Here is a 288,358-nt window from a genome sequence, read left to right on the forward strand (position 1 = left end):
GAACTGTGCTGGGGCCAGAACTGGGCTCCTGGATGAACCAGACAGAGACAGAACTGTGCTGGGGCCGAAACTGTCCTCCTGGCTGAACCAGACAAAGACAGGACTGTGCTGGGGCCGGAACTGTGCTCCTAGCTGAACCAGACAGACAGGACTGTGCTGGGGCCGGAACTGTGCTCCTAGCTGAACCAGACAGACAGGACTGTACTAGGGCCCGAACTGTGCTCCTAGCTGAATCAGACAAATACAGGACTGTGATGGGGTCGGAACTGTGCTCCTAGCTGAACCAGACAGACAGGACTGTGCTGGGGCCAAAACTGTGCTCTTGGCTGAACCAGACAGAGGCAGGGCCGTGCTGGTGCTGGAACTGTGCTCCTGGCTGAAGCAGACAGAGGCAGAACTGTGCTGGGGCCGGAACTGTGCTCCTGGCTGAACCAGACAAAGACAGGACTGTCCTGGGGCCGGAACTGTGCTCCTGGCTGAAGCAGACAGAGGAAGAACTGTGCTGGGGCCGGAACTGTCCTCCTGGCTGAAGCATGCAGAGGCACGGCCTTGTTGGGGCCACAACTGTGCTTCTGGCTGAACCAGACAGAGACAGGACTGTGCTGGGGCCAGAACTGTTCTTTTGGCTGAACCAGAGAGAGGCAGGACTGTGCTGGGGCCGGAACTGTGCTGCTGGCTGAACCAGACAGAGGCAGGATTGTGCTGGGGCCGGAACTGTGCTCCTAGCTGAACCACACAGAGACAGGATTGTGCTGGGGCCGTAACTGTGCTCCAGGCTGAACCGGACAGAGGCAGAATGGTGCTGGGGCCGGAACTGTGCTCCTGGCTGAACCAGACAGAGGCAGGACTGTGCTGGGTCCGGAACTGTGCTTTTGGCTGAACCAGACAGAGGCAGGACTGTGCTGGGGCTGGAACTGTGCTCCTGGCTGGCTGAACCAGACAGAGATAGGTCTGTGCTGGGGCCGGAACTGTGCTCCTGGCTGAACCAGACAGAGACAGGACTGTGTTCTGGGGCTGTAACTGTGCTCCTGGCTGAACCAGACAGAGGCAGGACTGTGCTGGGCTGGAACTGTGCTCCTGGCTGAACCAGACAGAGGTAGGACTGTGCTGGGGCTGGAATTGTCCTCCTGGCTGAACCAGACAAAGACAGAACTGTGCTGGGGCCGGAACTGTGCTCCTGGCTGAAGCAGACAGAGGCAGAAGTGTGATGGGGCCGGAACTGTGCTCCAGTCTGAACCAGACAGAGACAGAACGGTGCTGGGGCCGGAGCTCTGCTCCTGGCTGAACCAGACAGAGGCAGAACTGTGTTGGGGCCAGAACTGTCCTCCTGGCTGTACCAAACAAAGTCAGGACTGTCCTGGGGCCGGAACTGTGCTCCTGGCTGAACCATACAGAGGGAGAACTGTGTGGGGCCGGAACTGTGCTCCTGGCTGAACCAGACAGAGACAGGTCTGTGCTGGGGCCGGAACTGTTCTCCTGGCTGAACCAGACAGAGGCAGAACTGTGCTGGGTCCGGAACTGGGCTCCTGGATGAAGCAGACAGAGACAGGACTGTGCTGGGGCCGGAACTGTCGTCCTTTCTGAACCAGACAAAGACAGAACTGTGCTGGTGCCGGAACTGTCCTCCTGGCTGAACTAGACAAAGACAGGACTGTGCTGGGGCCGGAACTGTGCTCCTAGCTGAACCAGACAGACAGGACTGTGCTGGGGCCGGAACTGTCCTCCTTTCTGAACCAGACAAAGACAGAACTGTGCTGGTGCCGGAACTGTCCTCCTGGCTGAACCAGACAAAGACAGGACTGTGCTGGGGCCGGAACTGTGCTCCTAGCTGAACCAGACAGACAGGACTGTGCTGGGGCCAGAACTGTTCTTTTGGCTGAACCAGAGAGAGGCAGGACTGTGCTGGGGCCGGAACTGTGCTGCTGGCTGAACCAGACAGAGGCAGGATTGTGCTGGGGCCGGAACTGTGCTCCTAGCTGAACCACACAGAGACAGGATTGTGCTGGGGCCGTAACTGTGCTCCAGGCTGAACCGGACAGAGGCAGAATGGTGCTGGGGCCGGAACTGTGCTCCTGGCTGAACCAGACAGAGGCAGGACTGTGCTGGGTCCGGAACTGTGCTTTTGGCTGAACCAGACAGAGGCAGGACTGTGCTGGGGCTGGAACTGTGCTCCTGGCTGGCTGAACCAGACAGAGATAGGTCTGTGCTGGGGCCGGAACTGTGCTCCTGGCTGAACCAGACAGAGACAGGACTGTGTTCTGGGGCTGTAACTGTGCTCCTGGCTGAACCAGACAGAGGCAGGACTGTGCTGGGCTGGAACTGTGCTCCTGGCTGAACCAGACAGAGGTAGGACTGTGCTGGGGCTGGAATTGTCCTCCTGGCTGAACCAGACAAAGACAGAACTGTGCTGGGGCCGGAACTGTGCTCCTGGCTGAAGCAGACAGAGGCAGAAGTGTGATGGGGCCGGAACTGTGCTCCAGTCTGAACCAGACAGAGACAGAACGGTGCTGGGGCCGGAGCTCTGCTCCTGGCTGAACCAGACAGAGGCAGAACTGTGTTGGGGCCAGAACTGTCCTCCTGGCTGTACCAAACAAAGTCAGGACTGTCCTGGGGCCGGAACTGTGCTCCTGGCTGAACCATACAGAGGGAGAACTGTGTGGGGCCGGAACTGTGCTCCTGGCTGAACCAGACAGAGACAGGTCTGTGCTGGGGCCGGAACTGTTCTCCTGGCTGAACCAGACAGAGGCAGAACTGTGCTGGGTCCGGAACTGGGCTCCTGGATGAAGCAGACAGAGACAGGACTGTGCTGGGGCCGGAACTGTCGTCCTTTCTGAACCAGACAAAGACAGAACTGTGCTGGTGCCGGAACTGTCCTCCTGGCTGAACTAGACAAAGACAGGACTGTGCTGGGGCCGGAACTGTGCTCCTAGCTGAACCAGACAGACAGGACTGTGCTGGGGCCGGAACTGTCCTCCTTTCTGAACCAGACAAAGACAGAACTGTGCTGGTGCCGGAACTGTCCTCCTGGCTGAACCAGACAAAGACAGGACTGTGCTGGGGCCGGAACTGTGCTCCTAGCTGAACCAGACAGACAGGACTGTGCTGGGGCCGGAACTTTGCTCCTAGCTGAACCAGACAGACAGGACTGTGTTGGGGCCGGAACTCTGCTCCTAGATGAAGGAGTCAAGGACAGGACTGTGCTGGGGCCAGAACTGTGTTCCTAGCTGAACCAGACAGACAGGACTGTGCTGGGGCCGGAACTGTGCTCCTGGCTGAACCAGACAGAGGCAGAACTGTGCTGGGGCCGGAACTGTGCTCCTGGCTGAACCAAACGAAGAGATGACTGTCCTGGGGCTGGAACTGTCCTCCTGGCTGAACCAGACAGAGGCAGGGCCATGTTGGGGCCACAACTGTGCTCCTGGCTGAAGCAGACAGAAGCAGAACTGTGCTGGGACCGGAACAGTGCTCCTGGCTGAACCAGACAGAGGCAGGACTGTCCTGGGGCCAGAACTGTGCTCCTGGCTGAAGCAGACAGAGGCAGAACTGTGCTGGGGCCGAAACAGTCCTCCTGGCTGAACCAGACAAAGACAGGACTGTGCTGGGGCTGGAACTGTGCTCCTAGCTGAACCAGACAGACAGGACTGTGCTGGGGCCGGAACTGTGCTCCTGGCTGAACCAGACAGAGGCAGGGCCGTGCTGGTGCTGGAACTGTGCACCTGGCTGAAGCAGACCGAGGCAGAACTGTGCTGGGGCCAGAACTGTGCTCCTGGCTGAACCAGACAGAGGCAGGACTGTGCTGGGGCCGGAACTGTGCTCCTGGCTGGCTGAACCAGACAGAGATAGGTCTGTGCTGGGGCCAGAACTGTGCTCCTGGCTGAACCAGACAGAGACAGGACTGTGCTGGGGCTGGAACTGTGCTCCTGGCTGAACCAGACAGAGGCAGGACTGTGCTGGGCCGGAACTGTGCTCCTGGCTGAACCAGACAGAGGCAGGACTGTGCTGGGGCCGGAATTGTCCTCCTGGCTGAACCAGACAAAGACAGAACTGTGCTGGGGCCGGAACTGTGCTCCTGGCTGAAGCAGACAGAGGCATAAGTGTGATGGGGCCGGAACTGTGCTCCAGGCTGAAGCAGACAGAGGCAGAACTGTGCTGGGGCCGAAACAGTCCTCCTGGCTGAACCAGACAAAGACAGGACTGTGCTGGGGCTGGAACTGTGCTCCTAGCTGAACCAGACAGACAGGACTGTGCTGGGGCCGGAACTGTGCTCCTGGCTGAACCAGACAGAGGCAGGGCCGTGCTGGTGCTGGAACTGTGCACCTGGCTGAAGCAGACCGAGGCAGAACTGTGCTGGGGCCAGAACTGTGCTCCTGGCTGAACCAGACAGAGGCAGGACTGTGCTGGGGCCGGAACTGTGCTCCTGGCTGGCTGAACCAGACAGAGATAGGTCTGTGCTGGGGCCAGAACTGTGCTCCTGGCTGAACCAGACAGAGACAGGACTGTGCTGGGGCTGGAACTGTGCTCCTGGCTGAACCAGACAGAGGCAGGACTGTGCTGGGCCGGAACTGTGCTCCTGGCTGAACCAGACAGAGGCAGGACTGTGCTGGGGCCGGAATTGTCCTCCTGGCTGAACCAGACAAAGACAGAACTGTGCTGGGGCCGGAACTGTGCTCCTGGCTGAAGCAGACAGAGGCATAAGTGTGATGGGGCCGGAACTGTGCTCCAGTCTGAACCAGACAGAGACAGAACTGTGGTGGGGCCGGAGCTATGCTCCTGGCTGAACCAGACAGAGGCAGAACTGTGTTGGGGCCAGAACTGTCCTCCTGGCTGTACCAAACAAAGTCAGGACTGTCCTGGGGCCGGAACTGTGCTCCTGGCTGAACTAGACAGAGACAGGGACGCGCTGGAGCGGGAACTGTGCTCCTGGCTGAACCATACAGAGGCAGAACTGTGCTGGGGCCGGAACTGTGCTCCTGGCTGAACCAGACAGAGACAGGTCTGTGCTGGGGCCGGAACTGTGCTCCTGGCTGAACCAGACAGAAGCAGAACTGTGCTGGGTCCGGAACTGGGCTCCTGGATGAAGCAGACAGAGACAGGACTGTGCTGGGGCCGAAACTGTCGTCCTTTCTGAACCAGACAAAGACAGAACTGTGCTGGTGCCGGAACTGTCCTCCTGGCTGAACTAGACAAAGACAGGACTGTGCTGGGGCCGGAACTGTGCTCCTAGCTGAACCAGACAGACAGGACTGTGCTGGGGCCGGAACTGTCCTCCTTTCTGAACCAGACAAAGACAGAACTGTGCTGGTGCCGGAACTGTCCTCCTGGCTGAACCAGACAAAGACAGGACTGTGCTGGGGCCGGAACTGTGCTCCTAGCTGAACCAGACAGACAGGACTGCGCTGGGGCCGGAACTTTGCTCCTAGATGAACCAGTCAAGGACAGGACTGTGCTGGGGCCAGAACTGTGTTCCTAGCTGAACAAGACAGACAGGACTATGCTGGGGCCGGAACTGTGCTCCTGGCTGAACCAGACAGAGGCAGAACTGTGCTGGGGCCGGAACTGTGCTCCTGGCTGAACAAAACAAAGAGAGGACTGTCCTGGGGCTGGAACTGTCCTCCTGGCTGAACCAGACAGAGGCAGGGCCATGTTGGGGCCACAACTGTGCTCCTGGCTGAAGCAGACAGAAGCAGAACTGTGCTGGGACCGGAACTGTGCTCCTGGCTGACCCAGACAGAGGCAGGACTGTCCTGGGGCCAGAACTGTGCTCCTGGCTGAAGCAGACAGAGGCAGAACTGTGCTGGGGCCGAAACAGTCCTCCTGGCTGAACCAGACAAAGACAGGACTGTGCTGGGGCCGTAACTGTGCTCCTACCTGAACCAGACAGACAGGAATGTGCTGGGGCCGGAACTGTGCTCCTGGCTGAACCAGACAGAGGCAGGGCCGTGCTGGTGCTGGAATTGTGCACCTGGCTGAAGCAGACAGAGGCAGAACTGTGCTGGGGCCGGAACTGTGCTCCTGGCTGAACCAGACAGAGGCAGGACTGTGCTGGGGCCAGAACTGTGCTCCTGGCTGGCTGAACCAGACAGAGATAGGTCTGTGCTGGGGCCGGAACTGTGCTCCTGGCTGAACCAGACAGAGACAGGACTGTGCTGGGGCTGGAACTGTGCTCCTGGCTGAACCAGACAGAGGCAGGACTGTGCTGGGCCGGAACTGTGCTCCTGGCTGAACCAGACAGAGGCAGGACTGTGCTGGGGCCGGAATTGTTCTCCTGGCTGAACCAGACATAGACAGAACTGTGCTGGGGCCGGAACTGTGCTCCTGGCTGAAGCAGACAGAGGCAGAAGTGTGATGGGGCCGGAACTGTGCTCCAGTCTGAACCAGACAGAGACAGAACGGTGCTGGGGCCGGAGCTATGCTCCTGGCTGAACCAGACAGAGGCAGAACTGTGTTGGGGCCAGAACTGTCCTCCCGGCTGTACCAAACAAAGTCAGGACTGTCCTGGGGCCGGAACTGTGCTCCTGGCTGAACTAGACAGAGACAGGGACGCGCTGGAGCAGGAACTGTGCTCCTGGCTGAACCATACAGAGGCAGAACTGTGCTGGGGCCGGAACTGTGCTCCTGGCTGAACCAGACAGAGACAGGTCTGTGCTGGGGCCGGAACTGTGCTCCTGGCTGAACCAGACAGAAGCAGAACTGTGCTGGGTCCGGAACTGGGCTCCTGGATGAAGCAGACAGAGACAGGACTGTGCTGGGGCCGGAACTGTCGTCCTTTCTGAACCAGACAAAGACAGAACTGTGCTGATGCCGGAACTGTCCTCCTGGCTGAACTAGACAAAGACAGGACTGTGCTGGGGCCGGAACTGTGCTCCTAGCTGAACCAGACAGACAGGACTGTGCTGGGGCCGGAACTGTCCTCCTTTCTGAACCAGACAAAGACAGAACTGTGCTGGTGCCGGAACTGTCCTCCTGGCTGAACCAGACAAAGACAGGACTGTGCTGGGGCCGGAACTGTGCTCCTAGCTGAACCAGACAGACAGGACTGTGCTGGGGCCGGAACTGTGCTCTTGGCTGAACCAGACAGAGGCAGGGCCATGCTGGTGCTGGAACTGTGCACCTGGCTGAAGCAGACAGAGGCAGAACTGTGCTGGGGCCGGAACTGTGCTCCTCGCTGAACAAGACAGAGGCAGGACTGTGCTGGGGCCGGAACTGTGCTCCTGGCTGGCTGAACCAGACAGAGATAGGTCTGTGCTGGGGCCGGAACTGTGCTCCTGGCTGAACCAGACAGAGACAGGACTGTGCTGGGGCTGGAACTGTGCTCCTGGCTGAACCAGACAGAGGCAGGACTGTGCTGGGCCGGAACTGTGCTCCTGGCTGAACCAGACAGAGGCAGGACTGTGCTGGGGCCGGAATTGTCCTCCTGGCTGAACCAGACAGAGACAGAACGGTGCTGGGGCCGGAACTGTGCTCCTGGCTGAAGCAGACAGAGGCAGAAGTGTGATGGGGCCGGAACTGTGCTCCAGTCTGAACCAGACAGAGACAGAACGGTGCTGGGGCCGGAGTTATGCTCCTGGCTGAACCAGACAGAGGCAGAACTGTGTTGGGGCCAGAACTGTCCTCCTGGCTGTACCAAACAAAGTCAGGACTGTCCTGGGGCCGGAACTGTGCTCCTGGCTGAACTAGACAGAGACAGGGACGCGCTGGAGCGGGAACTGTGCTCCTGGCTGAACCATACAGAGGCAGAACTGTGCTGGGGCCGGAACTGTGCTCCTGGCTGAACCAGACAGAGACAGGTCTGTGCTGGGGCCGGAACTGTGCTCCTGGCTGAACCAGACAGAAGCAGAACTGTGCTGGGTCCGGAACTGGGCTCCTGGATGAAGCAGACAGAGACAGGACTGTGCTTGGGCCAGAACTGTCGTCCTTTCTGAACCAGACAAAGACAGAACTGTGCTGGTGCTGGAACTGTCCTCCTGGCTGAACTAGACAAAGACAGGACTGTGCTGGGGCCGGGACTGTGCTCCTAGCTGAACCAGACAGACAGGACTGTGCTGGGGCCGGAACTGTCCTCCTTTCTGAACCAGACAAAGACAGAACTGTGCTGGTGCCGGAACTGTCCTCCTGGCTGAACCAGACAAAGACAGGACTGTGCTGGGGCCGTAACTGTGCTCCTAGCTGAACCAGACAGACAGGACTGCGCTGGGGCCGGAACTTTGTTCCTAGCTGAACCAGACAGACAGGACTGCGCTGGGGCCGGAACTTTGCTCCTAGCTGAACCAGTCAAGGACAGGACTCTGCTGGGGCCAGAACTGTGTTCCTAGCTGAACCAGACAGACAGGACTGTGCTGGGGCCGGAACTGTGCTCCTGGCTGAACCAGACAGAGGCAGAACTGTGCTGGGGCCGGAACTGTGCTCCTGGCTGAACCAAACAAAGAGAGGACTGTCCTGGGGCTGGAACTGTCCTCCTGGCTGAACCAGACAGAGGCAGGGCCATGTTGGGGCAACAACTGTGCTCCTGGCTGAAGCAGACAGAAGCAGAACTGTGATGGGACCAGAACTGTGCTCCTGGCTGACCCAGACAGAGGCAGGACTGTCCTGGGGCCAGAACTGTGCTCCTGGCTGAAGCAGACAGAGGCAGAACTGTGCTGGGGCCGAAACAGTCCTCCTGGCTGAACCAGACAAAGACAGGACTGTGCTGGGGCCGGAACTGTGCTCCTAGCTGAACCAGACAGACAGGACTGTGCTGGGGCCGGAACTCTGCTCCTAGATGAACCAGTCAAGGACAGGACTGTGCTGGGGCCAGAACTGTGTTCCTAGCTGAACCAGACAGACAGGACTGTGCTGGGGCCGGAACTGTGCTCCTGGCTGAACCAGACAGAGGCAGAACTGTGCTGGGGCCGGAACTGTGCTCCTGGCTGAACCAGACAGAGACAGGACTGTGGTGGGGCCAGAACTGTGCTTTTGGCTGAACCAGACAGAGGCAGGACTGTGCTGGGGCCGGAACTGTGCTCCTGGCTGAACCAGACAGAGGCAGGGCCGTGTTGGGGCCACAACTGTGCTCCTGGCTGAAGCAGACAGAGGCAGAACTGTGCTGGGACTGGAACTGTGCTCCTGGCTGAACCAGACAGAGGCAGAACTGTGCTGGGGCCGGAACTGTGCTCCTGGCTGAACCAGACAGAGGCAGAACTGTGCTGGGGCCAGAACTGGGCTCCTGGATGAACCAGACAGAGACAGAACTGTGCTGGGGCCGAAACTGTCCTCCTGGCTGAACCAGACAAAGACAGGACTGTGCTGGGGCCGGAACTGTGCTCCTAGCTGAACCAGACAGACAGGACTGTGCTGGGGCCGGAACTGTGCTCCTAGCTGAACCAGACAGACAGGACTGTACTAGGGCCCGAACTGTGCTCCTAGCTGAATCAGACAAATACAGGACTGTGATGGGGTCGGAACTGTGCTCCTAGCTGAACCAGACAGACAGGACTGTGCTGGGGCCAAAACTGTGCTCTTGGCTGAACCAGACAGAGGCAGGGCCGTGCTGGTGCTGGAACTGTGCTCCTGGCTGAAGCAGACAGAGGCAGAACTGTGCTGGGGCCGGAACTGTGCTCCTGGCTGAACCAGACAAAGACAGGACTGTCCTGGGGCCGGAACTGTGCTCCTGGCTGAAGCAGACAGAGGAAGAACTGTGCTGGGGCCGGAACTGTCCTCCTGGCTGAAGCATGCAGAGGCACGGCCTTGTTGGGGCCACAACTGTGCTTCTGGCTGAACCAGACAGAGACAGGACTGTGCTGGGGCCAGAACTGTTCTTTTGGCTGAACCAGAGAGAGGCAGGACTGTGCTGGGGCCGGAACTGTGCTGCTGGCTGAACCAGACAGAGGCAGGATTGTGCTGGGGCCGGAACTGTGCTCCTAGCTGAACCACACAGAGACAGGATTGTGCTGGGGCCGTAACTGTGCTCCAGGCTGAACCGGACAGAGGCAGAATGGTGCTGGGGCCGGAACTGTGCTCCTGGCTGAACCAGACAGAGGCAGGACTGTGCTGGGTCCGGAACTGTGCTTTTGGCTGAACCAGACAGAGGCAGGACTGTGCTGGGGCTGGAACTGTGCTCCTGGCTGGCTGAACCAGACAGAGATAGGTCTGTGCTGGGGCCGGAACTGTGCTCCTGGCTGAACCAGACAGAGACAGGACTGTGTTCTGGGGCTGTAACTGTGCTCCTGGCTGAACCAGACAGAGGCAGGACTGTGCTGGGCTGGAACTGTGCTCCTGGCTGAACCAGACAGAGGTAGGACTGTGCTGGGGCTGGAATTGTCCTCCTGGCTGAACCAGACAAAGACAGAACTGTGCTGGGGCCGGAACTGTGCTCCTGGCTGAAGCAGACAGAGGCAGAAGTGTGATGGGGCCGGAACTGTGCTCCAGTCTGAACCAGACAGAGACAGAACGGTGCTGGGGCCGGAGCTCTGCTCCTGGCTGAACCAGACAGAGGCAGAACTGTGTTGGGGCCAGAACTGTCCTCCTGGCTGTACCAAACAAAGTCAGGACTGTCCTGGGGCCGGAACTGTGCTCCTGGCTGAACCATACAGAGGGAGAACTGTGTGGGGCCGGAACTGTGCTCCTGGCTGAACCAGACAGAGACAGGTCTGTGCTGGGGCCGGAACTGTTCTCCTGGCTGAACCAGACAGAGGCAGAACTGTGCTGGGTCCGGAACTGGGCTCCTGGATGAAGCAGACAGAGACAGGACTGTGCTGGGGCCGGAACTGTCGTCCTTTCTGAACCAGACAAAGACAGAACTGTGCTGGTGCCGGAACTGTCCTCCTGGCTGAACTAGACAAAGACAGGACTGTGCTGGGGCCGGAACTGTGCTCCTAGCTGAACCAGACAGACAGGACTGTGCTGGGGCCGGAACTGTCCTCCTTTCTGAACCAGACAAAGACAGAACTGTGCTGGTGCCGGAACTGTCCTCCTGGCTGAACCAGACAAAGACAGGACTGTGCTGGGGCCGGAACTGTGCTCCTAGCTGAACCAGACAGACAGGACTGTGCTGGGGCCAGAACTGTTCTTTTGGCTGAACCAGAGAGAGGCAGGACTGTGCTGGGGCCGGAACTGTGCTGCTGGCTGAACCAGACAGAGGCAGGATTGTGCTGGGGCCGGAACTGTGCTCCTAGCTGAACCACACAGAGACAGGATTGTGCTGGGGCCGTAACTGTGCTCCAGGCTGAACCGGACAGAGGCAGAATGGTGCTGGGGCCGGAACTGTGCTCCTGGCTGAACCAGACAGAGGCAGGACTGTGCTGGGTCCGGAACTGTGCTTTTGGCTGAACCAGACAGAGGCAGGACTGTGCTGGGGCTGGAACTGTGCTCCTGGCTGGCTGAACCAGACAGAGATAGGTCTGTGCTGGGGCCGGAACTGTGCTCCTGGCTGAACCAGACAGAGACAGGACTGTGTTCTGGGGCTGTAACTGTGCTCCTGGCTGAACCAGACAGAGGCAGGACTGTGCTGGGCTGGAACTGTGCTCCTGGCTGAACCAGACAGAGGTAGGACTGTGCTGGGGCTGGAATTGTCCTCCTGGCTGAACCAGACAAAGACAGAACTGTGCTGGGGCCGGAACTGTGCTCCTGGCTGAAGCAGACAGAGGCAGAAGTGTGATGGGGCCGGAACTGTGCTCCAGTCTGAACCAGACAGAGACAGAACGGTGCTGGGGCCGGAGCTCTGCTCCTGGCTGAACCAGACAGAGGCAGAACTGTGTTGGGGCCAGAACTGTCCTCCTGGCTGTACCAAACAAAGTCAGGACTGTCCTGGGGCCGGAACTGTGCTCCTGGCTGAACCATACAGAGGGAGAACTGTGTGGGGCCGGAACTGTGCTCCTGGCTGAACCAGACAGAGACAGGTCTGTGCTGGGGCCGGAACTGTTCTCCTGGCTGAACCAGACAGAGGCAGAACTGTGCTGGGTCCGGAACTGGGCTCCTGGATGAAGCAGACAGAGACAGGACTGTGCTGGGGCCGGAACTGTCGTCCTTTCTGAACCAGACAAAGACAGAACTGTGCTGGTGCCGGAACTGTCCTCCTGGCTGAACTAGACAAAGACAGGACTGTGCTGGGGCCGGAACTGTGCTCCTAGCTGAACCAGACAGACAGGACTGTGCTGGGGCCGGAACTGTCCTCCTTTCTGAACCAGACAAAGACAGAACTGTGCTGGTGCCGGAACTGTCCTCCTGGCTGAACCAGACAAAGACAGGACTGTGCTGGGGCCGGAACTGTGCTCCTAGCTGAACCAGACAGACAGGACTGTGCTGGGGCCGGAACTTTGCTCCTAGCTGAACCAGACAGACAGGACTGTGTTGGGGCCGGAACTCTGCTCCTAGATGAAGGAGTCAAGGACAGGACTGTGCTGGGGCCAGAACTGTGTTCCTAGCTGAACCAGACAGACAGGACTGTGCTGGGGCCGGAACTGTGCTCCTGGCTGAACCAGACAGAGGCAGAACTGTGCTGGGGCCGGAACTGTGCTCCTGGCTGAACCAAACGAAGAGATGACTGTCCTGGGGCTGGAACTGTCCTCCTGGCTGAACCAGACAGAGGCAGGGCCATGTTGGGGCCACAACTGTGCTCCTGGCTGAAGCAGACAGAAGCAGAACTGTGCTGGGACCGGAACAGTGCTCCTGGCTGAACCAGACAGAGGCAGGACTGTCCTGGGGCCAGAACTGTGCTCCTGGCTGAAGCAGACAGAGGCAGAACTGTGCTGGGGCCGAAACAGTCCTCCTGGCTGAACCAGACAAAGACAGGACTGTGCTGGGGCTGGAACTGTGCTCCTAGCTGAACCAGACAGACAGGACTGTGCTGGGGCCGGAACTGTGCTCCTGGCTGAACCAGACAGAGGCAGGGCCGTGCTGGTGCTGGAACTGTGCACCTGGCTGAAGCAGACCGAGGCAGAACTGTGCTGGGGCCAGAACTGTGCTCCTGGCTGAACCAGACAGAGGCAGGACTGTGCTGGGGCCGGAACTGTGCTCCTGGCTGGCTGAACCAGACAGAGATAGGTCTGTGCTGGGGCCAGAACTGTGCTCCTGGCTGAACCAGACAGAGACAGGACTGTGCTGGGGCTGGAACTGTGCTCCTGGCTGAACCAGACAGAGGCAGGACTGTGCTGGGCCGGAACTGTGCTCCTGGCTGAACCAGACAGAGGCAGGACTGTGCTGGGGCCGGAATTGTCCTCCTGGCTGAACCAGACAAAGACAGAACTGTGCTGGGGCCGGAACTGTGCTCCTGGCTGAAGCAGACAGAGGCATAAGTGTGATGGGGCCGGAACTGTGCTCCAGGCTGAAGCAGACAGAGGCAGAACTGTGCTGGGGCCGAAACAGTCCTCCTGGCTGAACCAGACAAAGACAGGACTGTGCTGGGGCTGGAACTGTGCTCCTAGCTGAACCAGACAGACAGGACTGTGCTGGGGCCGGAACTGTGCTCCTGGCTGAACCAGACAGAGGCAGGGCCGTGCTGGTGCTGGAACTGTGCACCTGGCTGAAGCAGACCGAGGCAGAACTGTGCTGGGGCCAGAACTGTGCTCCTGGCTGAACCAGACAGAGGCAGGACTGTGCTGGGGCCGGAACTGTGCTCCTGGCTGGCTGAACCAGACAGAGATAGGTCTGTGCTGGGGCCAGAACTGTGCTCCTGGCTGAACCAGACAGAGACAGGACTGTGCTGGGGCTGGAACTGTGCTCCTGGCTGAACCAGACAGAGGCAGGACTGTGCTGGGCCGGAACTGTGCTCCTGGCTGAACCAGACAGAGGCAGGACTGTGCTGGGGCCGGAATTGTCCTCCTGGCTGAACCAGACAAAGACAGAACTGTGCTGGGGCCGGAACTGTGCTCCTGGCTGAAGCAGACAGAGGCATAAGTGTGATGGGGCCGGAACTGTGCTCCAGTCTGAACCAGACAGAGACAGAACTGTGGTGGGGCCGGAGCTATGCTCCTGGCTGAACCAGACAGAGGCAGAACTGTGTTGGGGCCAGAACTGTCCTCCTGGCTGTACCAAACAAAGTCAGGACTGTCCTGGGGCCGGAACTGTGCTCCTGGCTGAACTAGACAGAGACAGGGACGCGCTGGAGCGGGAACTGTGCTCCTGGCTGAACCATACAGAGGCAGAACTGTGCTGGGGCCGGAACTGTGCTCCTGGCTGAACCAGACAGAGACAGGTCTGTGCTGGGGCCGGAACTGTGCTCCTGGCTGAACCAGACAGAAGCAGAACTGTGCTGGGTCCGGAACTGGGCTCCTGGATGAAGCAGACAGAGACAGGACTGTGCTGGGGCCGAAACTGTCGTCCTTTCTGAACCAGACAAAGACAGAACTGTGCTGGTGCCGGAACTGTCCTCCTGGCTGAACTAGACAAAGACAGGACTGTGCTGGGGCCGGAACTGTGCTCCTAGCTGAACCAGACAGACAGGACTGTGCTGGGGCCGGAACTGTCCTCCTTTCTGAACCAGACAAAGACAGAACTGTGCTGGTGCCGGAACTGTCCTCCTGGCTGAACCAGACAAAGACAGGACTGTGCTGGGGCCGGAACTGTGCTCCTAGCTGAACCAGACAGACAGGACTGCGCTGGGGCCGGAACTTTGCTCCTAGATGAACCAGTCAAGGACAGGACTGTGCTGGGGCCAGAACTGTGTTCCTAGCTGAACAAGACAGACAGGACTATGCTGGGGCCGGAACTGTGCTCCTGGCTGAACCAGACAGAGGCAGAACTGTGCTGGGGCCGGAACTGTGCTCCTGGCTGAACAAAACAAAGAGAGGACTGTCCTGGGGCTGGAACTGTCCTCCTGGCTGAACCAGACAGAGGCAGGGCCATGTTGGGGCCACAACTGTGCTCCTGGCTGAAGCAGACAGAAGCAGAACTGTGCTGGGACCGGAACTGTGCTCCTGGCTGACCCAGACAGAGGCAGGACTGTCCTGGGGCCAGAACTGTGCTCCTGGCTGAAGCAGACAGAGGCAGAACTGTGCTGGGGCCGAAACAGTCCTCCTGGCTGAACCAGACAAAGACAGGACTGTGCTGGGGCCGTAACTGTGCTCCTACCTGAACCAGACAGACAGGAATGTGCTGGGGCCGGAACTGTGCTCCTGGCTGAACCAGACAGAGGCAGGGCCGTGCTGGTGCTGGAATTGTGCACCTGGCTGAAGCAGACAGAGGCAGAACTGTGCTGGGGCCGGAACTGTGCTCCTGGCTGAACCAGACAGAGGCAGGACTGTGCTGGGGCCAGAACTGTGCTCCTGGCTGGCTGAACCAGACAGAGATAGGTCTGTGCTGGGGCCGGAACTGTGCTCCTGGCTGAACCAGACAGAGACAGGACTGTGCTGGGGCTGGAACTGTGCTCCTGGCTGAACCAGACAGAGGCAGGACTGTGCTGGGCCGGAACTGTGCTCCTGGCTGAACCAGACAGAGGCAGGACTGTGCTGGGGCCGGAATTGTTCTCCTGGCTGAACCAGACATAGACAGAACTGTGCTGGGGCCGGAACTGTGCTCCTGGCTGAAGCAGACAGAGGCAGAAGTGTGATGGGGCCGGAACTGTGCTCCAGTCTGAACCAGACAGAGACAGAACGGTGCTGGGGCCGGAGCTATGCTCCTGGCTGAACCAGACAGAGGCAGAACTGTGTTGGGGCCAGAACTGTCCTCCCGGCTGTACCAAACAAAGTCAGGACTGTCCTGGGGCCGGAACTGTGCTCCTGGCTGAACTAGACAGAGACAGGGACGCGCTGGAGCAGGAACTGTGCTCCTGGCTGAACCATACAGAGGCAGAACTGTGCTGGGGCCGGAACTGTGCTCCTGGCTGAACCAGACAGAGACAGGTCTGTGCTGGGGCCGGAACTGTGCTCCTGGCTGAACCAGACAGAAGCAGAACTGTGCTGGGTCCGGAACTGGGCTCCTGGATGAAGCAGACAGAGACAGGACTGTGCTGGGGCCGGAACTGTCGTCCTTTCTGAACCAGACAAAGACAGAACTGTGCTGATGCCGGAACTGTCCTCCTGGCTGAACTAGACAAAGACAGGACTGTGCTGGGGCCGGAACTGTGCTCCTAGCTGAACCAGACAGACAGGACTGTGCTGGGGCCGGAACTGTCCTCCTTTCTGAACCAGACAAAGACAGAACTGTGCTGGTGCCGGAACTGTCCTCCTGGCTGAACCAGACAAAGACAGGACTGTGCTGGGGCCGGAACTGTGCTCCTAGCTGAACCAGACAGACAGGACTGTGCTGGGGCCGGAACTGTGCTCTTGGCTGAACCAGACAGAGGCAGGGCCATGCTGGTGCTGGAACTGTGCACCTGGCTGAAGCAGACAGAGGCAGAACTGTGCTGGGGCCGGAACTGTGCTCCTCGCTGAACAAGACAGAGGCAGGACTGTGCTGGGGCCGGAACTGTGCTCCTGGCTGGCTGAACCAGACAGAGATAGGTCTGTGCTGGGGCCGGAACTGTGCTCCTGGCTGAACCAGACAGAGACAGGACTGTGCTGGGGCTGGAACTGTGCTCCTGGCTGAACCAGACAGAGGCAGGACTGTGCTGGGCCGGAACTGTGCTCCTGGCTGAACCAGACAGAGGCAGGACTGTGCTGGGGCCGGAATTGTCCTCCTGGCTGAACCAGACAGAGACAGAACGGTGCTGGGGCCGGAACTGTGCTCCTGGCTGAAGCAGACAGAGGCAGAAGTGTGATGGGGCCGGAACTGTGCTCCAGTCTGAACCAGACAGAGACAGAACGGTGCTGGGGCCGGAGTTATGCTCCTGGCTGAACCAGACAGAGGCAGAACTGTGTTGGGGCCAGAACTGTCCTCCTGGCTGTACCAAACAAAGTCAGGACTGTCCTGGGGCCGGAACTGTGCTCCTGGCTGAACTAGACAGAGACAGGGACGCGCTGGAGCGGGAACTGTGCTCCTGGCTGAACCATACAGAGGCAGAACTGTGCTGGGGCCGGAACTGTGCTCCTGGCTGAACCAGACAGAGACAGGTCTGTGCTGGGGCCGGAACTGTGCTCCTGGCTGAACCAGACAGAAGCAGAACTGTGCTGGGTCCGGAACTGGGCTCCTGGATGAAGCAGACAGAGACAGGACTGTGCTTGGGCCAGAACTGTCGTCCTTTCTGAACCAGACAAAGACAGAACTGTGCTGGTGCTGGAACTGTCCTCCTGGCTGAACTAGACAAAGACAGGACTGTGCTGGGGCCGGGACTGTGCTCCTAGCTGAACCAGACAGACAGGACTGTGCTGGGGCCGGAACTGTCCTCCTTTCTGAACCAGACAAAGACAGAACTGTGCTGGTGCCGGAACTGTCCTCCTGGCTGAACCAGACAAAGACAGGACTGTGCTGGGGCCGTAACTGTGCTCCTAGCTGAACCAGACAGACAGGACTGCGCTGGGGCCGGAACTTTGTTCCTAGCTGAACCAGACAGACAGGACTGCGCTGGGGCCGGAACTTTGCTCCTAGCTGAACCAGTCAAGGACAGGACTCTGCTGGGGCCAGAACTGTGTTCCTAGCTGAACCAGACAGACAGGACTGTGCTGGGGCCGGAACTGTGCTCCTGGCTGAACCAGACAGAGGCAGAACTGTGCTGGGGCCGGAACTGTGCTCCTGGCTGAACCAAACAAAGAGAGGACTGTCCTGGGGCTGGAACTGTCCTCCTGGCTGAACCAGACAGAGGCAGGGCCATGTTGGGGCAACAACTGTGCTCCTGGCTGAAGCAGACAGAAGCAGAACTGTGATGGGACCAGAACTGTGCTCCTGGCTGACCCAGACAGAGGCAGGACTGTCCTGGGGCCAGAACTGTGCTCCTGGCTGAAGCAGACAGAGGCAGAACTGTGCTGGGGCCGAAACAGTCCTCCTGGCTGAACCAGACAAAGACAGGACTGTGCTGGGGCCGGAACTGTGCTCCTAGCTGAACCAGACAGACAGGACTGTGCTGGGGCCGGAACTCTGCTCCTAGATGAACCAGTCAAGGACAGGACTGTGCTGGGGCCAGAACTGTGTTCCTAGCTGAACCAGACAGACAGGACTGTGCTGGGGCCGGAACTGTGCTCCTGGCTGAACCAGACAGAGGCAGAACTGTGCTGGGGCCGGAACTGTGCTCCTGGCTGAACCAAACAAAGAGAGGACTGTCCTGGGGCTGGAACTGTCCTCCTGGCTGAACCAGACAGAGGCAGGGCCATGTTGGGGCCACAACTGTGCTCCTGGCTGAAGCAGACAGAAGCAGAACTGTGCTGGGACCGGAACTGTGCTCCTGGCTGAACCAGACAGAGGCAGGACTGTCCTGGGGCCGGAACTGTGCTCCTGGCTGAAGCAGACAGAGGCAGAACTGTGCTGGGGCCGGAACAGTCCTCCTGGCTGAACCAGACAAAGACAGGACTGTGCTGGGGCCGGAACTGTGCTCCTAGCTGAACCAGACAGACAGGACTGTGCTGGGGCCGGAACTGTGCTCCTGGCTGAACCAGACAGAGGCAGGGCCGTGCTGGTGCTGGAACTGTGCACCTGGCTGAAGCAGACAGAGGCAGAACTGTGCTGGGGCCGGAACTGTGCCCCTGGCTGAACCAGACAGAGGCGGGGTCATGCTGGGTCCGGAACTGTGCTCCTGGCTGAAGCAGACAGAGGCAGAACTGTGCTGGAGCCGGAACTGTGCTCCTGGCTGAACCAGACAGAGACAGGGCCGTGCTGGGGCCAGAACTGTGCTCCTGGCTGAAGCAAACAGAGACAGGACTGGGCTGGGGCCGGAACTGTGCTCCTGGCTGAAGCAGACAGAGACAGGACCGTTCTGGGGCCGGAACTGTAATCCTGGCTGAACCACACAGAGGCAGAAGTGTGCTGGGGCCAGAACTGTGGTCCTGGCTGAACCAGACAGACAGGACTGTGCTGGGGCCGGAACTGTGCTCCTAGCTGAACCAGACAGACAGGACTGTGCTGGGGCAGGAACTGTGCTCCTAGCTGAACCAGACCAAGACAGGACTGTGTTGGGGCCGGAACTGTGCTCCTAGCTGTACCAGACAGACAGGACTGTGCTGGGGCCGGAACTGTGCTCCTGGCTGAACCAGACAGAGGCAGAACTGTGCTGGGGCCGGAACTGTGCTCCTGGCTGAACCAAACAAAGAGAGGACTGTCCTGGGGCTGGAACTATCCTCCTGGCTGAACCAGACAGAGGCAGGGCCATGTTGGGGCCACAACTGTGCTCCTGGCTGAAGCAGACAGAAGCAGAACTGTGCTGGGACAAGAAATGTGCTCCTGGCTGACCCAGACAAAGGCAGGACTGTCCTGGGGCCGGAACTGTGCTCCTGGCTGAAGCAGACAGAGGCAGAACTGTGCTGGGGCCGAAACTGTCCTCCTGGCTGAACCAGACAAAGACAGGACTGTGCTGGGGCCGGAACTGTGCTCCTAGCTGAACAAGACAGACAGGACTGTGCTGGGGCCGGAACTGTGCTCCTGGCTGGCTGAACCAGACAGAGATAGGTCTGTGCTGGGGCCGGAACTGTGCTCCTGGCTGAACCAGACAGAGACAGGACTGTGCTGGGGCTGGAACTGTGCTCCTGGCTGAAGCAGACAGAGACAGGACCGTTCTGGGGCCGGAACTGTAATCCTGGCTGAACCACACAGAGGCAGAAGTGTGCTGGGGCCAGAACTGTGGTCCTGGCTGAATCAGACAGAGACAGGACTGTGCTGGAGCCGGAACTGTGCTTTTGGCTGAACCAGACAGAGGCAGGACTGTGCTGGGGCGGGAACTGTGCTCCTGGCTGAACCAGACAGAGGCAGGACTGTGCTGGGACCGGAACTTTGCTCCTGGCTGAACCAGACAAAGACAGGACTGTCCTGGGGCTGGAACTGTGCTCCTGGCTGAAGCAGACAGAGGCAGAACTGTGCTGGGGCTGGAACTGTCCTTCTGGCTGAACCAGACAAAGATAGGACTGTGCTGGGTCCGGAACTGTACTCCTAGCTGAACCAGACAGAGACAGGACTGTTCTGGGGTCGGAACTGTTCCGCTGGCTGAACCAGACAGAGGCAGGACTGTCCTGGGCAGGAACTGTGCTCCTGACTGAACGAGACAGAGGCAGGGCCGTGTTGGGGCCACAACTGTGCTCCTGGCTGAAGCAGACAGAGGCAGAACTGTGCTGGGGCCGGAACTGTGCTCCTGGCTGAACCAGACAGAGGCAGAACTGTGCTGGGGCCAGAACTGGGCTCCTGGATGAAGCAGACAGAGAGAGAACTGTGCTGGTGCCGGAACTGTCCTCCTGGCTGAACCAGACAGAGACAGAACTGTGCTGGGGCCGAAACTGTCCTCCTGGCTGAACCAGACAAAGACAGGACTGTGCTGGGGCCGGAACTGTGCTCCTAGCTGAACCAGACAGACAGGACTGTGCTGGCGCCGGAACTGTGCTCCTAGCTGAACCAGACAGACAGGACTGTACTGGGGCCCGAACTGTGCTCCTAGCTGAATCAGACAAAGACAGGACTGTGCTGGGGTCGGAACTGTGCTCCTAGCTGAACCAGACAGACAGGACTGTGCTGGGGCCAGAACTGTGCTCTTGGCTGAACCAGACAGAGGCAGGGCCATGCTGGTGCTAGAACTGTGCTCCTGGCTGAAGCAGACAGAGGCAGAACTGTGCTGGGGCCAGAACTGTGCTCCTGGCTGAACCAGACAAAGACAGGACTGTCCTGGGGCCGGAACTGTGCTCCTGGCCGAAGCAGACAGAGGCAGAACTGTGCCGGGGCCGGAACTGTCCTCCTGGCTGAAGCAGACAGAGGCAGGGCCTTGTTGGGGCCATAACTGTGCTCCTGGCTGAACCAGACAGAGACAGGACTGTGGTGGGGCCAGAACTGTGCTTTTGGCTGAACCAGACAGAGGCAGGACTGTGCTGGGGCCGGAACTGTGCTCCTGGCTGAACCAGACAGAGGCAGGGCCGTGTTGGGGCCACAACTGTGCTCCTGGCTGAAGCAGACAGAGGCAGAACTGTGCTGGGACTGGAACTGTGCTCCTGGCTGAACCAGACAGAGGCAGAACTGTGCTGGGGCCGGAACTGTGCTCCTGGCTGAACCAGACAGAGGCAGAACTGTGCTGGGGCCAGAACTGGGCTCCTGGATGAACCAGACAGAGACAGAACTGTGCTGGGGCCGAAACTGTCCTCCTGGCTGAACCAGACAAAGACAGGACTGTGCTGGGGCCGGAACTGTGCTCCTAGCTGAACCAGACAGACAGGACTGTGCTGGGGCCGAAACTGTGCTCCTAGCTGAACCAGACAGACAGGACTGTACTAGGGCCCGAACTGTGCTCCTAGCTGAATCAGACAAATACAGGACTGTGATGGGGTCGGAACTGTGCTCCTAGCTGAACCAGACAGACAGGACTGTGCTGGGGCCAAAACTGTGCTCTTGGCTGAACCAGACAGAGGCAGGGCCGTGCTGGTGCTGGAACTGTGCTCCTGGCTGAAGCAGGCAGAGGCAGAACTGTGCTGGGGCCGGAACTGTGCTCCTGGCTGAACCAGACAAAGACAGGACTGTCCTGGGGCCGGAACTGTGCTCCTGGCTGAAGCAGACAGAGGAAGAACTGTGCTGGGGCCGGAACTGTCCTCCTGGCTGAAGCATGCAGACAGGACTGTGCTGGGGACAGAACTGTTCTTTTGGCTGAACCAGAGAGAGGCAGGACTGTGCTGGGGCCGGAACTGTGCTGCTGGCTGAACCAGACAGAGGCAGGATTGTGCTGGGGCCGGAACTGTGCTCCTAGCTGAACCACACAGAGACAGGACTGTGCTGGGGCCGGAACTGTGCTCCTGGCTGAACCAGACAGATGCAGGGCCGTGTTGGGGCCACAACTGTGCTCCTGGCTGAAGCAGACAGAGGCAGAACTGTGCTGGGACTGGAACTGTGCTCCTGGCTGAACCAGACAAAGGCAGGGCCGTGATGGGGCCGGAACTGTGCTTTTGGCTGAAGCAGACAGAGGCAGGACTGTGCTGGGGCCGTAACTGTGCTCCTGGCTGAAGCAGACAGAGGCAGAAGTGTGCTGGGGCCGTAACTGTGCTCCAGGCTGAACCGGACAGAGGCAGAATGGTGCTGGGGCCGGAACTGTGCTCCTGGCTGAACCAGACAGAGGCAGGACTGTGCTGGGTCCGGAACTGTGCTTTTGGCTGAACCAGACAGAGGCAGGACTGTGCTGGGGCTGGAACTGTGCTCCTGGCTGGCTGAACCAGACAGAGATAGGTCTGTGCTGGGGCCGGAACTGTGCTCCTGGCTGAACCAGACAGAGACAGGACTGTGTTATGGGGCTGGAACTGTGCTCCTGGCTGAACCAGACAGAGGCAGGACTGTGCTGGGCCGGAACTGTGCTCCTGGCTGAACCAGACAGAGGTAGGACTGTGCTGGGGCCGGAATTGTCCTCCTGGCTGAACCAGACAAAGACAGAACTGTGCTGGGGCCGGAACTGTGCTCCTGGCTGAAGCAGACAGAGGCAGAAGTGTGATGGGCCGGAACTGTGCTCCAGTCTGAACCAGACAGAGACAGAACGGTGCTGGGGCCGGAGCTATGCTCCTGGCTGAACCAGACAGAGGCAGAACTGTGTTGGGGCCAGAACTGTCCTCCTGGCTGTACCAAACAAAGTCAGGACTGTCCTGGGGCCGGAACTGTGCTCCTGGCTGAACCATACAGAGGCAGAACTGTGCTGGGGCCGGAACTGTGCTCCTGGCTGAACCAGACAGAGACAGGTCTGTGCTGGGGCCGGAACTGTTCTCCTGGCTGAACCAGACAGAGGCAGAACTGTGCTGGGTCCGGAACTGGGCTCCTGGATGAAGCAGACAGAGACAGGACTGTGCTGGGGCCGGAACTGTCGTCCTTTCTGAACCAGACAAAGACAGAACTGTGCTGGTGCCGGAACTGTCCTCCTGGCTGAACTAGACAAAGACAGGACTGTGCTGGGGCCGGAACTGTGCTCCTAGCTGAACCAGACAGACAGGACTGTGCTGGGGCCGGAACTGTCCTCCTTTCTGAACCAGACAAAGACAGAACTGTGCTGGTGCCGGAACTGTCCTCCTGGCTGAACCAGACAAAGACAGGACTGTGCTGGGGCCGGAACTGTGCTCCTAGCTGAACCAGACAGACAGGACTGTGCTGGGGCTGTAACTTTGCTCCTAGCTGAACCAGACAGACAGGACTGTGTTGGGGCCGGAACTCTGCTCCTAGATGAACCAGTCAAGGACAGGACTGTGCTGGGGCCAGAACTGTGTTCCTAGCTGAACCAGACAGACAGGACTGTGCTGGGGCCGGAACTGTGCTCCTGGCTGAACCAGACAGAGGCAGAACTGTGCTGGGGCCGGAACTGTGCTCCTGGCTGAACCAAACGAAGAGAGGACTGTCCTGGGGCTGGAACTGTCCTCCTGGCTGAACCAGACAGAGGCAGGGCCATGTTGGGGCCACAACTGTGCTCCTGGCTGAAGCAGACAGAAGCAGAACTGTGCTGGGACCGCAACTGTGCTCCTGGCTGAACCAGACAGAGGCAGGACTGTCCTGGGGCCGGAACTGTGCTCCTGGCTGAAGCAGACAGAGGCAGAACTGTGCTGGGGCCGAAACAGTCCTCCTGGCTGAACCAGACAAAGACAGGACTGTGCTGGGGCCGGAACTGTGCTCCTAGCTGAACCAGACAGACAGGACTGTGCTGGGGCCGGAACTGTGCTCCTGGCTGAACCAGACAGAGGCAGGGCCGTGCTGGTGCTGGAACTGTGCACCTGGCTGAAGCAGACCGAGGCAGAACTGTGCTGGGGCCAGAACTGTGCTCCTGGCTGGCTGAACCAGACAGAGATAGGTCTGTGCTGGGGCCAGAACTGTGCTCCTGGCTGAACCAGACAGAGACAGGACTGTGCTGGGGCTGGAACTGTGCTCCTGGCTGAACCAGACAGAGGCAGGACTGTGCTGGGCCGGAACTGTGCTCCTGGCTGAACCAGACAGAGGCAGGACTGTGCTGGGGCCGGAATTGTCCTCCTGGCTGAACCAGACAAAGACAGAACTGTGCTGGGGCCGGAACTGTGCTCCTGGCTGAAGCAGACAGAGGCATAAGTGTGATGGGGCCGGAACTGTGCTCCAGTCTGAACCAGACAGAGACAGAACTGTGGTGGGGCCGGAGCTATGCTCCTGGCTGAACCAGACAGAGGCAGAACTGTGTTGGGGCCAGAACTGTCCTCCTGGCTGTACCAAACAAAGTCAGGACTGTCCTGGGGCCGGAACTGTGCTCCTGGCTGAACTAGACAGAGACAGGGACGCGCTGGAGCGGGAACTGTGCTCCTGGCTGAACCATACAGAGGCAGAACTGTGCTGGGGCCGGAACTGTGCTCCTGGCTGAACCAGAGAGAGACAGGTCTGTGCTGGGGCCGGAACTGTGCTCCTGGCTGAACCAGACAGAAGCAGAACTGTGCTGGGTCCGGAACTGGGCTCCTGGATGAAGCAGACAGAGACAGGACTGTGCTGGGGCCGGAACTGTCGTCCTTTCTGAACCAGACAAAGACAGAACTGTGCTGGTGCCGGAACTGTCCTCCTGGCTGAACTAGACAAAGACAGGACTGTGCTGGGGCCGGAACTGTGCTCCTAGCTGAACCAGACAGACAGGACTGTGCTGGGGCCGGAACTGTCCTCCTTTCTGAACCAGACAAAGACAGAACTGTGCTGGTGCCGGAACTGTCCTCCTGGCTGAACCAGACAAAGACAGGACTGTGCTGGGGCCGGAACTGTGCTCCTAGCTGAACCAGACAGACAGGACTGCGCTGGGGCCGGAACTTTGCTCCTAGATGAACCAGTCAAGGACAGGACTGTGCTGGGGCCAGAACTGTGTTCCTAGCTGAACCAGACAGACAGGACTATGCTGGGCCGGAACTGTGCTCCTGGCTGAACCAGACAGACGCAGAACTGTGCTGGGGCCGAAACTGTGCTCCTGGCTGAACAAAACAAAGAGAGGACTGTCCTGGGGCTGGAACTGTCCTCCTGGCTGAACCAGACAGAGGCAGGGCCATGTTGGGGCCACAACTGTGCTCCTGGCTGAAGCAGACAGAAGCAGAACTGTGCTGGGACCGGAACTGTGCTCCTGGCTGACCCAGACAGAGGCAGGACTTTCCTGGGGCCGGAACTGTGCTCCTGGCTGAAGCAGACAGAGGCAGAACTGTGCTGGGGCCGAAACAGTCCTCCTGGCTGAACCAGATAAAGACAGGACTGTGCTGGGGCCGTAACTGTGCTCCTACCTGAACCAGACAGACAGGAATGTGCTGGGGCCGGAACTGTGCTCCTGGCTGAACCAGACAGAGGCAGGGCCGTGCTGGTGCTGGAATTGTGCACCTGGCTGAAGCAGACAGAGGCAGAACTGTGCTGGGGCCGGAACTGTGCTCCTGGCTGAACCAGACAGAGGCAGGACTGTGCTGGGGCCGGAACTGTGCTCCTGGCTGGCTGAACCAGACAGAGATAGGTCTGTGCTGGGGCCGGAACTGTGCTCCTGTCTGAACCAGACAGAGACAGGACTGTGCTGGGGCTGGAACTGTGCTCCTGGCTGAACCAGACAGAGGCAGGACTGTGCTGGGCCGGAACTGTGCTCCTGGCTGAACCAGACAGAGGCAGGACTGTGCTGGGGCCGGAATTGTTCTCCTGGCTGAACCAGACATAGACAGAACTGTGCTGGGGCCGGAACTGTGCTCCTGGCTGAAGCAGACAGAGGCAGAAGTGTGATGGGGCCGGAACTGTGCTCCAGTCTGAACCAGACAGAGACAGAACGGTGCTGGGGCCGGAGCTATGCTCCTGGCTGAACCAGACAGAGGCAGAACTGTGTTGGGGCCAGAACTGTCCTCCCGGCTGTACCAAACAAAGTCAGGACTGTCCTGGGGCCGGAACTGTGCTCCTGGCTGAACTAGACAGAGACAGGGACGCGCTGGAGCGGGAACTGTGCTCCTGGCTGAACCATACAGAGGCAGAACTGTGCTGGGGCCGGAACTGTGCTCCTGGCTGAACCAGACAGAGACAGGTCTGTGCTGGGGCCGGAACTGTGCTCCTGGCTGAACCAGACAGAAGCAGAACTGTGCTGGGTCCGGAACTGGGCTCCTGGATGAAGCAGACAGAGACAGGACTGTGCTGGGGCCGGAACTGTCATCCTTTCTGAATCAGACAAAGACAGAACTGTGCTGATGCCGGAACTGTCCTCCTGGCTAAACTAGACAAAGACAGGACTGTGCTGGGGCCGGAACTGTGCTCCTAGCTGAACCAGACAGACAGGACTGTGCTGGGGCCGGAACTGTCCTCCTGGCTGAACCAGACAAAGACAGGACTGTGCTGGGGCCGGAACTGTGCTCCTAGCTGAACCAGACAGACAGGACTGTGCTGGGGCCGGAACTGTGCTCCTGGCTGAACCAGACAGAGGCAGGGCCATGCTGGTGCTGGAACTGTGCACCTGGCTGAAGCAGACAGAGTCAGAACTGTGCTGGGGCCGGAACTGTGCTCCTGGCTGAACCAGACAGAGGCAGGACTGTGCTGGGGCCGGAACTGTGCTCCTGGCTGGCTGAACCAGACAGAGATAGGTCTGTGCTGGGGCCGGAACTGTGCTCCTGGCTGAACCAGACCGAGACAGGACTGTGCTGGGGCTGGAACTGTGCTCCTGGCTGAACCAGACAGAGGCAGGACTGTGCTGGGCCGGAACTGTGCTCCTGGCTGAACCAGACAGAGGCAGGACTGTGCTGGGGCCGGAATTGTCCTCCTGGCTGAACCAGACAAAGACAGAACTGTGCTGGGGCCGGAACTGTGCTCCTGGCTGAAGCAGACAGAGGCAGAAGTGTGATGGGGCCGGAACTGTGCTCCAGTCTGAACCAGACAGAGACAGAACGGTGCTGGGGCCGGAGTTATGCTCCTGGCTGAACCAGACAGAGGCAGAACTGTGTTGGGGCCAGAACTGTCCTCCTGGCTGTACCAAACAAAGTCAGGACTGTCCTGGGGCCGGAACTGTGCTCCTGGCTGAACTAGACAGAGACAGGGACGCGCTGGAGCGGGAACTGTGCTCCTGGCTGAACCATACAGAGGCAGAACTGTGCTGGGGCCGGAACTGTGCTCCTGGCTGAACCAGACAGAGACAGGTCTGTGCTGGGGCCGGAACTGTGCTCCTGGCTGAACCAGACAGAAGCAGAACTGTGCTGGGTCCGGAACTGGGCTCCTGGATGAAGCAGACAGAGACAGGACTGTGCTGGGGCCAGAACTGTCGTCCTTTCTGAACCAGACAAAGACAGAACTGTGCTGGTGCCGGAACTGTCCTCCTGGCTGAACTAGACAAAGACAGGACTGTGCTGGGGCCGGAACTGTGCTCCTAGCTGAACCAGACAGACAGGACTGTGCTGGGGCCGGAACTGTCCTCCTTTCTGAACCAGACAAAGACAGAACTGTGCTGGTGCCGGAACTGTCCTCCTGGCTGAACCAGACAAAGACAGGACTGTGCTGGGGCCGTAACTGTGCTCCTAGCTGAACCAGACAGACAGGACTGCGCTGGGGCCGGAACTTTGCTCCTCGCTGAACCAGACAGACAGGACTGTGCTGGGGCCGGAACTTTGTTCCTAGCTGAACCAGACAGACAGGACTGCGCTGGGGCCGGAACTTTGCTCCTAGCTGAACCAGTCAAGGACAGGACTCTGCTGGGGCCAGAACTGTGTTCCTAGCTGAACCAGACAGACAGGACTGTGCTGGGGCCGGAACTGTGCTCCTGGCTGAACCAGACAGAGGCAGAACTGTGCTGGGGCCGGAACTGTGCTCCTGGCTGAACCAAACAAAGAGAGGACTGTCCTGGGGCTGGAACTGTCCTCCTGGCTGAACCAGACAGAGGCAGGGCCATGTTGGGGCCACAACTGTGCTCCTGGCTGAAGCAGACAGAAGCAGAACTGTGCTGGGACCAGAACTGTGCTCCTGGCTGACCCAGACAGAGGCAGGACTGTCCTGGGGCCGGAACTGTGCTCCTGGCTGAAGCAGAAAGAGGCAGAACTGTGCTGGGGCCGAAACAGTCCTCCTGGCTGAACCAGACAAAGACAGGACTGTGCTGGGGCCGGAACTGTGCTCCTAGCTGAACCAAACAGACAGGACTGTGCTGGGGCCGGAACTCTGCTCCTAGATGAACCAGTCAAGGACAGGACTGTGCTGGGGCCAGAACTGTGTTCCTAGCTGAACCAGACAGACAGGACTGTGCTGGGGCCGGAACTGTGCTCCTGGCTGAACCAGACAGAGGCAGAACTGTGCTGGGGCCGGAACTGTGCTCCTGGCTGAACCAAACAAAGAGAGGACTGTCCTGGGGCTGGAACTGTCCTCCTGGCTGAACCAGACAGAGGCAGGGCCATGTTGGGGCCACAACTGTGCTCCTGGCTGAAGCAGACAGAAGCAGAACTGTGCTGGGACCGGAACTGTGCTCCTGGCTGAACCAGACAGAGGCAGGACTGTCCTGGGGCCGGAACTGTGCTCCTGGCTGAAGCAGACAGAGGCAGAACTGTGCTGGGGCCGGAACAGTCCTCCTGGCTGAACCAGACAAAGACAGGACTGTGCTGGGGCCGGAACTGTGCTCCTAGCTGAACCAGACAGACAGGACTGTGCTGGGGCCGGAACTGTGCTCCTGGCTGAACCAGACAGAGGCAGCGCCGTGCTGGTGCTGGAACTGTGCACCTGGCTGAAGCAGACAGAGGCAGAACTGTGCTGGGGCCGGAACTGTGCCCCTGGCTGAACCAGACAGAGGCAGGGTCATGCTGGGTCCGGAACTGTGCTCCTGGCTGAAGCAGACAGAGGCAGAACTGTGCTGGAGCCGGAACTGTGCTCCTGGCTGAACCAGACAGAGACAGGGCCGTGCTGGGGCCAGAACTGTGCTCCTGGCTGAAGCAGACAGAGACAGGACCGTTCTGGGGCCGGAACTGTAATCCTGGCTGAACCACACAGAGGCAGAAGTGTGCTGGGGCCAGAACTGTGGTCCTGGCTGAATCAGACAGAGACAGGACTGTGCTGGGACTGGAACTTTGCTCCTGGCTGAACCAGACAAAGACAGGACTGTCCTGGGGCTGGAACTGTGCTCCTGACTGAAGCAGACAGAGGCAGAACTGTGCTGGGGCTGGAACTGTCCTCCTGGCTAAACCAGACAAAGATAGGACTGTGCTGGGTCCGGAACTGTACTCCTAGCTGAACCAGACAGAGTCAGGACTGTTCTGGGGTCGGAACTGTTCCGCTGGCTGAACCAGACAGAGGCAGGACTGTCCTGGGCAGGAACTGTGCTCCTGACTGAACGAGACAGAGGCAGGGCCGTGTTGGGGCCACAACTGTGCTCCTGGCTGAAGCATACAGAGGCAGAACTGTGCTGGGACCGGAACTGTACTACTGCCAGAACCAGACAGAGGCAGGGCACTGTTGGGGCCGGAATTGTGCTCCTGGCTGAAGCAGACAGAGACAGGGCCATGCTGGGGTCAGAACTGTGCTCCTAGCTGAACCAGACAGACAGGACTGTGCTGGGGCCGGAACTGTGCTCCTAGCTGAACCAGACAGACAGGACTGTGCTGGGGCAGGAACTGTGCTCCTAGCTGAACCAGACCAAGACAGGACTGTGTTGGGGCCGGAACTGTGCTCCTAGCTGTACCAGACAGACAGGACTGTGCTGGGTTCGGAACTGTGCTCCTGGCTGAACCAAACAAAGAGAGGACTGTCCTGGGGCTGGAACTGTCCTCCTGGCTGAACCAGACAGAGGCAGGGCCATGTTGGGGCCACAACTGTGCTCCTGGCTGAAGCAGACAGAAGCAGAACTGTGCTGGGACCAGAACTGTGCTCCTGGCTGACCCAGACAGAGGCAGGACTGTCCTGGGGCCGGAACTGTGCTCCTGGCTGAAGTAGACAGAGGCAGAACTGTGCTGGGGCCGAAACAGTCCTCCTGGCTGAACCAGACAAAGACAGGACTGTGCTGGGGCCGGAACTGTGCTCCTAGCTGAACCAGACAGACAGGACTGTGCTGGGGCCGGAACTGTGCTCCTGGCTGGCTGAACCAGACAGAGATAGGTCTGTGCTGGGGCCGGAACTGTGCTCCTGGCTGAACCAGACAGAGACAGGACTGTGCTGGGGCTGGAACTGTGCTCCTGGCTGAAGCAGACAGAGACAGGACCGTTCTGGGGCCGGAACTGTAATCCTGGCTGAACCACACAGAGGCAGAAGTGTGCTGGGGCCAGAACTGTGGTCCTGGCTGAATCAGACAGAGACAGGACTGTGCTGGAGCCGGAACTGTGCTTTTGGCTGAACCAGACAGAGGCAGGACTGTGCTGGGGCGGGAACTGTGCTCCTGGCTGAACCAGACAGAGGCAGGACTGTGCTGGGACCGGAACTTTGCTCCTGGCTGAACCAGACAAAGACAGGACTGTCCTGGGGCTGGAACTGTGTTCCTGGCTGAAGCAGACAGAGGCAGAACTGTGCTGGGGCTGGAACTGTCCTTCTGGCTGAACCAGACAAAGATAGGACTGTGCTGGGTCCGGAACTGTACTCCTAGCTGAACCAGACAGAGACAGGACTGTTCTGGGGTCGGAACTGTTCCGCTGACTGAACCAGACAGAGGCAGGACTGTCCTGGGCAGGAACTGTGCTCCTGACTGAACGAGACAGAGGCAGGGCCGTGTTGGGGCCACAACTGTGCTCCTGGCTGAAGCATACAGAGGCAGAACTTTGCTGGGACCGGAACTGTACTACTGCCAGAACCAGACAGAGGCAGGGCACTGTTGGGGCCGGAATTGTGCTCCTGGCTGAAGCAGACAGAGACAGGGCCATGCTGGGGTCAGAACTGTGCTCCTGGCTGAAGCAGACAGAAACAGGACTGGGCTGGGGCCGAAACTGTGCTCCTGGCAGAACCAGACAGAGACAGGACCGTGCTGGGGCTGGAACTGTGCTCCTGGCTGAACCAGACAGAGGCAGAAGTGTGCTGGGGCCAGGACTGTGCTCCAGGATGAACCAGACAGTGGCAGAACGGAGGTGGGGCCGGAACTTTGCTCCTGGCTTAAGCAGACAGAGGGAGGACTCTGCTGGGGCCGGAACTCTACTTTTGGCTGAAGCACACAGAGGGAGGACTGTGCTGGGGCCGCAACTGTGCTCCTGGCTGGCTGAACAAGACAGAGACATGTCTGTGCTGGGGCTGGAACTGTGCTCCTGGCTGAACCAGACAGAGGCAGGACTGTGCTGGGGCTAGAACTGTGCTCCTGGCTGAAGCAGACAGAGGCAGGACTGTGCTGGGGCCGTAACTGTGCTCCTGGCTGAACCAGACAGAGGCAGAAGTGTGCTGGGGCCAGAACTGTGCTCCAGGCTGAAGCAGACAGAGGCAGAACGGTGCTGGGGCCGGAACTGTCCTCCTGGCTGAACCAGACAAAGACAGAACTGTGCTGGGGCCGGAACTGTGCTCCTGGCTGAAGCAGACAGAGGCAGAAGTGTGATGGGGCCGGAACTGTGCTCCAGTCTGAACCAGACAGAGACAGAACGGTGCTGGGGCCAGAGCTGTGCTCTTGGCTGAACCAGACAGAGGCAGAAATGTCCTGGGGCCAGAACTGAGCTCCTGGCTGAACCAGACAGAGACAGGGCCGCGCTGGAGCAGGAACTGTCCTCCTGGCTGAATCAGACAAAGATAGAACTGTGCTGGGGCCGAAACAGTCCTCCTGGCAGAAACAGACAAAGACAGGACTGTGCTGGGGCCAGAACTGTGCTCCTAGCTGAACCAGACAGACAGGACTGTGCTGGGGCCGGTACTGTGCTCCTAGCTGAACCAGACAGACAGGACTGTGCTGGGGCAGGAACTGTGCTCCTAGCGGAACCAGACCAAGACAGGACTGTGTTGGGGCCAGAACTGTGCTCCTAGCTGTACCAGACAGACAGGACTGTGCTGGGGCCGGAACTGTGCTCCTGGCTGAACCAGACAGAGGCAGGGCCGTGGTGGTTCCGGAACTGTGCTCCTGGCTGAAGCAGACAGAGGCAGAACTGTACTGGGGCCGGAACTGTGCTCCTGGCTGAACCAGACAGAGGCATAACTGTGCTGGGGCCAGAACTGGGCTCCTGGAAGAAGCAGACAGAGACAGGACTGTGCTGGGGCCGGAACTGTAATGCTGGCTGAACCAGACAGAGACAGAACTGTGCTGGGGCCGAAACTGTCCTCCTGGCTGAACCAGACAAAGACAGGACTGTGCTGGGGCCGGAACTGTGCTCCTAGCTGAACCAGACAGACAGGACTGTGCTGGGGCCGGAACTGTGCTCCTAGCTGAATAAGAGAAAGAAAGGACTGTGCTGGGGTCGGAACTGTGCTCCTAGCTGAATAAGAGAAAGACAGGACTGTGCTGGGGTCGGAACTGTGCTCCTAGCTGAACCAGAAAGACAGGACTGTGCTGGGGCCAGAACTGTGCTCTTGGCTGAACCAGACAGAGGCAGGGCCATGCTGGTGCTGGAACTGTGCTCCTGGCTGAAGCAGACAGAGGCAGAACTGTGCTGGGGCCGGAACTGTCCTCCTGGCTGAAGCAGACAGAGGCAGGGCCTTGTTGGGGCCACAACTGTGCTCCTGGCTGAAGCAGACAGAGGCAGAACTGTGCTGGGACCGGAACTGTACTCCTGGCTGAACCAGACAGAGGCAGGGCCGTGCTGGGGCCGGAACTGTGCTCCTGGCTGAAGCAGACAGAGGCAGAACTGTGCTGGGGCCGGAACTGTGCTCCTGGCTGAACAAGACAGAGACAGGGCTGTGCTAGGGCGGAAGTCTGCTCCTGGCTGAAGCAGACAGAGATATGACTGAGCTGGGGCCGGAACTGTGCTCCTGGCTGAACCAGACAGAGGCAGAAGTATGCTAGGGCCAGAACTGTGCTCCTGGCTGAACCAGACAGAGGCAGAAGTGTGCTGGGGCCAGAACTGTGCTCCAGGCTGAAGCAGACAGAGGCAGAACGGTGCTGGGGCCGGAACTGTGCTCCTGGCTGAACCAGACAGAGACAGGGCCGTGCTGGGGTCAGAACTGTGCTCCTGGCTGAACCAGACAGAGGCAGGACTGTCCTGGGGCCGGAACTGTGCTTTTGGCTGAACCAGACAGAGGCAGGACTGTACTGGGGCCGGAACTTTGCTCTTGGCTGGCTGAACCAGAAAGAGACAGTTCTGTGCTCGGGCCAAACTGTGCTCCTCGCTGAACCAGTCAGAGAGAGGACTGTGCTGGGGCTGGAACTGTGCTCCTGGCTGAACCAGACAGAGGCAGGACTGTGTTGGGGCCGGAACCTTGCCCCTGGCTGAACCAGACAGAGGCAGGGCTGTGCTGGAGCCGGAATTGTCCTCCTGGCTGAACCAGACAAAGACAGAACTGTGCTGGGGCTGGAACTGTGCTCCTGGCTGAAGCAGACAAAGGCAGAAGTGTGATGGGGCCGGAACTGTGCTCCAGTCTGAACCAGACAGAGACAGAACGGTGCTGGGGTCAGATCTGTGCTCCTGGCTGACCCAAACGGAGGAAGAACTGTTCTGGGGCCGCAACTCTCCTCCTGGCTGAACCAGACAAAGTCAGGACTGTGCTGGGGCCGGAACTGAGCTCCTGGCTGAACCAGACAGAGACAGGGCCGCGCTGGAGCGGGGACTGTGCTCCTGGCCAAGCCATACAGAGGCAGAATTGTGCTGGGGCCGGAACTGTGCTCCTGGCTGAACCAGACAGAGAGAGAACTGTGCTGGGGCCGGAACTGTGCTCCTGGCTGAACCAGACAGAGGCAGAACTGTGCTGGGGCCAGAACTGGGCTCCCGACTGAACCAGACAAAGACAGAACTGTGCTGGGGCGGCAACTGTCCTCCTGGCTGAACCAGACAAAGACAGGACTGTGCTGGGGCCTGAACTGTGCTCCTAGCTAAACCAGACAGACAGGCCTGTGCTGGGGCCGGAACTGTGCTCCTGGCTGAAGCAGACAGAGGCAGAACTGTGCTGGTGCCAGAACTGTGCTCCTGGCTGAAGCAGAGAGAGGCAGAACTGTGATGGGGCCGGAACTGTGCTCCTGACTGAACCACACAGAGGCAGGGTGTGCTGGGGCCGGAACTGTGCTCCTGGCTAAAGCAGACAGAGGAAGAACTGTGCTGGGGCCAGAATTGTGCTCCTGACTGAACCAGACAGAGACAGGACTGTGCCGGGGTCGGAACTGTGCTTTTGGCTGAACCAGACAGAGGCAGTACTGTGCTGGGGCCGGAACTGTGCTGCTGGCTGAACCAGACAGAGGCAGGACTGTGCTGGGGCCGGATCTGTGCTCCTGGCTGAACCAGACAAAGATAGGACTGTCCAGGGGCCGGAACTGTGCTCCTGGCTGAAGCTGACAGAGGCAGAACAGTGCTGGGGCCAGAACTGTGCTCCTGGCTGAACCAGGCAAAGACAGGACTGTGCTAGGGCGGGAACTGTGCTCCTAGCTGAACCACACAGAGACAGGACTGTGCTGGGGACGGAACTGTGCTCCTGGCAGAACCAGACAGAGGCAGGGCCGTGATGGGGCCGGAACTGTGCTCCTGGCTGAAGCAGACAGAAACAGGACTGGGCTGGGGCCGAAACTGTGCTCCTGGCTGCACCAAACAGAGGCAGAATTGTGCTGGGGCTGGAACTGTGCTCCTGGCTGAACCAAACAAAGAGAGGACTGTCCTGGGGCTGGAACTGTCCTCCTGGCTGAAACAGACAGAGGCAGGGCCATGTTGGGGCCACAACTGTGCTCCTGGCTGAAGCAGACAGAAGCAGAACTGTGCTGGGACCGGAACTGTGCTCCTGGCTGAACCAGACAGAGGCAGGACTGTCCTGGGGCCGGAACTGTGCTCCTGGCTGAAGTAGACAGAGGCTGAACTGTGCTGGGGCCGGAACAGTCCTCCTGGCTGAACCAGACAAAGACAGGACTGTGCTGGGGCCGGAACTGTGCTCCTAGCTGAACCAGACAGACAGGACTGTGCTGGGGCCGGAACTGTGCTCCTGGCTGAACCAGACAGAGGCAGGGCCGTGCTAGTGCTGGAACTGTGCACCTGGCTGAAGCAGATAGAGGCAGAACTGTGCTTGGGCCGGAACTGTGCTCCTGGCTGAACCAGACAGAGGCAGGGTCATGCTGGGTCTGGAACTGTGCTCCTGGCTGAAGCAGACAGATGCAGAACTGTGCTGGGGCCGGAACTGTGCTCCTGGCTGAACCAGACAGAGACAGGGCCGTGCTGGGGCCAGAACTGTGCTCCTGGCTGAAGCAAACAGAGACAGGACTGGGCTGGGGCCGGAACTGTGCTCCTGGCTGAACCAGACAGAGACAGAAGTGTGCTGGGGCCAGAACTGTGGTCCTGGCTGAATCAGACAGAGACAGGACTGTGCTGGAGCCGGAACTGTGCTTTTGGCTGAACCAGACAGAGGCAGGACTGTGCTGGGGCGGGAACTGTGCTCCTGGCTGAACCAGACAGAGGCAGGACTGTGCTGGGACCGGAACTTTGCTCCTGGCTGAACCAGACAAAGACAGGACTGTCCTGGGGCTGGAACTGTGCTCCTGGCTGAAGCAGACAGAGGCAGAACTGTGCTGGGGCTGGAACTGTCCTCCTGGCTGAACCAGACAAAGATAGGACTGTGCTGGGTCCGGAACTGTACTCCTAGCTGAACCAGACAGAGACAGGACTGTTCTGGGGTCGGAACTGTTCCGCTGGCTGAACCAGACAGAGGCAGGACTGTCCTTGGCAGGAACTGTGCTCCTGACTGAACGAGACAGAGGCAGGGCCGTGTTGGGGCCACAACTGTGCTCCTGGCTGAAGCAGACAGAGGCAGAACTGTGCTGGGACCGGAACTGTACTACTGCCAGAACCAGACAGAGGCAGGGCACTGCTGGGGCCGGAATTGTGCTCCTGGCTGAAGCAGACAGAGACAGGGCCATGCTGGGGTCAGAACTGTGCTCCTGGCTGAAGCAGACAGAAACAGGACTGGGCTGGGGCCGAAACTGTGCTCCTGGCAGAACCAGACAGAGACAGGACCGTGCTGGGGCTGGAACTGTGCCCCTGGCTGAACCAGACAGAGGCAGAAGTGTGCTAGGGCCAGAACTGTGCTCCTGGCTGAACCAGACAGAGGCAGAAGTGTGATGGGGCAGGGACTGTGCTCCAGGATGAACCAGACAGTGGCAGAACGGAGGTGGGCCGGAACTTTGCTCCTGGCTTAAGCAGACAGAGGGAGGACTCTGCTGGGGCCGGAACTGTACTTTTGGCTGAAGCACACAGAGGGAGGACTGTGCTGGGGCCGCAACTGTGCTCCTGGCTGGCTGAACAAGACAGAAACATGTCTGTGCCGGGGCTGGAACTGTCCTCCTGGCTGAACCAGACAGAGACAGGACTGTGCTGGGGCTAGAACTGTGCTCCTGGCTGAACCAGACAGAGGCAGGACTGTGCTGGGGCCGTAACTTTGCTCCTGGCTAAACCAGACAGAGGCAGGACTGTGCTGGGGCCGGAATTGTCCTCCTGGCTGAACCAGACAAAGACAGAACTGTGCTGGGGCCGGAACTGTGCTCCTGGTTGAAGCAGACAGAGGCAGAAGTGTGATGGGGCCGGAACTGTGCTCCAGTCTGAACCAGACAGAGACAGAACGGTGCTGGGGCCAGAGCTGTGCTCCTGGCTGAACCAGACAGAGGCAGAACTGTCCTGGGGCCAGAACTGAGCTCCTGGCTGAACCAGACAGAGACAGGGCCGCACTAGAGCAGGAACTGTGCTCCTGGCTGAACCAGACAGAGACAGGTCTGTGCTGGGGCTGGAACTGTGCTCCTGGCTGAACCAGACAGAGACAGGTCTGTGCTGTGGCCGGAACTGGGCTCCTGGATGAAGCAGACAGAGACAGGACTGTGCTGGGGCTGGAACTGTCCTCCTGGCTGAACCAGACAAAGACAGAACTGTGCTGGGGCCGAAACAGTCCTCCTGGCAGAAACAGACAAAGACAGGACTGTGCTGGGGCCAGAACTGTGCTCCTAGCTGAACCAGACAGACAGGACTGTGCTGGGGCCGGATCTGTGCTCCTAGCTGAACCAGACAGACAGGACTGTGCTGGGGCAGGAACTGTGCTCCTAGCTGAACCAGACCAAGACAGGACTGTGTTGGGGTCGGAAATGTGCTCCTAGCTGTACCAGACAGACAGGACTGTGCTGGGGCCGGAACTGTGCTCCTGGCTGAACCAGACAGAGGCAGGGCCGTGGTGGTTCCGGAACTGTGCTCCTGGCTGAAGCAGACAGAGGCAGAACTGTACTGGGGCCGGAACTGTGCTCCTGGCTGAACCAGACAGAGGCATAACTGTGCTGGGGCCAGAACTGGGCTCCTGGAAGAAGCAGACAGAGACAGGACTGTGCTGGGGCCGGAACTGTAATGCTGGCTGAACCAGACAGAGACAGAACTGTGCTGGGGCCGAAACTGTCCTCCTGGCTGAACCAGACAAAGACAGGACTGTGCTGGGGCCGGAACTGTGCTCCTAGCTGAACCAGACAGACAGGACTGTGCTGGGGCCGGAACTGTGCTCCTAGCTGAATAAGAGAAAGACAGGACTGTGCTGGGGTCGGAACTGTGCTCCTAGCTGAATAAGAGAAAGACAGGACTGTGCTGGGGTCGGAACTGTGCTCCTAGCTGAACCAGAAAGACAGGACTGTGCTGGGGCCAGAACTGTGCTCTTGGCTGAACCAGACAGAGGCAGGGCCATGCTGGTGCTGGAACTGTGCTCCTGGCTGAACCAGACAGAGGCAGAACTGTGCTGGGCCGGAACTGTGCTCCTGGCTGAACCAGACAAAGACAGGACTGTCCTGGGGCCGGAACTGTGCTCCTGGCTGAAGCAGACAGAGGCAGAACTGTGCTGGGGCCGGAACCGTCCTCCTGGCTGAAGCAGACAGAGGAAGGGCCTTGTTGGGGCCACAACTGTGCTCCTGGCTGAAGCAGACAGAGGCAGAACTGTGCTGGGACCGGAACTGTGCTCCTGGCTAAACCAGACAGAGGCAGGGCCGTGCTGAGGCCGGAACTGTGCTCCTGGCTGAAGCAGACAGAGGCAGAACTGTGCTGGGGCCGGAACTGTGCTCCTGGCTGAACAAGACAGAGACAGGGCTGTGCTAGGGCGGAACTGTGCTCCTGGCTGAAGCAGACAGAGATACGACTGAGCTGGGGCCAGAACTGTGCTCCTGGCTGAACCAGACAGAGACAGAACCATGCTAGGGCCAGAACTGTGCTCCTGGCTGAACCAGACAGAGGCAGAAGTATGCTAGGGCCAGAACTGTGCTCCTGGCTGAACCAGACAGAGGCAGAAGTGTGCTGGGGCCAGAACTGTGCTCCAGGCTGAAGCAGACAGAGGCAGAACGGTGCTGGGCCGGAACTGTGCTCCTGGCTGAACCAGACAGAGACAGGGCCGTGCTGGGGTCAGAACTGTGCTCCTGGCTGAACCAGACAGAGGCAGGACTGTCCTGGGGCCGGAACTGTGCTTTTGGCTGAACCAGACAGAGGCAGGACTGTACTGGAGCCGGAACTTTGCTCTTGGCTGGCTGAACCAGAAAGAGACAGTTCTGTGCTCGGGCCAAACTGTGCTCCTCGCTGAACCAGTCAGAGAGAGGACTGTGCTGGGGCTGGAACTGTGCTCCTGGCTGAACCAGACAGAGGCAGGACTGTGTTGGGGCCGGAACCTTGCCCCTGGCTGAACCAGACAGAGGCAGGGCTGTGCTGGAGCCGGAATTGTCCTCCTGGCTGAACCAGACAAAGACAGAACTGTGCTGGGGCTGGAACTGTGCTCCTGGCTGAAGCAGACAAAGGCAGAAGTGTGATGGGGCCGGAACTGTGCTCCAGTCTGAACCAGACAGAGACAGAATGGTGCTGGGGCCAGATCTGTGCTCCTGGCTGAACCAGACAGAGGAAGAACTGTTCTGGGGCCGCAACTCTCCTCCTGGCTGAACCAGACAAAGTCAGGACTGTGCTGGGGCCGGAACTGAGCTCCTGGCTGAACCAGACAGAGACAGGGCCGCGCTGGAGCGGGGACTGTGCTCCTGGCCAAGCCATACAGAGGCAGAATTGTGCTGGGGCCGGAACTGTGCTCCTGGCTGAACCAGACAGAGAGAGAACTGTGCTGGGGCCGGAACTGTGCTCCTGGCTGAACCAGACAGAGGCAGAACTGTGCTGGGGCCAGAACTGGGCTCCCGGCTGAACCAGACAAAGACAGAACTGTGCTGGGGTGGCAACTGTCCTCCTGGCTGAACCAGACAAAGACAGGACTGTGCTGGGGCCTGAACTGTGCTCCTAGCTAAACCAGACAGACAGGCCTGTGCTGGGGCCGGAACTGTGCTCCTGGCTGAAGCAGACAGAGGCAGAACTGTGCTGGTGCCAGAACTGTGCTCCTGGCTGAAGCAGAGAGAGGCAGAACTGGGATGGGGCCGGAACTGTGCTCCTGACTGAACCACACAGAGGCAGGGCGTGCTGGGGCCGGAACTGTGCTCCTGGCTGAAGCAGAGAGAGGCAGAACTCTGCTGGGGCCAGAACTGTGCTCCTGACTGAACCAGACAGAGACAGGACTGTGCCGGGGTCGGAACTGTGCTTTTGGCTGAACCAGACAGAGGCAGTACTGTGCTGGGGCCGGAACTGTGCTGCTGGCTGAACCAGACAGAGGCAGGACTGTGCTGGGGCCGGATCTGTGCTCCTGGCTGAACCAGACAAAGATAGGACTGTCCAGGGGCCGGAACTGTGCTCCTGGCTGAAGCTGACAGAGGCAGAACAGTGCTGGGGCCAGAACTGTGCTCCTGGCTGAACCAGGCAAAGACAGGACTGTGCTAGGGCGGGAACTGTGCTCCTAGCTGAACCACACAGAGACAGGACTGTGCTGGGGACGGAACTGTGCTCCTGGCAGAACCAGACAGAGGCAGGGCCATGATGGGGCCGGAACTGTGCTCCTGGCTGAAGCAGACAGAAACAGGACTGGGCTGGGGCCGAAACTGTGCTCCTGGCTGCACCAAACAGAGGCAGAATTGTGCTGGGGCTGGAACTGTGCTCCTGGCTGAACCAAACAAAGAGAGGACTGTCCTGGGGCTGGAACTGTCCTCCTGGCTGAAACAGACAGAGGCAGGGCCATGTTGGGGCCACAACTGTGCTCCTGGCTGAAGCAGACAGAAGCAGAACTGTGCTGGGACCGGAACTGTGCTCCTGGCTGAACCAGACAGAGGCAGGACTGTCCTGGGGCCGGAACTGTGCTCCTGGCTGAAGCAGACAGAGGCTGAACTGTGCTGGGGCCGGAACAGTCCTCCTGGCTGAACCAGACAAAGACCGGACTGTGCTGGGGCCGGAACTGTGCTCCTAGATGAACCAGACAGACAGGACTGTGCTGGGGCCGGAACTGTGCTCCTGGCTGAACCAGACAGAGGCAGGGCCGTGCTGGTGCTGGAACTGTGCACCTGGCTGAAGCAGATAGAGGCAGAACTGTGCTGGGGCCGGAACTGTGCTCCTGGCTGAACCAGACAGAGGCAGGGTCATGCTGGGTCCGGAACTGTGCTCCTGGCTGAAGCAGACAGAGGCAGAACTGTGCTGGGGCCGGAATTGTGCTCCTGGCTGAACCAGACAGAGACAGGGCCGTGCTGGGGCCAGAACTGTGCTCCTGGCTGAAGCAAACAGAGACAGGACTGGGCTGGGGCCGGAACTGTGCTCCTGGCTGAACCAGACAGAGACAGAAGTGTGCTGGGGCCAGAACTGTGGTCCTGGCTGAATCAGACAGAGACAGGACTGTGCTGGAGCCGGAACTGTGCTTTTGGCTGAACCAGACAGAGGCAGGACTGTGCTGGGGCGGGAACTGTGCTCCTGGCTGAACCAGACAGAGGCAGGACTGTGCTGGGACCGGAACTTTGCTCCTGGCTGAACCAGACAAAGACAGGACTGTCCTGGGGCTGGAACTGTGCTCCTGGCTGAAGCAGACAGAGGCAGAACTGTGCTGGGGCTGGAACTGTCCTCCTGGCTGAACCAGACAAAGATAGGACTGTGCTGGGTCCGGAACTGTACTCCTAGCTGAACCAGACAGAGACAGGACTGTTCTGGGGTCGGAACTGTTCCGCTGGCTGAACCAGACAGAGGCAGGACTGTCCTTGGCAGGAACTGTGCTCCTGACTGAACGAGACAGAGGCAGGGCCGTGTTGGGGCCACAACTGTGCTCCTGGCTGAAGCAGACAGAGGCAGAACTGTGCTGGGACCGGAACTGTACTACTGCCAGAACCAGACAGAGGCAGGGCACTGCTGGGGCCGGAATTGTGCTCCTGGCTGAAGCAGACAGAGACAGGGCCATGCTGGGGTCAGAACTGTGCTCCTGGCTGAAGCAGACAGAAACAGGACTGGGCTGGGGCCGAAACTGTGCTCCTGGCAGAACCAGACAGAGACAGGACCGTGCTGGGGCTGGAACTGTGCCCCTGGCTGAACCAGACAGAGGCAGAAGTGTGCTAGGGCCAGAACTGTGCTCCTGGCTGAACCAGACAGAGGCAGAAGTGTGATGGGGCCGGGACTGTGCTCCAGGATGAACCAGACAGTGGCAGAACGGAGGTGGGCCGGAACTTTGCTCCTGGCTTAAGCAGACAGAGGGAGGACTCTGCTGGGGCCGGAACTGTACTTTTGGCTGAAGCACACAGAGGGAGGACTGTGCTGGGGCCGCAACTGTGCTCCTGGCTGGCTGAACAAGACAGAGACATGTCTGTGCCGGGGCTGGAACTGTCCTCCTGGCTGAACCAGACAGAGACAGGACTGTGCTGGGGCTAGAACTGTGCTCCTGGCTGAACCAGACAGAGGCAGGACTGTGCTGGGGCCGTAACTTTGCTCCTGGCTAAACCAGACAGAGGCAGGACTGTGCTGGGGCCGGAATTGTCCTCCTGGCTGAACCAGACAAAGACAGAACTGTGCTGGGGCCGGAACTGTGCTCCTGGTTGAAGCAGACAGAGGCAGAAGTGTGATGGGGCCGGAACTGTGCTCCAGTCTGAACCAGACAGAGACAGAACGGTGCTGGGGCCAGAGCTGTGCTCCTGGCTGAACCAGACAGAGGCAGAACTGTCCTGGGGCCAGAACTGAGCTCCTGGCTGAACCAGACAGAGACAGGGCCGCACTAGAGCAGGAACTGTGCTCCTGGCTGAACCAGACAGAGACAGGTCTGTGCTGGGGCTGGAACTGTGCTCCTGGCTGAACCAGACAGAGACAGGTCTGTGCTGTGGCCGGAACTGGGCTCCTGGATGAAGCAGACAGAGACAGGACTGTGCTGGGGCTGGAACTGTCCTCCTGGCTGAACCAGACAAAGACAGAACTGTGCTGGGGCCGAAACAGTCCTCCTGGCAGAAACAGACAAAGACAGGACTGTGCTGGGGCCAGAACTGTGCTCCTAGCTGAACCAGACAGACAGGACTGTGCTGGGGCCGGATCTGTGCTCCTAGCTGAACCAGACAGACAGGACTGTGCTGGGGCAGGAACTGTGCTCCTAGCTGAACCAGACCAAGACAGGACTGTGTTGGGGTCGGAAATGTGCTCCTAGCTGTACCAGACAGACAGGACTGTGCTGGGGCCGGAACTGTGCTCCTGGCTGAACCAGACAGAGGCAGGGCCGTGGTGGTTCCGGAACTGTGCTCCTGGCTGAAGCAGACAGAGGCAGAACTGTACTGGGGCCGGAACTGTGCTCCTGGCTGAACCAGACAGAGGCATAACTGTGCTGGGGCCAGAACTGGGCTCCTGGAAGAAGCAGACAGAGACAGGACTGTGCTGGGGCCGGAACTGTAATGCTGGCTGAACCAGACAGAGACAGAACTGTGCTGGGGCCGAAACTGTCCTCCTGGCTGAACCAGACAAAGACAGGACTGTGCTGGGGCCGGAACTGTGCTCCTAGCTGAACCAGACAGACAGGACTGTGCTGGGGCCGGAACTGTGCTCCTAGCTGAATAAGAGAAAGACAGGACTGTGCTGGGGTCGGAACTGTGCTCCTAGCTGAATAAGAGAAAGACAGGACTGTGCTGGGGTCGGAACTGTGCTCCTAGCTGAACCAGAAAGACAGGACTGTGCTGGGGCCAGAACTGTGCTCTTGGCTGAACCAGACAGAGGCAGGGCCATGCTGGTGCTGGAACTGTGCTCCTGGCTGAACCAGACAGAGGCAGAACTGTGCTGGGCCGGAACTGTGCTCCTGGCTGAACCAGACAAAGACAGGACTGTCCTGGGGCCGGAACTGTGCTCCTGGCTGAAGCAGACAGAGGCAGAACTGTGCTGGGGCCGGAACCGTCCTCCTGGCTGAAGCAGACAGAGGAAGGGCCTTGTTGGGGCCACAACTGTGCTCCTGGCTGAAGCAGACAGAGGCAGAACTGTGCTGGGACCGGAACTGTGCTCCTGGCTAAACCAGACAGAGGCAGGGCCGTGCTGAGGCCGGAACTGTGCTCCTGGCTGAAGCAGACAGAGGCAGAACTGTGCTGGGGCCGGAACTGTGCTCCTGGCTGAACAAGACAGAGACAGGGCTGTGCTAGGGCGGAACTGTGCTCCTGGCTGAAGCAGACAGAGATACGACTGAGCTGGGGCCAGAACTGTGCTCCTGGCTGAACCAGACAGAGACAGAACCATGCTAGGGCCAGAACTGTGCTCCTGGCTGAACCAGACAGAGGCAGAAGTATGCTAGGGCCAGAACTGTGCTCCTGGCTGAACCAGACAGAGGCAGAAGTGTGCTGGGGCCAGAACTGTGCTCCAGGCTGAAGCAGACAGAGGCAGAACGGTGCTGGGCCGGAACTGTGCTCCTGGCTGAACCAGACAGAGACAGGGCCGTGCTGGGGTCAGAACTGTGCTCCTGGCTGAACCAGACAGAGGCAGGACTGTCCTGGGGCCGGAACTGTGCTTTTGGCTGAACCAGACAGAGGCAGGACTGTACTGGAGCCGGAACTTTGCTCTTGGCTGGCTGAACCAGAAAGAGACAGTTCTGTGCTCGGGCCAAACTGTGCTCCTCGCTGAACCAGTCAGAGAGAGGACTGTGCTGGGGCTGGAACTGTGCTCCTGGCTGAACCAGACAGAGGCAGGACTGTGTTGGGGCCGGAACCTTGCCCCTGGCTGAACCAGACAGAGGCAGGGCTGTGCTGGAGCCGGAATTGTCCTCCTGGCTGAACCAGACAAAGACAGAACTGTGCTGGGGCTGGAACTGTGCTCCTGGCTGAAGCAGACAAAGGCAGAAGTGTGATGGGGCCGGAACTGTGCTCCAGTCTGAACCAGACAGAGACAGAATGGTGCTGGGGCCAGATCTGTGCTCCTGGCTGAACCAGACAGAGGAAGAACTGTTCTGGGGCCGCAACTCTCCTCCTGGCTGAACCAGACAAAGTCAGGACTGTGCTGGGGCCGGAACTGAGCTCCTGGCTGAACCAGACAGAGACAGGGCCGCGCTGGAGCGGGGACTGTGCTCCTGGCCAAGCCATACAGAGGCAGAATTGTGCTGGGGCCGGAACTGTGCTCCTGGCTGAACCAGACAGAGAGAGAACTGTGCTGGGGCCGGAACTGTGCTCCTGGCTGAACCAGACAGAGGCAGAACTGTGCTGGGGCCAGAACTGGGCTCCCGGCTGAACCAGACAAAGACAGAACTGTGCTGGGGTGGCAACTGTCCTCCTGGCTGAACCAGACAAAGACAGGACTGTGCTGGGGCCTGAACTGTGCTCCTAGCTAAACCAGACAGACAGGCCTGTGCTGGGGCCGGAACTGTGCTCCTGGCTGAAGCAGACAGAGGCAGAACTGTGCTGGTGCCAGAACTGTGCTCCTGGCTGAAGCAGAGAGAGGCAGAACTGGGATGGGGCCGGAACTGTGCTCCTGACTGAACCACACAGAGGCAGGGCGTGCTGGGGCCGGAACTGTGCTCCTGGCTGAAGCAGAGAGAGGCAGAACTCTGCTGGGGCCAGAACTGTGCTCCTGACTGAACCAGACAGAGACAGGACTGTGCCGGGGTCGGAACTGTGCTTTTGGCTGAACCAGACAGAGGCAGTACTGTGCTGGGGCCGGAACTGTGCTGCTGGCTGAACCAGACAGAGGCAGGACTGTGCTGGGGCCGGATCTGTGCTCCTGGCTGAACCAGACAAAGATAGGACTGTCCAGGGGCCGGAACTGTGCTCCTGGCTGAAGCTGACAGAGGCAGAACAGTGCTGGGGCCAGAACTGTGCTCCTGGCTGAACCAGGCAAAGACAGGACTGTGCTAGGGCGGGAACTGTGCTCCTAGCTGAACCACACAGAGACAGGACTGTGCTGGGGACGGAACTGTGCTCCTGGCAGAACCAGACAGAGGCAGGGCCATGATGGGGCCGGAACTGTGCTCCTGGCTGAAGCAGACAGAAACAGGACTGGGCTGGGGCCGAAACTGTGCTCCTGGCTGCACCAAACAGAGGCAGAATTGTGCTGGGGCTGGAACTGTGCTCCTGGCTGAACCAAACAAAGAGAGGACTGTCCTGGGGCTGGAACTGTCCTCCTGGCTGAAACAGACAGAGGCAGGGCCATGTTGGGGCCACAACTGTGCTCCTGGCTGAAGCAGACAGAAGCAGAACTGTGCTGGGACCGGAACTGTGCTCCTGGCTGAACCAGACAGAGGCAGGACTGTCCTGGGGCCGGAACTGTGCTCCTGGCTGAAGCAGACAGAGGCTGAACTGTGCTGGGGCCGGAACAGTCCTCCTGGCTGAACCAGACAAAGACCGGACTGTGCTGGGGCCGGAACTGTGCTCCTAGATGAACCAGACAGACAGGACTGTGCTGGGGCCGGAACTGTGCTCCTGGCTGAACCAGACAGAGGCAGGGCCGTGCTGGTGCTGGAACTGTGCACCTGGCTGAAGCAGATAGAGGCAGAACTGTGCTGGGGCCGGAACTGTGCTCCTGGCTGAACCAGACAGAGGCAGGGTCATGCTGGGTCCGGAACTGTGCTCCTGGCTGAAGCAGACAGAGGCAGAACTGTGCTGGGGCCGGAATTGTGCTCCTGGCTGAACCAGACAGAGACAGGGCCGTGCTGGGGCCAGAACTGTGCTCCTGGCTGAAGCAAACAGAGACAGGACTGGGCTGGGGCCGGAACTGTGCTCCTGGCTGAACCAGACAGAGACAGAAGTGTGCTTGGGCCAGAACTGTGGTCCTGGCTGAATCAGACAGAGACAGGACTGTGCTGGAGCCGGAACTGTGCTTTTGGCTGAACCAGACAGAGGCAGGACTGTGCTGGGGCGGGAACTGTGCTCCTGGCTGAACCAGACAGAGGCAGGACTGTGCTGGGACCGGAACTTTGCTCCTGGCTGAACCAGACAAAGACAGGACTGTCCTGGGGCTGGAACTGTGCTCCTGGCTGAAGCAGACAGAGGCAGAACTGTGCTGGGGATGGAACTGTCCTCCTGGCTGAACCAGACAAAGATAGGACTGTGCTGGGTCCGGAACTGTACTCCTAGCTGAACCAGACAGAGACAGGACTGTTCTGGGGTCGGAACTGTTCCGCTGGCTGAACCAGACAGAGGCAGGACTGTCCTGGGCAGGAACTGTGCTTCTGACTGAACGAGACAGAGGCAGTGCCGTGTTGGGGCCACAACTGTGCTCCTGGCTGAAGCAGACAGAGGCAGAACTGTGCTGGGACCGGAACTGTACTACTGCCAGAACCAGACAGAGGCAGGGCACTGCTGGGGCCGGAATTGTGCTCCTGGCTGAAGCAGACAGAGACAGGGCCATGCTGGGGTCAGAACTGTGCTCCTGGCAGAACCAGACAGAGGCAGAAGTGTGCTAGGGCCAGAACTGTGCTCCTGGCTGAACCAGACAGAGGCAGAAGTGTGCTGGGGCCGGGACTGTGCTCCAGGATGAACCAGACAGTGGCAGAACGGAGGTGGGCCGGAACTTTGCTCCTGGCTTAAGCAGACAGAGGGAGGACTCTGCTGGGGCCGGAACTGTACTTTTGGCTGAAGCACACAGAGGGAGGACTGTGCTGGGGCCGCAACTGTGCTCCTGGCTGGCTGAACAAGACAGAGACATGTCTGTGCCGGGGCTGGAACTGTCCTCCTGGCTGAACCAGACAGAGACAGGACTGTGCTGGGGCTAGAACTGTGCTCCTGGCTGAACCAGACAGAGGCAGGACTGTGCTGGGGCCGTAACTTTGCTCCTGGCTAAACCAGACAGAGGCAGGACTGTGCTGGGGCCGGAATTGTCCTCCTGGCTGAACCAGACAAAGACAGAACTGTGCTGGGGCCGGAACTGTGCTCCTGGTTGAAGCAGACAGAGGCAGAAGTGTGATGGGGCCGGAACTGTGCTCCAGTCTGAACCAGACAGAGACAGAACGGTGCTGGGGCCAGAGCTGTGCTCCTGGCTGAACCAGACAGAGACAGGGCCGCACTAGAGCAGGAACTGTGCTCCTGGCTGAACCAGACAGAGACAGGTCTGTGCTGGGGCTGGAACTGTGCTCCTGGCTGAACCAGACAGAGACAGGTCTGTGCTGTGGCCGGAACTGGGCTCCTGGATGAAGCAGACAGAGACAGGACTGTGCTGGGGCTGGAACTGTCCTCCTGGCTGAACCAGACAAAGACATGACTGTGCTGGGGCCAGAACTGTGCTCCTAGATGAACCAGACAGACAGGACTGTGCTGGGGCCGGAACTGTGCTCCTAGCTGAACCAGACAGACAGGACTGTGCTGGGGCAGGAACTGTGCTCCTAGCTGAACCAGACCAAGACAGGACTGTGTTGGGGTCGGAACTGTGCTCCTAGCTGTACCAGACAGACAGGACTGTGCTGGGGCCGGAACTGTGCTCCTGGCTGAACCAGACAGAGGCAGGGCCGTGGTGGTTCCGGAACTGTGCTCCTGGCTGAAGCAGACAGAGGCAGAACTGTACTGGGGCCGGAACTGTGCTCCTGGCTGAACCAGACAGAGGCATAACTGTGCTGGGGCCAGAACGGTACTACTGCCAGAACCAGACAGAGGCAGGGCACTGCTGGGGCCGGAATTGTGCTCCTGGCTGAAGCAGACAGAGACAGGGGCATGCTGGGGTCAGAACTGTGCTCCTGGCTGAAGCAGACAGAAACCGGACTGGGCTGGGGCCGAAACTGTGCTCCTGGCAGAACCAGACAGAGACAGGACCGTGCTGGGGCTGGAACTGTGCCCCTGGCTGAACCAGACAGAGGCAGAAGTGTGCTAGGGCCAGAACTGTGCTCCTGGCTGAACCAGACAGAGGCAGAAGTGTGCTGGGGCCGGGACTGTGCTCCAGGATGAACCAGACAGTGGCAGAACGGAGGTGGGCCGGAACTTTGCTCCTGGCTTAAGCAGACAGAGGGAGGACTCTGCTGGGGCCGGAACTGTACTTTTGGCTGAAGCACACAGAGGGAGGACTGTGCTGGGGCTGCAACTGTGCTCCTGGCTGGCTGAACAAGACAGAGACATGTCTGTGCTGGGGCTGGAACTGTCCTCCTGGCTGAACCAGACAGAGACAGGACTGTGCTGGGGCTAGAACTGTGCTCCTGGCTGAACCAGACAGAGGCAGGACTGTGCTGGGGCCGTAACTTTGCTCCTGGCTAAACCAGACAGAGGCAGGACTGTGCTGGGGCCGGAATTGTCCTCCTGGCTGAACCAGACAAAGACAGAACTGTGCTGGGGCCGGAACTGTGCTCCTGGTTGAAGCAGACAGAGGCAGAAGTGTGATGGGCCGGAACTGTGCTCCAGTCTGAACCAGACAGAGACAGAACGGTGCTGGGGCCAGAGCTGTGCTCCTGGCTGAACCAGACAGAGGCAGAACTGTCCTGGGGCCAGAACTGAGCTCCTGGCTGAACCAGACAGAGACAGGGCCGCACTAGAGCAGGAACTGTGCTCCTGGCTGAACCAGACAGAGACAGGTCTGTGCTGGGGCTGGAACTGTGCTCCTGGCTGAACCAGACAGAGACAGGTCTGTGCTGTGGCCGGAACTGGGCTCCTGGATGAAGCAGACAGAGACAGGACTGTGCTGGGGCTGGAACTGTCCTCCTGGCTGAACCAGACAAAGACAGGACTGTGCTGGGGCCAGAACTGTGCTCCTAGATGAACCAGACAGACAGGACTGTGCGGGTGCCGGAACTGTGCTCCTAGCTGAACCAGACCAAGACAGGACTGTGTTGGGGTCCGAACTGTGCTCCTAGCTGTACCAGACAGACAGGACTGTGCTGGGGCCGGAACTGTGCTCCTGGCTGAACCAGACAGAGGCAGGGCCGTGGTGGTTCCGGAACTGTGCTCCTGGCTGAAGCAGACAGAGGCAGAACTGTACTGGGGCCGGAACTGTGCTCCTGGCTGAACCAGACAGAGGCATAACTGTGCTGGGGCCAGAACGGGGCTCCTGGAAGAAGCAGACAGAGACAGGACTGTGCTGGGGCCGGAACTGTAATGCTGGCTGAACCAGACAGAGACAGAACTGTGCTGGGGCCGAAACTGTCCTCCTGGCTGAACCAGACAAAGACAGGACTGTGCTGGGGCCGGAACTGTGCTCCTAGCTGAACCAGACAGACAGGACTGTGCTGGGGTCGGAACTGTGCTCCTAGCTGAATAAGAGAAAGACAGGACTGTGCTGGGGTCGGAACTGTGCTCCTAGCTGAATAAGAGAAAGACAGGACTGTGCTGGGGTCGGAACTGTGCTCCTAGCTGAACCAGAAAGACAGGACTGTGCTGGGGCCAGAACTGTGCTCTTGGCTGAACCAGACTGAGGCAGGGCCATGCTGGTGCTGGAACTGTGCTCCTGGCTGAAGCAGACAGAGGCAGAACTGTGCTGGGGCCGGAACTGTGCTCCTGGCTGAACCAGACAAAGACAGGACTGTCCTGGGGTCGGAACTGTGCTCCTGGCTGAAGCAGACAGAGGCAGAACTGTGCTGGGGCCGGAACTGTCCTCCTGGCTGAAGCAGACAGAGGCAGGGCCTTGTTGGGGCCACAACTGTGCTCCTGGCTGAAGCAGACAGAGGCAGAACTGTGCTGGGACCGGAACTGTGCTCCTGGCTGAACCAGACAGAGGCAGGGCCGTGCTGGGGCCGGAACTGTGCTCCTGGCTGAAGCAGACAGAGGCAGAACTGTGCTGTGGCCAGAACTGTGCTCCTGGCTGAACAAGACAGAGACAGTTCCGTGCTAGGGCGGAACTGTGCTCCTGGCTGAAGCAGACAGAGATACGACTGAGCTGGGGCCGGAACTGTGCTCCTGGCTGAACCAGACAGAGACAGGACCGTGCTAGGGCCAGAACTGTGCTCCTGGCTGAACCAGACAGAGGCAGAAGTATGCTAGGGCCAGAACTGTGCTCCTGGCTGAACCAGACAGAGGCAGATGTGTGCTGGGGCCAGAACTGTGCTCCAGGCTGAAGCAGACAGAGGCAGAACGTTGCTGGGGCCGGAACTGTGCTCCTGGCTGAACCAGACAGAGACAGGGCCGTGCTGGGGTCAGAACTGTGCTCCTGGCTGAACCAGACAGAGGCAGGACTATCCTGGGGCCGGAACTGTGCTTTTGGCTAAACCAGACAGAGGCAGGACTGTACTGGGGCCGGAACTTTGCTCTTGGCTGGCTGAACCAGAAAGAGACAGTTCTGTGCTCGGGCCAAACTGTGCTCCTCGCTGAACCAGTCAGAGACAGGACTGTGCTGGGGCTGGAACTGTGCTCCTGGCTGAACCAGACAGAGGCAGGACTGTGTTGGGGCTGGAACCTTGCCCCTGGCTGAACCAGACAGAGGCAGGGCTGTGCTGGAGCCGGAATTGTCCTCCTGGCTGAACCAGACAGAGGAAGAACTGTTCTGGGGCTGCAACTCTCCTCCTGGCTGAACCAGACAAAGTCCGGACTGTGCTGGGGCCGGAACTGAGCTCCTGGCTGAACCAGACAGAGACAGGGCCGCGCTGGAGCGGGGACTGTGCTCCTGGCCAAGCCATACAGAGGCAGAGTTGTGCTGGGGCCGGAACTGTGCTCCTGGCTGAACCAGACAGAGAGAGAACTGTGCTGGGGCCGGAACTGTGCTACTGGCTGAACCAGACAGAGGCAGAACTGTGCTGGGGCCAGAACTGTGCTACTGGCTGAACCAGACAGAGGCAGAACTGTGCTGGGGCCTGAACTGTGCTCCTAGCTAAACCAGACAGACAGGCCTGTGCTGGGGCCGGAACTGTGCTCCTGGCTGAAGCAGACAGAGGCAGAACTGTGCTGGTGCCAGAACTGTGCTCCTGGCTGAAGCAGAGAGAGGCAGAACTGTGATGGGGCCGGAACTGTGCTCCTGACTGAACCACACAGAGGCAGGGCGTGCTGGGGCCGGAACTGTGCTCCTGGCTAAAGCAGACAGAGGCAGAACTGTGCTGGGGCCAGAACTGTGCTCCTGACTGAACCAGACAGAGACAGGACTGTGCCGGGGTCGGAACTGTGCTTTTGGCTGAACCAGACAGAGGCAGTACTGTGCTGGGGCCGGAACTGTGCTGCTGGCTGAACCAGACAAAGATAGGACTGTCCAGGGGCCGGAACTGTGCTCCTGGCTGAAGCAGACAGAGGCTGAACTGTGCTGGGGCCGGAACAGTCCTCCTGGCTGAGCCAGACAAAGACAGGACTGTGCTGGGGCCGGAACTGTGCTCCTAGCTGAACCAGACAGACAGGACTGTGCTGGGGCCGGAACTGTGCTCCTGGCTGAACCAGACAGAGGCAGGGCCGTGCTGGTGCTGGAACTGTGCACCTGGCTGAAGCAGACAGAGGCAGAACTGTGCTGGGGCCGGAACTTTGCTCCTGGCTGAACCAGACAGAGGCAGGGTCATGCTGGGTCCGGAACTGTGCTCCTGGCTGAAGCAGACAGAGGCAGAACTGTGCTGGGGCCGGATCCGTGCTCCTGGCTGAACCAGACAAAGATAGGACTGTCCAGGGGCCGGAACTGTGCTCCTGGCTGAAGCTGACAGAGGCAGAACAGTGCTGGGGCCAGAACTGTCCTCCTGGCAGAACCAGGCAAAGACAGGACTGTGCTAGGGCGGGAACTGTGCTCCTAGCTGAACCACACAGAGACAGGACTGTGCTGGGGACGGAACTGTGCTCCTGGCAGAACCAGACAGAGGCAGGGCCGTGATGGGGCCGGAACTGTGCTCCTGGCTGAAGCAGACAGAAACAGGACTGGGCTGGGGCCGAAACTGTGCTCCTGGCTGAACCAAACAGAGGCAGAATTGTGCTGGGGCCGGAACTGTGCTCCTGGCTGAACCAAACAAAGAGAGGACTGTCCTGGGGCTGGAACTGTCCTCCTGGCTGAACAAGACAGAGGCAGGGCCATGTTGGGGCCACAACTGTGCTCCTGGCTGAAGCAGACAGAAGCAGAACTGTGCTGGGACCGGAACTGTGCTCCTGGCTGAACCAGACAGAGGCTGAACTGTGCTGGGGCCGGAACAGTCCTCCTGGCTGAACCAGACAAAGACAGGACTGTGCTGGGGCCGGAACTGTGCTCCTGGCTGAACCAGACAGAGGCAGGGCCGTGCTGGTGCTGGAACTGTGCACCTGGCTGAAGCAGACGAAGGCAGAACTGTGCTGGGGCCGTAACTTTGCTCCGGGCTGAACCAGACAGAGGCAGGGTCATTCTGGGTCCGGAACTGTGCTCCTGGCTGAATCAGACAGAGGCAGAACTGTGCTGGGGCCGGAACTGTGCTCCTGGCTGAACCAGACAGAGACAGGGCCGTGCTGGGGCCAGAACTGTGCTCCTGGCTGAAGCAAACAGAGACAGGACTGGGCTGGGGTCGGAACTGTGCTCCTGGCTGAACCAGACAGAGACAGGACCGTTCTGGGGCCGGAACTGTAATCCTGGCTGAACCACACAGAGGCAGAAGTGTGCTGGGGCCAGAACTGTGGTCCTGGCTGAATCAGACAGAGACAGGACTGTGCTGGAGCCGGAACTGTGCTTTTGGCTGAACCAGACAGAGGCAGGACTGTGCTGGGGCGGGAACTGTGCTCCTGGCTGAACCAGACAGAGGCAGGACTGTGCTGGGACCAGAACTTTGCTCCTGGCTGAACCAGACAAAGACAGGACTGTCCTGGGGCTGGAACTGTGCTCCTGGCTGAAGCAGACAGAGGCAGAACTGTGCTGGGGCTGGAACTGTCCTCCTGGCTGAACCAGACAAAGATAGGACTGTGCTGGGTCCGGAACTGTACTCCTAGCTGAACCAGACAGAGACAGGACTGTTCTGGGGTCGGAACTGTTCCGCTGGCTGAACCAGACAGAGGCAGGACTGTCCTGGGCAGGAACTGTGCTCCTGACTGAACGAGACAAAGGAAGGGCCGTGTTGGGGCCACAACTGTGCTCCTGGCTGAAGCAGACAGAGGCAGAACTGTGCTGGGACCGGAACTGTACTACTGCCAGAACCAGACAGAGGCAGGGCACTGCTGGGGCCGGAATTGTGCTCCTGGCTGAAGCAGACAGAGACAGGGCCATGCTGGGGTCAGAACTGTGCTCCTGGCTGAAGCAGACAGAAACAGGACTGGGCTGGGGCCGAAACTGTGCTCCTGGCAGAACCAGACAGAGACAGGACCGTGCTGGGGCTGGAACTGTGCCCCTGGCTGAACCAGACAGAGGCAGAAGTGTGCTAGGGGCAGAACTGTGCTCCTGGCTGAACCAGACAGAGGCAGAAGTGTGCTGGGGCCGGGACTGTGCTCCAGGATGAACCAGACAGTGGCAGAACGGAGGTGGGCCGGAACTTTGCTCCTGGCTTAAGCAGACAGAGGGAGGACTCTGCTGGGGCCGGAACTGTACTTTTGGCTGAAGCACACAGAGGGAGGACTGTGCTGGGGCCGCAACTGTGCTCCTGGCTGGCTGAACAAGACAGAGACATGTCTGTGCTGGGGCCGGAACTGTCCTCCTGGCTGAACCAGACAGAGACAGGACTGTGCTGGGGCTAGAACTGTGCTCCTGGCTGAACCAGACAGAGGCAGGACTGTGCTGGGGCTGTAACTTTGCTCCTGGCTGAACCAGACAGAGGCAGGACTGTGCTGGGGCCAGAATTGTCCTCCTGGCTGAACCAAACAAAGACAGAACTGTGCTGGGGCCGGAACTGTGCTCCTGGCTGAAGCAGACAGAGGCAGAAGTGTGATGGGGCCGGAACTGTGCTCCAGTCTGAACCAGACAGAGACAGAACGGTGCTGGGGCCAGAGCTGTGCTCCTGGCTGAACCAGACAGAGGCAGAACTGTCCTGGGGCCACAACTGAGCTCCTGGCTGAACCAGACAGAGACAGGGCCGCGCTGGAGCAGGAACTGTGCTCCTGGCTGAACCAGACAGAGACACGTCTGTGCTGGGGCTGGAACTGTGCTCCTGGCTGAACCAGACAGAGACAGGTCTGTGCTGTGGCCGGAACTGGGCTCCTGGATGAAGCAGACAGAGACAGGACTGTGCTGGGGCTGGAACTGTCCTCCTGGCTGAACCAGACAAAGACAGAACTGTGCTGGGGCCGAAACAGTCCTCCTGGCAGAAACAGACAAAGACAGGACTGTGCTGGGGCCAGAACTGTGCTCCTAGCTGACCCAGACAGACAAGACTGTGCTGGGGCCGGAACTGTGCTCCTAGCTGAACCAGACAGACAGGACTGTGCTGGGGCAGGAACTGTGCTCCTAGCTGAACCAGACCAAGACAGGACTGTGTTGGGGCCGAAACTGTGCTCCTAACTGTACCAGACAGACAGGACTGTGCTGGGGCCGGAACTGTGCTCCTGGCTGAACCAGACAGAGGCAGGGCCGTGGTGGTTCCGGAACTGTGCTCCTGGCTGAACCAGACAGAGGCAGAACTGTGCTGGGGCCAGAACTGGGCTCTTGGAAGAAGCAGACAGAGACAGGACTGTGCTGGGGCCGGAACTGTAATGCTGGCTGAACCAGACAGAGACAGAACTGTGCTGGGGCCGAAACTGTCCTCCTGGCTGAACCAGACAAAGACAGGACTGTGCTGGGGCCGGAACTGTGCTCCTAGCTGAACCAGACAGACAGGACTGTGCTGGGGCCGGAACTGTGCTCCTAGCTGAACTAGACAGACAGGACTGTACTGGGGCCCGAACTGTGCTCCTAGCTGAATAAGACAAAGACAGGACTGTGCTGGGGTCGGAACTGACTGTGCTCCTAGCTGAACCAGAAAGACAGGACTGTGCTGGGGCCAGAACTGTGCTCTTGGCTGAACCAGACAGAGGCAGGGCCATGCTGGTGCTGGAACTGTGCTCCTGGATGAAGCAGACAGAGGCAGAACTGTGCTGGGGCCGGAACTGTGCTCCTGGCTGAACCAGACAAAGACAGGACTTTCCTGGGGCCGGAACTGTGCTCCTGGCTGAAGCAGACAGAGGCAGAACTGTGCTGGGGCCGGAACTGTCCTCCTGGCTGAAGCAGAAAGAGGCAGGGCCTTGTTGGGGCCACAACTGTGCTCCTGGCTGAAGCAGACAGAGGCTCGACTGTGTTGGGGCCGGAACCTTGCCCCTGGCTGAACCAGACAGAGGCAGGGCTGTGCTGGAGCCGGAATTGTCCTCCTGGCTGAACCAGACAAAGACAGAACTGTGCTGGGGCTGGAACTGTGCTCCTGGCTGAAGCAGACAAAGGCAGAAGTGTGATGGGGGCCGGAACTGTGCTCCAGTCTGAACGAGACAGAGGCAGAACTGTGCTGGGGCCGGAACTGTGCTCCTGGCTGAACAAGACAGAGACAGGGCCGTGCTAGGGCGGAACTGTGCTCCTGGCTGAAGCAGACAGAGATACGACTGAGCTGGGGCCGGAACTGTGCTCCTGGCTGAACCAGACAGAGACAGGACCGTGCTAGGGCCAGAACTGTGCTCCTGGCTGAACCAGACAGAGGCAGAAGTATGCTAGGGCCAGAACTGTGCTCCTGGCTGAACCAGACAGAGGCAGAAGTGTGCTGGGGCCAGAACTGTGCTCCAGGCTGAAGCAGACAGAGGCAGAACGGTGCTGGGGCCGGAACTGTGCTCCTGGCTGAACCAGACAGAGACAGGGCCGTGCTGGGGTCAGAACTGTGCTCCTGGCTGAACCAGACAGAGGCAAGACTGTCCTGGGGCCGGAACTGTGCTTTTGGCTGAACCAGACAGAGGCAGGACTGTACTGGGGCCAGAACTTTGCTCTTGGCTGGCTGAACTAGAAAGAGACAGTTCTGTGCTCGGGCCAAACTGTGCTCCTCGCTGAACCAGTCAGAGACAGGACTGTGCTGGGGCTGGAACTGTGCTCCTGGCTGAACCAGACAGAGGCTGGACTGTGTTGGGGCCGGAACCTTGCCCCTGGCTGAACCAGACAGAGGCAGGGCTGTGCTGGAGCCGGAATTGTCCTCCTGGCTGAAGCAGACAAAGGCAGAAGTGTGATGGGGGCCGGAACTGTGCTCCAGTCTGAACGAGACAGAGACAGAACGGTGCTGGGGCCGGATCTGTGCTCCTGGCTGAACCAGACAGAAGAAGAACTGTTCTGGGGCCGCAACTCTCCTCCTGGCTGAACCAGACAAAGTCAGGACTGTGCTGGGGCCGGAACTGAGCTCCTGGCTGAACCAGACAGAGACAGGGCCGCGCTGGAGCGGGGACTGTGCTCCTGGCCAAGCCAAACAGAGGCAGAGCTGTGCTGGGGCCGGAACTGTGCTTCTGGCTGAACCAGACAGAGAGAGAACTGTGCTGGGGCCGGAACTGTGCTCCTGGCTGAACCAGACAGAGGCAGAACTGTGCTGGGGCCAGAACTGGGCTCCTGGCTGAACCAGGCAAAGACAGAACTGTGCTGGGGCGGCAACTGTCCTCCTGGCTGAACCAGACAAAGACAGGACTGTGCTGGGGCCTGAACTGTGCTCCTAGCTAAACCAGACAGACAGGCCTGTGCTGGGGCCGGAACTGTACTCCTGGCTGAAGCAGACAGAGGCAGAACTGTGCTGGTGCCAGAACTGTGCTCCTGGCTGAAGCAGAGAGAGGCAGAACTGTGATGGGGCCGGAACTGTGCTCCTGACTGAACCACACAGAGGCAGGGCGTGCTGGGGCCGGAACTGTGCTCCTGGCTAAAGCAGACAGAGGCAGAACTGTGCTGGGGCCAGAACTGTGCTCCTGACTGAACCAGACAGAGACAGGACTGTGCCGGGGTCGGAACTGTGCTTTTGGCTGAACCAGACAGAGGCAGTACTGTGCTGGGGCCGGAACTGTGCTGCTGGCTGAACCAGACAGAGGCAGGACTGTGCTGGGGCCGGATCTGTGCTCCTGGCTGAACCAGACAAAGATAGGACTGTCCAGGGGCCAGAACTGTGCTCCTGGCTGAAGCTGACAGAGGCAGAACAGTGCTGGGGCCAGAACTGTCCTCCTGGCTGAACCAGGCAAAGACAGGACTGTGCTAGGGCGGGAACTGTGCTCCTAGCTGAACCACACAGAGACAGGACTGTGCTGGGGACAGAACTGTGCTCCTGGCAGAACCAGACAGAGGCAGGGCCGTGATGGGTCCGGAACTGTGCTCCTGGCTTAAGCAGACAGAAACAGGACTGGGCTGGGGCCGAAACTGTGCTCCTGGCAGAACCAGACAGAGACAGGACCGTGCTGGGGCTGGAACTGTGCCCCTGGCTGAACCAGACAGAGGCAGAAGTGTGCTAGGGCCAGAACTGTGCTTCTGGCTGAACCAGACAGAGGCAGAAGTGTGCTGGGGCCGGGACTGTGCTCCAGGATGAACCAGACAGTGGCAGAACGGAGGTGGGCCGGAACTTTGCTCCTGGCTTAAGCAGACAGAGGGAGGACTCTGCTGGGGCCGGAACTGTACTTGTGGCTGAAGCACACAGAGGGAGGACTGTGCTGGGGCCGCAACTGTGCTCCTGGCTGGCTGAACAAGACAGAGACATGTCTGTGCTGGGGCCGGAACTGTCCTCCTGGCTGAACCAGACAGAGACAGGACTGTGCTGGGGCTAGAACTGTGCTCCTGGCTGAACCAGACAGAGGCAGGACTGTGCTGGGGCTGTAACTTTGCTCCTGGCTGAACCAGACAGAGGCAGGACTGTGCTGGGGCCGGAATTGTCCTCCTGGCTGAACCAAACAAAGACAGAACTGTGCTGGGGCCGGAACTGTGCTCCTGGCTGAAGCAGACAGAGGCAGAAGTGTGATGGGGCGGGAACTGTGCTCCAGTCTGACCCAGACAGAGACAGAACGGTGCTGGGGCCAGAGCTGTGCTCCTGGCTGAACCAGACAGAGGCAGAACTGTCCTGGGGCCACAACTGAGCTCCTGGCTGAACCAGACAGAGACAGGGCCGCGCTGGAGCAGGAACTGTGCTCCTGGCTGAACCAGACAGAGACACGTCTGTGCTGGGGCTGGAACTGTGCTCCTGGCTGAACCAGACAGAGACAGGTCTGTGCTGTGGCCGGAACTGGGCTCCTGGATGAAGCAGACAGAGACAGGACTGTGCTGGGGCTGGAACTGTCCTCCTGGCTGAACCAGACAAAGACAGAACTGTGCTGGGGCCGAAACAGTCCTCCTGGCAGAAACAGACAAAGACAGGACTGTGCTGGGGCCAGAACTGTGCTCCTAGCTGACCCAGACAGACAGGACTGTGCTGGGGCCGGAACTGTGCTCCTAGCTGAACCAGACAGACAGGACTGTGCTGGGGCAGGAACTGTGCTCCTAGCTGAACCAGACCAAGACAGGACTGTGTTGGGGCCGAAACTGTGCTCCTAACTGTACCAGACAGACAGGACTGTGCTGGGGCCGGAACTGTGCTCCTGGCTGAACCAGACAGAGGCAGGGCCGTGGTGGTTCCGGAACTGTGCTCCTGGCTGAACCAGACAGAGGCAGAACTGTGCTGGGGCCAGAACTGGGCTCTTGGAAGAAGCAGACAGAGACAGGACTGTGCTGGGGCCGGAACTGTAATGCTGGCTGAACCAGACAGAGACAGAACTGTGCTGGGGCCGAAACTGTCCTCCTGGCTGAACCAGACAAAGACAGGACTGTGCTGGGGCCGGAACTGTGCTCCTAGCTGAACCAGACAGACAGGACTGTGCTGGGGCCGGAACTGTGCTCCTAGCTGAACCAGACAGACAGGACTGTACTGAGTCCCGAACTGTGCTCCTAGCTGAATGAGACAAAGACAGGACTGTGCTGGGGTCGGAACTGACTGTGCTCCTAGCTGAACCAGAAAGACAGGACTGTGCTGGGGCCAGAACTGTGCTCTTGGCTGAACCAGACAGAGGCAGGGCCATGCTGGTGCTGGAACTGTGCTCCTGGATGAAGCAGACAGAGGCAGAACTGTGCTTAGGCCGGAACTGTGCTCCTGGCTGAACCAGACAAAGACAGGACTTTCCTGGGGCCGGAACTGTGCTCCTGGCTGAAGCAGACAGAGGCAGAACTGTGCTGGGGCCGGAACTGTCCTCCTGGCTGAAGCAGAAAGAGGCAGGGCCTTGTTGGGGCCACAACTGTGCTCCTGGCTGAAGCAGACAGAGGCTGGACTGTGTTGGGGCCGGAACCTTGCCACTGGCTGAACCAGACAGAGGCAGGGCTGTGCTGGAGCCGGAATTGTCCTCCTGGCTGAACCAGACAAAGACAGAACTGTGCTGGGGCTGGAACTGTGCTCCTGACTGAAGCAGACAAAGGCAGAAGTGTGATGGGGGCCGGAACTGTGCTCCTGGCTGAAGCAGACAGAGATACGACTGAGCTGGGGCCGGAACTGTGCTCCTGGCTGAACCAGACAGAGACAGGACCGTGCTAGGGCCAGAACTGTGCTCCTGGCTGAACCAGACAGAGGCAGAAGTGTGCTGGGGCCAGAACTGTGCTCCAGGCTGAAGCAGACAGAGGCAGAACGGTGCTGGGGCCGGAACTGTGCTCCTGGCTGAACCAGACAGAGACAGGGCCGTGCTGGGGTCAGAACTGTGCTCCTGGCTGAACCAGACAGAGGCAAGACTGTCCTGGGGCCGGAACTGTGCTTTTGGCTGAACCAGACAGAGGCAGGACTGTACTGGGGCCAGAACTTTGCTCTTGGCTGGCTGAACTAGAAAGAGACAGTTCTGTGCTCGGGCCAAACTGTGCTCCTCGCTGAACCAGTCAGAGACAGGACTGTGCTGGGGCTGGAACTGTGCTCCTGGCTGAACCAGACAGAGGCTGGACTGTGTTGGGGCCGGAACCTTGCCCCTGGCTGAACCAGACAGAGGCAGGGCTGTGCTGGAGCCGGAATTGTCCTCCTGGCTGAACCAGACAAAGACAGAACTGTGCTGGGGCTGCAACTGTGCTCCTGGCTGAAGCAGACAAAGGCAGAAGTGTGATGGGGGCCGGAACTGTGCTCCAGTCTGAACGAGACAGAGACAGAACGGTGCTGGGGCCGGATCTGTGCTCCTGGCTGAACCAGACAGAGGAAGAACTGTTCTGGGGCCGCAACTCTCCTCCTGGCTGAACCAGACAAAGTCAGGACTGTGCTGGGGCCGGAACTGAGCTCCTGGCTGAACCAGACAGAGACAGGGCCGCGCTGGAGCGGGGACTGTGCTCCTGGCCAAGCCAAACAGAGGCAGAGCTGTGCTGGGGCCGGAACTGTGCTTCTGGCTGAACCAGACAGAGAGAGAACTGTGCTGGGGCCGGAACTGTGCTCCTGGCTGAACCAGACAGAGGCAGAACTATGCTGGGGCCAGAACTGGGCTCCTGGCTGAACCAGACAAAGACAGAACTGTGCTGGGGCGGCAACTGTACTCCTGGCTGAACCAGACAAAGACAGGACTGTGCTGGGGCCTGAACTGTGCTCCTAGCTAAACCAGACAGACAGGCCTGTGCTGGGGCCGGAACTGTACTCCTGGCTGAAGCAGACAGAGGCAGAACTGTGCTGGTGCCAGAACTGTGCTCCTGGCTGAAGCAGAGAGAGGCAGAACTGTGATGGGGCCGGAACTGTGTTCCTGACTGAACCACACAGAGGCAGGGCGTGCTGGGGCCGGAACTGTGCTCCTGGCTAAAGCAGACAGAGGCAGAACTGTGCTGGGGCAAGAACTGTGCTCCTGACTGAACCAGACAGAGACAGGACTGTGCCGGGGTCGGAACTGTGCTTTTGGCTGAACCAGACAGAGGCAGTACTGTGCTGGGGCCGGAACTGTGCTGCTGGCTGAACCAGACAGAGGCAGGACTGTGCTGGGGCCGGATCTGTGCTCCTGGCTGAACCAGACAAAGATAGGACTGTCCAGGGGCCAGAACTGTGCTCCTGGCTGAAGCTGACAGAGGCAGAACAGTGCTGGGGCCAGAACTGTCCTCCTGGCTGAACCAGGCAAAGACAGGACTGTGCTAGGGCGGGAACTGTGCTCCTAGCTGAACCACACAGAGACAGGACTGTGCTGGGGACAGAACTGTGCTCCTGGCAGAACCAGACAGAGGCAGGGCCGTGATGGGGCCGGAACTGTGCTCCTGGCTGAAGCAGACAGAAACAGGACTGGGCTGGGGCCGAAACTGTGCTCCTGGCTGAACCAAACAGAGGCAGGACTGTGCTGGGGCCGGAATTGTCCTCCTGGCTAAACCAGACAAAGACAGAACTGTGCTGGGGCCGGAACTGTGCTCCTGGCTGAAGCGGACAGAGGCAGAAGTTTGATGGGGCCGGAACTGTGCTCCAGTCTGAACCAGACAGAGACAGAACGGTGCTGGGGCCAGAGCTGTGCTCCTGGCTGAACCAGACAGAGGCAGAACTGTCCTGGGGCCAGAACTGAGCTACTGGCTGAACCAGACAGAGACAGGGCCGCGCTGGAGCAGGAACTGTGCTCCTGGCTGAACCAGACAGAGACAGGTCTGTTCTGGGGCTGGAACTGTGCTCCTGGCTCATATAGACAGAGGCAGAACTGTGCTGTGGCCGGAATTGGGCTCCTGGATGAAGCAGACAGAGACAGGACTGTGCTGGGGCCGGTACTGTCCTCCTGGCTGAACCAGACAAAGGCAGAACTGTGCTGGGGCCGGAACTGTGCTCCTAGCTAAACCAGACAGACAGGCCTGTGCTGGGGCCGGAACTGTGCTCCTGGCTGAAGCAGACAGAGGCAGAACTGTGCTGGTGCCAGAACTGTGCTCCTGGCTGAAGCAGAGAGAGGCAGAACTGTGATGGGGCCGGAACTGTGCTCCTGACTGAACCACACAGAGGCAGGGCGTGCTGGGGCCGGAACGGTGCTCCTGGCTAACGCAGACAGAGGCAGAACTGTGCTGGGGCCAGAACTGTGCTCCTGACTGAACCAGACAGAGACAGGACTGTGCCGGGGTCGGAACTGTGCTTTTGGCTGAACCAGACAGAGGCAGTACTGTGCTGGGGCCGGAACTGTGCTGCTGGCTGAACCAGACAGAGGCAGGACTGTGCTGGGGCCGGATCTGTGCTCCTGGCTGAACCAGACAAATATAGGACTGTCCAGGGGCCAGAACTGTGCTCCTGGCTGAAGCTGACAGAGGCAGAACAGTGCTGGGGCCAGAACTGTCCTCCTGGCTGAACCAGGCAAAGACAGGACTGTGCTAGGGCGGGAACTGTGCTCCTAGCTGAACCACACAGAGACAGGACTGTGCTGGGGACAGAACTGTGCTCCTGGCAGAACCAGACAGAGGCAGGGCCGTGATGGGGCCGGAACTGTGCTCCTGGCTGAAGCAGACAGAAACAGGACTGGGCTGGGGCCGAAACTGTGCTCCTGGCTGAACCAAACAGAGGCAAGACTGTGCTGGGGCCGGAATTGTCCTCCTGGCTGAACCAGACAAAGTAAGAACTGTGCTGGGGCCGGAACTGTGCTCCTGGCTGAACCAGACAGAGACAGAACGGTGCTGGGGCCAGAGCTGTGCTCCTGGCTGAACCAGACAGAGGCAGAACTGTCCTGGGGCCAGAACTGAGCTACTGGCTGAACCAGACAGAGACAGGGCCGCGCTGGAGCAGGAACTGTGCTCCTGGCTGAACCATACAGAGTCAGAACTGTGCTGGGGCCGGAACTGTGCTCCTGGCTGAACCAGACAGAGACAGGTCTGTTCTGGGGCTGGAACTGTGCTCCTGGCTGATATAGACAGAGGCAGAACTGTGCTGTGGCCGGAACTGGGCTCCTGGATGAAGCAGACAGAGACAGGACTGTGCTGGGGCCGGAACTGTCCTCCTGGCTGAACCAGACAAAGACAGGACTGTGCTGGGGCCGGAACTGTGCTCCTAGCTAAACCAGACAGACAGGCCTGTGCTGGGGCCGGAACTGTGCTCCTGGCTGAAGCAGACAGAGGCAGAACTGTGCTGGTGCCAGAACTGTGCTCCTGGCTGAAGCAGAGAGAGGCAGAACTGTGATGGGGCCGGAACTGTGCTCCTGACTGAACCACACAGAGGCAGAACTGTGCTGGGGCCACAACTGTGCTCCTGACTGAACCAGACAGAGACAGGACTGTGCCGGGGTCGGAACTGTGCTTTTGGCTGAACCAGACAGAGGCAGTACTGTGCTGGGGCCGGAACTGTGCTGCTGGCTGAACCAGACAGAGGCAGGACTGTGCTGGGGCCAGATCTGTGCTCCTGGCTGAACGAGACAAAGATAGGACTGTCCAGGGGCCAGAACTGTGCTCCTGGCTGAAGCTGACAGAGGCAGCACAGTGCTGGGGCCAGAACTGTCCTCCTGGCTGAACCAGGCAAAGACAGGACTGTGCTAGGGCGGGAACTGTGCTCCTAGCTGAACCACACAGAGACAGGACTGTGCTGGGGACAGAACTGTGCTCCTGGCAGAACGAGACAGAGGCAGGGCCGTGATGGGGCCGGAACTGTGCTCCTGGCTGATATAGACAGAGGCAGAACTGTGCTGTGGCCGGAACTGGGCTCCTGGATGAAGCAGACAGAGACAGGACTGTGCTGGGGCCGGAACTGTCCTCCTGGCTGAACCAGACAAAGACAGAACTGTGCTGGGGCCGAAACAGTCCTCCTGGCAGAACCAGACAAAGACAGGACTGTGCTGGGGCCAGAACTGTGCTCCTAGCTGAACCAGACAGACAGGACTGTGCTGGGGCAGGAACTGTGCTCCTAGCTGAACCAGACCAAGACAGGACTGTGTTGGGGCCGGAACTGTGCTCCTAGCTGAACCAGACAGACAGGACTGTGCTGGGGCCGGAACTGTGCTCCTAGCTGAACTAGACAGACAGGACTGTACTGGGGCCCGAACTGTGCTCCTAGCTGAATAAGACAAAGACAGGACTGTGCTGGGGTCGGAACTGACTGTGCTCCTAGCTGAACCAGAAAGACAGGACTGTGCTGGGGCCAGAACTGTGCTCTTGGCTGAACCAGACAGAGGGAGGGCCATCCTGGGGCCGGAACTGTGCTCCTGGCTGAAGCAGACAGAGGCAGAACTGTGCTGGGGCCGGAACTGTCCTCCTGGCTGAAGCAGAAAGAGGCAGGGCCTTGTTGGGGCCACAACTGGGCTCCTGGATGAAGCAGACAGAGACAGGACTGTGCTGGGGCCGGAACTGTCCTCCTGGCTGAACCAGACAAAGACAGGACTGTGCTGGGGCCGGAACTGTGCTCCTAGCTAAACCAGACAGACAGGCCTGTGCTGGGGCCGGAACTGTGCTCCTGGCTGAAGCAGACAGAGGCAGAACTGTGCTGGTGCCAGAACTGTGCTCCTGGCTGAAGCAGAGAGAGGCAGAACTGTGATGGGGCCGGAACTGTGCTCCTGACTGAACCACACAGAGGCAGAACTGTGCTGGGGCCACAACTGTGCTCCTGACTGAACCAGACAGAGACAGGACTGTGCCGGGGTCGGAACTGTGCTTTTGGCTGAACCAGACAGAGGCAGTACTGTGCTGGGGCCGGAACTGTGCTGCTGGCTGAACCAGACAGAGGCAGGACTGTGCTGGGGCCAGATCTGTGCTCCTGGCTGAACCAGACAAAGATAGGACTGTCCAGGGGCCAGAACTGTGCTCCTGGCTGAAGCTGACAGAGGCAGCACAGTGCTGGGGCCAGAACTGTCCTCCTGGCTGAACCAGGCAAAGACAGGACTGTGCTAGGGCGGGAACTGTGCTCCTAGCTGAACCACACAGAGACAGGACTGTGCTGGGGACAGAACTGTGCTCCTGGCAGAACCAGACAGAGGCAGGGCCGTGATGGGGCCGGAACTGTGCTCCTGGCTGATATAGACAGAGGCAGAACTGTGCTGTGGCCGGAACTGGGCTCCTGGATGAAGCAGACAGAGACAGGACTGTGCTGGGGCCGGAACTGTCCTCCTGGCTGAACCAGACAAAGACAGAACTGTGCTGGGGCCGAAACAGTCCTCCTGGCAGAACCAGACAAAGACAGGACTGTGCTGGGGCCAGAACTGTGCTCCTAGCTGAACCAGACAGACAGGACTGTGCTGGGGCAGGAACTGTGCTCCTAGCTGAACCAGACCAAGACAGGACTGTGTTGGGGCCGGAACTGTGCTCCTAGCTGAACCAGACAGACAGGACTGTGCTGGGGCCGGAACTGTGCTCCTAGCTGAACCAGACAGACAGGACTGTGCTGGGGCAGGAACTGTGCTCCTAGCTGAACAAGACCAAGACAGGACTGTGTTGGGGCCGGAACTGTGCTCCTAGCTGAACCAGACAGAGGCAGGGCCGTGGTGGTTTCGGAACTGTGCTCCTGGCTGAAGCAGACAGAGGCAGAACTGTACTGGGGCCGGAACTGTGCTCCTGGCTGAACCAGACAGAGGCAGAACTGTGCTGGGGCCAGAACTGGGCTCCTGGAAGAAGCAGACAGAGACAGGACTGTGCTGGGGCCGGAACTGTAATCCTGGCTGAACCAGACAGAGACAGAACTGTGCAGGGGCCAAAACTGTCCTCCTGGCTGAACCAGACAAAGACAGGACTGTGCTGGGGCCGGAACTGTGCTCCTAGCTGAACCAGACAGACAGGACTGTCCTGGGCAGGAACTGTGCTCCTGACTGAACGAGACAGAGGCAGAACTGTGCTGAGACCGGAACTGTACTACTGGCAGAACCAGACAGTGGCAGGGCACTGCTGGGGCCAGAATTGTGCTCCTGGCTGAAGCAGACAGAGACAGGGCCGTGCTGGGGCCAAAACTGTGCTCCTGGCTGAAGCAGACAGAAACAGGACTGTCCTGGGGCCGAAACTGTGCTCCTGGCAGAACCAGACAGAGACAGGACCGTGCTGGGGCTGGAACTGTGCCCCTGGCTGAACCAGACAGAGGCAGAAGTGTGCTGGGGCCGGAACTGTGCTCCAGGCTGAACCAGACAGTGGCAGAACGGAGGTGGGGACGGAACTTTGCTCCTGGCTTAAGCAGACAGAGGGAGGACTCTGGGGCCGGAACTGTGCTCCAGGCTGAACCAGACAGTGGCAGAACGGAGGTGGGGCCGGAACTTTGCTCCTGGCTTAAGCAGACAGAGGGAGGACTCTGCTGGGGCTGGAACTGTACTTTTGGCTGAAGCACACAGAGGGAGGACTGTGCTGGGGCCGGAACTGTGCTACTGGCTGGCTGAACCAGACAGAGACATGTCTGTGCTGGGGCCGGAACTGTGCTCCTGGCTGAACCAGACAGAGACAGGACTGTGCTGGGGCTAGAACTGTGCTCCTGGCTGAACCAGACAGAGGCAGGACTGTGCTGGGGCCGGAACTGTGCTCCTGGCTGAACCAGACAGAGGCAGGACTGTGCTGGGGCCGGAACTGTCCTCCTGGCTGAACCAGACAAAGACAGAACTGTGCTGGGGCCGGAACTGTGCTCCTGGCAGAAGCAGACAGAGGCAGAAGTGTGATGGGGCCGGAACTGTGCTCCAGTCTGAACCAGACAGAGACAGAACAGTGCTGGGGCCAGAGCTGTGCTCCTGGCTGAACCAGACAGAGGCAGAACTGTCCTGGGGCCAGAACTGAGCTCCTGGCTGAACCAGACAGAGACAGGGCCACGCTGGAGCAGGAACTGTGCTCCTGGCTGAACCATACAGAGTCAGAACTGTGCTGGGGCCGGAACTGTGCTCCTGACTGAACCAGACAGAGACAGGACTTTGCTGGGGCCAGAACTGTGCTTTTGGCTGAACCAGACAGAGGCAGGACTGTGCTGGAGGCCGGATCTGTGCTGCTGGCTGAACCAGACAGAGGCAGGACTGTGCTGGGGCCAGAACTGTGCTCCTGGCTGAACCAGACAAAGATAGGACTGTCCAGGGGGCGGAACTTTGCTCCTGGCTGAAGCAGACAGAGGCAGAACAGTGCTGGGGCCAGAACTGTGCTCCTGACTGAACCAGACAGAGACAGGACTTTGCTGGGGCCAGAACTGTGCTTTTGGCTGAACCAGACAGAGGCAGGACTGTGCTGGAGGCCGGATCTGTGCTGCTGGCTGAACCAGACAGAGGCAGGACTGTGCTGGGGCCAGAACTGTGCTCCTGGCTGAACCAGACAAAGATAGGACTGTCCAGGGGGCGGAACTTTGCTCCTGGCTGAAGCAGACAGAGGCAGAACTGTGCTGTGGCCGGAACTGGGTTCCTGGATGAAGCAGACATAGACAGGACTGTGCTGGGTCCGGAACTGTCCTCCTGGCTGAACCAGACAAAGACAGAACTGTGCTGGGGCCGAAACAGTCCTCCTGGCAGAACCAGACAAAGACAGAACTGTCCTCCTGGCTGAACCAGACAAAGAGAGAACTGTGCTGGGGCCGAAACAGTCCTCCTGGCAGAACCAGACAAAGACAGGACTGTGCTGGTGCCAGAACTGTGCTCCTAGCTGAACCAGACAGACAGGACTGTGCTGGGGCAGGAACTGTGCTCCTAGCTGAACCAGACCAAGACAGGACGGTGTTGGGGCCGGAACTGTGCTCCTAGCTGAACCAGACAGACAGGACTGTGCTGGGGCCGGAACTGTGCTCCTAGCTGAACCAGACAGACAGGACTGTACTGGGGCCCGAACTGTGCTCCTAGCTGAATAAGACAAAGACAGGACTGTGCTGGGGTCGGAACTGTGCTCCTAGCTGAACCAGACAGACAGGACTGTGCTGGGGCCAAAACTGTGCTCTTGGCTGATTCAGACAGAGGCAGGGCCGTGCTGGTGCTGGAACTGTGCTCCTGGCTGAAGCAGACAGAGGCAGAACTGTGCTGGGGCCGGAACTGTGCTCCTGGCTGAACCAGACAAAGACAGGACTGTCCTGGGGCCGGAACTGTGCTCCTGGCTGAAGCAGACAGAGGCAGAACTGTGCTGGGGCCGGAACTGTCCTCCTGGCTGAAGCAGACAGAGGCAGGGCCTTGTTGGGGCCACAATTGTGCTCCTGGCTGAAGCAGACAGAGACAGGACTGTGCTGGGGCTGGAACGGTGCTCCTGGCTGAACCAGACAGAGACAGGTCTGTGCTGGGGCCAGAACTGTGCTCCTGGCTGAACCAGACAGAGGCAGAACCGTGCTGGGGCCGGAACTGGGCTCCTGGATGAACCAGACAGAGATAGGACTGTGCTGGGGCCGGAACTGGGCTCCTGGCTGAACCAGACAAAGACAGAACTGTGCTGGGGCCGGAACTGTCCTCCTGGCTGAACCAGACAAAGACAGGACTGTGCTGGGGCCGGAACTGTGCTCCTAGCTAAACCAGACAGACAGGACTGTGCTGGGGCCGGAACTGTGCTCCTGGCTGAACCAGACAGAGGCAGGGCCGTGCTGGTGCCAGAACTGTGCTCCTGGCTGAAGCAGACAGAGGCAGAACTGTGCTGGGGCCGGAACTGTGCTCTTGGCTGAACCAGACAGAGGCAGGGCGTGCTGGGGACGGAACTGTGCTCCTGGCTCAAGCAGACAGAGGCAGAACTGTGCTGGGGCCAGAACTGTGCTCCTGACTGAACCAGACAGAGACAGGACTTTGCTGGGGCCAGAACTGTGCTTTTGGCTGAACCAGACAGAGGCAGGACTGTGCTGGAGGCCGGATCTGTGCTGCTGGCTGAACCAGACAGAGGCAGGACTGTGCTGGGGCCAGAACTGTGCTCCTGGCTGAACCAGACAAAGATAGGACTGTCCAGGGGGCGGAACTTTGCTCCTGGCTGAAGCAGACAGAGGCAGAACAGTGCTGGGGCCAGAACTGTCCTCCTGGCTGAACCAGACAAAGACAAGACTGTGCTATGGCAGGAACTGTGCTCCTAGCTGAACCACACAGAGACAGGACTGTGCTGGGACCGGAACTGTGCTCCTGGCTGAACCAGAGAGAGGCAGGGCCGTGTTGCAGCCACAACTGTGCTCCTGGCTGAAGCAGACAGAGGCAGAACTGTGCTGGGACCGGAACTGTGCTCCTGGCTGAAGCAGACAGAGGCAGGGCCGTGATGGGGCCGGAACTGTGCTCCTGGCTGAAGCAGACAGAGGCAGAAGTGTGCTCGGGCCGTAACGGTGCTCCTGGATGAACCAGACAGAGGCAGAAGTGTGCGGGGGCCGGAACTGTGCTCCAGGCTGAACCAGACAGAGGTAGAACGGTGCTGGGGCCGGAACTGTGCTCCTGGCTGAACCAGACAGAGGCAGGACTGTGCTGGGGTCGGAACTGTGCTTTTGGCTGAACCAGACAGAGGCCGGACTGTGCTGGGGCCGGAACTGTGCCCCTGGCTGGCTGAACCAGACAGAGATAGGTCTGTGCTGTGGCCGGAACTGTTACAACAAACAAATGATGGACGGAATGCTGACAATGCAGACATTCTCCCCCAGTCAAGAGATCTGGGTTAAATCCATCGTTCTTTTGCCCACTACGCCACCCCAGTTTAGACATGGCCATATGCAAATCAGTCTTGACCCTGTGCCTCATGGGAACAGTCCAGCCCGAACTGCCAAGCCATGTCTTCCCTGGACCGGAATCAAGCATCCTAGGACCGGTTTCTGGCTATCAGCCGTCATCAGCCAGGATAGCTTGACTCCAGTGGCGTAGTGAGCACGGGTCCCACGTCTGGGAATACCCATCCCACTTAGGGCGAAAAGCGTTACAACAAACAAATGATGGACGGAATGCTGACAATGCAGACATTCTCCCCCAGTCAAGAGATCTGGGTTAAATCCATCGTTCTTTTGCCCACTACGCCACCCCAGTTTAGACATGGCCATATGCAAATCAGTCTTGACCCTGTGCCTCATGGGAACAGTCCAGCCCGAACTGCCAAGCCATGTCTTCCCTGGACCGGAATCAAGCATCCTAGGACCGGTTTCTGGCTATCAGCCGGAACTGTGCTCCTGGCTGAACCAGACAGAGACAGGACTGTGCTGGGGCTGGAACTGTGCTCCTCGCTGAACCAGGCAGAGGCAGGACTGTGCTGGGGCCGGAATTGTCCTCCTGGCTGAACCAGACAAAGACAGATCTGTGCTGGGGCTGGAACTGTGCTCCTGGCTGAAGCAGACAGAGGCAAAAGTGGGATGGGGCCAGAACTGTGCTCCTGGCTGAACCAGACAAAGGCAGAACTATGCTGGGGCCGGAACTGTCCTCCTGGCTGAACCAGACAAAGTCAGGACTGTGCGGGGGCCGGAACTGTGCTCGTGGCTGAACCAGACAGAGGCAGAACTGTAGCCAGGAGCACAGTTCCGTCCCCAGCACGCCCTGCCTCTGTCTGGTTCAGCCAAGAGCACAGTTCCGGCCCCAGCACAGTTCTGCCTATGTCTGCTTCAGCCAGGAACTGTGCTGCTGGCTGAACCAGACAAAGATAGGACTGTTCAGGGGCCGGAACTGTGCTCCTGGCTGAAGCAGACAGAGGCAGAACAGTGCTGGGGCCAGAACTGTCCTCCTGGCTGAAACAGACAAAGACAGGACTGTGCTAGGGCAGGAACTGTGCTCCTAGCTGAACCAGACAGAGGCAGGGCCGTGATGGGGCCAGAACTGTGCTCCTGGCTGAAGCAGACAGAAACAGAAGTGTGCTGGGGCCGTAACTGTGCTCCTGGATGAACCAGACAGAGGCAGAAGTGTGCTGGGGCCGTAACTGCTCCTGGATAAACCAGACAGAGGCAGAAGTGTGCTGGGTCCGTAACTGTGCTCCTGGATGAACCAGACAGAGGCAGAAGTGTGCTGGGGCCGGAACTGTGCTCCAGGCTGAACCAGACAGAAGCAGAACGGTGCTGGGGCCGGAACTGTGCTCCTGGCTGAACCAGACAGAGGCAGGACTGTGCTGGGGCCAGAACTGTGCTTTTGGCTGAACCAGACAGAGGCAGGACTGTGCTGGGGCCGGAACTGTGCTCCTGGCTGGCTGAACCAGACAGAGATAGGTCTGTGCTGGGGTCGGAACTCTGCTCCTAGCTGAACCAGACAGAGACAGGACTGTGCTGGGGCTGGAACTGTGCTCCTGGCTGAACCAGACAGAGGCAGGACTGTGCTGGGCCCAGAACTGTGCTCCTGGCTGAACCTGACAGAGGCAGGACTGTGCTGGGGCTGGAATTGTCCTCCTGGCTGAACCAGACACAGACAGAACTGTGCTGGGGCTGGAACTGTGCTCCTGGCTGAAGCAGACAGAGGCAAAAGTGTGATGGGGCCGGAACTGTGCTCTAGTTTGAACTAGACAGAGACAGAACGGTGCTGGGGCCGGAGCTATGCTCCTGGCTGAACCAGACAGAAGCAGAACCATGCTGGGGCTGGAACTGTCCTCCTGGCTGAACCAGACAAAGTCAGGACTGTGCGGGGGCCGGAACTGTGCTCGTGGCTGAACCAGACAGAGACAGGGCCGTGCTGGAGCCGGAACTGTGCTCCTGGCTGAAGCAGACAGAGGCAGGAGCGTGCTGAGGCCAGAACAGGAGGAAAGAAGTTGCCAGATTGTGAGGATTTGGCCCGGAGCGTGCTTTGTTCATATTTTTATGTGGAACCGGATCCAAGTGCGGAGTCAAATCAAATCAAATCAAAAATAAGCTTTATTCGGAGAGTTAATTTCAATCCATCAAAGCATATACAATTTTAAAATCATCTTATGCAGTTAAAACAAATGAGTTTTTTATTTTAAAAAATATGTATACAAAATATGTAGCAAGAAAATCTCATATAAATTGTACCAATTAATATTTGTGGAAAAATAGCAGCATGTGGACGTGGGAAAATAGCATTTCATTTTAACAAATTCATAAAGTTGGCTTTCAATTTAAATCGGTATCATGTTAAAAAACAGTTAAAAATGATGTAGGGCGGTGACAGTAATAGAGCTAGTAAGTATACAAGGCATTGTTTCCAAATTGAACTATCGTTTTGTTAGTGAATCAAGAGTAATAGCAATAATTGAATCTTTAGAGCAAGAAAGAAGGAACATTAGCCCCCAACTGCGTTATTAGGATGCATTGGGGGATATATCCAAAACAACGTTTGGTATCTAGTAATAACACTTCTTCATTCCAATAGCTCTATTTATACTCTATTCACCATAAATCTAGGTCGATACTGTTACGGCATTTAATCAGTTTTTTTAGGAAAGCAATGACATTATAATTTATGGAATCATTATCAAGACATTGGAAGGCCAAGAATGCTGGGCGACATTGGCGAATGCCCCAAATTTTAAGAATTGGTATTATCCATTTCCTTCTTAATTCTTCATAAAATTTGCAAAATAAAATGACATGAATAGTTGATTGTTCGGAAACAGAATCACATGGGCAATTAGATAATTTTTTTGACCAATTATTAGGAGTTGGAAATGTCACCAGCCTATGGAAAATATTCAGTCGAAAACGAGTGAGAACAAATCTGTCATATCTATTGTCAGTTTTTTGTAGGTACAATTGCATGCCAAATGAAGTTGATATCATAAGATTGTGGCTCACAGAGGGTTTTGTAACTTCACTCGTGAATCTCAGTCTCTCCATATGGTTCATACAACATTTCTTAAAGTCTTTTCTTGCGATAGCTGACATAGACAAAGGATTGTTAAAATATTCAGGATTACCAATGTCTGTCATAAAGTCCCTCACGTATTTGATCCATTTTATGTCGAGGCAATAGTCCAATTTAAGAACATCCTGAAGCACTAGCTGGTTAAAGCAGTTTATCTCTGACTTCCAAATACGATGCCACAGGATTACGGGTTGTATTTTTATAATATCCGTTATGTATGGGACTCCCAACTCGTTTCGTTTCGTTTCAAAAACTTTATTCGATTCAAAACAAAAGAATCATAAAAGTCAAACAATTTCATTTACAAACATTATTTCAAGTTCATTTTTAAAAGACAGTCTTACAATTATAACACTAAACTAATAAAATCCATTAGCTAATATAATCACAGATGAAGACCCCATAGCTTTTACTTTCAATCAAATTAGATGATTTCATAGATTCTTCGTACCGGGGCATACATTGAAGGGCAGAAAAAATAAATATAAATAAGAAAATCACGATGCAACAATATACAATATACATGATCAAAGGGTCAGCTTCTTGGGGCCAGATTTAGCCATACCGTTTTCTAATCAGAAGTGACACCCGTATAAAATTTAACATTGCACAGCAGACACCAGGTGAAGACAGAGATAATAAATAATCATAACCCTCTTTATAATGGCATGGTTGCTTTTCCTTAAGGATCGGCTTAATAAACCTGATTCTCGGGTCCTTATATAGGGAACAGAAAAGAACAATATGCATCGTGCTTTGGCTATCTTTGTTATTACAAGGACAGGGGGGCAGTCTCTCACACCAACCCCCCTGTTTAGGAAACGCAAAAAGGAAGTGCAAGATGTGTAGCCTAAACCTTGTCAAGTAGAATCGCCCTTGCACATGGTTTGTGAAGGTTAAATAAAACTGGTGCTGCAAAGTAGCCTTAGGAACATTAGGGCTAACCAGGGAATTCACAAACGGTGATTTCCAATAATTTGTTTTAATTACAGCTTTGATATCTCCCTGTATATTTTCGGGGTTGTCAAAAATGTCACCCAAGCCTATTTTATGGAGCATTTCATTTACATAAGATAGCCAGGGGATCTGTTTCATGTTTGCCAATTTTAAACAATCCCGGAGGATATCTCTGGTGAGCTGTAAGTCCTCTGATAGCCATATTTTGCCCCATAACAGTAAAGGGGAAAGGCGAATGGTGTCACTCACGTTGTTTAGACCTATTTCGTTGTGGGCAAATCTGTTTGAGGAGCCTGGTGGAATAGCCAATACACGCTTTAAAAATTTGTTCTCCATGATCTGTATCTTATCTGGGCTTTCAGTCCCCCAAACCCCTGCCCCATAAGTAGCAACCGACAAACATTTAGCTTTATACAAGGTTTTTAGATGTATAACAGGTTTTTGTCCTAGTTTGCCACAGAAACGAAACAAACCCTCTATAGAGCGACTAGCACTTTGAACACGAGTCTGCATTAACGGGGCCCAGCTTAGTTTGTTGTTAAAGAGGTTTCCCAAATGATTAAAGTTTTCAACCTTTTCAATGGTGGAGTTATTGACTACAAACTTTCTGGTTTTGGTACCCTTTGGGCCACAAACCATGGCAAAGGATTTGGCGAAGTTTACCTTGAGGTCTAGGTCCAACATGAATTTGTGGAAGGCATCAAGACAGTGCTGCATACTGTTTCCTGTGAGTGTCATAAGTACCGTGTCGTCGGCGTAAGAAAGCATTGGAATGCTCCTGCCGTTGACCTTTGGAAAATCATGACAGTGGTCCAACAGGTATTTTTCTAGACCATTGGTGTACACAAGAAACAAAAAAGGAGCTAATATGCATCCTTGTCGAACGCCCTCAGTTGAGAGGATAGACTTAGTTTTCTCTCTCCCTGGCCCAAACCTTATGGCCACAGTAGTGGATTCATGGAGTCTACGGAGCAAGGTGACCAAGGGTTCCTCGAAGCCCATGACCTCCATCATTTGCCACAGCTTGCTCCGACACACAGTGTCGAATGCACTTGAAAGGTCCATGAAGGCAAGGTGGATGGAGGATTTCCTTGCCTTCATGTATTTCCCTATGATCAGGGCCAGGTTCAGGCACTGTTCGACAGTACCTTTACCTTTTCTGAACCCATATTGGGAATTCACAATAAGGCCCACCGAATCTGCCCATGTTTCTAGTCTGGCTAAAATGACCCTACCCAATATCTTACACGATGCATCAATTAAGGAGATTGGGCGATAGCATTGGGGGTCTGATCTATCGCCCTTCTTAAAAATTGGCACCACTACTGCCTTCTTCCATGATGCCGGAATACGGCTAATGACAACTGCTCTAAAAACATTTAACAACAGGGGGGCCCAAACCTTAACATTGTATTTAAAAAAGTCCAAAGGCACTAAATCAGGGCCGGGTGCTTTTAATGGTATGCCTTTCGACAGAGCATCTTCCACTTCTTGTAAGGTGAGCGATGAGCTCAAGGACAAAGAAGATTGAGAGACCACCGATTCCCTAGCGTCTCCTAGTGATGGTTCATTGGATAAAGTACCATGTGGGTTAAAAATGTTCCCAAAATGTGATTCCCATGTTTCGCATGCAATCTGCATCACAATATTATCCTTGCCATTACTTGTAAAAAGGGGGCGATTGATAACTTCCCAAAAAAGCCTACTGTCCTTCAATTCCGAGGCCTTTTCTAGATCTTCCCAGGCTTGGTTTTTTAAGTCAAACTTCCTTATTCTTATGGCTTCTTTATAGGCCAGTCTAGATGCTCTAACCAGTTCTATGTCCCTAGGTTTTTGATTTAATGCCGCTTTCAAGGATCTATGTGTTGCCGAGCATGCGGCATCAAACCATCTGGGACCTAGCATTTTGCTTTTACCAATTGGTTTTGTGAGGCGTTCGGCTACATGCCCACATAGAGATTCAAAATTCCCTATGACCTTTTCAGGGGTTGTTGTAGGTGTTAGACATGCCTCGTACTCAGAGCTATATCCGTTTAGGATCTCTGCCTCAAGACCTGCCGCGTCTATTTTGCCCCATTTAAGTGTGATACCTTGGTTCCTACTATACTTTACAGGTTGCTCCCAAACAGAATGTTTGGGTTTAACGGGACAAAGCAGGGATAAGTTTAGAGGGTTGTGGTCACTGGCAGCATTAGCAATTACTTCCAACTTATCAACATGATGGAAGTGCCCACTAGAGACAATTACAAAGTCAATAAAACTCATCATACCTCTACTTCCCTGAAACGTCGGTATTGGAGCAGAATTTGGACCGACCCAGGGCTCCACTATGCATAGATCATTTAGAATAATGATGTTGTTTAAGGCGTCCCCCTGGGGTGTATGTTTGAAGTGTAACAGGGGATGATCATGGGAGTCTCTTAAGCCACACACCTTCGAGTCCCCGTAGGTGCATAATGAACAGTTGAAATCTCCCACCCAGATGACAAATAGTAGGGGTTGCTCGTGGCGTGCCCTGGCTATGGCCTCCTCCAATTTCAACATTACGCTTGTCTCATTGTTGTCAAAGATGTTGTAATACCAGTTAATCAACAACAATGGTTCAGAAAACAAATTGACCAACATTAGCACTTGAAACCATGGGGAGTCAACTATCATAGAAGTTACAAGTTTGCATAGTTTTAAAGAGGTTGCTGTCATTAGGCCACCTTTTGCCCTACCCGCTTGTGAAGGTATCGCTAGGGTATTAAAGGCTTGGAAGCCCTCGATATTCTGAGTGGATCGGCTCCATGTTTCCTGGAGGCACAGGATGTCACAGTCACCCACAAAGTCTAACCATGCCTCATCCTCCAATCTTGAGGCGAGCCCAGCAATGTTCCAAGAAATAAGGCGCATCCTTACTTCGCTTTGGTTCTTTCTGACTGGTTCAGGTAATACTTCCAGGTTATGCCTTAAGATGATTGGACTTGGTTCGCTTTCTTTAGTAAGGCCAGCCTCAGGGACTTGGGGGTTAGAAGTACGATCGTCACCAACGGAAACATTCTCCCGTGAGTTATCGTCACAGCTTTCTCCCTTCTCCCTCTGGCTGGGCTCTCCTGTTATCAGAGTATTAGTATTGCCAGGAGAACTTAGTGGTGGTCAATCTATCTCTTCCATGCCCGCAAGTGCATCAAAGCGGTTTCTTAGGGGGATATTACTTGGAAACCATCCTAGGTAGTCTTCCCCCTGGAATCTTGGTCTTAGTTCATTATACCAGGTTTGCGAAGAGTTGTTATTGTTATAAATTGATCCCCTAAAGAAACCATCACTCTGTTGCAGAGGACCCCAGTTGTTTTGGTTTGGCCATACGGCTCTATTCCTCCGGGCCCACCCAGGGTGTGTTTCACTGTTAGATGTCTGCCCAGTGTTTTTGTAAAGCAAAGTCGGGGGAACAAGATTCAAATTTGGATAGAAATATTCTAGACCTATACATTGAATATCCCCAGCTCTAGCAAATCTTGGTTTACAGCAGATGATATTTTTTACCCAGGTGTCGCTGAAGTTGATCAAGATACAGTCCCCCTCTAGGTCCTTCTCACTTGGGCCCACCCAGGGAACTCTGCGTACACCAAGTATTTTTGTTTTAGAATCAGGAGGGAGTGGTCTGTTATTATTGAGCCAGTATATTACTTTGTTTTTTAACTCCTGGTTTGATTCCGTTTTATTAGACAAAACTGGGGGTACTCCTGTGAGTATTACCATAAAAGGAGCTGAGTCTGGGGGCAGGTTTACAGGTGGTGATTTCCTTTTATGTGCTCTCTCGTTGTCATTGTTTGCTGCAGGCCCCTGCGAAGATGTTTGTTTTGGCCCTTGGGTAGTTCCCTGTTTAGAAGTAATAACTTCTGGTATTAGTACTATACTACCCATATTTTGACTAGGGGGCCCCACAGTGCCCGCCACTGCAAGTTTAGTACGAGCTAATAGAACGGGTTTTGTTCGTGCTAAGGGGACCGGTGCTGCCTTAGGGTCACCAGTTTTAGGTGTTTTAGGTGTTTTACTGGCATTTTTATTCTCTCCCCCTTTTTTTTAATTACTATTATTGGCGTTACTGTTTTTATTATTGTTATTAGTAACCCCCACCTCCAGTGATTTATTTTTAGTTACTAGAGTTTCAAGGGAGTTGGTGTTGAGAGAGATAAGGTGTTCCAATTGGTCTAATTTTAGATTAACAATTTGAATTTTCTCTAGAACACGCAGCAAGAGCATCTGAACCGATTTCTCAATTTCCCCCAAAAGTCGGTCATTATTATTGGTGTTAAAAGAGAAAATGTTCTGTCCCGCGTCAACTGGGTGGGTGCCCTTTTGTTTAGTTGGATTTGTCAGAACTTTGAGTGGTACTGGCTTCGCTGACTTGGATCTGGTTCCTTTTCTATGGTTTCCCCCTCTTTTACGTTTGTTCGGATTGTTTGGTTCCCGCTCACGGACTACTACATGATCTTGTATGTGGATGGGCCCATTATTACTCAAATTGCCGTCTAAGGCGTTATCCCCCGTGATACCTGATGAAATAGGTATAGGAGTGAGTATGGGTGCTTCAGCTTGGGAGTCCCCTGGGTCTGCTATCGTGATTGTCTGGGAGTCAGAGAGTGCCACTAGATTTGGACTAGCCTCTAAGTTGCTATCTGCACTATCTGCACTTTTCTCGGGAGTGGGTGCCTTATTGGGGGTAATTTTAGAGGCAATATCTCCCAAGGATGAGCGTTTGCCTGTTATTAGATCTAGGGACAAACGCTTTTCGGTAAGGGCGATTTCTTTTTCTAAGATCACAGTTGCCCGAGTTATAAAATCGTCTAAAGTTCCAGTTGCTTTCCCATTGTTTGTTTTTACGGTAACCTGTCTACCCTTCCCTGAGCGCAAGGACATCATGTGGGTTCTAGGAAACAACTAAATATATAGTGCTATAACTTACTACCAAACTGTTTAAAGTTAGATATCTGGGATCACTGATAGAGGGAGTAGCCCCGACCCAACCTTAATCGTCCTTGGACGGCCTTTGACGGTCCCGCCCTTGTCCCGGGCTTCTCCCGGCGAGCTCCCGCACAGCGGTAACCACGCTTTATTTTATGGCTGTTGTGGTGATGGGCGGGTCGATGGGGGCGGGGCGGGGAGGGAGAGCAGCCCAGGTGGAGCGGGCGCGGGTTCCTGGGACTCCTGAGAAATGGAGTCCCAGTCCTCTTGCTCGCAGCCCTCAGCCCCTGTTTTACCCCAGCAGCAGCTTCAGCCCGGGAAGGAAAGCGTCCCTCTGCGAAGCAGGACCCGCGCAGCGGGTTCCGCGAGGAGAAAGTGGAGAAAGTTGCGCTGAGTGTCCTCAGGAGATCCAAAACGGCAATGGCAGGTTTGCTAGGAGGTCCCTCGTACTGACCTCAGGGATCAAACTTGCAATTTGAAAGAGGATAGTCCCAGCCCAGCCTCAATCGGCCTCTGAGGGCCTAAGAGGGCCCGCCCTTTGCCCGGGCTTAGCCCGGCGCCGCCCGCGCGCGTCCAACGACGCGGAGGGAGCTTGACCGCTTTTAGCGCCTCCGGGCGCGGAAGTCCGGTTAGTTGGGGGCAGGCCCACAGCCAGGAATTCTGGGGGCTGTAGTCCGTGAGCTCCGTTCACCGCGCGCTGCAAACAGGAACCACAGCAGCGTCGGCGTGATCGAACAGAAGAGGCCACAGACGCCCAGCAAGCCTGCTCCTCTACCCCAGGTCCGCAGGTAAGGTGCACAGTGTTTCAAAGTTTAAAATGAGTTTAAAATGAGGCTCCCGCTCCACCGAGGGAGCTTGACCGCTTTTAGCGCCTCCGGGCGCGGAAGTCCGGTTAGCTGGGGGCGGGCCCACAGCCAGGAATTCTGGGGGCTGTAGTCCGTGAGCTCCGTTTACCGCGCCCTGCAAACAGGAACCACAGCAGCGTCGGCGGGATCGAACAGAAGAGGCCACAGACGCCCAGCAAGCCTGCTCCTCTACCCCAGGTCCGCAGGTAAGGTGCACAGTGTTTCAAAGTTTAAGATGAGTTTAAAATCATTATTTAAATTGTCCTGTGAAGGCCATACGCTCATCAGTGCCGTGATGTAGAGTCACCTAATAACGACCTGTCCTGCTGTTCGTCGCCACTTTTATATCTGACACACGGAGGCGGCCATTACGAGAAGGAAATTCCCTCGCTGTGCCCAAATGCGCGATTACCATTCGTGCCTGTGTCAGCAGAGACTCCCAACTCAGCATGGCAGACATAGGTAGACGTAGAAGCCGGAACCGCCAATAAATATCTAAAAAATGCATTTTCCACTTTCTGCAGTTCGGAAACATTACAATGTCCCCAAATCCCTGCCCCATATGTTGCTACACTCATACATTTTGCATTATATATTTTGATCAATTCCAGAGGAGGTCTTTTTCCTAATTTTTGAGAGAAATTAACGAGGGCAGTGGTGGCTCTCATAAAAAGGAGTTTTCTTGATGTAATTGCTTGGCTCCAAGAGCCCTTATCATCTACTAGAATCCCCAAATATGAATAGGTAGAGGTAATAGCCAATTTGCTCCCATTTAAATAGATGTCTTTTCCCTTTTTGTTACCTTTGCCACAGTTCATCACAAAGGTTTTTGAGACATTTATCCTCAAGTCAATGCCTTGCATGTAGTTGTTGTATTATTCCAATGCCTGCTGGAGAGCTAAAGGTGTTCTAGCTAAAATAACAGCGTCATCCGCATAAAGCAGTGCTGGTACACGTCTGGGAGTCGAGTTTTGTTGTACTTGGGGTACGTCCTGACTTCCTTCCAATAAGGCCTTCTCAAGACCATTGGTATATAGTGTAAAAAGGAATGGGGCCAGGACGCACCCCTGTCTTACCCCTCTAAGCACCCTAAATGATGAGGTACATTCTCCCGCTCTACCAAATCGGACACGTGCTGAAGCATTACTATAGAGAGCTTTCAGGAAGTCTATAAGGGGTTCTTCTACTTGCATTTCTTTTAGGATGTGCCATAGTTTCCCATGAGAAACGCAATCGAAGGCCGAGGAGAGATCGACAAACGCTAGGTAAAGTTTTCCTCTTTTCGCCCGCGTGTATTTACCCAGCAAAATAGCAAGATTAAGGCCCTGGTCTATTGTCCCCAGGCCTTCCCTAAAACCAAACTGTAAATCCGACAATATGCTCTTTTCTGTGGCCCAAGTTTGCAATCTCGTGAGGAGGATCTTACCTGCTACTTTTCCCAGTGAATCTAGGAGTGAAATTGGTCTGTAGCAGGAAGGATCCTGTCTATTGCCTTTTTTATATATAGGGACCATGATGGATTCCATCCAGCTGCTAATAAGGCCCTGCGAAGAGGTTGCATTAAGAACGCGTGTCAGAATTGGAGCCCAGAGGTCTAAATTGTGTTTATAGATATCTACAGGAACCCCATCGGGTCCAGGGGCCTTAGATCCTTTGCTTTCATTTAATGCTACTAAGACTTCATCAAGAGAAAAAGATATCTCAATTGGGAGGGCCGTAATGTGTTCAGGTGAAGATAATGATAATATATCCGTGGTATCTATCAACTCCGGGGAGGCAAAAATTTTGAAAAGTGATTCACCCATTGGGCCTCATCTATCGTTGCCTCTATAGAAGGAGAGTTATCAGATAGAAGAAACGGAGACCTAATTACTTTCCAGAATGCTTTACTGTCATTCTGGATACTGGCCCTGTGTAGATCTTCCCACAAGGAATTTTTCATTGTCTTTTTCCTGGTCGAGATGGCCTGAATATATAGTTTTCTTGCTTGCTGGATGGCTTGTCTGTCCCTATCCCTATTATGAATCGCTTTTTTCAATGTGCGATAAGCGTTCGTGCAGTTAGTATCAAACCATCTTAATTTCTTAGAGTCACCCTTTTTTCTCTCTACAGACAGGCAGCTTTTTATTATAGCCGTGATGTGGTTAAACCTTTCTAGGACCAGCGAGGGAGAGGAATTATCGTTCAAGGAAGTCAAAATATAAGTTAAAGCCTTGACCACTACAGAAGATGTGATGATATCGGGATCTACAAGTTCCCATTTCAGAGAGTAGCCATTCATACTATCAATAGCCAGGTTAGGACAAGTATGGTATAATTTATTCGTTTTACTTTTATTGTGGGAGATGGGGCTCTTTCTCTTAATTATTAATGTTTGTGGAAAGTGATCGCTAATGGCGATCTTATGTGTAATAAATTGCTTTACCCTATTCCCAAGATTATTTGATACCAAAATGTAATCTATTACCGAACCAGCCCCTCTCCCATTATATGTTGGTGAGAATGCAGTTGGAGGGATTGCTATTTCGTTTGCAAAACTCAGATTCAATATAAATATGGTCTCATTCAGAGCGCTCCCAAGAATATTATGAGGGAAATGAGTTAGATTGCGATTTTCCTCATCGTTCAAGCCACATATCTGGTTGTTGTTAATGGGGCACAAGTTAGCATTAAAATCCCCTCCCCAGATAATCTGGGCATTTCCTGAGCTGACCATCTGAATTTTATAAACAACTTGTCTAAATTGGTCTATAACTTCAAATTCGTTCTCTTTAGGGATATTATTATAAAAATTCACAAGTATTAATGTGTCATTCCTATCCGTTAAGAGAGTAAGAATTTGATAATAGGAGTTTGAGGTCTCAAATGTGATTTTTTTTGCTATCACCAGATTAGAGACATATATACATAGGCCTCCCTTTGATCTTCCATGGGAGGAAGGAGAGGCCGGTGTATGGAATGTTTTGAAGCCATTAATATTGATTTCATTTTGCGACCATGTCTCTTGGAGACAGAGAATATCCATATTCTTAACAAAGTCAAGAAAGAGGTTGTTATGAAGTTTGGAGTATAAGCCCCATATATTCCAATATGTAATGTTGATATGTCCTTCATCTTTCCAAGGTATTTTAAGTGACTGGGGAACTAATACTGGTTCATCTAAGTTAGATGAGATAGAATTCATGGATTCCTCTCTGATATAGAAAGAAGCACGGATTTCCTCCTGTATAGACTCCTTCTGTAGCTGCCCATAGATAATATGGTCTCGGGCCACTAGTTGAATCTCAGGCTCAGGTAAGCCCCTTTGAGATGGGGTGATCAAGCTAATATCTAAATTTCCAACTAGAATCATTGGTCTTTTTATTAACTTTGAAGGTAGTCAATCTGGGTCCTCTAATGAGGTGAGTGCACTGAAGCGATTATATACGGGGACGCTATAATTTTGGTTAGACGTAAACTGGTGCTTGACCGATTTCATTAAATCAAAGGGAGGGCGATAAAAGAAACCTAAGGGAAGTATGTTAATTCCTGGTTCGAATGTTCTTTTGGCTGCTAACCCCAAGATTTTTTCGACTAACCAAGGAGAGCGGAAGGTCAATACCAAGCAATCGCCAGTGAAAAATTTCCTAGTTCTTCCGATCCATCCTATTCTGCGTATCATCTTAAATTCTTCAAACAGAGTTCTGGTATCACCTACTCTATCCCCCAGCCAGTGTAGAGCTTTGTTCCTTAGTGATTCACAGGTCTTCTGAACATCTTGTCCTAAGTGTGGAACGTTTCCCAGAATCACTGTGTAGGGGGTGCAGGCTGGAGGAAGGTCCAAATGTAAAGGGGGTGATAACTCTATAGATGTTGCTTTAGGGGCAGATTTAGAATGTTTCTCAAAGGGTGGATGGGATACGGTGACGGGATTTTGTTGTATCCTAGTTATCCTGGAATGATTACTAAATTCGGTTGTGGGGGTGTCGTCTGAAAAATCAGTATGGGGCAAGAATTGTCGTGGTTTCCTAAAATCATTCCCATCACTGCTAATAGGCTTGGGGCTGGGGGATGGAGTGATCTTATGGTCATTACAGCGAGGGATTTTAGCCACAAGGTTCTCGATCCGATCCAGTCTTACGCCGATGGACTCGACTACTCCTCTCACATAAGAATCTAAACTTTTTAAAGAAGAGAGGATACTATCCATATCAATCCCCGTAATATGTTGTTTTGTAGTGTTTGCTGCTAATAAGGATGTAAAGGGGGTTTCTGGAATGCTAAGAACCTTGTCTTGGTCATTTTTCCTTACTGTATTCTCCTTATCTCTGTGCACCCTTGGTTTACTAATCTCCCTTATGCCCCTTCCTAGCTTTCCCGGCTGTTTCCTAGCCGATTTTTTTTCCTTATTTAGTTGTGAGGGGATTGTGTCACCGTGATTGTTGTGCACTACGATGTCACAAGTAGATTGTTGAATACATCCGTTAACTGATGTTCCAGTGACAGGAATCACAATAGGAGTAGGGGTTTGGTTAAGAGTGACTTGGTCATCCTCTGCTCTAACTTCTCCAGTCATCAATGATCCAGCTGCTAGGGTTTGTTCTACTGTGGAAATTTGTTTTTCTATTGCCCCCATAGCCCCGGTCAAATATGTAAGAAGTGTTTGCTTTTTGGGTTTCTTAGTGTCCATTCCCTCTGGTGGATCGCAACTCAGTGCTTTCCTTTTACCCATAATGAAAAATATCTTTTTAAAACGTGACAGTAAATAAAAATAACAATTCTATATAAATATTTACATTACTACAATCATTAAGTTCCAAATCGGGCACAGTTTCTACTATAACAGAGATTTACCTGCAAAATTACTTCACTCCGTTAGGGGAGGATTAAATAGGCTGATGTGGGGATACAAAAAGGCCTCGAGGGAGGGCCCGGTCCGGTCCCACACGGGCACAGACGGGCAAGGACGGGCTCGCCCTTGGCCCGGACTTCGCCCGGGCGCTGCCCGCGCGCGTCCCGCGCTGCGTGAGTGTCTGATGGATTTTATGCTGTTCCGGCGCTAGTTAGCGTCGTCCTCATCAAGCGCTGTTGCAGGGAAAGCCGGGAGTTGGAGTCTACATGGGCCATTCCCCTCACGGCGACGAAATTCCTGATTTAAACAGCCCAGCGACCCTCCTGCGTGCCGTTCCCCTCACGGCAGGTAGGTGATTGTGTCTGTAAGGCTCAGCGTTCTGCACAAGCGTCCCGCGCTGCGTGAGTGCCTGATGGATTTTATGCTGTTCCGGCGCTAGTTAGCATCGTCATCATCAAGCGCTGTTGCAGGGAAAGCCGGGAGTTGGAGTCTACACGGGCCGTTCCCCTCACGGCGACGAAACTCCTGATTTAAACAGCCCAGCGACCCTCCTGCGTGCCGTTCCCCTCACGGCAGGTAGGTGATTGTGTCTGTAAGGCTCAGCGTTCTGCACAAGCGTCCCCGGAGTGCGGAGTCAGGGCTGGGCATGGAGGCCACACCTTAAAAAACTTAATTGCAAAGTAAATACCATAGCCGGCCATCGCTAACCAATGAGTGATGTTGGACTAGGCCCTTTTTGCAGGGTCATCCCTAAACTTTTTGCCTTCCTCCTATATTTTTTCGGACCTGTTGTTGGCTGTTTTATGACTCTGGGCACCTTACCACTGCTGATCAGTGCTAAGGTGCATATGCTCTCCCTATGGTAAAATGTATACATTGATTAGTGTCCATGTTTGGCTTATTTGGTTTACTATCAGCCCCTAGTAAAGTGCACCAGGAGTGCCAGGGCTTGTAAATACAAATGCTGCTGGTGGGCTTGCAGCACTGGTTGTGCCACCCACAGAAGCGGCCTAGTAAAATGTGTCTAGGGTCTGCCACTGCAGAACCTGCGTGCGGTCTGGTACTGTCGCGCGGATTGAGCAAGGGCACCTACTTGCCAGTCCCCAAACCTTCACTTAACTACATATTAGTCACCCCTCTGGTAGGCCCAAGGGCAGGGTGCATTGTAGGTATAAGGTAGGGCATGCCCTGATGTGTGTGGCATGTCCTAATAGTGAATTACAGCCATTTTCGTTTTTCACTATTGAAGGCTACCTGCTCTCCATAGGCCAGAATGAGCTGCTGGAATTACTACACGCTGTAATCCCACTGGACTCACAGAGCATGGTAGAAAGTCAAGTTTAGTATGCCTGAACTCAGAATAATAAAATACTTCTTTTAGTAAAGTTTATTTTAATATCCTGTGTCTGTAAATACTGCTTTTAGAAAGTTAGTGTTTACTGACCTGGCCATTTCAGTCCGCCTCTGCTGTGTGTGTTCTACCTAGTAACAGTAAGGAGCAGGGCTGGGGAATTCCAGGAGACAGGCTGGCTGCCAGGTGGTGGGTAGACAGATTACACCAGGATGGGTGGGAGGAGTACACCTTTGACTCTGAATAGACCTGCGCTCTGCCTCCACAATGCCGGCTCCGCCCCCTGTGGAGCGGCTGATGTCTCTGCCCTGCTGCTGAAAGGAAAGAGCAGAGTCACCACAACAAAGTGCTCCAAAACTGGACTGAGCCAGGCCCAGGTTCCCTGGCGACAAAGAACAAAAGAATTGTGCTATAAAAGAAGGAGCCCTGCTCCTAAGAAATCAGATCCTGTTAGCGCCAAGAAGAAACTCTGCCTGAAGGAGAAGGACCTGGGAAAGCTGCATGGAGGAGTACTGTCTCTATGCCTGGGAGACTGGCCTGCGGTGGGTGCTTGACTGCTGGAAGGAGAGGAAAAGACTAAAGGAAAAGACTTTTGAATCAACTTGTGCTTTGAACAATCTCCAAGGGCTTGCTGGTGAACTTGCCCCCTGAACTGCGCCCCAGGAACAGTGGGCACTACCTTTCCCCATGAAGAGGAGAAGCTGCTGGAGGCGATCCTGTGACACTGACCCCTGAGGACCTGTGTGCCCCTCATCTGAGCACCGCGACATCTGCCACCGGGGCTACTGCGAGCACCGCAAAGACCTGTCTACCTGGTCCAAGCACCGCAAGCATCTGCCCCCCGAGCCGTAGCTCGCAACGCAAAGAAGAAACTGACTAGGCTCCGAGCGCCGAGCCTCTGCGACCCCCCTGGCCGTGGAAGCCCCTGCAAGGACCTACGAAGCCCTGTGTGTCCTCTCTGTGAAGCCGGCAGCGCGACGCGCTGAAGAAATTGCCCCCGAGCTGCCCCTCCTGCTTCTACCCTCTGGTGCGTGTCCGGAAGCCTAGACGTGCCCCACGAAGCATCGCCATCCTCTGACCTCCAGGGACAGCAACGCGACGTGGGACACCCCTCACCGACTTCTGGAGCCGCCAGGACCTTTGCCCAACAAGAATTTCAAGGTACTGTGTGCAGCGCGCGTTGGTATGACCCGTCCGTTGCTTGGTTCGGGCCGTACTGACGCTTGAGACCCGCTACGCTGCTCACGCGTAAAGCGTGCGCTTTAGCAACCTTCGGAGCGACTGTACGAAGCGATCCGGAAAGGTACGAATCGTCCCCCATTGAAAGTATAGTGCGTTGCTCACGCGAGAAGCGTGAGGTTTGGGACGAGGCATACCGAACGGGTACGACACGTACCTACGAGGGTACGGTCCATACGGTTCACGCCCCGAGTACGCGTGCTCAAGCAAGAAGCGTGAGAAACGGCAAGAGACGTCCAAAACTTAGTACGAAGCATACCGAAGGCGCTACGAAGCGCACAGATCCCCGAAGAAGCTTGTTTTGAATAGAAAAGTGCAATTTTAAGAACTGTGGACTGCCTAAAAGCATTTAAAGTAACTGGAACCTTATTTAAGTGAAAGAACTGTATTTTGACATCCTGCTTGAAGAAATCTTTTATGTAAAGAACTTTATTTTGATATAAATACAGCCTTGTGTCTTTGTGTGGTGGGGTGGTGATTATTGTGTGAGATATCTTGAACGCTTAACCTAATGCCCTCTGGAAATCTAGCCTGACTGCTCGCGCCACGTTACCTAGAGGGTGAGCAGGGGTTATTTTTAAAGAGGTAATCCTACGCCCTGATTTAGAGGAAAGGGTCCCTGCTTGTCGCAAGTGCATACCTGCGCCAACCAGAGACGCCGGATTCTAACATTGGTGGCAGCGGTGAGGATTTACGGATTTGCGTTCTTGGTGTCGGCGCAGTGATTACTAACCATTGCACAATGAGGACAGTCCAGTAGCTTGAGCCACAGAACTTTTAAAATTTTAACTTCGCTTGCCAAGAAAGAAGATCCCTTGTGTTTGGAGGCATGCCTGGCCCAAACAGCATTGAGAAATCAATCTCTGAAACCTCTGAAATCCTAGGAATGGAATGGGAGGCGTCAAAACTGGACAGCTACAAGAGAACTGAACTCAAGTACTTCTGCAGGAAGCTCAAGGTTCCACATGCAGGATGCAAAAACAAATCAGATCTCTACAAGGCGCTCAAAGCCTGGATTAAATCAAGGGGTGCAACTAAGGAAGTTACACCATTGAAACCAGCGGAAAGCGTTCGCAGATTTGGCAGAGGCCTGTCACCAGAGGAGCTGGCAGACAGACAGGCCACCATGGATCATGAATTGAAGTTGGCAGAGCTGGAAGTGGAAAGCCAATTGGAGCTAGAAAGCAAGAAGCTGGCTCTGGAAGAAAAGAAAATGCAAATGGAGCATGACTTTATAATGAGGAAATATGATATGGAGCTCGAGAGGCTGGAGGCCATGAGTGTCTCAGCCCAACAGCAAGAAAGGTGCGTAGCTCAGAGGTTGAGCTTTTCTGAGTGGGAGTAGGAATCCAGCTCAGATGGTGGCAGCAATATCGAATTTTCTAGTGCTGAGAGAGTAGTACGCACACCCAGAGATGTGGCGCCTGACTTGAAGGAGGGGGTTAACATACACCAGGAAGTTCAAGGGCATGAGGTAGCTCCAGTAGAGCGCAGTATCCCTGAAGGGAATAGGGTAACTGGCACAGGGGTTCATGGTCCTAGTGGCGGGAGGGACACTCTACTAACTCTAGATGAGAGGTGCAGGGAGAGGGGTTCTCCCAAAATTGAAGTCCTGGTATGTGAGTGTGAAGACCGCCCAGAAGAGTGTGGGTTGTGTGACAGAGACAGTCAGATACTGTCTTGCCAGTCAAAGGAGAGTGGTGTGGAGTATGTGTGTGAGGCACTGGATGGTAAGATGAAGGATAGCTTGGTTAACCCTGCTAGGGGGCTGTGTGATCCAATTGTGGGAGAGCATATTGTAAGGCCCTGTTTTCCAGAGCTAGGCCAACACCTGAAGGAAAGTGAGTTCTCTGACCGCAGGGAGCTCACTTTGGAGGCAGACCTTTTGGTGGAGTCCAGAGGGTCTGGAAAGGCATTGGGGAGTGATCCCAAGATGAGTGGTTCAGGTATCTTCAAACCCAATGTGGTGGAAGAGGCTCAGAGTAGCCCAGCTAGGTCCTGTAGTAGTGAGAGGGGTGTAGGGCCTCACGTCCTGTCTTTAAGGGGAAGGAGTGAGAAGGGGTTATGTCCCGGTAGTGCCCAACCTCAGTCTCAGAGCTTGGATGGTTCTTTAAGGGAACACCAGGTGGGGAGCCTAGTCTGTCCTGAGGGGCTGCCTGTTGTGCGGGATCCCCTAGTGTCTGGTGAACAGGGAGTGTCTGTAAACAGGCCTCCCTCAGTTCTGGTGTCTGGCAGTACAGCTCCAGTTGGGAGGGTGCAGAGGTCCAGATTGAGGGGTGAGAGGGGGAAAGAGTCCCCAGTGGAAGAACCAGTGGGTCAGGGGCCAGCCAGAAGGGCTGCGGCACCAGTGAATGACCCTGGTGACACCACTTCTGTCTTGGGGGATCTTCGTGCACTGTCAGATGGACAGGGGTCGGGAGATCTGCGCCAGGCAGACTGTCACACGACACATCAGTTATGTGTCACCCTCAGGGGAAGCATGCATGCTCCCCAGGAAGTCCTGGTGCGCCAGGCGAGCGTTCAACCGCATGGGTTGGTCCCAGGGTTGGGAAGCCAGGTTCAGGTGTTGTCTGACCTGAAGGGTGGGACAACTGTAATCAGTGTCCTGACCCATGTTGCTTCTAGGGGTACCACGCCAGTTGGGATTGGGCAGTACTGTGGAAGGGGGTGCAGAGGGAGGGAGAACTCGCCTCTGACCCCGGCTCAACTGAAGGGTTTAGACCCTAGGTTGGAGGGCCAGGTTCAGGGTGTCCCCCCTGACCTGGACGCCCAGTTGCAGGATAGAACCCCTGAACTGGTGGGCGAATTGCGCAGGACACCTGCCCCAGGTGCCCTGGCAATTCTGGAAGGGGGTACCACTCCAAGTGGGAGGGTGCAGAGCCCCAAGGAGAAGGAATGGGTGTGGGAGAGGCCACCCCAGTCTTTGGTCCAGCCGCCGGGTACAGTCATGGGGCTGGTGGGTCAGTGCCAGGATGTCATACCTGACCTGACAAGGGGGAGAATGGACAAAGGGTGCCAAGCACCTGGGGCTACTGCCCCCCCACTCCCTGGCGCCACAGAGGTTTGAGAGTCCTGAGAGGCATACGGCCTGGGTCTCATCCCTGACTACTCTCAGTGGCTGCTGTAGCATTTTGCTGTCTGTCTGTTGGGACACACCTGTGGGCCAGTTAAGGTTAGGTGCTGCACAGGTGAGGAGAAGGGTTCCCCATGGATTGGCTTGGTGGGCCCTGAGAGGATGGACAGAGGGAGTCCAATAGGTTCAGATTGGCATAGAACTGGAGTCTGCCCCTGCAGTTGCGGGCCAGGTCCTTGTTCTATCGCCCCAAGCAGGGAAGACCATCACGGTGGTGATTGGTCTGCCCTGCGTTTTGGCTGGAAGGGGGTTGTGTTGGACTTGGCCCTTTTTGCAGGGTCATCCCTAAACTTTTTGCCTTCCTCCTACATTTTTTCGGACCTGTTGTTGGCTGTTTTATGACTCTGGGCACCTTACCACTGCTGATCAGTGCTAAGGTGCACATGCTCTCCCTATGGTAAAATGTATACATTGATTAGTGTCCATGTTTGGCTTATTTGGTTTACTATCAGCCCCTAGTAAAGTGCACCAGGAGTGCCAGGGCTTGTAAATACAAATGCTGCTGGTGAGCTTGCAGCACTGGTTGTGCCACCCACAGAAGCGGCCTAGTAAAATGTGTCTAGGGTCTGCCACTGCAGAACCTGCGCGCGGTCTGGTACTGTCGCGCTGATTGCGCAAGTGCACCTACTTGCCAGTCCCCAAACCTTCACTTAACTACATATTAGTCACCCCTCTGGTAGGCCCAAGGGCAGGGTGCATTGTAGGTATAAGGTAGGACATGCCCTGATGTGTGTGGCATGTCCTAATGAATTACAGCCATTTTTGTTTTTCACTATGGAAGGCTACCTGCTCTCCATAGGCCAGAATGAGCTGCTGGAATTACTACACGCTGTAATCCCAGTGGACTCATAGAGCATGGTAGAAAGTCAAGTGTAGTATGCCTGAACTCAGAATAATAAAATACTTATTTTAGTAAAGTTTATTTTAATATCCTGTGTTTGTAAATACTGCTTTTAGAAAGTTAGTGTTTACTGACCTGGCCATTTCAGTCCGCCTCTGCTGTGTGTGTGTATTCTGCCTAGTAACAGTAAGGAGCAGGGCTGGGGAATTCCAGGAGACAGGCTGGCTGCCAGGTGGTGGGTAGAGAGATTACACCAGGATGGGTGGGAGGAGGACACCTTTGACTCTGAATAGACCTGTGCTCTGCCACCACAATGCCGGCTTCGCCCCCTGTGGAGCGGCTGATGTCTCTGCCCTGCTGCTGAAAGGAAAGAGCAGAGTCACCACAACAAAGTGCTCCAAAACTGGACTGAGCCAGGGCCAGGCCCCCTGGCGACAAAGAACAAAAGAATTGTGCTATAAAAGAAGGAGCCCTGCTCCTAAGAAATCAGATCCTGTTTGCGCCAAGAAGAAACTCTGCCTGAAGGAGAAGGACCTGGGAAAGCTGCATGGAGGAGTACTGTATGCCTGAGAGACTGGCCTGCGGTGGGTGCCTGACTGCTGGAAGGAGAGGAAAGGACTAAAGGAAAAGACTTTTGAATCAACTTGTGCTTTGAACAATCTCCAAGGGCTTGCTGGTGAACTTCCCCCCTGAACTGCGCCCCAGGAACAGTGGGCGCTACCTTTCCCCAAGAAGAGGAGAAGCTGCTGGAGGCGATCCTGTGACGCTGACCCTTGAGGACCTGTGTGCCCCTCATCTGAGCACCGCGACATCTGCCACCGGGGCTACTGCGAGCACTGCAAAGACCTGTCTACCTGGTCCAAGCACCGAAAGCATCTGCCCCCCGAGCCGTAGCTCGTAACGCAAAGAAGAAACTGACTAGGCTCCGAGCCTCTGCGAACCCCCTGGCCGTGGAAGCCCCTGCAAGGACCTACAAAGCCCTGTGTGTCCTCTCTGTGAAGCCGGCAGCGCGACGCGCTGAAGAAATTGTCCCCGAGCTGCCCCTCCTGCTCCTACCCTCTGGTGCGTGTCCGGAAGCCTAGACGTGCCCCACGAAGCATCGCCATCCTCTGACCTCCAGGGACAGCACCGCGACGTGGGACACCCCTCACCGACTTCTGGAGCCGCCAGGACCTTTGCCCAACAAGAATTTCAAGGTACTGTGTGCAGCGCACGTTGGTATGACCCGTCCGTTGCTTGGTTCGAGCCGTACTGACGCTTGAGACCCGCTACGCTGCTCACGCGTAAAGCGTGCGCTTTAGAAACCTTCGGAGCGACTGTACGAAGCGATCCGGAAAGGTACGAATCGTCCCCCATTGAAAGTATAGTGCGTTGCTCACGCGACAAGCGTGAGGTTTGGGAAGAGGCATACCAAACGGGTACGACACGTACCTACGAGGGTACGGTCCGTACGGTTCACGTCCCGAGTACGCGTGCTCACGCGAGAAGCATGAGAAACGGCAAGAGACGTCCAAAACTTAGTACGAAGCGTACCGAAGGCGCTACGAAGCGCACAGAACCCCAAAGAAGCTTGTTTTGAATAGAAAAGTGCCATTTTAAGAACTGTGGACTGCCTAAAAGCATTTAAAGTAACTGGAACCTTATTTAAGTGAAAGAACTGTATTTTGACATCCTGCTTGAAGAAATCTTTTATATAAAGAACTTTATTTTGATATAAATACAGCCTTGTGTCTTTGTGTGGTGGGGTGGTGATTATTGTGTGAGATATCTTGAACGCTTAACCTAATGCCCTCTGGAAATCTAGCCTGACTGCTCGCGCCACGTTACCTAGAGGGTGAGCAGGGGTTATTTTTAAAGAGGTAATCCTACGCCCTGACTTAGAGGAAAGGGTCCCTGCTTGTCGCAAGTGCATACTTGCACCAACCAGAGACCCCGGATTCTAACAAGTGACCTCTGCGCGATCTCATCTGGCATGGTTCACATTTTCTACATTTCCTGGGGTAGCAGCACAAAGAGCTCGGACTGCTATGTTTGCTATGTTTATATACTCCACAGAGCTGGCTGCAGCGCCTCTCGACCATATAGGAACTACTAAATGCATGACATTAGTATTTTCTTGGGGTGCTGCAGACACCAGCACTAAAATGTGTTACTTTACCCCTGATGCGTGGTACTTGACATGGCTGGAACAGGAGGCGGCACGCTAGAGGCAGGGTCACAAGACACAGCAATAGAGGGCACAGGAGAACAGTGTAGGAGATAGGACTCTGTTGCACAGGAGGGGGCACCAGAGAAGAGGGTACAAGAGGAAGGCACAACTGGGGTGGGAAATGGAGACCGATGCTTAGGAGAGGAGGGCAGGGAAGGCAGGGGCTAAGCAGGGAGGAGTACTACAGGCAAGGGCACAGGAGGAGGAGGCAGGAGACAGGGCATGAGAGGGGGCATAGGAGAAACGGTCACAGGAGAGGGACATAGATAGCTGGGGCAGATGAGGCAGCGGCACAGCAAAAGGAAGGAAGAGTGAGGGTAGAAAAAGAGGGCACAGGAGGTAGAGTCACAGGAGATGGGGAGACAGGAGCCCGAGCACAGGTGACACCGACACAGGGGCATAGGAGAAACGGGACACTGGAGGCAGTGGACTCAGGAGCATGTAGGTCTATCTCCTGTACTGGAGAATGAGAGGAACAGGGATGATGGGGCAGGGGATGTGCACAGGGGCAGGAGGAAGTAGATGGGAACAAATGAGATAAGGGCAAGAGGCTGGAGAGTGACTGTCTGCTGCACCCATGGATGCAAAGACAGCTATATGGAGGCAGAGGGACAGGAGCTGGGGAAACAGGGACAGGAGCTGGGGAAACAGGGAGAGGGTGTAGGTGGCAGGAGATGGGGACACGGGAACAGGAGTGGGGAAACAGAACCAGGAGATGGGGAAACAGGGACATTGGATGCTGACACAGGGACATTGCATGGGGACACAGGGGCATTGCATGGGGACACAGGGGCATTGGATGGGACACAGGGGCAGGAGGTGGGCTCACAGGGGCAGTATATGGGACCACAGGCATAGGAGATGGAGGGGTTTAAATTACAACTGCCTTGAGTGTAAACATGACATTCTTACGCTATTTGGAGTTTGTAACTACCAGGACATATACAATTTAAAGACACATCCGCTACTTTTTAAATACAATGCACCCTGATCCATGGGCTGTTTAGGGCCTACCCTAAGGTTGACTTACATGTTTTAAAAAGGAACGTTTAGGCCTGGTAAACATGCCAGGTACAAATGGCAGTTTAAAACTGCACTACAGGCTGTAGGGGCATGCCTGAGACATGTTTTAAAAGGCTACATCAGTGGGTGGCACAATGTGTGCTGCAGGTCGACTAGTAGCAATATAATTACAGGCCTTGGATACCTATGGTACCCCATACTAGGAACTTATAAGTCAAATAAATGTAGCAATTGGGTGTAAGCCACATTTATCATGTTTAAAGGAGAGAGCACAAGCACGTTATCACTGGTTATCAGTGTTAAAGTGTACAGGGTCCTATGGCCTACAAAAATGAATTCAGCAAACCAGCTGGAGTGAAGGGAAAATGTTTGGGGGAAATTATGCAAAGCATACCAGGTCTAACAACTGCCAACCATGTGCATGAATTGACATACCCCCTCCCACTAAAGATCATACCTGACTATATTACTTTAATCTACCATATAGAAACTATTTATGGAATAGTTTCCTTAGGAGCACAAGACTAATCCCAATAACCACAGGCAAAACCGTACACTAACCTAGGATTATGGAGCAGCATGCTGCCTGGCGTAATGTGCTTTAACGCCTTGTCAAAGGTAGTAAGCGCTATATAAATACACAATAGTAGAATAGTTAAACCTCCTGTTCCACAGCGGTTGGGTAGTTGATGGGAGGCCATATGGGCTGCATAATAATTCCTAAGTACGGCTTGACACTTTTATGCTCACATAAGACAAAACTCCTACAGGTTATGTTCATCGCGCAGTAGGTTACTAGTCAACGGCATTAAACCACCCAACTCCATCCGAACAGGCATGGATTAACTGATAGAGATCTGCCACCCGCCGCTGGCCAAGGGAGGACTTTAATTTAGTTCAACACTGGAGGTCCCGACCAGATGCATAATATGACAGCTTCATGCCACCTCACAATGACAGATATGGGATGATATTAACAAAGATTATCCCAGCAGATCCTTCGCTATTTATCCAGCCATCTTAAGCTGACCTTCAGGAGACTTCTCATAAACTGGCTGTTCGATCAGTAGCAGCGACATCCCCCACCCCTCCAGCGTCTTGAGACCCTCACGGGTGAATGTAGACTGCATTAACAAGCACAACAAGTCACAAATGTTACTGGTCACAAGTGCCCCAGCTCATGCGTGCCGCTGTTCACAAGTACAGTAATAACCCTACTGTGGCTCTTGCATCTGATAACAAAATCTGGGCCAACCCCGAAAAATGCTTGCTAATGGGGCAAGGATACCAATGGACTCCATGTCCCAATGACACACTGCTGTAGTCCTGGGATTTATTTTAATAACTGCAGCTACCTCCTTTGAATTTAATCTATCACAAAGAAACTGGAGTAAATGCATGGCATGGTTTAATGGGAGCACAAGACTAATTCTGATCACCAACAATAGTAACTAGTCGATTAACCAATATCTTTGGCTTCTAGAGTAGCATGTTACTTGTCATAAAATGCTTCAATACCTCATCAGTAGTAGTAAGTGCTTTATAAGGCAATTACAAAGCAGTACAAGCAAACATGCCCTGTTGCTTTGAGGAGGCTCTACTGATAATTTCCAGCGATGTCACCACATGCCACAAAGACATGCCTACATCAGAGAGCTGTGTGGAGCGGTACATGAGGAAGGGTGGAGGGTGTGCTCTATATCTACGGCCCTTAAGTAAGACATTATCAGGTACAAGAGTTGAAGCATCACCATGTGGATTCAAGTCTGCGAACGGAAAGGGAGCTCTGTCATGGGATGGAGGAGCTATGTCGTGCTAGGAGAAGCTTTGCTGTGTAAGGAGTAGCTCTTTCAGTACCAATCACAAGTTGGCAAGAAAGGCTACACTGAAGACATGCATGGAAAGCTTAAGAGCATAGTCCATACGGTTAGTTGGCCCCTCAAGTACGTGACATATTTTAAAACAAGCATTGGCAAAGCTAATAGGTCTGACCTATGTAAGAGCTATTGGCTTTGGGATTGTGTTTTAGACGTGTTGTAAACCAGTGTGCTGCTGTTCAGTATGGCAAAAGTTAATGGGGTGGGGTGGAGTAGATTGGGGTAGAGTGGGGAAGAGTGTGGTAGATTGTAGTGGGGTACATTGTAGTAGAATTGGGTACAGTGGAGTAGATTGGTGTGGAGTGGGGTAAAGTGGGGTAGATTGTAGTGGAGTACATCAGAGTGGTGTGGGGTGGACTGAGATTGGGGTAGATTGGAGTGAGGGAAAGTGGGGTAGATTGTATTGGAGTAGAGTGGAGTAGATTGGAGTGGGTTAGAATGAGGTAGATTGGTGTAGAGTGACATGGGGTAGATTGAGGGGGGAGTAGATTGTGGCGGAGTGGGGTAGATTGGGGCAGATTGAGTGGGGTAAAGTAGAGTGAAGAAGATTGGGGTAAAGTGGGGTTGGGTAAATTGGGGAAGAGTGGGGTAGAATGGGATGGGGTAGATCGAAGTGGAGTAGATTGGTATAGATTGTAGTGGAGTGGGGTAGAGAGGGATAGGATAGATTAGGGTAAATCAGAGTGGGGTTGAGTGGGGTAGGTGGGAGTGAGATAGACTGTGGTAGAGTGGGATAGCTTGGAGTGGGGTAGATTGTAGTGAATGGAGTGAGTCTGGTTGGAGTGGGGTGGGTTGGGGTAGATTAAGTGGGATAGATTGGGGTAAAGTGGAGTGAAGAAGATTAGGGTAGAGTGGAGTTGGGTAAATTGGAGTCGGGTAGAGTGGGGTGTGGCAGATTTGGGTGGAGTGGGGTAGATTGGGGTAGAGTGGAGTGGGGTAGATTGGGGTAGAGTGGGGTAGATTGTTATAGATTGTAGTGGGGTAGATTGGGGTGGAGTGCATTGGGGTAGAGTAGATTGGGGTAGAGGTGAGTGCTGTAAAGTGGGGTATATTCGAGTAGGGTAGATTGTATTGAGTAGATTAGGGTACATTAGAGTGGGGTACAGTGTAGAAAATTGGTATAAAGTGAAGTGTGTTAGAGTGGGGTGGTGATATATTAGGGTAGATTGCAGTGGAGTAAAGAGGGGTAGATTGCAATGGGTAGAAAAGGGTAGAATGGAGTAGACTGGGCATAGAGTGGAGTGTGCTAGAGTGGGGTGGGTGATACAATGGGGTAGAGTGCAGTTGTGTGGGGTAGATTAGAGTAGGGTGGATTGGGGTAGATTGGAGTGGGATACATTGAGTGGGGCAGATTTGGGGTAAAGTGAGGTAGATAAGAGTGGGGTAGAGTGAGGTAGACTAGGGTGCAGTCAAGTGGGTTAGAGTGGGATAGATTGGGGGTAGAGTGTTGTAAATTGGAGTGGTGTTGATTGGAATGGGGTAGATGGGAGGGAGAGATTGTGGTAGAGTGGTTTAGCTTGGAGTTGGGTAGACTGTAGTGAGGCAGATTATAGTGGGGTAGATTAGGGTAGAATGGAGTGGGGAAGAGTAGGGTAGATTGGAGTGGAGTGTGGTAGAGTGGGGTAGATTGAGTGGGGTAGATTTGGGTAAAGTGGTGTGAGGATGATTGGGATAGAATGGAGTTGCGTAAATTGGAGTAGAGTGGGGTAGATTGAAGTGGAGTAGATTGGGTTAGAGTAGGGTAGATTGGTATTGATTGTAATGAGGTAGATTGGGGTACAGCAGATTGGGGTAGAGTGGAGTGCTGTAGAGTGGGGTAGATTGTAGTGGAGTAGAGAGGGGTGGAGTAGAGTGAAGTAAATTGTTGCAAAGTAGATAGTGTAAGAGTTAGGTGGGGGATAGATTGGGGTAGATTGTAGTGGATTGGGGTAGATTGTAGTGGAGTAGGGTGGGGTCGATTGGAGTGGCAAGAAAGGGGTAGAGTTGAGTAGTTTGTCATAGAGTGGTGTGTGTTAGAGTGAAGTGGGGTGGAGGGATAGAATGAGGTAGATTGCAGTTGAGTGGGGGTAGATTAGAGTGAGATGGATTGGGTAGAGTGGAGACGGGTAGAATGGGGTTGAAGGGTATATTAGAATAGGATGGAGTGGAGTAGAAAGGAGTGGAGGAGTAGATTGGGGTGGAGTGGGTAGATTGGAGTGGGATAGATTGGGGTTGGTTAGATTGGGGTTGAGTGGAGTGGGGCAAACTGGGGTATAGTGGGATGGGGTAAATTGGGGTGGGTAGATTGGAGTGGGGTTGAGTGGGGTAGATTAGGGTGTGTTCGAGTGGGTTAGAGTGGGATAGATTGTGTTAGAGTGTGGTAAATTGGAGTGGGGTAGCTGGGATTGAAATAGATTGTGGTTGAGTGGGCTAGCTTGGAGTGGGGTGGATTGTAGTGGAGTGGAGCCAACTGGAGTGGGGTGCAGTAGATTGGAGGAAAGTGGAGGGGGGTACAGAGGGATGGAGGGCAGCATGGGAGACAGGGGCAGGGGCAGCAGTGCCTGGGGGAGAAGGACACTCTACCCTTCTTACTACAATCTACCCCACTCTACAGCACCCCACTCAATCCCATTCTACCACAATCCATCCCACTGTCATCTACTTTACTCAACCCCTCTTTAATTTACCACGCTCCATCCCAATCCACAAGGATGGGTGGGAGGAGTACACCTTGACTCTGAATAGACCTGTGCTCTGCCACCACAATGCCGGCTCAGCCCCCTGTGGAGCGGCTGATGTCTCTGCCCTGCTGCTGAAAGGAAAGAGCAGAGTCACCACAACCAAGTGCTCCAAAACCAGACTGAGCCAGGGCCAGGCCCCCTGGCGACAAAGAACAAAAGAATTGCTGTATAAAAGAAGGAGCCCTGCTCCTAAGAAGTCAGATCCTGTTTGCGCCAAGAAGAAACTCTGCCTGAAGAGAAGGACCTGGAAAAGCTGCATGGAGGAGTACTGTCTCTAAGCCTGAGAGACTGGCCTGTGGTGGGTGCCTTGCTGCTGGAAGGAGAGGAAAAGACTGAAGAAACTTTTATTCAACTTGTGCTTAACAAACAATCTCCAAGGGCTTGCTTGTGAACTTGCCCCCTGAACTGCGCCCCAGGTACAGTGGGCGCTACCTTTCCCCTGGAAGAAGAGGAAGCTGCTGTGGGTGACCCTGCAACGCTGACCCCAGAGAACCTGTGTGCCTCCATCTCACTGAGCACCGCGACTTCTGGCTGCCCGGGGTGCTGTGAGCACCGTGAAAACCAGCCTGCCTGGTCTGATCAAAGGAAGCAACTGCCCCCTCGAGCCGTAGCGCGCAACGTGAGGAGATACGACTGGTGTCCAAGCGCCGAGCCTCTGCGACCCTGCGCCGCCGAGACCACTGTAAGGACCCAAAAGCACCCTGTTCGCCATCTGGCCGAAGCCGACAGCGCTGCGCCGCTGAGGATTACCCCCGAGCTGCCCCTCCTGCTTCTGACCCCTTCGTTGTGAGCTGAGACGTCCCCGAGCGCCCCACGAAGCATCGCCGTCCACTGAAGAGCCGGGACTGCAACGCGATGTGGGACGCCCTTTACTAGACTGCTGAGGCCGCCACGAACATTGCCCCCAAAGAACCAGGTACTGTGTGTTGAAGCGCCCCTGTACGAAGCTTCCTTCGCTTTGTACGTGCTTTGTACGGTGCCAGCGTCGTGCTACGTTACTCACACGTGAAGAGTGAGCTTTGGTACGGTTCGTACCAGCTGTGCGAAGCGTCCCCACGAAGGTACGGTCTGTACCGGTGAAAATATATAGGCGTTGCTCACCTGGGAAGCGTGAGGTTCGGCAAGAGGCGTACCGGACTTGTACGACGCGTACCTACGAGGGTACGGTCCGTACGGCTTCAGTCGTGAAGCGTGAGAAACGGCACGACGTGCCTAAAACCCCGTACGAAACGTACCGAAGGTGCTACGAAGCGCACAGACCCCAAAAGAAGCATATTTTAACATAAAAAGTGCCTTTTAAGATCTGTGGACTCTTTGAAAAGTATTGCAAGTAACTGGAACCCCATTTGGAGTAAAGAACTGTATTTTTGAAAGCCTGCTTAAAGAAACCTTTTATATAAAGAGTATATTTTTACAAAAATACAGCCTTGTGTCTCTGTGTGGTGGGTTGGTGGTTATTGTGTGGGACATCTTGAATGCTTAACCTAATGCCCTCTGGAATCTAGCCTGACTGCTCGCGCCACGTTACCTAGAGGGTGAGCAGGGGTTATTTTCGCAGAGTAATCCTTCGCCCGACTTAGAGGAAAGGGTCCCTGCTTGTCGCAAGTGCGTACCTGCGCCAACCAGAGACCCCGGATTCTAACAAACATTCAAAGGATAAATCTCATAGTGCTACCCTTTCTCTGTGACTCCATAAAATGTCTTGGGAAGAACATAATGACAATTTAAACATTGCTGAGAACTACAGACATGCGGTCACTCAGAAATAAAAACAACATGGTCTTGCACTTACAGGTGGAGACATTTGCTTTCAGGTGGAGATGTTTGCTTTGTGGTGGGGGCACATGAAGCATATAGGACAGAGGTGTTCTATTCTTGGGTTACATCTCCAGCAGCAAATCCTACAACAAGACTGTTTCATGTTTATAAAGCAGATGAAATTCCAAATAATTTTGCACCATGGGCCACATGTATCAAAAACGATTTTTGCGATTACCATATAGCGATTTTTACCGAATCGCTATTTTGTAATCGCAAAATGCTATGTATGTAAGGAATGGCTAAAGATTTAGTGATTCCTTAATATTACCAAACAGCGATTCACTAAATAGGTAATCGGTATTTGGTAATATTACTCCATTTGTTCCTATGGTTTTGCATTAGCTAATTTGAAATTACCTAATTGGTAATCGCAGATTAGGTAATGCAAAGCCAAGGGTGCCCGGGGGCCTAAAGGTGCCAAAGGCTTCCCTGAAGCACCCCAAAAAATGAAAATGTGCATATGTAAAGAGTACACATGCCCTAGGGGCATGTGTGCGCTATGTGGCACTCTGAAAAAAGCAATTTTGACCATTTTTTAAAACAATGTGCACATGGTTACCATTGACTTGAAGTCGGTGCTAATAGCATTTTCCTAAATGTACAGTTTGCATTTAGAAAATGCTTGATACATGTGCTTGGTACATGTGCGATTCTTAATTTGTAGTCACAATTTTAGGTAATTTTAGGTGGGGGATCCACAACAAGCAAGTACAAGGCAACATACACTGACAACACTGCATGCACACCAAGCAGTGTGTGCACACCAACCAAATCAGTAGCACACACATCAGAGTGCCACACCATGTACTCCCACAACACATCATCACAGCACACAGAGAACATCACACTTAGGAAAGGTAGCAGTACCTCAGCAAACACACATACAGCTTACCCATCACCCACAGATGCACAACTCAGGGGCACCCAGGTGCAAACAACATGATCAGAGGACTGTGCTGCCCAAACATATGCACTGCACATGAGCAACCATGACAGCAAACCAGTAGAAGAAAATAACACATAACTAATTGGGAAACTGTTCTGAGTGGCACATTGGTCTTGTACACAGTTCAGCATCACTAAGCATAGTGTAACAAATGAAGTGGTGGGGAGGCACACACACTGGCAAGACATGAGATTGAAGTGGTGTGTACTTAAGTAGTGGACAGGTGAGGAGTGTACTGTACACAAACACATAGAGGAGTCACTCACAATGTGTAGGCATCAGAAGCACCTATAGGAGATGGCATGACTCCTCATACCACATACCATACTGGAGCCAAAAACGGGTCAAGTGACAGCAATGCATGAGAAAACCCACAAATAATGTCAGTGTGGCTGAGCAGGTCTGCACATTGAGCACAAACAGTAACAGGACACATAGCTATCAACAAAACACAACACAGACTTGGCAGTCACACACTCTGCATACTCACAACTGGCAGCAGCAACAAGTAGATGTCCACCAGGAGTGCAAGGACATACCAACACACTGCACAGTGCACAACCTACTACTCCTACATGTGCCCACAATCTGAAGCACATGGCAGACAATTGAAACAAGCAGGCACTGATTACCTGGATCATACATGTGTGCAGTTGGCATTGCAGGGGCACACACACATCAACACCACTAACAATGACAGCCCATTCACACTGTATGACCACTCAAGTGCACACATTCAAATGTACCCCTGTGACTAGGAAGATAGGTCATCACACGATGAACACGCATCAACATTGCTGTACACACATCAAGAAAGAACACATAGATATGATGGACCCTGGCCACCCTGCAAGTAATCCTGTGGATAGAGGTCACCTCTGTTGTGGTATTGTATCCAATTTAGCAAACATGACCATATGATGAGTATGATAACAGTAGATCACCACAAACACCCATCATTGCACCCTCAAGCCTCAGATTCAAGAAGAACTTAAGTGCCTGTCACCTCTGGCAAACTCTGAAAAAGTAACACAAGCAATTGGCAATGTTAAAGTGGCATACAGAGCATGTGTCACATGAAACCATACCCATACAGAAAACATTTTATTTAGCAAGGACACTGACAAAGTAGACAACAGGAGTAACTGTCTTTACTACATATCACCCAGATAGGTATCAAACATAGACAACAGCAAGGCCAGTTGCCAGTCCATAGTTCAAAGTAGGTACATGTGTGCATGAGAACCTGCACAGGGAATGGGCATCCAAAGTGACAAACAGCAAGGCCAGTGGCCAGTCCATATTTCAAAGGAGGTACATGTTTGCATGAGAACCTGCACAGGGAATGGGCATCCAAAGTGCCAAACAGCAAGGCCAGTGGCCAGTCAGTAGTTCAAAGGAGGTACATGTGTGCATGAGAACCTGCACAGGGAATGGGCATCCAAAGTGACAAACAGCAAGGCCAGTGGCCAGTCCGTAGTTCAAAGGAGGTATATGTGTGCATGAGAACCTGCACAGGGAATGGGTGACACCGTACACTGCCATGGGAATCAACACCGCTAGGGGGATGAAAATGCTCAGTCCAGGCACCGCTGTGGGAGGAATAGGTTTGGGAGGGAGACTTTGCCTCAGGCTTGGCTGTCAGTCGAACTGGGAGGTGGCTGATTGTCGGGGCCAGTTCGAGGACTGGACCTGGGAGAGAGAGGAGCAACTGAGGTAGAGGCATCAGTGGCTTTGTGAGCCGGAGGGCTGCTTGGACCGGGTGGCATGGTGGCACGGGGAGGCGGAGACATGCTCCCGTGAGACACAGTGTGTGAGGGAGAATGTGGAGGGCTGTCGTTCCACTTCTTGGGGATTCGATAGGGAATAATTGTCTTGGCAGGAGTGGGAAGTGGGGCGGGCGCAACAGCCTCACTCTCCACCAAAGGTGCATCAGGTGCAGGTGGTGGCCCTCCCTCTGGTGATCTGCTGGATCTGGTGGCACACTTGGCCTGGCCTGGCCTTGCCTTGCCTTTTCCCCTCTATCCCCTGTTGACCAGGAGAACCCCCCACAGTGCCCCCCTGTCCCAACTTCACAGGGGTGTGGGTGGGAGTTGAGGTTGTGGGTGAATCTGCCTTAGAGAGCTGTTTCTACAGACTCTTTGCAGGCAGCAGCTTCACAGCAGTCACGGCAACTGTTTGCTTGTCTTTGGGACCAGGTTTTGGGACGCAAATGTCCTTGGATGGGGCTGATTTGGATGCATGTGAGCCTGAGGCCTGATTCTGGTCTTGATGCCCCTGAGTGTCACCCGAAGGGCTCTTGCCTTTGTGCTCCTGTGTGACTTTTTTTGGTTTTGGGGATGGTGTCTGCGCTCTGGGCCGCTTGGAGTGCTGCTGGTTTGTGCTTCGTGTGGAGCACTTGGAGCCTGAGGGCTGTGGTGTTTGGTCACTCTCGTCAGATGTTGCCACTGGCAGGGTGCTTGTCGAAGCGATTGGAGCTGGACTCTGAGCCTGTGACAGCTGAATGGCTGCCGTCACTGTGGAGGACAAAGACTGGACAGTTCTGTGTAGTCCACCCACATCAGAATGAATGCCCTCCATTATTATTATTATTATTATTTATAGAGCGCACAGCTACTTCCAACGGAAGTGTCCCGGCGCTAGCATCCGTCAAGAGGAGAGAGAAAAAAGGGAGAGGCTTATATCAGACGCAGATGTCTTTAAGGTAACCCAAACAGCCAGGTTTTCAAGGCCTTCCTAAAAGGCAGTTCCGCATCTAGCTGTCGAAGATCATTTGGCAGGGTATTCCATAACATTGCTGTTTTAATGGAGAAAGCGCGCCCACCCATCCTTGCCTTCCTAAAGCGCGGGGTGACCAGAAGATTGCAGCTGTTTGATCTAAGTGTTCTTGCTTGATGGTATTTCTGAAGCCTTCGTTTTAAATAGAGAGAACCTACCCCTCTTGTTGCTCTATGAGCCAGCACAAGCGCTTTGAACTGAACTCTTTTCCTTACCGGGAGCCAGTGCAGGCTACGCAAATGAGGAGTGATATCATACCATAAAGGCACATTTCTAATGAGCCTGGCTGCTGAGTTTTGGATACGTTGCAGTCTCCTCATCAAATAGTCAGGGAGGCCTATATATAGGCTATTCGCGTAGTCAAGTTGAGACGTAATAAGAGCATAGACCACTGACTTCCTACAATTCATAGGTAGGAAGTGAAGAAATCTACGTAATGCCTTTAGTCTCCAAAAACATTGAGAGGAGACATGCATAATTTGTGCCTTGCCTGTGAGTTGCGAGTCAAACCTGAAACCCAGATTTCTTGCTGAGGTTACTGGTATCGGAGGAGGATTTAACTCTGCTGGCCACCATAACTCAGTACTAGGAGGAGTAGGTTGATTAAAAAATAAAACCTCCGTTTTATCAGTATTTAATTTTAGGCAACTGTCTGTCATCCAAGACGAGAAGGCAACTAACTGCGCCAACTTCTTGTCATGATCCTGCAAGGCATTCAGGAGATTAGTCTGACCCACACACAGGTGGCTCAAAAGGTCCACCGCCTTAACACTGAGGGCAGCATGGGAGACAGGGGCAGGGGCAGCAGTGCCTGGGGGGAGAAGGACACTCTACCCTTCTTACTGCTGTGGGCACGGGCAGCACTAGAGGAAGTAGCCAGGAGGGTGGGCACTGGATGGTGTGTGGTGGAAGAGGAGGCAGATTTCCCACTCCCTGTGCCCACCATCATCGAGGAGTCACCACTGGCATCAGATGACGTTGAGGTTGGTGTTTCTGGGCATGATTCTTCAAGGGCACTCCTGTCCCCCTCCGAGGCGCTGGTGACATCAGTGTCAGTGAGCTCATGTGTAGCAGTTGTGCCAGATGCCTCACCACTGGTGTCCGTCCCCTGTCCTTCTGTGCCCTCGGTAGATGCTGCAAGAGAACGAGACATAGGTTCAGTTTAGTGCCATACTCACAACCATCATATGCAAGCAAAGCACAAAACAAGATGATGATACCCCCATGTTGCACACTACCCTCTGCAGTCTGCATGTGCAACCTTAATGCAAAAATCAAAAGATGCATGGTAACATGCACACTTGGAATTAATGACTCCTGTGATGTTCACACAGCCAAAAAGCTTGCCCGTGCCTCCATGTAACCTGACATACAGATTCCTGTGAGCATACCTAGGTGCCTGTAGATGAAAAAGATGTACATCTCAACATGTTGTCACAGTCACATATGTAGTCACCATACGGGGACTACAGATACAGACTTCCAAATGTCCTTTGGCAATGGCCATAAGCTCCTGCTATCCACCATGTTGTGCTTTGGTGCACAACTACAGTTGCACATTGGTGTCAGATGTGTAGTTCTCACAATTTTGAGGTCAGGCACTTCACATATCAACGAAAGCACACTAAGATGAGGCACACTGCCGTTCACTGCCAGGGGATTTCCATGACACCCCTAACGCAGCCGATGCCATAAGGCCACATCTCTGCATGCAATGTCAAGGGCCGTTACATTAAAGACCTGAGAAAGTACATGTAACGTAAATGCATGACAGCTGCACTCAACACAGAGGCCACTTACAAGCCATAGCATAACACTGGAAACCTTACAGAGCTCCGCACTGTCTCAGGGTTGGGATCCATGCAGTCACTCACACCCAAAGTCACCCTTCGCAGAATACTCACCCCCAACTTGCTGCTGATGGGCCCTCAAGCGTCCATCATGCTACTGCGCGCCAACCTGCCAGTCCAAGGGAGCAGCCTCAGCGTCATCTCTGCCATGTCTATGCTCAGCCGGCAGATATCATCCCACCTCTTGTGACAGTGTGTTTGCTGTCGGATGGAGACACCCAGAGCTCGCACCTTACGTGCAATGGCCCTCCATACGGCCTTATGCTGGTGGACTTTGAGCTGCAGGCATGGGAGGCAAGAGGAGGAAGTTTCAGTGACACTGGGTTATGTACCACTGTGTCTCAGTACAGGAGCAGGCCCAAACTCAGCACAGCTATTCAGATATATATATATATTTTTTTTTAAGAGTTTTATATAGCGCGAACTTGACCCGAATTGGGTATCAGAGCGCTTTACATAGCACCAGTTACGTTACATGAGGACACACATTCATTTTTGGTAGGCACGGGGAGATTAAGTGATTTGCCCAGAATCACAGGATGTTCAGCGTCATTGCCGAGACTCGAACCCAGTTCCCCAGGTTTGAAGTCGACCACCCAAGCCATTAGGCCAACTCCTCTCCCCAAATATGTTTAGGAGAGGCCATCCAGCATGACACGTAGTACATTAGCATGCGATAATCGTACCTAAATGCACGCAGGTATGAGGATGGACACCGTACCTGGCCATCTCATACACATGCAGAATGCCACCACAGAAAGCAATGTGACGAAGGCCCACATCTGCGAGGCAGTTTGTGAGGGAGCAAGACATACATTACATTGTAAATGATGTGTCGGGCAGACTCACTGTGTCCAACACTGTACACCCCTCAATGTCCTTGGCCTGTGAATGGCTCACTGTGTCATGGAGGTCACATTTAGGGACATGATCTTACATTCTCACACCCTTCTCACAAGGTCTGTCTTGTGCAATCCACAGGCCTAAGATAGCTCATTGATGAATAGGGTAGCAGACAACCCATATGTCTCACCTGTCCATTCATTGCTGGCTCCCTGTCAAATGAGGCAGAACATGTGCAGGCCAGGGGGGCTCACACTGAGTTTCAACGTGGGCCATCAGAACAGTCACATGCATGTACAATATGAGAGGGCAAACAGTGCCTACACATGCGAGACAGTAGGCATTATGAAACAAATGGAAGAGGGATGTGTCAGAAGTACAACAATCTGCTGTGTCATAGGGGAATTTCCACCAAGGGTGTCACCCTCAGGCATTTCACTCTTGTGCATAATGCTCACAGATACATGGTGGCAATATAAAGTAAAACACACTTCCATCAGTACTCTCTGGACGAAAAGTCTTTGTAATGTCACAAATGAGCATGTGAAAACCAAATGGACTCAGACATCCATTAGCACAGGCAATCCCTGTTCTGACTTCCACTTTCCAAACCAGCAGTGTCACTGTATGGCAGCAAAAACACTGCATGTCCCTCCCATTCTGAAATACAGCCCGGGATCTGTGGAAATTAGGCTACAAACCCCATTTACCTGAACTCAGCATGCTAGGCAGTGTATCACTCAAACCCACAATCTCAGGCACATACTGCAGCAGAACAACTTCATGTGTGCACTCCCTGCACTCTCCTACTTCCACTCTGACACACTTACCATGACATCAGGAACACCATATAGCCTCCCATACTGTGTAAGCACCTCGTCCACCAGGACCTCCAGCTCCTCTGTGGTGAAGGGACGGGCCCTGATGTTCTCAGTTCTTGCCATCACTGGGTCCAGGAGACAGGAACAGCAGCAGTTGGTGGTGAAGAGTGTCAGTCAGCAGTGTCTGGAAGCAGTGGAAATGTGTGGCTCTCCCCCAGACATATACAGCCCCCTGGGGTTGTTTCAGTGATCCTCAGCTGCTGTGATTGGTGTTCCAGGTCATCGTTTTTCAAATGTGACCAATGACCGACCCCGCAGTAGCGGTGCACGCCTACCGCTATTTTCAAAAGTGCATTTCTCTACAGCGATCGCAGTTCCCATTGGCTGTAAGGGCATGGGCATTGGCAGTGACACACTGCAGGGGCCAGGCGATCGTATCCGCTGTCATGCATCTTTCAATTGCATCCAATGACCGCCCCGCGTTAGCAGTGCACGCCTAACGCGATTTTCAAATGTGTGTTTCACTACCGCGATTGCGGTTCACATTGGTTGAATGGGCATGGGCATTGGCGGTGTCACACCGCAGGCACCATGCGGTCGATACCTTGATTTGGCAGCTTGACATTGGTGCCAATGACCAGCCCAGTGGTAGCGGTGCACACTTACCGCGATTTTCAAATGTGTGTTTCACTACCGCAATAGCGGGTCACATTGGTTGAATGGGCATGGGCATTGGCGGTGTCACACTACAGGGGCCATGCGGTCACTACCGCGATTTCGCAGCTTGACATTGGTGCCAATGACCTGCCCCGTGGAAACGGTGCACGCCTACTGTGATTTTCAAATGTGTGTTTTACTACCGCGATTGCGGTTCACATTGGTTGAATGGGCATGGGCATTGGTGGTGTCACACCGCAGGGGCCAGGTGGTCGTATCCGCTGTCATGCATCTTTCAATTGCATGCAATGGCCGCCCCGCATTAGCAGTGCACGCCTACCTCGATTTTCAAATGTGTGTTTCACTACCGCGATTGCGGTTCACATTGGTTGAATGGGCATTGGTGGTGTCACACCGCAGGCGCCATGCGGTCGATACGTCGATTTGGCAGCTTGACATTGATGCCAATGACCAGCCCAGCGGTAGCGGTGCACGCTTACCGCGATTTTCAAATGTGTGTTTCACTGCCGCGATAGCGGGTCACATTGGTTGAATGGGCATGGGCATTGCCGGTGTCATACTACAGGAGCCATGCGGTCACTACCGCGATTTGGCAGCTTGACATTGGTGCCAATGACCGGCCCCGCGGCAGCGGTGCACGCCTACCGTGATTTTCAAATGTGTGTTTCACTACCGCGATTGCGGTTCACATTGGTTGAATGGGCATGGGCATTGGCGGTGTCACACCGCAGGGGCCAGGCGGTCGCTACCGTGATTTGGCAGCTTGACATTGGTGCCAATGACCAGCCCCGCGGTATTGGTGCACGCCTACCGTGATTTTCAAATGTGTCTTTCACTACCGCGATTGCAGTTCACATTGGCTGTATGGGCATGGGCATTGGCGGTGTCACACTGAAGGCAAGGCAGTCGCTACCACGATTCGGCAGCTTGACATTGGTGGCTGTGGCCGTGATTACGTTGGTGGTTCACACTTACGGCACCTATGAACACATCATGCTGTAGCAATGGCCAGTTCTGAGCATTGAACAGTAGACACTTACTATGAATCATGCCACCAGATAGTGTAATTCAATGCTAGTGTGACATTTAAATCACTGATGACTACACATGCCATGACAGTGCACATGATTACATGCATTGGCATGTACTCCCTCACATGTCACTTATGATATTGCTGTGCATTTACACAGATCTGTGGTGTGATCGACTCTCAAATATGTACACGTCAATGTGTGAGATGGCTAAACAACCCACAGTAATGAAGGTCTGACCACATAATTTGCCTATTCCACTGTGTAGACTGCTGAACTCATGTTAATACTTGATCTTTATGCACACACTGTGCTCATTGTGTTGGTAATGTGTGCCCTGTCCGACTTACGCAAGAAGGTGTGGCAGGTACAGCAGCTACGTAGAAGCCAGCAGTGTTGCTGTTTCAGACGTGCTGTGACATCTACTCTCAGGGCTAGTGACACAAGATGTTGGAATGTACATATTGGCATTCACATAGTCTGAATCTGTTTTGGGGGTACTTACTGTGTAAATACTGGACAAGTGTACAACTACTTTAGATCAAGGTGTCTCTACATGTGACGTGTGCTGCAAGCTGTAGTTTCAGGCCATTCATTGTTGGCGCTGTTAAACCAGATTGGTCGCACACTGCTACACCTACCAGGCGTGTTCCCCCAATGAAAATGGTCCCTGAAGGTCAGCGTCGGCGGATACACCTATGCTCGAGTGTGAATGCAAGTATGCGTGGCGTGTGCCATCCCTGGACACGTGTTTCGAGGTAGTTGCCTCTCGTCAGCAGGGAGTAGGAAAATGTGTGGGGTTGCTGTGTAAGCTGCTAAAATCGTTATCAGGTCTAGTACCTCTCGTAGCGCGCAGGTGCGTAACCATGAGTCCGTCGACTCCACCGGCTCAAGGGAGCCTGAATATAAAGTTAAACCAGATTGGTCGCACACTGCTACACCTACCAGGCGTGTTCCCCCAATAAAAATGGTCCCTGAAGGTCAGCGTCGGCGGATACACCTATGCTCGAGTGTGAATGCAAGTATGCGTGGCGTGTGCCATCCCTGGACACGTGTTTCGAGGTAGTTGCCTCTCGTCAGCAGGGAGTAGGAAAATGTGTGGGGTTGCTGTGTAAGCTGCTAAAATCGTTATCAGGTATAGTACCTCTCGGAGCGCGCAGGTGCGTAACCATGAGTCCGTCGACCCCACCGGCTCAAGGGAGCCTGAATATAAAGTTAAACCAGATTGGTCGCACACTGCTACACCTACCAGGCGTGTTCCCCCAATGAAAATGGTCCCTGAAGGTCAGCGTCGGCGGATACACCTATGCTCGAGTGTGAATGCAAGTATGCGTGGCGTGTGCCATCCCTGGACACGTGTTTCGAGGTAGTTGCCTCTCGTCAGCAGGGAGTAGGAAAATGTGTGGGGTTGCTGTGTAAGCTGCTAAAATCGTTATCAGGTCTAGTACCTCTCGTAGCGCGCAGGTGCGTAACCATGAGTCCGTCGACTCCACCGGCTCAAGGGAGCCTGAATATAAAGTTAAACCAGATTGGTCGCACACTGCTACACCTACCAGGCGTGTTCTCCCAATGAAAATGGTCCCTGAAGGTCAGCGTCGGCGGAAACACCTATGCTCGAGTGTGAATGCAAGTATGCGTGGCGTGTGCCATCCCTGGACACGTGTTTCGAGGTAGTTGCCTCTCGTCAGCAGGGAGTAGGAAAATGTGTGGGGTTGCTGTGTAAGCTGCTAAAATCGTTATCAGGTCTAGTACCTCTCGTAGCGCGCAGGTGCGTAACCATGAGTCCGTCGACTCCACCGGCTCAAGGGAGCCTGAATATAAAGTTAAACCAGATTGGTCGCACACTGCTACACCTACCAGGCGTGTTCTCCCAATGAAAATGGTCCCTGAAGGTCAGCGTCGGCGGATACACCTATGCTCGAGTGTGAATGCAAGTATGCGTGGCGTGTGCCATCCCTGGACACGTGTTTCGAGGTAGTTGCCTCTCGTCAGCAGGGAGTAGGAAAATGTGTGGGGTTGCTGTGTTGGCGCTGTGTCAGTCAAAACATAAGTGGACGTGGACATATCTCAGAGTGAAATAGAATTGACATGTGTACCCTTTCATCCTACCTAGGAGGCAACCAAATGTGCATCATTGCTTGTGGACATGGAGTATGAGAACATCATACGTAAATTCCATTTGGATCGACCTACCCTTCAGTTGATGCCCCATCTGGGGCCGCGCAGAACCTATCCGACTGCTTTGACACCAACGTGTAAGGTGATGGCGGCCCTGCATTTTTTTGCAACTGGTTCATTACAGTACACGGTGCCCAGCGCAGGTGGGATGTCTCAACCAATGTTCAGCATGGTGCTACTTGATGTTCTGTCCGCTATGATGACCTACAAGGACAGCTACATCCATTTCCACAGGAGACATGAATTGGCAGCTGTGAAGGGTGATTTTTATGACCTTGCCCACATCCCTAATATTGTTGGTGCCATTGACTGCACACATGTTGGCCTGGTTCCACCACAGGCACATGAGCACATCTACAAGAACTGGAAGCATACCCCTTTCATCAATGTGCAGTGGTATGCCAGGCGGATATGATTATCTCCCATGTCTGTGCAAATTTCGGGATAAGCCCATTACTCCTACATTCTGCGTAACAGCATCGTACCCCAGCTGATGGCAAATCTGCATCCGGAGCGTGCGTGGATTGTGGGTGAGTATGCAGAGTCAAGTAGCATGCTGTATTTGTGACATGCTGTCCTCAGCCACAGTTATATTACAAAATTGGTCTGTGTATCTCACACCTGGCTGACTCTGCATATCCCAACCGGCCTTGGTTGCTGAGCCCACTGAGGAATCCCAGGACCCCGGGTGAAGTCGGCTACAACGAGGCCCATGGGAGGACACGTTGTGTGGTGGAGCGTACTTTTGGGCTTCTGAAGATTCGATTTCGGTGCCTGGACAGGACTGGAGGGGGCACTGATGTACAAAAGGTTTGTCAGATCGTAGTTGCATGCTGCATGCTCCACAACCTGGCCTTGCGCAAAGAGATCCCCCTGATCCTGGACAATGATGAGCAGCAGATGCCCCTGCCTGCAAACCCACACATGTCCAGTGATGAGGATAGGGGAGAGGAGGAAGGTGTAGACCTGCGTCAACAGCTCATAAACCGCTACTTCCCTTCAAGGTGAGTGACATTGTACAACGGTGCCATTGTCTGCTGTTTTTAAGATGCTGGTGAAAAAGCCTAGGAGAGCTATTTGAGTGCTGCCTGTTGTTGGCTCTGTGCTGATGGCTGATGTTTGTGGCACAGGGTAGTTATGCCCAGCTACATGATGTCTATGTCGATATTGTTGCTCATTGTAATGTGTGCTGGTTTATGTACCTTGATAACAAGTGTTGTGTAATGGCTGTGATGCCATCACCTGACAAGTGAATAATGTTCTCTTCTGTCTTTCTAGGTCCCTTCAGCCTCTCAATGCCTCAAAACAATCAGTGCTTCTGGTACATTGGGATCAGAATCAACGTACATCCTGTGATAAACATGGAGCTGACACAAAAACATAGGTGTGTAAAGAGTGTTTATTTACAATAAGTAATTGTGACACAGAAGTGATTATTTACAAAAAGTTGCAAAGTGAATCAATGAGTTGTCAGTGATGGTAGACGAGACAATAGAGTGAACACCACAGAACACCCACAAGCTGGCCCAAGAGGTCCATGATTTGGCCCATACGCGTGTCTATGGACCTCAGCAGCAGGCGGAGCTCATGCGATTCTTCCAGAGCCTGGCCTGTGTGTCCCTGGGCTTGTTCGTATGCCCCAAGGACTCTGGAGATTTTGGCCAGGGCTTCGGTCCCAGTGTCCTGTTGATTTTGTCACCCAGTTGCCCTCCCACCTGCCCTGTTGTCGGACCTGTGGCGTCACCACTCGACGCACCCGCTGACTCTCCCTGCCCTCCTCAGATTGTGGGGTGGTCTGCATCCGAGGGTCCATGTTCCGGGGGGGAGGGGGAGGGAGACTGGCTCTACAGGTTGGTGTTGTCATCTACAGCAGTCAATTGTTAGTCACCTGTTGGATAGAGATGAAATGGTCATTGAAGTGCACCCCACAAGCTTGGTGTTAGATGTTTTGTTGTTACATGTTATACACCACAGAGTTTACATTGATATATTGTATGGCTAAACGGTACTGAGCATCATGACATGATGTGGAGGTACATACATTACTTGTCCATGGTGTGACATGTCAATGGAGAACATGTTCCACGTACAGATTGTGTGAATACAAGGACATGTCATCATCTAACGACGAGTAGCACAACAACTTTATGTGAAGCAGATTTTTTGTTTACTCTGCATGGAAGACATTACATCTGAGAATGTACTAGCCATTGTGATCTCATGTATTCCTTTGTCATGTCATGTGCTTTGCTTTCTTTTTACAACTGACCATGCATGTTTTGTGTTCATATGGGCCTTGATGCTCTGCACCCATGGCACTTACAGATAGCATTCAGTGCTGGGCATTAGTGTGCCATGAATTTATTCAACGTGTGATTTGGTGAGTCAAACTTTAATTTCTGTGACAGTTACACACGCTTAGCTGTCTGCACACTGGAAGTGGCTATTGGATGTATGCCAAGTTAGGTGACATTTGAGAGCTGGTATGGTCATATGGCTCCATGCTTTTTGAGAGGAATGGCAGGGTGTATGCACTGTCTACCTACCTGTTCTGTGACACAGTTGAGGGGAATTGCTGCCACATGCTTCTGGGTGTGAGGGGAGGGCTCCATCCTGCTGAGCTGTGGGACAATGGGTGCCTGGTGGGAGTTGTGGTGCAGTCTTCCCACCCACAAACCCCCTTCCCTGTTAAGATGGCTACCTCCCTGTGAGGTGGAGCAGAGGAATGGAATGGTTACACATGGCTCTTGGATGGGGAAGTGTTCCATCCTGCTCAGGGGTGGGACAAGAGAGCATAAGATGGCGACCTACCTGTAAGTCTGTAGGGAGCAATGCAATGTCTGTCACATGGTTGGGGCGGACTATTCAATACTGCTCAGCTGTGGGACAAGAGGGCCTGGTGGGAGTTGTAGTGCTGGCTTCCCACCCACAAACTCCCCTCCCTGTTAAGATGGCTACCTACCTGTTAGGTGAAGGTGAACTATGCAATGGCTGACACTTGCTTCTGGCCGGGGGGGGGGGGGAGGGAGGTGTGAGTATTTCATCCTGCTGAGATTTGGGACAGGGGGGCCTGGTGGGAGTTGTAGTGCTGGCTTCTCACCCACAAACCCCCCTCCCTGTTGAGATGGCTACCTACCTGTGAAGTGGAGAAGAGGAAAGGAATGGTTACACATGTCTCTTGGATGGGGGAGTGTTTCATCCTGCTCAGGGGTGGGACAAGAGAGCATAAGATGGCTACCTACCTGTAAGTTTGATGAGTGAAATACAATGGATGCCACATGGTTGTGGGTGTGGGGTGGAGTGTACCATCCAGCTCAGCGTTGGGACAGGGGGGCCTGGTGGGAGTTGTAGTGATGGCCCCCACCCACAAACCCCCCTCCCTGTTAAGATGGCTACCTCCCTGTGAAGTGGAGCAGAGGAAGGGAATGGTTACACATGGCTCTTGGGTGGGGTGAGGGGAGTGTTCCATCCGGCTCAGCTTTTGTACAGGGGCATGGTGGGAGTTGTAGTGCTGGCTTCCTACCCACAAACACCCCTTCCTGTTAAGATGGCTACCTAACTGTGAGTTTGATGAGAACAATGAAATGGCTGCCACATGGTTCTGGGTGGGGGGAGTGCTCCATCCTGCTGAGCTGTGGGATAAGGGTGCCTGGTAGGAGTTGTCGTGCTGGCTGCCTATCCACAAACCCCCCTCCCTGTTAAGATGGCTACCTCCCTGTGAAGTGGAGCAGAGGAAGGGGATGGGCTACACATGGCTCTTGGATTGGGGAGTGTTCCATCCTGCTCAGGGGTGGGTCAAGACAGCATAAGATGGCTACCTACCTGTGAGTTTAATGGGGCAATACAATGGATGCCACATGGTTGTGGGGAGTGCTCCATCCTGCTGAGCTGTGGGACAAGAGGGCCTGGTGGGAGTTGTAGTGCAGGCTTCCCACACACAAACACAACCTACCTGCAAGTTTGATGTGAGCAAACCCCCTCCCTGTTTAGATGGCTACCTACCTGTTAGTTTGATGAGGGGAATGTGATGGTTGTCACTTGTTCCTTGGGTGGGGGGTGGGAGTGCTCCATCCTGATGAGCTGTGGGACAAGAGGGTCTGGTGGGAGTTGTAGTGCAGTCTACCCACCCACACACACCCCTCCCTATTGAACTGGCTACCTACCTGTTAGGTGACGTTGAGAAATGCAATGTCTGCCACATGCTTCTGGTAGGTGGAGGGGTGCTCCATCCTGCTGGGCTTTGGGACAAGGGGGCATGGTGGGAGTTGTAGGTCAGGCTTCCAAAGCACAAACACCCCTCCCTGTTAAGATGGCTGCCTACCTGTAAGTTTGTTGTGAGCAAACCTCCCTCCCTGTTAAGATGTCTACCTACCTGTAAATTTGATGTGAGCCAACCCCCCTCCCTGTTAAGATGGCTACCTACCTGTTAGTTTGATGAGGAGAATGCGATGGCTGCCACTTGCTCAGGGGGGGGGGAGAATGCTCCTTCCTGCTGAGCTTTGGGACAGGGGGCCTGGTGAGAGTTGTAGTGCAGGCTTCCCACCCACAAACACAACCTCCCTATTAAGATGGCTACCTACCTGTAAGTTTGGTGTGAGCAAACCCCCCTCCCCGTTAAGATGGCTACCTACCTGTTAGTTTGATGAGTGGAATGTGATGGCTGCCACTTGCTCCTGGGGGTGTAGTGGGGAAGTCCTCCATCCTGCTGACCTTTGGGACAGGGGGGGGGAGTTGTAGTGTTGGCTGCCTGTACACCTGCCCCCATGATAATATTGCTATCTACCTTTGGGGTGAATTAGAGGGAGTGAATGTTGGAACTGTGAGACATGTGTTGGGAAGAGTGTGGTGCACATGAATGCATTTGGGCCTGGGAGGTGTCACTTTGTAGTTGGGCAAGACAGTACATAGCATAGTTAGACACTTGTTGATACCTACCATCCTCCACCCCCCTCAGCTATTCCTGTGAGACTCTCTGGGTGCAGTATGCCATGCAGTATGCCATGCACCTTCTCCTCCCATGCGGTGAATGTTCGTAGTGGAATGGGAGGGCCGCCGCCAGTCCTCTGAGCCAGCTGACGGTTCCTGTTATTTTTCTCTTTCACCTTGCTCTTGAGGTCATGCCACCGCTTCACAATCTCCTACTTGGTGCGCAGGACGGTCCCTACTGCATTGACCTTGCAGACTATCCTTGCCCACATTCGCGTTCTGGTGGCTAATGGTGACTGTTGGACCAGGCTTCCAAACAAATGTGGTTCTACTCCGATTACCTCATCTACCATGACTTACAACTCACTGTCAGTGAATTTTGGCATTTTCTTCTGTGACATGGTGTGTGATGTGCAAATGGGTTGAAGGTGCAAGTGTGAAAGAGTTGGTGGTGATGTGTTTGGGGGTGTGTGTGTGTTGGTGTGATGTGTGTAGATTTGCCTCTCCTTTGTGCTGTGGGGTTTGTTCCTTCAGTGGTGAAGTATTGCAAAGGATTCTGGTCAGGGAAGGGGCTGGTTTTATACTCATCTATGTGGGTGTGTCAAAATGGAGCCTTCCTGTAGGTGTGTTGTGTGGGTTGATCCTGGGATTTGTATTCTTTTACTTGCCATTGGGATGTGTCATTGGGGTGTGTTAGGTGTTTTTTGAAGCTGAGCTAGGTTAATGGGTACACTTGGTAGCCTTGTTGTGTGTGTTTTTTTGACGACCGCCAGATGGAAGGAGATTCCATTGTGGATCGCACAAAAACCACATCAGCTTGAGGCAGTATTTCCCCATACAGGACCCCAGGAAAAACACAGACTATCAACCATATGCTTGGTGATGGGGCTGGCTCCCCCTGTGGAAAACTATGCAACTTGGAGTACGGTCTTTGCCGCAGTGTATACTAGAACACACAGTACCCCTTTACTGGTTATTTTACCAGAGGTGCTGAAACAGGTCCAGAACGTGTATAGGGCAGCACCTGCCCTGGAATTAGGCATGATGATGATGGGCAACTTCACTGTATCGGCCATGATGCTAAGTAATATTAAAAGAGAAGCAGCAGCAGTGGCTATACACCAGCGTTTACGGTATTGCGCTTCTGTGCACAGGAGCGTGAACTACCTAAAATTATCAAGGAAACCTATGCTACACCAGGAAGAGATAATTTGGGAGTTAAATCAGGTAAACCACAAATAAAGAGTAATTCTGAAAAGGATACATCGAGGCAGGCACCCGAATCTTAAACTAAGGAGAAGTGGGATAATAAAAAACCCAAAGAGAAGGTTAAATCACCTCAAAAATAAGCCACTGAGAAACGCTACCATTTATGCAACTGTGATAATATTAAACCACCTGACAGATATCAGGATATTGATACATGTTCCTCTCGTTCCTTGCAGGACACACCCATTAAATGGATGGAGAGAGGTGAATGGTCAGAGCGCAGATCGGAGTTTTATGCCAAAGCAGAAAACTCAATGTCCTGTTTCTGGGATACGAGTTGTCAAGTGAGGGCAAAAGCCTTGAGAGACACTTCTTGGAGACATGCACACTTCTGTAACCTCCAACTATGTTGAAGACATTGCAGTCCGTGCAGGAATTCTGAAATTTTGGCAGGACATGCACTCCAGAATATGCGGAGCAGGTTAAACCGTTCTACAACCTAATCTGTCCAGATTTTTCAAACACAATCTGGACAAATGACCACATACAGATCTTACGATCAGTACAAGCAGACATGCTAGCTTCAAAACATTTACACACGTGTGAACAGAACAAACCTGGTGATCCATATAACTGCTGGAGCGTCAGGGTATAACTATGTGACTTTCAATAAAGGTGACCGTACCTGTAGCATGCAAATCATAAAGATTGAGCACAATGAAACCATGATTACTGCCGAATGTTTAAGGAATGCGGCAGCTCAGCTGATCTTCCCGAACTAGGGAAGTCATGCCCCTGCAGGAAAGGGAGGTGTCCCAATCCAATATGGCTGCCTCTTTTACAGTGATAACACAATACACCATTGCTGCACAGCACATTAAAGGCAACCATGTTGAGGCAAATTTGCAGGTTAAAGTGTGAAATAAATTTGGCTCAAAGCAAAGACAAAAACACTACCTCATATCTAAGAAATGAAAGGGGTCATACACATTCCAGGAGAACATTCATGCTTTCCAGGACAATACATGTCTAAAATGGGTTTAAATAGGTTCCCCAATCCGAATCAATGGTACTAAGTAATCACATTTCCCCAAGGACCAGTCTTACCCTCCAAGTAGAAGGTCCTGCAGCCTCGTCCTTCAGTAACTCCAACAGCAGTCCCAGCAAGCTATCTCCAGTGGTGCTGTCGCCATCTGGTTGCAATCGCTCGCAATTCTCAGCACTGGGCAGAGTCCACAGTAGTAGCTTCCCACCCCGCAGGCGCCGCAGCATGAGACCCGGAAGGGCCACAATGAGCGTGTTAGACTTGGCATCTTGTGGCTTGTTTCCCCTGAGTTTTTGCTTTCTGACCTCCCAGTTTTCACTCTGTTTTTGCAGGCGTAGTGTTTCTGCCCACTTTTCTCACTGCTGATCAGTGGTAAAGTGCAAGTGCTCCTGTGGTAAACTGTGTTATGGATTGGTGTTTCCATGATTGGATATTTGATTGACTTCTTAGTCCCTAGTGAAGTGCACCGAGTGTGCCAGGGCCTGTGAATCAAATGCTACTAGCGGGCCTGCAGCACGGATGGTGCCACCCACGTGAGTAGTCTGCGCGCAGTTTTTAACTGCCATGTCGACTTGGCCAATGCACACACTTGCCAGTCACTCACCTCCCCTCTTCTTACATGTCAGCCACCCCTAAGGTAGGCCCAAGGTACCCCTGTGGGCCGGGTGCAGTGTATGTGAAAGGTAGGACATGCCCTGGTGTGTGTGGCATGTCCCGATAGCGAATTACAGCCAATTTCGTTTTTCGCTATTGCAAGGCTACCTGTTCCCCATTATAAACATAACTCGCCCGGGAATTAGGTAGGACAATAATGTTTAGTATGCCTGAACTCAGAACCTAAAGATGCATCGTTTAGTGAAGGTGATTTTTACATTCTGTGTTTGAAAATACCACTTTTAGAAAGTAGGTATTTTCTTGCTCAGTCATCCCATGTGCCTCTGCTGGAATGTGGATTGCCTGTCTGGGTTTTGGATGACAGAAGGCTGGGGAGCAGGAGTGACTCCAGATAGTCTAGGTGGGCCAGGAAAGGACTGAAAAGACCTGGGCTGCAATTGGGGAAAGGGGGAGGAGATTTCCGTGCACTTCAAAGGTCCTGGTCTGCCTCTGACCATGCCGTCTCCACCTCCTGCCAGGAAGTCACACCAGAGAAGGCAGAACTGGTTCTGGCTGGGCACAGACACTCTCTGCCTAAGAGGTCAAATGATTTTGGGATATAAATACTGGGGCCCAGACCCCTGAACTTTAGAACTCTTTTGGACCAAGAAGACTGCCAAAAATAAGAGCTGGAGAAGCTGTGAGGAGGAACTACCACCTTGCTGTGTGCTTTGCTGTGTTGGCCTGCAGTGGCTGCTTCTGTCTTGGTCAGTAAAAGTACTGGACTGAACTTTCTGCACTCTACTTTTGTGAGTTTCTCCAAGGGCTTGAGGTAGAGCTTGCCCCCTGTTCAAGAAGTCTCGGGAATAGCAGAGACTTCAAGCTCTTCTGCCCCCAGCACTGGGAACTGTGTGTTTTGTGATGCAACAGAAGGAAAAGCAACCCGACGCAGTCTACGCCGCCGCTGCCGACTCAGTGTCCTGAAGGCACCGCAGAGGGCACCGCCGCAATGCTGCACTGTGACCCTGGTCTCACCGACGCCGCCATCGAGCGGTTGCTCGCACCACGACCTGTGGTCACTGCACTCTGCACCACCTCGCTTCACGACGACGCCTTGGTATCCTCGACAACCCCGCTCCACGCCGAATTAGACGCCGCTGCCTGCACTGTGGTTTGAGGGCCCCACTTGTACAGTTACATGACGTACCGCCCTCATCCCGCACTGCAGCCTTCTCTTACCGGTACCAGCGCCACCGACTTCAGTTCGTTAACTGGCGACAGCGCTTCAGCAACGACGACACCGCTGCTTGCACCGTGACAAGCACCACATTCACTTCGCACCGCGACCCTGGTCTCACCGGCAACGCCATCTGATGCCGCCACCGAGCCGCTGCTTGCACTGCGACCTGAGGGCACCGTACGCCGCACCGCTGCACTTCGCACACACGTGTGACTTCCAGGGCCCGACGACCCCTGCACCAACCTCCTGAACCAACGCCTGCAGACGCCATGCTTTCGGAAGCTCAACGAGAGGTCGCAGACGCCCTGCATTTTTTTTTTTTAAGGGTCCTCCCAACACCGTTGCTGGCCTGCCACGCCGCGGTCAGACAGAACTGTTAGGATTTGTTTGCTCACGACGCCGTGATAGCCCTGGACAGAGCTATCGACACCGGTTTCGGGGTTTCCCCCCTCTTCAGCCAGGATAGCATCATTCCAGTGGCATGGAGAGCACAGGACTCACATCTGAGCATACCCGTCCCACTCGGGGTGACAAATGCAAAAACTACAGTTGATGGACAGAATGCAGAACAATGTCATACATTCACCCCAGTACAGACGGGTATTCTCAGACGTGAGTCCCGTGCTCTCCATGCCACTGGAATCAAGCCATCCTGGCTGAAGAGGGGTGAAACCCCAATACCGGTCCTAGGATGCTTGGTTTCAGTCCAGGGAGGACCTGGCTTGGCAGCTCGGGCAGGACTGTTCCCATGAGGCACAGGGTCAAGACTGATTTGCATATGGCTGGGTTCAAACTGGAATGGCATGGTGAGCAAAAAAACGATGGATTTTGGCCCAGATCTCTGTACTGGGGTGAATGTATGACATTGTTCTGCATTCTGTCCATCAACTGTTGTTTTTGCATTTGTCACCCCGAGTGGGACGGGTATGCTCAGACGTGAGTGCCGTGCTCACCATGACACTGGAATCAAGCTATCCTGGCTGAAGAGGGGTGAAACCCTGAAACCGGTCCTAGGATGCTTCGTTCCAGTCCAGGGAGGACCTGGCTTGGCAGTTCGGGCTGGACTGTTTCCATGAGGCACAGGGTCAAGACTGATTTGCATATGGCTGGGTTCAAACTGGAATGGCATGGTGAGCAAAAAAACAATGGATTTAGGCCCAGATCTCTCTACTGGGGTAATTGTATGACATTATTCTGCATTCTGTCCATTAACTGTTGTTTTTGCATTTGTCACCCCGAGTGGGATGGGTATACTCAGACGGGAGTCCCGTGCTCTCCATGCCACTGGAATCAAGCTATCCTGGCTGAAGAGGGGTGAAACCCCGTAACCGGCTGTGAGAAGTTGGCCTGGTATATGATGCTCACTAGTTAAAGTGATCACCTTGTACCATGCCAAGCAACCCTTATGGTGTGGTTGTAAGTCAACCTTTTCGGACTAGCTGCCCTAGTGGTAGCGTAGGCTAAGCAGTCTTTGAGGCTAAACTCGTGAAGCGTGTTAAGCCAGCTGTTTTACCAAATGTAACCCCCTTTTATACCAATGAAAGGACACCACACAGATATATATTCAAAATATATATGTATTTATTTCTCAAAGTAACCCCTAGTCTCTTTATGAGCACAGGAGCACAAATCGTCAAACAAGATTATCACAGAATACACAGAAGTTGCACGTTATATGGATAGGCCCTGGTGGCCACTCAAACCATATACTAAAATAGTGGTATAAGTACCACGAACAGAAAAGGGAAAAGGCCTAGGGCCTCTAGAATCGCTGGGCCTACAAGGAGCTAACGTCAGTTAGTGACCAGGAGGTCCACGGGTGGCGTGTGCAGAGCAAATAGTCACACGCGTGCTCCCATAGGTTTCAATGGGTGCGTAAAGAGTACAAAGTTACTGCAAAGAGGATCTTCCGGATGGACTAGGAACTCAAGATTTGGAACACAGGCACTAGAGATGTAATACTACACTTGGGCACAGGTGTGCCAGCTTTACCTCACCCACAGGAAGCGGGTGCATAGGCCTCGAAGTGCGTCGGGTTTCTTCTATCTGTTCCGTGGAGCTTGAAGACAAAGATGCTGCAGGCGGTCGGTCCGGGAGAGATGCAGTGGATCCAAGAGTGGATCGGAGATGTTGAAGACCTGTAAGCAGAGGGGACAGTTTTCACAGTCACTAGCCAGTGACCAGCGTGGCACCAGGTGGGTACCAGGCGATGTCGGGTGCAAACAGGTGATGAGGGGTAGCTTGTCTCCGCAGCCACGTGGTCCCTGAAGGTCGACGACGTCCAGGAGTCGGCTCACGAGCTGTCCCACGCAGGCTCTCGCTGTCGGCGGTGTCGGCGACTTGATCGAAGCAAACAAGCCTTGGCAAAAGCAATTGTAGGAGGATTCGGAAATCAGCTGTTGGTTCTGACCAGCAAGGTCAGAGGGATTGCTCCTTTGGAGGGGAGCAAGGGCCAGTCTGGAGCAACCAGACCAGCAGTGTATTTCGTAGAGTTCGTCGCCAAGATGGCCACTAGCCAGCGGGCCAGCAACCGGTTAGGCGCGTCGAGTGGCAAAATGCAGAAGGGCCCCACGCAGATCGTGGAGACGCTGGAGGGCTCACCTTTGGTGCAGATGCTGCTCGGGGGTTGGGCTTCTCAGATCCCAAAGCACAACTTGGAGGGAGCCTCGGTTGTTGCACTTGTCAGCTTGTCGTAGTCGTTCCAAGATGGCTGGCTCCACGTATCTCGGTGCCTCCACGGGTCTCCTCTTTGCAGGGACTGTGGATCGGGTGGTGAGAGGTCTGGAGGTCCAGGTCTTGTCAGTCTCTGGGCTCGGGCTCCGGCGGGAGGCGGCGGCAAAGCAGACGGTGATTCGCTGGATGGTGCTTGCGTTAGCAAGGTGGTCACTCCCTGACCACAGGGGAGATTTTCTTCAGTCTTCTGTGCAGCAGAATGTCGAAGTTCCCGTCTTCTTCTTAGTTTCAAGTTGATTCCAGGATGTCTGAAGTCTTAGGACACAGCTCCTACCTTTAAGCGGATTCTAGGGGCCGGACTACCTGCTAGGTCCCTCCCTAAGGGTGGGACCAGGAAGGGGGGTGGTTACACCCCCAATCCTTTGTCCAGCTCGCCCCAGGCCCGGGACTGGTGTGCCCCAGGACCGGTTTGAACTGGCATATGCACCGAGGCTCCTTGTGAGCCACAGGCATGTCTGGTTTCTTTCAAGCCCTACCTGACCAATACACAAAATCCTGTCTGGGGTGGTGCACGCACCTCCCCTGGCAGGAAACCCTTTGTCCACACCTCCCAAGCTGGAAGGACTCCCAGCAGCAGGAGGGCAGACTTGTGTCTGTGGTGGCAGCATCCATTTTGTGGAGCTGAGGCTATGTCTGATTTTACCCGGGTTTCAGGTACTGTACATGTCGTGTCCCTCTAGAAGGGTGGAATGCTAACCCCGTCGCCAGAATTGGCGAGGGGTTAGTATTCCAATTCGTATGACACCTTACTCGACATGTTTTGATAAAGCCAAACCAAAGATAGCATTTAACCGCGAGGTTCATAATGCACTTAAGAGTATATGGTATGACGATATCTGGAAACAGTAGAAGGAAGTTGTTCCGACCACTGCAGACAGGCTCAGCTCATGCCAGAGCACCATCTCACATGGAACCAAGCACTCTGCCTTCAGGATTGTTAAGGCCTGCCATAGGAGTGACTTATAGGTTTCCAGGTGTCCCATTTAAGGTTAGGTATAGGTATACTACACCTAAGTAAGAGGTGATTACACCAACTTACCCCAGCTGAGTGATCAGCCAGTTGTGTCAGATTGTTAGGCCAAGCCTGGGGTGGCATAATACATGCTGCAGCCCTTGGCAGGCCTTGGGTACACCAATGCCCTGGGTACCTAGTGTACACTGGTACAGGGGCTGACAGGGTGATCCACTTCCAATTGGTTATGCACCTAGGGTGCATAGTTTTAATTTAGTAGAGAGAACAGCAGGCTGGGGGTCTGATTGGCAGGCCCACAGCCTCAATATGTCAAAAACCAGTGAAGCAAAAAAGCAAAAAATTGGGGTGACCATAGGATAGCAGACCCTACTCTCCTACACAACCCCCCCCCAAACGCTGGGACATTAAACTAGCCTTGACCAGTCTCGTCTTCATGTCCTAAGTGGAAGTACCTGGAGAGACCATCTGCATTCCCATGGTCAGTACCTGGCCGGTGCTCCACTGTAAAGTCCATCCCCTGTAGGGAAATGGACCACCTAAGCAGTTTGGGGTTTTCACCCTTCATCTGATTTAGCCACAAGAGGGGCTTATGGTCGGTCTGAATCTTGAAGTGAGTGCCAAACAAGTATGGCCTCAGCTTCTTCAGGGCCCACACCACAGCAAAGGCCTCCCTCTCAATAGCTGACCAATTCTTCTCTCTGGGGGTCAACCTTCTGCTAATAAAAGCAATGGGTTGGTCTTGACCATCTACATTAAGTTGTGACAGCACAGCTCCCACACCCAACTCAGAAGCATCTGTTTGGACAATAAACTCTTTGGAGTAGTCAGGACTTTTCAGGATAGGTGCAGAGCACATGGCCTTCTTCAGGTCATCAAATGCCTTTTGACAGCTTACTGTCCACTGAACCTTTTTGGGCATCTTCTTGGATGTCAGATCATTAAGAGGAGTCACAATGGACCCATAGTTCTTAACAAACTTCCTGTAGTACCCAGTCAAGCCCAAGAAAGCTCGAACTTGAGTCTGGGTGGTTGGAGGGGACCAGTCCTTGATGGATTGTATCTTACTCTCCAGTGGTTGAACTTGGCCTCCACCTACAAGGTGGCCCAAATACACAACCTTACTCTGCCCTATCTGGCACTTAGTAGCCTTGATAGTGAGGCCTGCCCTTTGCAGAGCCTCAAGAGCCTTCTTCAGGTGGATCAGGTGATCCTCCCAGGTGGAACTAAAGACAGCAATGTCATCAAGATATGCTGCGCAAAAGTCATCCAACCCAGTAAGGACTTGGTTCACCAGCCTTTGGAAGGTGGCAGGTGCATTCTTCAGACCAAAGGGCATCACCACAAACTGGTAGTGCCCACCTGGGGTTGAGAATGCTGTTTTGGCCTTAGACTCCTCAGCTAATCTGATTTGCCAATAGCCAGCTGTTAAGTCAAATGTGCTCAAAAACTTTGCAGAAGCTAGTTTGTCTATGAGCTCATCTGCCCTTGGAATAGGGTGTGCATCTGTCCTGGTGACAGCATTGAGTCCTCTGTAATCCACACAGAACCTCATCTCTCTCTTGCCATCTTTGGTGTGAGGTTTGGGGACCAGAACCACTGGGCTAGCCCAGGGGCTCTCTGAGGGTTCAATGACACCTAATTCCAGCATTTTATGTACCTCAGCCTTTATACAGTCCCTGACGTGGTCAGGTTGTCTATAAAGTTTGTTCTTTACAGGCAGACTGTCACCAGTGTCCACAACATGGGTACACCAGTCAGTTTGACTAGGTATCAAGGAAAACATATGTGAAAATGATTGTAGAACCTGTCTACATTCAGTCTGCTGATGGGCAGTGAGGTTGCCTCCAAGGGTCACTCCTTCAACTGAGCCATCTTCAGGGTTCTGAGACAACAGGTCTGGGAGAGGGTCACTCTCTTCCTCCTGTCCCTCATCTGTAGCCATGAGCAAGCCCATGTCTGCCCTGTCAACATATGCTTTAAGCCTGTTAACATGGAGTACCCGGTGGGGACTCCTGGGAGTTCCTAGGTCCACCAAGTAGGTGACCTCTCCCTTCTTTTCCAGGATTGTATGGGGTCCAGACCATTTGTCTTGGAGTGCTGCTGGGGCCACTGGCTCCAACACCCATACCTTCTGTCCTGGCTGATACTCAACCAAGACAGCCTTTTGGTCATGCCAAGCTTTCTGTAAGGCCTGGCTTGCCTCAAGGTTTTTGGATGCCTTCTCCATATACTCAGCCATCTGGGAGCGGAGACCAAGTACATAGTCCACTATGTCTAGCTTAGGCTTTTTGAGAGGTAACTCCCATCCTTCCTTCACCAAACACAGTGGGCCTCTCACAGGGTGCCCAAACAACAATTCAAAGGGGCTGTAGCCAACTCCTTTTTGTGGGACCTCTCTGTAAGCAAACAGAAGGCAGGGTAGAAGGATATCCCATCTTCGCCTGAGCTTTTCAGGTAATCCTTTGATCATACCCTTTAGGGTCTTGTTGAATCTCTCAACAAGCCCATTGCATTGTGGGTGATAAGGGGTGGTGAACTTGTAGTTGACACCACATTCCTTCCACATAGCTGTCAAGTATCCTGACATAAAGTTGGTACCTCTGTCAGATACTACCTCCTTAGGAAACCCCACTCTGGAGAATACTCCTAGCAGGGCCCTGGCCACAACAGGTGCTGTAGTGGTCCTAAGGGGAATTGCCTCTGGATACCTGGTGGCATGATCCACTACCACCAGTATAAATCTGTGCCCAGATGCAGTGGGAGGATCCATGGGACCCACTATGTCTATTCCCACTCTTTCAAAGGGGACCCCCACCACAGGTAGTGGTATTAGGGGGGCCTTTGTTGTGCCACCTGATTTGCCACTGGCTTGGCAGGTGACACAGGAGCGACAAAACTCCTTTGTATCTTCATTCATGTGAGGCCAGTGAAAGTGAGGGACAAGTCTGTCCCAGGTCTTATTCTGGCCTAGGTGTCCTGCTAAAGGAATGTCATGGGCCAAGGTAAGAAGGAAGCCCCTAAATTGCAGAGGTATGACCAACCTCCTGGTAGCACCAGGCTTGGGGTCTCTAGCCTCTGAATAAAGGAGCCCTTCATCCCAATACACTTTATGGGTACCTTGAGCATTCCCAGCAGCCTCAGCAGCAGCCAGCTGTCTGAGGGGTTCAAGAGAGGGACAGGATAACTGAGCCTGCCTCAAGTCAGCTCTTGAAGGTCCCCCTGTCCCCAGAAACTCAACCTGATCAGGTTCAAGCTCTTCAGGGACAGTTCCTTCAGGGTCCTCTAGATCAGCTTCCTGGGAAGGCTGATCATCACTCTGAGGCAGGGGGGAAGGCACAGCCTTGACCCTCCTGTTCTTCTTCTTGGTAGGTGCTTGGTCCATTGTTCCAGGATCCAAGACCTGAGGTTCAGTGAGGCACTTTTTGGCCTGTGACCTGGTCACAGCAAGGACATGTGATGATATACCTAACATCTCTGCATGAGTCCTGTACTCCACTTCTGACCATAGAGAACTCTCTAGGTCATTGCCCAACAAACATTCTACTGGGAGGTCTGCACTAACCACAACCCTTTTGAGGCCAGTTACCCCTCCCCATGAGAAGTTAACAACTGCCACACTATGTGAAGTAGTGGCATTGCTGGCATTGGTCACCAGGTAGTTCTCACCTGGTATGTACTGTCCAGGGTCCACAAAGCCTGGTGTCACCATAGTGACACTGGCACATGTGTCCCTGTAGGCTTGAGCCACTTTGTCATTAATTAAAGGAGTCTGTCTGTACTTGCCCAGGTTACTGGGGCTCACAGTCAGGGACAAATCAATGTCCCCATCACAGATCAAGACTGCCTGTGTAAGGGTTCTGTCTAAGTCAGAATCTCCTTCAGTTCCCATAGTGATTCCCACTACACCCTTTGTCTGGGGACCAACACTGCTAACAGTAGTACTGGGAGCAGGTGCCTTAGGGGCAACAGTGTTGGGGGCTCCACCCTTTTTGCAATCACTAGTCCAGTGAGTTGTATTTTTACAATGATTGCACCAGGGTTTCTTCTGACCTTCTTTCTTCTTCTTGGACTGTTGGGACCCACCCTCCTTAGCAGTAGTTTGGGGCCCTGTTGAAGACTTCTGGTCTTTAGGTTTCTGATCTCCACCCTTTTGGTCTGTTTTCTTCTGATCACCCCCTTGGCCCTGGTTCTGGTTCTTTTGCTTAACCCTGGTTCTGACCCATTTGTCTGCCTTCTTTCCCAATTCTTGGGGAGAGGTCAGATCAGAGTCAACCAAGTGTTGATGCAGTTGCTGGTTTTGACAGTTATTTAAAATCTGTTCTCTCATCATCAAATTATACAATCCTGTAAAATCAGATACCTTACTTCCCAGCAACCAACCCTCCAAAGCCTTAGTGGCACATTCAACATATTCAGACCAGTCCTGAGTCTGTGTCTTTTGGGTGTCTCTGAACATTAACCTGTACTGTTCAGTGGTTAAGCCTAACCCATCTACCAGAACACTCTTCAGGACTCTGTAGTTTCTGACATCCTCTTCTCTAACAGTGAGGAGTCTGTCTCTGCCTCTTCCTTCAGAGGAGAGCCAGAGGATTGCTGCCCACTGGTCTTCAGGAACCTGCTGTACCTTGCAGGCTCTCTCAAGAGCAGTTATCCATTTGTGGATGTCATCCCCACTTTTGTAGGGGGGCACAACCTTAGACAGGTTCCTATTGTCAAAGACCCTATCTTTGTCCTTAGGGACAATGCTGCCACCAGTGGGTATAGACCCACTCTCTCTAGGTTGCCTAGCCTTGTTCAGTTTTTCTTCCATCAGGGCTACTTCTAGCTCCTGCTTCCTGATCCTCAGCTGGGCTTCCTGCATTCTGGCCTCATGTTCCCTCCTCTGAGGGGTGGTCATCCTTTTCCTGGAGTGACCTTGAGAGCCTCTAGAGCCATGAGAAGCATTGGAGTCACCTGAGCGATTCCTTTGCCTCCCAAGCCCTGTGTTAAGTCCACTGGGGAGATCCAATGGGGTGAACCCATTGTCAGTCCCCAATAGCCTTAGTTTAGCTGGGCCAAGTATAATACTTGGCACTGGGCTAGTTCTCCCTTCATCATCACTACTTTCTGTATCCTCACCACTTTCCTCCCCTGTAGTATGGTTCTCATCTAAGGGATGGCTATTGAAACTGGGTACCTCTGTAGTATCTTCAGAAGGGGGGCCTCCTGTTCCTGACCCTAAGGGGGCTAACTGGGAAGCTTTCTTGAGTGCTCTCTGATTCTCATCATTCTGTAAGAGCTCTCTGAGCTCAGCAGAGTTTGGGTTCTTGGGCTGTTTAAGGCCTCTAAGAGTTGCCAAATGCCTGAGCTCATTCTGATTAAGGGTAGCAAAGCTGGATGTTGCCCTCTGGGGGTCACTCTCAACAGAGATGGGTACAGTGGACCCCTCTGCCCCGGCCATTGCTCTTAAGTGTGGGTGGATGTGTTGCAATCTACCTACACTTGGGTTTACCTACTAAACCTATCTAGTAGTTGTAGTCAGGGTGTGCTACTCCCTTTGCTCTACAACAACTAAGTTCAGTAGAACTTATGTATATCTAATCTTGTTTTAATATGTACCTACAGGTACCTATGTGATCTTTCAATTGGTAACCAAGAGATTACAATGGTAAAACACAGCAAGCTCAAATCCAACCGCTGCTCACCAATGTGAGAAGTTGGCCTGGTATATGATGCTCACTAGTTAAAGTGATCACCTTGTACCATGCCAAGCAACCCTTATGGTGTGGTTGTAAGTCAACCTTTTCGGACTAGCTGCCCTAGTGGTAGCGTAGGCTAAGCAGTCTTTGAGGCTAAACTCGTGAAGCGTGTTAAGCCAGCTGTTTTACCAAATGTAACCCCCTTTTATACCAATGAAAGGACACCACACAGATATATATTCAAAATATATATGTATTTATTTCTCAAAGTAACCCCTAGTCTCTTTATGAGCACAGGAGCACAAATCGTCAAACAAGATTATCACAGAATACACAGAAGTTGCACGTTATATGGATAGGCCCTGGTGGCCACTCAAACCATATACTAAAATAGTGGTATAAGTACCACGAACAGAAAAGGGAAAAGGCCTAGGGCCTCTAGAATCGCTGGGCCTACAAGGAGCTAACGTCAGTTAGTGACCAGGAGGTCCACGGGTGGCGTGTGCAGAGCAAATAGTCACACGCGTGCTCCCATAGGTTTCAATGGGTGCGTAAAGAGTACAAAGTTACTGCAAAGAGGATCTTCCGGATGGACTAGGAACTCAAGATTTGGAACACAGGCACTAGAGATGTAATACTACACTTGGGCACAGGTGTGCCAGCTTTACCTCACCCACAGGAAGCGGGTGCATAGGCCTCGAAGTGCGTCGGGTTTCTTCTATCTGTTCCGTGGAGCTTGAAGACAAAGATGCTGCAGGCGGTCGGTCCGGGAGAGATGCAGTGGATCCAAGAGTGGATCGGAGATGTTGAAGACCTGTAAGCAGAGGGGACAGTGTTCACAGTCACTAGCCAGTGACCAGCGTGGCACCAGGTGGGTACCAGGCGATGTCGGGTGCAAACAGGTGATGAGGGGTAGCTTGTCTCCGCAGCCACGTGGTCCCTGAAGGTCGACGACGTCCAGGAGTCGGCTCACGAGCTGTCCCACGCAGGCTCTCGCTGTCGGCGGTGTCGGAGACTTGATCGAAGCAAACAAGCCTTGGCAAAAGCAATTGTAGGAGGATTCGGAAATCAGCTGTTGGTTCTGACCAGCAAGGTCAGAGGGATTGCTCCTTTGGAGGGGAGCAAGGGCCAGTCTGGAGCAACCAGACCAGCAGTGTATTTCGTAGAGTTCGTCGCCAAGATGGCCACTAGCCAGCGGGCCAGCAACCGGTTAGGCGCGTCGAGTGGCAAAATGCAGAAGGGCCCCACGCAGATCGTGGAGACGCTGGAGGGCTCACCTTTGGTGCAGATGCTGCTCGGGGGTTGGGCTTCTCAGATCCCAAAGCACAACTTGGAGGGAGCCTCGGTTGTTGCACTTGTCAGCTTGTCGTAGTCGTTCCAAGATGGCTGGCTCCACGTATCTCGGTGCCTCCACGGGTCTCCTCTTTGCAGGGACTGTGGATCGGGTGGTGAGAGGTCTGGAGGTCCAGGTCTTGTCAGTCTCTGGGCTCGGGCTCCGGCGGGAGGCGGCGGCAAAGCAGACGGTGATTCGCTGGATGGTGCTTGCGTTAGCAAGGTGGTCACTCCCTGACCACAGGGGAGATTTTCTTCAGTCTTCTGTGCAGCAGAATGTCGAAGTTCCCGTCTTCTTCTTAGTTTCAAGTTGATTCCAGGATGTCTGAAGTCTTAGGACACAGCTCCTACCTTTAAGCGGATTCTAGGGGCCGGACTACCTGCTAGGTCCCTCCCTAAGGGTGGGACCAGGAAGGGGGGTGGTTACACCCCCAATCCTTTGTCCAGCTCGCCCCAGGCCCGGGACTGGTGTGCCCCAGGACCGGTTTGAACTGGCATATGCACCGAGGCTCCTTGTGAGCCACAGGCATGTCTGGTTTCTTTCAAGCCCTACCTGACCAATACACAAAATCCTGTCTGGGGTGGTGCACGCACCTCCCCTGGCAGGAAACCCTTTGTCCACACCTCCCAAGCTGGAAGGACTCCCAGCAGCAGGAGGGCAGACTTGTGTCTGTGGTGGCAGCATCCATTTTGTGGAGCTGAGGCTATGTCTGATTTTACCCGGGTTTCAGGTACTGTACATGTCGTGTCCCTCTAGAAGGGTGGAATGCTAACCCCGTCGCCAGAATTGGCGAGGGGTTAGTATTCCAATTCGTATGACACCTTACTCGACATGTTTTGATAAAGCCAAACCAAAGATAGCATTTAACCGCGAGGTTCATAATGCACTTAAGAGTATATGGTATGACGATATCTGGAAACAGTAGAAGGAAGTTGTTCCGACCACTGCAGACAGGCTCAGCTCATGCCAGAGCACCATCTCACATGGAACCAAGCACTCTGCCTTCAGGATTGTTAAGGCCTGCCATAGGAGTGACTTATAGGTTTCCAGGTGTCCCATTTAAGGTTAGGTATAGGTATACTACACCTAAGTAAGAGGTGATTACACCAACTTACCCCAGCTGAGTGATCAGCCAGTTGTGTCAGATTGTTAGGCCAAGCCTGGGGTGGCATAATACATGCTGCAGCCCTTGGCAGGCCTTGGGTACACCAATGCCCTGGGTACCTAGTGTACACTGGTACAGGGGCTGACAGGGTGATCCACTTCCAATTGGTTATGCACCTAGGGTGCATAGTTTTAATTTAGTAGAGAGAACAGCAGGCTGGGGGTCTGATTGGCAGGCCCACAGCCTCAATATGTCAAAAACCAGTGAAGCAAAAAAGCAAAAATTTGGGGTGACCATAGGATAGCAGACCCTACTCTCCTACACCGGCCCTAGGATGCTTGGTTCCAGTCCAGGGAGGACCTGGCTTGGCAGTTCGGGCTGGACTGTTCCCATGAGGCACAGGGTCAAGACTGATTTGCATATGGCTGGGTTCAAACTGGAATGGCATGGTGAGCAAAAATAACGATAGATTTAGGCCCAGATCTCTGTACTGGGGTGAATGTATGACATTGTTCTGCATTCTGTCCATCAACTGTTGTTTTTGCATTCGAAGATAATCCTGACTGCTCGCGCCAAGCTACCAAGGGTGTGAGCAGGGTTTATTTTAGGAGTGTAACTCCCTTATCCTGACTAGAGAGGTGGTTTCTGCCTGGCTTTGGCACATGCCCTAGCCTACCAAAAATCCAATTTCTAACAGAACGCTACCTCAATGTGCAAGGAGAGGACTCGTAGAGCTCCTGGGGCCAGCAGTCCAACATGAGCAGCAGCCGCTTGCTGCCTTGCTCCGTCTGCTCCTTCAGCCAGACCGTTGTCTTGCCGCAGCTCGTCATGCAGGACGGGCGATACTTCTCCATCATGGGGAAAAGGCAGCGAGGGACACCGGCTTGGGAGCACGGCTATTGCTGCATGTGCGGGCTGCTCCCACTCAGCAACAGCGGTGCCTGGTCCTGCTGTCTGTCTGCTGCTTTTTGCCACACTGCATCCAGAGGAAAGAGTGGTCCCTGAATTGCTGCCTTACCACACTACCAGTGAAGGCTCTGCGTGTAAGTCGGTGGTCGTGTGTAACTATACATGTTAACTTGCTCTTCATTAGCTGCCATTTGTTCTCAGTAGCGCTTCCCTGATTGGATGTTGTTGAATTGCCACTCAGTAGCTGAATGTGGGGGCTGGTAAACTCCACTACACCACGGTTAGCAGAGTTTTTGCTAAACTCTGCATTCCAAGAGGAGCGCGGAGTGGCAAAAACTCCATGAACGGTGTTGATGGAGCGGAGTTAACCACCCACCCTTAATATCCTCTGCCCAAAGAAGTAATGCTTCTAGGTCAGTATGATTACATCATTTACTCTGATGGTTCTGCAAACCTTCCGTAGGGACTAAATGTTATTCAGCTGCATGCGTAGCCATTAAAGGTCACATGCGCGATGGAGAATTCCTTCCTGAAAAGCCTACACACATTCACTGGGAGATTGCACAGCACAGCTAGCAGAGCTTGCAGCTCTAATTCTGGCACTGGAGAATACAAATCCTGAATTCCCCACACTAATAGTGTGTGATTCGTATTATTGTGTACTTACACTTTTGGAGCCAAAATAGATTTAAAAAAATGCAAAGGTAGTCACAATCAAGTACAATACGCTTTGGGAATAGGTGACCAACTTCAAAGAATGCTTCCCAAGGACTCGTATGACTCAATGGCTGATGAAGCCACAAAGGCGATGATGCAAACTGCCGCTATAGCTGCAATCACTCATTCACGAATGAGGATAGACAAAGACATAATGGCGTCTGTAAACGTTGTGCGCGATGGCACCCATTTACCTAAGGGTTTTCTACTCAAGTACTCCTTTAAGTCAAATGCAAACAATAGTGACTATTGTCTGCATTTAACTTGTAGGAGTACATGAGTGGAAAACTATGAATAGTCCAATTACTAATATTCCTGGAGTGGGAGATAGAGTAATTAAAAACTCAGACTGCAGGTTAGAATTATTTCTAGCTGCTCAGGAGGGTCTAGCACACGGTGGAGTGATGGCTACAGTTTCATTATTACAGCAACACTATTGGTGGCCAGGTCTTTATAAACAGACTAGGAAGTATGTCCTTTAAATGTGACATCTGCCAGCAGATGAAGGGATTCACCAAAGCACATCCACCACAGACTCCTCTCCTGATTTCAAACAAGCCGCTTGATTGTATCTATTTGGATCACTGCGGGCCACTAATATCTGATGGTGCCAACAAGTACATCTTGGTTGCAGTGGATTCTTGCTCTCGATTCCAACAGCGATTGGCTGACTTCCGTACTGTTATATAGGGTCTACGAGTCTTTATCGGGACATACGCAGTTGCCACTCTCCATTCCGACCATGGTCCGGCCTTTGCCTCCCGGGCATACAAAGAGGCCATGGAAAGTGGCGGGTGACCCTACATTTCTCATCTCCATACCATCCCAAGGGAAAATCCGTTGTGGAGAGGAAAAACTGGGACTTCAAGCAGTCTTTAACAGCTAGGGTACTAGGCTTAGGTCGCAGTTGGGTCCAGCGGGCACTCAACAATCTGTCTAGAAAATCCCTGCGTGGTTGGGCTTCTTATGAGATTCTTTTTGGGGTTAAGATGCGTGTCCCAGACCTCAACAATCCCAGTACAGTGGTGGCTGAACCATTTGATATCAGTGAACGTTTGGCTGTTTTACATTAACTGAGCAGCTTCCGGGACGAATAAAGCAACATCCAGGTTACACGTACTGCTACACAGATCCAAAGGAACTGCCAGCAGTTTCAGGCTGGATCCTGAAGATTGGGGTTCTGGTCCAGGAGAAAATTGTGGACAAAAAGGAGTTTGGGCCAATCTACAGAGTGCCTGTACCTGTCCTACTATTAAAGGTAAAAGAACTGTACTACTCTCGCCTCTTGCTGGCTGTAGAAACAAGAGATTTGTCTCAATTGATTTGATCAAACCACACTATGTGGCCGATTCTGAACAGTACACCACGCAGAGTCCTGGGTAGTTTCCAGCCTCCTCTCACTACAGTTCCTTTGGAAGCATTAGTTACTAACAAAGAAACCTCTTCCGAGTGGTCAACAGTAACCGACAATAAAGTAGCCCTTATATCTGTGACTTCTACAACTATAATACAAACAACAGATTTCAATTCGGAATCCTGACACGAAAGCTGTATACATTAACATACCACAGATCAAGACATCTCTATATGCCATCAAGTCTTTATGCAGAGTCTGGTGGCTCAGTGGACTAATGCGTACACTGCAGGGGCCTGTGTTCAACCTCATGGTCACAGGTTCAAATCTTGATGGGTCCACTCAGCCTTTCATCCATCTGAGGTCAATAAAATGAGTGCCCTTGAGTGGGTAACAATATACATCTGTTATTCAGTGCCAAGATACCTATAGGTGAGGGCGCGCTTTACAAATACATGTTATGTTATCTCCCAGATATAGATCGAACTGCTTCTGGTTACTTCATCAACTTTGATGACTTTTCTTCAGATGAATCTGATCCGCCTGAAACTCCACCTCTACCTTTAAAGATGAGACTATGTGCTTTCCATGTCTGGTTGAAAAAGACATACTTTGCTCCTCCATAGTTATACCTTTCGATTACAATTTCATTACTTTTCCTGGTCCTTTGGATTGGTTTTGTGGCTGTCTTTTTCCTGCTCTTGAAAGGGAATTACCTTTCCGAACGCTCTGCTGTACAAGTAGTGAACTTGGTTTTAACACCACATTCTTCATCACACAAAGTGCTGTTCCGGTTCGGAATTGGATTGAGTGGGACAAGGTATGATACGATATCTACGGCCCCCCAGAACTTTTATAAATACCATATTGGTTTCTTATTTCTTTAAATGATATTATTACCCCCAGTACTGTCTCCGATGATAGGGAAATTGATACAGTGCATGCAATGCTAGACAATCTTGAACTTTCCACTATTTTTTTCTAATGATGAATTATACGAAGGTACTAATGATTTTGACGAAATGTACTGTTTTCAGCATTATGGTGATCATTTCTTGCATTGAGCGAGTATTCCAAGTGCAATCTTTAACTATGCACAATGGGAATATGGCCCCCACACCACTACGGGGTAGTTCAAAAACATTTGCAGGAAAATATGTATATTTTTCTGATCATAAGCCATCAGAGTCGGTTAATTATTATTATGAGATTGCGCTATCACCTGTAAACAAAAATATGCTGACTAACACCAAGCTGATATAGTCAGAATCCTTTCTTTTCCAGTTGTCCACACAAGGTTTTCAATTTTGGAGGGACACAATAGATACAAATTCAATTTGGGGAACTAAGGATTGGCAGGTTCAGGGTAATGAGGCTTTGTTTCTTACATGCCAGATACCACACCAGATATTTTTCCTCAACATGGTGCAACAACATGTTTTGGGATCAAGGATTTTCAATACACCAACATTCTCGTTTCAACACTGGGAGCAGCTTACAAAGTACACACAAGACACTACAGACATGTTGCAAAATGGCTCTTTCAGTTCATTAGAACCCGATTGGATGGGATGGTAAGTGTGGCCTTTGAACACCAATGAATATCATTCATGTTTTTGGGTAACAATGAAGAGTTTAGAATAAACAGACCAGACCCACGCTATGTGCAGACAGAACACACTGGGGTAGTAGCAAACTAGAGTTGGGAAGTTGTGCCTTGAATGGCTAAAAACCACAATACTGTTACAGCTGAAACAACTCGTCTCTTCTTTCTGATGACATGGCTATACAGAATTTTCTATTAGGTCCTTGAAAATCGCATGAAAAGCGCTTCTTGTATGCAACATAGGAGATATGGAAAGATTCTCAGCAGGAATCTGCTGAAAAACTGTGCGAAATAGATGGCAAATTTAGAAAGGACTCTGGAAGTGGTGGATAATGGTATGACTACCTAGTCTTCCACAGTATATTCTCTGAGTAACATTGTGTCATCTGCAATAGGCATCATACAACATGACATGTCCGCATTACAACATGGGCAGCCGCAGCTTAGATCTATTATGCTACTTCGCTGAACATGGCAGACACTTCGCTCTGGGTTCGTACCATGGCATTATATCAACATGACAGATCTGTTTATGCCTTACAATCTGAATAAACGACAGATGCTTATGGCGCGCAAAGATACTTCATACTCTATGTTACACAGAAAAGTTCAGAGCAGTTAACTTTCACTGTGGCAGAGATACCACCTGCAGATCGGATAATCCATGGATTTATTACCCTGCTGATTTTGACCTTTCATTTCCAATACTACTTGCAACACTACAAGGTAGGCAGGTATGAAGCGCTATGAGAAGGATATGTGCACGAAGCATGAATCAATCAATCAATAAATGTATTTTTAAAGCGAGCTACTTACCCGTGAGGGTCTCAAGGCGCTGAGGAGACGCTACTGCTCGAAGAGCCAGGTCTTGAGGAGTCTTCTGAAGGAGAGTAGGTCCTGGGTCTGCCGTAGGTGGGCAGGGAGGGTGGTCCAGGTCTGGCTGGGATTCCTGCATAGAGTGCGTAGCCGTAGTCCAGTCTGCTGCTTACGAGGGCCTGTGTCACCGTTCTTCTTGTTTCGGTCGGAATCCACTTGTAGATCCTGCATACCATGCAGAGGGTGTTGTAGCAGGAGGAGACGGCGTTGACCTGTTTGGACATGGAGAGGGAGGAGTCGAGGATGAATCCTAGGTTCCGCGCATGGTCCGTGGGTGTCGGTGCTGTTCCCAGTGTGGTCGGCCACCAGGAGTCGTCCCAGGCTGAGGGGGTGGGTCCGAGGATGAGGATCTCCGTCTTGTCCGAGTTCAGCTTTAGACGGCTGCTGCTCATCCAGTCTGCGACGGCCTTCATTCCCTCGTGGAGGTTGGTTTTGGCGGTGTGGGTCCTTTGTGAGGGAGAGGATGAGCTGGGTGTCGTCGGAGATGATGTTGAGGTTGTGATGGCGAGCCACTTGTGCGAGGGGTGCCATGTAGACATTAAACAGCTTTGGGCTGAGGGATGAGCCCTGGGGGACGCCGCAGACGATGTCGGTGGCTTCGGATCGGAAGGGTGGGAGGCGGTAGCTCTGGGTTCTATCGGAGAGGAAGGACGTGGTCCAGTCGAGGGCCTTCTCTTGGATTCCGGCTTCTTGGAGGCGTGTCTTTAGGGTGCGATGGCAGACCGTGTCGAAGGCGGCTGATAGGTCCAAGAGGATGAGGGCTGTTTTGCCGTTGTCTAGTTGGCGCCTGATGTCGGCTGTGGCGGCGATGAGGGTTGTCTCGGTGCTGTGGTTTCGTCTGAATCCGGGCTGGGACGGGTTCAAGATGTTGTTGTCTTGGAGGTGGCGGGTCAATTGTGTGTTGACTATTTTCTCGATGAATAGGTTACAGCAGAGGGACCCTGAATATATTAATAAGTGAGGAAGGAATCAGGGAAAGAAACTATTCAAAAAACAAAACTTCCTACACTGTACTATTTAAGTGGAAGGCAATATGTCCATGAAGTAAAGTAGTACCCACAGTCAACGGTGTATAAAACTATATTATTTCACTTATTAGTTCATTTTTTCATTTTTTATCATTTTTTCAACAACCTCAAAGAACATATATATAAGCATTTTTCAGACTGTGTAATAATACATGTAATACACTTAACATCAAAATGTTGAAGCACAATTTGTGATTAATTATACAACCATGACATAAATAAGAAAACATATATACAACATATGTAACACACAATTAAAGACAATAAACCTGAAAACTCAAGAAAACAACAATATATTGACAATTAAAATCATAGGTTGTGGAGTTTGAACATAGGACCAGTGCCAACGCGCGTTTCGGAGCTCAAAAATGCTTTTTGCAGGCTCCTTCTTCAGGGCGTATTACAGTGGTCTTTCAGAAAAACAAGGCTTCGGGGCCTAGTTTGATGTCCAACACTCATACAATAGAGTTAAACATTAAATATTGACAGCCGTTGGTCTGTGGGTATAAAAAGCCACAATAAGTGATTGTGAACACTATTTTGATTTTTTAGTTTATTAAAAAAGGAGGAGCAGGAGCTATGGGAAGAGAAAAGGAATAAGAACCTCGTATACACCCGTGATACAGCAAACACCCAAGAACAGGATTTTTTGTGAGGAAATACCGTTATAGTTCCAATAACCTAAGTACGGAAAGATGAGACATTAAGGGAAAGGAAGGTTTAGAAAGAAGAATATTTTTAGTAACAACATACTTGTCAACGAGAACTCTTATACAAGAGGATACCGGTGAAGCAGCTTCCTAAATCTTTAGTTTTAGTGTTTAAAAAGCTATAATGAAAAGAAAAGAATACACAATGACCATTGTTAGATCTGTGGACATAATTGGAATACTGAGAGGAACTGGACAGGACTCACGGGACTAAGATAAATTACAGGAAAGCATAAATTGAGATTTTTCTTATATGCAAAAGGCAGTCTCAAATATATCTGTCCATAAGGTGGTGGGGGATCTGTATCAGCGGAGCATCTAACATCAATGGAGGACGAACAATTTATGAGTCAGTATAATACTACGATCATGCCTCACGATAGGCTATTATAATATATTCAGTGAGGCGAGGGAAAAAATTATAGCTTGGAGTTTTGAAGGGACTTCAGGATAAAGGGTTACTTACTAAGATGTCACTAGACGTGAAGATAGTATCAAAGCCGATGGTATGTCGTCAGAGTTAGTTCAGTATAACTGGACGAGCATATAGTAAGATCCAGGGAGTTCAGTGAGAATAATCACGTAGTTAAAGTTAGCCTGAAAGTGTACAAATGACAGGCTAAATTAAAATACCTAGATGTGTTAAGGAGGACTCAATGTATATAAAGCCAGGCCTACTTACTTACCCAGATACGGCAAAAAAGAGCGTGCTGATAACATCCGGGCCGGAAATTTGAGGGCCTATCAGAAGTTATTTTAGTACGATATGCAGACCCGTGATGGTAAAATAGTCACAGAATGTAGGTGAATACTGGGTTTAAATGAAGCCTGAAAGTATACAAGTTATAGCTTTAGTCAGTGTAAAGGGGGGGGGGGAGAGAAAAGGTGAGGGTATGTGAGCGAATTGTTAACCTCAAATTTTATGGCAAAAGGCATATGGGTTACCTGTTCTCCTTTCTTATTCAGTCATATGGAGGGCTGGTGTCTTTGGAGCGTAAGTCAGGTACTTAGCGTAAATGGTAACACTCTTTAGAGCAATCTACAGAAAAAATGCGCATAGTTTGGGATTACTGCTAAAAAGGTAACAGCGTGAGCGTGTTTTTAAAGAAATAGAAGGGGCTGAAACTAGCGTAAATGCAGTTCTTACCGAGCATTTCAGCAGAAACATGTCAAGGGTTCCATGGTTATCGCTCTCAAAGAAGAGTGTATGGAGACTGGCGTTTTCCTTATAAGGAGAACCAGGAAGTGGTGAGAACTAGTCATGGACACTGAAATGGGACTAAAAAATAAATAAACGGGAAGGCAAACTTAAAAAGAAATCCCGATTCGGATGCAGGCTTTGAAATCGAAAATAGAAGCGGACATCTTGGTAAGATGACCTTTGCCGGGAACGGGAGCAGGGAGATGGGCCGGAAGTTCTTGAGGTCCTTGGGGTCCGCTTTGGGCTTCTTGAGGAGGGTGTTGATTTCGGTGTGCTTCCAGCTTTCCGGGAATGTCGCTGTTTCGAAGGAGATGTTGATGATCTTGCGTAGTTGGGGTGCGATGACTGCGTCTGCTTTGTTGAATACGTGGTGTGGGCACGGGTCTGACGGGGATCCTGAGTGGATGGAGTTCATGAACTTGCGTGTCTCGTTGACGTTGGACCAGGAGGTCAGGCGGTTGGTGCTGGTGGTGTTCGCAGGGGAGGTGGAGTCTGGTGTAGTCGGGGCGGCCGTGGTGTTGAAGCTGTCGTGGATGTCAGCGATCTTGCGGTGGAAGAAGGTGGCTAGTGAGTCGCACAGTTCTTGTGAAGGCGGGATGTCGTTGGGGTTGGAGTCACTTTACGATGCTGAAGAGTTCTTTGCTGTCGTGTGTGTTGTTATCCAGGCGGTCTTTGAAGGAGGACCTCTTGGCTAATCTGATGAGGTGGTGATGTCTGCGGGTGGCGTCCTTGTGGGCTGTGTGGTTGTCCGGTGTGCGTTCGTGGAGCCATTTCTTTTCCAGTTTCCGGCATGTGCGTTTGGAGGTCTGGAGCTCGTTGGTGAACCAAGTGGCTCTTGCTGGCATGGTTGTTGGAGAGTTTCTTGAGCGGGGCGAGGGTGTTGACGCAGTCGTCAATCCACTGTTTGAGATTGCGGGCTGCGGCGTCTGGGTTGGTGGGGTCGGTGGGTGGGTTCGGGGCGAGGGTGGTGATCAGCCGGTCTTCGGTGACTTTGCTCCAGCAGCGGCGAGGCAGCTGTTGGGTGCAGTGGTGCGTGGTTGGTTTCTTGAAGTTGAAATGGATGCAGCGGTGGTCGGTCCAGTGGAGTTCGGTGGTGTGGTCTTAGGCGACGTGGGTGCTTGTGGAGAAGACGGGGTCCAGCGTGTGGCAGGCAGCGTGCATGGGTGCGGTGACTAGTTGCCTGAGGCCGAGGTTGGCGAGGTGGTCTATCAGGGTGACGGAGTTGGCGTCGTCGTTCGAGGTGGAAGTTCAGGTCCCCGAGGAGGATGTAGTCCGTGGAGGCGAGGGCGTGGGTGCTGGCGAGGTCAGCGATGAAGTCGCTGAACTGAGCCCGGGGTCCGGATGTTACCTTTTCGATATCATTGTAGAAACGGGAAACAGGTTTTTCTTAGCGGGTCTGACTGTGAGAATACTCTGAGTCACTCGGTGGTCTTGCAGGAAGTATTGCTTCATGGCGCCTGTAAAGCATCGGTGGTGGACCTTTCGTGCTCTCTGAAGGGTTCAGCTGGACTCCCAGCCCATTGGAATCCGACTTGCCCTCTCTCCCCCCGCTGGGAGGGGGGCATCCAGCTTGTGAACAAGAAGGGACCTGAGCACACTTACTGGTACAGGTATGGGGTGGTTAGATCACCGCAGGAGGATTTTGGCAGATTACCCAGCCCTAAGTAACTAGGTTTAGGACTCTTAGTAGGGGTGCATTATGCACAGTACTTACATGCCAGCATACATATATGGCTTCAGCAGGATGGTGGAATTGTTCCTTCTGTACACGGTTCTTATTATGCTTATTACCCTACTATGCTTCGGTCTTTTAATTATTGCAGCACACATTTTATATACAAGAATCATAATGGTTCAATAAATATTGAAAACGCTACTTTGTGTATTTCTTGCATATCTCTCTGGGTTTGTACGAGTGACTGGGTGAAATGGTTCTAAATCTGCTACCACGATTTCCTTTGGATAGCTAGATTGTCCTGTTCTAAGGTTGACCATTCCATTGGTTACCTTCTCGGGGTTAGAGGTACGTTGTTAGAGTGGAGAGGGTGGGGGTATAAAATGGGGCAGATTGCAGTGGGGTACATTGTAGTTTCCGGACAGGTTGCACTATATAAAAAAGTACAAAAAACTAATATATTTTTTTATTTTTTTTGTTCCTCATCTTCACCATGGCTGAAACTTGCGTAAGCCAAAACAGAAAAGAAAGGCATATAGGGCATTGACAAGCTGTCTCAGCGGATAGCTGGGAGAGGTCTTACCGTAAATAGAAGCTGACCATGACCCCACAGCTATGTCGTACGTCCTACCAATCTTAACATCTTGTAGTGGACTCAGCACACATCAACCACAAGCCACTTCCACCATAGCTGAAATCCGCGAGAGAGTTGGCATCTATGCCATGCGGCTTAGCAGGGAGAATAAACCATGGCTTCATAATCATAGGACCTGGGGGGGAAAAAAAACCCAGTCTGTTATTGAGACCAATCAAGTAAGTGCCAGAAAGCTCTTTTGCTCAAATTGCCGGACCTGAGGAGATCTATTTTCGAGATTTGTAACGTCGTCGACTGGCAGTCATATAGAGAAGGTGGAAATGCCTCTTTCCAGCGCTTACATATTTCTCTTCGAGCCGTCAGGATGGAATAGAACACAAGATTTTTTGCTGGACTTCGCTTCTGGTCCACGATCCCAAATATTACTAACCGCAGGTCCACAACAACTGTGAAACCCACAGCAGATGAAAGTTTAGTGCTGATAGAATCCCAAAAAGATGACAAATGGGGGCACTCAAAAAACATGTGGCCATCAGAAGCCTCGACTAAACCACAGCGGGGACATGCCACCAGAACACCCGGAGTAAATTTAGAAAGCCTCTGAGGGGAAAAATAGGCCCTATGGATAGTGAAAAGATGGTTTCTGCGGAGCCAGGCAGGCTTGACCAAGTCCCACATGGTGTTACATGACACTTGCCAAAATGAAAATCTGAATGAACTTTGGCAAGTGTCAAAAAACTAATATTGTACCTCAATGTACAGTGGGAGCAGTGGACGGACACTAATTAAGTTAACTGAATCTGTACTTAATCCATGATCCACACAAACAAAAGGAATTCACACAGTAAGTGACGCCTTGCAAGGGCTGCCGATTTAGAAGGCAACAAAGAGTGATAACAATGCCAAAGAATGGTAAGTAATGGGTAGGCTTAAAGCCCCATTTTAAAGATTTTTTTTGTGGATACAATAGGTCATTGCCAAGCAACAGTGCATGCGTGCTTTGTGCGGGCTCGACCTAAAGTAGGCTGTTGACAAGCAAGAGTGCATGCACGCAGTCTGAAGGCTAGGACTAAAAAGAGGGCTAGTGTTACAGGTTACTCCCATCGGAACCGATGGGTCAATTAACAAGACTTGATACTGAAAAACAATCTGTAGCTATTGTTTATCACCCCTATGTGTTGTCAACCATGGTACATGCCATTATGTTTGTGTAGAATCTTGTCCAATATTACTGTACCAGATTGAGATCTATAAATACCAATATTATTACTTTGCTTTCCCAAGTGTGAAACTACAGTAAAGTGCCCCTTGTCATGACCGGACTACTTAATTACCTTTAATGTGAGGGTAAGTTGGAGATGAATAAACAGTGTTCTACACTTGCATGCCCATGTTGGCTGTCTTGTAGTAAAAAAAAACATAGTCCCCATGGGGAACACAACCTTAAAGTGAATTGCAGTGTCCACACTGTGTTGGGTTGTTGTTATTATTATTCACATCAAATAAGGAACAAGAAAACTAAAATCTGTTATTTTCTATTTGTGTTGTAATCATTCCTGGGCCACCGCTACCCACTTCATGTTTGCATCACTCTAAATAGGCCCAAAATGCCGTGTGTGAAGGCATTTTCAAGATGCGAAAGTCTTCAGCCCGCTTAACATGGGCGCTGAGGGTGTGACTGGGGAATGTACTGCGGTATTCATAGTGTCTTCCCACAACCAACACTAAAATCCAGTTTGAAGCAGGCACTGCACCCACAACAAACCTATAGACAGAAGTCTAGAAAGACATAAGTAGGGTTCTTCAGAAACCAATTAGGTGCTCCACAAAAATAGTCTTGGTAACCACTTCTCTTACGTTGAAGTGCCCTCCAAGGGTTAGACATGGCACAACAGACTTGTCAAGCAGGATTTGGCAATGTGCTGTCAAAACAACGGGTCACACTGCAGGTTTAAACTGCATCAGTCAGGGTACATGGCGTAGGCCTGTAGCCATGTTTACTGCCACTTTAGTAGATGGCACAATGGGTGCTGCAGTCCACGTATGGTATTTAACTTCCAGACCCTGGGTGCAATTTTCTACACCATACACTAGTGACGTACAGGCAAGTTGAATGTGCCAATCAGTAATATGATAATTTAACCAGGGTTAAAGGGACATACTGGTTATCAAGGATATTGTGCACAGTGTTCTAAAGATTGAGTCTGGAAAAATGTGAGAAATCTGCGGTGATCATGCAGAAAAGGCAGATTGCTGTCAAAGGCCTATTGACCCACCCACATAATGTTCCTCTTCTAGGTGCTTACTCCGTCCTTCACACCAACCCCCCCCAAGTGTGTGTTGAGTGTTTGCATGTGTGCCCAGTGTAGCACATGGATGCTGTGAGGGGGCCAGAGAAATGAGGGCCAGTAGTATCCATCTTGAATGCTCCTGCCCTTGCACAAGATGGATTTGTGAGGGCTTTGTTCCCAGACAGCAGATGTGTATTGCTAACATTCCTGTATCTGGAGTGAGGAGTCTGTAGTATCCAGAGTACTGCTTTTCCCTGCGTGTCTCAATTGGTGTCTGGAAAGCTAAGAGTGAAATACTGAGACTGAATGATGTAGTAGAATGTTGGAATGTGGTCTGCAGTGGTAGCTAGGAGATGGGCAGAGTTAAATGGAGCCCTACCTGGTAGTCAGAACCTAGTTGTTGTCTCCTTTCTTTGTTTGCCATGAGGTGTGTTATGAGTCGTCTTTCCGCCTGGCACAAATTTTCTGTAAATGCGGTTTGTTGTCATTAAGAGTCTTCATGGGTACTGGAGATGTTTAAGAGGTTGATGTTGGGTGAATGCATAAGCGAGACATGTTGGAGATTGAGTGGTTGTGAATCGTCATTCCAGTTCTTTATATGCAATGGAATCGCTGTTTATTTATTTTGTTTGATATGAAGAAAGGTTTGTCCCATCCTGTGTCCTCCCATTCCCTGTATGTCTAAGTCGGTGTCTGGAATGTCATATCCTGTGCTCCTATTCCCTGTATGTCTGAGTTGGTGTCTGGAATGCTGAGAATGAATGATGTAATACAATGTTGGCGTGTGGTTGTGTGGAAATGGGGTGTATTATATAATGTGGTTATGCAACCTTGCTATGTAATACACTTACCAACCTTTAGGACCAGTAAGTTTTGTCTCTTAAAATGTGACTCAACCCTGGGTAGCTGTGGCTCTGGGCAGAAAGGCTTACACATAGGAACAAGTGTAAAGCATTTAAAAAGGATTCAAAACAATTGAATAAAATAATAACTGAGACACTCAAGAAATCTGACACCGATTTATAAAAATAAGACTGATTATATACTTCTAGAAACTACAATCAAAAAGATCCACCAAAGGTTTCTTGAGATCTGGAATTTACAAGGTATAATTGGACAAGTTGTAATGTGGTCAGTTAGAGTTACCTTTGGCAACCAACTCCAGTGGAGAGCCAGTTGGGGGACCAGCAAGGCTCTTAGAAACAGTTACCTCCACAGAAGAAGCAATCTTCAGATGGGTCCAGGCACTTTATCCTCATTGTAATAGATTCCAATGGAAGTGGTCCTGATGCTGAAGATGCCCAATGGTGGTGTGGATGCGGTGTGCTTGAAGGAGGTCTTTCTGCAGCTGCTCCTCAGTCAATGGGCTTGATGAGGTGATCCTGGCCACAGGGGTCGACATCCCTCAAGGTCTTCTCGGGTCTGGCAGAAGTCCAGTTGCCACTGAACTGCTAGTTGTCCAGTGAGTCAGAGCCACATCCTTCTCTGGGCTGTAGCTTGGCTTCTGGGTTGCCAAGATAACTCTCCTGGGTCCAGCAGACTTAGCGGAAACTTCAGACAGTTGACTCTTGGTCCTGCAGGGTGATGAGGAGTAGCGATCTGGGATACCACTCACCCTTAGCAGACTTCTTCAGCTGTTGTGTCCCTGTGCTATGAACAGGTCAGCCAGCTGACCCTTGGAGTCTCTTGCTTAGGCGAGGTTCAGAAAACAAGTTCTCTAAACGCTGGACACAGCAGGCTCGGTCCGGTCTCCTTTGCTAGACATAAAGTGCAGCAGGTGCAGTCCGCATCAGTGTATCCTCTCTTTGCCAGAAACTTGGTGCACCATTCTGCCCACTCCCAATATGGCAGAGCTCCTTTCTTGGCACCCAGATCTCCTTGGCCCACCCCAGTGGTTTGGGTAGCAAGGGGGCTACACGCCCCTGAAAAACTGGTTTAGCAACTGGTTGCCCCTTACCTGTCCCTATTGCCAGCCTGTCTAACCAGGCAATACAGCAGCCTCTCTCGCAAGTGTTTTCCATTTGTCCAAAGGGCAGTTTCTCCATTAAAGCTCGCCTTTTGGGCCAACACCAGTGTGGCTTCCTGCAGGAGGGAGAAAACACCAGTGCAGGCCCTTATTGTATTCTTTCCTGGGAGTTGTTAACATGTCTCCCTAAGAGACTAGAAAGCTGACTCCGCGACCGATGTGCAACCGTTAAGGTCATAGGGAATTAAAAGCAACAGTGGCAACTCTGTAAAAGTAGCACACCACAAGTGCTTACATTAATTTCCACTTGAGAATCAAATCTAGCTTAATGTAATGAGTTGTTTGATACCTTGGAGTATCAACTTGTGTCACACAGTTCCCAGGTCAGCACAGCTGAAAGGTGAACATGTAACTCTGAACTCACCATTTGGACGACCAAGACTTTCCAGAGTAAAAACGACAAGTTCACATTTTTACTGTCTGAACATGGAAAATACATGTTCTACCCATCAAATACGCTGCAGCCTGCTTTAGGGCTCGCTAGACCTGCCATGGAGCGGACTTGCACATAGTACAGGCCGAGACTTGGCTTTGCCATTGCTTTAATGGCAAAAGTCGGGCCAGCAGTTTAAAACTGCTCCTCCAGTCTGCAATGGTGAACTAGTACTCGCTTTAATTGAATCACACCCACAGTGGCACAACCAGTGCTGCAATCTCTGGGTTGACTCTCTAAATTACATGCCCTGAGTGCCATATACTAGGAACTTACAGGTAAGCTAATTTATGCAAATTCGATACAAGCCAATTCGACAAACACATTTTGAGGCTCTGGCCCTTCTCTCTTCCTTTCTAGCCTCTAGGGAGCAGAGCATACACTTGGAAAATCTACAATTCGACACATTTCATCTTCCGTGCAGAGTGCCGCAGGGGTCAGCCTCGTCAATGACTAATATCTATGTTACTCCACTGGCCAGACTTGTCAGAGAGCATGGCTTTACTTTGGTCTCTTATGCAGACGATTTACAGCTTGTCAAATCCGTATCCAAACAGCCAGAGACCACCGCCATTAGCTTTCATGCCTGCCTCACGAAAATCATGAGCTGGATGAGTCAAAATTTTCTTAAGATCAACACCAATAAAACAGAGGTAGTGGAGTTCGACAAGGGCCAATCCCTGTGGAATCAAATCTGGTGGCCAATTGAGGCTGGTGAATGTCCCCGTCCAACAGCTAAGGCCAAGACCCTAGGAGTGATCTTTGATGATCAGCTTAATTTCGCAGCCCAGATCAATCGTCTAACCTCTTCCTGCTTCTTTTTACTGAAGACCTTACGGAAGATGTTCCCCTTTATTCCTTAGGAACTCAGGAAAACAGTGGTAGTAGCTCTTATTCTTTCTAAAATAGACTACTTCAATGCACTTTTAATGGGCATTGACAAGGCACAGAGGACGAAATTACAATTGTTACAAAATGCTGCTGCACGATTGTTATTAAACATTCCTAAAGGACATTCCACCTCTGCAGGCATAAGGTCACTACAATGGCTCCCTATCCAGCAACAAGTAGAATTTAATGCCCTCTGTTTGGTGCACAGGGCATAATATGGAGGTGGTTCGGTTGATATCCGAAAATTGTTCTCATGGTACACTCCCACCAGAAATCTCAGATCCACAAATATGGGTCTCATTCATATCTACAAAATTTGCAGAGCAAGATGGAGAGTTAGGAGTCTATCACACTGTGCAGCCAAACTGTGGAATCAGATGTCTATCGCTATGAGACTACAATCCAACAGGCAGCTTTTTAGGAAATTGCTAAAATCATGTTCCCCCCTAACTAAGTCACCGGTGTAAACGGCACAAATCCTCTTCACACTTTCAGCGCCAAGACGCCACGGCATTCGAGGGCTTTACAAAATGCATCTTATCTGGAGTTTGGGGCACTGGCAAGGAGGTCTAGTTAGCAGGCCTCAGTGCACTCTCAGTCAAAAAAACAGTAGTACCTGTCCAAAACCTGGGGGGGGAGGGGAACAATACAAAAAGAGGCATTTTGTTACAGTGGTGTTGAGTGGAAGCTAGGATATAAGGACAGTTGGGAGGATGGGGCCCCGAAAGAACCCTCTTGTTGTTCCTACAACATAAGGACCAAACGTGAAATAAAGATACCTCCTACCTGTATGACCCTTATATGAAGACCCAACCCTCCGACTACAAAATAGATCTTGAATATTTAGTGAGGGGAGCGGAAACAGGGCTCCTTTAGTTAGTCGAGGAACCCTTTTAGTTAGTAAGGAGCTGCTCATTAGTCTTTTAGAGCACTGCCGTTTGGTGGATGGTAGGAGTGAGGGGTGGGACTGCAGACTCTTGTGAAAGGTGAGAAAGCCCTTCGGTGATACCTGCCTATTGGTATTTTCCAGATTATGCCTTTGATTAACTGATGTCAGTCAGGTGCAGTAGCCCCACCTATTTGTGTCTCTTTTGTGGGTTCTCCAGAAAGCAGACCATTCTGCTTTGAGGAGCATCACTCTATGCAACACCTGAATCGGCTCAGGGCCTGGAAGCTGGATCTTAGAATCCTCCTTCCACCAGGGTTGTGTGAGATCTGGGCCACCCTTTTCAGTAACCACCATGCCGTCAGAAGATATCAGTCTCACTGGTCAACTGGTGCCTTTCAGAATCAGTCCCCAAGAAGGAAAAAGTCACAAGAACGAAAAAAAACTTCAGTAGTCACTGGAGCTGAATCCAGAGGAATAAGGAATCCCAGGAGAAAGGAATTTGATGATCAACAGGAGAAGCACTGAGCTGATGAACCAGGATTTAGAGCTACGCAGCTAATCACCCCAGGGCTAGTTAATTCTCATCTACAGTTATGAAGCAGAGGGAAGTTTGGCCCATCTTTCCCCCCAGTTTAGCCAGCCTATCCCATGCACAGCAGGTACATCTTACCGTTTGGACTTTCACCACATGGGTGCATGACCTTCAGCCCCAGACCAGTACTAAGTGAAACCGGGGCTGCAAGTTCTGCTCAATGTCACAGCATGGTGGTTGCTAGTGTTGAGGAAGCAGTAATGGACAAACTGTGCCTGGACCTTAAGGTAATATACTTCAAAGTTGGGAGTTCAAATCCCCAATGATTGTATGGCAATTGTAATGTAATGTAATGTAAGGAACATTTATATAGCGCTCCTATCACTCCAAGGAGTATCTTGGCGCTCAACCAACCCAGATGGAGGGGTTGGAGGGGAAGAAGACAGTTTACACTTTACACTACACATTACACCAGTGCTCTACAGGCCGCTTCGGTCAGAGAAAACACCCATGTTTTCAATGCTTTCCTAAACTGGGTTTCATGAGACAGTAATCGTAAAAAGGGCGGAAGCTTGTTCCAAGCCTTAGAGCCCAGTACAAAAAGAGATTTACCCCCTTTTGTTGCTAACTTATATCTGGGGATTGTAAGCAAGTTCTGGCCTCCAGACCTTAGGCAACGTGTCGGATAGTATCGTCTAAAGCCGTTACAGAGGTATTTTGGACCTGGTTGTTGAAATGCACTAAAGGTGATTAGCAGAATCTTAAAAAGGATCCTTTTGCCAATTGGTAACCAATGGAGCGCATTAAGTGCCGCTGAGGCTGATGACTTGCGAGGCCAACGTAGTACTAAGCGGGCCGCTGCATGTTGGACCATCTGTAATCTATGGAGTACGGACTTATTAGCTCCAGCATACAAGCCATTACAATAGTCCAACCTGGAAGTTATTAAGGCGGCTGCAACCGTTTTTCTAGCTGGCAACGGAAGAAGATCAAAGAACTTCCTTAAGGCTTTTATTATATGAAAGCACGTGCCAGCTACGGCAACCGCTTGATGTTTAAAGGACAGTTGGTTATCAAACTTAATGCCCAGGTTTCGAGCAAATGTAATGGTGTTTGGCGGGGCTTCTGCGTCATCAGGCCAACAAATCGTTGGGGAAAACAGATTTTGGTTTCCAAACGGCAAGATTTCTGTCTTTCCGGCATTACATTTTAGATGATTGTTGGTCATCCATTTAAATGTTGCCGTTAAGCACGCCTTAAGATTTTCCTCGGCGCCAGGCCGTTTCCTATCCAGCACCAGGATAAGCTGAGTGTCGTCAGCATAAGATATTGTACTGATCTGGAATGATGCGATCAGTTTTACCAAGGGGACCATATACAGATTAAAAAGTATAGGGCTTAGACTCGATCCCTGAGGGACCCCGGAGCTGACGACTTTAGCTTCAGATTGGTATTGACCCAGCACAGTGACTTGGCGTCTATTGCTAAGAAAATTTCTGAGCCATGCCAAAGCCTCCCCACCTACTCCTGCGGCAGCCAACCGGTCCACTAAGATGTTATGTGAAACCGTATCGAAGGCTGCCGACAGGTCAAGTAGGATTAAAACAGCCTTCTTTCCCTGGTCGATGGCCATTCGTAGGGACTCTGCTGTGAACAGTAGGGCAGACTCGGTAGAATGTTTTGACCTGAACCCTGACTGGTTAGGATGTAAGATGTTATTCTCTTCCAAGAAGCTCGTAAGTTGATTATTAACAAACTTCTCTGTCAGTTTGAACATCACCGGAAGAGGGAAATAGGGCGCAGGTTGGAGAGGGTGGTTGGATCGGCTAGTGCCTTTTTCTGGAGATGCCTAACGGCTGCAAGCTTCCACACGTTAGGAATGTCTGCCGTAGCTAGTGACGAGTTAATAATACTATTGATGATGGGGTTAATCGCCACTACTAAGGTCTGCAAGACCAGAGGGGGGCAAGGATCAAAAGGGGATCCGGATTTACTGGCAAGAATAGCTTTGAAGGTATCTTCAAGGGAAACAGGGGCAAATCTTTCCAGACAGGTTAAGAACTTCTCCCCCTCTGTCCTTTCAACAGCTCCCGACATAAGGGGCACTGGAGGAAAAGTCTTCACAATATCAAGGATCTTATCTTCAAAATAATCAGATATTGCATTGCAGAGATTTTGGGACGAAGGAATCTCCTGCGAAAGAGCCAATGGATTCATAAAATCCTTTACTATCTTAAAAATTTCTTTCTGCCCATGACCCGCCATGGAGATAGCCTGTAGATAGTGAGCTTTCTTAGCTGACTTTATTCCTGCATGGTATTTCCTTCTAGCCCATTTATAGACATCACGGGCAGTAACCTCATAATTCCTGCGCCACCTCTGTTCCAGTACTCTCACTTCTCTCAACTCTATTTTCAGAGCCAATGAGAACCAGGGGGCATTCTTTTTGGTCTTAATAGGATTCGAATTCTTATTACCAATTGGTCCTAACAAATCACCCGCCATGACTATCCAGTCACAGAGGATTTGATTATCCGCAGAGGTATTACCTGTTAACACTGGTATACTTGTTTTTAGTATGTCTATGATGTCAGGTCTACTAGCTAGATTCTTCCAGTTAGGTTTGAGATTTCCATCAGGACTTTTTATTTTTTTTGTAGTAGTGGCCGTAGTTTTATGATTTAGTGAGATATGAAATGGGATAAAAAAATGATCGGACCAGATCTGAGGGCAGGGGGATTTAACTGTGAGCCTAGTAGAATTTGAACAAATACAATCCAATAAATGTCCTGCTAAATGTGTGTGTTCATGATTCAAAAGAGTGAGTCCAAGAACATTGATGATATCCATAAAGCAACCAACTCCTGGTTCTTTAAGGGAGTCTAGGTGCAGGTTTAAATCACCCAATATTGTAAAGTTGGAGAATCTGAGCGCTAAATCGCTCAGTACATCTCCGACTGTTTCCAGAAACTCCGTTGGGGATCCTGGAGGGCGATAGATGAGGGCACCCGAGAAGGTAAATGAGTCATGAATGCCCAAAGAAAAAGCTAACGCCTCTGCTCCTTTAATATCCGACAGTTCGTGGGTGGAACATTTTAAAGAAATGCGATAGATAATAGCCAGGCCTCCTCCCCGTTGTTCAACTCTGTCCAATCGCTGAATAGAAAAACTCTGCGGGAGGGCTATGGCTAAATCGGGATTGGACCACGGTTTAAGCCATGTTTCTGTGACCAAAAGCCAATCAAGATCGGTTTCCATGATAAGATCATGTATACTCTGGGAGTTTTTACAAAGCGAACGGGCATTAATTAATCCACCCCGTAATACAGGGGAATCAGAGAAAGCCTTACTAATAGGCTCTGAAGTTAAGATAGATTTACCCTGACCACAACATACAGGATCAGACTGATTGTCAGGGTTTGAGGCCTCATGACAATGTGAATGAGACACAATGGAGGGTGGCGAGAATATACTCGACATACCTATATCGGTGTATCATGGATGTTGACTCGCACAGCGCTTCCCGCCTCTACGCCTCCTTCGCGCTGACGAGCGCAGACGGGCCCGACTCAGACACTAGTCAGGCACTACCGCTGCGCGAACACATGGGAGGTTTAAGTACAGTCTCCACTCACCGTCCGCCTGAGCACTAGAGCGCTCAGCACTATGGCGCCACAAGACCTCCCCAGCTACCCCCAAGATGGCGGCAAGACACGAAGAACTACAGATTCGGCCCGCTAAAGCAGCGGTGGGTGCACAATTATGGTGCGAGAATGTGGGCAGTGTGGGCAATTGCATCTTGCTCCACACTATTCAGGGATATCCTCCTCCCCCACAGAGATTTTTATCAGCTGAGAATACCCAGATCCAGCTTTATTTAGTGGGACCTGGATATTATGAAATAGGTAGAACAGTTAAGGGAGAAGCAACATTTTCATAAGGTAAGTCCCCGTCACTGATATCAGCACTTTGATCCATCTATCCATTTATTACTTTGGTCATGCACTTCCCATAGTTATCACTAATTAATATGGACGAATCCCAATGACACCCGTCTCACGGGCATCTTACAGGTTCCAATTGCCACCTCAGTGGTACCTGCAACTCAGAGTTAGTTGTCCACCTGGTTAGGGACATCATTGCAGACTTGGATCTATTGATTTTTAATCCAGACCATTCCCCTAATAGTTATTTCAGTAGTTATAGGATGAAGATTACAAGCAAGGTCCTTAAGCACCGCAGAATGTAATCTGCATACATCAAGAGAACGACCCTACGCACACCTAATTTTAGGTCTCTGTGGTGAAAGAAGGCTAGCAAATGGCTTTACAGCTAGGGCAAAAAGGATAGAAGAGAGGACAGCCTTGCCTGGTGTTCCTCTATATCGAAATTTGAGAACACAATAAATCGTTGACCTTTATTCTTGTCTTAAGGTGGTGTATAGTAGAGTGATCCATTTGAGCACAGCATTAACCACTCCCATCGTTTCTATTGGTGAGAGTAAGATTGACCATTCTAAGGAATCAAAAGCTTTGGCGACTGCCTCAATATCTGGATTTATTTGGCAAATACCACAAGTATGTTCAGGTTATCTGCGGTTGATCGCCCCGGAATGATATCAGACTGTTCTGGCAGCACCAGACAAGGCAGAAGGGGAAGTAACCTTTTTGCAATAATTTTAGCTAGCATTTTGTAAAATATTTTTTGTGACAATGGGCAGGATGATCACACCTATGTGGTGGCTTATATCGTTTTAATAATGCAATCACAATGGCTTCTCATTGAACACTTCCAGTAAAAATGAGGAAAGTTCTGGTGCATACTTTATTGATTTTTATCACAGACTTAATCTCTTGATCAGTGGCTCCCTTTAAACAGTTTAAGCCATTCCTGGGTCACCCAATCCAGATACATACATATACCCTGGGCAGGAATGCTCGCCTTGGCAGTGTAAAGTTCTGCATAAAAATCTCTAAATTCCTGTAGCCTCTCAAGGGGGACGGGGGTTAGGGTGCTATACGCGCCATCCCAGGTTTCCATTGCAACTATGTCTGAAGCCAACCATGCTGGTCGAATCACACAGGGAGTGTACAGCACAGGTGCCCCCCCACACCACCGGGCAGCAGTATGCTAATCTAGGAATTTATCCTCTCTGTCCACAGCGCCACAGAAATCCAGCCTTTTTAGGTTTAATATAGCTAGTGTTGGTTGGGCTCAAGTACTCACATATTCTCACTCTATCAATGATATCGCCTGCTCTGGGCGAAACATTGTCAATGATCTTAATATCCTGTGACTTTAGATATGCATGAATCCCTAATAACGGCTTCAAACGTTTCCCAAAGCAACCAAGACCGGATTTACTGTGAGGTGGGATAAAACTGCTTGGTGGGTTTCGGTTTAAAGGCTGGGTCCGACAGCTTAGATGGTAGCAGCCATTCTATATATCCACCACATCGCTGACGATGTTCAAAGCCATCAGAACCAGAGAATGATCAGACAAAGTCCTAGGTAAATGTGTTATAGTTTCAACCTAGCCCATCCCATCTCTAGATCCTAACCAGTAATCAATCCTGGAAGATATTTCATGTACTATGAAATGGAATGTAAACACTGCAGAATTAGGGCATTCAATATGTTACAAGTCTAGCAGTTTGTACTGGTGCATGATATGTCAGATGTTCCAGAGCTAGGGTGAGTCAGCTGGACACGCGGTCAGTGCTATCCAAATCAACTTGCAGCATTACTGTATTTTTCACATATTACAGAGGGAGGGGAAGAGATCACGAGTCTGTTTCTAACTTTAGTTTAAAAAAACAAAAACTAAAAAACAAATGGGGTTCTCGAAATTTGAGGCCATACTTCTTGAACCCAGCAACTCCTGCACATCCACGCACCAGCCCTCTCCATCACAAAACATGTATAGAGGCCTGAACCACAAACCTCTTTTGACCAATATTGCCACACAACTAACAAAAGAGGACAAGAAAGAGAAATAGAGGCACGAGCTCCAGCTTTTGGCAAAATGATTAACTCCCACATAAACAGCACGAGTGTCCTGAATTAATGTGACAGCCACCTTCTGTCTATTGAGGTATGTGATCACCAGTTGAGCCTTGTGGGAGTCATTTACCCCTCTCACATTCCAGGCTAGCAACCAAATCTTACATCTGAGACTTGCGCCATTCATATGTGTTGTCTCTGCAGTTTTGAATCCCTCTTTCCTCTAAGCGTATCTGTCTGGACAGAAGTATTTCTGACATCAAAACCCTGTGCCACATGCCTGTGTTCTAGTAATAGTCACACAAACCTCTCACAACAAAGCCCTACCCGCATTTCACAAGACCATTACATTCTAGCCTTGGGGTGGCTAAACTGGCATCAATCACACTGCTGCCCAGGCTCATGTGATGCTCTGCAGTGTTTGTTATAGCAGGAGTGTTTGAAGCCTGTTCTTTTTGCATATCGATGAGATGTAACTGGTTTTGAGACTGTGGGTGGTTATTCAAGGATTAGTAGTTGTTTAATTGTCGGCGAGGGGAGACCTTTTCTAAGTCACACACAAAGTACCTCCCTCTTTTACAATCTTTAAAGCACAAGAGCAAGTCCTGCTCACTGTGGAATTAACAGTTTGTTTTCCATAAACAAATGAAAAGAAGTTTCCAGTTTTTTTAAGACTCCATCCAAATATCAACGTCTTCAGGATGGTGGAACAATTACCTATTAATTGCCCCCCTTCTGTGTCAATTCAAGGACTGAGGATTTATCTTCGTATTCTCCCCACTGTGGCTCTTCGATCACCCAATGGGCCCAGTTCAGTAATATTATGCTTTCCATCCTTGTTAGAAAGCAGGAGCCTAGTTGGGGACCAGTTAGGATGGGAATTTGGTAGAGCTGTTGCATTTGTCATGATAGTTTATTATAGAAGGCTCTGGAACAGGAAAAGGGTTTTGTCAAGCTCCTTGGTGACCATGAGCCAGCTTTGTAAAGAGGTCATCACTAGATGTGTTATCCAGTCACCACAACCAGCAGCAACATAGTATACCACTTCAATCTAAGTACACGGGCAAGGAGTTGATAAAATTGATACAATGGCTCTCTCACGTAGTGTTGATGGTTTAAAATCTGTATTGCACTTCTATATGTAACCAACACAATCTGTACCGATGTATAGTGCTCTGATTCTTTTGGGTCATGTTTGCGCTTAAAAAAAACCTCTAAATAAGAATAAACAAATAATTATAGAAAAGATCGGGATTGAATTAATTTTGGCCACATCCACATCATTGCAAGACACCAAGGGGTACTAGACCATTCACCCACAATGGACAAACTAAAGGGATCCATCGACCAGATCGCGAAGAGATGCCAGTTCAAGATGCTCACACTTACCAAGGACTATTCAACAAAGGGCCAGCGTACCTCAACAAACAAGTGAATTTCCACCAACCTACCAGAGCACTCCGTACCGGATCCCTGTCCCTAGCAGCCACCTATGGCATTTGCCAGGCAAACAGCAGAGGCCACTCCTTCTCCCACCTGGTGGCAAAGACCTGGAACAACCTCCCCCTGCAAGCCTCCCCATCGCTCCAGCAGTTCAGGAAGGACCTCAAGACCTGAATGGTTAACCAATAGCTACAGACAGCGAGATCCCGCAGGGCTTCGAAGACCTTCAAGGGTGACGCAGGCATGATATACAAATCCTGATTGATCGACCATGTGCTCAAATTTTATGAGACTAAGGGGTGGGATACACACTGCTAACATTACATGTCCCTCTCCATAGCCCTTAATTATAAATCCTCAGTTTGAGTCTCCTAATTAACATCCTCCCATTTTTCCCCAATGATGGCCTCAGAGCATATCCTTTTGGAAGAAGTCTCGTTGAGAGAGAGAAAAACGTTGCTTTGTCTTTCCCTATTCAGGCAAACAAGTTCGTTTTTTTCTATTGCGCAGGCATAGCCTGAATGGACATTAGAGCACTTTAGAAAAGTAAATAATTAAATATACTGTGCGGTATAAGAAAGTTTAGTGTTCAAACATCTAGGCTTGCAGTTGGTACTTTTAGCAGTTCATTTTATTACAGTTTGGCGGGTTAAAAAAATACACTGTACAGAAGTAGAAATATTACAATTGTTGCCTAAACGTGATATAGGAGACTGTAATCACTGCTCTAAGTAGAAGCCTCTTATTCACGATTTGTCCAGCTAGCTGTCCTGCAATATCTTACACAATTGCTGGGAGCTCTAGTCCCGCATGAAAACATAAACCAAACACATACTTCGTGGGCTACAAACCTCTAAGGCCAGTGGCATCTGACTTTCAACAGACCCCAAAACTCCACTTGTCCTCTCTCGGGCAGCATTGTTAATGAAAGAAACTAAAGGTCAAAGATAAACAGCATGAACACAAGATAACTAGATAACAAACTCTGCATTTTATTATCACAAACGTCCCCATAACTGTGGATGAGAGCCCTAGAAGGCCTTGCAGAACAAACCAACATAACTGAGTAAAATAGGCAGGGCCAGGTTTTATCACTTGGTAGCTAAAATAGTCCTTACACCATAGTAGGCTGGGAACAGTGAAAGAAATCTAGCTCTTGCTTTCTGTAACATTTGTATTCTGCCAAACTTTGATGCTCTCTGTAGTCTGCATATTTTCACTTTTATGGGAACGGGGTAAGCTGTCTTGGGACTTTTTCTTGACTAATCCTTAGGCACTCCTGATAAATGCTACTATTTCTGTTTCTTTGTTCCACATTTTGGTTAGGTATTTCCTCCCCCAATATCTATGTACTTGTGTGGAATATTTGACGTAACAACCGAAGACTTCACAATCAGTGCATCTGAAACCCAGGTGGCCTTTTGATGCCTTTCACGTTTATAATAATCGAATAGCTTCTCCCCAACGTATAATTTCTGATCAAGCATTAGTAATGAATGTCTTGTCACACTGAAGACGGATATAGTTTCTCCCTGGAATGCATGGAGACACATTAGGTTCCTCCTGCGTTGCAAGAAAAAGTTGTTTCTGCCAATATGGACAATCTGATCAGTACATAGTCATATTTATTGCTTTGGTTACTTCCCAGTGTGTATTTTCATATGTTGCATGAATAGTCCTTTTGTAATGATTGATTTGTCAAATTCAGTATATTCCTATGCATAGCGAGTGGGCGAGTAAATTGAGGCCTGCTATGGTGTCGCTCCTGTGTAGAGAACCTATGTCCAACTAGTAAAGACTTTCTGATGTAGCATTAGCTTTGCCTTTGTAAAGGATGCATTGCCACATTGAGTGCAGTGATATGCATTCTTCACTTTCATAATTTTCTCCTCTGTGTTGATTTACTGTCATTGTATTAGCTGTGCCCTGCCAATAAATGAATTGTCACATTCAGTACAGTTATATGGTTCCTCCCCATGGTGGACTTTGATGTTATGTTCAGTCCTTTTTTGAAAAATGACTTGACACATTTATTGTGATATGGTTCTTTGTGCCATGACTTTTTTCCCCTGTGTGGTGCATTAGCTGTGACTTTCTAATAAATGCTTTGTTGCATTCAGTACATTCATATAATCTCTCCCATGTGAACTTTGATGTCGTGGTGTGTTGCTTTTAAAAAAAATGCTTTGTCACAGGAGTGCACCGATAAGGTTTCTCCCCATGTGGACTTTGATAGTACATTTGCTGTGCACGTCTGATAGAAGCCTTGTCACTATCTGTACATTCATACAGTTACTTCATTAAGAACACTGTCACATTAGTATAGATTTTCCCCAGTGGGGATTTTGACGTTTTAAATCTTCATTGCCAATAAATGCCTTGCCACATTCAGTGTAGTCTTCAATGTGGACCTTTGATGTCGCTTCAGCTCTCCATTTCTTATGAATGCATGGTCATGAATACATTTATATAGTTTCTCTCCTGCATGAACATTCTGTCATTAAGTTTTGTAATATATCCTTTGTCGCATTCTGCACATCAATATGGTTTCGCCCTAGTGTGGATCTGTTGATGCTGCATTAGCTCAATCATCTTGCGGAAGACTTTATTACATTCTGCACGTGCATAGGAATTCTCTCCATGTGGATTTTCAGAAGGTGCTTCAATTTTCCATTTATTACGAATGCCACGCGACATTCAATACAGTGATGTGGTTTCTCCCCGTGTGGACTCTCTGGTGCAGAGTTAACCTTCGCAAAGTAATAAACGCCATGTTGCATTCTGTACATTCATAGTGTTTCTCACCAGAGTGGACTTTTTTTTGATGCTGCTTTAGATTTTTCTTCCTTCCGAACACTTTAATACATTCTGAACATTCATATTGTTTTTCACTTGTGTGGATTTGTTGATGTAGTTTTAGGTTCTGCTTCCTTCGGAACGCTTGATTACATTCTGTACATTTATGGGGTTTCTCCTCTAGGTGGACACTCTGATGTTGCGTTAGGTGTCCATTGGTAATAAAGGCCATGGCACATTTAGAACATGCATACGGTTTCTCCCCAGAGTGGACTTTCTGATGTAGTATTAACCTTTGCCTTGTAATAAATGCCTTGTTGCAGTCTGTACATTCATAGGGTTTCTCTCCGGTGTGGAGTTTCTGATGTTGCAGTAGACGTGACTTTCTAATAAATGCCCTGTCACATTCAGTGCAGATGAATGGTCTTTCTCCAGTGTGGACTTTCTGATGTTGCTTCAGCTCTCCATTTGCTATAAATGCTCTGTCACAATCTGTACATTGATATGGTCTCTCTCCAGTGTGGATTTTCTGATGTCGCTTAAGGTTTCCATTTGTTGTAAATACTTTGTCACATTCAGAACATTTATGCAGTTTCTCCATGTTGTGGATTTTTTTATGCTGCTTTAGATTCTTCTCCTTTTGGAACACTTTGTCACATTCAGTACATATATATGGTTTCTCCTCTACAATGATGATCTGATGCTGCTCTAGGTCTTCCATTGCAAACAACACTTTTCCAGTCAGTCCATCAATATGGTGTTTCCCCAGTATGAAGTTTCTGATGCCAAACTTGCTCTTTCTGCCTAATAAATGTTTTGTCACATTCTAGATATTCATACGGATTCTCTCCAGTTTGTTCTGTTACCAGGTTAGCTCTTCTTTCGTAATGAGCACCTCATCAGACTTGCTTCAGGATGTCAGTATTTAAGTCTTCTATGTATATCATTAGATGCCTAAGAGGCAAGTACAGACCTCATTGGGCAGCCTGGGTTTTATGCTGTAGAAGACTACTTCGGCATGCCACTAGTCTTCCATTATTTTAAGGTATACTACTTTGTTTAATGCCTTTACCGTTTTCATTTATTACTGCATTTTCACCTGTTAGATTAAGAAAAACAAAACACAGAATAAGCTGAAATGCAGAGTCCATCACAAAAATATATCGGCATGTCATGAAACATTTGTTTGTCCATATAGACAAGTGCGCTGAAGAAATTTTAGAGTACACTCACAATGTGGAGAAGCAATAGGTAAAGTAAGGGTTCACACTCCTTGATAGGAGATCACTGAAGGATCGTATGCTCCTTCCGTGATCCCCTTCTAGCAAGGAGTGTGGACTCAAGGAGTAACCAAAACACCATAGAAGGTTCCTTGTTCAGTGGGTCAGATACTCTCCCCATAACAATACAATTTTAAATCCATAGTGACAAGATGCCTCACTTCTTAGCCAGTGAATGCTTCCTATTATCACACGGCATTAAAAAATTATATAAGACTGAGCTTTTTGCAAAGTCAATACGTCTCACCTTTTTGATATATAAGCTTTCCCAATGCCGAACATCAGAAAACAAGCATTGACATAGCAAATAGGTCTCGCTTTTGGGACCTTGTAAGTATTTAGTTATGCAGCACAATATCCTTGGTGCAACAACATCAACTGTTGCATGGGCAAACACTTATAAGGTCCCAAAAGCGAGACCTATTGGCTATGCCAATGCTTGTTTTGAGTGTACTTCAGTCACAGCTCTATGTTGCTTTTTCTCACCTGATTCAAGTTTCCCGTTTCTATTCCAACAACAATAAAACAACAAGGATAGAAACCGTTGAAAGAATTGAGGAGAGTTGGATGAGTGCAGAAAAAAAAAGTGCAGCCTTTGAGAAAGGGTCGACACCGTGATTTATCAGACACCTTCAATAATTGCAAATATTCCAATTGCACAAACCACACTGTCAGATGGCTAAGTTCATGAAATGATAAAGATCTGCACAAAGCATGAAATTGTAGCCACCAAATATTAATTCCATTAAAATTAATAATTACCAATTGTAGATAATATGTCTTTATGGTCACAAAAAGAGATAGTCGATGGGTTCTGGAAGGAACTCGTGCTCTTCCGACAAGACTAAGAATTACTAAGACATTAGTGCAGGAACAGCAATTAAATAAATATTAAACAAAGTAACAATCAGAAAACTGGTATTGTGTAGGCCAAACTAAAAATAAGACACTTCCTCCCTAAAGGCATTACTTATAAAGTGCAAAACAAACGATCCATTTGTTGCAGCACCTTTAACAGAATAGAGACAGAAATCAGCAGCTTTGCCACAGAAAAGATAATCTCCATGCAACACCCCTTAGAAAGGTATGGAAGACTTACAGACATACATGCACGCTGAAATGTGGACATCCAACTAGCTGAATTGATTTCACGGAAATTCACCCACTTTACTACAGCTAAACTTTCTGACCAAAATGAAGAATCTGAACTTATCTTTTGAGGAATATTTAACTTTCCATACCTAGCAGGTCTAAAAAGATTAATAAACTAAATTAGAGGTAACAAAATGACACTGCAGTATGCATTACTCGACCATAGTTGAAAGAAAACTCCTTTGTAGGGAGAGGCATAGAATCAATACAAGGTACAGTACTGGCAGGGCAAGTTGGGCAACAATCAGCAAAACCAATAGGGCAGCATGAACAGTTAGAGCAGAAAAAGGTGGTGGGGTATTCACGAGCATTGGAGTCTAGCATACAAACTTATCGGATAGTGCGTCTCATCAATAAGTGAAAACCAGATGTATCACAAGGAGATACAGCAATATGAAGAGCAGGACGATGTGCAATTTAAAAGTGATACAAACAGAGCATGTGGGATTCAGCTCTGGGCTCATTGAACGAGAGGAGACTGCCTCCATAGACTGCAGACTCCAAGGAGTGGTGAGGGAGGGGGGAGAGGGAGGGAGTTGAAGCGCGGCTGGGCTGAAAGTTTAAAGACGCGCTCTGTGATGAGGGAGGGGGAGGGAGTTTGCGCGAGCAACAAAACAGAGGCAGACAGATGGCAGCTGCGTGCACGCAAGCTTTAGGCCACCAAAAGCCTGTGGCAGCACTTTGTAAACCCACACACTAGATGTCTCGAAGAGTAGCGCATGCGCTGACTCAGCGAGACCTAAAAAGGGTGTTATGATGTGCCTTCTTTGGCCTCATTCTGAAGGCATGCTAATTTATCTCCACAAATGTGCACACCTATAAAAGGACACGCACCATTTTCAGTTTTTGGTCTGCTGTAAGTCAAGACCTTTTAATTTGCGAAAATTACATGTGTGTATATATATTCACTGAAAAAAACATAGGTTTCAGGCACGTTATAGTTTGGAATTAGCATTCAAAAAACCTTAGAAATTCACTGAAAAAAACATAGGTTTCAGGGGCGTTCTAGTTAGCTGAACTTTTCACTTGTACAAAACCATTGAAATTCCCCCGTTATAGTTAGTTCAGCTAACTATAACTCGCGCGCCCGCAATGCACTGCTGATGACGTTACATAATACATCACTCATGACATGGTCAGTGACATCACTCATGACATCACTGATGACATCTCAAATGACACCACTGATGACATCACTCATTACATCATCCAGTGAATGTGTGTTTTTCTGAAAATTACATATGTTTTATATATGTATATCTCAAGGTCGATGGAAGAAGAAATGGGTATATAAGTGTCTAAATGGAGGATTTGTTTTTGAAAAATTGATTGTATAACTGACTGATTAAGTGTATCTTAGTGAATACATGGCTTAGTAAGTAATGTTTAAATATGTAAATATCTTTATCAGTCTCACTTTGTGTATAAGTGGCTGCATGGGTTGGTGAGTAGCTACATGAGTGTCTATTTAGGTTATTAGTTGGTTTTTTGAGTATCAGTATGAGTGTCTGAGTGTCTGTATGGTTCGGTGGGGGGGGTATTACGTAGTGCATAGGTGAATGAATGAGTGACTCACTGTTTGTATGTGTTGAAGACAGCATGTGTGCAGGACTGTATGGGTGGATGAGTGTGTGCATGGGTGTGTTAGTGAGTGAATGACTGTCTCAATAGTGTCTTTATGAGTAACTACATATGTTTTAAACTAGTAGATGTGACTATTGGTATATATAAGTGAGTATATGTGAGAGTGAGAGATTGAAAGAGTTCCTGTATGAATAAGTATGTGTTTCTATAAGTGATTGTTTAAAAGACTAAGTATGTGTAAGTTTCAGTAGAGGTAAGTGTGGTGGTGTGTGTATAACTGTATATGCAAGTAAATGGATGTTTGATTCTTTATTAGCATGAGTGACTGTGTGTGTGAGTAACTCTATGGATGAGTGGCGTTGTGTACCAGGATGTATAGCTGTATGAATACATATGATGAGTGAGTACATGTATGAGTGACTGTATAGGACTGTTGGTGAATGAGTATGTGTATGTGGATCTTAGAATTACGGAATAGGTTGTTGTAACTGGTATTGGTATGTCCATTGTTTTGAAAATTGTAGTTTCTATTTTTGAATGTGTTTATCAAAGGTTATATTAGGGGGAGAGGAGGTCTGCCACTATCACAAGGATGATGTCATCAGTGATGTCATTTGAGATGTCATCAGTGATGTCATGAGGTATGTCACTGACCATGTCATGAGTGATGTAATATGTGAAGTCATCAGCAGTGCATTGCGGGCGCGCGAGTTATAGTTAGCTGAACTAACTATAACGGGGGAATTTCAGTGGTTTTGTACAAGTGAAAAGTCCAGCTAACTATAATGCCCCTGAAACCTATGTTTTTTTCAGTGAATTTCAAAGGTTTTTTAAATGTTAATTTCTAACTATGCCTACAGAGATAGGACATGTGAAGAAAGAAGAAAAAACGCACAGAAAGAAAAAAAAGAAATGCAGAAAGAAGCAACAGAAGTCCTCAAAGACTAAGAAAAGTGCAGGAAGAAGGATAACATGCAGAAAGAACAAACAGAAGAGAAGAAAGAAGCCTTGTTGCAAAATCATCCTGTACCCTCAACTTTTTCAGACGGATACTGGTGGTAACTGAGTCTGACTAACCAGTCCTAGAGCCAGTGCTATGTTAAAAGACACTCAGAATACAGTGAAAACACCTACATACACTAGGGAACACTATGCGTTGGGGTCCCCCTGTGATTAGCATGACCTCCTCTGTAAGCCCCTAGTATATAATAGGGCAGGGGATTAAAACTACCTCTTAAAACGCGCCATAGGGCGTGTTTGCACACGTCACCTCATGCCCCGTCCCCTCCCTTCCCCACTGTGTAAACACGCCATGTGGCCGTTTTAAGTTGGGAGATTAAGTCCCCTTGAATCCTGAGGGTCCCTAGGGTCCAACTAGACCACTAGGTACTTCCTGTAAGCACGACAGAGCTGTGTTGCAAAGAGATGTAAAAAGGGGCTAGACCACCTCTCTGCAACGCAGCTCAGTGGCGCTTACTGGAAGCACCTGGTGGGCTAGTTAGCCCCCAGGGGCCCTCTGGATTGAAGGGGAATTATTTCCCCAACCTAAAACGTGCCATAGGGTGTGTTTGCACACGTCACCTCAGGCCCCGTCCCCTCCCTTCCCCACTGTGTAAACACGCCATGTGGCCGTTTTAAGTTGGGAGATTAAGTCCCCTTGAATCCTGAGGGTCCCTAGGGTCCAACTAGACCACTAGGTACTTCCTGTAAGCACGACAGAGCTGTGTTGCAAAGAGATGTAAAAAGGGGCTAGACCACCTCTCTGCAACGCAGCTCAGTGGCGCTTACTGGAAGCACCTGGTGGGCTAGTTAGCCCCCAGGGGCCCTCTGGATTGAAGGGGAATTATTTCCCCAACCTAAAACGTGCCATAGGGTGTGTTTGCACACGTCACCTCAGGCCCCGTCCCCTCCCTTCCCCACTGTGTAAACACAACCTGTGGCTGTTTTTTAAGTTGGGAGATTAAGTTCCCTTGAATCCTGAGGGTCCCTAGGGGCAAACTAGCCCACTAGGTACCTCCAGTAAGCGCCACAGAGCTGCGTTGCAGAGGTGTAAAAAGGGGCGTGGCCTCAGAACACCTGTCTGCAACGTAGCTCCCTGGCACATACTGGAGATACCTGTTGGGCTAGTTGGCCCTCAGGGACCCTCAGTATTGAAGGGGAATTAATTCCCCAACTTACAACTGGCCAGGGGGCGCGTTTGCAGAGTGCTGCAAGGAGGGGGCGTGGCCTCTGGCGTAATGCCATTCTTTTATTTATTTTTTTAAGAAGGAGGGCTGTGTGGCCCCCCCTTCTTTTTCTAATTTATTGGCCCTGGGGACCCCATCCCCCAGGGCCTGCACCCTAATTTTTGTTCTTGAAAAAATGTAATTTGGCCCTCCCAAGGCCTTAATCGGCCCCGGGGACCGCAACCCCCGGGTCATGGCCTTTTTAATTCTTTAGGAGGGGCGCTGCGTTGCCCCCCCCTCCTCAGGCCACTTATGGCCCCGGGGACCCCATCCCCCGGGGCCGGCCATTGTTTTTATTATTTTAAAAAATATATATATTTATAGAAACACCTAGGACATGCTGGACAAACCGTATGTACCTATCACCATGACGATTTGCGTGATATTCATTAAAAGGCGTCTATGCATACAAGGAATCGACGTGGAATGTATTTACACCGCTAGTGAAGCTCTGACGTGTCCGACGCCCTACCGTGCCTAATCCCGGTGCCCCCGCCGGTGGGTACTCTCCAAGTAGACACCCTTGTTGTTTATTTATACAAACATGGGTAGCTATTGACGGGCACATTTAATACACACGCACACCAAGCCATTCAAAGGGGATTCGATAAAAATTCGACCAAACTATGCAAGAAACCCCCCTCACGGTTACTAAAACACATATCCATCGCCGGATGTGTAATACTTTTTATTTTACTCTCTGGAAAGGAGACGAAGCTCACTTGAGAGTCACAGCGTGCTCCTGGCTGTGTCCAATGCTGTGTTACACCCACCAGTGCCCGCCAAGTGCCACACACCTCGGTGTTGTATTCCACCAGCTAGTGCGTATGCTGACACTCTCTAGCCCATGTGCACTGTAACACCACCCCGTGAATATGTCATGCCACACTGGCCTTCGCACGGGTTAAATTGCCCCATTTAACGTGCCTTCCTCAATGCCTATGTTATAACACACAGCGCTATGCGATACATATCACAATCTAGGATCCATATCTTTGTCACAGTGCATATGCAACGTTACACTGCCCAGCACATATTTTATATTACAACTTTAGAGACTAGTTAGATTACACAACACTGCCCTGTGCATATTACACTCCAAGGCGTATATCGCATAGCACGCGCTAGTGCCTGTGCTATTTCGCGCTCCCCAATGAATCTGTCATTGCGCACAATGTATTGCATATTATATTTCACGGCCCGGTTCATTTTATAGCACACTTTTTGGTGCATAGTTTATACCATATACTATATCTAGTTTTAATTTTCAATCGTGCTCTCAGGACTATGTTCTATATAACACTGCGTCCACCTACTCTTTTCACGGGCATTACATTTTGCGATGGGGGGTGGAGGGTCAGGGGGTGTTTCTGCCAAGTGAGCCCGGAGTCACAGTCACAAACGTGCTCTTCTTCCTGAATTAAAAGTGAGATTATGCTGCATACTTGTTCATATTTTAAGTACTTCGCACAGACACACATTTTAAAAACAATAAAGTTCCTAATAGCCACCTTCTCTGAACAGTTAGCTTGCTGCCCCATCCACCCCCTCCCTATCCTCTGTTGTCTAAATCCATGGACTAGCCTCCTCCCTCCTGCCATGCATGGTCTGATGTGCTGCCACTGCCCTCCATTTAGCATGATGTACAAGTCCACTCCTCCTGCCCACCATTGCCCAATTCTATGGCCCATCATTGACCTCCTGCTTAGCCTCTGCTTAGCTTGCTGCCCCTATTCTCTTCCCCCTGCCCTCCGATGTCTTTGTGCATGCCCCTGCTCCATCCTTTTTGCCCACCATGTTCCATGGACCTGCCACTCCTATCTACTCTGAGTGTTCTGTCGAGCTGCCACTCCCGTCCCACCTGCCTAGCATTGTCAGATGACTGTAACCTGTCCCTGCCACCTTCACCCTGCCTGTCCACATGCCATGCCCCTATCCCCTTCCTACTGTCCTCCATGGTCCATTTTACTGCCACACCCTTCTGCCCTCCCTGGTCTGTTGTGCTGCAACTGCTCCTCCTGCCTGCCCTGTGTGTTCTGTTGTGAGGCCCCTTCTCCTGAACTCTCTTGTCTGTGCCCAGGTCCTGACCCTCCCTTCTATCCTCCATGGTTCTTTGTGCATGCCCCTGCACCCTCCTTCTTGCCCATCATAGCCATTGTGCTGCCACTAACCCTCCCGCTTGCCATGCATGGTCTTCTGTGCTGCCATGGCCCCTCCCACCTTCCCTGTGTGGTCAGCTAGCTGCCCCTGACCCTCTCCCACCTTCCCTTCATGGTCTGTGTGTATGCCATCATTGTCTCATTGTTGTTCTCCATGGTGTGTCTTGTTTCTAGTGCCCATCCTGCCTGACCTCCATGGTCATCTTGCTGCTCCTGCCCCCTTGCCACCAGCCCTCTGTTTTCATGTGCCGACCCCTATTCCCTCCCTCCTGGCTTGTCTGTTCCATTGTAATGCCCCTGATCCGTCCCTCCTGCCCGTTATGGTCTGTTATGCTGCAGCTTTCTCTCCTGTCTGTCCATTATGGTCAGCTAGCTACCATTGCCTCGTTCCCCTCTGTTCTCTGTTGTCCATGTGCATGGTCCTGTTCCTTCCCTATTGCTTTCTATGGATTGTTGTGCTGCACTCCCGTCCCGCATGCCCTGAGTGGTGTATTGTGCTGCTGCAAACCCTGATGCCTGCCCTGTAGGGTCAGTTTGGTGCACCTCTCCATGTCCCTCCTGTCCTCTGTTATCCGAGTCCATGTCCCTACCCCAATTCCTCCTGCCTACCATGATCCAATGTACCATACTTGCGAACATTTTGAACTTGGTAAGAGGGAGCTTTTGAAAAGAAACTGGGGTATTGATTTTCCCCTTTGAGTAACATTGAAAAAGAGGAGATTGTAGACAGGAGACAGATCAAATAAAGCCCATTTGAGCTTAAAAACATTAGACGTTTTCTGGCTGAAACGGGTCTGTTGGCATGTATGGTTGTACTACCACTGCCTCTTCCTTCTGCCCACAATGGTCTATTATATTGCCACAGCCTCTCTTGCCAGTCCTGTATTGTTGGTTTGTTGCACCTGCCCCCCTTTCCACTGCCCTCCATAGTCTGTTGTGCTGCCACTGCCCTTCCTGCCTGCCCAGTGTGGTCAAATTGTTGCCTCTGCACTCTCCTACCTGGCTTCAAAATTCAGAGTCCGTGCCCCTGGCCTTTGCCTCTCAACAGTATTCCAATGAACAACTAGATTGCTAACATTCTATATTTATTACAAAAGTGTGGAACGCCTGACGTCATCTTGATGTAATCAAAACTGTAATACCTAGAGCATTTTGTTTAGAAATCACATATATGAGAGGGTCTTATTTGCATCAAAATTATGGTTAGTGCTCTAAAAAACTAAAATGAGGACATATTTTCTGAGTTTTCAAATAGCGACAAAGAACTTTTAAATTATTTGTAATCTTTATGTTTTTTTATCCAGTTGACCACTTGAATAAATGTTGCACTTAAGGGAGAGGATGTGGTGTTACTTCCAGAACTGCAGACTTTGCAACTGGGGAACCAGGTTGGAGTTTCTGCTTCAGCTCAACATTCTGTGATTCTGGCCAAATCACTTAATCTCCCCATGTCTGCAATCAAAATGAATTTTATCTTGTGTGATGTAACCAATGCTCATGTAAAGCACTCCCAATACCTGACAAGTTGTAGTGGGCTGGCCCCACGTGTGTAGGATGTACAAGTAGACGCTGTAGACGTGGCCAGGTAGGAGTAGATGAAGTTTATTGAGATCTTAGGTGTAGAAGTAGTAAATCCAGAACAGGCTCCACAATAGGCCCCAACATAGGCCCCAGCATTAGACCCCACCAGGAGCAGCCTCCTAGCTGCTCAGCCCATCTTCCCAACTGTCTCAGTCCACACACAGTATCTAAGCATTCCACCCACACTAACATTCTACGCGGAACACTGACACTGGCTGAGCAGCTAGGTACAGAATGAAGGGAACATAATAACATGACCTGAGGATACTACACATCCTCTTCCTTTACACTGAAAATTAATAAAGCCTAAAATAAACCCAAACTACTAATAAGCAAACAAATAAATACAGAAATGTACACAAGATATGAATAGTCCATAAACCCAGGAATGCATGTAGAAATACATCACGAGAGGGAAAACAGACACACCAAGGAGAAAGGAAAGATGCAAGCATAGATCAACACACTAACACCATCCCCTTCCCTTAATACTGAACAAAGAAAATTTTTAGAAGTGAAATAAGAGCTCACATACGACAAATGAAAATGATACCCAGAGTAGAATCCTACGGGTATAAATGTCTATGGGTAGAACAACACCCAAGGAAGTACTTCTCACGTGAGAAGACCCTGACGAAAACTCAAAACGCCAACCCTCATGTAAGGGACACTATGGGACTAAAACCCACGTGTTTGGGACTAACACCCAAATTTAAATAATACGTCACATGGGACTGAAACCCACTGACACGTGCATAATGTAAAACCGACATGCAGCACGGTGTGGCATCAAAAGATGGCTACACACACACACAAGACAGTGAAAACGTAAATGAAAGGACTGATACCCAACATACACGTAAAGGTGGGACTAAAACCCCCTTTAAACTTAGTAAATAGGACTGGTACCCATTACTAATGACATAGGTGGGACTCTAACCCCCTCTAAATAGGTAGGACTCTAACCCCCTATAACGGAGTAAATGGGACTGACACCCAAACTCAAAATAACAAAGGTGGGACTAAAACCCCCTTTTAAAAATGGGGCTAAAACCCATTCCTATATAAATTACTGTGAACGTGGGGTGATGGGACTAAAAACCCACTCCCATCCCTAAGCAGGGATAAAACTATCTAAAGAGGAAATGGGACTAAAACCCACTCCTATCCCTTAGGCAGGCAGGGATAAAACATTTTATATAAGGGTCATGGGACTAAGAACCCATCCCTATCCCCTAAGCAGGGATACGTAAATAAGAGACATGGGACTAATACCCACTCCCATGCCAACAAAACAAAACTGTACATAGCGATAAAACAACGTTTGCATACAACAAATACTTGACACTGAAGAAAGAAATCACACTAATCTGTGAACATAAAACGTTTTTGTGATGAATACATTTTCTTGTGAATTAAAACTTTTCTACGTTAAATCCATTCACTTGTGAAATAAACATTTGCATGCTAATTCTTTAAACTTGCCCTATAACTCATATTTCTAAAGTCAATGGTGTGCCTGTCACCGCGACAGGCGTTCCAAAACAACAATTTGATTCATTCAAAAACGCAGTTTTGAAACTTCCAATTACTGATGACCTTTCTTTTTTTTTTTACACCGCTGCTACCACCAAAACACAGTACCTTTAAATACGAAAACCACATTACTCTGCTTGTTCATATTTCGTTGAACTGTTCCTTTTTAACTTCCATTGCCGATGCGTTACGCCGTTGTGCAAACTCCCCTCAGGCTCTCTGACTTGTGCCCAAACGTTGCCGATTTTTTTTTTAATTTACTTTATTTCTGCACACAAAACGTGGTTGGCAGATTATGTACCAAACGTGGTTGGCAAAGAAATCTCCTGGTCCCGGAAAAGCGACTGTAACCTACAGCTACACAAGATGGTGGCACGTTCTGAAACGTATACCGAGTGGCTCACGGCGCGTTCAAGCACCCAAACGTCCTTTTGCAGCATAGAATACCAACGTCATGAACTCACCCTCTGCTCCACGGGACATAGTTGATCCGGTAAGAGGCGCGAGCCTTATTTTAAATTTGAAATGCCGCGTAACTGTTTCTCTTAAGGCCAAAGACAACGTACACATGCCACAAATGTAAATTGAAATTCTCTCACCCAGTAGTTTAAAAAAATCAGGCAGGCAGCCGTCCGAGACGAGTTTCAAAAATCAGGCAGGCAGCAGTGAAAACAGCGTAAACATGGCAAAAAACGTAATTTCAAAGTCTCTCACCCATCTTCACAAATTCGGCAGGCAGCAATCCAAAGCGAAAACTTTCTTCCTTTTCAAAAGCAGCTCTCTAACCTTAGCAACACGAACAGGCACAAATTTAACTCCTCAAATCTTGGATCTTGAGCGTACGTGCACATGTACATAAAACGTCACTCCGCAGTGAAAGCAAAAACTACGGCAGCAACAGGTTAATTCCTTCATGAAGCACTGCAAAAGATGTCCATTAAATTTTAAACAGCCTTAGTAACACATACCCAGGAGATGAAAAAGACAGCATCAGTATACCTTTCTTCTTTAGGCACTGTATATATATATTTCCTGTGGCACTTTCAACATTAGTTGTGATTGTAGACATTTGTTGGACCGTTTCTTCTTCAAGATGATAACAGGCTTGTGACCATATTTACTTGTATTGTAGATGATAAGATGAAAACACATCATGCCTGGGCTGGGCTGTCCGGTGTGATGGACACTGGTGGGGCAGACAGGCATGCTTGACATATTTCTTTGACTTCAGCTGCGTCGCTAAACAGGTTTCTTTTCTTTACTTTAAATTTCTTGATGCTTGTTTCTTTTTTTTTCATTTTACTTGACATAGGTTCTTTTCTACACGTTCTCTTGGTCCACTCCTCATTCTTAGTTGTCTTCATGATGCCTTTAGCGTGAGATTTTCTCCAGATCGTCGCCATAAATGTAGTGGGCTGGCCCCACGTGTGTAGGATGTACAAGTAGACGCTGTAGACGTGGCCAGGTAGGAGTAGATGAAGTTTATTGAGATCTTAGGTGTAGAAGTAGTAAATCCAGAACAGGCTCCACAATAGGCCCCAACATAGGCCCCAGCATTAGACCCCACCAGGAGCAGCCTCCTAGCTGCTCAGCCCATCTTCCCAACTGTCTCAGTCCACACACAGTATCTAAGCATTCCACCCACACTAACATTCTACGCGGAACACTGACACTGGCTGAGCAGCTAGGTACAGAATGAAGGGAACATAATAACATGACCTGAGGATACTACACAAGTCTGCACTATATAAAACTGCAAATACTCAAAAAATAAGTGTTTTGCACACTTCTGTCATTGGGCTACATGTGGGCTACACCTGGGTGATATTTGTGCTGCATTTGGGCTCTTTTGTCTCTGGTGGCCATCTTGGGAGAAGTTTCCTAATTTCCTCATTTACTGCAGTTTCCTCAGTAGGAAAAGCTTTCAGTTTTTTACTTTGATTCGATCAAGAAGGTATTCAGATATGTCACACATTTGCCACAAATTCGGAATGTTAGCACTCTAGTTGCTCATTAGATCACTGTAGTAAAGCTACTGCTCACCACGGAAGTCTGCTGCTGGTATTAAAATTGCATGTTTCAGTCTGCATATCAGAATTTTTTAATGAAATAGAAGAGGATTTGAGAAGTCACTCAAAATGTGCCCTAATTTTTTTTTCTTCAGCACTAAATCATAATTTCTATGGCAAAATGAACCCCCTCATTGTGTTCCTTTGTAAATTAAATGTTTTAAGTGTTACCACTTTATTCCAATCAAGATGCCTTCAGGTGTGCCATACTTTTGTCATAAGTAAGACCGTTAGCGCTCTAGTTGTTCGTTAGAACACTCTGGGACATTCTGTCAATGGGCTATACTTGGGCTACATTTGGGCTCTTTTGTCTCTGGTGGCCATCTTGGGAGATTTATTTGTTATGAAGTTTCCTAATTTCCTCATTTACTGCAGTCTCCTCAGTAGGAAATACTTTCAGTTTTTTACTTTGGTTCCATCAAGAAGGCATTCAGATGTGTCACACATTTGCCATAAATTCTGAATGATAGCACTCTAGTTGCTCATTAGATCACTGTAATAAAGCTTCTGCTCACCAGGGAAGTCTGCTGCTGGTATTCAAAGTGCATGTTTCAATCTGCATGTTAGAATTTTTTTATGTAATAGAAGAGGATTTGAGAAGTCAAAATGTGCCCTAATTTTTCTTTCTGCAGCACTAATCATAATTTCTATGGCAAAATGAACCCCCTCATTTTGTTCCTTTTTAAATTAAATGTTTATTCCAATCAAGATGGCTTCAGGTGTGCAATACTTTTGTCATAAGTAAGACTGTTAGCACTCTAGTTGTTCTTTAGAACACTCTGGGAAGCTGCAGTAGAACACAAAGGAATCAACTGACAGTCTCTGCCCTTGTTGGATGTACATGTTTTACTGAGAATGTCAGACTTCATTCTCACATGACTGAGAAAGATAATGTGAATTTACAGAAAATATGCTCTCAGTTTAGCTTATAGATCACCTTCCAAACCTCTGTGGGAAAAGCATGAGAAAATAGTTTTCTCTCAAACATGATTCATGATATCACAGCAGAAGGCTTTTTCACATGGTAAAATCCCCTTAGAACACACCACAATTCCTAAAATGAGTATGGTACCATCAACAAATGATTTATAATGTAACTAAAGCCTTAAAAACTTCTATTAACTGCAATGCTTTTTAATGAGGTGCTATCATGTATATTGGTCCCAAGATGGCTGCCAACACTTCGTGGATGAAGTGCTGACAGCCAATCAGATCTCACGATGAGATGTGTGGTTAGGCTCCGCCCAGATATATATGCAATTTTGATTTTCTCAGGAACTACTGATCGGATTTACACCATTTAAGCAAAAGGCACGAGTCTGAACTGAGGACTACCTCTTTGCCAAATTTGGTGTAATTCCGTTCAGCAGTTCGGGCTGTAGCTGCGTCAACAGGTCCTATGGGAAAATGCATGGGGAAAACTCGTTTTGGGACCCCCCTTTTTTCTCGGTCCCCGCTTGACGAATCACCTTGAAATTTTCAGGATAGGAGCGGACCGGAGCTGGTCATAGGAAATGCGCAACATTCTATTTGGAATAACGTTGGCGCCGATTGACGAATCTTCGCGAAATTTTTCAGACTTTTGGTCAGCTCCGGTCCGCTCCTATCCTGAAAATTTCACGGTGATTCGTCAAGCGGGGACCGAGAAAAAAGGGGGGTCCCAAAACATGTTTTCCCCATGCATTTTCCCATAGGACCTGTTGACGCAGCTACAGCCCGAACTGCTGAACGGAATTACACCAAATTTGGCAAAGAGGTAGTCCTCAGTTCAGACTCGTGCCTTTTGCTTAAATGGTGTAAATCCGATCAGTAGTTCCTGAGAAAATCAAAATCACATATATATCTGGGCGGAGCCTAACCACACATCTCATCGTGAGATCGGATTGGCTGTCAGCACTGCATCCAAGAAGTGTTGGCAGCCATCTTGGGACCAATATACATGATAGCACCTCATTAAAAAGCATTGCCGTTAATATAAGTTTTTAAGACTTTAGTTACATTATAAATCATTTGTTGATGGTACCATACTCATTTTAGGAATTGTGGTGTGTTCTAAGGTGATTTTACCATGTGAAAAAGCCTTCTGCTGTGATATCATGAATCTTGTTTGAGAGAAAAATATTTTCTGATGCTTTTCCCACAGAGGTTTGGAAGGTGATCTATAAGCTAAACTGAGTGCATATTTTCTGTAAATTCACATTATCTTTCTCAGTCATGTGAGAATGAAGTCTGACATTCTCAGTAAAACATGTACATCCAACAAGGGCAGAGACTGTCAGTTGATTCCTTTGTGTTCAACTAGAGCGCTAACAGTCCTACTTATGACAAACGTATTACACACCTGAAGCCATCTTGATTGGAATAAAGTGGTAATTCTTAAAACATTTAATTTAACAAGCATTTACAATGCAACGCTCTTGGCATTGTTAAAGTTAGAGCTATTGGCATTGCTCATGACAATGCCGTTTCTTTAAATGTTTTAAAAACAAAAACATAAACAAAAATAATGTCATGAGCAATGCCAATAGCTCTAACTTTACCAATGCCGAGACCATTGCATTGTAAATGCTTGTTACACCTTGCCCTCGTAGGAGCAAGTGTGAAAAGGGGTGCAAATGTTATTAGCATATGGTGTAGCTCATGTTCGTGTGCCTAAGAGACCTTGTTAGTGTGTTCTCAGAACCTGTCCTATAGGAAACACCCCCTCCCCCACACCCAAGCACTGCTCTCCGTGGCTTATTTATTTTGGATTTTATATAGCGCGGGCCACGTGGCCAGAGCGGTTTACGCTGGCGAAGGCAAAGCGCAGAGAGCCATGTGCAAGCACACTGTGTGCAGTACAAAACACAGAAACGAGGGTGTAAATGCAAATGCAGGTCATAAAAGTATACCTGCACCGTCAGTTGCCTCGCTCGGTGAGCCGCAAACAGGACAAAATGTGTCTTTGATTGCCGAACATCCTTGAGAGAAACCGGTCTTCAGCAGACAGTCTTTTTTCACTCACCTTATAAGGGTCCACAGTGTTGAGCTTTCTGTGCATTATTTAGTGTCCGGCTAAACAAACTATTCCTATTAATGTGCTTGACCTCGGGTTTTTAATATTAATACGTTTATTTGCCTTGCAAGACATTTCAGGGGAAATTAGCTGGCTTACTTGTACATCTGCAGTTCTATCAAGTTATGTAGGGTTGTCCAAATAAAATAGTGCACTCAATGGCCTGCGTTTAATGTAGGGGGGCTGGCTTGTGATTTCTTATAAATTTCCGGAAGATCCCTTTAAGATGGGGGGTTGGGCTTTCTCCTACATCAATAATTGGTAAAGTTGGCAACAGAAGAAAGATACGAGAATTAACATAATGCTGAGTGACAGTAGACTACTTACACATCAAATGGGGCAAGTGTGAGTTGATGCCACTGAATGGTTTCTTGGGAATGTATGCTGAAATGAACTTCACGTTTTCGGCGTCTGCGGTGATGCCTGTTTTTCAAGAGGAGGAGGAATGTTGCAGGTTCAAACGGCCAATGCCAACAGGCTCCCGTCAGCCTGCCCTACTCGACTGCTTCTGATGAAAGATGGTTATGATAGGGAAACACTACACTACTTGCCATTTCTTTTTGTGGGATCCTCTGGAAGCCAGCCATTTGTTTGAACAGAGTTTACAGGAGCCAAAGGCAAATATTTAACACCGGGACTATCTACACTTCCTATCATGCTTGAGTGGAAACACGGGCTCTCGCGGAGGCAACAGTGGCAGTTCCCCCGCCATGTCAAGAGGGATTCCGGCCAACCATGTTTTTCATGCACCCATCTCTTGGTTTCGATTTCTGAAAGGGGACATGAATCAGCTGAAGTTTTAATCTAAAAATGTGTTTGTTCAGAGTGACGAGAAACACTGTCAAGCAAGCACAAATATTGTTCCTAAACTTAAGCGCGCTTCTCGAGAACGCTTAGTTTGGGTCAGTCTGGGTACTGATGGGGCGGCTATACTGGAAGGCGAAGCACCTACAGAGAATGGAGGCCCAGGAAACCCCACCCGAAGACGCGAGTCAGAAATGCCAGCTTACGAGTCTGCCGTAGCAGGAAAAGACAACACGCTCGGAGGGAAAAAAAGAAAGAAAGCAACACAAATGTCTAAGTAAAGCCAACATCGTGAGTGGAATGTGAAACGTGAACAGGGTGCCGCACAGTCAGAAGGCACCCCAGGACAGGTAAACACTACCAAAATATGGTTAAAAAAGGCTTGTATGTTTAAAACAGGATACAAGTCCACCTGAAATGCGCCTAACAAACCAGAGATGTTTTCACAAGCGCCTCGTCTGCTATGCATACTGCTACACTTGTCGACAATATGTAGTTGTTAAAGCAAGTAAAACTGCATCCCGCCGACATTTCAAAGTTACATTAATGGAACAAAAATCAATTTACGTGATCTTGTGCTGTTTGAAAGTACCAATGGATTAAATTAAGACGTTTCCTTTTGATTTTTATGGACTTCATATTTTTAATCATATTTTTTGACAGAAGGAATTCGACCATCGATGCTCCTATACAGCTAGCCCCCTAGGCGATAATCACTCACACTAACCCTTTGGTTGAATGAACGAAGCACGATTGGGTGTGTGCAGGACGAGGAGAGAAGGTCGCGGTTCAGTTCGAATTCCCTTCTGGCGCCCTTTGACTCGATCCATGCCTCCCAGGGGCAAACCAATGCCGCCACCATTAACATTCCGCCCCACCTCCAATCAACTGCAATGATTGCGCTGCAAAACTTCCGAAGGTCCCGTACAACGGGATGAACTGGAAATGGCCTCAGACCCAATCCAGACTAAAAAGCCGCTTCGAGCAAAACGGTTACTTAAATAACCCTGCCTCTCCGAGCAACAGAACCACCCAGGAACCCCGCTAGGGTTAGCGGTTTATCTAGGATGATCCAACTGGATGGGACAGGATGGGTGCTCCAGGATCAGAAAGGTTTCAACGGAAACAAAAGACGACCGAACACAACAGCATTCTTCACTCAAAACGTCCATCCAACAATTAAGTCACAGAAAGTTAAAGAGCAAAAAAAAACGAGGGCACCGGAAGACACCACCGCCTTTCTGCGAGGCGAAGCAGAAATGCCTCGGAGAAAGGCAGCGTAGCTTTCGGATTCGGGGGCGTGTTCTCCTCCTGCCATTGGCTGGAGGAGATAATTAGACTTCTTGAAAAAAACACACCCCCGAATCCGAAAAGGACGGGGCCTGTTCGGAGTGACTGACCTCTTCTCCAATGGCTGGCCAGCATTCAAGAGGCCAGCCAATGGAGAACAGGGGAGAAGAGGGGCGGGTTCAAGCCCCTCTTCTCCAAGTCATTAAATCTCCGACTTCTGGTTCTGCCTTCGGCAGACCGGCGGTCCTCGACCTAAAAAGGAACAAAATGAGGGGGTTCATTTTGCCATAGAAAGTATGATTAGTGCTGCAGAAAGAAAAATTAGGGCACATTTTGAGTGACTTCTCAAATCCTCTTCTATTTCATTAAAAAGTTCTGACATGCAGACTGAAACATGCACTTTCAATACCAGCAGCAGACATCCCTGGTGAGCAGAAGCTTTACTACAGTGATCTAATAAGCAACTAGAGTGCTAACATTCTGAATTCTATGGCAAAATCGACACATCTGAATGCCTTCTTGATGGAATCAAAGTAAAAAACTGAAAGTATTTCCGACTGAGGAGACTGTAGTAAATGAGGAAACTTCATAACAAATAAGTCTCCCAAAATGGCCACCAGAAACCAAAAGAGCCCAAATATCACCCAGATGTAGCCCAAGTATAGCCCAATGACAGAATGTCCCAGAGTCTTCTAACGAACAACTAGAGCGCTAACAGTCTAACTTATGACAAAAGTAAGAAACACCTGAAGCCATCTTGATTGGAATAAAGTGGTAACACTTAAAACATTTAATTTACAAAGGAACAAAATGAGGGGGTTCATTTTGCCATAGAAATTATGATTAGTGCTGCAGAAAGAACAATTAGGGTACATTTTGACTTCTCAAATCCTCTTCTATTTCATAAAAAAATTCTGACATGCAGACTGAAACATGCACTTTGAATACCATCAGCAGACTTCCCTGGTGAGCAGTAGCTTTACTACAGTGATCTAATGAGCAACTAGAGTGCCAACATTCAGAATTTATGGCAAATGTGTGACACATCTGAATGCCTTCTTGATGGAACCAAAGTAAAAAACTGAAAGTATTTCCTACTGAGGAGACTGCAGTAAATGAGGAAATTAGGAAACGTCATAACAAATAAATCTCCCAAGATGGCCATGTGAGAAAGTGCCATCTTTATTGCATGGTATGCCCCCACTTTTTGCTAAATTGCTGAATGTACTTTGACTGAGTGTACCCTGGACTCCTGCCAATCAGGTGCCCAGGGCCTATGTTCCTTCCTTAAAACACACAAACTCCAAATTGGCAAACCCTGGCCACATGTCAGCCCCTGGTAAATGGTACCCTAGGTACCCAGGGCCTTGTGGCCAGGGAAGGCCCCTAAGGGCTGCAGCACTCATTGTGCCACCCTTAGAGGCCCTGTACCCTTACACACACACACTGCCTTTGTAGGCTGAGTGTCTGGGTGCAGGACAAAATGAAGAGTCGACATGGCACACATCTCTGTGTGCCATGCCCATCACCTACACTGCCAAGGCATATGTCAGCCACCCCTCTGGTTGGGTGCCTTATGCCCATGGTGTGGGCACAGGAGCAGGAGCCCTGTGCCCCTACAGTACCCAGGTCCATTCACGGGCACTGTAAGTGCAGTGCTGCCATTTAAAAGTACATGGTGCTGAGAGCTCGTCAAACACGAGCTCCACAGCATCATAATGGCAACACTGAAGACTGGGAAGTGTGGTATCAAACTTCTCAGCACACTAAACCCACACTGATGCCAGTGTGGGATTTAATATACCAAGCACCCCAGAGGGCATCTTAGAGATGCCCCCTTACAACTAACCTACAATCCACGTCTGCTCTGAGGCTGCCCAGGCTGCCACACAGCAGACACGTTGCTGGACCACTGGGTGGGAGAGCCCCTGCTCTCCCGGGCCTGCAACAATGCACATCCTGGGTGAGGTGATAAATCTCCTCCCCCAGGATGAGCAAAGGGAAGCTTCAAAGGCCTGCCGCCTCTAGGAGTTTCCCCAGGCCACTGCAACCCCCCATTCTGGCGGCAAGCTTGGCCGGAAACCCCATACAAGGACAGGGGATGTGCCAGCCTGCCCACCCCACCCCTCAGGTGGGGGAGGCGAGGTGAAGCACATCTCCGGGCTCTCGCCATCTTGAAGATGGGAGGCTCTACCCTATCAGGATTAGGCTACTGCCCCCCTCCCACAGGAGAGAGGCAGGATAGGGGGTGTACCCACCCCAGGACAAGGACCCATTGGTCTCTGGCCTTCACCTACCTGTAACGCCCCTAAATCTAGTATTTAGGGGCACCCTGAACCTTCCTTCCCCAGATTCCAGATTCCGAAACTACAAGAAGAGCGAGAAGAAATGAAGACCTGCCCTGCAGCTGCGAAGGAGAGGGAGACACCAACTGCTTTGGCCCCCAGCCCTACCGGCCTGTCGACCTCGAACCTGCTCCTGCTCCAAACCCGGCATCTCTTGTGGCCAGCAAACTCAGAAACCCTGGAGGACCTGGCTACCTTTGAACTCTGATCCCCTGGGACTCCCATGAGTAGAGGCTCTACTCAGAACCTACCTTTCACCCCTGGCAGCAGCCCGGAACCGCGATCCCAGCCCACTCTGCACCAGCCCGGCCGGTGCCGGAGTGAACTAAACCCACGAGGACAACCCCACGGCGACTGTGACCCCGAGTCCGGCACCCAAGGACCCCCCTCGACAATCCTGAAGAAGCCTGCAGCCTCAGAACAGAGTGCCACCCCAACCGCGATCAACAGAGGGTAAGATTTCCCGACACCAAAAGGCACCCCTGCACCCGGCGCCCCACGGCCCTCTGTGTCCAATCCCGGGGTACCTACCTATCCTCCAACTAACCAACTTACCTCTCGAAGTGGTGGTGGCACCTGAAGAGTCCTCGTCCCCAAGCCTGCAGTCTTTTTCCAAACCGGAGATTTCCCATAGAAATCAATTGAGCGTCCGAAGGCTCAAAAGCACCCTGCACCCAGCCGCCCGAGTGGCCCTGGCCGTGAAAACTCTACTCTAACCTACTTCCCCACTTGCCCTGAGTAAGTGACCAGGGGCCCAGCTCCCACAGCCGCGTGGCTTGCCAGACAGCAGCCACCAAACAAGGCCCCCCTATCCCTCATAGGATAACATTCGGCCTAACTCTCTCTGCACCCGGCCACCCTAGAGTCGCTGAGGGTGAAACAACTGTACCTACCTGACCCTGGGAGACCCCCGAGTCTGTGCCCAGAACCTCAACTCTGCCAGTCGAGTACTTACCCTTAAACAGCAAACTCTATTTTCCTCATAGGGTAACATTGACTGGCTTTTTCCTGAAATTTCTTCTAAGTGTGGACTTTTCAAATCTTCAAATAATCACCAAAAATCAGCCGAGTGACAAAAACGAATTTACTCACCTGCTCTTAGGTGAGCTCCCAGTGCTGGATCTTGGTGCCAAGCACTGACTCTGAAAAGTACCCACAACTATACTTACCTTTAACTCATTTTTCTTCCATAGGAAACCATTGACTGTTTTTCTGTGAAATTTCTTCTAAGTGTTGATTTCTGCAATTTCTAAATATTCTTCAAAAATCGTATAACATCTGAAAACGTAATTACTTACCTGTTTTGGATAAAGGTCCCAGTACTGAGTCTAGGCACCCAGTACTGGATTACAAAAGTAACGATAACCTACTGTACCTGTAACCTAAATTTTCTTCCATAGGGAATCATTGATTGTTTGCTCTGAAATATTTTCTAAGTGCTAACTTTTAAAATAGCTAAATATTAGTTAAAAATCATTACAGTACCAAAGTCGACTTTCAACAACTGATTCTGAGAACTGACCCAGGACTGGATCCTAGATCCAGTCCTGGAATTACAAAAGCCATCTAAAAAGTAATCTGTTGCATATAATTTGAATTTATCATTGAGCTCAATGTATTGTGTTTAGAAATAGAGTTGCCTACTGCAACTACTTGTAACTGTTTACTAAAAAGTCTATTGCATATACAAAAGTATTTTTATGAAACATCTCCTGTCGACAAAGTATATTTTAATTCCAAGTGTTGGTTCTAAAATAAAACAAGCATATATTTTTTATATACAAACCATTAGCCTAGAGTTCAGTTATTGAGTGTGTGGAACTATTTGCTGACTGAGTGTGTACAACAAATGCTTTACACTGTCCTCTGATACTGCCTTACTGCTCGACCAGGCTACCACTTTGGAGAGTAAGGTTATATCTAACTTTAACCTCTGTTAAACCCTTGGGGTCTGTGGACTCTGTACACCCTGTACCTATTAAGGAACAGTATATACAGAGCCACTTTCTCACAGGCCACCAGAGACAAAAGAGCCCAAATGTAGCCCAAATATCACCCAGATGTAGCCCAAGTACAGCCCAATGACAGAATGTCCCAGAGTGCTCTTAAGAACAACTAGAGCGCTTACTGTCTTACTTATGACAAAAGTATGGCACACCTGAAGCCATCTTGATTGGAATAAACTGGCAACACTTAAAACATTTAATTTAAAAAGGAACACAATGAGGGGGTTCATTTTGCCATAGAAATTATGATTAGTGCTGAAGAAAGAAAAATTAGGGCACATTTTGAGTGACTTCTCAAATCCTCTTCTATTCCAGTAAAAAATTCTGATATACAGACTGAAACATGCACTTTTAATACCAGCAGCAGACTTCCGTGGTGAGCAGTAGCTTTACTACAGTGATCTAATGAGCAACTAGAGTGCTAACATTAAGAATTTATGGCAAATGTGTGACATATCTGAATACCTTCTTGATGGAATCAAAGTAAAAAACTGAAAGCATTTCCTACTGAGGAGACTGCAGTAAATGAGGAAATTAGGAAACTTCATAACAAATAAATCTCCCAAGATGGCCACCAGAGACAAAAGAGCCCAAATGCAGCACAAATATCACCCAGATGTAGCCCACAAGTAGCCCAATGACAGAAGTGTGCAAAACACTTATTTGTTGTGTATTTGCAGTTTTATATAGTGCAGACTTGTCAGGTATTGGAGTGCTTTACGTGAGCATTGGTTACATCACACAAGATCAAATTCATTTTGGTTGTAGACATGGGGAGACTAAGTGATTTGACCAGAATCACAAAATGTTGAGCTGAAGCAGAAACTCCAACCTGGTTCCCCAGTTGCAAAGTCTGCAGCTCTGGAAGTAACACCACATCCTCTCCCCTAGGTGCAACATTTAATCAAGTGGTCAACTGGATAAAAAAACGAAGATTACAAATAATTTAAAAGTTCTTTGTCGCTATTTGAAAACTCAGAAAATATGTCCTCATTTTAGTTTTTTAGAGCACTAACCATAATTTTGATGCAAATAAGACCCTCTCAAATATGTAATTTCTAAAGGCAATGCTCAAGGTATTACAGTTTTGATTACATCAAGATGTCAGGCGTTCCACACTTTTGTAATAAATATAGAATGTTAGCAATCTAGTTGTTCATTGGGATACTGTTGAGAGGCAGAGGCCAGGGGCACAGACTCTGAATATTGAAGGCAGGTAGGAGAGTGCAGAGGCAACAATTTGACCACACTGGGCAGGCAGGAAGGGCAGTGGCAGCACAACAGACTATGGAGGGCAGTGAAAACAGGGGCAGGGGCAACAAACCAACAATACAGGACTGGCAAGAGAGGCTGTGGCAATATATTAGACCATTGTGAGCAGAAGGAAGAGGCAGTGGTAGTACAACCATACATGCCAACAGACCTGTTTCAGCCAGGAAATGTCCAATGTTTTTAAGCTCAAATGGGCTTTATTTGATCTGTCTCCTGTCTACAATCTCCTCTTTTTCAATGTAACTCAAAGGGGAAAATCAATACCCCAGTTTTTTTTCAAAATCTCCCTCTTACCAAGTTCAAAATGTTCGCAAGTATGGTACATTGGATCATGGTAGGCAGGAGGAATTGGGGTAGGGACATGGACTCGAATAACAGAGGACAGGAGGGACACGGAGAGGTGCACCAAACTGACCCTACAGGGCAGGCATCAGGGTTTGCAGCAGCACATTACACCACACAGGGCATGCGGGACGGGAGTGCAGCACAACAATCCATAGAAAGCAATAGGGAGGGGACAGGATCATGCACATGGACAACAGAGAACAGAGGGGAAAGAGGCAATGGTAGCTAGCTGACCATAATGGACAGACAGGTGATAAAGCTGCAGCATAACAGACCATAAAGGGCAGGATGGACGGATCAGGGGCATTACAATGGAACAGACAAGCCAGGAGGGAGGGAATAGGGGTCGGCACATGGAAACAGAGGGCTGGGGGCAGGGCAGGAGCAGCAAGATGACCATGGAGGTCAGGCAGGATGGGCACTAGAAACCAGACACACCATGGAGAGCAACAATGAGACTATGATGGCATACACACAGACCATGGAGGGAAGGTGGGAGGGGGTCAGGGGCAGCTAGCTGATCAAACAGGGAAGGTGGGAGGGGCCATGGCCGCACAGAAGACCATGCATGGCAAGCAGGAGGGTTAGTGGCAGCACAATGGCTATGACGGGCAAGAAGGAGGGTGCAGGGGCATGCACAAAAGACCATGGAGGATAGAAGGGAGGGTCAGGACCTAGGCACAGACAAGAGAGTTCAGGGGAAGGGGCCGCACAACAGACCGCGCGGGCAGGCAGGAGGAGCAGTTGCAGGACAACAGACCAGGGAGGGCAGAAGGGTGCGGCAGTAAAATGGACCATGGAGGACAGGAGGAAGGGGATCGGGGCATGCCATGTGGACAGGCAGGGTGGAGGTGGCAGGGACAGTTTACAGTCATCTGACAATGCTAGGCAGGTGGGAGGGGAGTGGCAGCTCAACAGAACACTCAGAGTAGATAGGAGTGGCAGGTCCATGGAACATGGTGGGCAAAAAGGATGGAGCAGGGGCATGCACAAAGACATCGGAAGGCAGGGGGAAGGAGAATAGGGGCAGCAAGCTAAGCACAGAGGCTAAGCAGGAGGTCAATGATGGGCCATAAAATTGGGCAATGGAGGGCAGGAGGAGTGGACTGGTACATCATGCTAAATGGAGGGCAGTGAAAGCACATCAGACCATGCATGGCAGGAGGGAGGAGGCTAGTCCATGGATTCAGACAACAGAGGATAGGTAGGAGGTGGATGGGGCAGCAAGCTAACTGTTCAGAGAAGGTGGCTATTAGGAACTTTATTGTTTTTAAAATGTGTGTCTGTGCGAACTACTTAAAATATGAACAAGTATGCAGCATAATCTCACTTTTATTTAGGAAGAAGAGCACGTTTGTGACTGTGACTCCGGGCTCACTTGGCAGAAACACCCCCTGACCCTCCACCCCCCATCGCAAAATGTAATGCCCGTGAAAAGGGTAGGTGGACGCAGTGTTATATAGAACATAGTCCTGAGAGCACGATTGAAAATTAAAACTAGATATAGTATATGGTATAAACTATGCACCAAAAAGTGTGATAAGATGAACCGGGGCGTGAAATATAATATGCAATACATTGTGCACAATGACAGATTCATCGGAGAGCGCGAGATAGCACAGGCACTAGCGCGTGCTATGCAATATGCGCCTTGGAGTGTAATATGCACCGGGCAGTGTTGTGTAACCTAACTAGTCTCTAAAGTTGCAATATAAAATATGTGCTGGGGAGTGTAACGTTGCATATGCACTGTGACAAAGATATGGATCCCAGATTGTAATATGTATGGCATAGCGCTGTGCGTTATAACAGGCATCGAGGAAGGCATGTTAGATGGGGCAATATAACCTGTGCGAAGGTAAGTGTGGCATGACATTCACGGGGTGGTGTTACAGTGCACATGGGCTAGAGAGTGTCATAGCATACGCACTAGCTAGTGGAATACAACACAGAGGTGTGTGGCACTCGGCGGGCACTGGTGGGTGAAACACAGCATTGGGCTCAGCCAGGAGCACGCTGTGACTCAAGTTCGGGTCGTCTCCTTTCCAGCGATTAAAATAAAAAGTATTACACATACGGCGGTGGATGTCTGTTTTATGAACCGTGAGGGGGGTTTCTTGCATAGTTTGGTCGAATTTTTGTCGAATCCCCTTTGAATGGCTTGGTGTGTGTGTGTATTAAATGTGCCCGTCAATAGCTACCCATGTTTGTATAAATAAACGACAAGGGTGTCTACTTGGAGAGTACCCACTGGCGGGGGCGCCGGGATTAGGCACGGTAGGGTGTCAGACACGTCAGAGCTTTACTAGCGGTGTAAATACATTCCACGTGGATTCATTGTAAGCACAGTCGCCTTTTAATGAATATCTTGCAAATCGTCATGGTGATAGGTACATACGGTTTTGTCCAGCATGTCCTAGGTGTTTCTATAAATATATATTTTTTTAAAATGTTAAAAAACAAAGGCCGTCCCCGGGGGATGGGGTCCCCGGGGCCATAAGTGGCCTGAGGAGGGGGGCAACGCAGCCCCACTCCTAAAGAATAAAAAATAAATACATTTTTTTTTTTTAAAAAGGCCATGACCTGGGGGTTGGGGTCCCCGGGGCCAATTAAGGCCTTGGAAGGGTCAAATTTATTTTTTTCAACCAAAAAAATTAAGGTGCAGGCCCTGGGGGATGGAGTCCCCAGGGCCAATAAATTCGAAAAAGAAGAGGTGCCACACAGCCCTCCTTCTTAAAAAAATAAAATAAATAAAAGACTGGCATCGCGCCGGAGGCCACACCCCCTCCTTGCAGCACTCTGCAAACGCGCCCCCTGGCCAGTTGTAAGTTGGGGAATGAATTCCCCTTCAATACTGAGGGTCCCTAAGGGCCAACTAGCCCAACAGGTATCTCCAGTATGCGCCAGGGAGCTGCGCTGCAGACAGGTGTTCTGAGGCCACGCCCCTTTTTACACCTTTATGTAACACAGCTCTGTGGCGCTTACTGGAGGTACCTAGTGGGCTAGTTTGACCTTAGGGACCCTTAGGATTCAAGGGGACTTAATCTCTCAACTTAGAACGGCCACAGGGCGCGTTTACACAGTGATGAAGGGAGGGGACGGGACCTGAGGTGATGTGTGCAAATACGCCCTGTGGCACGTTTTAAGTTGGGGAAATAATTCCCTTTCAATCCTGAGGGACCCTGGGGCCAAACTAGCCCACCAGGTGCTTCCAGTAAGCACCACTGCTCTGCGATGCAGAGAGGTGGTCTAGGCCGTTCCCCTTTTTACATCTCTCTGCAATGCAGCTCTGTGGCGCTTACAGGAGGTACCTAGTGGTCTAGTTGGACCCTAGGGACCCTCAGGTTTCAAGGGGACTTAATCTCCCAACTTAAAACGGCCACAGGGCATGTTTACACAGTAGGGAAGGGAGGGGACGGGGCCTTAGGTGACGTGTGCAAACACACCCTGTGTCGCGTTTTCAGAGGTAGTTTCAATCCCCTGCCCTATTATATACTAGGGGCTTACAGAGGAGGTCATGCTAATCACAGGGGGACCCCAGCGCATAGTGTTCCCTAGTGTATGTAGGTGTTTTCACTGTATTCTGAGTGTCTTTTAACATAGCACTGGCTCTAGGACTGGTTAGTCAGACTCAGTTACCACCAGTATCCGTCTGAAAAAGTTGAGGGTACAGGATGATTTTGCAACAAGGCTTCTTTCTGCTCTTCTGTTTATTCTTTCTGCACGTTATCCTTCTTCCTACACTTTTCTTCGTCTTTGAGGACTTCTGTTGCTTCTTTCTGCATTTCTTTTTTTTCTTTAAGTGCGTTTTTCCTTCTTTCTTCACATGTCCTATCTCTGTAGGCATAGTTAGAAATTAGCATTTAAAAAACCTTTGAAATTCACTGAAAAAAACATAGGTTTCAGGCACGTTATAGTTAGGAATTAGCATTTAAAAAAACCTTAGAAATTCACTGTAAAACCCATAGGTTTCAGGGGCGTTATAGTTAGCTGGACTTTTCATTCGTACAAAACCATTGAAATTCCCCCGTTATAGTTAGTTCAGCTAACTATAACTCGCGCGCCCGCAATGCACTGCTGATGACGTCACATATTACATCACTCATGACATGGGTCATTCCTGATGCGAGCTGGATGATGTATCCCCAGATCTAGACACACATTTAGGATCCTTTTGGTGCCTCTGTTGCTGGAGTTCGAAATCCCTCAAATAAAAGAAGACAAGAGGCAATTGCAAAACAGGAACAATTCATTTAATTAAACATTGCAGCCGGGAGAACAGTTACAGGTACATGATCTGAGGACTGTCTCAATCTACAAACAGTAAGAGTCGTTCTTATATACAAAACATGATGAGTTGTAAAAGCTTCTGTCGTACCATATATGATGAGTAATATTGGTTGCTGCCTTGGGGGGTCAAATTAATAGTCTCTCTAAATCTGGTTACTACAGGTGGGTCTTGACCTTGCGTGGACACAACGCGGCCAGTGAATAGTGTCTTGAGTTGTCAGGCATGGGGAGCATGTGATCACTATGTGTGCTAGGCCCCGATTGGCTAGGTGTTCCTAAATCATGAGGCATCTGACTTTTTATGGTGTTTTAGGAACACATGTATCCACTCTGGCCATGTGTGCTTTACTGGGGCATTACCCCTGGACCTTTGTAATGTCGCTGCGCCCATCTGTGGGATTGTTCAAGAGCTTCCTGCCTGAGCATTTGCCTGCCAGCTACACGCCCTTTCGCCTGTAGCTGATCAATCAGCAAACCCTGGGCCTTGGTCTCAGGGCCTGCTTGACTACATATTTGCGAATCGAGGGTGATGTGGAGTTTACAACGGACGATTCAGTTAATAAAGGATGAGATTTCATTTTCATCGATGAATGCATTCATATCAACATTCCCCCACTCCAGTTGATACTTCAACTACAAATAGTTTTATTTGTTGCCTGTTGTTCCCTATGCTCGATTGTGACAACTGCCACCCTCCTATTTATCTACCTGTTTTTATTCTACCAGTGTGAGAACTGCATTTTTAGAACAGGTCATCCCCAATTGCATACCACCACATATTAATAGCAACACAATGATAGAGTGTAGGTCAAGCTCAGTGCTGTTCATTTTGAGCATCCCCCACCGGTTTACTTGTAGCCAGCAGGCATTTGCTTTTCTCTGCTGGCTGAAAAAGGGCAGCAAATGTGCTCCTGCGAACAGTCTAAATTCTTCTGGAATGTCTTTTAATTGACCCCAGCCAAAATAGTCCAAAGCTCCCTTTCCCGAGCTTGATGCAGTAAGTTTGCCTTTTCCGTTAGTGAGTGCTGGTACAAGTCTGATAGCTCTTCTCCAGGAATGACCAGCGTTGGGTGTGCAAGGTGACCAGGGAACACAGTTCCCTCTACTTGGGAGTAAGCCGAGTGTAGTCATACTCGCCGCACTGCCAGTAGAAATCCACAAGCATGGAGGTGCCCCCTCGCATATCCAGAATATATAATATCACTCCAATTAGCATTTGTGTCCATCGGATGTGTTTTCCTCTGAAACAGAAGGAATAAGGTGTTGGTTTCCGTACAATAAGTGGTTGCCCTTTCCCTTCAAATAAAGTGAATCCTCTCACCTCTGTGTTTCAGATTTTCATAAATGGGGTAGTCATACTTTCATTGGACACTCCCCCCTGCGACCTATTACCCTTTCTAGCCCTGGATAGGAATTCCATGCGGGGAGACCATTTGTTCTTTAGGAAGACCCTCCCGCTTACACTAAGAGCCACTCTTGGTCCACAGATGGGCACTGGAGCAGATGGGTTTGTTGACCGAGTGTTGGTTTTTTGTCACTCCCAAAAAAACTTTTCTCCAGGAAATCTCATGGCCAGGTGGGATCGTCCTCTATTTGGCCCTTCCTACGCACCCAGTCTAGCACAGTTTGGGTATCAATGGATTCAGTTAGGGTGTATAGGGGTGTTGGGTTGGGATTATATTGGGTTATGTTTACCACTACACTGTGTGGTTCTACTTTGTTGGGTTGGACCTTGTCCCTCATCCTACATAGGTAGAGGTGTACAATGCATTTTGCTCTAGCAGGGCGACTTCTTGGGACAGGTAAAGTCTGTCTGCGCCTGCTGCATGTGGGATTAACAGACATAACATGATCTGGCTGATGCCTGGGAGCAGACTGGGGTCATGTGCTGGTACCATGTATTATGGAAAAGGGCGATGCTGGAGTTGGTCGGTGTAATTCTAAGTAACATGTGAGATCCCCACACAGATGCTGTAGTTCCTCTTTAGCAAACTCCTTTGACTCGCCAGTTCCTCAGTAGTACTCAAGTGGGGGACTACCTATAGAAAGCAGATTGTACACAACTAAAGATAGATAGCTTTTGCTGCAACACTGCAGTTCCAGGGGTGGGTCCCCTGGGAGTCATCTGTGGTACTCAGATGGCGGAGTTCCTTCTGATCAGTTCGTAGTTTGTCAGTTCTAGGGTGATAATTCCATGGAAGGACTCGACCGCACGCTGGAACGGCTCACTTTTCCCCTCCACTAGGGCCGTGTGTGTTGAACAGACCCTCGCTGAGGGCCTGTGTATTCTTCTTCCATTTGCACAAGTTCAACATTGTTCTTTTCTCCTTGGGGTCCTGGCCGTTAATGAAAAGTCGGCATTGGTGCACTGCGATGTCTCTTGCCAACTACCAGTTGTAAATAAGAACTTTGTCGTCTGTTAATTCAATTCAGTTGTACACTCCGTAAAAGTTCTGGGGAACCTGTATTTTACCACAGTAAGGTATCGGAAGGTGACCCCTATTGGATGCGTCTTTTAGGTGTTAGGGGAGTAAGGGTGGTTTATATAACATTAATTGGACAGATCTTTTATAAGCGATGAGCCCACCTTCCAATCCATTAGGGTGTTTTCAGACCTTTTTCTGACATTTTGGCTCTGGGTGGTCAAGTCAGTGTTCCGTATGCTGTGAAGTGATACCAAGAGCTCCGCGAGGGACAGGACTGTGGCTTTAGCAGGTTATGGCGTCACTATTTTTTTCCCTTCCAAAAACCCGTTGTGCATGTACAAGATCACAGTTGTCGTGCCGCCCCCCTCCTGAGACCACCCTCTTGCTCGCCTACATGTGCGCAAACATGTGGGAAGCGGGGTGTGTTGTTGTTTGGCATTGCTGCTGCTTGCAACATGCCACAGGAACATGTTTTTATGTTTGTGCATCGGTCGTGGTGCAATACGTGGCCTTTCCTTGTGGCGTCAATGACCTGGCTTTAGCTGCTCTCGGCCATTCCTTTTGGTCTAGAATCTTCCTTTTGGTTAATTTTGTTTTGGGAGTTCCCTTGGGGCGCAGAGTTCATGGTTTCCCTTGCCTCGTGGGAAGAGGGCCAGCGGCTGTGAACCCCTTTCCTCCGTACAGCTTGTCTTTGGCTTGACTAGCCCAATCCTACCCCATATTTCGGGCTAGGCAGACTCCTCTAAACATGGACCATGCTGCCAGATGGCCGACCCTCAGTGGCATATCTTATCCCCGATACCGCACCCAGGATCAGAAGTCAGGGCCTGCTGTTTCGCCTTGATTGTGCCTACAATGTTGGAACAACGCGAATAGCATATGCTTTGAATAGAGGTGAGCCTGGAGGGAGTGCACCTGGTGCCCTATTTTCCATCTGGAGCAGGGATAGACTTTGGAAGCCCACTTTCCTTGCACACCCTTCTCCCTCAGACCACACTCCACCTTCTAATAGTGCCTCCGGAGTGTCCGATGACCCTAGCTTTTGGCTGGGGCCTCTTGAACTTCTCAGATTAGATAGTTGTCACTACCTAATGAAATTGGTACCCATCTTGTCGATCACCGGAAGGATGAACGGTCGAGCGGACCCCAACTGGAGTCTCGAACTAGTCATCACGCGGAGGCCTCTTATCTGATTGACTTGTGTGTGGTTGTGGGTCTCAACATCCCAGGCTTAAAGATGGCTTCACCTATAGCTGAAAGCTTCATTGCTTTGGAGACTTATAAAGCATTTTGGGGTGCTATCGGGACTGCATGCCATGAAGAAAACATCCAGGGCAGACATGATCCAAAACAGAAGAAAAAAAAAAGGGGGGAGTACTTCTGGCTTGGTAACAAGAATACGCCCCATTTGACTTTAGCTGCGGGTCCTGGGTGTCTGTGTTTTTTAAGCAGTTTTCTGGATGCTGTGGTCTGTGAACCCCGCCTTGGGGAGGGGCATTAACCATATCCTGTCACGTAGCGTTTTGAGGTGGCTAGCCATAATTTTCTAACATCTGTTGCTCTTGGTATGCTATTAGCCAGTATGCCCCCAACCAGATGGCCTAACATACAGTAATATTAGCACTTCGAGTAGGAAGGTGGCGGCCAGCCTCCCTGGCCTCAACTACCATAACCGAGTTGTGTTTCTACACTCTAAAGTTCTGCATGGAGATTCCTTGTGACTGGAGCCATCTGCATGGCTGCGTCCATTGCTGCCCCTTCGAGAGCAGTCTTCTTTCAGCTTAGGCTGCGCTAAATTTGCTGTCTCTTTGGTCTTGCTCCTGCTTCTCTCCATCCATTCCGTCTTCATCTTAGGGTGATGAAGTATGTGAGCTTGCATTTACAGCCATGGTTGGTATGTAAGCCAACTATGCTACCCAGCCCGCCCTGTATCTCAGTGGGTAACTCTTCAGCGTCATTTTCATTTTCTAAGTCATCAGACAAGCTGTTGCTGCCTTTGATCGACCTGGAGCACGGAACCTGCAGAGTCAATGCAGCACTGCTGCTGTGCAGTGAAACAGATTCCATTCCTGCTTAGACCACGCAGGGTGGTCATGCTGATGAGCTGCTTCAAATCAATAGGGCCCCACATGATGATCTGAGAGCTGTGGTTGCTTGACTTCAAGCTTCTTTCCACCCATGACAGGGTGCCAGCAACTACAGGTGTGGAGAACAAGACTGGTAATGTCACTAGAATTTCCTTTTTAGGTCTCGCCTGAGCAGCGCGCATGCAGTGCTCTGCGAGACTTCTTGTAAGGGGGCTTCAAAAAGCTGACCACACGCTCGTGTGTGGCCTATTGCTTGCGGTTACCCGCACGGGCGCCATATGTTTTGAATTATCGTGCCCAGACACAGGCGCGATAATTCAAAACATATGGCCTGATACTCTTGCGCACACGGCCTTGTTTTAATTACCAGCGGGGAGCACGCAGGCTGCCATCTGTTCCGGATCAGGTTTCAGCTTTCACTTTCGCGTCTTACAGCGTGCGCACCACTCGTTTAGTTATAGTACTTGCTTAATCAAAAACTTCACCCTTTTCCACGGTTAAAAAGGTTACTCAAGGCAAGAATATTTTTTTAATATACAGAAGTGATATTGCATAATACAGGAACAGCAGCAAAACAAAAGATCTAAACCCTGGGTGCCACTACAGCACTCGACCACACAAGAATGTAACTTTAGCACCACCACAAAATCAAATAGTTAGAGCAAAGATACATAATTCAAGGGTTGGGCAACCTAAAATGTATTGGTTATTTAACACTCCAAAGACACTCTGCAAACCAAGCATGGGGTTTAAGCCACACTTGCACCAAAACATGGGTTTCCTAGTGTCTACAGGAGCCCAGCCCACAACAGGCTGCACACTGGTTGCTACAATACAGTCACAGGGCCTACAAGAAAAACATACTTTAAAATCCTTTAGGCACTGGATTACATATAAACAAATAGTCGTAAAATGGAGGCAATGTTTTCAAATTTTGTACGGCAATATCAAAAAATTAGGCGATCACTAAAATATCTAATACTTCCCTAAGATAGAGGTGGGTGGGCGGGCAGCACCAAATTTACAACTGTATTATTGGGCAGTGTTTTTACAACAAATGGTTCCTCTGTTAAAAGACAGGACTTCGAGCGAAAATGATTTGCCATCCATATACCATCTAGCTATCGGTAATGAGGCTTCGGGTATATTTTTGAGGAAAATAGAACCCAGTTACTACAAAAAAAAAAAACGATTTAAATGTCTAAAATCTGCCTTGAGGGTATGGAGGAAAGTTACGGGCGCATTAAAAATCACAAAATATAATAGATATACTCCACTGTGGGGCTCATCACTGTTTCCAGCTGGGATGGATGATGCTATGGCAAGAGGGTGGGCAATGGTTGGGATCGATAGAATTAGTCATTTGTATAATAATAAATTAGAGATTATAACATTTTTGGATTTGGTCAGACATAAAGAAATAGATGAACAATCTCAATTTAAATATATTCAAATCTGGAGCTGGCTGAAGACACTTCCGCAATAGACTTTTAATCTGGATTCTATAACAGTTTTAGAACTGGCTTTTCGGGTGAAAGCTCGGATTGGGGATTACTATAATGTTCTGTTGGGAAACCTCCCGGATGATATAGGGAAAATTGAGACCAAATTGTCAGAGAAATTAGGAGATTAAGAAATATATATAGATAGGACACTAGAATTAGCAAAAAAGAATTTTCTCTCTGCTAATCTCAAATCACAGCACTACAAAACTATATTTAATGTGTATTATACTCCGGCGAAGTTATTTAAGAGGGGAAAACGTGAAAACGATACATGCCCTCGGTGTCAGGATGGCCCTGCAGATATAATACATATGTTTTCCACATGTAGTAAACTGATATCACTTAAAACAGGCATAGAAGAATTTTGGACAATATCTATTAACAAAAATATTAATCTAACCTCGACACTAATGTTATTTGGAGTTGACTATAGACTAGGTCTATCACCATCACAGATAGATTTTGTATTTATGACAGTGGCAGTAGCTAGACTGTTGATCGCAACAGCTTGGCAAGAGGTAGAAGCGCCTAGCTATTTAGCATGGTTTTACCGGCTCCTTAATATACATATTCAAGAAATGGCACTATATGAGATTAAGGGCTATCGAGCCAGGAAGAAAGGTTATAAGACATGAGCACCTATGATTAAATGGTTGGAAGGAATGGGATAAATAGGGCAAGAAGATTTGTGAAATAAAACTGTATATCATTGATAATGTAAATAAGACCATGGTTGTGTATGTACTGTAATAGATTATTCGTTGTGAAGGACTTGTTTAGTTCTTTCTCTGGACGGACATCAATAGGGAACCCATAGGATATGTATGAAAATGTATGAAATTGATATTTAATGTATTAATGTATCTTCCTTTTTTGTTTTCTGCCCTGCTTAAATAAATAAAAAAAATAAAAAGGATTACATATAAACAAGGATGGTAATTCTTCAACCTGTCTGCTAGCAGGACTCTAGTGATTAACGAGCGAAAATGTTTGCACATTACATAAACTGTGAGCTGCTACACGGTATTTTAGATGATATGTTTTCACTTCTTCACCTTGAGCGCTTTTGTCAAGGAGTAAAAAACACAAAAGGAGAAGTGGAGCGCCCTGGACTTTCCACATTTCTGGACAGTTTGCGGGGTTTCCCAACATCAGTACAAAGCTGTGAATCCAAGGGACGCGTTTCCATCATCATTTCACCACCGTGAGATCACATTTTAGAGGTATCATAATGGAACCCCTCATTGCCTGTGATTGAAAAAGGAGTGGGTGTGGCGTTAAAACATTAATAATCAATGCTATGTTAACAAGCATTGGCATAACCAATAGGTCTCGCCTTTGGAACCTTATAAGTATTTAGTTATAAAGTACAATATCCTTGGTGCATCGTTAACGGTTGCATGGCTAAACACTCATAAGGTCCCAAAGGCGAGACCTATTGGCTATGCCAATGCTGGTTTAGCTTTGATCATGGTTTATAGAAATTTATGGGATTAATTTACCATGAGATAATATTTGTGTACAGTGTACTACTTAGCTCTTTTACGAACCAATAAGACATACAGTCTGTTGCTTTTAAATTTAAAATGAGAAATACAAAAGCACTCCAGTGGCTAAGTTACACAATATATAACCAGGAAACCAGAGTTCAAATCCCAGCTTCCAGCCTTGACCAAAAAAGGGTGATCTTAGGCAAATAAATGAATGACCGGCACTAACAACGTGACGATGCAGGACGCTGTTACTTTCAAAGCGCTGGGGCCCAGATTTACTAATGCTTTGAGCCCGGTTTGTGTGACTGAAACCCGGCTCAAAGTGTTAGTGTGGGATTTACTATCCAACACAAATCAGAATTTACATTGGTTAGTATTCGTACGTAATGCAAAGTTGCTTTGTTTTGCATTACTTTGAATGAAGGGGGCATTCCGTTGGTAACACATGGGTGTTTCCACGTAACCACCTATGAGCTTTGATGCAAATTCCTATTTGCAAATATTAGTAGACAGGGATTTGCTCAAAATGTTACACTTCCTTGAAGTTTTAAAAAGGAGAAATGTGTTAATTTCTCTTCATTCTGCCGAATTTGCATAGGAGCTGCATTGTACAGCACCCATCCAAAGCGGGTAACGCCTTATAGCCCTCTTTGTGTACTATTTCAGAGAAGGCACACACCCTTGCATTATGATGCAAGGTTATTTTTGTTGGTGCATGAATGCCATAGTGTGCTGGGGGAGACAAATTGTACCATGTCTTTGTAGGTATGGAACTTCTTTCTCTACGACATAAAGCAGAGCAGCAACTTTGGTGCAGTCTTGCCTTTGGTCAAAAAATAATCAATCTGGTGCTCAGGGTGCAAATGCACCATCTGCAGCTGCTTGCCACCCTAGCTGGTACCAGCAGAAAGGGCATGTACCTTACATCCTCCCTCATCACAAGCCCTGGAAATACTGCTGAGACTGCGCAATGAGATGGTATTCACTCCTGACATCTCAACTTTTTCCTTTAAAAACAAGCATTGAAAATTCAATAGGTCTCGCCTTTGATTAAGTTAAAGCCATTTGCTTTGTTAATGGTATTGTATAGCAAAGCAAATGGCTTCAACTTAATGAAAGGCGAGACCTATTGCATTTTTAATGCTTGTGTATATTGAAGACAGTTCCAGCAGCTCCCCCAAAAATACAAGTTTTACAAAACCCAATAAAAAACAAGCACCAACAAAGGCAAAAGGATACCAGCCAACACCGGGCCTAATTTTTCCAATGCCTGCTATAGAGTGATCAGGTCTAAGAGTATCTTTATCCGGCCTTGTACAACTGCCTTGGTCTCCGTACACCAATCAGACTCCACCATGAAGCCAATTTGTGACAGGCCTAATTGCGAAAAATAAACATACCAATCCAGATATGACTGTTTCCACAACACTTCAAAGGATAAGAGACACCAATAAAGGATGGAAGAGTTGGAATCAGCCTATGGGAGACCTCAGTTCTTGGCCTGTATGATGCACAACATACTATTGATCGCTGCGCGGGTCTCCAACACTGGGGGCTTCCATTAAGGGGATGTGGTAGTCAGGGTTCACTAGAGGAGCAATCAAGGAGGCTGATTGAAGAATGCCGAACAATAGGAGGAAAAGGAAACTGGGAATAACAGCATCAAATCAAACCCAGAAAAGTTAAAAGAAAAAAAAAAGAAAAAAACAAAGAAAAAGAACTACAAGCAGATATCCAACGATAAGCATTCGTAATTGGCAAATATTCTGGCAGTACTTGATGCTGCAGGCACTTTTATAACAATAAATATTACAAAGAATCTAAAAAACAAGAGCCCCTCCCATACACTACATGTGCAGCTGCGTGATATCGTTCGATGAGGCTTATCTGCAATGTTACAGCTTTCCCAATGTGATGGGAAACTGGCCACAGTTATTTTTACTAAAAGAAAAAAGTGTGAAAGGTTGTTTCAACCAATTTTTGGCTTGTGGTCGAGGTCAGAGGTTAAGGAACCTCTGTATAAAGGGTCAGAAACTCTTGGAGCCAGTTAAGCAGATGCTAACGTGTGCGCCCGAGCCAGATGGAATTCATTCCAGCATACGGTTCACGTGACATCACACCGGCCCCAGCTGCCCTTATTTAAAGAAAGTGCGGACGCACTTTTCAACATTTGGCGCTTGTGTAAATACGGCTGGGCGCTCTTATTTTTAACTTTACAAATTCACCTCACTTGTGCCAGCCATACTGTTGCAGGGCAGCCATGCGTGCGCTTCATATTACACTGAAAACATTGTGAAACACGGGAATATGTGCTGGTATATTTTAATAGGGATAAAACCCCAAGCCCACAGAACCAACAGGTGTTAGGGGGACCCGCACTCCTATCAATTATTCCAGTCACTTCTGACACTGTAGCTTGAGGACTGTTTTATGAAGACATACACGTGTCTCACCGGTGTCCAGGGAGCTTCCAAACTGACATTTTTACTATTCCTAAACCTCTTTTTGCTTTCCTCTCGGCCTACAGAAACATATCAAACCCGTACCTGATAGACAAAGAGCGTTACTGCTCAAAATATACATCTCCTTCTCAAACGATCACAAATACAAAATACCTTCCGTTTTAAAATACACACTTTCATATCAGAAGTTAAAATACCTTATTTTTCATTTGAAAAAGAACTCCTACAACCCAATTTCATACTATATATATCCACAACTTAAAACCACCATAATTACATTCAATAAGGATCAAAAAAATTGGCTGACTTATCTGTGTCTAAGCAGCAACAAAAGAGGAAAATGGCTGACTGTTCTGGCAATATATGCATGTTCTGCGTTCTAGAGGTTTGCATGTTCTAAATTCTTATGTTTGTTGCTGCTGTATTTGAGGAGCAATAAAGGTGATATGCATAATATTTGCCTCCGTGCCTTTAATAAAATCATGATTTTCTACCCATTAAAACTGGAAAATCTGCATTTTGACAGCAGTAAAGCAAAATGCGTGTCAGCAGGTCATATGCACAGGCATTGGCTACTGTCCTCCGTGGGGAGGGAGGGGCTGGTTTACTCCGTGCATAGGGGGGTGGGGGTTGGTTTCTTCCATACGTGGGGAAGGGGACTGTGTTGTGTCTTCATGGGAGAACCCCTGGGCCTCATGGACGCCAGGCAGGCTCGCACACACAGGTGGCCGCTTGGCATCCGAGGGGCAGGCATATTGTATATTACGCATGAGCGCCAGCATGTTTTGGCTGGCTCGTGTACATTACGCAGCGAAAACCCACACATCTTGTCTCGCCCTGGATGTAAAGGAAGAGACGAGCCTTCGTCACAACAAGAACGACGTGTGCAGGCAGCTGGGGATTAGCCAATAAGGAGCTCGGTCCTCCGTGATAAATACTGTGCAGTGGAGAAGGGGCTGTGTGCGGTTTGCATGCGGTAACTAAGGTACTGGAATATCTTTCAATGGCATGTGACTTGCACGTCTGACAGAAGCCCTCGCTGACTATGGAGGGGACGCACATCCAGTGCAGTGATCGGGTACTCCACAGACCATCACCAGACGTGTTCTCGGGGCGCAGCCCACATGTTACAAGACGCAAGGAGGAGACATGTTTATTTGCAGAGATACGCACACACAAGTACAACCACACACATTAAGAAGACTTACTTTGGCTTTCTGCAGTGGGGTGAAGCGCAGCTCATGCACAAAGGGATTCCTGACGGGGGGTGCCAGCTCCTGGTCAATGCGACACCCCAGGCCCGACGAGCACCTCCAGGTCCGGCTCAGCCTCATGACAGATGAGGGCGAGGAGAATCCGCGAACACAATGTTCAATGTATTAAAAAAAAAAAAACATTTGCAATGCAATAGGTCTCGCATTTACGTGAGTTTGAGCTATTGGCATTGTAAATGAAAATGCCTTTTATTTATATTTTGGTTTTTAAAACATAAAAGGCATCGTTATTACAATAGCTTAAAGTCGCGTAAATGTGAGACCTATTGTATTGCAAATGCTTGTTTTCTCTGGGGTTGCTCCTATCTATGGGTCTTCGCCGTCCCCTCCTGCAAGTCAGAGTTCAGAATGGCTGGCCTTGGGTGAACAGCTGAGGCCTCCCGTCCCGTCTGTATCTGTGACACGAGAGAGACAGAGTATTTCATGCAGCAAACCCACCAATCCCAGTCAGGGGTGGGGTCCGGTGGGTGGGGGTTGATGCTAGCTGCCCCACTAATGCTTTTTGAGGATGACCCCATTGTATCTGCTTGGGGGGGGGGGGGGGGGGGGGGTAGGGCGGGGCTGAGGGGCAGTAGGTGTGTGGCCACCCCGTCCTCTGTGTGGAAGTCACACACAGGCCCTCCCGGCTGCACAGGAAGTGATTAGTGTAATCCCCACTGTCAAAGCTCGCGTTAATCTTCAGGCCTCAGGGGGTTTTCTGGGAGGGGCCACTCTTGCTGTCCTCACAACAAATGTTCTAAGATCAAAATGAAGCCAGTGGCGTAGAACCAGGAAGTCCTGTGTAATAAATCCCATTACAGGGGCAGTGGATATGGGCCTCCTCCAGATGTTTTGTAGCGTTGGAGGCTGGGGGGTTGCTTAGAAATCTCCAGAAGTGTCTCAGTTGGCACGGCTAATGGTTAGAATATAACCGCGATAACCACGTCATGTTTTCCACACCTATCTGAGTAATATCTTGGTGTCTAGAAACAGGCACTAGTACTTACTACTCATTATGTATGTATGCATTTATTTATCATATTATTCACCTATCCATGAGGTTTGTATAGCGTACGCATTGTGGGAGGGATTAGAGCGCTTTACGACAGAAGAAGCACTATACCACACAGCATCAGAATTAACAATTACACCAGCGATAAATATGTATGGTGTCAAGGCTCCTTACAGGGTTCAACAGCGGAGTATCAGTCTAAGAAGGGCGGTTAAGAAGAATGGAAATCAATTAAAATGTCTTTAAAAAAGGAAAGGCTTTCAACGCTTCATCGAAAAGGACGGCAGCAGGCCCTGGGTGAATTGGAACCAGAGACAGGCAAATTTACACACCGATCCTTGTAGCAGGCGCATGTGCCCCCTGAACTAGTTTCCCTGTTTTAGAATGTATGTACTCCGGCATATACAGATTTCTGCAGCAAGCTCATCGAGTCTCAAGGCGCCGCAGTAAGATACGATACAGAAGTTACCCAAATGTCCTATGTGTCACTTAAAAATGTAGCACTCTTTCTTCCTCCCAATACGCTGCAGTACGCGGTGGGATGCACAATATGTGAGAATACGTATATAATACGTATAATACGAAAATATAAATAGTGCTACTGAATTTAGGAAGTTCTTCCCATTTTCAAAGCCCTGCATGAAGCAGTGTTGTGCAGCCCTCGTGTGCATATTTTTATTTTTCATAGCGCTATATGATTTTTAGTCCATCGCAAGTCTGAAATAAAACGTGCATTACAGAACAGAACGTACACATTTGTGGATATAGGGCTTGTTTAGTACTCTCTGCTACGTTTTACGATGCTGCAATAACTGGTATAAAACCTATAAGCAAAAATTACATACATTTTGCTACGTATATGATTTAGCATGTTTTCATCTCCCATCACCTTAAAGTATAGAAGTGCTACAGGCGAGCTGCTGTGCATCCTTTTATACATATATTTCATGTATACATTGAACTATTAGATTTTGTACCCCTCCCATGGTGCAGAAATAAGTGCTTCATACTTGATGAATACAAAGTGCCGTGTGATGATGTAGTCGGTCGATGCGCTGTAGCAGATGGCGCCGCTGGCCCCGGTCAGTAGTGACAGTGCCCGTGCACACTCAGCCTTTGGGGGGCGAACAACACGGTTGTAGAACCAAGAAAAGCCCACCTCAAGGAGGAGTGGGGGCTTGGCGGTGCAGGAATCACCCGAGTCTACTTTTACCCTCCTTATATAATAAAGTGGACCCGGTAACCTTCGTCTGCAGAGAGAACCACCTTTATTACAATAGCCCGGGCTATGGAACAGAGTCCCAAGCTAGTCAGAGACAAAACCCAGGAGGCTGCTGCTTTACTCCACAGCGAACAAGCCTTATATACATTTTTACTCTACTCTTGGCATTCAGTCCATTATTCAATCAGGGCGGTGTTTGCAGTTAATAACCTGATCAAGGCGATGTTTGTAGTTGATGACCTGATCAAGGCGTTGTTTGTAGTTGATGACCTGATCAAGGCGTTGTTTGTAGTTGATGACCTGATCAAGGCGTTGTTTGTAGTTGATGACCTGATCAAGGCGTTGTTTGTAGTTGATGACCTGATCAAGGCGTTGTTTGTAGTTGATGACCTGATCAAGGCGGTGTTTGTAGTTGATGACCTGATCAAGGCGTTGTTTGTAGTTGATGACCTGATCAAGGCGGTGTTTGTAGTTGATGACCTGATCAAGGCGTTGTTTGTAGTTGATGACCTGATCAAGGCGGTGTTTGTAGTTGATGACCTGATCAAGGCGGTGTTTGTAGTTGATGACCTGATCAAGGCGGTGTTTGTAGCTGATGACCTGATCAAGGTTCGGCATTCAGACCATTGTCAATCAGCTTGATCAAATCTCAGCATTCAGATCATTGTTCAATCAGCTTGATCAAGGCTCGGTCAGTCAGACCACTGTCCAGATAACCTGATCAAGGTGTCAAGGATGTTTACCAAGCAGGAAGCAGAAGATGAAAAACAAGCTTGTTTACACAGGGCGTAGGTGTCTCATGGCTTTCTGTTAATGAATTGGCTAACTGCAAAGAACAGGGGGACTTGGGTATGCAATAGTTTTGAGCGTCAGCAGAAATGGAGGCTGTAGGCAGGGTTTTGTCACGAGATGGCAAGGAATGGAGGAATGTAAGGAAATTATTAGAACCTAGTGAAAACTCATTTTCTTCAGACCCTCCTTTTGCCATTGAGTGGCAAAACATGTTTCTTAGGAAATATCTATCTGCATTAGGTCGCCAATCTCTTGTTGAAACATTTTCCTTACGTTGGTGTCACGTGTACTGACCGGGAAACTTTTAAGGACCTGTGTACACATAGCACAAAGCATAGGCAAGCACTGGATACACAGGCAGCATGAGATGATGACTGCTATTCCCAAGGCAAGAAAAATGAGGATTCCCCCATCCCCATCTGGAAAGGAGGACCCAAATCCAGCCCATGAGGGACCAGTCGTCTTGTTGATGAATCTCAGAGGAAAGTTTATGCAGACGTTGGATAGCTTGATAAGACTGCTGGAGCATTATCAGGTATGTAAATGCAACAGCTGGAGCCGATCAGTTTACATACACCACCACGGTCAGCAAGGATGATGTCAAGTACCATTCGATGTTGTAGTGTCATCAGGCGGTCCGAATGAAGCTCCGCAGTGATGTTGCCCAAGGCTCCTACTGTTTCATTAATGGTTGCCTCCACCACTCGGGTAAGGTGTCGTATGTTGCGGCTGTTGACCATAGGACCCAAGAACGGCAGGAAACCTTTGAAGAAGTCCCCCGTCTCCTGTCCTGCAGTGTCATCGGCCTCAATTACTCCCCTAGGCATACGATGGTGGAGGTGGGGATTGGTCAAGTGATGCGTCCCAACAGCAGTAAAGGTAGGGGGGAGTAGAAAGGCCAAATAACACACACCTGACCAATTTCCTGGAAGCCAGGTATAAGCAGACTGCCCACAAACAAAACATCTATTTGGAGAAGCAATTAGGAGTGGTGGTGAGGTAATATTCAGTGTACTGACTATTGCGCAGTCACTGACTCCTACCTCCCGGGTCCCCAATCCTTTCAGGCACACATGGCCATGCGTGCTGATCACATTGAAAGCCTGCAATTTGGTGGGAACTTTGTGTCTGGACCGGAAGCGAGAAAAGATGATTCTACTCGAGGTGTTGAACACAGCCATCTCATTGCGTTCAGCACGAGAAATGTTCAAGATGTCAGATGTCATAGTAGGGCAGAAATGATTACTGACATTGCCTGTTCTGTTTCGGGTGAAAGTGTCATAAAAATCGCCAATGATGGAGCTCGTTGTTCCATTGATCGTATATGCATCGTGACGAGCATCCTCCAAGCCAGACAGGACCCAAAAACAGAAAACTGATAGACGAAATAGGGGACAGTGTGTGTCATTGAGTGCGGCATGAGCCCACATACCCAACAGTTCGAAGTATTAATCACAAGCTGATGCAATAATTGTACAAAAGTATTGTTCATGAACTCCAGGCGTCGTGGTAGTTCATGGGGTGACAAGGTGGCGTGGAGATGTTCCGCAGGTGTCGCTGTCGTAACCAGAGGAGCTGGGGGAGAGGTCAGTAACAGAAGCCATCCCACAAGCAGCAGGATGAGGAGAGCAAAAAGTAAAACTATTGTGGAAAGGAAACATTTATTGTTCAGAAGTTTGACATATTTCTTTTGTGCTTCAGATCCTTGGACTGGTGCCATTGTGCTCAGCCTGTTGTCACTAGCGGCTGTCTGTGATTGGTGGTTGCTTCACTGGATGTGGATACCAAGAGTCCTACGGACTTCCCATTGGTCCAGCATACCAGCACCGGTCTCAGCTGGGATATCACAGCCCTACAGCCTATTAGACACCAGACAGAGTCAAGGGCCAGCCCCTTTTCTTGGTCTCAAGTTGTAGCGAGTGGAGGAAGGTATGGAGTCGTCTGGAAAGAGAGCTTCTTGTTCCTGCCTCTGATCCTGCAGAGGAGGGATGACTGGACCTCCTAAGATTCGATCAGTTTCGGCTTCCGTAGTGGTGTAATGAAGCTGAGCATCACTGAAAGGGACAAAGGTCGGTACTACTTCTGTGTCGCAATCCGGCAGTCCTTCTTTTACCCATTGGTCGTATGGGAGGGGGAGAGGCACCCTTTTACAATGGGTAGCATGTGTCCAGTTCTTTCTCCCTTCGACTTTTACAGCAGTGCGGGTGGCCAGAAGAACCTGTCGGGGGTGCGACCAGCGGGGCTCCAGACACTTGGTACACTGGAAATTTCGGATTACCACCCAGTCACCTGGCTGGATGGTGTAACCCGGGCCTTCGCTCTTGTCGGGATAGCAGTGTGTACCTGATGATAAAGAGTATGAAAGGAATCAGTTAACTGGTATAGGTAATCAGTCAATACTGGGAACTCAACATCAGACAATTTCTTTGGCCTTGGTACGCCCCATACATTAGCTGGTCTACCGAATACCAATTCGTAGGGAGATAATCCTATCCTTGAGTGGGCAGTCGTCCTTACTGACAAGAGAGCAAGGGGTAGGGCATCTTCCCAGGTAGCACCTGTTTCCACCACTATTTTGGCCAATTTTAATTTAAGTACCCCATTGTATTTCTCCACCAACCTGGCTGACTGGGGGTGATTAGCAGCATGAAACTTTTGTCTGACACCAAGCCCGGAACACACAAACTGGACCACATTGGCTGTAAAATGTTGGCCATTGTCACTCCAAATCAAACGGGGCAACCCAAATCGGGGAAAGTATTCCTTCAACAAAACTTTAGCCGTTGTAATAGCTGTGCAATCCTTGGTGGGGTAGGCCTCCACCCATCTGCTGAAGGCACAGACCACTACAAGGACATATTTCAAATTCGCACACCTGTCCATGTGGATATAATCCATCTGGATGGCCTCAAAAAGAAACGTAGGAGGGGAGAAGCCACCAGCGGGGGTAACTATCTTTTCCTGGATTGTGCATAAGGCAGATCATACATGACTTAACCACTCGGTCAGCTTATAGGGGTATTTTTTCATTATACCACGTTGGCTCTAGTAACTTGCATATTCCCTTCGCACTGATATGGGCAGGGCCATGGGCCATAGTGACAACCGGGGAGACACGACTGTCTGGTAACATCCATTGCCTCCCTTTGGATATACGCACCCAACATCCCTCTATCTCTTTCTCTGCCAGATGTTCCTCCCATGTGTGCAGTTCTTTTGCAGTGGCATGAGATTGAATCTCGACCACACTCTGACTAGTATTTTCCAACATTCCTCCTTCCACCACCCATCTGGCTGGTCCTGTCACAAACATTCCATCTGATTTACTTAGAGCATTCTGTCTTGCTGTTTGGTCTGCAAGGGCATTGCCTTCCCCTACATCAGTCACTTTCTGGTGGGCTTTACATTTAATCACTGCAACTTTCCAAGGTAATGTCAAGGCGTCTAGAAGTCTGAGTATCAGGGGACCATGTTGTATTCTAGTCCCATGTGAGGTGAGAAAATGTCTTTCTTTCCAGAATCTGCCAAAATTGTGAGCCACTCCAAAGGCGTATTGACTGTCCGTATAGCTATTAACAGTCATGTTTTTACTGATTTCACAAGCTCGTGTCAAGGCCATTAATTCAGCCGCTTGGGCCGATGCCTGTGGAATTTGTGCGGTCTCAACTACCGTAACAAGAGTGGTGAGGGCATATGCAGCAGATGTAGTTCCATCCGATCTTTTAAGACACAAACCATCTATGTATAGTGTTCCCTCAGCATCTGTTAGGGGGGTGTCTTGTAGGTCCACACGACCCTTTGTTTCTTCTTCAGTCCGTAATATGCAGTCATGAGGGTCAGAATTTTTCCCTTGTGTCTCAGTAGGGAGTAGTGTACCTGGGTTTAGAATATTACATCTCCTAATGTCAATGTGACTGGCAAAAAGAGTGAGCTCACAACCTGTAAGTCGTGCACTGGTAAGGTGTTGTGTCTTGGGTGTTTTTGAGCAAGATATCTACTGCATGTGGGACCATTAAGTTCAAGGGTGAAGACATAACAATACCTGCGCTCTGGCGGACCATAAGTGCAGCAGTTGCGCATAAACATCCAGGGAGGGCTCGGGCTACTGGGTCAAGTGTAGCCGAGAAATAAGCACAAGGCCGATGTTTGTCTAAAAAAATCTGCACAGCAGATTCGGAGGACACTCCTCCTACCTCACAGTCAAAGCCTGAAGCGGCCTCCCCCTGTACCTCAGGACTCTGCAGGAGTTCCGTAGGAAGCTGAAAACCTAGGTCATCCACTGCAATCCTGGACCCTGCCAGAACCCGGATACCCTCACGGGTGACCAAATGCGCACTACAAGTCGACCGATTGAAGTGCACTCCATGTGGCACTTAAATTCCAGGCCCTGGGTACAATTTTCTACACCATACACTAGCGCCTTATAGGCAAGTTGAATGTGTCAGCAATAAGCCAATTTAACCATGGCTAATGGGGGAGCATACTGGTTAGCAGGGGTATTATGTGCAGAGTTCTAAATCCAGCAAAGACACAGAGTCTGGCAAAATGTGAAAAATCTAGGGTGATCATGCAAAAAAGGCAGATTGCCTTCAAAGGACTATTGGCCCACCCATGTAATGTTCTTTTGTGTGCTTACAAAGTACTTCACGCTAACATCATGAGTGTATTAAGTGTGTCTGCATGTGTGCCCAGTGTAGCACATGAATGCCGTGAGTGAGCCAGAGAAACAAAGGCAAGTGGTATCCATCTTAAATGCTCCTGGCCTCGCACAAGATGGAATTGTGAGGACATTGTTCCCAGACAGTAGAAATGTATTGGTCACATTCCTGTATCTAGAGTGAGGAGACCATAGTATCCTGTGTGCTGCCTTTCCCCATGTGTCTGAACTGGTGTCTGGAAACCTAAGAGTTGAATACGGAGACTGGATGATGTAGTAAAATCTTGGTGTGTGTGTGGTCTGCAGTGGTAGCTAGGAGATGCATAGTTGTGCTTGTAATGAAAAGAGGAGTATCTAATGTGCGTTAAATCCTGTGTGCTCCAATTGCCCGTATGTCTGAATGGGTGTCTGGAATATGTGTTGTATCCTGTGCACCCAACCTGTATGTCTGAGTTGGTGTCTGGAATGTTGAGAGTGAAGGATGTAATAGAATGTTGGTGTCTGGTTGCGAGGAAATGGGGTGTATTATATGGTGTGGTTGTGCGACCTCGCCATGTAATACACTTACCAACCCTTTTAGGACCAGTATGTTTTGTTTGTTACACATTAGCTCAATCCTGGCTAGCTGTGGCTCTGAGCAGCAGAGCTTACACAAAGGAACAAGTGTAAAGCATTTAAAAAAAGCACAAAAAGAATTGAAGAAATAAGTGAGACACGTAGGAAGAACAGGGGTTGATGTCCCAGACGGCGCCTGTCCTTGGGCAAGAGCCAAAATTGTAGTGTTCAGATGTCCTTAAAATGGGAAACGCCTATGCCATTGAAGCGTAGACCACAAAGAGATGAAGGGCAGAGCCAAATTGATGTGTAGTACATAATTTTAGTTCCAATATATTAAAGGGGTGAGTTATCCTGGATTAGTGCAACATGTTTGTTTTTTTTTTTAAATAATTATTCCGGATGAACGAGGTTCCAAGGCCAGAACCAGCAGGCATCTACATAAGACAGCTAACACATGTTTGGCGCATTATGGGCGCACAGGCAAGTGGCTTTCTTCAGGTTGACTGTGTAGACAATGTGTGAAATAAACAAAATGTTTATCAGGATACATGCGAACATATACAGCATTAAACCACCATAAGCGTGTAGTCATAAGACCAATTTCAGTGGAAAGAGTGAAGAAAGAGAAGAAAAGAGGGGGAACATAAGTGAGTGACAAAAGCAAATACAAAACCTTTTTTGGTGCATGTGCAGTGACCCAACCAAAATATAAATTGAGATTTTATATGAACAAAAACAAGATATTCACATAATAAAGCATGGTTATAGTATGGGGCGTGGCCAAGCAAGCCAAGATGGCAGAAGTGACCCCTCCCACCCCCAGAGCTCTGTCCACCGGCCCACCAACCAGATGAATCACAATCCACACAGCTGGCGTACGATCAGAAAGGCAGGCGGATGGCAATTTATTATTTATAGGTTTTATATAGTGCTAGCTAGACCCAAAGGTATCGGCGCGCTTTACATAATAGAGAGCAAGACAACAATCAAGTCGCTGAGCATATGATGGCAAACAATATAAGGTTCAAGTACACACAAAATATGTAAAAGTAAAAATAGGCAATGAGGGATGTTACCGATTGTGGTCAATTAGCACAGTATGAGTCCAGGGAGTGAAAGACGTAACAGAAAGAAGAAGCAAACAAAACAGCCAACTGTTCCAAAGGTCTACACTTGGAAATAGAGAAACAGAGAATATTTGAACATATTATAAATATTTGAGTCCAATGACCCCCTGATGGTGCTGTATGGTCGCCGGGGACCAGGGGCCCGCTCGGTGAGGTCCTGGCGGGCAGCGATAGAGTACTTCCGAATCGCAATGGAGGCCAGATTTGGCTCCCTGACCGTGGAAATTAGTTTTCTAGCCAACGACCAGCACAGGCTCACTGACAGGTTCACCAATGGCAAAATAACGCAGCTCCAGGCAACAGGAAATCAAACTGTGATTTGAGATTTACAAGAACTGCTGCAGAAGCCCTAGAACAGGGCGGAGTAGTAGGAGGGCCACTCCTGCAGGAGCAAAAATCGATTCCTGGGCCTCCCAGAGGAAAATGGAAGTCGGGACCCTCTTGCCTACCTAGTCACGGTTCAAGTATTTCACCAAACCATCAGATCTCAACCCCTTCTTCTCCCACGGAAGGGAACACAGAGTCCCAGCCCGGCGACCATTGCTAGGAGCGACTCCCCACCCTCAAATACTTCATTTTAAGGACCGCAGTGAAAACCTCCAGGCGGCCAGGCAGTCGGGCCCACAGAGTGGCAAACAAAACAATGCTCTTCCCAGACTATACTAGAGTAGTCCAACGATCCTCCTTCCTGGAGGTCAAGCAACGCCTCTGGCAGCTAAATGTGCAGTATTCACTCCTGTTTCTTCCAGCCCAGCCCAAGGTAATCTCCAGTGACACCACCGTCTTCACAGACCTTAAAAATGCTTGGGAATAAGCAGACTAGCACCACGGAGACTATACTCACCACCGAGACAGACCTATCACAGACCCCCCCCCCCCCCCCACCCACACACCCAGCCAAGCAGCTAGAGACAGGGAAAGACAGGAACGGGGGAATCGCCGACCAGCTCTCCCAACCTCGATCAGATCATTGCGGATAGGAAAACCTTGCAGACAGCAGCTGACTTGAAAGCTACCACCAGATAACAGACTACGAGAAAGGCCTGCACCTCTTCATGTCCGAGGATGAAACTACCCAGTCAGACGCTTCACAGACTCTTCCCCGGGTCACCCAACAGACAGCGGGCAACCTGCTCTGAACAACTAGGCCCTCCAGACTCCGAAGTGGTCAGCCTCACATGAGTGACCGGTATGAACTGATGTGGTAAAGATGCACGCTTCGTACCCACTATGGCTAAAATTGCCATCTGCTCATAACATTTGTACTCAGTACACTATTTACCAGTCCCTCCCTCTTTCCCCACCTTTCAACCTCACCATGCATCCTCGCTTGATTGGGGTGCCCCCGCCCGGTGACTGCTGCTCCCAGCATCTGTACCTCAAGCCGGTGCTGACACAACCAGTTATGCATCTACACAGGGCAACTTGGCTGCTTCATTCCCCCCCCGCCCCCGCATATTGCTCGAGCTTGCAGAATGTTCAGTTTGGACATCCCCTGTTTTAGTAGGCTCACAATGTTGGAATTTGAATCACCCCAGAATGGCAGAGTATCTCAGTACACCGTTTTCTACAATCACACCCCACATGGGCAGACAGGCCTCCCCAAGGCTCCACCAAGGTAGACCTGATGGCACACCAGAGCGGCACCCCCACCAAGTATCCCTCCCCCCCACAACACCATGCTGCTATGGCCTCCCTGACTGACATCCTCACCCTGAATGTCTGGGGGGTGCATACAGCAAGGAAGCGATACACAGTTTATTCATATGTCAAGCATCAGCAAGCACAAATAGCACAGCGCGGTGTCTGGGGTCTGTGTCCATGGAGTGGGTCCAACTGCGTGAAGAGTAGCAGGAGTGATTTCAATTGGAAAAACTGATATGAATGGCGGTCGCGGAGGTTTGGTGAATCAAAGGAGGCGTCAATCCAAGGTGACTGCGCACGGTGGCGGTCAGGGTATCGAGGAGCTTGGGTGGAGGAGTCACCCTCCCTTACGTAGCCGGGCACGAGTGAAGCATCCGGGAGCTTCACTCGTCCCAGGTTGGTTTTTCACCCTACCATTCTCGTTGTGGTCGCCCTTCCTTTGATCCCTGTCCCCATTGTGATTGATATCACTGTTTTTACTGTCCTGTTTTAATAACTTCCAGTTACTTCTTCCATAGGCGCTCCTCCCCATCACCATTGCCCATACAAGTAGCAGTGGCCCGGAAGTGCTTGGTCCGAATACACCGCCTCTCTCGCAGCTCTCCAATATATGCCCCGACCTTCGCCCTGGTCGGGTAACCCCAGACCCTGGGATTCTATACTGCCTGCGAATTGAAGGTCTGGACAGAATGCCCGATACTCACCCAGGGAGATCTTTTCACCGAAGGTCACCTTGTTTGAGTAGCTGACGGAGGACTACAACCTCCCACCAGGCCAATTCTTACTGCATAAGCAGCTGGCCGTATTTGCCACACTGTCTGGGGTACAGGTGCAGAGATGCCCGCCACGCACTCTGTGCTTCAGGTAATCTTGTCCACAACAACAAACCTGGCATTACTGATATTTCTCTTGATGAACAATCATATGGGCACAAGTAGTCCACTCAATGTGACCCAACTGTATCTATTTCAATAATACTTTTTATTCAATTTGCTGAAACAATATTTACATCTCTTATTAGTTAAATACAATTCTGCTGCTTCTACACAAACACCACAACCATAATTTAGATACCAACTGGATTGGAACCAACACAGAAAATTATTTTCGACAACATAGACAAAGACAAATCATACATATAACTGAGACGAAACATATAACACAACCATCACAAGATTGATCAAATAGAAAATCTTACAATGGAGCAAGGTCAAGCAGTGTGTATTTTTTTTTTTTTTTAAAGATTGTGCACTGTAAAGTAAAAAATTTGCTGAATTTACAAATTTAGTAGAACAGGCACAGATGAATTTCTTTCTATCACACTTGTTTGAGATGCGTTTCCAACCCCACATTTAGTATCTTGGGGTTTTCTTCAGGACCAAAAACTATTCCTAGAGATCAGCCGATCTCGACTGAAACAAATCAGATAGCCTCTTCAAAATTTTAAATGTCAAGGCCGGACACAGTTTTCACTCATGTTATAGGTCAATTGTGTTTATTTTGAAGACTCTTGTAGAGTCTTATTGCGTGTAAATGGACACTGCTGTCGTTTTCTAATTTCTGAAATCTTTTTACGGGTTTCTTGTTGGCATGGCGGCGTCAATTATTTTCTTCTCCGAGTCTTATCGCGAAGGCAATCTTGAACATGGGCGATGATAGGCACCTCATCACTTGGCTGTACAAAGCCTTCTGGGAGCTAGCAGATGACCCCCTAGCAGCGCTATGCCAGAAATGGGAAGAGGACTTTGGGAGAGTACTACAAGATAGAGTGGAGCAGAGCGTTGGAGTTCCCCAAGAAGGTCTCCCGCATTTCTCAGTTCAATAACATACAGTTCTTTATTCTGCATAAGGTCTATCTAACCCCATCACAACTGAATCGCTATTTTCTCCGAGGCACAAATAGGCTGCCTGCGCATCCCCCCCCCCCCCTTCACAATGGGTCACCCTCTTAATGCACTTCCACCTGGTGGTGGGGAATGATCTTCCTCCAAGTCACATGCCAAAGTTGTACAACATGGTTATAGAACGAGTCCAAATGCATTAAGGTTGCACCCAGAGTCTGCAAATATGCAATATGTTGTAGCGTAACATTACGTAGTTTTATGAAGAGTACGAAGAGTGCAATTGTTAAAATCAAGAGGATGTTCGTACAATCGAACGATGGTCAAACAAAACCATGCAATCAATATGTACGAGCATAGGTACTTGTATTATGTGTATGATGCATGGGAAAAGATACATTACAATTCCCAGAATGCAGCGGGCACCCAATAAGGAATTCAAATTTAAGTCACGGCCAAGATCAGGAGAAAATATGCAAAAATATCATCAGGAGGATGGATAGGACGCAAAGTACAGATAATTCCGTGCAGCCCTTCAAGAGACTTGATGGAAATATCAGGAAGCAGCCCGATGAGAAAAGGTTACGTACTTGGGTGTTAGCCAGGCATGAGAACATAGGGTCAGAAGAGACAGGGAACCAATGGCAGGTATATACCAGAAATCCAAAGTGTCAGTAGTCAGGGTGCGGGAAGGCAGACGTCACCGTGGGAAAAGAGTGTCCAGGGGAGAGCGACAGAAGTATGGCTCATGCAGTATTAAAATATTATTAGGGTCTTACCGTGGGAAGTAGCAACAGGGTGTAACTCCAATGCAGTGGCAGATACATAAAAAGATTCTAAAATAAAGGGTATAGGCTAGGTAAGTGTTGTATATCAGGTCCTTTATTTTGGTTCGAGTTGGTTGTATACACTGCATCCTATTGGTTGGCTCTTGCCCACGTAACTTAGAATCCTCACCCCATATTTAGCTCACGTCGCCGTGAGCGTCATTCATTGTCTCTCACCAGCTGTTGCTTCACAGCCACTCTGCTTATCAGCCGACTGTGGGCCTTATTATCTATAATAAATAACTTCTTTTAAATACATACTTGCGTACTGCTGTTATATTCCTGCACCGTGATACTTCATATGGCGACGAGTTCGGGATGACGATGATGAAGTAAGGCCCGCATGAGCTGAGTTTGTTTGCGTGTCATTGAGGACTGCAGAAACTTATATTTCAGGCAAGTTACTAATTAATTTGTGCACTTCGAGTTGATTGGTTACTAATGGCTACTTGTTTCGTTTACTCTGCTGTTTCGGAGCGTCTAGCTATTAACGGCCGTTGTCGAATTGCCATTTGTCAGAGTTGAGGTTTTCAGAAGATATTGTTTTTCAGGCAAGTTACTACATTTTCTTTTCTGCCTTACCAACGACATATTTTTGTTAACTCTCTGACATTTTTGTGGCTTGTTATTTCGTGCATTTTAGTTGCGGAGAAATTTCCGTTAAGGTGAGAAGTCTGTTAATTGCAGAGAAATTACTCAGCGTAACTGTCATTTTCCAACGTCAATGTCCGCTGTAATTGCACATTGGGTTGAGGTAATCGACGCACTCTACGTGGGCATTCACGTACCTACGTTACGTGGCTCCATTTTGTTTCCTCAGTTCAAGTAAGTGCCGTCAGAATGTTCAGTCATTGTGATTAAGGCAACGGAACTGTTAACAGAAAACGGAGGTAATTAACACCTTTAACTGTAAACGCTTTGAGCACTACTGTTTGAGTTCTCTCATCTCCATGTGACTGTTATATTTTGATTAGGAAAACAATACTTTATTCACTCCATAATTTAAAATCGACAATTCATTTCTTCAATAAGTCGAGTCAAGCTGTTTGTCTCCATTAAAATTCACACACAAAAAAAACAGAGGGTTAACAATAAACAGAGGTAATAATTTCAGTATATTGAATATTGTGGTGGTCAGAATTTGAAATAGCAAAAATTGCTTTTAAAATCAAAAAATAAAAACGACTCAGGGGTAAGCAATAACATGTCTAATAATTCAAACATCAGTGCACCTGCAGCATTCTAACTGATCCAGGCAAACCGGTTATGAAATGAAAAAATTGGTTGCGCGCTTTTGAGAACTACTTGGTCGCTATTGATGGGAAGAAATACGAGCCAGAGAGAAAAAAAGCGATTATGTTTGGATTATTAGGTGCTGCAGGTCAGGAAATCTTCGACAGTTTACCAGAGTATGAGGTTCCTCCTGGTCAATTCATACCTCTTGATGAATACCAGGAAGCCATAAAGAGGTTAGAAAAGCAATTTGATGAGGAGCCAAACATAATGATAGGCAGACATTGCTTTGCCATGCGCAAACAATTAGAAAACGAGACAATTGAAGAGTACATTGCTTGTCTACGAGTTTTAGCAACCAAATGCGGATTTAACAAAATGGTTGATGTGTATATTCGGGACCAATTTGTTTTTTATTGTTTTGAGAAAAAGATTCAGGAGAGACTTTTGGCTTGCAGAAAACCTTCTCTACAGGAAGCCATAGACATTACTAAGGGCATTGAACGGTCTCTTGAAAGTTCAAAAGAGCTCTCTGCTGAGAGTAATTAAAAGTCTAACATTTATTTTGTTCATGAAAACAAGAAAGCTGTAAATTATAATGACAAAAGAAACAAAATAAGTAACGGTACAGATTCTAACACGTTTGTCTGTTTTAGGTGTGGTTCAAGGAATCATAAAGCGGATTACACAGGATGTCGTGATCAAGGGAAGAAATGCACTAAATGCTTCAAGGTAGGGCATTTCGCAGGTGTATGTAAAAATTTCAGACCACACAAGTTTCATAAAGTTAAAGTTAGTACGGTAGATGACTTTGAAGAAGATATATGCTCAAACATCGTTCTAACTCTTGGTGATCAATGCAAGTCTGTTAAAGGTCCGCTTGGTATAGCACACATAGGTAAGGTGGAATTGAGTATTATGGCGGATTCCGGCTCGCCTATTACCATAGTGTCTGACCAGAAATATGAAAAATATTGGCCGCATGTAGATTTACTTGCTTCTGATGTCAACCCCAAAGCTTTCGGGGATTTTGACAAATATGTTGAGCTATTTCCATGATAATTTAAATATAAAAGGAAGATCTATTTCTACAAAGGTTTATGTCGCAGAGCGTGGCAGAAATATTGTAGGGTGGAAGGATTTAGCACGCTTGGGAATATTTCTTAAGCCAGGTGCTGATGATCCTATTGTATTGGAGGATTCCATGGTTTTCACAATCTTTCCTTCTGATTCATTGTCTTCTGTAGACAAAGTGGAATCTGTAAATATGAGTCTCTTTTCGAAGACAGGATAGGATGTGTCAAGGGTTTTGAGCACTCCATTAAGTTAAAGAAAAATGCAATCCCAATAAAACATAAAGGTAAGGTCAATTCCTTTGTCAGTTAAATCCCATCTGCAAAATGTTCTCAACAAGTTACTAGATGAAGATGTAATTGAACAAACTGATTCAGCAGAATGGGTTTCCACTATAGTTTTGATTAAAAAGAAAAATGGCGATTTGCACCGATTTGAGATCTCTGAACAAAAATATTTTGGTGGATTGTTATCCCTTGCCGAAGATCCAAGAGATTTTAGCAGCAACTAATGGGTCAAGATATTTTTCTCTGATTGATCTCAAATCGGCTTATGACCAAGTCAAATTGTCCGAAGAATCCAAGGAGTATACCACATTTATTACTCCATTGGGCGATTACAGATTCAGAAGACTTCCATTTGGGCTGGCTTCCTCAGCCAGTGTTTTTCAAAAGCTGATGGAATGTATTTTAAAAGATGTGATTGGCGTGCAGAAATTCCAAGATGATATCCTCATTCACGCCAGTACCGTTGAAGGGCATAACAACATTTTGGACACTGTTCTGCACAAACTTAACGAGAGAGGCATGACGGTTTCTAAAAACAAGTGTAAGTTTCTTCAAACTGAAATAGAGAGTATTTAGGCCACATACTTAGTGGTGATGGTGTTAAACCTAAACTCAACTTAGTGAAAGCAATTACAGATGCCCCCAAACCGGAGGATAAAGAATCTCTGAGATCCATTTTGGGTCTCAGCGAATACTATTCGTGTTTCGTAGAAAATTACTCAGACGTGGTTGAACCATTGCGCATGTTACTGCACAAAGGGGAAAAGTATTTGTGAACTGAAATTCAAGATGCCGCTTTTGCTAAGATCAAAAGTGCCAGGGCCCCATCCTTAAAACCATATGACCTAGGTGGTACTAACATCATTACGGTTGATGCCAGTTCAGTAGGCATTGGTGCTGTGTTCACACAGAAAGTTAAAGGTAATGTTCACACTATAGCTTTCATTTCAAGACGACTACTGGATGCAAAAATTAATTACAGCACGATAAGAGAGGGAAGCTCTTGCCTGTGTATGGGCCGTAGAAAAACTCAAAGTGTACTTGTGGGGAAAACGGTTTGAGTTAATCACAGATCACAAACCGTTAACGTTCCTAATGGATGGATATGGCAGGGGAAATGGTAAAATTTCGGCAAGGCTGGTTAGGCTATTAGCCAAACTGCAAGAGTACAATTTTTCGATACGACACATAGCAGGCAAAAATAACGTAAGAGCTGACTTTTTGTCACGCTTACCGTTGAACGTTCCTGAACCCAGAGCTGAAGAAAACACTGAATGGGTAGTTTCTTATGTGAGCGATTTCAATCAATCTGTGCAGATTTGCAATGAATCTGAATGGTTGAGTTTGATAGAACTTGATCCTGTGCTTCTCAAAGTAAAAGAATATATTTTGAGTAAATGGCCACCTATTAGGAATGTATCTGCTGATCTCAAAACGTATGTTCAAGTTGCTGATGAGCTTTGTATTGAAAATAGTTCTCCCTTAAGGGGTGACCTCTTAATTCCACCAACAAAAGTAAGGAAAAATCTTATTGCTCTTGCTCACAAAAGCCATTTAGGTTCAACAATGACCAAGAAATTGCTAAAACAACATGATTGGTGGCCTGGATTGGACTCAGATGTTAATTTATTTGTGGATGGTTGTGTAACTTGTCTTAATTCTGACAAACACTGGAAGCCTCGTGTACAAGAAATGCAGTTGGTTCACATTCCTCATTCTTCTTGGAGCAAAATCGCTATTGATTTTGCCGGTCCATTTATTGTGTTATTGTTGTGAGCGACTATTACATGTAAATGGATTTATTTCAAATTTGTGTCAACCATAGATTCTAATTGTGTAATAAAGTTTCTGGAGACCTGTTTTTCTTTAGAAGGGTTACCTAAAACTTCAGTATCGGACAATGGGAAGCAACTGGTCTCCGAGAAGATGGTCACATTTTTATGTCAAAAAGGTATCCAGCAGGAGAAAACTCCCTTTTATTCACCAAAATCAGACAAGTCAAAAGGGTCAACCGGTTCCTAAAAGTGAGTATTCAAATGGCACTTGCAGCAGGTTTTCCAGTGAAAGAATTCACTCAGGAGAGAGTAGATATGTACAACAACATATCCAACAGCGTAACTGGACATTCTCCATTCTTCCTCATGAGAGGCAGACATAGTACCACAACTCTTACTCCCAAGTTCTCTAATCTAAATGAAAGGAATTCTAAAGTGATTGAAATTCAGGATTCACAGCTTAATGTAAAGGAAAGGATTCTGGAGCACCAATTAAAGTCTAAAGAATACCACAATAAAATTCATAGGGCCACTCTAAAGGACATTCACATAGGCGACTGGGTGATCGTCAAGAAACCTTTTGTCAAGTTTAAAGGAGAATCCAAATACTATGAGCCTAATGAAGTGGTCAAGTTGTCCAGTTCGTTTGCCCAAGTTAGGATGGTGGACCAAAGCGACGTCATCAAACTCAAACTTGGCCAGAAAGACTTGAGGCAAGTAAGGAAAGTGAAGACTCAGAACGGAGTGATGCGTGGTTTGACTTTGGTACAAAGGAAGGTGGTGTGTTAGGAACTAATGACCTTTTGCTCAATGAAGATCCAAATACTAGAGCTTCCACCACTAACGGGATCTCAATGCCGCCAGCACATGATGGTTCTGAAAGAGTTTGAGGGTGACAGACATATCTTATTTCAAACTTTTGTGCAAGATGCACATGTTCCAAATGTTGAAGACTCAAGTCACAATATTGCATTAAGTAATGATGCTCCGCCCTCTAATGTGTTTGAGGGTACATGCACCACTTCTGGAAGGTTATCACGTTTTCCCAACTCGAATAGAGACTACATTGTATATTAATGTTTCCTTTGTAAAAAAAAAAAAAAAGGGAGATGTTGTATATCATGTCCTTTATTTTGGTTCGAGTTGGTTGTATACACTGCATCCGATTGGTTGGCTCTTGCCCACGTCACTTAGAATCCTCACCCCATATTTAGATCACGTCACCGTGAGCGTCATGCATTGTCTCACACCAGCTGTTGCTTCACAGCCACTATGCTTACCAGCTGACTGTGGGCCTTATTAACTATAATAAATAACTTCTTTTAAATACATACTTGCGTATTGGTGTTATATTCCTGCACCGTGATACTTCAGTAAGTCAAAATATTTAAACAATCGCCTGAATGAGAAATGGAACATGGCAGGTAAGTAGTAGGGGTTACCTGTATTGAAAAAATATTCTCAGGTGGAAGGTGCGTCTGGGCACGGGCCGAATAGAGTGCCGACAGCAGCAAGGAACGGCCAGAGGCGAAAACAAGGGTGTGTTGTGGCAAGCGAGCTGGGACGGAGTCCTAGTCACACGAAAACAGGTCACATTGGCAACAACGTAAACGGTACTTTCACGGGAGTCCACGGTGGTCAAGTCACAGTGCAGTCTGAGGTGGGACATAGAAACAGGACTGTCTGTCTGTTTCCGTGGAACGGCCTGCCGGGAGCCAAGCTACTTCCGGTATGTCTATAACGTGTAGTAAGCACACCGACGATTGAGCTCGGGCAACAGCGGCCGCCATATTGAAATACGTGAAAGGAAAAGATGGCGCGCACAAGCAGATCTCTATGAAGTTTGAAAAGTGCCGCCATGTTGAAATCATGCTAAGTACCTAAAGTAATGACCTAAGTACGAGGTGTCAGACTCTTCTGCATAGAAATGCAATGGCGCTAAATAAGTAAAAATTAAAAGAATAAAATAACATGTACAAAAATAAAATAAGGAGCGACCCTTGACCCTGTCTTCATGCAGGTCGCTCCCCCTCACCGCACAGCTCCACCCTGTGCTTCATCACCTCTGCCGCAGGTTCGAGGCTCCTCTGCCTCGGTAGGCAGGTAGTGCTGATTTCTTGTCTTGCATTCCTGTGTTACTGTATTGCGATTGTATTGTTTCCCTCGTCCTTTTCCCCTGTGCCCCCTGTTTTTTGCCTTCTGTAACCCCTTGCCCCCTGTTTTGCCTTCTGTATCCCCTTGCCTCACCCGTTTTTCCCACCGCTGCGGCCCCGCCCCCCGCTCACCCATTCGCCGCCCCGCTCCCGCCTCCCAGCTGCTCCTCCCTCCCACCTCCCTTTATATGGCGGCCGCGCCGCTGGCATGCCAAAGATGCGCCTAAGGCAAGCCCGTCTGCGCCCGTCCTGGACCGCGCCCAGCGCCAGAACCCCTGGCCCCCGCAAACGCCACAACACCCATCTACGCTACGATGCCAGCACCCTCCACGCACTCAACACCGGACGATCACACACCTGCTTCCTGGCCGCCCCGAAGCACACCTAAGGACCCTTCGCCTGCCGAAACTGCAGCTTCACCAGCATCCGACCCGCCAATCCACCCACCGTGAAAGAACGCAACCACCTCAGATGCATCCTTCTCAACCCCTGCTCCTCCCGCAAACACGCAGTTGAACTCTGGGACCTACTCGACTCAACCTCCCCAGACGTCGCCTTCCTAACGGAGACCTGGATGAACCCCTCCTCGGCACCCGACATCGCCATAGCCATCCCGGACGGCTACAAGATCACCCGCAGGGACCGCACCAACGGAGTAGGAGGAGAAATCGCCATCGTCCACAGGAACACTCTCAGAGTCTCGACCAACACCGACGACACCCTCAGCACCGCCGAACACCTGCACTTCCAGATCCACACCGATATCAACACCACCCTCAGAGGAACCCTCGTCTACAGACCCCCCGGACCACGGCCACAGTTCAGCAACTCCATCGCCGACATCGTCAGTACACACGCCCTCGCCTCCACAGACTACATCCTCCTCGGGGACCTGAACTTCCACCTCGAAAACAAAAACGACACCAACTCCACCACCTTGATCGACAACCTCGGACTCAAACAACTCGTCACAGCACCCTCCCACTCTGCTGGCCACACGCTTGACCCCATCTTCTCCGCAAGCTCCCACGTCTCCTTCAACCACACCACTGAACTCCACTGGACCGACCATCGCTGCATCCACTTCACCTTCCGTAAACCCACCACACATCAACGCACCCAACAGATCCCTCGTCGCTGCTGGAGCAAAGTCACCGAAGACCAGCTAATCAGCACCCTCGCCCGGAGCCCTCCCACCGACCCCGACACCGCCGCCCGCAACCTCAGACAATGGATCGACGACTGCACCAACACCCTCGCCCCGATCAAGAAACCCTCCAACAGACACACCAGCAAGAAATCCAGCTGGTTCACCGAGGACCTCCAGGCCTCTAAGCAAACCTGTCAAAGCTAGAGAAGAAATAGCACCATGAACAGACACCGGACAGCTACGCAGCCAACAAGAACGCCACCCGCAGACACCATCAGCTCATCAGAGCCGCCAAAAGGGCCTACTTGAAAGACCGCTTAGACAACAACGCACACAACAGCAAAGAGCTCTTCAACATCGTGAAGGAACTCTCCAACCCCAGCTCCAACACCAACGACATCCCACCCTCGCAAGACCTGTGCGACTCCCTTGCCACCTTCTTCCATCGCAAGATCGCAGACATCCATGACAGCTTCAACGTCACGACCGCCCGACACTGAGACCTCCGTCCCCATGGCCATCATCCGCACCGATCCCCTGCTCTCCTGGACCAACATAAACAACGACGACACCATCAAAATCATGAACACCATCCACTCCGGATCTCCGTCATACCCATGCCCACACCACATCTTCAACAAAGTCAGCACCACCATCACACTCCATCTCCGGAAGGCCATGAACATCTCCTTTGAGACAGCGACCTTCCCGGAGAGCTCGAAGCACGCCGAGATCAATGCCTTACTCAAAAAACCCAAGGCTGACCCTAAGGACCACAAGAACTTCCGGCTCACCTCCCTGCTCCTGTTTCCGGCGAAGGTCATCGAGAAGACCGTCAACAGACAACTGACCCGCTACATCGAGGGGAACAGCATCCTGGACCCGTCCCAGTCCGGGTTCCGCAGCAACCACAGCACCGAAACTGCCCTCATCGCCGCCACCGATGACATCAGGACCCTGCTGGACAATGGTGAAACCGCTGCCCTCATCCTCCTGCACCAGCCGCCTTCGACACTGTCTGCCACCACACCCTATGCACATGCCTCCACGATGCTGGGATCCGAGACAAGGCTCTGGACTGGACCACCTCCTTCCTCTCCGGCAGAACCCAGAGCGTCCGCCTCCTCCCTTTTCACTCTGAAGCCACCAAGATCATCTGCGGCGTACCCCAGGGCTCATCCCTCAGCCCAACATTGTTCAACATCTGAATGGTACCACTCGCCCACGTCGCCCGACTGCACGACCTCAACATCATCTACTACGCCGATGACACCCAGCTGATCCTCTCCCTCACCAAGGACTCCCTCACCGCCAAAACCAACCTCCATGAAGGAATGAAAGCCATCGCCGAGTGGATGAAGAACAGCCGTCTGAAGCTAAACTCGGACAAGACGGAAGTCCTCATCCTCGGCTCCACCCCCTCGACCTGGGACGACACCTGGTGGCCGACCGCACTGGGAACAGCACCAACACCCACCGACCACGCACGCAACCTGGGGTTCATCCTCGACTCCACACTCTCCATGACAAAGCAGGTCAACGCCGTCTCGTCCTCCTGCTTCAACACTATCCGCATGCTCCGCAAGATCTACAGGTGGATCCCCACCGAAACAAGAAGAACGGTCACCCAGACCCTCGTCAGCAGCAGGTTGGACTACGTAAACGCCCTCTACGCAGGAGCATCGGCCAAACTCCTGAAACGACTTCAACGCATTCAGAACGACTCTGCACGCCTGATTCTCGACATCCCTCACCGCAGCCACATCACATCCCACCTGAGAGACCTGCACTGGCTCCCCGTCAACAAGAGGATCACCTTCAAGCTCCTCACCCACGCACACAAGGCACTCCACAACACTGGACCAGCTTACCTCAACAGACGACTCATCTCCTACACCACCAACCGCCAGCTTCGCTCCGCCGACCACACCCTCGCCACCGTCCCCCGCATCCGAAGAGCGACCTCTGGCGGCAGATCATTCTCTCACCTCGCCGCCAAAACCTGGAACACCCTCCCCATCCTCCTACGGCTGACCCAGGACTTGCTAACCTTCAGAAGACTTCTCAAGACCTGGCTATTCGAGCAGTAGCAGCATCCCCCTCCCCCAGCGCCTTGAGACCCCCACGGGTGGGTAGTGCACTTTACAAATGTTCTGATTGATTGATTGATTGATTGATTGCATGGGGGGGGCAGGAAGGCCTATGACGAGTAATAAGATAACTTGAATTAAATCCAGCTAGCGAGGAGAAGGGAACACAAGAGTATTGGACAAAGGTGAAAGAAACCCCGCAGAAGCTGGAGCAAGATCACCACCAACCAGCTCACCACCTCCCTCAGCCAGAACCCACCCACCAACACGACAGACCCCAACGAAGCAGCCCGTATCCTCACACAGTGGCTCACCAACTGCGCCGATGACCTCGCACCACTGAAGAACCCTTCCAGCAGACCCAACAGCAACAAAACCTTGTGGTTCTCCGACGACCTCAAAAGCTCCAAGAAAACCTGCCACTCCCTCGAGAAAGCCTGGCGCCACGACCAGACAACAGAAAACATGACAGCCCTCAAAAACGCCACCCACAAACACCACCAGCTGATCCGCACCACCAAGAGGACAGCATTCAAAGAACAACTGGACAACAACACCCACCACAGCAAGGAACTCTTCAGAATCGTCAAAGAGCTCGCCTACCCCAGCGCCTGCAGCAACGACATCACACCCTCGCAGGACCTCTGTGACTCACTCGCCTCGTTCTTTCACCGCAAGATCACCGACATACACAACAGCTTCGACGCACAAACCACGCACCCAATCACCGAACCAGCACCCCCCACCACCACCCTCTGCACCTGGACCCCGGTCAACACCGAAGACAACACCCGCACGATGAACACCATCCACTCCGGCTCCCCTACCGACCCCTGTCCACACCACATCTTCAACAAAGCCAACTCCATCATCGCACCCCAACTCCGGGACATCATCAACAGCTCCTTCGCATCCGCCACCTTCCCGGAGATCTGGAAACATGCCGAGCTCAGCGCCCTCCTGAAGAAACCAAACGTGGACCCCACCGACCTCAAGAACTTCCGCCCCATCTCACTCCTCCCTTTTCCTGCCAAAGTCATAGAGAAGACCGTCAACATACAACTCGCCGCCTTCCTCGAGACCAACGGATCCCTCGACCCCTCGCAGTCCGGCTTCCGAGCAAACCACAGCACCGAGACCGCCCTCATCGCAGCTACCGACGACATCAGGTCCCTGCTCGACAATGGGGAAACAGCTGCCCTCATCTTCCTGGACCTCTCAGCAGCCTTCGACACCGTATGCCACCGCACCCTGATACATCGCCTCAGCAACACCGGAATCCAAGGAACGGCCCTGGAGTGGATCATCTCGTTCCTCGCCGGAAGAACCCAGAGAGGCCGCCTCCCCCATTCCGTTCCACGGCCACCGAAATCATCTGCGGCGTTCCACAAGGATCCTCGCTCAGCCCCACCCTCTTCAACATCTACATGAGCCCTCTCGCAGCCATCGCACGCCAACAAGACCTCAACATCATCTCCTACGCCAACGACACCCAGCTGATCCTCTCCCTCACCAACGACCCCGCCACAGCCAGAGCCAACCTCCAGGAAGGAATGAAAGATGTCGCGGAATGGATGAAGCTCAGCCGTCTGAAACTGAACTCAGACAAGACGGAAGTCCTCATCCTGGGACCATCCCACTCTGCCTGGGACGACTCCTGGGGGGCCCCCTGCCCTGGGCACCACCCCCAAGCCAACCGATCATGCACGCAACCTGGGCTTCATCCTGGACTCCTCCCTCACGATGACCAAGCAAGACAACGCCGTCTCGTCATCCTGTTTCAACACTCTCCACATGCTCCGAAAGATCTTCCGGTGGATCCCCATCGAAACCAGGAAGACGGTCACCCAGACCCTCGTCACCAGCCGACTGGACTACGGGAACACCCTCTACGTGGGAACCACAGCCAAACTCCAGAGAAGACTCCAGCGCATACAGAACGCTTCTGCACGACTCATCCTGGACATCCCCCGCCGCAGCCACATCTCCACCCATCTGAAAGACCTGCACTGGCTCCCCGTCAGCAAGAGGATCACGTTTAGACTCCTCACCCACGCTCACAAAGCTCTCTACGACACGGGCCCCAAATACCTCAACAGCCGCCTCACATTCTACACACCCACTCACCAGCTCCGTTCCGCCAGCCTCGCCCTCGCCACCATCCCACGTATCCGCAAAGCCACCGCCGGAGGAAGATCCTTCTCCTGCCTGGCGGCCAAGACATGGAACTCCCTCCCCACCCACCTACGGCTGACCCAGGACCACCTCTCCTTCAGGAAACAGCTCAAGACCTGGCTGTTCGAGCAGTAGCGGCTACCCCCCCCCCAGCGCCTTGAGACCCTTGCGGGTGAGTAGTGCGCTTTACAAATCTGTTGATTGATTGATTGAAAGCATAGGGCACTCACCCAAAGGTAAAATGAGAAGAAGGGTGCCGCCAGGTCTGGACAAAGGTGAAAGAAAGCATAGAGCGCTCACCCAAAGGTATAATTGGAAGGAGGGGTGCTTGTAGTATTGTGCATTACTTCCTGGAGCACCTCTATGGTAGGTATAAAGTTAATTGTAGAACTCTATCTTGTGCTCTAGAATGATAGAATGGTAAGGCTGTATTGGTGTTCTGTATGATTCTTATCTGCTGGGAGACCGTTTGTGTTGGATGCTTTCTTTCCAGCAGAGGTTGGAATAAAATAACTTATACTTTACTAAACTTCGTGTATGCAACCGTTATGTGGAGAATACTACATCAGTTTGGCGACGATTGATGGTGTTTTAACCCCTGCTCGCACTTCTAGTGGCTACCTGTCAACGCTTCAATGCTCCTATATACTGTGTGTGTTTAGGAGTCCTCCCAGCAAAATCTTCGAATATTTAGCAGAGGAAGACTACAGCAAGGGAACTCTACCCGCTGTGTGTGAGTTTAAAACCCCTCTTTTTCTTTGAATTCTCAGTACAGCGTTACGTTGAAGTTGATGTTTACTTTCAAGCTGCTGTGCCGTTGCGATCTGAACCATTGTCCCTGGAACGCGTAGACATTGCTGTGCCGCAAGTACCTTACACGAGTTGTACGCACGATAACTTGTGCATCCGACGTCAAACCACCCGTCAAACATAACGTTGAGCAGAGCTGACGAGGTCATGTTGCGTGACTCTACGTGCGGCCATCTTTGATTATTCACAAACCATGGGTTTCATTCCTACCCATCTACAGTCTTGTCAGCTGTTTACAAAAACAAGCATTGGCATAGCCAATAGGTATCGCCTTTGGGATCCTATAAGTGTTTAGCCATGCAGCACACAAGCTGCGAGGTTACAAACATCAGAAAGTTCATTCAGCAGCCGGTCACATTTCATGGGAGTTGCTTTTTTAGGCATTCAGAACATTGCTTGGTTTACTAACAGTGCCCAATTGTTACTGGTGACAGGGAGGTAGGTACAGGCAGGCTGTTGTTAAAGTGCCCTAACAGTGACTTCAAAATAAACCCCATAGCTGAACCACATTTAGGTAGTTGAAAAGGGCGTCACTCCTCTGCAAACAGCCCTAAGTGTGTTGATGACTTGGGTTTTAGAGGGGGTGAGTATGCATACCTTAAAGGCACGTCTGAATTTAAGGACTCTGATTTGGATATAAAGTGGCAACACTGCGGTACCTGAGCTCAGTGCTTAACAAGGGGAGTACCCCAAAAATCATCTGCAGGGGTCAAGCCTGCTATCTGTCAATCAAAAGTCCGGGAACTGATATAATGTACAACACACACCCCGTTTACAGCTCTCTATTAACACTGTGAGTGGCATGTGTGGGACAAAATGGAGAAAAAAAATCTGATATTTAGTAGTAATTCACAAAAGTGAGGACCATTGCTCCAAAATACTGATCCAGATACCTAGTGCTAGACAGCACAAGCATTGGCAAAGCCACTAGGTCTCGGCAATCAGAGAGCTATTGGCCTTGTCAATGTCAATGTCTTTTAGCCATGCTGAATAGCAAGCAACAGGGCTTCTGTTCAGCATGGCTGAAAGTCAGTATGTATATACAACCAACATGTTATCTGTGGACACATTGTATTAAAACACCAGCCGCATTAGAACGCTCACGCTGATATGATGCCGAATTATAACATGAAAGCTACGGGAAACAAAAGCAACCCAACCACCAATCACATGAGATGGGCATACCACAACATTAGCGTTGTCTGCTCCATCCATTTTATTCCTCAATCTCAACATGGCAGCTATGGGGAGGGGAATTTTTTATTTAGCCCGAACAAAGATAGCGGCTACTGCTCATGTGTGATGCAGCTGCAATAGACCCACCCTGCTCCCTGACTGAACCACCAGAGAGGCAAATTCTGCGCATTGCAAACATGGAGCGTGATGGCACGTCATTAGAGTGTATGAACCTAACTGTAAATCTTGACGACTCACTTACTCAGCAGGTAGCGAAAATTGCATGCTCCCCATGTGAATTGAAAAACAGTTTGAGGAGTCTTTTGTCGTGGCATGCATCGTGCCTCCCATAATGCAGCTTATCGCTGTAAATATGTCAAAGTGTGGGCTTTAAAAGCTTTGCCTTGGCATAAGGATCGTCTGATGGAAAAACACGAGAAAGCTAAAAGGTAGCATTTCTGTGGTTGCGTCTGCTTTCATTGCCCTTAATGTACCCAGTTTTTATGTCCACATTCAGGAGTCTGCCCAGACTTGGTAGCTCCATCTGCCGATGTTGATGCTCAGCGCTAATTAAAAAAATAGCGCTTCTAATGTGTGGCAGAATGAACATTCAGCGAAGACCTGCTTGGCATACTAATGTGGGAGAGGGGAAAAACACACATGCGCAAAGAAACATACTCAACCTGAGGTGTGTGCTTCATGCGCAACATGTGTCCCCTTTCAGGTATAAACAGTGACGATGCACACAACTAGAGGCATGCACTGCTGACACGAGCATCAGCTAGCAAGCTTGAAAATAGCAACACACCAGGAAGCAGAAACAGGAACACACACAACCAGAGCAGGGCAATGCAGCTGCAAAGTTTGTCCATTTGCATGTTGAGAACTGTAATCCATACACACACACGCACAGATGGGGCACTACAATACAAATTTGTTTGTAGGATTAGATACACTGAAGCACACAAACAGCTGCACAGAAAACAAAAGGCGGTAACTGCAGATCAGCTTGTCTTGCCGCAGACTTAAAATCATCAACACACAAATGCCCAATGAAAGCAAGTTTCCATAAATACTTTGCGCCACGAGTCCTGTGTCTACAGAAAGTGCTGCCAGCTGCACGCATGGTCACCTTTAAAACAAGGGAGGGCGAGGGTGAGAGCGAGAGCAGAGGAATGTCAACAAGCGCTTGCGGCCACGCTAATTGAAAACAGATGGCCCCTGCGCGCTGCTGCTCGCTCCCGCAAGGTGGATGCCAGCACAAGCTCGAGTGCTTGAAAAGAGCTGACCGATTTCTAAAGGTCACTCCTGAAGCAGCGCTGCGCGCTGCCCGAGGCTCATCCTAAAAAACAATACAGAGTACAGCGCCGCAAAACAAAGAACACTGGACATTATAGTAGGAAGAACTGTTTTATTCCTGCTCATTTTTCTTTGTTTTAGTTATTGCTGTTTTCCTATCATTGACTATGTTTTCTCGACAAAAAACGTGATGGAGAGAAATTCTGCTAGCACATCAGTCACAACTAATCCAACAGCTGCAATAAATGTCAGCACTAATCTCAATACTCCTAAGGAATTCTCAACTAATCCTGGTGAACCTACAGTGAAGTGGCAAGAGTGGAAAGAACATTTTATCAATTATATTGCTACTCTGGAGGACAGTGGTTGCGTCATGTCACCAGAAAGAAAAAAAACGCAAAATGCATTGTTAAGGGCCTGAGGGTCTCAGGGTGTATACTCAAATGCAAAAAGTTGAAAGGAGTGGTGATTTTGATGTATTTAAATGTGCTATTGAAGACCTAGATGATCATTATTCCCCTATTGTGTGTGCAGCGGTATCCAGGCGTGCGTTTTACAAACGTAAACAAGATTCTAGTGAGTCCATTGAAGACTATTGTTGGAAGGCGGACCCCGAGGAGTCGGTGCGACCACCAAGGGGGGGCCCTCACACGACACGAAGTAGCCGAGCGCTGCCGAGAAGTCTCCTGAGAGATCCTTCTCCTATCACGTCCTAGCACAGTAACACCACCACACAGGACTCAAGGAGGTTGTCTTGTGACAAGCAATTCTTTATCAGCAATAAAAAGGTTACGAGGTCAATATTTACACGAAGGGATCGAGGGATCCACCAAAAGTCTCAGTGTCTCTTTGGAAGGGTCGGGGTAGCGGGACAGTCTTTGGCAGGAATGCGGTACGAGGGTACCTGGGGCCCAGTTCTTATCCTCAAGCTGGAGGACCTCCGGATCTCGGAGGGGTTGAGCCGCGACGGCGTCAGCAGGGCTCTGGCGTACAGTTCGTGGAGAGCCGCGATCCAATCAGCAGGGCTCTCAAGATGGTTTCTGCTCAGCTCGAGCCGCGACGTCGTCAGCAGGGCTCCGAGGGAGGTTTCAGCGAGGTTGGGCCGCGACGGCGTCAGCAGGGCTCCGATGTTCCAGGTGGTTCAGAAAGGGTTCACAGGAAGGAGCCGCGACGCAGTCAGCAGGGCTCGTGATGGTTCCGACAAGAGTTCTTCTCCGTAGGGTCAGCCGCGATTCAATCAGCAGGGCTCTCGACTCCGGGATACAACTGCCGAGCTGTGGTGGGGTCGCCCCAGATATAGGTCTGGAGCCCTTTGATGTCCGGACCTATGCGCCCGAGGGGGCGGAGTGGCCGGGTGGAGGTGGCCAGACGCCCAGCAGGAGAGGCGCCAGGCCCATGGGAGTTGCAGGGCGATCACACCTCGAGAGGGGAGGACAGTTGGGGGTCCCATCGATACTGTCCTCTGCCGGGGGCGATGAATGGTTCCTGCGGCACCCCCTGCTAGTTCGTGGTGCCTCGATGTCGGGGCTTCGCTGGGGTCGAGGCCGGGTTGAGCGGGGTCGCGCCGGCTGGTGCACGGTGTGACGTGGATGCCAACAAGATGGCGGAGCCACGAGGAGTATGCGTCCACGTGCAGCTTCGGGTGAAGGGCCTTGGTGCAGTTCAGACGGGTGGCCCGTGACGGCCGGGGCGGGGAACGGGCACAATCCAGGGGGTTAAGGACCACGCCACGAGGCCGGGTCCAACAGGCGTCCCCCCCAGCCGAAGGCATGGAGAGTCACCCATCTCCTTGGGGATTCTCCTCGTCAAGGCGGAAGAAGCGGGACAGGCCGTCGGCGTTGGCGTGGTCATTGCCGGGCCGGTGTTCGACGTCAAAGTCCATCCCTTGTAGCGAGATGGACCACCGCAGCAGCTTGGGGTTCTCGCCCCGCATTTGCATTAGCCATTGCAAGGGCCGGTGGTCGGTCTGGACCCGGAAGTGGGTGCCAAAGAGGTAGGGCCGGAGCTTCTTGAGGGCCCACACCACAGCGAAGGCCTCACGCTCAATAGTGCTCCAGCGTTGCTCTCGGGGCAGTAGTCGTCGGCTGATGAAGGCCACTGGTCGGTCGAGCCCCTTTTCGTCGGCTTGGGATAGGACGGCCCCGATCCCATACTCGGAGGCGTCCGTCTGTACCACGAACTCCTTCTGGTAGTCCGGGGCCTGCAGCACCGGAGCAGTACACATGGCTGTCTTTAGGGTGTCGAAGGCTGTTTGGCAGCGGGGTGTCCAGTGTACCTTCTTGGGCTGCTTTTTGGACGTTAACTCTGTGAGGGGGCCAACAATGCTCCCATAGTCCCGGATAAACCGCCGGTAGTATCCGGTGAGGCCCAGGAAGGCCCGGACAGCGGTCTGGGTAGTGGGGGGTTCCCAGGTCTGGATGGCATCTATCTTTGCTTGGAGGGGGGCCACCTGCCCGCTCCCCACTTGATGGCCCAGGTAGGTCACGGATCCGTGACCGATTTGGCATTTGCTGGCCTTGATTGTGAGCCCGGCCCGCTGAAGGGCGGCCAGGACGGCCTTCAGGTGGAGAAGGTGCTCGGCCCAGTGGTTGCTGTACACGGCAATGTCATCTAAGTAGGCCGCGCTGAAGGCCTCAAGCCCGGCCAAAACCTTGTTCACCAGTCTTTGGAAGGTGGCCGGGGCGTTCTTCATTCCGAAGGGCATCACCCGAAAGTGGTAATGCCCATCCGGGGTCGAAAAGGCGGATCTTTCTTGGGCGCCGGGGGTGAGCTGGATTTGCCAGTACCCGGCGGTGAGGTCCAGCGTGCTCAAGTAGCGAGCGGCCCCTAGGCGGTCGATGAGTTCGTCGGCCCGGGGTATCGGGTGTGCGTCTGTCTTGGTTACTGCATTCAGGGCTCGGTAGTCCACGCAGAATCGCAACTCCGGGGGGTGACCGGGAGCTGCGGCCTTGGGCACCAGGACGACAGGGCTGGCCCACGGGCTGTCGGAAGGCTCGATGACCCCCAGGGCCAGCATCTTCGCTACTTCGGCCTGGATGCAGGCCCGCACTCGGTCAGGCACCCGGTAGGCTCTGTGTCGTATGGGGGGGCTCTCCCCGGTGTCGACATCGTGGACGCACCAGTGGGTCACCCCCGGGGTGAGAGAGAAGAGGGCTGCGTAGTCCCGCAGTAATTGCTGGCAGTCGTTGCGCTGTTCCGGGGTCAGGGACGAGGCGAGTTGGACCCCTTCGATCGATCCATCGTGAATGTCGGATTGCAAGAGGTCGGGCAAGGGCTCGGAGTCGTCCTCGCCCCCTTCGTCAGTCGCCAGCAGCAGGCTCAGTTCGGTCCGGGCGAAGTGGGGTTTTAGCCTGTTAGCATGTAGGACCCGGAGGGGGTTCCGGGGGGACTCCAGATCGACCAGGTAGGTGACGGGACTTTTCTTCTCCACCACCTTGAAGGGCCCGGTCCACTTGTCCTGGAGGGCGCCGGGTTCGACCGGGGCCATGACCCATACTTTCTGTCCTGGCTCGAATTCTATAGTAGAGGTGTTGCGATCGTACCACCGCTTCATGTCCTCCTGGCTGGCCTCGAGGTTGGCTTCGGCCATGGCTCGGAACCTGCGGGTCTGGTTTCGGAGGGTCAGGAGGTATCGGTAGACGTCAGGAGGGGCTCCTCGGGGCTTCATCTCCCAGCCCTCCTTGACCAGGCTGAGCGGTCCGCGGACCGGGTGTCCATACAATAGTTCAAACGGGCTGAACCCCAGGGACTTCTGCGGGACCTCCCGATAGGCAAACAGGAGGCAGGGCAGCAGGACATCCCATTTCCGCCTGAGGGGTTCTTCCAGGCCCTGGATCATCCCTTTTAATGTTCGGTTGAACCGCTCAACCAGTCCGTTCCCCTGAGGGTGATAGGGGGTCGTGAACTTGTATGTGACCCCGCACTGTTGCCACAGAGACCGCATGTACCTGGAGATAAAGTTCGTGCCGCGGTCGCTCACCACTTCGCTGGGGAATCCCACTCGGGAGAAGATCCCCATCAAGGCCCGGCCTACCACAGGGGCCGTTATAGTTCTTAGCGGGACCGCCTCCGGGTACCTGGTGGCGTGGTCCACGAGGACCAGGATGAAGCGGTGGCCCAGGGCGGTTTGGGGGTCCAGGGGTCCCACAATATCGATCCCGACCCGTTCGAACGGGGTGCTGACGGCTGGAAAGGGCTGGAGGGGGGCCTTGACCCGACCCCCCGTCTTTCCGCTGGCTTGGCAGGTTTGGCAGGACCGGCAGTGGTTGTCCACATCTCTCCGCATCCGGGGCCAGTAGAAGTGGGTCACCAGACGACTGTACGTTTTGTCTTGCCCCAAGTGTCCGGCGAGGGGCACATCATGGGCCAGGTGGAGAAGGAACTCCCGGAAGCGGAGGGGGACCACCAACACGCGGCTGGCCCCGAGTTCTGCTACTTTCTGTTCACTGTACAACAGGCCCTCGGTCCAGTAGATCCAGTGGGTGCCGGTCTGGTCACCGTTGGCTTGCGCGGTCGCCTGTTGTCGGACCCCTTCGAGAGAGGGACAGGACTGTTGTTCTTGCTGGAACTGCTCTCGGGTGGGGCCCCCTTCGTGTCGCCATTGTGTCAGCTCTGGGAGGGCGCTCGGAGAAGCCATCTCTTCGGGGGAGGATTCGCTGGGTCCAGGGTCGGTGTCCGCCTCCTCCTCGCTGCTGGTGGGAGGGGGTGTGAGCCCCTCGGGCTGGGCGGTCCCGGAGGTCGAGGATGAGCGGGGGGCCTGGGCGGTCATGGACCGGGTGATGGCGCAGGCCCAATCAGCCAGTCCCAACATTCGGAGGTGCTCTCGTCGCTCTACTTGAGCCCAGGGGGAACTTTCCAAGTCGTTCCCCAGGAGGCAGTCGACCGGGGCGTCGTCGCGCACTGTCACCTTCAGCAGGCCCGTCACCCCTCCCCACTCGAAGGGGACCAGGGCCATCTGGCATAGGCTTTCACTGTTGTCGGCCGTCCGTACGGGGCACAGCACATTCGGTAGAATCTGCCCAGGGGTCACCAGGTGGCAGCGGACAGCGGTGATACTGGCGCCTGTGTCACGAAGGGCTTCGGCCCGTTGTCCATTGACCATTGACCGTGACCTGCTGCCGGTACTTCTGGGTGTTGGTTGGGATGGGGGTGCAGGGTACCATCTCTCGGCTACCCAGGCAGACCAGGGACATGGCTGCCGGCTCCCACTCAGTGTTCTCTCGGTCGAGGGCCTCCTCTTCCTCTTCTCCTCCCCCCAAGGCGGCGGCTGTCAGCTGCCGGGGCGGGTGCCCGCCGGCCCCGTTTCTTCGGTTCAGAGGGCAGGCCGGATCGCTGGCAAAGTGTCCTGTTTGTTGGCAGCCGTAGCAGGTCACTGGCGGCCGTGGTCCGGGTCGGGCCGGGCCCACCTTTCGGGCTAGGCTCGGGGAGAGATGTGGCTGCGGTGGCCCTCGAGGGGGGCTCCTGGGGGCCCCGGCGGGAGGGTCTCGGTTCCTGTTCGGCCCTCCCCCCCCACCGCGCTGGCGGGGGGGTCCGTTGGGGTTCCTCTGGTACTCCCCCATTGAGTTCCGGGGGACCCGGGAGTTGACCCATCGATCGGCCTCGACGGCAAGTTTTCGCGGGTCGGTCATTTTGCTGTCGAGGAGGTGCTGTCTCAGTTCCACGAAGCAATTGTTGGAAAGGTGTTCCCACACGATGAGGTCGACCAGCTGCCCGTAGGTGGTTACTTTGCTCCCTTTGATCCACCCTTCTAGGGCCCGACTGAAAAAGTCCACATATTCCACCCATGTAGTACCCGGGATTTTCTTGCAGTCTCTGAACCGCTGGCGGTACATTTCCGCTGTTAGCCCGTAGCGGGTGAGCAGGGCCTCCTTCATGTGATCGTAGGAGGTCATCACCTCCTCCGGTAGCTGGAGCAGCGTGTCCCGCCCCTCACTCAGGAACCGCCCCCACAGGCCCGCGCCCCAGTCCTTTCGGGGCACCCGATGGGAGGTCATGGCCACCTCGTAGGCCTTGAACCATTGTTGGATGTCGTCATTCTTGTAATACTCCTTGACGACTTCTTTCGGGATATGTACCTTGGCCTCGGAAGGCGGTAGAGTGTCTCTAGTACTGGGGGTGTCAGTCCCTCCGTTCTTGGCCTTGATCTCGAGCTCCTTGAGACTGCGCTCGTGCTCAAGAGTTAGTTTCTTTTCCTCCAACTCCCGGTGTCGTCTCTTCTCCTCTATCTCTTCTTGAAGGCGCAGCTGCTCTAGGGCCAGTTTCTTTTCTGCCAGCTGGAGTTCACCGTCCAGCCGCAGTCGGGCGAGCTCTAGCTCGTGGCTCCGGACCTTTTCCCGCTCTCGTATTTCTTCTTCGGAGAGGCCGGTTTCTAGGCTCTTTCTTCCTCCGGTTGCCGGAGTCCGTGCGGTTGCTGCGGTCTCAGTCAGGGGCAAGGGCCCTTCTTCCTGGGAGGGGCCTGCCCCGGCCTCCAACCATGCCCTCAGAGCTTTCTGCATCTCCTCTTTGGTACCTAGGCTGGTGGTTGCAATGCCTTTGTCTTTGCAGAACTGTTTCAATTCTTTGTGCGTATATTCTTCCAGCCGTTCGGGCTGGAACTCCATTGTCGCGTTGTTTTCCTGGCTGCTCATGATGCTGTTCGTTTGGATGGGTAGCTAGTGGGTACTGGCTGGTACGTACTGCGTTCGGCTCGGATCCCGTCGCTGGCCACCAAATGTTGGAAGGCGGACCCCGAGGAGTCGGTGCGACCACCAAGGGGGGGCCCTCACACGACACGAAGTAGCCGAGCGCTGCCGAGAAGTCTCCTGAGAGATCCTTCTCCTATCACGTCCTAGCACAGTAACACCACCACACAGGACTCAAGGAGGTTGTCTTGTGACAAGCAATTCTTTATCAGCAATAAAAAGGTTACGAGGTCAATATTTACACGAAGGGATCGAGGGATCCACCAAAAGTCTCAGTGTCTCTTTGGAAGGGTCGGGGTAGCGGGACAGTCTTTGGCAGGAATGCGGTACGAGGGTACCTGGGGCCCAGTTCTTATCCTCAAGCTGGAGGACCTCCGGATCTCGGAGGGGTTGAGCCGCGACGGCGTCAGCAGGGCTCTGGCGTACAGTTCGTGGAGAGCCGCGATCCAATCAGCAGGGCTCTCAAGATGGTTTCTGCTCAGCTCGAGCCGCGACGTCGTCAGCAGGGCTCCGAGGGAGGTTTCAGCGAGGTTGGGCCGCGACGGCGTCAGCAGGGCTCCGATGTTCCAGGTGGTTCAGAAAGGGTTCACAGGAAGGAGCCGCGACGCAGTCAGCAGGGCTCGTGATGGTTCCGACAAGAGTTCTTCTCCGTAGGGTCAGCCGCGATTCAATCAGCAGGGCTCTCGACTCCGGGATACAACTGCCGAGCTGTGGTGGGGTCGCCCCAGATATAGGTCTGGAGCCCTTTGATGTCCGGACCTATGCGCCCGAGGGGGCGGAGTGGCCGGGTGGAGGTGGCCAGACGCCCAGCAGGAGAGGCGCCAGGCCCATGGGAGTTGCAGGGCGATCACACCTCGAGAGGGGAGGACAGTTGGGGGTCCCATCGATACTGTCCTCCGCCGGGGGCGATGAATGGTTCCTGCGGCACCCCCTGGCTAGTTCGTGGTGCCTCGATGTCGGGGCTTCGCTGGGGTCGAGGCCGGGTTGAGCGGGGTCGCGCCGGCTGGTGCACGGTGTGACGTGGATGCCAACAAGATGGCGGAGCCACGAGGAGTATGCGTCCACGTGCAGCTTCGGGTGAAGGGCCTTGGTGCAGTTCAGACGGGTGGCCCGTGACGGCCGGGGCGGGGAACGGGCACAATCCAGGGGGTTAAGGACCACGCCACGAGGCCGGGTCCAACAACTATGTTTCCGCACTTAAGAATTTGGCCATTAAATTTGGATCTTTACACAATGATATGATAAGAGATTAGATTGTTGTGTGCAAAAAGAATAAGAACATTCAAGACAGGTTATGGATTGAAGGTGAGGCAAGTCTCAAGGATGTCATAACTTTAGTCAAGAAAGTGGAACATTCTGAAAGATGTGCTAAAGCAGTAACTCCATCAAATGACTCTACGTCTGTCAACAAAATTAGTGATGGGAGAAGAGAAAAAATGACTACACCCAAGAATCAAAATACTTACAAAAAATCCAATTCTAAGAAAGAAGGGAACACTTTGGTGAACAATTTTGGTTTTGTGTGTTTTACATGTGGTAGTACCTCACACACTGCCAGGTTTGACGGATGTCCTGCAAAATCATCTAAGTGTTTAGAATGTGGGATTGTAGGACATTTCGCAAGGGTATGTAGGAAAAAATTTACTAAGAAAAATCGAGTAGCATGCTTAATAGAAAGTGGTTCGGACTTGTCAGGAAATGACTCGGACGAGTCTCCTGAGAATTCTGGTACCATTTCTACAGGAGTGAAGAAAAATGTTGTTCTGAATTTAAACGGAAATAATAGCAACAAACCTATGTGCATGGTTTCCTTTGGAGGTATAGTTTTACAAGTAGCAGCAGACTCTGGTTCACCATTCACCATCTTTGCTGCTCCGTTTGGGAGGACAGGTTTGTTAATACTATAGGTGCCTCATTTACAACCTACTGATGTAAATCCTGAAAGTTTTACTGGGGAGGAAATTGATATGTTGGGGTACAGAACTCCTGTATTTGAGATCAAAGGCGGAAGGGCGTCATGTAAGTTATATGTGGCTGCTGATGGACCCTCCGTTTTAGGATGGAAGGATCAACGTGCATTGAATATTATTCTTGATCCAAATAGTTCAGAGCAAATACTAGTTACTTGTGATGCTGAGGAAACAAAAAAATGGGTCTTAAAAGAATTTCAAAGTGTTTTTAGAGGTGAAATTGGAAAACTTGAAGGGTGTACTCATAAGATCCGTGTCAAGTCCAATGCTGTTCCCAAAATCTATAATGTACGTCACATTCCTCGTACAGTGTGAGATGAAGTTAAGAAAGAACTTAAAAAATTGCAGGAAGCGCATACCATTGAACCTATAGAAGCCTCCGAATGGGTTTCACCCATTGTTATTGCTAGACGTTCCAATGGCAAGATTCGGATGTGTATTGATTTGAGATATTTGAACGACAATATCACTGTGGACCAATTTCCCTTACCCAGAATTGATGAGATGCTTTCTCTAACTAAAGGTGCAAAATGTTTTTCAGCCATTTATCTCTCCTCTGCATATCACCAGATTTCTCTACACGCTTCTAGCAGAGAATATACCGAATTTTGTACACCCTTTGGTTGCTTCCCATTTTGCTGCATGCCTTTTGGCTTGGCATCTGCAGCAGCAGTATTCCAAAGATGGATGTCTGAGTTGTTTGGTGATATGCAAAGAGTGGTGCTCTTCCAAGCTGACATATTGATTATGGGAGCTAATAAAAAATTCCACGATGAGCGATTAAGATAGGTAATGAACATCCTGCAAACTAAAGGTGACAGCAGAAATTTCTAAATGTAAATTCGCAGAGAAGAAAGTTACCAATTTAGGTCATGAAATTAGTGCTTTGGGTATTAGACCAAAAACTAGCTTAATGAGAGCTATCATTGATGCTCCCACACCGAAGACTAAGGAGGATCTTAGATCTTTCTTAGGGCTTGCGGAATTTAATACAAAATTTGTAGAAACAATTTCTGAAAAAAACCATGCCATGAGATCTTTGCTTAAGAACAAAGTACAATTTTTCTGGTCTGACGTTTGTCAAAGGTCTTTTGAGGAAATTAAAAAAGCTATTGGACCTGCACCTAATTTACAAGGTTTTGATCCTCTTGCTGGTACCATTATCACTACCGTGCTAGCAGCAAAGATTAGGTAGGGTCCTCACTCAACTTGATAGTAATAATAAAGAAGTAGTGATTGCTTTTACGTCTCGTTCGCTTACCCCCACTGAGGAGAAATACTTAGTGATCGAACGAGAAACCTTGGCATGTGTTTGGGCACTAGAACATTTCAGGATGTGTTTATGGGGCAAAAAATGTATTCTACGATGTGATCACAAACCATTACTAAGTTATTAACTACTGAAGGATTGATGAATGCTACTGCGAGAATTGCAAGACTCTCCATGAGATTACAAGATTTCATGTATGACATAAAATATGTTCCAGGTGTTAAAAACTTCACAGCTGATTTTCTGAGTTGAATGTCCTTACCTTTGACAGAAGTAGACAAAAGTTCTTGGAATGAATTTTCTGTTGCTAATGTGTCATTGGATAAAGCTCAGAACAGTTTTAGCAAAGAAGAATGGATTGAAGCTGAGAGTTCTGACCACATATTACTTGAAGTTAAAGAATTGATTGTGAAAGGATGGAGTGGCTTAGATAAGAAATCATTGAAAGATGAGTACAGAGATTTCTGGGAGGTACATAATGAGCTTAGTATGTGTGATTCATTAGTCTTACATGGAGATAAGGTTGTTCCTCCTAAAAAGTTATGAGAAATAATCATTAATTTGTGTCATAAAGACCATTTAGTCATCACTTGTACCAAACACCGGCTCAAGGAGCTATATTGGTGGCTCAAAGTGGATGTAGACATTGAAAGATGCGTCAGATCATGTGTCAAGTGTGAGATATCTGACAAAACTTTGAAAACTTTTAACCCACCTTTAGGCTCCTCAGGTTGTCCAAAGCTTCAGTGGGAGGTAATTGCGTTGGATATTATGGGACCCATCTCATGGCAAGATGGTTCACAGAATTACATCCTAGTTCTGATGGATACCTTTTCTAGGTGGTTGGAAGTTCGTGTTCTGGAAGCAGTCAACAAAAGAACAGTAATGACATTAGTGTGATTTTATAGCGGGACTTTCTGTGCCTTTCTCTTGGTCTCTAAATTTTTTAATCTTTTTAATTGCTGTTTTAATTGTCTTATCATTTGACTGCCACAATTTTATCATGAAATATTGTGATGTTTCTAATTAATTATTGCTACGTATCCAATGTCGCAATTCTGTACTGTATGCACTTGCACTTTTATGGTCGTAATAACCGAATAAAGTTTTTTTTTTGTTTACAGTAATTACATTTTTGGATGAGATATTTTTAAGGGAAGGGTTCCCAGCTGTAATCCTTTCTGATAATGGGGTGCAGTTCAAATCTTCTGGGATTCAACAACGGTTCACTGCCTTATATCATCCTAGTGGAAATGGTATTGTTGAAAAGGTCAACTGTAGCATAAAAAGGTGTCCTGCAGCTTGCTAATAAAGGTGGTGTATCATGGGATGATGAATTGAAGAAAATTATTTGGGCCTATAGGCCCACAATTCATGGCACAGTTGGTAAAAGTCAGTTTTCGTTAATGGGAGGCAGAATACCTCATTCGAAAGTTAATCCTGGTTGGATGAAAAGAAGCTAAATGGTCGATTGTGACATGAGTGAGGTCAGGAAGTGTATTGATGAGTCTCAAAAGAAAAACAAATTGTATTATGATCATAAACATGGCACTAGACAAGTTTATTTGTGTGAAGGGCAATGAGTATGGGTTAAAAGTGCAAAGAGAGTTGCTAAAGGTGAAAGCAGATTCAGTGAACCCAAGAGAGTGGCTAAAGTTATGAACAGCACAGCCCTGTTACAAAATGGTGTGGTTTGGAATTTTAGCCGACTAGCTCCGGTTAGCAGTATGAATGGAAAAGTAGAAGTGGGTGAAAGTAATACCAGAAATGTTTGGTGGTTGAATGTTTCGGATGTGCCCCAAGATAATTGTTTAGGTCAAAACACCAATGCAAATTGGATGGGTGCAAATCAAATCTTGAGTTTATTGAAGAGTGTGACACTCAAAATACTTACTACACATCTAAGGAAACACCTGGCCAGAATTCACAATGTACAACCAGTACAGAGGTACCTGTTTGTGATAATTGTGACACCAATGTTATAAAAATGTCAAAAGGAAGAATTGTAAGAAAACCAAAGAGTTTAGAAATGTTTGATTGTAGTTAAGTCATTTTTGTGTTTCATTATTTGTCTTCATTATTTTTATTTTTTTTATTTTAGTATTGTGCATTACTTCCTGGAGCACCTCTATGGTAGGTATAGAGTTAATTGTAGAACTCTATCTTGTGCTCTAGAATGATAGAATGGTAGGGATGGATTGGAGTTCTCTATGATGCTTATCTGCTGGGAGACCATTCATGTTGGATGCAGCAGGGGTTGGAATAAAAGAACTCATACTTTACTAAACTTTGTGTATGCGACAGTTCTTTGGCGAATACTACATCGTCGCTATCTCTGGAAGAAAGCATAGAGAGCTCACCCTTATCATAATGGGAAGGAGGGTGCCGCCATCTCTCGACAAAGGTGAAAGAAACCATAGAGCGCTCAACCAAATGTATAATGGGAAGGAAGGTGCCGTCCTCTCTGGACAAAGTTGAAAGAAAGCATAGAGCGCTCACCCAACGGTATACCGCGAAGGAGGGGCCGCCGTGTTGCAACCTCTTAACATGACCAATAAAGAGACCGATAGTAAGGGCTGGTTGACGCTAATGGCACAGATAAGGCGTCCCGGTTAGGAGGGGTGTTAGAAATGGGAATTTCTGGTTTGCTAAGGCTTGCACCAAAGCCAGGCAGAACCCACCACTCTAGTCAGGGCAAGAGAGTTACACCCTGAAGATAACCCCTGCTCACCACCTTGGTAGCTTGGCACGAGCAGTAGGCGTTTCCCAGAGGCAATGTGTAAAGCACTTGCGCAACACACACACAGCAGCAACACACTAGGCGCACCACAAAAGAAACTCCACACAAGGTTATATAAAAATAGCCTTTGTATTATCCAAAACACATTAGAATACGAATCACACAATATACACTGTACCACAGTCAGGTGGACACGCCTGACTTCCGGTTTCGCCGGACTCGGCGGTTTCTCCTCTCCTTACCGAAGCGCGGGGTAGGCTCCCGCCTTCAATTAAGCGCGATTTTCTTCACAATGTGGGGTGGGCTCCCGCCAGTAACTGCCAAATGCCGGGTGGGCACCCGCAAAAGCAAAGACAAACGCGAGGTGGGCACCCACTTAGATCAGCAAAACTCGGGGGAATCCTCACGTCGGGATTCCCTCAAAACTAGTCTTGGCTCTGTGCTGCGACACTCCAGCGCTCCTCCAGGAGCCAAATTTCAGCGCTCACAAGGCGCTAAGAGCCAAGAGGCTCAAAAGGCAAGTTGGGCACCAAAGGTGTGCTAAGTCACAGGAGTAGTCCTGTCCTTTTGCCCCCAAAGTCCCAGGGCAAAGGCTGGGCCCAGGCAGGCCAGCTCCCAGGGCCCTCCAGCAGGGAGGCAGTCCCTTGTGGTGGTTCCTCTTGGGGCCCAGCAGCAGCAGTCCTCTGGAAGCACAAAAGCACAACCACTTAATGGGGTCACAACCCCTATATTTATACCACATATTTGCTTTGTCTGCCATGGCACAGGGCTTGGGGGAACTAGCCTAAACTGGTTCTGGGGGGTTTTGGAGCACTTTGTTGACAAGGCTCCTCTTCCCATTTGTCAGGTGGGGGCTCGTCATCAGACACACCACAGGGGGGCGGAGCCAGCATTCACATAGGCAGGCACAATCCTATTCAGGGTCAGGGGGCTACTCCTACCACTACTCCAAATGCAGTTGCCCTATTCAGCCTAGCGCTGACTCACCCGGCCCCTCCTGGAGCCACACACACCTCCCCAGCCCCTGTCACTCCTAAGCCAGACATGCAATCCACATCAGGCAGGCAGACACAAAGCACATAGAAATGCCAGCTTCTAAAAGTGGCACTTCTAAAATAGTTATAATAAATCTGAGCCCATCATTGCGTAGCATTTATTATCACTATTCCAAATATACCAAACTTGGCCATGGTGCTCCTCTCATATCAGTAATTACCACTGAAAAACCTATCAGGAAATCCCCAATGCATTCCTATGAGAGGGCAGCCTCACAGCAGTGAGAAACCAAAATGGCTGTTTGTCACTACCAGGACATGTCACACACTTAAGGTACATGTCCTACCTTCTACCTACAATGCACCCTGCCCATAGGGCTAGCTAGGGCCTACCTTAGGAGTGGGTGACTGACATGTAGTAAAAGGGGGGTCACAGACATGGCACACACTTTAGGTGCCACATCACAGCGGCAGTAGCACTGCGCGCACAGGCCCTGCAATGGCAGAGGCCTGAGATAGGTTTGAAAGGCTACTTTGGTGGGTGGCGCAATCAGCGCTGCAAGCCCACCAATAGCATTTAATTTACCTGCCCCGAGTATATGAGATACCACTTTACAAGGCACTGACAGGTAAATTAAATAGGCCAAACAGGTGTAGACCAATCTTACCATATTTAACACAGAGAGCACACACACTGTACACTGGACAGCAGTGCAAAAGTGCCCAGAGTCCTAGAACCACCAACACCATGTCGGAAAAAAGGCTAGGAGAAAGGCAAAACGTTTAGGGATGACCCTGCAAAAAAGGGCCAAAACCAACAAGGGGGAATGGGCTAAGCTGTTGAGCGCAGGAGGCACATGAACACAGGAACAGGGCAGTTGAAGTACACTCTTTATTAACTTGAAACCGCCTGGTAACACGTCCTCCTCGCTCCTGCTCATCTCAGCCGTTCTCCATCTGACTTGATGTTCCACATTCCATACGGAACATCAAGTCATCCAAAGAATAACGTAGCAACTGCAAAACATAACACATCCCCTCCTTTTATATATACAAAGAAGTTAATAAAAAACTAAAATACACCATGGAATAGGTCACCCACTAAAAAGGTGCATCCTACAGTTACTACATGTCTAAAACATCAACTTAAAATCTAATCTTTACCAAAGAATTCTTTCTAACCACACACAAAATCCTTCAACCACTCTAGGGGTCTCCTTACTCTCTGTCCAACACACCTCTCCACCTTGTCCGCACTTTCACCAATGTTCATCTCTATCCAGCCATCATTAGTTTCAGTTGATCTCAAACCACCATCACCGTCCTCACTCCCTACCACATCTTTGCTATTCATGCCACCGTCCTTATTTACACTTCCACCAGCACCCTCTTCATCTCTTATAGTGGAATTTGGCTCATGTCTTAAATCTTTGTTCCCTATTTCTTACGGATCCAACCAGTGATAATTCTGTTCTTGGTCATTATGCATACACCTCTCGGACCCACCTTCAGGACTGTGGGCCACCTTTTTTAGTTTCCAAGCTTTCCCACTGCTCACTCTCATTGCATTGTTAAGAACTTCAATTACCTCTTCCGGTTCATAAAACTGACTCTCCCCTTTCTTGATTTTTCCCGGATTCTTTATTCGGACCCAACCCCCCACTGCAATTTCCACTGGTTTCGCCCCATGTTTATTGTCATAGCATATTTTCATTTTCAAATGATGTTCTGCTATCCTGTCCTGCACCCTCTCAAGATATCTTTATTCCAAACCAGCCTGATGTAACCAACTTGGGTTAAACTTAGACCTGGGATTGTGGCCCCTCATAATTACAAACTGAGACAATCTAGTAGCTTTGTTCCTAGTTACCCTGTATGCCCACACTGCTTTCTGCAATTGTATTTCCCAGTCGCGATTGCTATCATTGGCAAACGGAATAACTCCCTTCACAACTCGGTTGAATCTCTCAAGCATACCATTTCCGCTCGGGTTGTAAAGAGAGGTAGTTTTATGTAGCACACCCACCTTTTTAAAGTATTCCTTGGATGTATTTGAAGTGAATTTCACTCCATTATCACTTAAAACAGTTTTAGATAATCCTTACAAAACAAAAACCTTATCATTTGCAAAGTATCGATGCTCAGGCGGATAGATGAAACTACAATATTTATTCAGATAAGTGCAGCAAGAGAGACACAGCGCATCTTGATACCTCAAGAGTATATCTCAACCGCCCCTTCTGGAACATGGAACATAGGTCATACCACGCAGGCATAGTGTTCCATGTTCCAGCAGGGAATACTACAGGATGAACAATATTAGCAATAGTTTTAACAGGTAAAGAATGTAACACGTTTCCCTTCCTACAGAATAAAGAAATTAATTCAAAAACCTTAGAGGTAATTTTCTTTCCCTGAAATTGCTCTTAACTCTGGACACTATTGATTGTGTAGGATAAGAAACATCAGTTGAAACATCAATAGGATTCTGAAATACACATGGTTTGTCACTATGTACATTTTTACACTCTGCAACCCTTCTTACATTCCAGACTCTACCATCTTGGGTAATGACACTGTTTTTGCAAACCTTCACCACCTTGATAGGATGATAAAATTTGGAATACCCTTTAATCAAAAAAACAGGCTTCCTGATCCTGACCCACTCCCCTACCACAAAATCAGGTACTTTGACCTTCATTTCAGAGTCAAACCTCCTTTTCATTACATGTTGTTTATCTTCAACACGTTTGGCAACAATATTAATATCAGTCATGTCACTGGTTTTGTTGATTATTTTTTATCCACCATGGACAAATATCAGATGAAGGTTCTCTTCCCTTCAATAATCTGAAAGGACTTATACCAGTAACCGAATGTGGAGTAATACGGTACATCCACAACTTCTTCCTAATAACCTCTAACCAAGGTTCATTGGACATATGAGCTGAGTGAACAGCTACCTTGAGAACTCGATTAAATCGTTCTACTTGACCATTTTCCCTTGGCTCATATAAAGAAGTAGTCAAATGTTTGATATTACACATATTAAAAAAACTTTCCATTTCATGTGATGTGAGTTGTATCCCCTTATCAGTTACAATTTCTTCAGGATAACCCTCATGTGCAAAAATTTCCTTAAAGAAAGTGATAATCACTTGGGATGATGCATTAGCCACAAATTTGACCTCTGGCCATTTAGAATGATAGTCAATCATGACTAAAGCAAAACGAGTATTTGAAGGAAGATCTCTAAAGGGTCCAGAAATGTCAAAAGCTACTTTTTGCCAAGGAAAATCTGGCCACGAGATAAGGTTTAAGGGGAACAGAGGAAGTATGAAGCATTTTATCACTGTTGATACATTCTTGACATTCTCTGACAGTCTTATCTACCATTTTGTCAAGACCTGGCCACCAAAAATTTGCCCTGATGAGACGCTTCATAGAGGACATACCTAGATGAGTCTGATGAGTAAGTAACAGAATTTTTTTTTGCGTAGATACAGGAGGAATAATCTTGCCCCCTTTGAAAAGCAACCCATCACTTTCTTCTATGTCTGCGGAAATACGACAGAAAGGAGCAAGATCAGCAGAAGCATATTTCTCCTTGGGCCACCCATTTTTGACACAATCAAGGATTTTTAGACATAAGGGGTCGTTATTCATTTCTAATGTCCAATCATCCTCAGATAGTTTAAAAAATTCATCAGAGACAAAATCTTTTATTGTAGCAATTATGTCTATGTCCTGTTCGATAGAAGAGACATTCACATCATTGCATGGTAATCTTGACAGAAAATCAGCAGTGACATTGTTCTTACCAGGAACATATGCCACCTCAAAATCATACTCTTGAAGAAGAGAAGTAAGACGAGCTATGCGGGCAGTAGAATTCCAACCACCCCCAGGAGATAAAATACCCACAAGGGGTTTATGATCAGTTCTAAGTGTGAATCTACTTCCCCATACATGGTTGCGAAAATGCTCAATGGCCCAGATGCATGCTAATAACTCCCTTTCAATTACAGCATATCTTCTTTTCGTTTCTGAGAGAGTTCGCGATGCAAAGGCTACACACCACTCATCTTTACCGGCATATTGGCTAAGGACTCCTCCCAAGCCGTAAAGGCTAGCATCCACAGTAATAATACACCTTTTATTGAGACAAAATGACTTCAAAGTAGGAGCATTGATAATTTCCTCCTTGATTTGTCTAAAGGCTGCTTCCTGTTTATTCGTCCAGACAAACTAAGAGGATTTTCTCATTACCTCTCTGAGGGGTTCCATTTTTGTGGCAAAATTCTGTATGAATTTACTATAATATTCACACAGCCCTGTGAAAGAAAACAGTTTTTCTCTATTATCAGGAGCTGGTGCATTGAGAATAGCATCCACTAAAGTTTTCTTAGGTACCACACCCTCACCAGAAAGTGTGTGTCCTAGGTATGCTACAGAATCTCAAACAAATTGCATTTGCTGGCCTTGAGTGTTAAACCAAAATCACTTAACTTTGTACACACCTCTTTAAGATGATGATAATGTTCATCCTTATTTTTTGAAAACACCAAAATATCATCTTGGAAGCATTTGACAAATGAGCACAGATCTTTAAAAATATGGTACATAGCTCTTTGGAATACAGATGCGGCCGAAGCAAGGCCAAAGGGCATCCTCTTAAATTGGAACAGACCATGTGTTGTTATAAAAGCAGCGTAATGTTTTGAGTCATCTGTAAGTTCAATTTGATGGTAGGCTGATCGAAGATCGAGAGTGGAAAACACAGATGCACCATCTAACATACACAACATTTCATTGATATTTGGAAGAGGATGGCAATCGACAACCAAATTGGTATTGAGTGCCCTCAAGTCCACACATAGCCTAATACTCTTATCAGGCTTAAGGGCTAAAACAATGGGAGAAACCCATTCTGAGGACTCAATTTCTTCAATTACATCATCCTTAATCATAGTATCCAACATGTCTCTTAACTCTGTTCTGATACAGATAGGGACCCCACTTAATCTTTGCTTTACAGGTACTGAACCAACCTTGACCTTTATTCTGTGACTGAAACCTTTAAGTTTTCCTAATTTATCAGAAAACACATGAGGAAATAGATGTGTGAAATCTGTACCGGATAAAGACAAAGCAAGTGCAGATACAGGTTCTTTGCTTCTAGGATTCAAAATAATGCCTAATTTAGCTTGGTCACGCCAGCCTAGTACGTTGACCCCTTTAAATGCCACATACAATTTAATGGAGGCAGAATTACCTTTAAATTCAATAAGTACTTCTTTGAAACCTATAAAATCAATTTTAGAGCCATCAAAATTAAAAGCGACTATATCAGGCTTGCATAGTAAAGTGATATCTACAAGTTCTCCCAAACGTTGTGAACAATACTCCTTTGTAATGATCGTCCAAGGAGATCCAGAGTCTGCCATGAGCTCCAATTCTCTTCCTAAAATGTTTACCATACATTTAGGTGAACCAATTTTGTCAGCCTCTGAAATGTTAAAATAGTCTTGGATAGACACAACAACTCCAGACTCTGTACCTCCGAAAGAGTGGTCATTAGAAGAATCATCACATGCAACGTAAGAAATCTTTCCCCTTCCTACATTGAAAGAGGGTGAAAAATTTCTTCTAGAATCAGATTTAAATTTGGATACATTTTTACACATTTTAGAAAAATGACCTGAACGTCCACATTTATTACACTCTTTGCCTATAGCAGGACATTGTGGAAATGAGGCTATGTGTTCTGGACTTCCACATCTATAGCAATAAAATTGTTTGGATTTGATTTCTCCTTATAAAGTAGGGTATCCCTTTGACGTGCTAGGATTGATAACATTAACTTCTCCTGAAGTAGTGGACTTCGTGTCTTTGTCAAGAGCTTTGATCCATTTATCCGATTGTTCTAACGCTTTCGCTGTACTAATCGCTGTCTCCAAGTTAGGGTCTCCTAAAATCCATAGTTGTTCTTGAACTTTTTTACTTTTAACATGTACTATGATTTGATCCCTGATCATCTCGTCAGTCATTAGACCAAAATTACAATGTAAGGATAGAGCACGTAAAGCCGTAAGAAATTCGTCGAAACTCTCATTTTCACCTTGGGCTCTCGTGTAGAACTTCAACCTATTGAGTGCAACACTAGTAGTAGGCTTAAATCTTCCTTCTATACGCAGAATAGCCTCATCATAAACATTGTAATCTCCGCCAGACCTAACAGGAGGAAGTGTTCTGTAAACTAACTGTCCTTCAGAACCAAGTGAATGTAGGAATATATTTTTCTTTCTTTCCGCTGACATGCGTTCCCCATCAATGGCTTTTAGGAAAGTGAAAAATTCCTCTTTCCACCTTGACCAAGGAATTGGTGGTTCTCCTTTGTTTTGTAGAATCTTGGAAGGTGGATCAAATTGCATATTTGTGGTAAAGTGGGCGCTATTTAATAAATCGTCAAGTTATATTGAATAAATAAAGCACTAAGAGATATGGAGTGAACGTGACTGAATTTACAAAATGGTAATTCACAGCATGAAGTAAATATAACTAGAGAATACCACAAGCAGATGCTGTATCAGGCGTTGAATAAGTAGTATTCACTTCTCTATATGTAAGTGAATGTCAAAATATATTCATTGTTATATCACCATATATATAATTAGACAGACTTCCCAAAAATGTTTCTATTATTTTTTTTTTTTTTTATGGAGATATATTATAACTGAAATGTACAACACAGTATTCAATATTAGTATGCGGAGAAAATATATTCAGTAAAATACCAGAACTTCTCTTTGAGGGATAAACAGCAGTCCTCCACTGCGCTTTGACAAGTATTTTGAAGTCCTCCGCTCACGGAACACCAAAAACTATGTAAGGCTCGTTATTCCTGATAATTGTTGAAGCTCTTTGCCGAAGTTACTTACTCAACATGGCTGCCAACATGATGATGTAGCGCATTGCCAATGAGAGCGCTTGTGTGTGCCTCGCGCATGCGGGCGTACGTGAGACCGTCAGGCCGTATCTAGGAAACGATACGGTGAAAGCTCGCGCACACCACTTGCTCCCAAAAAGAAGAAAAATCGGTAAACTTGCCGCTTTAAATCGTAGAGTCTCCGGAGTCTCAGCAGGCTAAAGTCTACAACGCTGGCAGCATGGATGTGTTATAGGCAGAACACGATCACAAAGCGTTGACGTGGATCCGAAGGGAAATCTCACCGCACCTGTGTCTCGGTATGTAAAAGCAGCTGGTGGATCTCCTGTAATTCGTCGCCAAATTTGTAAAGTATCGATGCTCAGGCGGATAGATGAAACTCCAATATTTATTCAGATAAGTGCAGCAAGAGAGACACAGCGCATCTTGATACCTCAAGAGTATATCTCAACCACCCCTTCTGGAACATGGAACATAGGTCATACCACGCAGGCATAGTGTTCCATGTTCCAGCAGGGAATACTACAGGATAAACAATATTAGCAATAGTTTTAACAGGTAAAGAATGTAACACTTATCAAGTAATTCCAAAACTGAATTGGTGTGAGCTCGGTTGACCACTTCATCTACTGGCCATCTTGAAAATAGATCCATCAATACAATAATGAACTTCTGCTTTTCTCCGACAGGACCTACAAAATCACTTGCTACTGTTTCCCAAGGTTGTTTAGGAAAAAAATAATCGTTCATGGGAGGCCTAAAAGTTTTCAACAATTTGTCAGTACCAGCACATGTGTAGCATTTCCTTACAAACCTCTCAACCTCCGCATCCACATTCGGGTACCAAAACCAACTCCTTAGTAAGCACTTGGTAATTACTATGCCAAAATGGCCCTCATGGCACAAGGCAATTATACCTTCTCGTAGTCTCTCTGGAGGAATGATTCTCTCTTCCCTCATAATGGTACCATTATCCACAGTAAGTTGTGACCTAATCTCCCAAAATGGTTTGATTTCTGCAGTTAACTCATTTTTCCTAGGTCAATTGCCTTCCATACATTCCTTGACCTGGACTAGTATGCTGTCCTTCTCATACTCACTCAGCTACTCTTCTTTGCACATAGCATTACCACCCTCACCATGTACGAATGCAACTTGGAAACCATTCCAAACCTCATGTTCACATTCTTCTAACTTAACAGGCAACTGCGACAGACAATCAGCCACCATATTGTCTTTGCTGGGTAGATATACCAATTTATGGATGTAGTATTGCATTCTCATTGATAGCCTGTCGATTCTTGCTGATGCACTGACTGTTCCTTCGGTCGTTAGTAATTTCACAAGAGGCTTGTGGTCGCACAATATAGTAACAGGTTTTCCCCACACAAATGCTCTGAAATAGCCCAAAGTCCAAGCACATGCTAAGGCTTCCTTTTCTATGATTGGATACTTCTCTTCTGTAGGTGACAAGGCTCTTGATGCAAATGATATTATGAATTCCTTGACATCTATATCTTTCTGTGTCAAGACTGCTCCTAACCTCTTGCAACTGGCATCCGTGGTGATACAGCAATTCAGATTTGGATCAAAACAATCCAATGCAGGAATTTTGTCAATAATAGATGTGATTTGGTCAAACTCCATTTGACAATCCCTCGACCATTCAAATGTAGATTTGTTTTTTAAGAAGTTGATGCAAATGGAAACTTTTTACAGCAAACTTAGGAATGAACTTCGAACAGTATTCTACCAATCCTAAAAAGGATCTTATTTTATCCTGATGCCTAGAGCTGGGGCATCCTTTATAGCATTGATGAGTGAATTCTTGGGTCTAATTCCTTCACTTCCAATTTCATGCCCCAAGTATGTCACTTTTTCCTCAGCGAATTTGCATTTTGAAATTTCTACAGTCAAACCTTTTCCTGCCATAATTTCTAGTACTTTCCGTAACCTGGGGTCATGACTACTTTTATCTCCACTAAAGACCAATATGTCAGGGGTGCTAGAGGGCGCACGGCAAGATGGGCGCACCCTAGTGCTGCTCTGCCCGGCCGAGCCACAATCTGACCATCATCTGCCTCAAATCGCTGCATCCCCGCCCCTGACTGGACTGGGCAGTGCTGTGTTGCCCTCCTGCAGGCGCTGGGAGTGTTTAATTGCGCTTTGGTCTACCGTAGCGCTCTGAATTTGGCCCGCCAGCTCTAGTGACGTGCGCTCACAAAATGGCGACCGCTGGGCGTTCCTTAGATGCGGCCACCCTGCTCTGGCCTTGCCTCATGCACTTATTGTCGCCGCAGAGTCCTGACTGGATGGGCTAACTCCAAGGCGGTACTCCCGGCTTGAGGCAGCGGCGGGCGTGATTACACCGGAGCCGACTGAGGGATCACCGAGTGCGGAGAGGGGAACAGAAGAGAACTGCTGCCTACCTGCATCCCCCGTGCCCTGGGCTGAGCTTTGAGTAGCTGCCAGCAGATCACATCGCTCCTGGTACCGGCGGTGGTGAGTGTTGTGCGATGCCTGCGGGGCCCGTAGCTGCGGCAGCGGGTGGGGGCCCTGGGCCGGTGCAGCGCTTTGCATGCTGCTGCTGGAGCTGGTGGGAGCGCGCTTCTGACAAGGCTGCTGCTCTGTGTGCGGCGAGGGCCTGGGCTGTGGTATTGCCTGATGCTGCCGAGCTATTGAGAACATTGCTGGGCCTATATCTCCACTGGAGCACTGGATCCTCTTTCGGTCCGCTGCAATCAGGAGCAGCTACCTTAAATTGCTGACCTGCTAACTGTTTCCTTCCTCTACATGCGCCTGGTGGTTGTCATTGCTGGGAGAAGTGTATGCTTCGCTCGCTCTTTTCGGGCAGTTGGGGAGGTGTTTGTGGCACTGTCCTGACCGGGAGGACTGTCACTGCATTGAGAGCTGTGCCTGGAGTTCTACGCTAATCCCATCTAGTGGCAGGACTATCTGGTATTCCCCCATTCCATGTACTGATATTAGTGTGCTGTGTCTTTCCTGGGTCTGAGAGTGGCTCTGCGGTGAGTCTCCGGGTGCCTCTGGCCTACGCTGGGCCTCCGTTCTCTGGCACCTGCTCGGCGTGCCCACCTTGGCTTCGGGGTGCAGTGACGCTCGTACTTGGGGACCCCTGCCACGCTAGCTCCTGCTCTGCCTCTGGCCAGTTTGGTGCACACTTCTTTACTGTTAGAAATGGGATTTCTGGTTGGCTAGGGCTTGCGCCAAAGCCAGGCAGAAACCACCACTCTAAGTCAGGGCTGGAGAGTTACACGCCAAAGATAACCCCTGCTCACCCCCTTGGTAGCTTGGCACGAGCAGTCAGGCTTATCCCGGAGGCAATGTGTAAAGCGTTTGCGCACGCACACAGCAACAACACCCTAGGCCCACCACAAAAGAAACTCCACACAAGGTTATATATAAAAATAGCATTTGTATTATACCAAAAGACATTACATAATATTCACACAATTTACACTGTGCCAACTGGCACTGGGCAGAATTTACCGGGGACTATTTACACAGGACAGGGCCACATGGACCACTGTCAGAATTAGCACAAATCACTAATTGTAGATGTAAAACATATACCAACTGTAACACAAATTATAACTGTAGAGCACAACCAGTAACTACTGGCGCAATAATGACCTCAGCATTATCACAATAGAATCAAGTATAAAACCTATCCTGTATACATCACAGGGGCATAAACACATTATGCAATCTCTCACAAGTCTAACGCATTAGACCCTACCTCCTAAGTATAATTACACTAGGGGCGTACATCCCACAGGGAAGTATAATCTCCCTAACATAAACCTAAACAGGTAAAACAACCTGCTATGCAGAAATCATATCTAGAGGTATAAAACACCGGGTGCGCAAAACATACTATACATGGCACATTTCCTAACACCATAAGCATTAACACCGGGTGCGCCAAACATACTACACACGGTACATTTCCTAACACCATAAGCATTAACACAGGATGCGCAAAACATACTACACACGATACATTTCCTAACACCCAAAGCATTAAAACACAATAGTACTTCAATCACATTAGGGTCCAGGTTGCGCCAGAACCTAAATGTAGCAGCTGCCCACTACTTGCTGGGCAGCTGGGGCGACAGAGCTTTCCTGGCACTCTGGGTGCCTCTGGCGCCTAAAACAATGCGCCACAAGCAGGTAGGGAGTGCACTCAGCGTGCCCCCAGGAGTCCCACTCTGGGACTATCGCTCAAAGAAGAAAAATGTCCCCGTGATGCAGTTGCCCGCAACGGCGGTGCAACTGTGAGGAGGAGGGGGGGGGCTGGTACTGCGGTGCTTCTGAACCCCACTGGGGTTTTGGAAACAAAATTGATCCCCACGTTGGAGCACACAGGCTCTTAAGACAGATATGCCCCCACAAGTACAGCACCTGCACCTCGCAAATGGTGGAGCACTCAGAAGCTGCTCAACAACGTGGGAGTGGCCCGCTGCAAGACGGGGCCGCTCTGACTCTGCCTCCCCCAACCACAGAAATTCGGGAGTTCCACTCACCGGTAGCACTGGTCCGCTTTCTTCCCTGCCATGAGCACTTTTCTCGCGGCGGGGGCTGGGGGCAGACACGGCGCTTCTGTCTTTCCTCATGGTCGCGCTGCGGCAGCCCTGCTCCGGCCGGACTCTGCTTCCGCCGGGAGGCCCCGCCTTCGTTGGTCACAGTCCAGTGCGGGGTGGGCTCCCGCCTGGACACTTCTGCTGGCTCGCTTCTCCTGGCTGCACCGGAGCACGGGGTGGGCTCCCATCGGCTTCCGGGTCCGTCCTTGGGCATAGGAGCGCGGGGTAGGCTCCCGTCCGCTTCCTGCTTCTTGCCCCGCCCACAACACGGCCGCTCGGCCTGGCTTCCGGGTCGCCGGGTCGCGGCGGTGAAACGGGCAAATGAGGGGTAGGCTCCCTTGTAATTAAGATTAATAAGCGGGGTGGGCTCCCGCAGGTCAAAATAAAGTGAAGTGGGCAACGAGGGGTAAGCTCCCTCTGGAAATTAAAAAGACAGAGCGGGTGGGCTCCCGCTCGAGAGGCACAAATGCGGGGTGGGCTCCCACTAGGAAATTAGCAAAAAAAGCGGGGGAATCCCTACATCGGGATTCCCTCGGCAATGATCGTAGTCCAGCGCTGTTTCCACAAATGAAGGTGCTCCTCGGGACGGTCAAGCGCTGTTCAGTCAATAAAAATAAAGTGCTTCTTGGCCAGGGGAGACAAAGCGCTCCTCCAAATAAGGCAGAGTTGAGGGGGCACAAGGCTGGGCTCCGGTAGGCCAGCACACAGGGCCCTCCAGCAGGGAGGCAGTCCCTTGTGGCGGTTCCTCCTAGAGCCCAGCAGCAGCAGCCCCCAGCGTCAGGACCAGAACAGCAGAATAATTTACTTGGGGTCACAGCCCCTTTTTATACACACATTTTCTTTGTCTCAGGCTGCAGGGTTAAGGAAAAACCAGATGCAACTGGTTTTGGAGCACTCTGTTGTGCCCAGCCCCTCTCCCCATTCACTGGACAGGCTAGGGACATCAGTCACACCACAGGGGGCGGAGCCAGCATTGTGTAGGGAAAGCCCAGCCCTATTCAGGTCCCTTGTGTACTCCTCCCTGCCATCAGCATGCAGATCTCTCCATTCACCACCGGGGCAGACCCATCCTGACTCCTGGAGCCAGGCACACCAGCCAATCACAAGCCAGACAGTCACTTCACATTTATTACACAGACATGGCAGCTTCTAGAAGTGGCACTTCTACACTAGACACAGTAACGCCGCACACATCAGCGCGCAGCATTCAATCTCACGAGTTCGCACATACCAAACTCGACCCTGCAGTCCTCACGCATCAGGAACTACCATGGACACACACATTCCCCATGCATTCCTATGGGAGGGCAGGTCAGTCTCACTCAATGTAACACAGAGCGCACGCACTTTACATGGGGACACCGTGCTAAAGTGCCTAGGGGTCTAAAACCACTAACACTCCATAGGGAAAAAGCTAGGATAATGCAAAAAGTTTTGGGGGTGAACCCGCCAGAAGGGCCAAGTCCAACATTTACATTTGGGCTGCGCCTTGCTAGATCAGGGGGTGCACCTCACTCTATCGGCCATGGGGAGAACTGACAAATCTCAGCCTCGCCTCACATTTGAGTCTCGCAAACCTGCTAAATCATCACAAAAGGCGGCCTCGGAGGTGGACGCCCATAGTGACGCCCCCCACACTAGAGACCACTCTTTTGGCAATGCAATGTAGCCTTCAATCTATTGAGGGTGCTATGGCGGCTGTGAACCATCGTCTAGATCATCTGTCTTTGCAGTTAGAGAAACAGAACGCCGGCATGGGGAAGGTTGAACAACGAGTCTCAGCAACGGAGGATGGGCTGAGTGAAGTTGCTGGTAAGGTGCTCAACATGAAGAAGGTGTTGACCCTCATTCTTTTTTGTGATACTTTTTTTATTGACTTTTAAAGACATATTAATAAGTACAAACAACATCGTTATCGTGACAACATTCAAGGATTTCCACCATCTTCCTAGGCACACCAATAAACACACTCTACAATATTCTTATATCTTGGTGCAGTCCTCCCCATTCCAGCCAACTGTCATCTGTAACTTGTAACTTGCATGTGGGGTCGCCAATCCCTCCCTCCCTCCAGACATGCAAAGGAATCTCAAAGTCCTCCATCCATCACAATCCAAAACAGAGGTCCCTATCCAGCCTACCCACTTCCCCGTAGCTCAACTCTCCGCTGAAACCACCAGCTGGTCAGAAAGCAGGCTGACTCCCTGAATCTCGCAATAGTGGAGGGCCTCACTTACTACACGACGGCAGAACCATGGTCGAGGGTAGGGAAGACCAACCCATTTTTAAATCACTTTATAGTCACAGTAACCAAAAGGAAACTTACAAAATCCTTCTATTACATAACTGCTGGGGGTCTATGCGTCTCAGCACCTGAAATTGCAAATACATCCAACCGTTTATCCTGTGCAGGTGGGGTGGAGGGGGGAAGGAGGACGGGGGTGGAAACATCCAAACCCGCCCAGCAGGCTAGCAGGGCAAGGGACCCGACCCTTGTCTGTCGGTGAGTCTACACCCCAGTCCCTACCCCTTCATTCTGACTGCCAGGGTCCATCGTCTGCCATGACTCCCATGCCCGAATTATGTCCCCCCAGGGTTCCGCATACTGCTTGCGCCTCTTAGTTATCCTATCTTCTGCTATCAGTGCCCCTTCTTCTGCTCTTGCCCAGCTCAAGACATCTGCAGTCACCAGTGGCACAGATGGGGATTTCCAATGGAGGGCTATCCTCCTTTTGGCCAGGAGGAGGGCCAAATCGGCGAACCGGTGCCCCAGCTTGCACGACTTAGGTCTCGGGAAGAGACCCAGGAGGCAAACCGCAGGGCTGTAGGACAGCGTGCGCGCTAGAGTCCTGTTGACCATGGCCACTATTTTACCCCAATATTCGGAAAGTCGCGGACAGGACCAGAACATATGATCAAAGTCAGCATCCTCCAGTGAACATCTGCCACAAGACTGGTCATCTCTGTGATAGACCACATTCAGCCGGTGCGGAGTCAAATAGGTTCTGTGGAGAATGTTAAATTGAAGGGCCTTAAATGCCGTATTTCGTGAGACATTCTTAGGGCCTGCGAGGGCTTTCTGCCATTCTTTATCAGTTAACTGCCTGCTCAGCAAGTGTTCCCAAAGGCCGCTCAAGCTCAGCAACTCTCGAGGCGCCAGATCCCTGATCTCCAAGTAGAGCCACCATATCAAATGCCCCACCTATCCCAATGTCAGGACAGCCTGCAATACTGGGTGTGTGTCTGGTTCGGCGGTACCCACCCTCCACAGTTCCACCACTGCCCCCATTACCTTGTGATAGTTCAGGAATTGCCCCGCTGGAAGCTCATGATAGTCTAAAAAATCATCTAGGGGAAGCCACTCCCTGTCCCTATAACAGTCTCCAATTTTCCACAGCCCCGCCTCATCCCATCCCGGCAGTTGACGTTGCGTAAGTGGGGGGGTCCATTCCCGCCTGGGGAATCCCCTTGAGGGGGAGACTTGGAGCGTACAGTAACCTATTTCTGGCGCGGAATACACATCTATTCCAGCACTTTACCGCCACCGAGAGTAGAGTTCCCATATGGTGTAGCTTCTGACTCTTATTTAATAGCCTGGGAATCAACCGAGAGAAGGTCGCCCCCACTGGAAGCGAGAACGTGTTCAAGTCTCTGCCCTCCAACCACCTGGACAACCACTGAAGCTGGGCCGCCAAGTAATAGGCCTCAAAATCCGGGGCCCCCAAACCGCCATCCACAATTGAAAGACATAGAGTCTGCAGTGACACCCTATTGAGGCCACCGTCCCATACCAGGTCCCTTAAGAGTTCATCTAGCAGCTTCAACAAGGATTTTGGGATCAGAACTGGGAGATTAACAAAATAATACATAGCCAAAGCAGGACTATCATTTTAGACAAGGCCAAACGGGCCATTATTGGCAATTTAAGAGTACGCCAAAATGCCACTCGGGGCCTCAGCGCCCTCAGGACCCCTCCCAGATTGCCTTCAAACAGATCAGTCTGCGTATAGTAAATCTGAATTCCCAAGTATTTGACAGACACGGGTGCCCAAGTCAACGTGGGCGGCAGGCGTAAGGGCCTGCTCATCTCGGGGTGGAGCGGGAACGCAAAAGTTTTCCTCCCGTTCACCCGCAGGCCTGAAAAAGCCGCAAACTCGTCCAGGATGGCCAGCACTGGATGTATCCCCGTCGTACCATCCCTCAGGTAGATTAACACGTCATCGGCATATAACAAAATGACATGATGGACCCCGTCTAATGGTATCCCCAGCCTCTCACCCTCTCTCCGGACTCGCTCCGCCAGGGGCTCCATAGCCCGGGCAAAGATCAGCAGGGATAAAGGGCACCCCTGTCTGGTCCCTTTGTGAATGGGGTAGGCCGCAGACATCGCAGAGCCCGTGCGCACTCGGGCCGTGGGGTTCCCATATAGTAGCCGAACCCAGCTCAACCACCCCTCTCCCAGTTGCATCTCACCCATTACCGCCAGCAGGAAATCCCAACGCAGTGATTCGAAAGCTTATTCCAGATTGATCGCCACCACCACCGCATCTGGCCAATCGCGCAAGCCTGGATGAAACATAATGTGGTAAAGCCTTCGAAGATTATTGGACGTCGAGCGCACAGGAATGAACCCACTCTGGTCCGCATGGACCAATGTACGCATATTAGGGAGGAGCCTCAAAGGCAAAGTGTTAAAAAGTACACTTTGGAGGGATGAATAAAGATCCGTAGTCCATTTGTAGATGAATAAGGTTATTTAATTGAAGATGCAGGTTATACAGCTCAGTCATCCAACTGCCAGCAGGTTCATCTCTAAAACTCTCCCAACATTCCTACAGCCAGCTCATGATGAGTTGGCACTCTAGAACCCCATCACCTCACAGAGATGTCAGAAGTGACATAACACAAATTAGCATATTACAACATATCTCCCTCCTTACATTTTATATTGAATTCACAACAAACAACAGAACTTTATACAAAATAATCCTTCAAATAAGAAGGTGTGCGTGAAACTCTGCTAGGTCTCCTTTTTTCTTGAGGAACAGTTTTCTCTGTTGGCAAAACTTAAGAAAAATACACATCATCATTTCTTTTGCATAAAGCTACACGACTCAAATTCCACACTCTGTGATCAGCAGTTCTTATTGCATTATTAAAAACTTTTATCACTTTAATGGGTTTGGAAAATTTAGCACCAGCACCACAAAACCCAGGTTTTTTAATCCTAACCATGTCGCCAACCAACACTTTTGTCACTTTGACAGCGTGTCGCATATCATAGTTTTCTTTACTCTTGAGACACTTAGAATCTTCCTTGTCTTTCCAGGAAATAGAATCCTTAATCCCACCATTGGTCAACAGAAATTTGTTCACCCAAGGAGGTTCTAAAAACGTATCAGGATTTCTTCCCCGAAACAAAAGAAAAGGAGACTTCCCAGTAGTAGTATGAGGAGCAAAACGATATATGCAGACTCTTTTTGATATTTCATCTTTCCAGTCAAGTCCATTTTGCTTGGCTAAAGAGATAGTATCTTTAAGAACTCGATTAAATCTCTCTACAGTGCCATTTGACTCTGGATGATACAGAGCACACTTCTTATGTACAATACCACAACCACTAAGAAAGTTTTCCATTTCTCCAGAGACCAGTTGAACCCCATTGTCAGTCAAAATTGTCTCAGGAATACCTTCCTTAGCAATGAGCTTCTTTAAGCAATCAATAACACTCTTAGTGTCTATACTCTTTACAACAAATATCTCCGGCCACCTTGAAAACAAATCCATAATTACAATAACAAAAGAGTCCGAACCATCCCCATGAATAGGTCCTAAAATGTCTAAGGCTATATCTTTCCACGGACCACTAGGGCGAGATCTTTTCTCCATGGGTTGAGTTCTAGTCTTAAGGCCTTTTTCGCTTAGGGTACATTGAACACACTCTCGAACTAAATGTTCAACTTGAATGTCTACTCCTGGCCACCAATAACTTGAGCGCATTCTTTCTTTCGTCTTGGAAATACCTAAATGCGCCTCATGAGCTAAATTCAATAATTCCTTTCTTAGGGATGTGGGTGGAACTAATCTGTGACCCCTCAACAATAAACCATCACAACCAGAAAGTTGATCCTTCACCAACCAGAAATCTTTCACTAAAGAACCACCCTGTTCCTTGTGATGCCAACCATTACAAATAAGCTTTAGTACCTCTTGAATGGATGCATCAGCCTTGCAAGCGTCTAGCCACCGTTCGTGAGAAATCACCTCACAATCCACCACACACACAAAATCATGAGGATGACCAAAAGCAACATCCTTCTCAGAGTCAAGTAAATTTGGTTCACCAGACGGAACCAGTCTTGAAAGTGTATCCGCCACAAGATTCTCATTACCTGGAATATATTTGACAACAAAATCAAACCCTTGCAAACCAACAACCCACTTTGAAATTCGCGGCGAAATCGAATCAATGCCTTTGCTAGTTAACACTTCACGCAGTGGTTTGTGATCTGTCTTAACAACAAAAGATGTAACCCACAAAAGTTTTTTGAATTTCTTAATAGCCCAGTAAACCGCTAGAGCTTCACGCTCAATCACTGAATATCTGGTTTCAGCACCTTTCAGACTTCTCGAAATGAACATAATGGTGTTCTCAGGAGCAGTACCTCCTTGATATAAAACTGCACCAAGCCCCTTCAAACTTGCATCGGTGGAAATAATGGACGTTTTGGGGGGATCATAATTTCTAAGATTAGGTGCATTTTGTAACATAAGTTTTAACTCACAAAACTCCTTCTCACAAGAATCATCCCAACAAAATTTCTCTCCCTTTTTTAGAAGGTTCCTTATGTTATATGTGACTTCTGCAAAATTCTTTATGAATTTGTTATAGTATTCAGCCATGCCAAGAAAGCGCATTAATTCTTCCTTAGATGTGGGAGCCATCAGATCTTTAATAGTGTCTACCAGATCAGCTTTTGGAACTACTCCATCAGCACTTATGGTATGTCCCAAGTAGTCAATCTTATCCAAGCCAAATTTACACTTTTCCCGCTTAATAGTCAGATTGTGAGCAGTAAGTCTACCAAGCACCTGCCTCACTCTTTTCCCATGCTCCAACACATCGGATCCGTACACCAATATATCATCTTGATCTACACAAATCCCGGGAATATCAACCAATACCTTCTCCATGACCCGTTGAAACACTGAAGCGGCAGAAACCAGGCCAAATGGAAGCCTTATAAACCTGAACGTCCCAAAAGGCGTAACAAACGCAGTCAAATCTCTAGAAGATTCGTCCAGTAGTATTTGATGATATGCGGACGTCAGATCAATTGTACTAAAGATTTTCGCTCCTGCCACCATGCTCAACAGCTCAGATATGTTTGGAAGGGGATATTTGTCTACCAGTACACACTTGTTAAGCTGTCTAAGGTCCACACACAACCTCAGAGACCCATCCGGTTTTCTAGCAGCTACTACTGGAGCCAACCAAGATGTCCCTTCAACTTCTTCAATGATCCCCTGAGATTTAAGTTTGTCAATCTCTTTAAGCATATCTTCTTTGACTGTAAAAGGAACATTCCGCACCTTGCTAGAAACCGGAACAGATCCCGGGACCAACTTTATTCTATGGCAGTAGCCCTTAAGGCAACCCAACCTTTCTCCAAATACCAGGGGAAATTCTGCCATAAGTTGTGACTGTAAGGATGCGTTGTCTATTGACTTGATGACATTCCTCTCTTTGATAATGATGGGAGGTATACTATTGGGATCTAACATGACACCCAGGTCTTTTTGGTGCCACCAGCTAATAATACTATCCCCCTTTTTAGAAACATAGATCTTCCCGGAGGTGAAACGATCCTCAAATTCAATTAATCCCACAAAGTACCCTTTAATTCAATGGGATCACCACCATATGCGGTGGGACGAATGTCAGGTTTTAGGAGTTTTACTTTGGAGCTCAAATTGTCATTAAAGAATTTATTTGAAACAATGGTAATCTTAGCTCCTGAATCAAATAACACTTTTGTTCTATGACCTTCTACTAGTATAAAATCCAAAGGTCCATCACTTCCAACCTGAACTATAATTTGTCCACATTCAAAATCATGCAGATCTGTTGTATTTTCTTGAGAAACTTCATTTATTACACTTCTAGAAGCCTTGATTCTACATGCATTCACCATGTGTCCCTTTTTTTTACAAAAAGAACATATAGTATTTAGGGCAGGACAAGATTTATCATTCGCCCAGTGAGTTGTGCTGTTACACCTGTAACACTTACCACTCTTTTTGAATTGAGCTGGAGACTTAGTATTTAACTTGTCCTTAGTCAGGGATTTCACTAAGGAATCAGTAGGTTTGTGGGACACATTAGTATTAACCACTGTAACATCAGAAACTACTTTGTCAAGATCCTTTTTTATTTCCTTAACACACGCTAATGAGTGTTCTATCCTTTTAGCTATTACTAAGACCTCATCAAGAGATGGTTCGTCTTTTAGCCAAAGTTCATCTCTCACTTTTTCAGAGATGCAACCAAGCATAAATTGATCTCTTATCCTTTCTTCAATCAGGATATCAAATTTGCAAGTGGAGGCTAAACGTCTGAGATCCGTTACATAATTTTCTATACTCTCACCTTCTTTCTGCATCCGCCTTCCAAAGTGATAGCGTTCCAAAATAGTACTAACTTTAGGTAGGTAATGCGCGTCAAGCTTATATAAACATTGTTCAAATTCATTCAAACTCGCTGCAGCACTGCTTGGAACATCAGGAAGATGATCGAAGACATCTTGACCCTCGGATCCAAGACAGTGCATTAGCAGAGCCGTTTTCCTCTCAACACTGAGAGAGGTACCGCATACCCGAGCATAACGCTCAAATACCTTCTTCCACTTAGACCATTTAATAGGTGGATCACCTGGAGATTGTAAGAAAAATGGTGCAGCCGTAACATTTTGCATGACTCAGAAGATTTGAGATTAAGATTATTAAGATTTTCTTTTCTTCTTAATTTATACAGCCACTCAAACTTTACCAAATGCTAAAACCATACGTACCAATTATGCTAGTCTTAATATGAACATAGGAACAAGTTGTACAGACATTGTATTAATCACACTTAATTTAAAAACTTCGTGTCAAGCTGTGTGTGTCAGCGATGTTTAATTAAAGGACACACAGCATAAGAGGGAAATGTACTCGATACGACACTCTGCGTGGTAATGACTGCTCGTGTCAGCGTTGTGCGTCACAAAACACACAGAATGACTTTAGGTAAATAATTGCAGTGGTGATGAGGATCAAATGTTGCCAGCTGTGCGTGTCAGCGCTGCATAATCATGCACATGCTGAACAAGTGATGTATACATCAGTGGTAACGTACAACAATCTTAGAAGCTGTGCGTGTCAGCGTAATTTGGCAAAATGACAGGCAGTACCAATATAATTGCACTTACTGGTAGATAGCTGTGCGTATCAGCGTTGTACTACAAATGTCGGAAAGACGTTCCCACGATGTGGTCTACGAGTCCGCTATGCAATGAGCACGTTATAACAATTTTTTGAAACTTTTCTCAGAAGTGTTAAAAAGTACACTTTGGAGGGATGAATAAAGATCCGTAGTCCATTTGTAGATGAATAAGGTTATTTAATTGAAGATGCAGGTTATACAGCTCATCCATCCAACTGCCAGCAGGTTCATCTCTAAAACTCTCCCAACATTCCTACAGCCAGCTCATGATGAGTTGGCACTCTAGAACCCCATCACCTCACGGAGATGTCAGAAGTGACATAACACAAATTAGCATATTACAACATAAAGCCTTGCTCAAAATCTTAAAGTCCATGTTCAACATGGAGAGAGGCCGAAATATGGTTAAGTGAGCGTGGGCCGTCTTAGTTTTGGGTAACGGAACCACTAAGGCTTCCCGAAGTGTGGGTGGCAGCAGTCCCTTGTGTAATTCAGAGAAATACATATGTTCCAGCTGTGGGGCCAAAATATCCACGTAAGTACCGTAAAATTCAGCCGGGCCAGAATCGTTGCCCAAATTTCACCCGCCTTAAGGGGCGAGGACAGCTGCTCGCTGGCGTCACGCTCTAATTGTGTCAAACGTTATTCAATCAGGTATACCGTCAGTGTTTCCCCATGTGGTGACCCCGGGGAGGTGTATAGCCTCTCATAGTATGCCCTGAACACGTCATTAATTGCCTTCTGGGAAGTAAGAACGTGGTGCTGGAAATCCGTGACACTCACAATAGGAGATCACCTACCATCTGGTTTAATTAACCATGCTAGTAGTCTCCCAGCTCTTCCCCCCTCCCTGTGCTGGGCGGTCCGATACGCTTTAAAATCTAGGGTCCGCAATATGTCCCAGGTGGAATTGTTCAGGCTCCTCACTTCCACCAGTTTCCCTTGGTTCCGGGCCCCTCCAGCTATCTCCCTATCTAAGAGCAGAATATGGGCCTCTAAGTCCTCCTGTTCCTGCATTACCAATCTCCGCGCTCCCACTGCCCTGCTCAAACAATGGCCCCTCGTCACCACCTTGAATGCCTCCCACTCCACCAAGGGAGAGGTAGCGGTACCATGGTTGGACACAAAGTAGTCAATGAGGGCCTCAGATAAGCCCTGCCGGAAGCCATCATCCTCTAACATGGTCGGCTTCAGACACCATTGTGGGATCGATGCTCTCTCAGTGATTGGGACAAACTTCATGATCAGAAAGGGACCTGCCCAGGTATTCTGTACCAGACAACATGGGGGAGAGCGTAGTTGAACAGAAAAACATGTCAAGGCGAGTATGCAAATCATACAAATGAGAATAGAATGAATACTCCCGTTGAAAAGGAACCCCCGGTCGAACACACACGGGAGAAGGCTGAATACGTAGTTGCGAAAAGCTGCCCACGCCACCTCCGGTGCGAAACGTCAACATCAGTGAGGTGGGTTTCCTGCAGTAACACCACATGTGCCCCCCTATGCTTAATATAGTTCAGGATCTTATATCGCTTAGACGGGGACCCCATACCCCTGATGTCCCAGGTCATAAATTTAAACCCCTCAAGATGACCATCAGGACCTGCCATCAGCCCCCGCGCCACTACCCCATACTCCCCCACCCCAGCACCAGCCAACCGAGACACTCCAGACCCTCCGGCCAAAACATCAAACCCAAAAATACAAACTCCCCATCCCAAGAGCGGACTGACAAATGTCAGCTGCCCAAACTCACACACAATTCGCATGGTAGTAATGTATACCAGTTCGGAAAGGCCCAAGACAAACCGGGTTAGGACCTGCCTGGGGGCGTATCTAGCAAGTACAGTGTATGTTGACTATGTAAAGAAAGATTTCTCACATTCTTACGGTGTCAGCCCAAAGGGCCATTCTGGTCTGTGCCAGGGGGGCACACACCCAAACCCCTCCCCCCTCCACCACTCCTCCACCCTTATCTGACAACAGCAAAAAGATAGCTCCTCGGCAGCTTACCCAAACCACCATACATAGAGAGAATGTAAAGCAGAGCGGACGTCAGAAGAGAGAAAGGAAAGTGAAAACAGGGGGGAAAGAAGGCCCTCTGCAGAATAGTCAGCACTACATGTCGTTTGAAGTCTGCGGGGTCACTATAGGCAATACTCCACTCGTGGCCTGGGAAGCATCCGAGTCCGACTCCTGCTCCCCGTATTTCGCCTCAGAGTCTTTCTCTGACTCAGCCCTTTCCACCACTGTCTGGGACGGGCTCGGTCTATTAACCTCTCTCCTCCTTTGACGGCGCCTCGTCTGCTTCCCCGGTCGCTCTACTCCAATAGGTGGGCGTTCCACATGTGGTCCGGGGCCACCTTCCGACTTGTAAGAATCCATACAGTCCCCGGCATCCTTGGGGGTTTCACCAAAGTGTGTCTTTCCCTCCAGCATGATCTTAAGCCGGGCTGGGAACATCAGAGAGTACTGCACCCCTTCCTCGGGGAGAGCCTTCTTAACTTCCAGAAAGGAGGAACGGCGTAGCTGCACCTCCAGCATGTGGTCAGGGAACAAAGTGACACTACTGTTCTCCACCGTGAACGGGCCGGACTCACGTGCCCACCTTAGAAGCAGGTCCCGATCTCGAAAGTGCAGCAGTCGGGCCACCACAGCACGGGGCGGACGGCCAGGTGCCGGCTGGCGAGCAGGCACCCGGTGGGCTTTCTCCAGAGTATAGAATGAGGAAAGGCCCCGAGGGGCCACCACTTCTTTCAGCCAGGATTCTAAGTAGGTCACCATGTTCTGCCCCTCCACGCCCTCCGGAAGGCCCACCACCCGCACATTATTCCGCAGATTGCGCCCTTCCGCGTCTTCGGCCCTCCGTTCCAATTGTTGGACCTTGCCGTCTAGATCGCCTACTTGTGACCCCAGAGCCTGCTGTGCCGGGGCCATTACATCCAAGGCCGATTCAGTCTGCTTCACACGATCTGATAATTTAGCATGTTCCGCTTGCAGCAGGCCAAGGCCCACCGTCACCGTGCTAATGTCTTGGTGCAGGGTCGCCTTGGTGTCTGCTATGGCCGCAAGAATTTTGGCCAGCTCTTGATGCACTGGTACCTCTTGTTGCTCCTCCCCAGACTCTTTCACAGCTGTGTCAAGCTTGCCGTCTTCCTGCTCCAGCGGGGTACCAAGCTGCTTACCCTACGGTTTCCCCATTTCAGAAGCCACTCACTCCCACACCGCGGCACGTGCCCCACAATCTCTAGGGGGCAAGGTACGTTCACCAGGCTCTTCAACGCCCATCACTCCAGTGCTGCAATACCCCAGTTGGGTCTCCACACACTGCCAGGCGGCGGTTCCCCGCTGGATCAGTGGCCAGGTCAATCCTCACCTCCCTCTCCCCCCAAGGCTGGCAGCGACAGGGGTGCACCCTTGATGTTGAGGCAAGCAGCCACAACCCCCCAGGATAAAGGGGGAGGGAAAAGAAGTCCAAGACCGCTCAGTCCAGAGCCGACTCCCCGCTCAATATCCACAGTCCCGGCGGCCCTCACCTTGGGCCATCAACGCTCCTCACCTCCGAGTCAGCTCCTGAAGACCCCGGGCCGGGCGCCTCCTCAGGCCTCAAAGACAGTAGCCCACTCTTCAAGCGCGGTGCCTCAGTCCTCAATGACACTCGGTGATCAACCCCCAAGGGCGCCGCCACGCCGCGGGCTCTAACCTCCTCAAGCTGCCCACAGGCTCCAGGCAACCTCTACCACCTCCTGGGGGGCACCCAAATGCCCCCCGCCACAGTGGGGGCAGGAAGCCAAGCCACACAAGGTCCCGCGCCAAGGCCGGCCCCCACGCAACTGCCACTCGATGGGCGCAGACCTGGGCTCTCAGGCCGTCTCCGGAATCAGGTGCACCAGCCAGGCAGAAAGAGGGACTCCACCCGGGTCCGGGCCGCCCCGCAGCCCTTCGCAGTAAATTGCCCCTCAGGCTCCCGCTCCACGCAAGTCCTCAACTCTTCCCTTGGTCCTGCTCCACCTGACTTCCCAGTAGTGGAGCGCAGAACGGGCAAAAGGCAGCCGGGTCCCCCCAGTCCACAGGGCTATGTACCCGAGGGATGAGTCACAATCGGGGGCCCCGTCGCGCCGTGGTACTTCACCTCAGTGGGCCGCTGTTCACTCCGCCGACTCTTGACGTCTCCCACCACTGCCTCGGGCCTTTACAGGGACAGGAGGCCACCGAAACTGGGCACCCTGGCACTACATTCCACCACCGCCGATCAGCCCAATGCCCCGCACTAAGAGTCCCTCACGCTCCAACCAGTGTTCGTCAGCCAAACAGCGGGTCACTGCAGTGCGTCACGGTCAGCCCTCGACCCGCTCTGCAAGGTCCCGCTGCCATCTTAGGGCCTCTTACTCCCGTAGCACAGTTCCGCTCCGTTAGGGCACACATCTGGTTTTCGAGCCGTACAGCAATGCGAACCGCTCCCGCAGCGGCCCCCCACCGTCACACTGGGCTTTCGCACCCCCAGGCTCGGGCGGAGGCACCGGTAGACAGAATTGACTAGGCTGGCGCAGAGCTCAGAGCTCATGCGTCCGCCATCTTCTGCTCCATAGCCACGCCCCTGGTTTCGACCCTCATTCAAGCCAAGAATGAGTATTTGGAAGCGCGGTCCCGGCGCAATAACATCAGACTCACGGGGCTGCCGGAGTCCACGAATGTGGGAAAAATGGAAACCTTCATGTAAAATCTCATTAAGGATATTTTTGGAACTGAGCACCTCTCCAGTATGTTAATCATCAAGCGGGCCCATCGCTCTCTTTTGGCGAGACCTGTTCTGGGTGCCCCTCCTCGTCCCATAATAGCAAGACTCTTAAACTATAGAGACCGGGACACTATTTTACGTCTGGCTCGAGACAAGGGGAATATTGAACACCAGGACAATACTTTGGCCTTCTTTCCCAATTTCACTGTGGCTGTGCAGTCTGCTAGACGTGAATTTAGTGCAGTGAAAATATTTTTGAAATCAGAAGGGGTCCCATATACAATGTTATATCTCACTCGTTTACGCATAGGCCTAAAATATTCTCCAACCCCAAGGCTGCCCTCGAGCATGCAAAACAGTTGAAACATAGGCAGCGGGTGTCTGGCACGGCCCGAGAAGAGGAGGACTAATGGGGATGTGTGTTGACCTTACATACCTTATTGCTTCACTCATAAACTCAGGGTTGTATTATGAACAAGATGCTGCATGTCCTGTTAGTGTATGTCTCCAGTTGGGGTGACTCAAAATCCCTGGGGACAACGTACTCTAGTTATAATGTGAGCTGTGGTAACTGAAGTTTGATATTTTGGCACATTTCTAGACCTGTTCGGCCACCTCCTACTGGTTGGGAGGCTAGTAGAACTCTGCGCCCCCTAACTGGGTGTAATCCTAATGCAGATATATTGTGAATCTCCTGTAAAGGTCTGTTATGGTACTTCAGACATACATAGTGTGCTGTATAGTGGCGGTATCCCGTTAATGATGGCTAGACGGTATGAGTGGTAAGGTTAAGTTCCTCACTTGGAACGTGCATGGACTCAATACCCCTAAAACATACGATCAGTACTGGCGTACCTGGATAGAATGGAGGTGCAAGTAACCTTACTACAAGAGACACACCTCACTAAAGAATCAGCACAAAGAGTGGGTGCACGCTGGGCGAGTGCGAGACTTGTGTCCTCTTATTCTACTTATTCTAGGGGTGACTCTCGTAAAAAAAGGTGTCCCATTTACTGTGGTTCGGACTGACACAGATGAGCATGGGCGAGTGGCAATAATACATGGACAACTGGGTGGCATGAGTGTGCTGTTGGTTAACGTATATGGACCAAACACAGATGATCCGTCCTTCTTTTCGGATGTATGGCGTAGGATTTCTGAGTTCCCTCCAGCTGCAATAATTTAGGGTGGTGATTTCAATGTCTGTCTTGATGTCACCTTGGATAGGGTTAGTAGTGGAATAGCGAGGCCTAAACAGGCAGCAGAAGTGCTATTGGGGTTATTAGATGCTGGCCACCTACAGGATATCTGGCGTCTTCAATATCCTGCTGGCCGAGAGAGCACATTTGTATCTTCTGTACATGGGACATGGTCCCACATAGATTTCTGGCTTGTTTCGGAGGTCGTTTGCACTTGGGCTGTGAAGGTTGGGCATATGGCTCGTACACTCTCTGATCATTCCCCTGAAGTCCTTGAGTTGCATATACCCACATGTGAACGGCCGCCCTTTAAATGGCGATTACAGCCGACAGAGTTAACCGACCCAGTTTTTCAACAAACTATTGGTGAGGCGATCCGTATTTTTTTTAGAGAGAATGAGGGGTCTGTTGGTAGTGCTGGAGTGCTTTGGTAAGCGTTCAAGGTGACTATCCGTGGGGCTTGCATAGAAGCACAATCAGGAGTGTTGCGGGACCTCTGACGCAGAATACACAAATTGGCGTCTGATATCTCCACACTCGAGTGTGATTATGAGAATAATCCCTCTCCAGAAAAGTAAGAGACCTTGTCACGGACCATAACGAAATAGCTGATCAGGAGCTGTTGCACCGCTCTCGCCGCTGCACTGCCCGAAAAAAGGGGAAGTGGGCCGTCCAAGCCGCTCCCTGGCGCAGAAGCGAGCAGTGCTGCGTAGCCAGGAGTGTATTAAGGACTCTTAGATGGGGATGGGGTTGCCCATTACTCGACTCCCGAAATTTGTGATATAGTCTTACAATTTTACACCAAACTTTACGGTGCTAGGGGCAGCCTGCCACTTGCAGAGATAGATTCCTACCTGGACGACGTCGCACTGGGGTGGCTCTCCAACTCACATCGGGAATATCTCATGCAGCCGTTTGAAGTTGAGGACATTAAATTTGCCATAATGTCATTACCTACGATCTATAATCTGCGCACTGTGTTCTCCACATTGCATTATTTTGATTCAGATTTTCAAGCAGTGGCGGTGCTGCTTGATGCGGCAAAAGCTTTTGACTCCCTCCAATGGGGTTTCCATGTTCACGGTTTTAACTAGAATGGGCCTTCCTCCATTTTTTATGCAATGTATTAAAGTGCTATATACCGGAACGGGTTGCCCGTGTGCGTGTTAATGTATGGGTGTCTTTGGCGTTTCCCATAGAAAGGGGCACTGTAAGACCTGGGGTCACCAAGCTCTAAGGGGGTAACGTGACTCGAGCGGCTGGGCACCCAAAGGATTCTGTGTAAAGCGACCATACAACACATGCAACCTCTGAAGCAGGGACCGCACACAATAAGGGACGCCACACTGTAGGGTTTATGCAATCACTCAAGTTTATCCAAGCAGATAGGCATAAAGACAGTTCATTATATGTAAATGCAATTCATCAGATGTAAATGCAGTTCATTATATGTAAATGCAATTCACTAGAGGTAAATGCAGTTCATTATATGTAAATGCAATTCACTAGAGGTAAATGCAGTTCACTATATCAGTTAGCATGTGTCGCACTATATTCACTAGCAATTCCCTCTGAGGCCCTAGGCCACACTTGTGTAGCTTGACATCCGTTGGACGGACTGGGAATCGTAGCGCCACACCTGGGGTCTAGTGGGGGCTCAGGGCCGAATTCGCGGGCTTCCCGCCCCTGTGGTACCCTTAGTGCCTCAGTGGGCGGTTACCGTGCTACCCGCGATAACTGCACCGTGAATCCTTGTGAGCAGAGCCTGCGGTCATAGCGTTACTCGTAATAAGTACGCATCGAACACTTCCGAGTAAAGCCTACCAACACAGCGTTACTCTTAATAATTGGGCATTAAACACTTCAGAGCAAAGCCTACGAACACAGCGTTACTCGTAATAATTGGGCATTAAACACTTCAGAGCAAAGCCTACGAACACAGCGTTACTCATAATAATTGGGCATTAAACAATTCAGAGCAAAGCCTACGAACACAGCGTTACTCATAATAATTGGGCATTAAACACTTCAGAGCGAAGCCTACAACCATAGCGGTAATCACAATAATGGAGCCTTGATCACTTCAGAGCAAAGCCTACAACTATAGCGGTAATCACAATAATGGAGCCTTGATCACTTCAGAGCAAAGCCTGCGAACATAGCGTTAATCGCACTAATGGAGCATCGGGCACTTCAGAGCAAAGCCTGCAAACATAGCGTTACTCGTAACAATTAAGCATTGAACGCTTCCGAGCCCAGCCTGCGAACATAATGCTACTGGCACTAATCAAGCTTCAAGTACTTCTGTGCAGTTCGTGGGGCACAACGCTGCTCAACAGTCTCGGAGACGAGGGGCAATCCCTCGGCGGGGTGTCAAAAGTCTTGAGTGGACGGGGGGACTCCCACGGAGGGGAACCAGGGTCTCAGGGTGCGGTGCTGCTCCCGGCCTGTAGGGGGCGCACCGGGTCCGGCCCAATCCTCCCGGGCTTACCTTGATCTCGACGTCTTGAGGCGTCCCAACCAGCTCCGAACTCCGCAGTCGGTCCTTCCGCGACGGGGGCAGGCCACGGCCCCACACACCTTCCCCAGCAGCTGCGACGGCAGCGACGGGGCCCCGGGCTTCTCCGCGGGCCTCGACACGATGAGGGGTGATGATACACACTTCAGGCTTCCGGGCCGCAGCGGTGAGCACGCTCTGGTCCTCGCACTCCAAGGGGGGGGGTCAAATTAAGCAAGAGAGCTCCGTGCTCAACGGGGATGGATGCCGGGGATCCCAGGCCAGGTCAGGGAGCGCAGGGGTCTCAGCGCTGGTACCTGGTTGATCCCGAGCACTTCTGCAATCAGATTTGGCATAAAGTTTCAGTTGTCAGTTCTGGCATGCAGTCTCAGCATTCAGTTTCAGTATGTCGTCGTGAAATGAGGTTTCAGCATTCAGTTTCAGTATTTCGTCGTGACATGAGGTTTCAGCATTCAGTTGCTACCTGAATTCTTGATGGCGCAGATGTCTCTGGCGCCCTTGGGGGGTTCTGTTCCTGGGGGTAGGGATTGAGTTGGCGACTAGGTCCTTCCTAGTCAGGCTGGGTAGAGGTTCCCTATGTCCTCCTACTGCTGGGCAAGATCAGTGGGCTTTACAGGATCCCTCACTCACTTAAGAGGCAGCACCTAAATCCTGTCACTCTCAGAGGCATAAGTCCCTGGCTAGGCCCTACCGCCTAAAACTCCTGCGTGGATTCTCCAGCTCTGCTTTACCCCACTGGCCAACTAACTAGAAAAAGTTCCCTCCCTCACTTAAGTAGCCCTAGGTCAGGTGACCTCTTGCCAAGGCGGCAAAAGTAAAACCACACCACTCTTCTAGAAGGTTCCAGCACATTCCAGGAGCTTCCCCATTCTACCTATGGGACAAAAAAGGCGGGCTGGTGTTGCAACATTGTTGTGGGGTTCCAGCCAGCTCCTGGCAGCTAGGGTGCTACTAATGAAGACCACTCTGCAGAAGCAGGGGCCTGTGGCAGCCATCTTGGGAGAAGGGAGCACCTGCACCTTAACACTGATTGGCAATGAAAAGGCACCCGGAGACCTAAGTCCAACATCAAAATGAGGGTGGAAAAAATGAGGCGCGATCAAAAATAGATGGGGAGACCACCCTAGGGCTGACAGGTCCAACAGGCATGCGGCAGGGATGCCCCCTGTCGCCGATGCTCTTTTCACTCGCATTGGAACCTCTGGCATGCAAGCTTCGACAGAAGCATGCAGCAGCTGCACTACGCTTTCGGCAGAAACCACTAGTGGTCTCCCTGTATGCCGACGACACGTTACTATATGTTCGTGAACCCGCCACTTTTTTGCCTAAATTGCTCCGGGAGTATGTTAAATTTGAGCGGTATTCGGGTCTCGGAATCAACTGGGCGAAGGCAGTGGTGTTCCCGCTGACTGCTGGCACGAGAGAGGTGGAGCAGGATTTTCCACTGACCTCGTCGCATGATCCAGTGCGATATCTGGGGGTGTGGCTGCATAGAGATCCGGATAAGGTGATATCTGAGAACTATGGACAAGCCATTACGCGTATCACTAAGCTGGTTGAGTGGTGGGCGCGCTTGCCCCCCTCCCTCGCAGATCGGATAGCAGTTATAAAAATGGCCTTCCTTCCCGAGCTGCTTTTATTTTTTTGTCAATATTCCAAACAAGTTGAATATTGTGCTGTTTAAGACGCTCCAATTGGCATTGCTTACATTTGTATGGGGCGGAAAGAAGCCCAGATGCAGTTGGGATGTTCTTGTTCTGCCCTTTGACCGGGGCAGGTTTGAGGCTCCTGACCTCAGGTTATATTATCTATGCGCGCAGGTGCAATTTGCGCACTATTGACACTTCCTGCTACGGTTTCAACATCACACCACTATTGAATCAGACACCGCTCTTCCAATGCCCCTGCAGGCAGCAACTCTTTCTGGAGGCTTGGGTGGCCCTCGGACTGAAATTATCCCCGTGCAATGCACGGCATGGGCTTGGTGGACGCAAACAAAAAGGGCGCAGCTCCCGTACTTATATTCTCCACTGCTGCCATTGGCCTCGCACCCTGACATCTCTGCGACAAGGGAGAAGCCCGCTCTATGTGAGTTGGCGAATGTTGGTATCTCCCGGATGGGGAACCTGTATAAGCAGGGTCGGTTCAGGTCATTGTAAGATGTACAAGGGGGTACCGATCGTGGATTCATGTTGGGTTTTACTTAGGTCCGAGTCCGGAAAGCTGTTAGAACTATCTACCCGGATTATCCGGAGGAGCCTACGACTCCACAGGCATTGCAGGCGATGCTGGCGGGAGAGGGGAGAAAGGGCTTAATCACCAAACTTTACAATGCTTCCTTGCGAGAGCGAGAATCTAGGGATCACCCCTCGTATCTTAGATTGCAGACAGCGCTGTGGTCCGCACTCACGCCAGACGTTTGGAGGGTGTGCTGCGAGCTCACGGGTCACCTCACAGCAAATTGTAACCTCCCATAATTAACTTTAAATACCTACATCAGTTATATTATAACCCCCTGCAACTCTGTAGGTATGGTTTGTGAGAGTCTGCTGGCTTTGTGAGTTGTGGAACCAGTGCATTGCACTCCTGAGATCTGCCTTCTTGGGTATGTAAAACGCCTTAAGCCCTGTAATAGACGAATAGTTGCAGTATCCACTCTGATTGCCAAAAGAGCTGTTGCGCAGTGTTAGGGAGCGAAGACCACTTCAACGGTGAAAAAGTGGATCCGTGATCTACTTTACTGTAGGGATCAGCTGTGGGTCTATGCAGAAGAATTGCCCGAGGCTTCGCGCCCCAAGGATTTTTGGGCCCCGCTTACTGCATACTTGTTGTCCCACCCAGATTTAATGTAATCTGTGGAGTGTATGCCTTGTAATATCTTGTAATAAATGCTTCCTTATGAGAGTTGCACCACTGAATATGTCTCTGCTACACCACTCATGTCTGTCCATGATGTACAGGATTTCTCAAAGTGTACAATGTCTTGTAATCTGCTCTGCCAAGGGGTTGGAGGGGGGGTTGTTCTGTATTGGCACTCACTACTTGACTCACATTTATCTGTCACCATGCCTGTTGAAACTAATAAACATATTTCCCCCCAAAAAAAGACCAATATGTAATCTTAGAAGAACTTGATACCGGCCTCCTTCCCAAACAGGATGAACACAAGCCTTTGAAAATCTGCGGCCACAGATGTTAGTCCAAAGGACATCCTTTTAAACTGATAGCATCCAAATGGGTTGATGAATGCCGGGTACTTTTTCGATTCAGATCTGAAGGAGATTTGGTGGTGTGCGGCTGATAAGTCAATCGTGGAGAATATTTTGGCGCACTTGAGGCAACTAACCACTTCATTGATTTTTGGAAGTGGGAAACGGTTGATAATGAAGTTGTCATTCCAAATGGCGCAAATCGTCACATAAACGGATCTTTACGTTATGGCGTCTGGCAACAAACAATGGAGAAATCCACTCCGCAGACTCAATCGGTTCAATTATTCCTGTTTCAAATAACTTCTCCAGTTCCTTTGATACATCTTCTCTTATAGTGATAGGGATGTTTCTGACCTACTGTACCTTAGGGATGGCATTGGTTTTAGGCCTCACCTGGCGTTAGCAGCGCGCATGTGCTGCTCTCGCCATGCGAGGGCCTTTTGGAATCAATAAACTTTCACTGGCGCGTGATTGATAACCGGGCTTTGGGGTTACCACCTTGTCCACTTTTAGGACGGCCCATCTGGACAGGCCGATGCCATCTTTGTTCCCGTGACGTAGGAGGGTCACGCGCGCTTGTTTTTAGGTCTCGCTAGCATCGCAGCGCATGTGCCGCTCGCTTGCAAGATCTATTGTCGTCGGTTTTCTTTTGGAAGTGGGGTGGAAGCTCTGCCACTGCTTTTCATTTGCGCGCATCACACTTTATGTTAAACTCGCGCCTTTGATTTGCAGTGAGGCTTTTTGCTCCCCTCCCTGTCTTGTTTTCTAGTTCACACACCCGAACTGGATATTCTACACGCGCACGGCACCAGTCAGTGCAGGCATGAGCAGTGGCTCTCTCTGTTGGCTTTCAGTCCCCGGACTGCATATTGTGCTCGCGCACGGCACCAGTCAGTGCAGGCAGGAGCAGTGGCTCTCACTCTTGGCTTTTTTTGGACTCGTCTGCCTCTTCGCGTGTGGACCCAGGGACGCGGTGCAAGGAGATAAGAGGCTAATACTTCTGTCCCAGACCTGCATGGACTCTGTGCCACGATCCATTTAGAATCGATGCGCTTTTGTCTTTAGAAGCAGAGGCAGTCTCTGGGCTGTGCTCGCCCGTCGCATCTGGACTCATTCAAAGCTTTAAAAATACTACAAAGCCATCACCGGACATCTTTTTTTCCACTGCTTGTCTTAATGTGTCTACCGTCTGTTCTCAGCACTCCGAAGTAACTGAATGGCCTGCATAGCGCTTTACAAAAACTATAAATAACTTATCTTTCACCCGAACGAGGCAAGCTCTTCGGCTCCCAATCCCGACAAAGCCCCGAGAGCTGTTTTCGAATAGGACGTTTATTATGAATATTTTTTTGTCTATACCATAGTTAACTTTTCCCGCAATGGGATGCGGCTAAACTATATTTTTCGTTCTTAAAAATATATAGATGTCCAAAGCAAGTTTTATTGCTGCTCGCTTGCTTCGCTTGTTTTTTTGTATTAAGTCCCATAATTGATCCAGCTTCATTCATAATCCCAGTCATTAAAATACAGAAAATCCTGCATTATTACCGCTCATAGTGAAGTTTGTGGGCACATTTCCAAGAGATTGTGGTTTATAGTCGTGTGAAAACCGGTCGCGCTTTTATACCACCACCTTCCTAACAGGTTTTAAAATAACGTATTTATCTAGCGCTTCACACCACACAAGTGCCGCGTCAAAGCCATATGTTCCTTTTAGCACTGCAAGGCCATATCACTGGCAGAATGTATGCTAAAGAAGCACATGTATTCTAAAACTACCGACTATAATAAAACTTTCAATTGACCCCTTGTTTCATTTTATGAATCAATGCGTTCAAGGAAGTATTTTTTAAACTGCCAGATCCCCTAGTGTCACTAGCAGACGAGTTGTAAGTTTATTTAGAATCCCTGTGTAGGTTCTACCGGTGAAAACACAGGCTTGGCAGCCGCTGACAATTGCACCCCATGTTTCACTTCACATAGCACCAAGATAACGGCCTAGGTGAGGGTGGTTCTCCATAGTAAGTAACTAACATAACTCGTGACTTGTTTCATCATCCCGGATTCCTCACTACACTTATCTCCTGTTCCTTAATGTTCATAAAACCGGGAGTGGCAAGATGTTATTCAGTTCGCGGTTGGCGCTGTAATCTAAAAAATATAGGTGATTAATTGTGGAAAATAAGCTTCACGCCCAGCTGCACCGACAGACACCTTTCTTATTACAAACCAGCTACAAATACTCGCCCTGGTCCTTCCCCATTGTGGGATCCGTGTGCGTTTGCAGGAAGAGTCACTTTACATTCTTTTTCCTTTCTACAACCCCGGCCCCACCCCTCCCGAAGGGACATCTTTCAGGATTCTGGAGGCCCGGGGACAAATGTATTTTGGGGGCCCCTGTTCAGAACAGCTTTGAATTTATGATCCAATTTCAGCCCTTTCATGCCCTATTTGGCCAGGTCAATTTGGGTCACTTTGGGTGCGTAATGCAATAGGTCTCGCATTTGCAACAATTTGAGCTCTTGGCATTGTAAATGACAATACCTTTTATTTATGTGTTGGTTTTTAAAACATAAATAAAAGGTATTATTATTTACAATGCCAATAGCTTAAACTCTTGTAAATGCGAGACCTAATGCATTACAAATGCTTGTTCTTTCTCTCGTTCTCCTGCAAGCTCGGGTCGTTGTCCTAGATTTGGCTTTCCGTAGACACTGTTTATATTTAAGTAAACATTACCAACCCAGCACCAAACCGATGGCTTGCTATGCGTGGCATTTTCATATTTTCGTCCTTTTTACATCAAATAAAACATTTTGCTTAAAAATGGTACAGTGCTATTTATTCATCTACTATTACTGAAAAACGAAAGCTGGTCTCGTCTGGAGTGGCAGCGCTCCATGTGCGCTGCTTCCGGCGCTTGGGCGCAAGTCTGCAAATAGAAGGTGGTACAATGTAACATAATTTACCCACACGTGCCACAGCATGATTAATGACTATACATTCATGAGTCAAGACCACTCCTTCTGATGGCCGCGTCTCCGATGGGGCCCCACGTTGGGCGCTAACTGTGGAAATGCACCTAAAAGTAGGCACACTGGTGCAGGGTCACCCTCTCATCCACGGGTCCAGAGACCAACAAAATAGAGATCAGCACTGGAGTTGAAATAAATAACAAGTTTATTATTCACTCATGAGTGAGACCACATCCACACAACACTCTCCAGTTCTGCAAGGAGGTAGTACACTGAAGTCACAGAACACAGGTCTTTTATACAGGTTTTCAATGGAAGCATGTGTACATAGGAAGAACAAGTTTTAGGAATAGCTATCAGCAAACAAGGGCAGATGAATAACCATGTGGTCAGCAAAGTGGGAGGGGGAGCAGGAATGCTTATGGCAGCAGTAAATGGTCGACTGTAAACATCTGAGACCAGGTGCACTGACAACGATAAACCCTCAGCAGGCACATTGCTTTAACTAAGTCAGGCAGTCAACAAAAATAGATAACACAAGCAGAGTGGAAGACGAACGTATTACGAAGGAAACTTAAATGGACACCATAGCCAAAATGGTTGTTGCTTATGCTAAGTAAAATATTACACGTTTTCCACAGACGGAACTTTTAGCATAAGCCAAGACATTTTCTTATGGTTTAAAAGGGGTACGATAAATATCAGGTATATCAATCAGCATCATATCGCTGACTTCTCGGTATATTGCTAAAGGGGCATTTACATTTTGGACATTCGTTTTAGATGGTAGATAAGTAGTACAAGTGGAAATACAGAGGGAACAAAGCATCTGCCCTCATTGGATACATAAACAACAAGAGAAGAGAATTGCAATAATTATGAACAAGGCCGATAATATTTTCAATCCCCATACAGAAAATACATTCCAGAACCATCCAGCCCAAGTCCATGTTCCTGAATCTTGATGTATCTCAGTGGCTATTTTATGCATTTTGGCATTGGCATCATAAACAGAAGGGGCATGATAAGGGATGAAAACACAGCAGCTACTTCCAATAATGTGACATGCTCCACCACGATCAGCTAGAACCACGTCTAGCACCATTCGGTTTTGCAAAGTCACAATGCTCGTAATTTGGAGTTCTTCTGTAATATTCCCAAGCGCCATTGCTGTCTAATAAGTCACAGCTTCTACTACACGGGTTAAGCATCTAATCTTCCTACTATTTAAAGATGCACCAGCAAAGAAAAAGAGTCCCAAATTAAAGTCAACATATTACTGTAATGCAGTATCAGTTTGATCCACTTCATCATTATTTAAAGTTCTTTTGAATCGGTTCAAAGATATGTCATTAAACAGTTTTTGATCTTTATGATAAGATGCAGGTGCTAGGAACACAGGAGGAAGCAAAAAGGACACATAACAGGTTCCAGACCATCCAATTGGTAGATGATAGTAGCCTTTACTCCCACAAATGAAATAAGTGTTGTGTGAGACAGGAAACTGCTATTGTTCGTTCCAGTAATGTTCAATACTGTGATACAGTCACTTTTTCCCACTGGAATACTAACAAAACTGCTCACACAAAGATTTGCTCGGGCTCTAGTAACAGCGATAACAAAAGGCCCGTTACCCTTGGCCGTTCCAGTGTTGGGAAAAACATAATGTGTGGAGGAATTTCCTTTGCGATACTCCTCTATTTGCCATACAGTTCCTTTGGCTTGTGGATCCCTTCCTCATCGGGGTAACAAACTTTATTAAGTTTTGCATTAAGTCCTCCTATGTCAGCTAGAGTAATATTAGCAATTTCACAGGCCCACAACAATGCGAACCAGGCTCTACAGGAGCCATTATGCGAGAATGGCAAGGGAATGAAAGGCGTTCCTCCCTTCTTCTGATGAGCTGGCATCATTCCACATACCCAGCAGTTGATAGTGTTCGTAGCATTATGAGTATGATGCAACATTTGTATGAACGTGTTATTGAGGTACGACATCCGGTGTTTCTTCTCATGATAGGGAAGAGTAAAATAATAATGTTCGGTGGGGACAGGAGTAGAAGCAGTCAGTAAGTTTTGAGCCGGAGCTACTTCCTCCACAACCCACATAATAACAGCAAAGATGACAACAGTCAAAGTTAGTCTAATAACGAGTATCAGATTTTACTACAGACTTTTGCAGCATTTGATTTCTTCTCTTACTGCGTGTTCATTTCGTCAGTGAACAACAAAACAGTTGGTGCCCTGAGGCCCTGGGCAGGCGTTGGTTTCTTCACTAACGTTGAGCCGAGTAGTCACTAAAAGGCTACCCCCCTTTGTAGTCAGTCTTTAACCACCCAGGACAGTGGCTCAAACAGTCTCTTTCTGCAATGAAATGTCTTTCTTCCTAGATCGAAGCAGATATGTAGATGTACCAGGGATCGTGTGGTCCGGGAAGACTTCCTCAGGTCTTTCAGGTGACACAGCTCATCCTTTCTCGGTGACCAGGATGTCGCGGTGATCTGTCAACGCAGATGGGCTCACGAGGGCATGCAGAACTTTACGACAGTGGGTGGCGTGCACTCAATTCTTCTTGTTGGTCACTCGTACCACAGTTCTTGTAGCCTAGAGGGCTTGCACCGGTCCACGCCAACGAGGTGCCAAAGAATTGGTCCGCTGGAAGGACTTCGTCAAGACAAAGTCGCCAGGCCACAGATCATGGCCATCACCCTGCGAACTGTCTGCAAGGGCATCCCGTTCCTGCTGATAGATAGAAGACAAGTTATCAGTTAACTGTTACAAATAGTCACTCATCAACACATAGGGCACATTATGTATAGAGCGAGGCTTAGGGATTCCCCAAATATTCATGGGCCTGCCAAACACAACCTCATATGGCGTAAGGCCAGATCGTGTATGGGGTATTGATCTGATAGAAAGTAGTGCTAGGGGCAGGGCATCAGGCCATTTCAAAGACATGGAAGCCTGTATTTTAGCCAATTTCAGTTTCAGAGTGGAATTGTAACGCTCCACCAAGCCTGCTGATTGTGGGTGAAAAGCAGCATGAAATTTCTGCTTAATCCCTAACCCTTTCATGACATATTCGACAACTTGCCCAATTAAATGAGGTCCGTTGTCACTCCATAAGACCCGGCAAATGCCGAATCGAGGAAAGAACTCCTTTAGGCGAACTTTCTCGCTGTCGTGAGAGCTGTATTATCCTTTGTAGCATAGGCCTCCACCCATTTACTGAAGGCACAAACCACCACCTGGACATATTTCAAGTTATTACAGCACTCAAACTGAATGTAGTCCATTTACAGGACCTCAAAAGGTGCAGTTGATGTCGCAAACCCTCCTGTTGGAGTTAGTGTTCTCTTTCCAGGATTATAGTGAACACAAACCAAACAAGACTGGACCATCTTTTTAGCAGTGCTGGCAATATCAGGATGATCCCAAACTTGCATAAGTTGTTTTGCCATTGAGGATGCTCCAACATGTGCCGGCCCATGTTACTTGTGAATCATGGGGTATAAGTAGGCTGTCGGTAACTTCCATTTGGTCATATCTTTATTCCTCCAATAGCCCTCATCATCCAGTGCTTCCACCTTAGACCATTGGTCTAGTTCATCAGTGGAGGCAGATTGTTGCATGTCCAGTACCTCTTGCCTGACATCATGCCAACGTTCAGCTTGTGACTTCACTACATACATGGATGTGGTACTTCGCTACATTGCGGTTTCACGGGCTGTGTAATCTGCAACGGCATTAACTACTCCTATTTTATCAGTCACTTTCTTGTGTGCACTACACTTAATAATTGCCGCTTTCGTAGGATAGGTTACAGCAGTAAGAAGATTATGTACTAATTATCCATGCATTATCTGTGCCCCATGTGAGGTGAGAAAACCCTTTCTTTCCATAAGCGCCAAAATTGTGTGCCGCCCCGAAAGCGTACTGGCTGTCAGTAAAAATATTAACAAGCAAATCTGTACTAAGCTCACACGCTCTCGTTAGTGCAATCAATTTGGTCGCTTGGGCTGACTTCTGTGGGATGCGAGCTGTTTCCACTACTGTCTGAAGTGTTGTAATCACATAGGCAGCAGATGTAGTGCCATCAGGCAATTTTAGACACAAGCCGTCAACCCATAACTCCCCATCAACACTAGAGAGAGGTGTATCTTGTAGGTCAATGCGGCCCTTTGTTTGCTCTTCAGTAAGGAATATACAATCATGTAACACTTGCGCTTGAGACTGAGTAGCTGGAAATGGCAATAGTGCAGCAGGGTTTAGGGTCAGACATCTTTTCAGTGTAATATGAAGGGCCAAACGTGTCAATTCATATCCTGTCAAGTGGGCACGAATCAAATGCTGTGTTTTTGTTTGATTTAGCAAGGCATGATAGAATGGGGTACTAACACAAGCAGTTTATGTGACAAAACTATTCCTTCACTCTGACGTATTGATACAGCCATTGCTGCCACCGCTCGGAAACATCCAGGAAGCGCGCGAGCGACTGGATCAAGAACAACTGAGAAATAGGCACAAGGACGTTGCTTATCACTGTGTGGTTGTGTTGAAACTGAGAGAGCATAACCGTCCCTCTCGTGTACATAGAGTGTGAAGGTCTTAGTGTTGTCTGGAGTTCCTAATTACTGGTGCAGAGCAAAGAGCTTGGCGTAACTGTTGGAAGGCATTCTGACATTCAGTAGACCATGGGAGGGGCACCTGAGTGTCTTTAGTCAAAAGGGCCAATAAAGGTTTAATAATGTGCGAGAAACTAGGGATCCACTGCCTACAGAAAGAAGTGAGGCCAATCAGTGCACGAACATCCTTCTGAGTATGGGGCACAGGAGTATCTAAAATGGTCTGAATGTGATCTGGTGTAAGTGCACGTCCCTCCTTAGACAGGAGGTGACCTAAATAGGTAACCTGTTACAGCAAACAAATGGACGGAATGCTGACAATGCAAACATTCTCCCCCAGTCAAAATATCTGGGTTAAATCCATCATTCTTTTGCCCACTACGCCACCCCAGTTTGGACACAGCCATATGCAAATCAGTCTTGACCCTGTGCCTCATGGGAACAGTCCAGACCAAACTGCTAGGCCAGGTCCTCCCTGGACCGGAAACAAGCATCCTTGGACCGGTTTCAGGGTCTGTCACCCTTCTTCAGCCAGGCTAGCTTGAATCCAGTGGCACAGTGAGCAAGGGACCCACGTCTGGGCATACCCATCCCACTTAGGGCGAAACGTGTTACAGCAAACAAATGGACGGAATGCTGGCAATGCAAATATTCTCCCCCAGTCAAAAGATCTGGGTTAAATCCATCGTTCTTTTGCCCACTACCCCACCCCAGTTTGGACCCAGCCATATGCAAATCAGTCTTGACCCTGTGCCTCATGGGAACAGTCTGGACCGAACTGCCAGGCCAGGTCCTCCCTGGACTGGAAACAAGCATCCTGGTACCGGTTTCAGGGTATGTCACCCTTCTTCAGCCAGGCTAGCTTGAATCCAGTGGCACAGTGAGCAAGGGACCCACGTCTGGGCATACCCATCCCACTTAGGGCGAAAAGTGTTACAGCAAACAAATGATGGACGGAATGCTGGCAATGTCTGGACTGTTCCCATGGGGCACAGGGTCAAGACTGATTTGCATATGGCTGGGTCCAAACTGGGGTGGCGTAGTGGGCAAAAGAACGATGGATTTAACCCAGATCTTTTGAATGGGGGAGAATGTTTGCATTATCAGCAATCCGTCCATCATTTGTTTGCTGTAACACTAAATAGGTAACCTGCTGTCTACAAAATTGCAATTTCTTTCGCGAGACTTTGTGATTGTGAGAGGCAAGAAATGATCACAATAACAGTGTTCCTTCTTCACACTGCTCAGGGATATCTGCAGCCAACAAGATGTCATCGACGTATTGGATAAGGGCCACCCCTTTGGGTACAGGAAAGGAATCAAGCTGCCTTTTTAATGCCTGAATGTAAATGCTGGGACTCTGTATAGCCCTATGGAGCTCTACAGAACCGATATGATCTATTTTTCAGGGTGAACCCGAAGAAATAATGGCTGTCAGGGTGAATTGGTATCGAGAAGAAAGCATTCTTCAAATCAATCACCAAAAATGTAGTGGCAGTAGGAGGGACCATAGTGAGAAGTGTAGTGATCTCAGAAACCACCGGATATTGGAGCACTACAATTTTATCAACCTCTCGCAAATGAATAATGAATCTGTAGATTTTAGTGTCAGTATCTTTTTTCAAAATTGGAAGGATAGGGCTATTGCAAGTGTTATAGGGGACCTCTTCCACTACCCCCACTTTAATCGAATCCTGAACAATTGTGTGCCAATGCTTCTTCTCCTTCTCGAGATATTTTGTATTGGGGAAGTCGAGGTAATGAAACACCCTCCTTTACTTGAATATGTACAGGTGGAATAACCATTTGACCCACATCAGTATCTGATTTAGCCCACAAAGTACTAGGTAAGGATGCCAGGGCAACGTCCTCATTGATAAGACAAGATCTTTCAACCATTGGATAATTGTCATTCAAAATAACACTCACACCTTCCGGAGAACAACGTATTGTGGCACGAAAATATTTAAGCATATCGATGCCCAGAATATTGTCAGGTGTGGTAGGGAAAAGCCAAAATTGACATGCTGCAGTGAATTTATCAAGTCTGAATTCAAGTGGATTTGAAAGTGGGCTAGGTGTAGGTGTCCCATGGAATCCTATTGACGTTATCATTGTGCCAGACAGGGGAGCCCTAGGAACCAGTTTTTTAGACAGAACACTACGAGTAGCCCCTGTATCAACCAGAAACCGATCAGTAGATCCCTAGACATTTGCGTCAACATAAGGACCCATTTGATCTACTGGCACCTCAACCGGTTCCTTACCCCGTCCTAGGCATCCCTATGCATAATCAGAATCTGCAAGGACCTCATCAGAATAATCAGACATTTGACATTGATTTTGTCAAAAGTATTAGAGTCATTTGGTCCTTTTTCAACTGCCTTAAACCTGGAACGAGCTCCTGTACCTCCCCTGTTTCCTGAATTCCCTGGGCGTCCTCTTATACTACCCCTTCCCCGCTGATGCGGCTGACTGCGCAAAAGGGGGCACTCAGAAAGCCAATGCCCAGTCTCTTTACAATAAGCACACTGATCAGGAGACAAATTCGCTCGAGGGAGAGGGGGTGCTACAGGTGTATACATTGCACGTCCGCCTCTTCCACCTCCCCTAAATGGCGGACCATATATTTGAGCCAACATAACTTTTGTCTTTAAGGCTTTATCCTTCTTATCCTCCCTGCCTTTCGCTTCCTGTTCCTGTCGCTCATAATATTGGGACATAGTCAAAAGAGAAACTGGGGAAGATGTAGCACCAAGAACTCGCCTTTAAAGGACTAGCTATTTCCGGTAACATATTAGCGACAAATTTATCGACAAACAAATGCATACCCGTATCATCAGCCAATGACTGACCACTAAAATCATGGAATGTTTCCTCAAACCTTGAAAAGAAATCAGAAACTGACTCATCCGTTTTCTGTTTACAGGACGCTAACGTAGTCCAATCTATATTCTAGCAGGTATGAGAGTCTTTAACTTAGTCACATTAGCTTTAGGAAGATCTAATATCTCCTTCTGAGGTTTCTGCGCAGGCTCCCTTTCCGCATCTTTTTGTTCTAAATGTTCCCAAGTATCACCATATGCTACATTGTCTTCTATTTTACGTATCGTTCTCCACATATCAGGGGGCAAAATAGCCCAAAGAACATATAAATATCTGGCAAGGTCATAGTGCAGGAGCTAATGGCTCCTTCCACCTCCTCATAGAAGGCGGCAGGATTTTTCCAGGGGTCGGGCAAAGCAGCTTTAAGAGCCATCACATCAGCTCTACTCCAAGAAGTGTAAACCCAATTATATATAAAATATCCCTTTGCATCATCCGAAGTTTTGTCATCATTTGTTCCCGCACCCTCCGAAGGAACATACAGGGGTGCAGCTTCACGCATAGGTTTTACAGTAACTGTAGTACTACTAGGTGCAGCCTCTTCCACCGGAGAATCTATATTCTGTACTTGAGATTGAACTGCTTCTATACCTCTCTGTTTTCTAGCTAATTCTTGCTCCTTTCGTAAACGCAATATTGCGTCTCGTATTTTAACCACTCGTCTACTCATATCAGATAGGTTTGAAAAAGGAAAAGTCCCCTCTGTTAATTGTTTGTAATCAGTATTTATATCAGCTGGCTCTAGTTCCTGAGAAATTTGTCTATAATCAAATATTACCTCCCAAACGAATTTTTCTACAAAATAAAATTGCTCTGCGCTGTTCCACTGTTGAACCATAGTTAGAATGAGCTATGCCGCGTGAGACCGAAAAGCCTCCTCCCTAGCAGCAGTTTTTAATTTATCTTTTTCTGCTTTAGTCAAAATAAAGCGAGTCTGTCGCCCATCTTGTTTATCTTGTTCTTTGTTATCTGAAGACAAATGCTCGTCGTCAGAAGCCTCATAAGGGGCACTTGGAGTGTGAGGTTTATATGGGGGGGGTGGATGTTCCAATAGGATGCAATCTTCCTTAGTTGTATCAAGTAGGGAATAGAGAAGGCGCCTAATAGGATACTGGCCATTTATCGCTAATCAACGTTTTCTATCTTCTTTTTCTGTTTTTTTCATTCTTTTCTCTATTTTTTTAATTCTAGTGCTTTTTGATATATCGTTTTACGTTGTACTTTTTCTGCTATAGCTTCGGCTCTCTTCGCTCTCTCTCGCACTTCTTTCTCCCACATTCGCACACAATCAAACATATCCTGTTGACTTCTTTTTTTAAACAAACACTGCTGTATATATTGAACCTTTTTAAGATCAAATGACCCATTCACTGGCCATTGCAGATCGGAATCTATCTTTGTGTATTTGTTCCACAGTGGACCGTACATTATGGAAGAAATACCATATTTGACATACATATCTCTATTAGGTGTCCGTTCTGGGGGAGCCGGCTGACTTTTTTCTAACTCTACTTTGGTACCACCAGAGCAGCAACAGCACCTACAGAGTGTGAGGAGAACAGGCATGTTTTACCAAAATATGTGTAAAATATTACTACTCCAAACGAATATTCTGAAAGGAGAAAAATATCCACATGACATTACCTGCCTTCAAACTTTGAAAGATTTAATAACAAATTCAAACAAAAAGCCAAGGCTTAACAAATCAAGAGTGCCGCTTTAGCGACCTTACCAAACAGAAGACTCCAACTCCCACCTGCCGATCTCCGGTCGACCTAATGGTCACTACAGGTTTGCACCAAAGAAAACCCCAGTAGAGACTGGCCACCACCTGGAGGGTCAAATCGGAAAAACAGGAAAAGTCACGTAGCCCTGCAAAGACAAAGGTCTCCTCGTGCAGTGCGCTTCCTCTGCAATATTTCAATCCTCTGCCAAGACCACTCCTTCGGACGGCCGCGTCTCCGATGGGGCCCCACGTTGGGTGCCAACTGTGGAAATGCACCTAAAAGTAGGCACACTGGTGCAGGGTTACCCTCTCGTCCACGGGTCCAGAGACCAACAAAAGAGAGATCAGCACTGAAGTTGGAATAAA

The 288,358-nt window shown here is 50.1% G+C and overlaps 1 long non-coding RNA gene across 4 annotated transcripts; it reads right to left on the reverse strand.

Moving 5' to 3' along the window:
- Positions 1–112,878: 112,878 nt before the first annotated feature.
- Positions 112,879–220,247, reverse strand: LOC146768986 (uncharacterized). Of its 4 annotated transcripts, none has more exons than XR_014976535.1 (3): positions 220,009–220,227; positions 214,986–215,068; positions 112,879–113,375 (listed from the first exon to the last, which is right to left on the reverse strand). It is a non-coding gene; the product is annotated as an uncharacterized LOC146768986 (long non-coding RNA). The 4 variants fall into 4 exon arrangements; XR_014976534.1 differs by lacking the exon at positions 112,879–113,375 and adding an exon at positions 158,112–161,397; XR_014976537.1 differs by lacking the exon at positions 112,879–113,375 and adding an exon at positions 158,112–161,397 and having other exon boundaries at positions 214,459–215,068.
- Between the last annotated feature and the right edge of the window lie 68,111 nt (positions 220,248–288,358).

This window comes from Triturus cristatus, unplaced genomic scaffold, assembly GCF_964204655.1.
Source record: "Triturus cristatus unplaced genomic scaffold, aTriCri1.1 SCAFFOLD_160, whole genome shotgun sequence".
NCBI classification, from domain to species: Eukaryota; Metazoa; Chordata; class Amphibia; order Caudata; family Salamandridae; genus Triturus; species Triturus cristatus.